The sequence below is a fragment of the Labrus bergylta genome, chromosome 14 (genome assembly GCF_963930695.1).
Source record: "Labrus bergylta chromosome 14, fLabBer1.1, whole genome shotgun sequence".
Taxonomy (NCBI): domain Eukaryota; kingdom Metazoa; phylum Chordata; class Actinopteri; order Labriformes; family Labridae; genus Labrus; species Labrus bergylta.
In genome coordinates this window covers 21,735,339-21,973,174 of record NC_089208.1, presented here as the reverse complement: position 1 = coordinate 21,973,174, position 237,836 = coordinate 21,735,339, and the positions used below count along the sequence as shown (strand labels likewise).

Below are 237,836 nucleotides of genomic sequence, written 5' to 3'. Positions count from 1 at the left end.
CTCCAACACCTCCGACCCGATGGCAGAAAAAGAAAAGAGTGGATTGAGTGAGTGAAAGGGGTCCTGGGCTTTGGTGAGTTCTCTATGAGTCAGGGCTCTGAGTTTTCATATGGCCGAAGTCAGAGCCCTGACTGTCTCACCTCACCTCCTGTTGCTGATCTTACTATATGATCAGACATTAAGGAAACATGCTATGTTGAAGTGCTGGCTTCTCTGACAACAATGCAGCAGCCAGTATGTTCTCCTTCTAACTTTAGATTCTGGTCCTGAATGCTCTGGATTTGTTTGGACCAGAGAAGGTAGGCGGTTTTAAGGCACCCCCACACAGCCGTTTTGGACGGCCCTTAGTTTGCCAGATATGAGAGCAGTTATCAGGTCAACAGGTGTTGCAGTGATGGAAGCGGGCAAGAGAAGTGGTTCAGATAGAAGTGATTGTACCCGACCTAAAAAGCCTCTGCATGTTTCTAATAAGCTCCACGAACAGAAACGTGCTCAAACTAGGATCAATATTGGAGATGATTTTGCCCCAAGTAAAGGAGTTTAAGTATCTCAGGGTCTTGGAAAACATTGCTGGGGGGAGGGAAGTCTGGGTTGACTTACTTCACTTGCTGTCACCGCGACCCAACCTCGCATTAACGGAAGAAAATAGAAGGATGGGTTGATTTTTTTTTTCCATTGTTTTGATTTCTGAATAATTCGTTTTTATTTTCCATATTCAGCAATTCATTTGTTTTCCATCCTCATGAATTCTCAGATTTTTCTGTCAATATTATATTATTTACGTCACACTGACTACGTTCATCTACGTTCACATGAAACACTCGAGCTTCATTATTGTTTGATGGTTTGTGAGAGGATTCAATCCTTCCTCATCAGCAGGGGGAGCTGTGGCTCAGTTGTTCCTCCTTCAGGTTCGATGTGTCCTTGGGCGAGACACTTACACCCAAGTTGCTCCCGCTGCTTCATCGGTGGTGTGTAAATGGATGAGTTACTTCTGATGGTCTCTTTACCCAGCAGCCTCTACCATCAGTGTGTGAATGTGAAAGCCCTTTGAGTCGTCAGAAATAAAGAACTCTGTAACAGACAGACGTGGAGGCCAACACGAGGTGGTGTAACGTTTATTATAGGCTGACACACACAGAATAACATGAACACACGCTTGAACCGCCATGCTGGATCAGGCCCGTGTCACATGACAAGATTTATCCACAATATACCTTTAAATGGCGGTTACAGATCATGACAGACGAGATGACGAATGAAGACGAGAAGAGTTAAGGCGTAGGTCGTTAGTGTTTGGTCTTTAACCACATCCTCCTAAAATATCACTTCAACGGTCGATGCAAATCAAAAAGGATTGTATCTGTTGGCACTACGGCTGTCAGCGATAACGAGTTAATCATGATTAATCTGGTGTTATTTTGTCCCTTCAGGCTCTCCGTAGATAGTCGTCCTCAGTGTCTCCCTGTAGTCTCAGTGATGTAAAAGAAGGACACTGCTGCTTCTTTGAATGTCTCATTTCACTTTCACAAACTCTCAGACAGCTCAGCTGACGAGTCCAAAGTAATATCCACCTTATGACATCACACATTGACCTTTGTTACCGTTCATTTGAGCTGTTTGACCTCAGTTTGGGATCCCTAACCACTTCCTGTCCTAACCTTCCATCTACCAGAAGGGCCTTACTTTATTTCAAATTAAAGCTCAGCTTAAGAAAGTTCTAACTTTCAAAATAAAAGCAGAGAGCAAGTAAAGTACTCTCAGGCTAAGACAGTACAAACTTTCAAAATATAAGCTTAACAACTGTTATTTTTTAAATGCGAAATATGGAATTTCATAAAAGCAGTTAAAAATGTGATGAATCGCAATTAAAAGGATCTCAGAAAATTTCATATCACCACAAAATATTACGATCTTTTAATTCATCCTTTATAGATTTTCGGACATGTATTTGACACCGAGAACGTGCATCTTTTAATATCTTTCAGGACTTTCAGCAACCTGCTTCCATTCTGCGATTAATCGCAATTTAAAAATGTTTTTACAGTTTCCCAGCCGAGATAGAAACATCTCTAAAAATCTCTGATCACGATGAAATATCTTCTCATTGATCCGTTTTTGCCCTTTGACTCTGACATCTTTCATCCTTTCATTTCTCTCTCCGGACTTTCAGTGGCCTGCTAACATTAAGCGATTAGTCATGATTAACTGATTAATCGTTTGACAGCCCTAGTGGACACACATTAGGACAGTGAGGTCTGGATTTTAAAGTAAAAGCAGTTCAAGTCTACATTAATAACTCTAATGTAAGAATCTATATATTTATCTGTTCCCTTGAATATGTGAAGTGCAGAATGTCATGAACAGACGGGAGGAGGGAAACTTAACGAGGTTCAACGTTTAACATTCAACATGTTAGTCTGAAGTCATGACTGATGACATCACCACAGTCAACAAAGAACTAACGACCTGATCTCTATTAAAGGCACTGAGTACACAAAGCTACTTCACTGATCGCCAAGCGGAACATTCTGGAGACGAGCATGAGTCGATTCATCGAGAGAGGGGACGTCTGCAGAGCGTCTCGTCTTCAGGGGATCTTTGTCAGGTCGGAATCATCGATGTGAACCGCTTCGCTAAAATACTGGCCTTAAAACGACGACAAAGATATTTAATTATGATAGTTGGATTTGTAGAAAGTAGTGTTGTAGTCAAGACCTCACCAACAGAGACCACGACGAACCCAAGACCAGAGCACTCCGAGACCGAGACAAGACCAAGACCATAAATATCACAGAAAAATCATCATCTTGTATTTAGGGGGCGTGTCCCTCACCGTAACACCGGGAAGGTTTTCGATCGTAACCGAGGGATAAAGATAAAACTACAAATTAATTAAAGTTATTTCTTCTTTTAGAAAGAGGTGTTTTCCTTCTCATCACAGTAATGACGTGGAAAAATAGCCAATCAGTGGTGGTCTTGATTTAAAATACTTTCGATTCCGTGACGAGGCGAGACCTTCAGAAAGTGGTCTCCAGCCCGGTCTTGTTCGGGTACTCTTAAGTCTAGTAGGAAGCCGGCTGTGCTCAGAATTCGTGACGCCGGTGGAAAAGCTGCAGAAACAAAAACAACGTGGATTAGTCTGAAGGTTCACTTAAAGGAAACCAGAAGCTGTTTATTCACAGAAAGAAAAGAGTGGTCGATTTGAACTTCCTTTGTCAGCAGTAAAAAAAATATATATATATATATATATATATATATATTTCAGGTGAAGAAAGTGGTCTATAAAAGGTCCACTTGGGACCACAAGGATCCAGGTGGAGGTGAAATCTTCACCAGGCAGCAACATAAAGACTCATCTGAAGACACAAACCGTGAACCCTGCCGCTGCCCTCTGGAGGCGGAAACTAGTTGCACACTGTGTGCAACAAGGACAAGAAAACTAAACCAGATCCTGTCAGGTAACTGTGATCATGATCCCAGCAAAGGGACAGAGTCGGTCTGGAATACAGAGACAAGTCACAAACTTTAAATGAGCCAAAAAAAACAAAATACTTCTTTTTTGAAACAATCAACATAATTAGAGTAGAAATATTTTCTTTGCTTTAGTGACAGGAGATGATTAAAAAGATTTTAGGATTTGATTTTTCCCCATAAAATATCCCCCCCCCCCAAAGCTTTTGCTATGAAACAAAGTATTTCTCTAAAAGCAGCTGTGAGGATTTGGCGCCCCCTCTGGACGAAATATGTAGTCCCATTGAGAGCAAAGCTGATTGTGATCCAGAGTTGATTTAAGGACTGAAATAAAAAGGATTCTGGACTGGCTTCAAACGTTTACTGATTGGCCTCTAAGTAAATAAACTGACCGAATGTGAAGCGAAGAGATCATCACGTGTTGCGTCAGCAGGTTATTCAAACGGCTCCACACTACATGAAGCAAACGAAACACAAACACGATGTGACGGCAGCGTCTATAACACAATCACGTGTTCACGTATCAACGGGTCGCAAACATTTAAAGTCCCGGCTCTGACGTCACACATCGGGGTCAACAAGTGGCTTCTTTCATCCTGCAGGGCTGCAGGGTTACTCAGGTTCAAATACGAAGAGTGTGAAGAGAACAGCTTGAACAACATAACGGGAGGAAAAAGTGGTGAATGAGTTAAAGCTCTGACGCGGCGCTACATGAACAATACAGAATCAGGCGTCCAGAGAGTCTTTAAGGCTAATCATGTCTAATTATGGCTTCTTTATAACGAGCTAGCATTCTGCACGATTGTTAGTAAAAGCAGATGTTAGAGTTCAGGGCTGATATCTACACATCGAGATATAGTCGGACAAGAATCCATCTGAAGCCAAACCCCTGTCCTGAGGGATTGGGCACTTGAGTGTTGAACAGGCACTGCACACCAGACGACGAGACGGGCGACAAGACGACAAACGGTGAGGTAACAGCTAGCGTGCACCTGCTCCTGGAACATGCTAAGGATCACAGTGAGTGGCGCTCTGCTGAGCAGTAAGTGAGACAGTTTTGGTAACAAGTTCTCCGAGTTATTTTCAACTAACCTAAAAAAAAGAAAAAAGAGTTTTAAAAGCAAAGAGGAAATAAAAGCTGCCACACCGTGCTCAGACTGCTGCACGCTACTTCACTGACGGCACTCTGAGTGATGGACGATAGACTGGATTATAAGGAGGAGGCGGGGCACTTCAGTCTGCTCTCATTGGGAACATATGCGACACCTGAGGAGGAAGAGGTGACCTGCAAACTTTAAGCTTGATTTATACTTCCGCAGCGAACCTGCACCGTTGGCATTTCTCTTAACCTGGCGTGCACCTCCTCAAACATGTGACCACGTGTCGACACAACGCCAGAGTAGAGCTCACGGCAGCGTGGATTGGATGCAGAAGTATAAAGCCGGCTTTAGTCTGACGCTGAAGCAGGTCAAAGGTCAATCATTCCTTGATTCCCCCACAACTGAAATGATAAATGATCTTAAACAGGATCAGGTTAAAAGTGGGCGGAGCCCCAACTGTAGTCCCTGAACTCAAATACTCTGTTTTGGGTTATGTGTACAACTAAAAGGATTGCAGCATAAAACTCTGGTGAACTAGTGAAGTGACACAAACTCAAAACGTCTACAAACTAAAGAACTAAAGAGAGCGTCTGGTCCTTCAGGGTTAAGGTCAGAAATTTCAGAAAAACGATTCAGAAAAACTCTTAAAAACATCTAAAAAATAAGTTGGCATCAAGTGTTTGTGGTCAAAGGCAGTTTGCATAAGGGGTCAGAGGCTGAAAATCATCATGCTTGAGGCAGATAAATATCGGTGGGTTCAGAGTCACGAGTCTGTGGAGCGTGTCCTCCACATGGCGGTTTAGCACTGAGGGCTGATCATCTTCTGCAGCAGAGGCATCTGTGGGACCAGAGGAGAGCAGGATCAGAGACCTGAGGGACCACAGTCCTTTTCACACATGTAGGAGTGTCTGACCCGGACTTTTTTAAAATCCCACTCGCCCCTCACAGCAGGAAGTTCTCCTGGGGACGCTTCAAGTCTCAATTGGTTCAATCAATCACAAAGCCCCCCCCAAAAAAACATGCAGCTAAAGGTAAAAACCTGATTTAACATTCTCTTAGAGATGTGAAGAAATAAATTAACACATGTCGAGAGCAGTGCTGTCTCACCTTCGTCAGATCCATCCCGGTGAGGGCGTTGACGGACACGGGGAGCTCGGCTAACAGACGGTTCACCTCTCCAGTCACACGGCTGCCTTCTCCGCTCAGGATGACGATCTCATTGACCTTTGCCAGCGGAGCAGCGATCTTACCGGCAATCTGTTACAACACAGAGACACACCTGATTGTAGTTATCTGACCCTTGGTTTGATTTCCCCAAGTTGCATTTATAAGACCTGAACCACAGACCTTGGGGAGAGCCTCCAGGACCAGAGCCGTCTTGGCAGCGTCTCCGTACTGCTGGTAAGCTTCGGCCTTCAGCCTCATCTTCTCAGCCTCCGCCTTTCCCACCGCTTCGATGGCGGAGGCCTCGGCCTCACCGATAAAACGGATCTTCTCCGCCTCTGCCTGAGCCGTCAGCACCGTCTTTGTCCTGGTGATGAGTTCAAGTGTTTTTAGTTCAGTCATGTTCTGTTACATTAGTAAGTATTCAACGTTCACACATATCATATAATAATAATAATAATAATAATAATAATAATAATAATAAATGCTGTGGGGTTTGTTAGGCCTCTCTTTCTCTCCTGAGAGACACTCAAACCTTAACTAAATGACCTTGTGGTCAAAAGTATCTGTTTATATTTATCTAAATTAGCACATTTCACTTCAAAAAACCCAACAGGAACATTTGCTGCTCTGACAGGGTGTGTTGGGACATCAATATGTAACTCTGACACCTTGTGTTTAAAATGGGTACTGCAGTTTAAATTCTAAACATTGTAGAGAGCTGTCTCCCCTCCCCCCCTTCTCTAGAGTCAATGCTCACACTGGTTGCCATGTGGTGGACACTGAAGCTTCAGTGTTTATCCAGCTCTGCATCAGTCTGTAAACCTTTCTGTGTTCTAACCTCTCTCCATTTTTCAAAATCATCTCCAATATTGATCCTAGTTTGAGCACGTTTCTGCTCGTGGAGCTTATTAGAAACATGCAGAGGCTTTTTAGGTCGGGTACAATCACTTCTATCTGAACCACTTCTCTTGCCTGCTACCATCACTGCAACACCTGTTGACCTGATAACTGCTCTCATATCTGGCAAACCGAGGGGCGTCCAAAACGGCCGTGTGGGGGTTCCTTAAAACCGCCTACCTTCTCTGGTCCAAACAAATCCAGAGCATTCAGGACCAGACTCTAAAGTTAGAAGGAGGACATACTGGCTGCTGCATTGTTGTCAGAGAAGCCAGCACTTCAACATAGCATGTTTCCTTAATGTCTGATCATATAGTAAGGTCACTTTATCATTTCACTCACTACACATCTTACTGATTGGTCCTTTAAGGATCTATATTAATTTTGCATGCTTTGTTTTATTGTAGATTTTATGGATTTGCTGTGTGTTGAGAACTTTGTTTTATGAAGTTCCTGATTTATTTACTTTTTAGAAACGTTGTTTTTAATTGTGTGCATGTTGCATGAATGAATGAATGAACTGTGGTGAGCCGGAGAGTCACACCTCCAACTTCATTGCGGATGTGAAACAGGTGACAGACATTTAGCGAGCCGAGATCTACAGGAGGCAGCGTGCAGGTAAGGATGCAAAGAGAGATGGAGAAGGACAGCGTGTGGACCGCAACAGATAAACGGGAGACAGCGTGCAGCCACAGCACGATGACTGCAGAAGATACGTCGGCTCCCTGATTATTACCCTGATTGATCGGCGCCGGCTATAACATAAAGAGGCACAGAACACACTACTGGCCAACCTCCTCACATCTCTCTGGACTGGAAGTCATCAACTCAACATGAACTGGTTTTCGTCCTCGTGGAGCAAAAATAAAAAAACTAATAATTTATCAAAATGGATGCATATAAAAGGAGCTAACATTAAATCCAAGGTTGGGTGTTTGTTCCTGCAGAGTGTCTCCTGTTTCACTACCTGACTGAAACGATCATATTTACCCGTCATAAGGAGCCCTGAACAGAACGGAGACCTAAAAAGAGAAGAAGCCTTCCGTGTAAGGAACACTCACTTCTGTCCCTCTGCCAGCTGCTGCATCTTGTAGGCTTCAGCCTCGGCGGGTCTCTTCACAGTGGCGATGAGCTCCTTGTCAGTACGATTGATCTCCTTCTCTTCGATTGAGATCTGCTTCTTCCTCTGCACCACCTCGATCTCGATCTCCTCCAGACGGATCTTCTGCTGCTCTTTGGCCGCCTGCAGCTCGTACGCCAGCTGAGCCTCTGCTTTCTGAAGAGGCAGCGGGTTGTGTTTTTATTTTGCTTTAATGTTTGATTCTAAAAAAGATAAACTCAATCCAAGATATCTAACTCTACCTTTGTGTTCACTTCCTGATTGAAGGAAGCCTTCTGCATCTCCAGCTCTCGCTTGGAGTCGGCCATTTTTGTGTCGGCTAAGAACTTCACGTCCATCATTTCTCTCTTGCACTCAGCTTCCTGTAGAACGTGTGCAAAGAGAAAACAACAGGGAGATGTAGAAGGAGCAGTTAGTTGGTTTGCTAATGTGAAAGCAATTAGAGAACACGTTTGTAAGTGCTCGTCTCACCCTGATGCCAGCGTCTCTCTCTGCCTCTGCCACTCCGATGTCTGCATCCCTCTGCACGGCAGCCGTCTGAGTTTTTCCCAGAGAGCTCAGGTACTCCACTTTATCGTACACATCCTGTCAGCGTTACAAAGACACAGCATGGTACCTATTAGATCACTCTGAATCAAGGGAGGTCAGGCGATACATGCAAAATGAGGGGAACCTAATGTGTCACCTTGATGGTGAAGCTGAGGATCTCGATGCCCATGCGGCCGACATCGGGAGAGGCCACCTCTCGCACCAGAGCAGCAAATCTGTCTCTGTCCTGGTAGATCTGTTCAACGGTCAGGGTGCCTGAGAGGAGGGAAACACTGGTTAGTGCCATACTTGTACTTCTAAACTCAGAAAATATAAACGTCATTAGCTTAGTCGCAAACCACACCCATCATATCAGGGTGCAGAAATGCAGTTATAAATCATTCAAGCCGTGAAGATGCTGCACCCACCAAGGATGGCACGCAGGTGACCCTCCAGGGTCTGCAGGATCACACTCTTGATCTCGACCACAGACTTCCCCAGGAACTGTTCACAGGCGTATCCCAGCAGCTCGTTTTCTGTCATCACCTTCACCTGGTGCCAACGAGGACAAAGATCGTCAGCTGAGCAAATAAACACAGGCAGGAACACAAACACAGGCACATGGGGGTGTGGCACACGTGACAACATGACATCCACTCGCCTCTGTGTCATCATTCAACAACCGTTAGCACGTATTCTTTTCTTTACTGTTAAACTGTCAGTCATGTATTTAAACAACAGAGTTACACTTCAGACATCCTGAGACTGTAGACACACTTCAGGTGTGAAATCGTTTTAACTCTCAGACTTTATTGGAGATTTATAATTAAGTGTAAATGTTTCAGTGCGTCGGCGAGTTATCTGACCTGACTTGTAGCTGAAGTAATAACTCATAATAAAGTAGAAAGCTGCTTTTAATCCATTTCTCTTTGGCTCATAACGACCAGTATATAACGCGCTGATTTTAAGAGGTCTCACAAAGAGAAAAAGTGCTCACATGGCATTTTTTTTGAGCGCCAGCTTCTTTTTTTAATTGTTCTAATGAATGGAGAGCGTTTGGAGAAGCAGGCAGCCGCCCGGATTGAGAACTTTTTTTTAGCGTCTCTCTTTTCCAAATGAATGATATTCCTCGCAGTTCTTTTCTGCTAAGGATCATGTCTTGTACCCTCATCCTCCTCGCTCCGTGTGTGATCGGGAAATAAACAATCTAAAATATAAAACATGCAGTAGAAAGTAACGGAGCAGTGTCGGTCATACAGCGGCCGTTGTCAACAGACTGTTGTCATAGAAACGGACGGACGTGCTGCGCTTTAATTCTCAGCACACAAACGATTCATGCAAAATGTCCCGAGCGCACAGCCAGTTCTTTTCAGCCCGGAAAAAAGCCAGGTGGCTCTTAAATAGTCGCCCTGCGTGATGATTTCTATCATGTTCAGCGAAGACTACAACGGTCAGTTTCTGTGCAGCTGTGTCGCTCTTTTGTTACATCTGTTTTCACTTGGTGGAGTTTGCTCTTCTACCAGCTACAGTACGGTAGTCGAGCTCGCAGCCTACGGGGAAATTTTGAGGTACCAACAGTCACATTGTCCGCCGCCGGTCACTTGTTAAGTTTAATTTAGGACTCTTCAAATCAAAAAGCACTCCAAGAGCTTTAATTACTGAACAATAAACCACTGTTGGTGTCAGCATGTTATTCTGGTATATTGGTGGTGTTGGTGTTTAAGATGCAGCGCAATGTTTAGATGATAAAAAAGTTACTAAAAGTGCGTTTTATACACCACATTATACGGTACTAGAAGAAGGTAGAAGGTAAACTAGAAGATTATATTCCCTCCATTAGAAAACGAAACTGAAGGACTTCTAACAGATTCTTGTTGATCCATCATCTACAACAACTCAGCGATGTATCGTATGCTCTCCTTACGAGGTCATAAACAATGAACGGGGACATAGTACATCTGAGGGAGGTCAATCAGGGGAAAATCATTAACGGGATCATTTACATCTAAAGAAAAGAGACATCAATGAGAATGACCTGAGGTTCACACAACAAGACAGAAACAAACACAAGAGCAGTCAGGCACACAAACAGAGGTCACTCTGCAGTCCAGAGAGTCAAAGAAAAGAACAAGACATATAGTTTTGGTTGAACTCCACTAGAGCTGTAAGAAAAGAGAAAGTGAGCTGGGTCCTTAGGCGAGAGGTCTGCACATGGTTTGGTTTGCAACATGCACTCATACCACGAACGAGGGCAACACAAAGTAAGGAAGAAAAAATAAATAAAAATTGTCGTCATTTCAGGGAAACATGTGTGAAAACAGAGGAGGCTGCAAGCCAGCCACACAACCACACACAGGCCAGTTCAGATGGACAGCAGGGGGTGCTGTGCTGCAGCCCACGCTGGGATTAAGACTTACATGCAACTGCAATCTCTACTCCCGACATTAAACCCCCCCCCCCCCCCCCCCCCCCCACACCCCCCTCTAGCCACCACCCTTCCTCCTGCAAACCCAGAGCTCCTCCAAAGGAACATAATGTACAGGACATTTAAAAAGGAACGGAATCCAAACTTTGCCTGACAACTATTTCCTCCTTTTAATTTCCTCCTTAAGGGCCAAAACATCCTTTGAGGGTCAAAGATCTGAGATCTGTCCTTCAGTCTGATATGTTTATGTCCTTCAGTCGATGTATTTCTTTAAAAAGTTAGAGAAACTCTTAGACTTTTAAAGTGTAAAAATTAGAAAGAGTTTAACATTTGACTGGGTGCCTCCCTCTCCGTCTAAATGTATGTGTCTCTTTACGCTAAGCAGAACACATAACTCCCATCGCTCCACACTGGCTTGGGCTTAGGTTAGATCAATCAAAGAGCGGCATGACGAGCCTCTCTGTGAAGTGAACTGTGTGAGAGTGAGGGGCTGCTAAGCTCCAAACAGAGGGCTCATTGTCAGCATGCATGTAGGACAACACAGAGGAGAGCAACATCGGCGTGACTGCGGCTGAGACACAGACAAAACGAAATATGCATGCGGACGAAAACGAGGGAAATGGTTTGCTGAAAGAATGATGTTACAAGTTCTTACAGAGGAAATCCACCTTTAAAAACATGTTCACTTTACCACATTATTTTACACGTCTGTCTATTTACAAGTCGTACATTACTGAAAGATATTCAGGATGATGCTCAAAGGCACTCGTGCTGGATTTACAGTAGGAGGGAGGGGTTTACGGCCGTCGTTACTCACAGTCCCCGTGTTAATGATAGCGTCCTGATCAGGCTGTGATTACAGGTACGCTTTAATAACAGAGCGTTTCATCTTTCATTGTTTGCTGAATCAGGAGACTGTTCACAACACGCAATCACTGTGTTTACCGTCTTTCCACTGGTAGAGCAAACACAACATGTCAGTGTCAGTGAGCGCCCCAAAAAGATGCTTTTTCTGTTCAGTTTTTTTTCTGTTTCGACGATTCATTTGGTAGAGCCTCAGTCGACTGCCAATCTCATAGCATCACTCAAGGATCATACCAATCCAGCTCCATGGGGGTGCTTAATATCTAATTTGACATCCATTAGTCTGTTCTGGGGGGGGGGGCATTTCCAGAGACAGCATTTCCAGCATGGAGACCGCCATCGATGGGACTCCAGCACCCCCTGCAGGAACAGATGGGGGACATCCACTAATCGTCCATTAATATTTACAGTCTATGATCAGAACAGGGGGTACCTCCTTTCAACTCTGGCTCTCATTGACTATTATAGGCCGAGAACAGTGAAGGTCGTATTGGCCACATGAGGAATCAATCAAAAGGTCAGAGTGCGGCCTCACTTTTCATGTATCGCAGTCGCATTCCTTTTTTGCGATGAGCGCAAAAACAAAAGATTTTCAGCGATAAGTTGATGATCAGGTCCGACATTTTTAATCCTTCTTCAGGGACAACTCTTGCTGTTTTAGATTCTTTTTTTTAAATATCCTCCAGCATTTTGAGCCTCCTGTTGTATCTCTGTTATATTATAGGTCAAAGTTTATTTGACTTGTTGTAAATTTAAAGTAAGAATTATTTGAAGGTGGATTTTCTCCTTAAACCCAAAATAAGTTAATTTGGCACCGAGCAGGATCGATCAACCAAACAGAAGACAAAATAAAGAAACAGGTAAATGCAGACCAGGGTGGACCGGTACCCTCCTCTCGTTAAACTGGGACCAAGTTCAGACTGAAAGTAACACTGTGTCAAGAGACCACATGGGGGCTTCAGTGGTGTTTGTTTACATTACTTTTTAAAATGTGGCCTGTATCAGACTCCAGTAAGAACCAGGTCGCTGTCCTGAAGTGACCCACATGTGTAAAAGAACAACAACAAAGACGCAGTACACCGTAAAGAGACATAACTTCATAACAGGCAGAACAGATGATCTACGACCTCCTGCAGGAGAACAACGTGCATGCTTTACACTTATCGCGGTCCGCCCTCAACAAAGGCTCTCATTGGCTGTTATGAGTTGTAATCAAAAGGTCAGCGAACAGTCTCGCTCGACTTTAGGAGAAATCTGACCGATCAGGTTGGACTATGTAAATCCTTAGTCGGGGACAGGCCTGATCACCATGGTAACTGATGCTGAACATTTAACCTACCAAGCATGTTATGCTCAAGATAAGAAATCGACCTGGATGAAACTCCGCCTACTGACCAATCAGATCTCTGGATCACAGATCTTTGTGAGTTAGCACTGATCATGAGAGGAAACGACACAGCGTTTACTGTTATTAAGTTTTATTTAAAAGGATTGTGACATATTAAAGCTTTACAGTTATCACAACCGCTGCAATCTCGTGCACGTAATAAATTAATTCATGAATTTGTCTCGTTTCGCTTTTCTTTGTCGCTATTTCGTTGGTATTGGGAATATATTGAACTACATGTAACAAACATTTTCACGATTGCTCTGTCTGCCATTTCCACATCGTTCTTTTGACATCATGTGCTGCCTCCCCAGACCTGGTTTACATGGAAATCTCCCGCTGTGAGATGTGTGAACAACCATCTCAGGAAGCTCTGAGGGGGCAGCCTGTCTGACATTCTCTGGACATTTTCAGGAGTGCAAGTGTGAAAACAACTTTTTACATGCGGACCAGGAGGACAGGTTTGAAGGAGTAACAGATAGAAAAGGGACTGTGTGCTACTGTCAGTCTGAATGCAGGATCGGTCAGGGTGGTGCTCAGATATGAGGGTTCTTCATGCAAACATCATGAACATCTGTCTCAGTGTAGTACAGGTGTGCTTCTTCACTCCAGTCCTCTGTATGAAACCACACCTGTGCTGTGATCATGGGGGGGATGCCAGAGAAAAGGAGGGTGGGCAAGAAAAGGGTGGGTGTGTGAGGGTGTTAGTGGAGTCTGATCTGGCATTCCCAGGAAAGTGTGGTGATTTACCTGAGCCACCCCAGTGACAGTAATAGCTACACCCTCCGCTGTCTCTACATCCTCACACTTGGGCTGCAGGGTCATAATCTCAAGCGTTATCCTGTGAAGAATGTGGAAAAAAAAATAAAAATAAAAAAATAGACAAAGCAAATGAAGGGAAGGGCCAAGAACACAAGGAAAAGAAGAGGACAAAGTGAAACCATTCACCCAAGGACTCCAGATCACTAACAACAAGGCTAAATAAGACGCTGTCTGTTTAGAACTCAAAGATGCATTGTTTAGATTTCTGTCGGAATTTGTTTGCATCCAAAACTTGCATTTTGCATCATGTTAGCCTTTGTTTCAGCCATTCTTAAAGCCTTCATTTAGTGACCCTGTTGCCAATGGTGACTCAGAGTACAGCTGTATGGCGATCCCGAGCGAGGGACAGCAGAGTCCCCCTTTAACCCAAGATAAAAATCCGTGAAGGGGAGAAAAACAAACACACACAGACGTTAGATTGTTAGTTGAACCACTTTCTTGGGGCCTCCTTTGGTCTCGGGCACCAGCGACTGCTTGCTTTTTTTGAGGGGGAGGGAGGTCTTTCGAGATGCATTACCTGAGCCACCCCTGTCACATCCAGGGGAACACCCTCCGAGGTTTCGATATTCTCACAGCGACAGAGGATGGTCATAACCTCCAGAGACATTCTATGCAGGCAGGCAGGCGGGCGGGCAGGCGGGCGGGAGTAGCAGAGGCAAAACAGTAAGTTGGACAACAGCTGTTAGGAATGTCAGTAACCAAGGTGAAGAAGAAGAGAGGAGGGGGAGGGGGCAAAAGACACAAGCTGACCTCCTGTTTTTGCTGCTTTTGGCCCTGAATGATGTTTCATGTATAACGTGACACCTCAGAAACACAGAAAGGCTGCAGCTAGGCCTGCACGCTGTGAGATAAAGACCTGATGTGCATGTTATCTGTCGCTCCATTTCTATTTAGATCCGCTGTTCTTCATGTAAGCAACACGCTTCTCCTGAATCCAAAATAAATCTTTTTTTTTTCATCACCATTGTGTTTGTACAAATTCATTCATGCCCGCTGATATTTAGTTTGGGTTCATCTGACGGCATTAATGAGAACTGAAGCATGAGCATTATTCTCAGGTCGGCAGTGTTTTCTCTACTCTGACAAAATAAGAAACTTTTGGACGCATGATACGATCTCTGTTAATGATCGTTGGTATAACGATGTCTGAAGGTGTTTTTTTTAAATAATGTGTGCACACACTGAAATACTCCTTCATTACTAGGGAAGGGCATTAACAGTCATCTAAACCGTCACATACTCACATTACTATATGAACGAGCACTGTGCACGACGGACACAGACCTCCCGGTGGTACGCTATGTTTCTTGTTGTGTGTCGCTCATCAGTGCTGTGTGTCTGTAGGGCAGCCATCTTTCAATCTCAGTTCTGAATGAATGACGTGATGAGTGACTCTGTGGTGAGACGTGTTCAGGAGTCTGGAGTATCAGACACTTTACTGTTCTGCTCTTTCCTCAAACATCTCATGGTTTATAATCCGACTTCATAAACGCCATCAACTGTCTAAAGCCGTCTCCTCTCACAAAAATTAATGGAAGAGCATCTCCAGTCATCATTTTGGTTGTTAGCAGGTTAATCTTCTTCGCTCTGGTAGCATCACAGCAACGTGTGCTAAGAGGGTTAGCTCATGATGTGACGCATACTTCCAGTTATCTGTCTCTTGTTGGTTTCTATTCATGCTTTTAAGCTCATGTGGTTGAACATCAAACTAATGGTTCTATAATATGAAATATAAACGCCACGTATCTTGCACGACCGCCAATAAGGGGGACAAGGGAAACGCTTTCTTGGGCCCATTTGCACAGGAAGGGCCCATGTAGGTTAACAAAAACAAAGAAGAATACTTCTTCACATTACTACATTGAGCTCATTACGTGATAACTTTCACAGCCCTAGCTTTCTTCTCTTCTCTTTGTGAGTGTTTAAATAAAGTAGGACAAAGAGCAAGATCCACAGAAGACGGATCATGTGAGTGCAGACAGGATTCTTGATCCATGATGACATTAGTTTGAGATTGCACAGGAATGTTTCTACAAACAATCCCTGTCCTCCTCTTCGATCGCAGCTGCTGACGTGAGATCACATTTCAGAGCAGATCGGCTTATTCTCACTTAAAACCAGACTTGGATCCATTGTTTATCAGAGTCATGGGATACTAGAGGCTGATTGCAGCAAGAGACTCTCTGGCTAACAGCTCCGCCTCCAGGAGAATTAGATCAATGAGTCACAGGCCTGGGCATTAACATGATTACTGCATCACAAGCGGGAAGCCACACGGCTCCATCTGCCTCTCTTATGCGCCTGCACAGAGGGCTTTTTAGCTGAAGAGGCCGATACTCCGCAGTGAAGTCACATCATCCCTCCTTTTTTTATCGTCAGATGTTCAAACTGCACATGAGCAAAATGCAGAGCAAATATATAAAGCTTGTGTCTCCCATCAGGGATTTAGAAGTCCAGTCATGCATTAACTTTATTTGACTGTCCAGGACTACCATCAGGTCTCCTAGCAACTGAACACAAAGAGCAGCACTTAATGGGAAATGGGATAACCTGAAGGAGACACAGTGGGGCTGAGACGGGGGGGGGAGCAGGTTAGCAAAGAAGAAGCAAAGAGGCAAGAAGAAAACAAACCAATGAAAACCAAGAGCTCAGCAGATAAGGAATATCATCACAGCTTAGAAAAGGTTCATAGGATTACTACACATCATCTGTTACAGCTTGTCTTTAAAACAGTCTGCAAACACAGCTCATGACAAAGAGGAGTTGAAAAACATACATGCACAGACAAACAGGAAGTTGTGATCAACGAGATATGAACTGTCACTGAGAGCTGATCACATGACGGCTCAGGCTGCATCATTCAACACAAGCAGCTCCACTGATGTTAAATCAGGTCACGAGCTTTGTTTACATGAGCGACATGAACGATCCGATTACGACGTGTGGGTGCATGCACCAAACATGAAAGCACTGTAACGTGCAGAGACGTCCTGTCGGTCTAATCTGACAGAAACAGCAGAAGAAGAAGAAGAAGAAGAAGCTGCTCGTTCCTGTTGGCATCTTGTGTACGTCAGGTAGCTAACGGGTGTGAGTCAATAAAGTTTTTCTCAGGAGTGAGATCCGTTTCACACAGAACTCAAACAGACCCGCTGTGAATTTATTAACATTAAAGTCTGTTTTTTTCTTCTTCTTCTCTTCCTGATTAATCTGCGAGTTTAGCAGTACATAATCGCCCTGTGACTGATAAACGAGAGAGAGTTCAGGTCTGCCGGAGGACTTTCAGACAAACTCCGTAAGAAGAGTTTCACCTCGACCAGGAAAACACGAGCCAAACAAGCGTTATCGTGGATAATGATCAGAACAACAATCGGCAGAATCCAGCCCTCTCGTTCAGAATAAAATGTCTTTCCGAAAGAGGCGGGTTGGATCAGTGAAGCGCTTTGATTCTGGAAGGGGTTTTATTCCGATTATTTGTGTCCATGTAAACATAGCTTGTGTGCAAGTCTGCAGAATCCGTCTCAGTTTTTCAGCTGCAGGTTTGATGACTTCTCTAGACCTCGATCAGGATCAGAGGTTTTAAACTCAGCCAGAGGAACAAAAAACAGAAAGCGCTTTTCAGTATCATGTGATCTCTCCTGATATGTTTATTGTATTGTTTAGTTTGATGTTTGTCACATCGTCAGACCTCCCGTTTATATTTCATTCGTTTATACTTCCTGTAACCTCTCAGCTTTGGAACACAGAGTTACAGCAGAGAGGAGTTGTGTTTACACATCTGCTAAACATCACTTCTTCTTCTTCAGACTCATTTTCTATTTATAATCTGTTTTTCATTTTTCACTCATATGTGGAAGGGTTAAACATGTCTTGTGATCATGATTATTCCCATTTCTCTCTCTCTCTCTCTCTCTCTCTCTCTCTCTCAGTGATTTTATTGATAAACCAAAAAAGGGCGGGGAATATTCCTGGGCGGCCATGAATCCTTGGAGAATCTGCAGTTTTACAAAGTTAAAACGTCAATGATTGTAAAACCTAATCCTGAAAACGAGTTTTCAATTAATTGAAGGTCTTCTTTCAGCGCCTTTTGAGCGCTTATGCGGGTGTGTTCTGTAACCCTAACAACGGGATCTAGCCTACTGTGCAACCATGCCGGAGCCGGCCAGAGCACGATGCATCAGTTTAGCACAGAAAAGAACAAACGGGACAGGAAGTCAGACACTGATACAACATTAAAACATCCGGGTTATTTTCAGAATAAAACTCTCCGTTTTGACGGTTCAGAAAAACGACCGTTTGTGTGTTTGTTTACGTGTTTATAAGGTTTGTATTGAGTTTTATACCACAAACATCGTATTATCTCGTGCTGTCGCGAGTGAATCTGTAACATCACCGTGGTAATTGTTATTGTCTAATAATCATTGTTTCCGTACTCCAGCTGTCCGGCTGTGCTCTCCGTGCTGCAGACTGAGAACGCAGCCGGTGGGTGTTGACGGATGAGGATGCACACATATCTGGAGGAAGTTCTCCGTTTTTGGGTGCATGACATCTTTTTGGGCACTGGTAACTAGGGACGTAGGTTACTACTCGTCCTGATTGGTCAGCTGTTAGAAAGGCGCTTGACGTCACCCAGCGCTTTTCTGAAAAGTTGAAATAATTCAACTGAAAAAGGCGTCCGCTTTTTAAAAAGGCTTCATACTTTTTCCTTTTTCCATAGGCTTGTAGGTAAAAAAGGCGCTGGCAGTTGAAAAAAGAAGTCAAGTGTGAACATGGTCTTATATAACTTATTGTTTTAGCTTCATGTTACTGTTCACTTATCCCCTGCTAATAACTCAACAGTGCATTCCTTGGGAACTACTTTCAGACAGATTCATACACACATGATGTCCGAGGGCGTATTTACACACCGGGACAATGTATATGTGACTGAGTGTAGTTTCACATTGAAGACCAGGCCCGGATCCGAGTACGCTTCAGCCCAAAGTCCAGTTCATTTGAAAAGAGTGATTACAAACATGCTTTACTTGTACCGTACAGTCCGCAGGAGATGTGAACGCAACCGTGCTCAAAAAACTAAGTGGATCGCTATATGACGTCATTCTAAACATCTTCTGTCGCTTCAAAAACTGTCGTATCCGCACAGCACGGGCGGTTTCATCCTCTGAGCTGCACGGTAGATGTGGACGCACGAAGAGGGTCGGGGTTTGGCATCTCAATAATAACAAAAACATCCACAGTTAGCAGGATGGACTGTGGAAGGTGTTTGCCATGGTGACTTCTCCTTATTTCTGCTTTTTAACGGATTTGCAAACCAACTATGTGCATACTGTCACCTGCTGTATCCGACTGTGTACATTTGTGTACTCGGGTACAGAGCGATGTTACTAATGTGAACGCAGAGCAGCGGAGGAGAGAGAGCAATTGTGCTTGGACCCGGTACGAAACAATCGCGTCTGGTGTGAAAACTGAACAGCTGTGAAGGACTGTTAGATAGTCTCATCTGTGTTTACGGGCGGACAGCTCTTACCTCTGGATGTCAGAAATGAGCCACCAGGCCCAGGACCAGCCTCCCACCACATATGTTTTCTCATCTGAGCCACAGCAGCCACCTGTGGAGCAAAGCAGAAGAAACAGGTCCCATTAGTGTCATCAAGAATAACAGAGTATCATCAGAAAAACACACACAACACGACTGTCCCACTACAGCAGCAGGTTTGAGCAACATCTGTGATTGAAATGCTGACCTATGTCATAACTGTGTTGAGATTTGAGTCAACAACTTTGTCAAGACAAAGCACCACACTTCAGCTTGTCCACCTTCAAAATAAAAGCACCACATGTAATAATGTTTACAAAGGAAACTGAAATCCACAAAGCAGAGAAGTAAATATTTAACTGATACAGTGTGGACAGTGAGCGTCCGATCGTGTGCGATATGATGCGATATCTAATGCTCGTGTGCTGTTAGGACACGGTGTGACTTAAATGCTTTTATATCACAGAAACATTTAAACACCAAAAGCTTTCAGTGAAAGACCAGAAAAAATGTTACTGAATATTGTAACTTACAAGGTTACAACTCGCATAAAGATTCAGATCATGAGGTGAATGTATGGTGAATGACTCTGCAGAGGGCGCTAAACGCTTGTCCTGCAAATCCCCGACATGAAACCAAGAGTTTTACCAGACGGCTTCAAGCCTCCACGTGAGCCGCTGAAACCTCTTACATAGACTCTCTTCTCCCAGCCCTGAAGCGGCTGAAATTAGGGTTTTTACCGAGTAACATGAGCACATCCACAAGATGAGTGCACAAAGCTCTTAGATTCAATCGAATGTATATATTATTTTTTTTAAAGTCCTATATTCAATAACAGAAGAATGTTTTTAAGGTGAAGACAAAGATCCAACACCAGATAGTGACTCAGTTATCACATCCTGCTTGTGGTTTCAGATGATCATGTACTCTTGAGAAAGTCAGAGAAACAAGCAGCACTACATTTATTCTTCCAACCACAGCGCCACAATGTTTACTCCTCTGGTGAAACACGGAGCAGCACTTCAGGCATCGGAAAGCACTCTGCTTTCCGATGCCTCTCTTCATCTCTTGGTTTGGCACTCTTCCTCTCACACACTCACAGTTATCATGATCTACTGTGTCACAACAAGGCGGGATTCGCCAGCAAGATGTGTAACACCTGTTTAATCTGCTTCCTCATTACTCACCAATTTTTAATCGTCTTCATGTAGAACATCAAGTCAGCCTTTCTAAACACCATGTGCTCATGTCAGTGCAGAATGTGGTTTGTTGTAATTCTGACAGTTATTGTGATTTAATGTGAAGTAACTCTAGTCGTAGGTCATGAACTGATGAGTCTCATGATGAAGCAAACTGACAAACACACATTTCTTTCACACAGTATGCTTCTAATGTTTTTCATTCCCTGGAAGGACAATAAAGGGAGTTTATGTATTTTACATATTTTTAGTCCTAATGACTAACGTATACAACATGTTTGGATTTTTCCCTGGTAATCTTTTCATGGTTGTGCCATTATCTTCCATGGCATACACACCTGATAAAGTCAGTTCATTAAAAGTGCCTTTTATGCCACTGACAGGATCACCTTTTTACTCAAAGTGTTAGACAACAGATAGACCATTAAATGGTGCTTCAGCACAGTATGGGTCACTGTGTGAGTGCGCCCTTAGTCATCCTTTCTCTAATGTTGGTTTGTGGACCCCACTTTAATGACACACAGAAACACACTAACAGAGATATCTGATTTGAACCTCATGTGCTTTCACCCTGCAAACACAGCAATGTGGACGTAATAATAGTGAAAGAGACGGTAAGCTCTTTCCACACCAGAGTACACCAGAGTCCCCCTCCCTGGCCCCCAGTCTGATGTTTTAATCTGCTGTGTTTAGTGTGACATTCCCAGCTGTCATGCGTTAACTGACGGCCAGAGGAGGGGGAGGAGCGGGCACTAGCTTTACTGACACATTCTCACACCCACCACGACCCAAAACTACAGCGAGCGTCATCGACCCACAACTCGCACACGCTGTTGATGTTAAACATTCCTGTCATCAGGGTAACGGTTGCAGAAAGACTCTTTTAGGGTCATTCTGGGGCATTTTAACTTACTCTACAAGACACCGCCTTCTTCCTGGTCTTCACACAAATCATACCCTCTCCTGGTGTGACTGAACACAACCCCTCAGGAAATAGAAGCATAACAATGTGCAGAGCAGGAAAAATGCACAAAGTAAGAATTAGAAAGACTGAACCACACTCTCAGTATGACAATGGCTGCGGTCCAACAGGCTAATTTGGATCTATACACCGTTTTAGCCCTGCAGGTTCCAGCACATACCTCTGGCATAATTGGGATTCCTGACCACGCTCACTACACAGAGGCCTGAGGAGGGGCTCAGTGTGGATGAATGGAAGTTTACACAGGCTACAAAAAAATCCTGTCGTCAACTTTTGTGGAGGCAAGACTTTCCCCACAACACACGGAGAAGGTGGCGATATTGCACGTGATGCCTTTTTTCACAGCAGGAAATTGCAGCAACCAACCTCCCTAAACATTTCTCATTAGTGGAATCACACTTTCTTGAAATCAGGATGTGCAGCTCACACACAGACATACACTTCTACTCCCAACCCTCTTTGTGTTGACTGACACCATCTTAAATGTTTGTTTACAATGGAAAATCCCACCGCTCTGTTCTCTGACTGGACAGACCAACTCCACTGAAAGATTCAGTTACAAAACACCCTTTGTGCTTTAATACTTATTAACTAGGACAAGATTTCTCAACAGAGTTAAAGGTCAGTATCTCACGAAGAGAGGCCTGAGGATGCATACCAGTTCAATGATGAATATGTGACAATTTGTTTCCTGACGTCTTAGTCTGTCACAAGAATTAGTGACAGACTAAGATCTGACAGTAGCGGTTTCAGCAGCCAAGTGGCATGTCACTGTCATGCCAGTGTTCGCAGCATGCCAGTTTTACAGTGACATGTGTGCTCTGTTTTGCGGTGTGCTAACATAAGTTGAATGATATCTGCAATGGCAGATGTATGTAAATTATTATCAGTGGTCTTGTCTACGGCATTTACTGCCATTAATGGGACATGTTTTATGTATTATCGATAACGTGAGTGCAACATAGTGATGTAATTCAATTCATGTTATTTCTTCACATCTCCTTCATGACATTTGAATAGTCTAATAAAAAAATCTTTGCCAATGATACGAGTAAGCTCGTAGCAAAGCTAATCCCAGCTAACAAGGCTAGCCTAGCCACCGTAGCCAGACAGAATAATCGATAGCAGAAAGGGTTAAATCCCACTGGTACGCAACCTCTGCACTGAAATACTTTTAAAGGCTATTCTGTTGAAACACGGCATTAACCGTTTCCTTCCGGCATATTTGTGATTGCTATAGATGTTGGGCTGCATATTGATTGCACTTTATATAGTTTCACTCTAAGATCTTTTGTATCACACATGGACTGTATATCACGTGGTCAATAAGGACATAAAAAGTACACATTCATGGCAGTAAATGCCGTAGCACAAGACCACTGATAATATAAAACATGGAGGTGAAGGGTGGGCGGTACTGGTCTGAGAGAGGAGTGGTACATGGCGCTGGCCCCCTGCCGGCATGACATCCTCTACGGCAGATACCACAGGACTTAAAGCCCCGTTTCCACCAAGTGGTCCGTTTGGTTCAGTGCAGTTTGGTTCAGTGCAGTTTGGTTCAGTCCGGTATGGTAAACCCTGGTCTTACTTGCGTTTCCACAGCCAACCACACCATTATTTGGTCAGAGGAGTGTAAGCCAGATGGAGATAGCTGCATCAGCTATGCAATAGTGTGACATCATAGCAGCCCAACACAGTTTAGCCCACTATTAATCAAGTTCAACGAAGAAGAGGAGCAGGGACACCGTTAAAAAAAAAGGACCCTTTACGGTCGGATCGGTACCTCTGGCACCCTAACAGAAGGGTACCAGGAAAGTAGAACGGTACGGATCACTTATTTTGGTACGATTCCCAACTTCTGACATGGTGGAAACGCCAATAAATGTGTACCATACAGAACCAAACTGAACAGGACCAGCATTACAGTGCCATGCCATGCAAAACTGAGCACACATGTTGCTGTAAATCTGGCATGCCACGAATAACACTGTCATGCAGGTGCTCCGGAGTGGCATGCAGCATGGCAGGCTTCCAGCTGTTTGTTTCCTTAAACATTACAGAAAAAACACTTCCATGCTTTAAGTACCAAAGCATTTGATCAGAAAGCCTCTGTTTGGCTTCTTTTATTTTGTATTTATTTCATAGGGGTCTGTCCGGGATTTAAACACGTCGTGTGTTTCCTGTGTCAATGGGACATCAGCAGACGAGTTTGTCATGGCTTCCCCCTGTAATCTAATTACATTTGCTGTAGTCATTTTGCAGCACTGAACCACCATAGCTAACCACCACCCCTTCAAGAAGCAAAAACACGAGTATAAACTCGATAACCATCCTTTCCCATATCTCTGTTCCTAAAGACAGCCCTACAATGACTACTTAAAAAAAAAAAAAAAAAAAAGAACAAGTGGAAGAGATTTGATGAGGAAACATTTCCTTTTAAATAAACCAAAATGAAAACAGATGAGGAACCAAAACTCATCCAACCCCAGCCACAAACATTTCCAGACAAGACCTAAACATTTAAGTGCAAATCTCCAGGACGGAGAGGGGGGTGGAGTTGAGAGTGAAGGCCGAAGACGGGAGCTAAGAGCCGGACATGGGGCCGGAGGTCTCCCGCTCTCTTCCTATAGCATCTTTACACAGACTACTAGTATTTAACATGGAAAACAGGTGGCTTTATAAGGACGTAATGACAGACATAATAGCAGGAAATACGCAGAAATGGTGGTTCTTAACGGGATCGTTCGTCGGTGGACATTTCTTAAAATCTATTTCTTATTTTTATTTTATTTTAACGGTAATCACGACTTTTTAAAAAACCTTCGATTTTTGTTTGTTTTAAAACTAGCGTAGAGTAGGAACAAAGCGCTACGTTACATTTGAATTAAATATCGATTGAAAGGTGAGGAAAGTGATTTTTAAAACCTCCATCGAGCAGGACAAACACATCGTAACGTTACCTGAAACCACAAGGGCCTCGTTCGGTCCCACGGTGTGGCAGTTTCCCATTTTACCGACAGAAACGATTCTTCTCCGAACTCACTAGACGCATAAAAGGGGAATTCAGATTCCAAACACTATTTTCTCCTGATGTTTATTTCAAGTAAGACTCAGAACTCGATGTTTGTTTTTTTGTTTTTTTTACAACCCAACAGTCGAGCAATGGCTGCGTCGAGTCAGGCGTTCTACGACGACGCACTTCCTCTTTCAACTTTCAAAATAAAAGTATTTGTTGTAAACAGGTTGTGTATGAAATCACACACTCGTACAGTAAGGAAAAGTTGTGAATACTCCTCCGGTCGTTGACAGGGACACAACAACAATAATAATAACAATAATAATAATAATAACAACAACAACAACAACAACAACAATAATAATAATAATAATAATAGGAAGAAGAAGAACAGTAACTATTCATTTTGAACTTTTTAAAACGTATGGTTACAATGTTTAACCGTGGTTCTCTGAGTGAAGAGACTGTAACCTAAGTAGCTGGAGAGATAGGGGAGGGTAGGTCTCCAACCAGAGGCGCTGCTTGTGAACAGGTAGGGCAGGCAACTGCTTGGTGCCTAAGACTAGTAAGGGGGCTCCTTGAGGTCTGACAAAATTAAACCAAAGCACCTGCCCTAAATGAGAACATTTTGCAACGACAGTAGGAAACCTCCCTAAGGGGGCACCATCTGACAGCACTCACTCTCGTTGTCCTACTAAGCGTTACATGCATGATTGCTGTGAAAACCAAAGTTTGCCAATGTAAGTCAATAAAGAAAAATGAAGAGGAAGTTTCCATCTATAGAACGCATAAGAACCCAAACAACACCAAAAAGACAAAGACAACACAACCGTAAAGTTAACCAAACAACAAAGTACCATTATTGCTGATACACAACTCAAACGTGGAGCTTATAGTCCCCATAAAAGGGAAAAAATTATAATTTCCTGGCTTTAATCAAATATATTTCAATAAAACATCATCTAAGTATTTTTTTTTTTTAACATCTATGTAACTGTATTTTCTTTTCCTGTAAAATGTTCCAAATGTCTGATGACTCATCCTGCACTGTCTAACGCCACTTACTGCTCATAAAAATCTTTGAACTGCAATGCATGATGGTATATATTGCTTGGATTGTGACCATCGGTTGTACACTATGTTTCACAATGCATTGTGGGATACATTGAGTGCACTAGGGTATGATAATGCTCACTCCACCACTACAAAACGTCTTATTCACTTCACAGATCGCAGGATTTCAGACACAGCCCTGGTTTGAAGCGCTCGTTTAGGTTTTATTTTGAAGGCCACTTCCATCTACTTCCGCTTTTCTTTGACTACAAATTGACCGAGATGATCAGGTACCCCTCCCCTCTATTCTGCCCCTCCTCCTCCGCAATTTCATAAAAAAGGGTGTGGGTGTTTAAATTTCCTCTCACGCATGTAACCTAAACCAGAATCATATCAAACCATACTCTGCCTTTTGTGTGAGGCCTGTTCACGTGCTTATTCGCGGGCTTTGAAATCATTGTCTTGCCTGCAGATTGCTGTGATAGCAACAGTTTTTAAAAAGCAGCAGCCTATGTGAGGACTATAACAGGGTGGTGACCGAGGAGTGTTATGTGCAACACCGTGGGTGCATTGATCTCTTTTTCTACAACATGAAAGTGAACGAAGTCGTTGGGTATTTCACTGAACAGAAACGTGATTTAATTAATGATAGAAAAAACAGATAGTTTAGGCTACATGTAGAAGCCCTGCATTCAAAACTTTGAAACATAAGTATACAATAGGGGCTGCAGCAGCTCAGTCTGTGGGATTCAGGAACTCGGGCTGGGAACTGGAGGGTCCAGGAGCGTACCAAGCCTGGGTCTAGTAGCTGCAGAGGTGCCAGTTCACTTCCTGAGCACTGCCGAGGTGCCCTTGAGTAAGGCACTGAACTCTCAGTGTGCAGCCCCCTCACTCTGACATCTCTCCATCAGTGCACGTCCACAGGATCCTGTTTGTGTGTGTTTCAGCCTGTGTGGTATAAAGCTCAGATAACTTCATGTTAGTGTTATTGTTGATAATAAAAATCTGACATGGTAAACATCCTCCTACATGATGTAGGAGGATGTTTCTTGTTCTTGAAGTGAGAGGTTAATCAGGAGGATTGAATGGGAACTCTACATGTCACAGTTTCTTAAAGAGCTGAGCACCTCTAAACTAAAATTCTAAAATCTCTCCTGCCTTCGACTCTGTGCTCAGTGACGTCAGAGCACTGGATTCTTGTGTGCACGCAGAACTGATTTAGTCATCGTTCACGATTATTGAGAGACCCAAATCACATTTCTCCATGACAGCCAAGCCACAACCTCCGGTGTTGAAAAATAAAGCAGATCCTGAAGTGTAAAATCCTGCAGTTCCTGAGTGTCCACTGGAGGCTGGCTGCAGAAGCACAGGAAGTCACATACACACCCATTCTAAACAGCCTGTTTTTACAGCAGAGATTAACATGTTTACAGCCTGGTTCGAAAAAACAAATAGGTCTGATTAGCTCATGTCTCGATCGACACACACTGTACGGGGGGGTGAATGTTTTGATGACTCATCAGTTTTGATTTGATGAAGGATAAGAGTTTTTCACAATAAGGCGTGTAGCTGACCTGATTGACAGGTGGGCACGGTGTAACAGTTTGTCAGGAGGCTTAAAACCCGCCTCAGCTCCAGCTCTCAGCCTGTCGTTAGGTTGACTGAAAGTTAGACTGAGACAGCATTTCCAGCATGGAGTCTGCCCTTGATGGGACTCCAGCGCCTCCTGCAGGAACAGACGGGTGACGTCGCTCAGGCCTCTTCCTTGTTTATTTACAGTCTATGGTATACAGCAGATGGTGCTGTTTGTGTCATGACATCCATACATGTCTGGTCACGCCCGTCTGATGTCCTGCCCCACCAATATCTAACCACGCCCCCATCCCGCATGCTGCCTCACGAGGTTATTGATCTAAACAGTATGCCACACACAGGATTTCACTTTTTCTCTGTTACAGTGGTCCTCTTTGCACTTCCACAACCAGAAGAGGAGACCTTGAGGCTTCAACAGAGGAAAGATTTATACGTTTATTGATTTTCTTGGGCTTTTCTTGAGCAGTTTGTACCAGTTGTCTACTTATTTAAGGTGTCCATTCAAAGGAACACACCTGCAGTATTACAACCTTTGACCTCCAGAGTTTAGATTCAAGGAGTAATGCTGAAGAGGCGTGGCACATCCTGTACTCAGCCTGTCATCAACACTGTACTTAGACTAGAGACCAAATGTAGGACTCTAATAACACCTTACCAGTAGCCTCTGTACACTCAGTGAATCAGCTGATTATGGGTGTTGGGGGGGGGGGGGGGGGGGGCAGAACCTGGCTCACTCAGCAGACACAGAGTACAGGATCAGATGGGATCTCCTAATTTACTGTATTGACTGACAATGTTTGGTTACAGGTCTCTGTGCCCTCAAAATATATTTAAAAAATATATATTTCCCATGAGGTCTGCAGATGGACATGTGGGAGCTGCGGTACCAGAGGACAAGACATGCTCCAGGGCAGGAAGTGAATGGGACTCGGCCGGTTCCTCTACAGCCAGCATGTGAACATGTGACACATCTCAAAACTGCTTACACAAACACTGATGTGACATAGCATGAAATCCTGCTGTACTGTGTGTGCCCTGATCTGCTGTGAGGGCAGCAACTGCTAGCTAACTAACAGAAGATCATCAAGATTCAAGATCCAAGATGTTTATCGTCACTCTGGTTATAAAAGTACCATCGTAGGAGATTCTTGTGCTAGGAGGCTCCTTTGACAAAGGGTAGGTATTACATATAAACACAAAGGCTGTCAGCTTTTAGTTAATCATGATTAATTAAGGTCTGATGTTAATGCATTCATTTTTTAACCACGTAATCTTGTGCTATTTTGCCTCTCAGGCTCACCGTAGATAGTCGTCCTCAGTGTCTGTAAAAGAATGTAAAAGAAGAACACTGCTGCATCTTTGAATGTCTCATTTCACTTTAACAAACTCTCAGACAGCTCAGCTGATGAGTCCAAAGTAATATCCACCTCATGACATCTCATATTGACCTTTGTTTCCGTTCCTCTGATCAGTTTGGGATCCCTAACCACTTCCTGTTTCTGTGCTTAACTTTATGTCCTAACCTTCAGTCTACATGAAGGGCCTTACTTTAATTCAAAATAAAAAAAAACAAGTCAAGTACTCCGAGATAAAGACAGGACAAGTTGTTGTTGTTTTAAAATTATTTAAAAGTCTTACAGCCTGGTGGAAGAAGCTGCTCCTCGGCCTGCTGCTGTGAGCTTTTGGAGTCGTGTACCTCCGACATGAGGGCAGCGGTGAAACGTTAAGTTTTGTGGGTGTGATGAAGTCGCCTGTTAGGAGAACAAAGACTCAAAAGGTCATTGGTGGTTTGCACAATAAAACATTTAACAGACTCCCTTTAAAATGTTTCCCTCTGCCCTGGACTAAAGCTGTATTACAGTCACTCACGCTGTGCACTGATTCACATTCAAACCTCACTCTGCTATTCCAACAAGCTGAAGTGCCCGCTCTATCCAGCAGGGGGTGCAAACACACAAAACATCATGGTGACAGACTGACCAGCATGTAACATGACCTCACATATATGGTGTGGATGTCTTTGACCTGATCCTGAGATATTAGATGATGTAAACTGTACCTTATGTTCTCTTTTATTCACAATGTGATCGATAGAGTCACTCTGTCAGACACCCCGAGCTCCTTTTAACCACCTTAAGTGATAAAGTAAGGTCTGAAAGTTTGTCTAATTAACATGAAGAATCCTAGCAACGGTTGCTATGAGGAGGGTGCTCTCTGATTAGTGGGTCAGCAGACCAAAAAATCAAAAATCAAACTCATTGAAATTTGAATTCACTTCCACATAAATAGAGAAAAAACACACTGGCTGAGTCTGAAACCACAAATTACAAACTCAACATAAACATACTGCATACTAACCCAAACTTAAATGGAGTTAGCGTCACATTAAAACAACTAAAAGGCTACAAACTCCTCAACAGAAACTTTGTTTGAAACAAAGATATTCTTAGACACCTTTGATTTAACATGAGTTACATATATGAGCTTTCCAAGGTTATTAATCATCCATGATCCGAGCTTTAAACATGACCCTCTTTCAATCTGAAGACAGGGAAACTTTCCATCCTTTTTTTGATGAGCAAACATCATGAAGGAATCACAGAACAGAGTTTTATAACTGAGACAAACTTGCTCTCAGGAGCCTTGCACAGCAAAAATGAAAGAGTTGAAATTTCAGGGTTAAACATTTCAGAGTTGATTTCAACTCCCAATGTGTGTTTTTAACTCATTCTGATTGAAATGGTGTTTAGTTAGGGGTTGTTTTAAAGTGTTGATCCATTAGTATTGGTCAACTGTCGTCCAACTCTGCAGAGAGTTAATTAATCCAACCTCCGTCCAGGTTTCCCGCTCAGTTCACTTTGTCGGTTGGAGACACAGAGAAGAGTTATGAAAATGTTCCTCCTCTGCAGTTCTACACAGTAAGTAAAATACATGCTATAATGTAAAAAAGTAATGTGATTCTCTGAACAACTGTAATATACTATATCTGTGGAGATTATCTACTTTAAAAGGACTTGTGTGTTGCCATGAACTAAATGGCAAACACAGTGATAAGCTAATGTTAGCAAGCTGCCTCATGCAGTAAGCTAACCCTTAAAATCATTTCAACGTTATAAATGAAAATAAATAAGGCAGTTTTAAAGCTGGTAGCAATTACAATATGCTTTTTTATGTTTACATTTTGAGATTGAAGCTAATGTTTCTCTGTTTTTTTTGGGTTTTTTTAACCCCACTGTCCCAGCATGAAGGGCACATGTTTCTCATGTATATAGTTGCCCTGTGAGCATCACCAGCATTACCCTTTTTATTTCCTCCTTTTGTGTTAATTAACTTGGTCAAACTTTTATTTCAGAAAATATGCTGGTTCCAGTAAAATACAAACAACTACAGAAGTATGTGAAGTTGGAGGAGGTTGACTACATGCAATTTCATGAAAAAGGTGAGTAAATTAATGCATTTTTTCATTCATTATTTTAACTTTGATTTTACCTGAGATGGAATTGTTTTTTTGAGGGAACTTTATTAACATTATCCTTGTGTATAATTTATATTTCCCCAGTCATGCTGCAGTCTGGAGGAGCATCTCCGCAGCCAGCAGAGTCTGTATCCATACCTCCTCCCTGTTGGACTTCAGAAGAGCAAGATTGACAGCTTCTACATCACCATGGATAATCATCTCATCCCATGTTGGGCAAACTGCTTCCTCTGGGCATTTGATGAACTTTTTTAAAGCACATTTTGTGTTTAACATGTCTTATGATGCAGCATTGGTGAATTTTTACACATTCTTGAAAAAAATGTGGTAGTTGTATATTGTACCTTCATTTACAATGTATTGATTTACAGAGAAAATAAAATGTCACTGTTTGAAAATTACTTTTTTTTTTCTTTTTTTTTAAAATCATTCTTTAAATAATTTTAACACTTTGTAGTGTAAATACCTGACACTTAATGGAGTGAAACTAACACTAGCCAGGTAGTAAAAAAAAAGTGTCATAGCAGAGTTACTTGTCTAATCCCTAAGTGTTATTTATTTACATTCTGTTTAGCGAGTTGAAAAGGGAACTCTCTCTCAGTGTTAAATGTTTAACTATTTCAAAAGTGTTAATTTGACTCTAGAAAGTGTGGAGCTATATAAACCCTGAAAAAGGGTTGAAATCCACCCTGTCGGACAGGTCTTGGAGTTGCCGCATGCTGAGGTAATCATTAAAGATAATAAAAAGAAAGGTTATAACACCCAGTGTCGCTTCAATCCCAGTCAACCTTTCCATGAAGTCGGGGCCCAGAGGAGTGACAGAGGTGACACAGCAGGGAGCCGACATGGAGCCGCAGCAGTTCAGCAGACCGACATGGAGCAGGCAGATAGAGTTCACGCTGGCCGGCATCGGCTGTGCAGTGGGTCTGGGCAACGTTTGGAGGTTCCCATATCTCTGCTACAGGAGCGGAGGAGGTGAGAGAGAACAAACCTGACATTTCAGACTGTGTTGTGAAACTAGACCATCGTCTGTACATACACACTGGTCCCGCGGCGGGGGTCCAAAGGTGGACAAACAGTGCTGAGGGTGAGAACTCTGTTCTGCTGTCAGACTGATTGTGTGAAAAATGTACAAATTGTTCAGAAGAGCTCAGTGTGTGCTACAAACAAGAATGGCCTTGTACTGTTGTACTGCATGTTTACCACCATAACTTCACTATCTATTTCAAATGACACTTCCTATAAGGCCGAGAATTTAATTGCATATGACGCTAAAAGAAGGTTAAAGATGAGAGGTTATCATGACACTACCGGACCTCCTTTGACAAATGTAAGTGAAAGTTTGCCATGTCCTCCTGCCAGGTGCCTTCCTGGTGCCCTACCTGTTGATGCTGGTGGTGTTGGGGATCCCTCTGCTCTACATGGAGCTGACTGTGGGTCAGTACACCAGGAGAGGACCGGTCCATGCCCTGGCTATTGTCTGCCCCCTCTTAAAAGGTATTCTGAGGCAGGAGATGTGTCCCCCCTTTCTAAAAAGTGCCCACACTGCTTATACACTTTATTTACTTGATCTGTCCTCAGGTGTGGGTTTAGCATCAGTGGCCATCTCCTTCATAATGTGCACCTACTACAACGTCGTCATCACCTGGGCCCTCTATTACCTCTTCAGCTCCTTCCAGGTGCCGCTGCCTTGGCAGAACTGCAACAACACCTGGAACACTCCAAACTGTACCAACCACGCCACCAACAGCAGCTACTCCTCTACTGCCAGCCAGGAGTTCTTCAGGTACTTTTTGCTCTGCATAGGAGAAACAAAACAAAGTTTCTTAGACACGTAAACCAGACAAGGTAATGATTTCTCTGTAGCTGTCCTTTCACAGGCGGCTGGACTGTTTACAATTGGACATTTTTAATCAGATTGGTAATAGCCATTCATTATCGATATCGCTTTTCCTGTTCAGGGTCGCTGGGGGGCTGGAGCCGATCTTAGCTGTCAGTGGGCGAGAGGCAGGGTTACACCCTGAACTGTTCACCAGCCAATCACAGCGCTGATATAGAGACAGACAAGCAGCCACACTCACATTCACACATACGGACAAGTCACCAGTTAACCTAACGAGCATGTCTATGGACTGTGGGAGGAAGCCGGAGTACCCGGAGAGAACCCACGCATGAAATACTGAAATAATGAAATGGCCGACATTGAAATGCAAAGGAAGCTTCCAGCAGCCTGTTGTAACACAGCCAAAATAGTTGATCTGAACAAAAGTCTGAACTCTGACAAGTCAAACAGCCAATCATAGTTCAGGATTTTGGGGTGTACAATCAGATTTCTAGTGTTGCCCTGGCCTCCCCTGGCTCCGCCCCTGCAGGCGTCACTTATTATTTATTTTTATTTTTTTATCTGTAAAGGGAACCCACGCATGAATACATGCAAACTCCACACAGGGAGGCTCCTGTCAGATGGGGCCTTCTCGCTGGCAGCAGCGCTGACCAGCCCAGGGGGGTTAAACAGTAATAATCTTGATACACAACATTTACAAGTGTAATTGACAACATCTTATCAATGTCATGTCATGGGTATCAGTCAGAGAAAAGGTATTAATTCAAGCTTGGCTCCACCTCCAGGAAGTGAGGGAGGTCAAATGTTAAGTCGGTGTAAGAAGTTATCATCATTGGACAGATGAGCTTAAGATGTTCCCGCTTAAGAAATTATTTATTGATTATTAAAGTTCAGACACGTGTTGGCCCTGTTGGTTAAAAAGGAGGATCATTCTGGATCTTCTTCTGCTGAGTCAGTGGGGGGATTAATCACGTTTTCTAACTAGTTACTGTTTAACTTTTAAACTGCAGGAAGTGGTGGGAATGGAAGTTGAGGTTACGTCAGTTAAAGCCACAGTGATTCAGACTTTGGTGGTGAGCTTCAAGACAAATATTGACAAAATAATTTATTTGAAAACATATAAAAGTCATGCAAGCACTTGGCTCATAAAATAGGACGAGATGATTGTGTAAGATACCATTTTTAGGTACAAAATATATAAACATTAACATGAATATATCATCGTTCACCATTATGGATCAAAAAACATGAAGAGGCGCAGAATGGTGCCCTGTAGGACACCAGATGTTTCTGCTTTCCGGTCTATTTTAAATCCTATTGTCATGACAACGGAAACATTGTTAGAGGATCTTTTCGGTTTACAGCAAAGTTTATTATTCCCATAAATGTAGAATGTAACTGTCTTTGTGCATCACTGATCCACTCTGTCTCCTTCTGGGGGAAGATATAAGATGCTGGAGCAAACGAGTGGAGTCGAGGAAACAGGAGAGATGCGTTGGGAGCTTTTCCTCATTCTTATTCTTGCTTGGATCCTCATCTATCTTTGCATCTTTAAGGGGGTGAAATCAACAGGCAAGGTGAGTGAACAGAAAAGAAACATACGGTCACACATGTCAACGGCTCGTAAAAAGGACAAGGCCTAATGTTAGGATTTGAAGTTTTACGGTATTCAGAGGGAGAAGAGAGAGATGGACGGTCAGTGTATGATAACCTTTGTGTGTTTCTGTTTGCAGGTCGTGTACTTCACAGCTCTGTTCCCGTATCTTATCCTGGTTGCACTGCTGATCAATAATGCGCAGCTTCCTGGAGCTATAGATGGAATAATATTCTTCATCGTGCCTGAATGGGAGAAGCTGCTCTCCGTGGAGGTTAGATTATCGAACAACAATCTGTAAACTTGTATCTGCTGGGTTTTTGATGGTTGATGCTGTCTGTGTTCTATGGTTTTTGGAAGAGGGTCCCTCTGTGTTGCAGGTTTGGGTGAATGCAGCCGCTCAGATCTTTAACTCCATCGGGATTGGATTCGGCTCCCTAATGGCCATGTCCAGCTACAACTCCTTCAACAACAATGTTCTGAAGTATTCAGCATTAAATCAGCTGTGTTATTATTGATGTCTGGGTGGAAAGAGAGTGATATAAGACTTAAAAAAACATCATCTTTCTCCCCAGGGATACTCTGACCATTGCCATCATCAACTCCCTCACCAGCATCCTGGCAGGATTTGTCATTTTCTCTGCGTTCGGATACATGTCTCATCTGCAGGGCATCGCTATCAAAGATCTGGCTGTGGATGGTGAGAAAATAACACAATAAAACGTTTTAATTGGTTCAACCTCAGACTATTTTAATTGAACTACGGTCGAATCCTACAGTATCATTTATATCCAAAAAAGAGAAAAACAAGGTAAATTTTAGTTAGGGTTAAGGATCGAGGGATGAAGGGAGGGGGGGAAGGGTCAAGGATGAAGTGATAAGATTATGGGTCGAGGGATTAAGGGATTAAGGGAGGGGGGGGAAGGGTCAAGGTTGAAGTGATAAGATTATGGGTTGAGGGATGAAGGGATTTAGGGATTACAGGAAACAGGTACAGGTACAGGTACCGGTTGAGGGATGGAAGAAGGTATGTGTTGAGGAGTAAAGGGATGAAGGGATGAGGGTCAATGGTGAAGTTTTTGAAGGGATAAAGGTTAGGGTCGAGGGATGAAAGGAGGGGGGTAAGGGTCAAGGGATGGGGGATGAAGGAATAAGGGAACGGGTATCGGTTGAGGGTTGAGGAGTAAATGGATGAACGGATGAAGATTAGAGAACAAAAAATCCGGAATCGGCCCAGTCTGAGACTGAGACAAGACTGAGTAAAAATTATTTAGATTCCAAGACGAGACTGAGATCTTCAAAAAGTGGTCTCGAACAGAGCATAGGGTGTCTTTATATGCAGATGATCTCCTATTATATGTTTCAGACCCAAATACCTCTCTTCCAGCAGCTCTCTCCCTGCTTGAGCAATTTGGATCTATATCTGGATACAAGATCAATATGCACAAGAGTGAACTGTTTCAAATTAACAGAGAGGCGTTTGACTTAGACTACAGCGGCATTCCATTTCAAATTGAAGAGAGACAATTTACCTATTTGGGAGTGGTTGCTACCCGACAATTTAAGAACCTTTTGAAAGAAAATTTTATTACCCTGTTAAACCAGGTCAGAACATCACTATAAAAGTGGTCCCCTCTCGCCTTATCGCTCGCTGGGCGAATAAACTCCATAAAAATGAATATACTCCCAAAATTTAGATATTTGTTTCAGTGTGTCCCAGTACTTGTTCCAAAATCGTTTTTTGTTTCACTGGATTCCATTATCTCCTCATATATATGGCAGGGCAAGAGGCCTCAAATTAGCAAAGCCCTGCTTCAGAGACCCAAAGGGGACGGAGGTTTGGGGCTCCCTGATTTCCGTCACTACTACTGGGCTACCAATATTCGTTGTATTGCTTTTTGGACTCGCTTTTATCTCCAGCCCGACGGTCCAAACTGGACATCTCTGGAGCTAAATTCATGCTGAGACATCTCCCTCCCTGCACTCCTTGGTGCGCCGCTTGACTGCCCCTTACCAAAAATCACTGGATAATCCAGTGGTACGTCATACCCTTCGGGTGTGGACCCAATTTAGGAGATCCTTTCGATACAAACTCTTTTCCCTTTTGAGTCCGATTGCCTCCAACCACCTTTTCACCCCCTCACGCTCTGACTCAACTTTTCGGACTTGGCATGAAAGGGGCATCAGATCGTTTGCGGACTTGTTTGAAGACGGCTGTTTTGTTTCCTTTAATCAATTGACTGAGAAGTACAATCTACCCAAAACGCACTTCTTTCGGTATTTACAGCTCACACGTGCCTTGTTTCCCTTCAGTACCCATAGCTAACCCAATAGATACCTTTCTTTCCTTTGATCCACTGCCTAGAGGTGTGCTGTGTATAAGTTACACAATATCATTTCGATGCTGATATGTTCACCACTGGACAAGATTAAGGCGGCCTGGGAACAGGACTTGGGACACATCTCTGATGACCAATGGGACTCCATTCTTTTATAATACATAAATCCTCAATCTGTGCTAGACATTGTCTACTTCAATTTAAGGTGGTCCACAGGGCTCACATGTCCAAGGTAAAGCTGTCCAGCATCTACCCCGATATAACTCCCACCTGTGACAAATGCAATTACAGTGATGCTACCCTGATACATATGTATTGGCTATGTCCTAAATTTCAGAAATTCTGGCATGACATCTTCCATACTTTACCTACAATATTAAATAAAAATCTAAGCCTTTGCCCTACCCTTGCCCTGTTTGGTGTTGCTAGTGGAGATAACCCCCACCTGACTTCTACAGAACACCGCATGGTCGCTTTTGCCTTGCTCTTGGCCAGACGTGCAATCCTGCTGAAATGGAAGGGTGCTGCCCTGCCCACGCTTTACCAGTGGCATCAGGATGTAATGTCCTGTCTCAAACTCGAGATGTTATGTTTTTCTGTCAGAAGCTTGAAGAGGAAATTCTATGAGACATGGGAACCTTTCTTAACCAACACTCAAACTAAATCATCATGAGATGAACTTTGATCCGGCCCTTGGCATAAAAAGTAAGATCTGACTCTGTGTGGTGCGCTGCAAACTAACTCTTAGATATTACGCCTTAATTTTTTCAGGACAGCTGGGGATGGGAGGGTGGAATAGGCTATTGCACTTTATCAGGTATTACTGTCACTGCCACAGAGACTTGTTTGTCTTACTTGTTCTGCACATTACTATCTACCATTTGTGGCAATGTGGAATATTACTGCCCAACCCTGGTGTTTTCTATGTTTTATTCTTCTTCTTTTTTTTGTATTTTGTGTTTATATGATGAAAACTCAATAAAGATATTTGAATCTCGAGACCAAGACCGGTTTCAAGTACTACAACACCATTACTAACTAAAGAGTGCCCTCACATCTCCATTGAGTGACACAGAAACCCTCAATGACTTTTTAAATCTTGATTTGGGAGATGAAGTGGAGATTAAAACCTAAAATAGAAACCTTTGTAACAAAATCTTTCTGCTCATATCTGTAACTCTCAATATATTAACATCTCCTCGTCTCAGTTTCCCTGTTTTTTTTTTTATGTGTAACGATTTATTGAATCATCCCCATGCTGGACTGACATCCTGTTTGTGTTCAGGTCCAGGATTGGTTTTTATTGTTTACCCACAAGCCTTTGCCAACATGCCGGTGTCTCAGCTGTGGGCGGTGATGTTCTTCTTCATGCTGCTGTGCCTGGGACTGGACAGCGAGGTAGATCACGGGGAAGCACTTCAGTTCACATTGATAAATGATTGCACCAGACCAGTATGACTTCTTTGTTTCTGTGACTTCCTATCAGTTTGCGATGGTGGAAGTGATGGTGACCAGTCTCATGGACGAGTTTTATCAAAGCCTGATTCACATTTTCAAGCGTAAGGAGCTCTTTGTTTTGGCTGTTTGCAGTGCAGCTTGTCTTCTGGGAATTCCTCTCGTCATGCAGGTACACACTTTAACTTCCTGGGTTTCAACTTCACCAGGTGTTCACCAAACTGCTCCCTAACGGTGTGTCTCTGTCCAGGTGGGGATCTATGTTTTCCAGCTGATGGACCATTACACCGCCATTGTGTCCATCATGTTTCTGGCATTCTTTGAGATTCTCGCCATCTGCTGGTTTTATGGTGAGAAACATGTTGAGTATATAGCACCTTTAAAGAGGACATATTATCCCCCTTCTGGGCGGACCTGCTCAAAAGTTTTTCTCTAGACTGGGTGTGGAGTCCATGAGTGGAGATACCAGGGGAGGGGAGGGGAGGGTATTTTTTGACCAAGGTGAGCACATTTGAAACGGAGCATTTTTCTCGGTGTTGCAAGACTTATGCAGACCTAAAACAAAGGACTGGATGGGTTTATTTCACATTTTGTGGGTTGGTAGACATACCCAAATATATGTTCAAAAACACAAAGGATTCTTCATGATATGTCCCCTTTAAAGGTCACATATTCTCCTCTTCTTCTTCTCTTCACAAACACTCAGAGAATCTCCTCAGAGAGATCCTAACTTAGCTTGAAAGTGTCCTAATTACTCTGAAACACAAACTGTAAATTTGAATGTTTGAAGCCTGAGTGACTTCACCCGTCTGTTCCTGCAGGGGGCTCTGGAGGCTCATCCATGGCAGTCTCCATGCTGGAAATGCTGTCTCACCCTAACTTTCAGTCAACCTAACGACAGGCTGAATGATCCTTACTCTCTCCTGAGCTGCGACTCCTTGATTGAACATTTTGAGTTCGGAATCTCTGAGAGGATTCTCACGGTGTTTGTGAATATTTACTCTGATGTTTGACACTCGATGTTTCTCTTTCCGCTTGTGTTAACGTGCAGTGTTTGTATAGTTAGGTGCAGCTATGGATGTCACTTCTCACTGTAATCACCTTTGCTAAATGCTATTTACATGCATATGAAGAGATTTATGTCTGTTTACTGATGTTTGCACTTCTCTGTGTGCAGGAGTGAATCGACTCTCCAGTAACCTGAAAGAGATGACAGGACAAGGAGCCAACATCTTCTTCATGGGCTGCTGGCTGATCGTTGCTCCTGTGCTCATCACTGTGAGGAAACACATTTCTGTTATTATTTACACCTTTAAGACTTCTCTGAATGTAACACTTTCCTCCGTCCTGCAGGTGCTCCTCATTTTCTCAGTCATTCAGTTCAAACCGGCCCGCTATGAGGACATCGTGTTCCCTCCCTGGGCTCAGGGGGTCGGCTGGTTCATCGCCATGGCTTCCATCATTTGGATTCCTTTGGGTGCCATCCACACACTGTGGGTGCTGCCTGGATCATTAATGCAGGTGATTGTTCATCAACCATTTGCTTTTTTTCAAGGTTTATTTTGTGCTTTTTGTGACTTTATTATTGAAAGACAGGACAGTAGAGAGAGTCAGTGAAAGAGAGAGAGGGACGGTAGGGCGAGTACGAGTAGGACAGACTTAGCCAGCTAAGCTAGTGTAGCCAACTGCATGGCTAAAGTTAAAAAGCCATACAGCCGGCTGGATCATCTTCACTGGCATGGAGGTGATTCGGCTTCGAAAAGAGGGATGCTGCCTAAAAGACTTGAATCTGCAGCAGACTGACGCAGTTTTCACACATTCACTACTGAAAATATCTAGATAATTTCAGGAGGAATGCTAATGAGATTCTCCTGATCTGGTTGTTCACACATGCTCCTTACAGCAAAGACTATACAGGAGGTACACACACAGGACTATGGGGGGACGTGAATGAGAAAACAACAGAAACAACAAACGCTGTAGACAAATATGGTGCAAAGGATATGTTGCCAATTCAAGCGGCCTCGTTTGAAATGCTGTCATGATAGTTTTTAAACACAGTGGGATGCAAAATATCGTCAATCATTGTTATTGGCAAAATCGACAAAAATATAAAAAAAATGTTTTGGGCCTATGTCGAACTCCATAGAGTCGTGTTTCTGTTACTCCATCTTTTCAGAGCAGTGTGCATAGTTTAGCTTACTTTTTTGTGTTATGGGAGGAAACTCCTGTAGCGTTGACATGTTTGTGTCTCCCTGCAGAAACTGAAGCTGTCCATCACACCCTACGCGCTGAATGAAAAGCAAAAGATGCCGTACTATGAGCGGGGAGGAATCATTGCAAACCCCGGTTTATCCATCATCAGCTCCAACATCAGTGTTCCTGAGAAGCCTCCTGCTGAGACAAACTTCTGATACCTCATAACGTTCTCCGAGAGTCATCTCCAGTTGATCACTAATGATTGCTGATCATCAGCTTCAAATCTTTAACTTCTGCTTCGGACGTGAGACAGAAGAATACAACGTTAATTATTCACATGATCGTGAAAATGCACTACTGCATATCTGCCATGCAGATATTAAAATCGGCTGTTTTTGTGAGCCTGTAAATTAAACTTCTGCGTACAGAACTGATCTTCTTTTATTAAGCCATGAGATGTTTCGGGGAGCCGATGTTTCAAATCTTTTATTGTTGTGAACATGATTCGTGTCTGACTAAAACTGTGACTCACTGTGTGATCGTGGGAGGCTTTTACTTTGAAAAGTGCGCCATCTTCAGGTTATGTCTGTTAATGCATCTGTTTCAGAACTTTTAGCCCTGTGTTGAATAAACGCTGATATCTTAGAACTTCCTCCACAAACCTGATCCGGTATGTGCCGCCTCGTGGTAGCTGACTCACTCATTAGGTCAAATATCACCGCTGATAAAAAGTGATAAATGGGAGCTGATAATAAAGGGAGTACCTGCGGACTCAATGATATGTCATGTAAGGTGTAATAAAATATTCTGTCCCAAAGTCCACAGCTTGTGTCTGATTACATGAGGGCTCAGAAACGGAGAGTAGAAATATCTTGGCGTGCAGCTTCTGTGAAGGATAAAATCATGTTTTCGGTTTGATCCTGTAGAAAAATAATTGTTGAAGCTGTATTCTTGTCAGTAATAAATCACGATGACGTCATTTATCGACAAGCTGCAGCTTCAACTCTAAAGCCTCTGCAAGCCGTCGATCACTTCACCCTCAGATTCATAACTGCTGAGAGATTCAGCACTCCTCACTGTGACCTTTATGAGAAGGTTGGTTGGCCTTTCGCTTGGTGTCATGGTTTGGGAACCTCTTAAAGGCACATATTCTCCTCCTCTTCAACCAATTTAAATAAGTCTCAGAGCTCCTCAAAACATGTGTGCGAAGTGTGTTGTTCTAAATCCACTCTGATCCTGTATTTGATTACATGCCTATAAACCCCTCTATTTCAGCCCTACTCAGAACAGGCTGTTTCTGTGTCTGTACCTTTAAATGTAAATGAGATGTGTCTGACCACGCCCCCTCTCTGGAAGAGCTCGGGTGTCTTGGGCTTTCTCGCTCCATGTCCTATTGTTTATGGTGAGAAGGCAGACTCAGAGAGCAGAACAAACACCTAGCTATGGGAGTGTCACCCACCTGGGGGAGGGGTTACTGCCCTTTGTCATGTCATAAAATTTTCAGAAAAGTGGAGCAGGCAAAAGATGGAGAGGATGGACTTTTCTCATCATTGGGGGGTTTTGTAGACAAGACACTGGAAATGAAGGAAAGCCGGATGTCCTTTGGATAATATAAAATGATTCAAAGTCAATCTGGTGAACAGAAAACAAACCATTTATTATTTTCAAGCAATCTTTTTTTTATTTTTTATTTAAAGGAGACAGTTCCACATTTCTTTCGAGCATACATGTGCATGGAGTTAGTGTCTTCCCCCTACATACGTTTGTTTCCAGTGTTTGACTTCCTTGTGAATCCGAAGTGCAGAATAACTGAAGGTACACACAGAGAGGTGGACCAGAGAAAGGTGTGTGTGTGTGTTAACAGAAGGACTTCTGTCTGTGATGCTCTGTCCTGATTCCTTAAACCTGGTGACTGAACGTGTTCTGGAAAATAAGCAGAGTGTGAAGGCCTTCGCACGCTGAGTCCGATGTGTTGAGTGTTTATTGATTGCAAAAGTTTGCTGTTTGAGATTTGAAGCTGGATCCAAAGACAGCTGGACTGGGCTGAAGATGTTGAAGACATTTCACCTCTTGTCCTCGGAAAAACTTCTTCAGTTCTGAGGAGGAGCGGGGAAACCTCTTCAAGATCTTCAGACGAGTCCAGCTGTCTTTGGATCCAGCATACCACGACCCGGATGACTGAGAACCTCTTCATGCAGAGTGATCAAGCGGTGAAGATGATTTAGTGTTTCCTTCACTCCTTGAAAACAAGACAAGAGCGAGGAGAGTTTCTCCGGTCCATAAAGGAGCTGCAGACTCTGCAGGTGAGTTTCAGAAAGTCAGCGGTCCGATAACTGCTCGCTTTAGTATAACCACACGTTAGACTGATTTTCTATTTACTGGAAGCAGTTCATCCAGAACAGCGGCTGGCGGTATGTTTGAGGAAGGGGATCTAGTGGCGTGATCTGAGCACCGAGTCAACGAGACAGATCAGACTCCAGCCGCACGCACCAAGCATGCACCGAGCACGCATGCCTATAAGAGATGGAAGCGAGAAAACGCAGAAAACCGAACCATTTTCTGAGAAACATCGGCGTCAGTGTGCAGTCCTGATCGACACAACATGAGATCACATGATCACATCACTTTTTAAACGAGCGTCAATATCGGACGATAAATGGGACTCAGTGTGCAAAGGTCTTGAAGGCGGCCGGGTGGCCTAGCGGATGGTTAGTGAAAGCGAGTGCAGTAAAGATTTGTTTACGGTTAGTGAGTATGAGAACACGTCTAGCTATGATCAAAGTTAAAATACTTATAAAAAAAATTAAACCACAGAAAACGGTAATTTTTTCATAAACAGCAATTACCTTTTTTTTTCCATGTGATTTCAAAAAGATATGTCACATGACCTACAGAACAAAACACACAACATGTGCAATCAATGGCATTCTCTCCCCTCTGACATGACGGCCGTGCAGACGACCACATGGCGCAGCAGCAGCAGCTCCCTCCTCTCCTATTTGTTCCTTCTGTAGTCTGGAGATTCAGCTCAGTCCAGGACCAGGACCAATCATCATACAAATAAAAAAAACAGGTTTCTGCATTCAGTAGTATTTCTGTAGTGGTGTTACAAAGTCCACGCCCAGCCTACTTAAGGCTCCAGCCCTCTTCGACCACGTCCCTGCAGATCCAACACCAGCTGTAGTTGATTTGTTTTGTACCCCAACCCCCCACACGCCCTTCTTCCTACGCCCACCAGAGGTCGCTAAAGAGTCACCGTGGCTGCCGTCTGTCCGCTCCTCCTGCAGCTTCCCTTCTAACTGCTATGACACCTGCTCGACCGGCCTCATCTGCACATCTCCGATCTGATGAAACACAAAAAAAAAAAAAAAGAGATCAATACAGAAACGGGACAGGGCGAGCGTACCGACACGTGTGATGATTTAAGGAGGAGAAAGATACCTGGACATGAGGGGGGGCACCGAGGACAAACGTGACGGCACTGGCTATATCTTCTGCTTTCAAACACTGCGGAGAGGAGAGCAGACGTGTTAATGATACAAACCTCCTCAGGTGTGAGTTCATCGTTGGACTCTCTGTGTTACCCCCTCTCTTACTTTCATACTCTCGTACACGGCAGCCGCTTTCTCCGGGTCGCTGTTGTGGTGCCGGAAGGCGAACTCAGTCTCCACCAGTCCAGGAGAAATACACTGTAGGGGAGGAGAGTCATCAGAGCATGAAACACAAACTCTCTGAGCAGAGCCAGTCCGTTAAATACTGTTAGTACGAATTTTCATGAAATTCATTAATCTTGTAACTTCATGAAATGTATTATTCAAGTCTGCCTACCACCTGTTAACACTCCTACCTTTAGGTGTCTGAAGCTGTAAACTTATATGGGTGAACCATATGTTGTCAGCAACTGTTTGCTAGACAGAGAGTCTACAGTTGTTACGTATACAAATCAGTGTCATGTCATCTTTATTGTTTTATGGTGATGTACCCAAATGGAAAGGAATTTGTGGGTTGCACCTTTTTGACAGAATATAAGCAGCACTGTGAACACTGTTACTTTGTCAGCACTTTGTCAGTCAAGTGATTTGGAAGCATGCTTGTTTGATGAAGTTGTCTGACCTCGGCCGATTAAATAGTGTTATAATCTCCAGTCTGTTTCACGATTTCTTCATTGGATTTATACAAACAGAAACAACCCCCACCTAACAAATACAGTCAGGTCACATTTCTCGACCGGTGTAGGTAGAGAGCGAGGGCACAATGTCCACTAGCCCCGTTTCCACCAGGCGATCCAGTTTGGTTCAGTACGGTTTGGTACAGTAAACCCTGATTTTGTTAGTTTTTTCCATAGCTCACTGTTCCCCTTACTCGGTAGGCTGGGTGTAAAGCCTGATGGCTTTCAGCTACATTACAGCGTGACACAGAGTAGCCCGCCAATGAAATAAACGAAGAAGAACGCGACACACTAAACAAAGGGTAACAATGGAGGACATCCAGCAGAGGTCAGCACCTCCGAGGTCGTCCATGGGACGGAGCAACGTGCTGAAAACAAAAACAGCCTTGAATCACTCTCCCTCTCCTTTATTACCGCTGTCACACAGGAAGTGACGATTCTTCTGACCAATCAACAGACTGATGTGTGTATAACTCCGCCCTTTAGGGTCACATCGGGACGCTTGGAACCCCAACAGAAGAGACGCAACAAAAGTAGGACAGTATGGAGCGGTTATTTTGGTACCATTCCAACTATTGACGGTGGAAACGATGATATATGCGTACTGAGCTGAATGGACTGGACCACTTGGTGGAAGCGGGGCTTTAGAGGGTGAAAAAGCCAGGTGGACACGGGGCCATACTCAGATGTTTTCATTCTTGATTGCTGCCGTGGGAAGCCGTGTTCTGTTTGGGAAATTTAATTCCGTACTTAGTAAGTTAAGATCAGAAACCTGTGGGCGGATTTACGTGCCTCACTAAATGTTTCTTCATGCGAAGCTCCGCCTTCATGCAGACTTTATGTGAATAAATAAACAAAGGCTTTAGGTACAGATCAGCTGTTGCAGGTACCGACTCACTGTGGCTCTGATGTGGGTGTTGGCTTCTCGGAGCTCTTGTCGAATCCCCTCAGTCAAAGCCGTCACGGCGTATTTGGTGGCACAGTAGAAATGCTCATCAGCACTGGGTACCATCCTGTGCCCCCCCATACTGTAACAGGAGGCAGGAGAGAAGGTTAACCCCTCATATGCTGCACTGCACGTTATCATCATCTTTAATTTTTTAAATGTGCTCTTGTCTTTGGAGCAATGTGTCCCTTTGGAGTTACCGTAGCTGCCGTAAAGCGGTTGTTGTTCGTGTAATCATGATCTCTGTATACATTTGTGTGTATGTTGAATGAAGCTGAAGCTGGAGAGGTTTTACCTCTCTATGTACAGTACATTATTTTCTCACTAAGTTTATTCAGTGAGGCAAACCCAGAATCCTGTAACAACGCATGTGTGAGTACTGGAACGTTAAGACTTCTCTGATAGGCTTCGCTCGGTCCGCTAACTCACACAGCAGGGTGAGGAGATGTGCTGCCAGGGCTTTGATCACATTGTTGAAATGTCAGGATAAAAGTAACGCAGCTTCAAGTTATTGATGAGTGAAATAAAGTAACAAATAATTACTGAAATAAGAAGCTACATGTGAAGGATAGACTGTTAAAGGAGCAATATGTAACTCTGACCCCTAGTGTTTAAAATGGGTACTGCAGTCCAAATTCTAAACATTATAGAAAACTGTCTCCCCCCTCCTCTCTAGAGTCAATGCTCACACAGGTTGCCATGTGGTGGACACTGAAGATTCAGTGTTCATCCAGCTCTGCATCGGTCTGTAAACCTTTCTGTGTTCTAACCTCTCTCCATTTTTCAAAATCATCTCCAATATTGATCCTAGTTTGAGCACGTTTCTGCTCGTGGAGCTTATTAGAAACATGCAGAGGCTTTTTAAGTCGGGTACAATCACTTCTATCTGAAACACTTCTCTTGTCCGCTTCCATCACTGCAACACCTGTTGACCTGATAACTGCTCTCATATCTGGCAAACCGAGGGGCGTCCAAAACGGCCGTGTGGGGGTGCCTTGAAAAACCGCCTTGTAACATTTTAGTTCAACTGGTTTTACTAAATACCATCAAGATTAAAGTCGCCTTGAATAAACTGTCTGAGGTATTTTCAGATGGATCCATCATTTGTCTGTAGAGCTGAATGTTATCTGCACAGCTTACCTGTTAATATTGATGATGTGGCCATCGTCCACATTCCTCTCCTTCATTGATTTGTAGGCCTCGCGGGTGCAGATGGACAGAGCTAACACATTTACCTGCAGGGAAGAAGAAGACAACCTTAACCATTTATGTATCCCTCTTCTCTATCTGCTGTTTCACCATGTCACAAGAAGCTCATCAATGGTATGTAAAAGTCATCAATACAAGAATATATGCACAACGTCACTGTGATGTATCGCTGAGTCACAGGTAAGAATGGCGTGTAATAACGCTGTGTGAGTTTAGCGGACTGATGCTCACTGGGTCAGCGCGTTGGACCGTCTGAACCGGCTGCTCTGTTCCAGCTCGTGGTCTCTAAGGTTAAAAGCAAACGCTGCGGCAAGATAGGGGTAAGTGACCAAACAAGGTCAGCGTAGAGATTAAACACGGGCTAAAAATACACGGCTGCACTCATTCACATGAGCTGCCATGACAACAGATGGACGAGCGTTGTGAACGCAGGACGACGGAGACTATAGAGCAGGGGGGTCTGTGGTGGTCAAGAGCTCAATGAATCAGAATGTCCTAACAAGAGAAATAGTGCCGGCTTTCATTAGCGGGCCTCTGCTGTGCCTGCCAGAGCTTCTCCCCGGAGCCAATGAAGCGGCCTCTGTGAGGGGAGGGGATCAGTGTGTGAGTGTGTGTGTCTATCCATCCACACATTTCTGCTTTAACTCTTTTTCTCTTTGCACAACACAAGCTCTACAAACACAGGACTTCCACTCCCTCTGGGCAGAGACCGCTCCAGCTCCTCCCTCTGCTGTTCCATTTCAACTCAGCGGCCATTAAATCAATAAAGCAGAAACACTAACCCTTCCTATTCTACATAAGAGCATTCATATCGCTGTGTGTGTGATCCACCCACATCGATCATGTTCCTCCAGCCCTCCGTCTTCCCGCTGAGCAGCGGCTCATTGTGGGCGAGGCCAGCGTTGTTGATGCACACGTCCACTCCCTTGTGCAGCGTCTTGATGGCTGAAAACATGGACAGGATCTCCTCCTCGTTGGACAGGTCGCACTTATAAGGGATCAGTGTGCCGCTGTAGCCGGCGCTCTGACACTCTGCTGCCAGCTTCTGAAAAACACAAACAAGATACATGTTAAACGCCACGCTTATTCTTAAAATGATGAAGGGAAATCATCAAACAGCAAGAGGAGCTGTATAAAAGTGAGAGAGGATTATCATCAGGACTGAGACACAGCCAGGTATGAGCTGGAAATCATTAACCTGCAGCGCCGTGGTTCAGATACTGTGACATGTAAAACACGCCCTACCCACTCAGACACGGAGACAGCAAAGAGAGCGCGCAAACGTAAAACCAACAGCACATCAGTTGAGAATCAAAGAGAGAGAACCTGTCAGCACCAGTGTGACCACAACCTCACCAATCTGAGGACGTTTAAGGCAGATTCATTAAATTCAACCTTTTACAAAAATAAAAACCACCAAGAAAGCTCTGCACCGACTGACCCAGCTCGTCCCTCAGGATTCAGTGAGGCTGAGCAGGGCGCCCTCCAACCAGGTCAGCTGGCTTTCCACCACTGTGGGGTTTGATATAAACTGACACAGATCCCCCTGCCAGGCACAGCTGCAGCAGTCACCTGATGTCTCCCTCTGGGTGCCAGTCAGACAGGAGGTGGCACGAGGATGATGAGGGTGGGGCCGGTTAAAGATGCAGACGATGCACAACACAAAGTCTCTGTGAGACATAAGCTTTAGCTAGTCTGAACTATTTCCACTATCATTTACTTTAAGATAAACATTTGAACTTGATCCTTTCCTCTGACCTTCTTTAAAAGGTCCAACCAGTAAGATGTGTAGTGAGTGAAATGATAAAGTGACCTTACTGTATGATCAGACATTAAGGAAACATGCTATGTTGAAGTGCTGGCTTCTCTGACAACAATGCAGCAGCCAGTATGTCCTCCTTCTAACTTTAGATTCTGCTCCTGAATGCTCTGGATTTGTTTGGACCAGAGAAGGTAGGCGGTTTTAAGACACCCCCACACAGCCGTTTTGGACGTCCCTTAGTTTGCCAGGTATGAGAGCAGTTATCAGGTCAACAGGTGTTGCAGCGATGGAAGCGGGCAAGAGAAGTGGTTCAGATAGAAGTGATTGTACCCGACCTAAAAAGCCTCTGCATGTTTCCAATAAGCTCCACGAGCAGAAACGTGCTCAAACTAGGATCAATATTGGAGACGCTTTTGAAAAATGGGGAGAGGTTAGAACACAGAAAGGTTTACAGACTGATGCAGAGCTGGATAAAAACTGAAGCTTCAGTGTCCACCACATGGCAACCTGTATGAGCATCGACTCTAGAGAGGAGGGGGCGGAGGGAGACAGCTCTCCACAATGTTTTGAATTTGGACTGCAGTACCCATTTTAAACACTAGGGGTCAGAGTTGTAGCTTCTTATTTCAGTAATTATTCGTAACTTAAATTCCCTCATTAATAACTTGAAGCTGCGTTACTTTTAGCCTGACATTTCAACAGTGTGATCAAAGCCCTGGCAGTGCATCTCCCCAACCCTCATCCACCTTCTCTCGCTCCCGGTGCATCACCTAAAAATCTCTGCACAGCATTTCTCCCCAGTACCAGTCTGACCTCCTCCAAACCCTACACTGACTACTCACCGGGGACTAGATAAACAATAACTCACTGATACTGACTACCTGTGGTTATTTTTCTTTTGAACATTATAATAAATGTGAAAACTTTCCTGCTAAGCAGAGCAGAGTTTGTAAGTTCAAGATGTTGATCGTTTTTGTAACATATCCCACAGAAGACTTTGCAGGATCCGATCTGTCATAGGGACCTGAATCTCTCCTAACAGCCAGGTTACAACTGATGAAAGCAGCAGAGAGTTTGTAACCATCACAGGTAGATGTGGGGATTCATGTGAATATTATCCAACACATGGCTGACAGCTGGACACAAGAAGAACTACAGCACACCTGAGAGGCGGCGGCGTCCTGTAAAGCCGTTTATTGAGGAAAACAAACGTGAAGCCGGCTGTTCAGATTCATGATGAAACTGGATTGAGGGATCATTTCGGCTTTATTTCTAACAAAAGGTGTACAAGAGTGAACACATCCTATCTTACACTTGAAGTGTGCAGATTTCTCCGCTCGTCTTCTAAGCTGTTTAACGGAGATTATCCCGAGAGAAGGCATTACCCGAATAAAGCTGTCAAAATCTGAAGACAGAAAAGAAATGCATACAACCAAGTCTTTTTATTTTTTATTTTATTTTATTTTTTTAAACTTGCAGTCGACAGGTGAACTGCTCGGTTTGGTTCATTCCCTCAAGATGTGAAGCTGTGATCACTCAGCTGCAGCTGCAGTAATGTCTTTAATTTTAAGTATGTGAGCTTCATTTAAATCACTGATCTGACTTCAGGCCTGCCCGCCTGAGTCCCTGTTGGACCGGCACTCAGGAACTAAAGGAGCTGGCAGACGGACTTTATTCAGAAAGGAGGTTAATGTAAAGAGGAAGCCAGGCCGCTCTTTTGTAAGAGGGAGAGAATTAGTTATGTGACTGTTGTTTAAGAGGGAGCAGCAAACGAGCTGTGATCACGCTCCAACTACAGGAAGTCTCAGGCTGTGAATCTCTCTGCTGTGTGTGTGTGTGTGTGTGTGTGTGTGTGTGTGTGTGTGTGTGTGTGTGTGTGTGTGTGTGTGTGTGTGTGTGTGTGTGTGTGTGTGTGTGTGTGTGTGTGTGTGTGTGTGGTAAGTTCTGGCACCGGCTGTACTTCCAGAGCCAGTACCAGCCCACATACTGGCCACACCTTCAGCCCTCTGTCCCACACATAATAAATCAGGCCTGTATTTAGCTGACAGGTGCACGCGACGCATAATTCATTCATCATGATCCAAACAGAAACCGGATATCAAACCTGTCACACCCTTAGAGAGCAATGCTGTAGGGCTGGACAGAGTGGATACAGAAGTAAAAAGCTACCTGAGTGTGACAATGGTTTTATACTCCTGAAGAAGACAAGTTTGTATGGTTGGTCACAGTTTGTAAACACAACATTCAAACTGGGCCCCTCCTCCTGGGCTCATCGCCCCCCCTGCCCCCCTGCAGGACGTAGTGTGTACGTTTATTGCTTGTACCTTCATATCAAGCTAACGCACGCTAGCTCAAGCTAACCGCCAGTGTTTGTCACCTGCCTGTCCAACAGGAAGTAGACCAACTCCACGTCCACGGGTAAAAGACAACACAAGGTTCACCCTCGTTTTAGAACGAGCTTTATCCACTTGGTGTTTCTCCTCACTCTGATTATATTTTCTCTTCTTTGCTGCTACGTCCACGTCCGTCATATTCACCAGTTTGAATCTCGTCCAATCACTGAATTGTATCCACTCCTAAACTCACCTGTCATTGGCTGGAGGAAACACACCAGCTCCGCCCAGAAACGTCCCGAGTCAACCAGAACAAACCAGAACAGTAAAATCCAGTGAGAGGACAGAGTCTCTGCAGACACAGTCACCACCACACATGTATGGAGGCCCAGAAGGGACGATGGAGCAGCTTCACTTTAGGAGAAGTCTGTATTTTATTTTGATGGAGGAAGCTGCTGAATAAATAAATAAACTTTTTTTTTTAGTGATACCCCGTCTTAATAAGGAGACAGAGAGATACAAACAACGAGTTACAACAGGTCATAACAGTAATGTGTGTACTTCGACCCACGCAGCCCTTCCGGACACATGTGTTCACGCCTACATGGTTATATTCATGACCGCTGACCCCTGCAGGAGTCCGTTATATAAGGTCTACAATGTAAGGGACATGATTGTCCTACATCACGTTCATCAATCATTCACCCACTCATGTGGAAAAGCTGCAAATGGACCAACAAAACAAGCGGCTGGAGATAAAAATAAAGATGCCAGAGTGCTGAAGGCAGACCATCTTTAAGTGGAGAGGCAGATCGATAACAGCAGGCGGCGGCCGAGAGCCTAGAGAGATGGAGGAATGAGATTTCTGTTAGGTTGAGTCTCTCACCGACAAAATCAGGGATCGTTTCTTACAGACAGAACACTGGGCCTCCTCTTATTCTGTAAAAACTACAGAAGGTACCCTCCTCTATTTATTATGCCTACTGTCCAGTCTCTTACGTACCTGTGACACACACACACACACGCACACATACACACACACAAATGCCCTGTCATGAAGCATTTTCATCCTCATTACCGGGCCTGTTGTTCAGTGATCATAAAACAGTTTGCAGATGGAGGGAGGTGGAGAAGGAGAGTTGGCAGCCAGAGAGGGAGACAGCAGGAGAGCGAGAACAAAAAACTGAAAAATAAAAATCACTCGTATCAGACCGTTTGAAAGGCAGGAAGAAGAGCACAAGACGGGTCATGCATGCATGCCATCGTGGGAGAATCCGCCCAAAAGATGAATTCACAATAAACAACCCGGTTTAATCTTCACAAAAGTAACATCTGAGATGTAAGCAACAGCGCCCCCTTGAGCCATAAGTCACAGACAAAGCATGATCAGAATACAGCAGATCAAAACTTCACTGATGAACACAAACTACCGACACATCCCCAGCACTCATTATTGAGCTGAACAACTCCTAGGAGACAAAAATAGACTCTTTCAAGTTCAGCCTGAGCGCGGTTATAGCTCGTGAGGGGTCAAAGGTGGCAGCGGGCTGTATAACAGGATTGCAGCAGAGGTGTAAATGGGATGGTTGTGTGATTATCTCCTCTTCTCACTGAGACACCGCCACCCAAAAGGTCTAAAGGTCGACCAGGGAGGATTTTTTACAACACCACCTTCAGGATGGTCTCATCAGCAGAGGGAGATAAGAAAAAAATTCCACCCTTTGTTCTTGAGCACAATCATTGACAGAACCAAAAGGAGTGCCAGTCAGGGACTAAACACGCAGCCATCGATCGTTCAGATAACGTCATGAGCCTAAGTCACTCTGAATCTAAATATAAGGTTAGCTGAGGAGTCAATTAAAGAACGTTCCCTGAGAATCAAAGTGTGTTTGTGTGAGTACTAGAAAGAGCTTTCATAACCCTGAAAGAGAAAAGGCAGAGCAGGCCGCCAGGTGTTGTGTAACAGACTAGTGCAACCAGTGTTTTCAAAAACTAAGTGATAAAACCTGGGAGCATGCAGCAGCACATCTTTACTCCGAGTGAGACTGAGGACAGCGCATGGTTGGCATTTCTGACTTGATACTAGCTGCAGACAGAAGCCTGCGTTGACTCATATGATTAAAAAAGGGCCTCTCCAGCGCTCTTGTTTGTAGTGGAAACTAACCGAGGGGTGGAGCTGCTTTCTAGGAAACCAGCGTGCATCATGTGCTGACTCCATCTTAGTCACGGATCACTACAGCATCTGATGCCAACCTGAAGCCTGAGGAGCACAACCCAGGGGCGTGTTCAGACTTTTATTAACTGGGGTGGCCCACCTGGGGGGGCTCCGACAAATGTAGTATGGAGGCGGCTTAGCAAAATTATGGGGACACGCCAGACAAAAGCACCACAATTTATCCACATGCTCTTCATCGCCATAACTTTCCATTTTTGATGGAAAGCCACTTCATCAAGGTCCAAGGCGGATCCAAGATGGCCACCATGTAAAATCTTTAAGTGCCAAAATATCTTCCAAGCCACTGAGGTCAATCTTAGTGTCAAAATAGACATTTTATGCGTCAAGAAATGCATCAAAGCTAATGAGAATATCATATTGTAGCATTAGCAGGCTGTAGCGTTAGCAGGCTGTAGTGTTAGCAGGCTGTAGTGTTAGCAGGCTGTAGCGTTAGCAGGCTGTATCGTCAGCAGGCTGTAGTGTTAGCAGGCTGTAGCGTTAGCAGGCTGTAGTGTTAGCAGGCTGTATAGTCAGCAGGCTATAGTGTTAGCAGGCTGTAGCGCTAGCAGGCTGTATCGTCAGCAGGCTGTAGCGCTAGCAGGCTGTATCGTCAGCAGGCTGTAGTGTTAGCAGGCTGTATCGTCAGCAGGCTGTATCGTCAGCAGGCTGTAGTGTTAGCAGGCTGTATCGTCAGCAGGCTGTAGCGCTAGCAGGCTGTATCGTCAGCAGGCTGTAGCGCTAGCAGGCTGTACCCTCAGCAGGCTGTATCATCAGCAGGCTGTAACGCTAGCAGGCCGTATCGTCAGCAGGCCGTAACATCAGTAGGCTGTAACATCAGCAGGCTGTAACGCTAGCAGGCTGTAGTGTTAGCAGGCTGTAGCGTTAGCAGGCTGCAGCGCTAGCAGGCTGCAGCGCCAGCAGGCGTTGGGGACGAATCCAAACACTGTTGCAACCCTACTTGTTATGTAAGCTCGCTGGGATCTCATAAGTAAATGGCCTGATTGGTCTGGGCAGCTCAGTGACCCCCATGAATCCTCCCCCCCCCCCCCCCCCCCCCCCCCCCCCCCCCCCCCCGCACCTCCGCTGTGCTGTCCTCTCTCTGCTTATCATATTTGAAGGTGTAAGCTTTACTGGCACTGATGTTCCTTTTCTGGGCCTCCTGCTACGATAGGTGGGGCGCTTCCCGTCCTGTCCACTTGAAGACTTTCTGGAAAGCTTTGCCTGTATCGTCCGCTCGTCTTTGAGATTGTGTGTGTGCGTGTGTTTGATTGAGGAGGCCTGATGTGCGAACGGGGAATACCCTCATAAACGTTGAGTGCTAGCACAGAAGCAGGCCAGCATTAATTGAATGTTCATTCGAGGCAGAGCGAGCACAGTGCAGAAGAAAGCACTTTGTGATGAAGCTCAAACGGAGACTATCGGAGTTCATCAAGTTCAGTATTTCCAAAAAATCTGGGAGGGGGTTTGGAGGGGCTTGAATAGAAAACAAAGTGGATTGTTTTCGCTTCAACAGTAGCCAAATGGGATTTGTTGCTGGGTGTTTGTTTGATATTGGACACATTTTATGGCCACTCTGAAGCTTACATTGTGAATAGACCCAGCTCAGGCTGGCTCAGTTTGAAAGGTTTCCTTTTTGGACGCGTCTGATCAACACCATCTCCATGAGACTGTCTCGAGTCAGTCTGTGTTGTCATCAACCTAGCATGCATAATTTATGATGTGGTTCATAGCTGTCATCAGGGCTGTTCTCAAGTGAGCCTGACCGATGTCTTCTCTACTTCTTGGCTCATGGGTTACATTGTCTACCTTCCCAGGGACAACTGATGCAAATTAGCTATTAGCTAACTCTAGTGCAATTACCTTGAATTGTGAGCTGCCCCTGTAACAATAGAACTAAAGATGAAAAAATATCAGCATCGTATTTAGTCACGTGCTGATGGCGGTGCACCTCATCACAAATCTCACGGTTCAAAATTGGATCACGCATTTTCGCCACAGAACGAAACGTTTTACATGGTCTGCAAAAAAAACAAAAAACGTTTCTACAATACGGCCATGATGCATGTCTTCACATTTTTATAATTCTTCAATTTTAGAGTGTGTCACTTCCTCAGTTTGCACTTCATACCAGCGTCAGCGTTAACAAGTTAATCACAATTAATCTGGTGTTATTTTGTCCCTTCAGGCTCTCCGTAGATAGTGGTCCTCAGTGTCTCCCTGTAGTCTCAGTGATGTAAAAGAAGGACACTGCTGCATCTTTGAATGTCTCATTTCACTTTAACAAACTCTCAGACAGCTCAGCTGACGAGTCCAAAATAATATCCACCTTATGACATCACACACTGACCTTATGACATCACACATTGGCCTTTGTTTCCGTTTCCTCTACGTCAGTTTGGGATCCCTAACCACTTCCTGTGTCTAAGCTTAACTTCATGTCCTGACATGCGATTCATTGCAATTATCACAATTAAAATGTTATCGTTTGACAGCCTTAATGTTAATTAAATATTATACTCTGCACACGCCATGTATTGCACAACAGATGGCCACTTTTTCACACTCACGCTGTAAAGCCACAAGAGTCATATTGTTGTTTCAGGCTTCACATGTAAGACACTTCCTGACTGTTGCACACTTTGGACCATTGCACAAATAAAATAGACTGTCTTTTTATCATCTCAACCTTCTCTTATTCCATACATCTTGTCTCTTTAGGACCGCTGCTCTGGAGGGACTCGCGCTGGATGAAATGTTGTTACGAGCTGTGGTTGTGGTTGTGGGAATGCTCCGTCTCTTGGGGTCAGAATCCATGGAAACAAGATGGATTATTAGTCAGGTATAAGTCTTTGTCAGCTCGTTGTGTAAGTGGAAAACGTGCAGTCAGTGGAAAACGTTTCTGCATGGGTAAGACAAAAGCATGCGAGCTAAAGAAGCCTTGAAGTAACTTGATGAGCTCAGGAGAAAACCGACATGGGACACCGACAGCAGCGCCAGGATTTCTCTCACAGCTGATGACAAGTGACAGAGCAAAAAGGAGAATACTATAGCTTAATCATGAGACTATTCTATTTGCCCCCCCCCCCCCCCCCTAATATAATGGTAGGGGAAACACTGAAGTCTGTATTTTATTTTGAAGGAAGGAGTCTCCCTTTAAATATAGAAAAAGATTTGAAGATGAAGAATCCGGGCAGAGAATAAAAGAGTGATAGAAACAGGAAGTGAAGCTGAGAGGATAAAGCCACCTGACCTGACCCACTTCAGATCTATTCACTGTGAGACAACAGGACGGGCCGTCCAGACACAGCCTACAGGATGTGTCCGAGACGCCTTCAGATGTGCTGACAGACCGTCAACGATCGACTGTTGTTGTTTCACCTCAGCTTCTGAAGCATGACTCAGCACTTTTTTTTACCTTCTCTAGACTGGGCACCGAATCAAAGCTGGTGAGGGCTTAAATTAACCTGCTGCCTCACCTGCCAAAGAGTGAGCGGCTGAATTAGTTCCTTAAATAGAAGATGCTTAAGCTATACAGAAGTTAAAGAAAGTGAAGCAGCTAAAAGCTTTGAGCAAAGATGCATGAACAGGCAAATACTCACTAGTCTTCATTTAAATAAAAGCCAAATTAAAGACCAAAAAAAACACACAGCGTGAGCACATAACCAATGTGTTTAAAAGCCGCCAGCACTGCCTGTCCAGAAAACAGAACATCTATCCGTCCCTCATGACCCAGGTCTGAGTTATGTAACAAAAAACTGATTTTATTTATTGCTGAGCATAATCATAACACAGCTTTATCTTCTTTGGTCATATTTCATGCTGAATCACTCCCCAATCTCCGGCTAACACAGGCGCTGTGTGTGCCAACCACAAATCCATGTGGCATTATAAAAACCCACACATTTTGTTCGCTAAATTTATCTGATCTAAAACTGCAGCAGCCTGAGCTTTGAATTTTGACAGATGCCTCTTCTGTGGGTGGCCTCGCGGCACCCATGAAATGAAAAGTGTCATCATTTTTAAAATGATCTACAAATAGATTTATTTATCGTCAAACAAATGTTCCTTCTGCATTCAGACGAGGTTCAAACAGAGATGACAACCTGCAGCAAGGATAGTAATGAAGGGATGCCCTTTGCATGGCATGTTTGAGTGAAATCATTCAGACTCGAGCTTTACACAGCTCGTAGACTAGAGCTGCCATTTTTTATTTGATATCCGAACATTCATTCAAACCTGGGGGAGAAAGTTCACATTAAAGTGTGATGAGCCGTTCAAATTCCAAATCTACAGTCGATCAGCGCATCAGGCCGTCTGAAGCAGTTTGCAGCTTGATCCAGCAGATGAAGACGCTCTTGACCTCAGTAAATGAAGAGAGTAATGTTGTGGTAAGAGCAACAGGGGCGTGACTCAGGAGACTCGTCTCTCTACAGACAGCCGCCTGCTGCTTTGGTGGAGAGAAACGGGGTCGCTACAAACACTCTCCAAGCTGACTCGCAAATATTTGCGTGTGCTGCTCAGTTCAAAATCATACAATAACTGCAGTGAAATTAGAAAATTACACTTCAGCTGGACTAGTCTTCAAACACATTAGTACATATTCAGATATGACCCTAAAGGAGGATATTTTGTTTAATGGTGATCTCACCGCTGACATCACTTTCTGCAGCGTTTGGTTGTTATGAGAACGTGCACCCATATGGCTCTCAAAGGCACACTCTCGGCCTGCGCTTGAGGCCACAACTGAACTGTTAAAACCTAAAAAACGAGCACATTGTGTGCAGTGAAGAGATTTGTCTTCCAGCTGAATAAAAGCTTCACCCTCTGGATTTCACAGGTTTCACAAAAGTTAATGAGAAGCTGTGCCGCTGCTACTTGGATCGGTTCTGTTGTCTCCATTCCTGCACAGAGCCCATGGTGACCACACGTCTCTCTTCACCTCGCCGCCCCCCCTCTGCCATACTCTTTAGTGTCACACACAACACAACAGTACTGCTGCCACAACTCAACACTGAGCTCACTCCTCATTTACTTCTAGAGCACAAACACCATCATCTGAATACAAATGTCCTCATCATGGCTGATTAATATGGCTTACTGGAAATGAGATATTTGCTTTTCAAAAACACTGATCGTAAAAGCTTCTTGGATTTCTCAAAGTGAAGAAATAAACACCGAAAGGGAAGTGAAGAACAATTGCTTAGTGATGGACACTTACACCCCACCCCACCCACTCCACCCCAGCAGCAGCATGCCAGGCTTGGCAAATCTACAGCAAGAACCCAGTTTACATCAGAGAGGGAGCACAATACTGGCTTTGTCGCTCAACTCACACAGACAGCTCTCTAAGGTCTCGTACAAGTCTTCAAATGTGTCACAGAAACCTGTCGCTCTATACACACTCATTCATCTCTGGTTTGGCCAAACCTATAGGCCTACTGAAGTGGATCCAGACTCTTCTTTCATGCATCACAAATTACAACAAAGAAGAGACCAGATTTCCATGCTGGTGATGAATTCAGCTTTCTAATATTATACTGATTTGTTTGTATGCATTTGGAGATTTTAAATGTTTGGCCCTTGTTTTCATCTTGCACAACACTCAATTGAGGGCTGAGAAGCTGCTGAAGGTTAACTATTGGCAGGAGGGATCATGTGACCAGAGTATGAATTCAGGGAGAATCTCTATTGCACAATTCACTCTCGCTGTATACATGTTTGGGCAGGGCTGTACGTGTGCAGAGAGGATGGGGAGAATAACTTACATATTAAAAAATCAGTGTGCTGGGGAAGTTTCGGTTTCATCGTTGAGTATAATGACAAGGAAGAGAAAACGATAAACTAAGAAATTACTGCAAACATTGTTTTACATTATACATTATTATGTTATACATACAGCAACGCCTACTAGAATTACGGAGTTTGCCCCAAAGTTTACAGGATAAGTGTACAGCAGGCGTACAGTTAGCAAACTGTAACATTAGCAGGCTGTATAACGTTAGCAGGCCGTAAAGTAAGTAGGATGTCGCGTTTGCAGGTTCTGCCACAATCATATTTTTCATATCTTTATCAACATTACGTCAAGACAGACCGGATGAACAACAAATCATCCTCAAAAAGACAAAGCAACATGTTTGCACGTTTTTGTCTTTATTTCCCACTTCTTCACGGGTAATGATTCACAAGCCTGCTTCAGATTCATATTTTTACGACAGGGTGAGCCGAGTTCCTTTTACTGCTCTGGTCTAACTGTGATCGTGCAACTGTAAACATCACAGCGGAAGAAACGGGTGTAACTGCCACTGTACTGTATACAACATCTAAATATGTTAACAATGACAGACACAACCAATCTACAGGTCATGTTAAAGGTAGCTGAAGAAAGCTAAGGGAGATAGAGCAGGCGTCCTTCAAACGAGGACTGGAAGCTAGGACACGTGTGGGCTGAGGAGAGCGCGGCTTTATTATCGGCTGACGAGATAAGGTGTGGCAGCCTTATGGCTTATGGTGACACAAAGGCCTGCGGGGAGAGGCCGATGAATGTGTGTCACAGAAGTTCAACACAACCAGTGCTTGCTTCCAACAATCACCTTCAGGATTAATTAATGTTTTAATCACGGCTTTAAATCCCCTGGTTCAATATGCAGATGACAAACTGACATACAGTTGAAACAAAATCACTGCTGGCGCTAATTACTTCCACAGTCACGATGAGAGCAGAGCTGAAATACTGATTGGTCTCGTAAAACTTATTCAGCCCATTGACCTTAAAGAAAGCGTGTGTTCCAACAGCACATGTTTCTGAACAAGCTGGGAAAATGTTGTGATCTACCTGGCATGCGTTGCTAGAAAGATTTTAACGAATAGCATTCATTGAAAATTGGGGCCAACATTTTGGATCTTTTAAAAATAAGCCTAAGGACCTTATTTGGCCATGTTGTCGTGACAACATGTAAAACGCTTCGTTGTAGCTGTCATGAGCACGCCAAGTCAACAACGACGTCCTTTACATGCAAAATGTTCTCCTCATTCCTCAGCAACTTTTTCATTTTTTAAGTTGTCCCACCACCCAAAGTCCGCCCGGGTCTCGTCCAAAACCACCAACGTTGGCGGCGAGCTTTGTGTGTTTGGAGGGTGGTATGAAGCAGCAGTGGCCTCCGTCATCCAATCAGGCGTCTCTGCGCGTCAACACAGTGGGAGAGTAACTGTGTATGTATGTGTGAGCATGTAAAAAGTCCAGTTAACAATGTTAGCACCAGCGCTAGTTTAGTTACGTCTGCCAGGTTTTCCAAAAGGTGGGTTTTCACTGACCTGAATCAGAAAAGGCTACTTTTTCAAAAACATCTGCCAAATGTTGACTTGGCCCAAGTGGCAACCTCCAATATTGAAAAAAAGAAGCGCATTATCCTGCAGTTCCTTAAGTGTCCACTAGAGGCTGGCTGCAGAAGCACAGGAAGTCACACACACACATGCAAAAAAGCCTGTTTTTACAGCAGAGACTAACATGTTTACAGCCTGGTTCTAAAAACCAAACAGGTCTATATAATAGACATAATTATTTAAGCCTGAGGTCAAACTCACTGGATCTATTTTTGTCCTCTGAATCTGTTAATGTTGGACCACTGCTGACCCTGACCTCTGACTTAACTGTACAAGGTCAACTGATAGAGAATGACTTATCCAGCGAGGCTTAATGACAAAAAAAATTCATATCAGAGATTACAACAGATAATGGGTGTGGCTGTGTGCAGAGTGAGGGTTGGTTTAGGAGCATCACAAAGTCTCTCAGTGTAGAAAAGATGGAGCTACGGACTGAGCTGCTGCCCCAGAAGTAAACTCTTGCATTTCAGCAGCTCCTCCAACGGAGGCGGTGCTCTCAGAGAGCGACCTTAGAAGTACACAAATTATAATTCATTGGACTCCTTCTTCAAGACAGGAACCAAAGGAAATTGAATAAAGGTGCAAACGACTAATGTTTTGACTGCATCGTCCTCAGAGTCAAAAAATATATACTTTGTTTACTACTACTAGGTCAAAGTCAAAAGGAGGCATCTACACTGTACTGCAATAAAAATAATGAAATTAAATGTGCAGTATCATCACAACAAAGCTTCTTTCTTGTGTTCGTTCTTTATACTCAATCCCTATCTGGGCAGCAGTTGCTCAGTCTGAGGGACTTGATGTAGGTACCGTAGGGTCACCGGTTCAAGTCATGGTGGGGACCAAATCTAGTAATTGGTCTGTTTGCTGGAGAAGTGCTAGTTCACTTCCTGAGCACTGCCGAGGTGCCCTTGAGCAAGGCTCCAACCCCCCATCCCACTCTGACATCTCTCCATCAGTGCACGTCCACAGGATCCTGTTTGTGCATGTGTGTGTGTGTGTGTGTGTGTGTGTGTAGCATGTTTCAACAACAGAGTGTGAAACTGAATTTCCCCTCGTGGGATTCAAAAAGTATGTCAGTGTTTCCCCTACCATTATATTAGGGGGCGGCCCGCCCCCCAACGGCCCCTCCCGCCCCCCTTGAAGGTCAAGTAAAAAATAAAAATAAAAGTTGTTTTTTTTTTGGGGGGGGGGGGCTTTTTGTGCCTTTATTGTAGAGACAGGATAGTGGATAGAGATAGAAAAGGACATCTGTCATTAAAAGTAACGCATGAACACCAAGATTCCTTCAAGTGTTTGTGTCAGTGTGTCGGCTTGTCCCCCCACCCCCCCCCCCAACGCTGTAAACCTAGGGGAAACACTGTATATCCTCTTCTTCTATTTAGGTTATCAATTCCCCTTGTGTTCAATAACATATTGAAACAAATCCAACATACTGTCCACTTTCTCTTTGACGTTGGGGCTAAAGGTTTATATCGTAGAACCTGAATTAACAGCCTCGGTCTATAAAAATGACCCTGCCTTTATTTGTGACAAGCGTCAACATAAGACGCCTTAAATTGTTTTCACAAAAAGCTCATGCACGGCTGTTAGAGACTATGAAATAATATTTAAATGTGCACAAATTTAGTAAATGTATAAAGTAATTAAATCACAAAGCACTGATTAGATCTTATTTTAGAAGACCAAGGGGAGGCAGACAGCTCTGTTATTAATATATATTTATCCACAAACTGATCAACACTTAATGCATATGTGGCATTTAACTGAGAGGTGCCATTACTTGTCAAAACCAGGCAGCAGCACCAGGCTAGTGAAGGGACTGGGCCTGACATTACGGCGCGCTTATATTTTACGTTTTACGGTAACTGAAGTTGTAGAGCTAATGTTAGCTAGCAGTTAGCTAGTTTGTTGTTGCTCTGACAGTGCTAGCTTCTTCTGTAAAGACAAAATGACTCATTTAACGGAAGGAGGGGAAATAATAATGAAAGATTAAACTGCCAACCTCTATTTTGTCGACACTCCTGGCACAGCCGACGACCCGCATGCCTTGCTGGACCAGTGCCCGGGCTACAGCCGCTCCGATCCCCACAGAGGCTCCGGTCACCAGGGCCACTCTGCCTTTCCACCGCTCCATCTCCAACACACTGACTACGACAATTACACGACAAAACAGCTCCCTCTTCCTCTGCCTGCTTAGTTTAACCTGACACAAATGTAGTTATCTGTCTCTATGTTTTCAAATGTAGGGATCATGCAGCAGCCTCCTGTCTCAATCTGTGCCGCATCCAGGACAGCGGCGCGCAGTGTGCCTGAGCCCGGATCCATGCGCTCCCCTGGATGAGATATGGACAGCCCTGTTGTGTGTGTGTGTGTGTGTGTGTGTGTGTGTGTGTGTGTGTGTGTGTGTGTGTGTGTGTGTGTGTGTGTGTGTGTGTGTGTGTGTGTGTGTGTGTGTGTGTGTGTGTGTGTGAGTGAATGTTTGGTTCACGTCACCTCCCACTTTGTTTTTTGAGCCCTCGGGCCTGGAGAGCTGCGTGTGGTTATGTACCGCCACCTGCTGGTTAAACTGAACATCACAAGGCTTAAATTTGCAACTGAAATTTGCCTAAATATAGTCCTATCCAGGGGGGCCACCAGGAATTGTGGGTCTCATGAAAAGATAACACAATGAGCCCCCACCATCACAGCCCAATCCGACCCTGCACAATTCATATAACCACACCTCCATGATGAAACACACACTCAAAAGATACAGTAACGACTAATTGCTGAAATAATGAAGGATAGACTGTTGAAGGAGCAGTTTGTTACTTTGACACCTATAGTGTTATAGTGTTACCTATGGATACTGTAGTCTAAACTGTAAACATTGTAGAGAGCTGTCTCCCCTCCTCTCTAGAGTTGATGCTCACACAGGTCACCATGTGGTGAACACTGAAGCTTCAGTGTTTATCCAGCTCTGCATCAGTCTGTAAACCTTTCTGTCTTCTAACCTCTCTCCATTTTTCAAAATCATCTCCAATATTGATCCTAGTTTGAGCACGTTTCTGCTCGTGGAGCTTATTAGAAACATGCAGAGGCTTTTTAGGTCGGGTACAATCACTTCTATCTGAACCACTTCTCTTGCCCGCTTCCATCACTGCAACACCTGTTGGTTTGACCTGATAACTGCTCTCATATCTGGCAAACTGAGGGGCGTCCAAAACAGCTGTGTGGGGGTGCCTTAAAACCGCCTACCTCCTCTGGTACAAATCCAGAGCATTCAGGACCAGAATCTAAAGTTAGAAGGAGGACATACTGGCTGCTGCATTGTTGTCAGAGAAGCCAGCACTTCAACATAGCATGTTTCCTTAATGTCTGATCATATAGTAAGGTCACTTCATCATTTCACTCACTACACATCTCACTGATTGGACCTTTTAAAGAAGGTCAAAGGAAAGGATCAAGTTCAAATGTTTATCTTAAAGTAAATGAGTAAAGATCTTTAAAGTTCTCTTGCCCGCTTCCATCGCCATCGTCATTTCTAATTATTATTATTGTTATAACCGTATTATGATTATTATGTTCAGAATCAAAGTACAGCTCTGACGTTGGACAGTAGGTGGCGGTATACGTTCTTAAACGTTGGTTTGCGAGCCGCCAATAAACCAACGAAGAAGAAGAAGTGCTGTCATTGAGAAACATGGCGGCCTCCACTGGTGCTGCGGACGGTGCTTCCTCCGACATGCAGGCTTCAGCTTCAGTCGGTCCGAATATGGACGGCGCTTCGATCCAGTACAGCATGATTCTGGACCACCTCATCGGGGACAAGAGGCCAGTGAAGGACCTGAGCCCCGGCGTGATGGGGGGACTTCCGGTGCCTTTTAAAAGCGACGAGCAGAAGATGATCGAGAGGGGGATGGAGAGCTGCGCCTTCAAGACGGTGCTGGCTTGTGTTGGAGGTATAAGCAAGGACACTAGCATACAGTACATGTGTCTGGGTCTGGGTCTGGGTCTGGGTCTGGGTCTACATGAACAACATGAGCTGTTAAAGTCCAGATCACAGACACTTACACTGATCGAAATGTCATAGTGGATGATTTAACACAACTGTTAAGATTGCTGCTTCTTGGTAAGCCATTTCTAAATAGTTATAATAATTAGGGCTGTCACCATTAACTACTTAATCTCCTGCTATTTTTGTCTCCGTAGATAGTGGTCCTCAGTGTCTCCTTGTAGTCTCAGTGATGTAAAAGAAGAACACTGCTGCATCTTTGAATGTCTCATTTCACTTTAACAAACTCTCAGACAGCTCAGCTGACGAGTCCAAAGTAATATCCACCTTAGTAACCGATTATATGTCCAAACACAAGTCTGAAGGCATGAATGCTTTTTCTCCACAGGGTTTGTCCTCGGAGGTGCTTTTGGTGTTTTCACAGCTGGTATCGATACCAATGTTGGCTTCGACCCCAAAGACCCTCTAAGAACCCCGACAGCCCGAGAGGTCCTCAAAGACATGGGCCAGAGGGGGATGTCCTATGCCAAGAACTTTGCCATTGTGGGGGCCATGTTCTCCTGCACAGAGTGCGTCATAGAATCAGTAAGTCTTCTTCATCTGTCTGTGACTTACTGATGGTAGAAACCGCAGAGCCTTACAGACGTCGCTGGTTATATTAGTTCAGGTTCCATTTCAGTACAGGTTTGCACGACCTTTAGTTCTCTCATCTCCACGCGCAGAAAACACGGCGAGGCGTTTACATGTCAGTGTTTCTGAAATCATGTACCCCTCTGAGCTGTAACACGGTCCATGTTTTTCTTTTCAGCATCGAGGGAAATCTGACTGGAAGAACGCCGTGTACAGCGGCTGTGTGACGGGAGGAGCCATTGGACTGCGTGGTATGTTAACGTGGTGCTTTGATGTTTGATATTGAACGTTGAACGCGTCCCCTCCCCCCCCTCACTGTTGTTTTCACTTTCTCTGTTTGGTAGCCGGTGTGAAAGCGGGGGTGTTGGGATGTGGAGGCTTTGCGGCGTTCTCCGCTGCCATCGAATATTATCTGAGGTGAACGACGACAAAAGAGGCTCAGTGGACGAGGACTTCATCGACGCACATGAGGACGAGCCGGTTCAGGACTGTGAATGGAGGATTAATGCGAGAGTGGGAAGCTTTGCATTGGGTTGAAGAGAGAGAGAGAGAGGTTCCTTTCTGTGCACGCTGGAGATAACAACATGGGCGGAGAGACGACCCGATCGTTTTCACCAGCGTCTCGTTATTTTTGTCTCATGACATTTAAGCAAAAACGTCCTGTAAAACAAATCTCCAGACATGAAGCAGAGAGACTCTGCTTCTGAGCTGAAGGTTGAATGATGAAGCTGGCTACACACGCGGCGATTTTAGACCCAAATCAACGACTTGTTGGGGGGCGTGCTCCGCTTGTTTGTTGCAAACGATTATTAGTCCAAACAATCCTCCACGTGTCACTACGGTTATTTTACTGCCTCCCATCGAGTTGGAGCCTCTAGATCTGGAGTCATAAATACCAATCGTGTTTGATTTTTATGACTCAGGTCGGACTGCCTGCAACAGAATACCTGCCGCAGCCAATGAGAGCGAGCAGACCGAAAAGCACCACCAACCGGATGTTGCGTGCTCTGACAGCTCCCCCTCAGCTCGCGCTGCACATTAAATGAAGCCGCACATAATCCGTCTTCTCAGCCAGGATCTCGACCGTGTCTCATTTTCCTTTTTCTTGCTGCAAAACTGAACTCACAGCAGGACAGCCAGCTGATCAAGTCCATCGTCCTCCATGTTTGTTTTTCTCCTGAAGTCACGTTTGATCACGCGAGATTCTGTGAGATCTCGTGTCTGTGACATCGTTACTGCATCTCACGGCTGTATCGTCACATGTCTGCGTTCAGAGGATTATAAAGTTAAACATCGGTTGAATCTGTCCTCATGACGGTGGTCTCCTCGTTTTTAATATCTGTAAAGATTTGAAAATCGCCTCGTGTGCAGCCAGCTGAAGACAGATGTTGTAAACGAAATCTATCGTTCTGAACAACAGAAACCAATGCCGGACCGTTTTAATGCCGCTCTTGTTTCAGAACCTTTGTATCATATGTCACCAACTCATCAGGATTATTTATATTAAACTAATTTCTCTTTCTTAACTCGTGCACTCGTGTTTTTTTCCCCTGCAGGTAGCGAGTGTCCAAACAGAGTTATAAATCACATTTTGATATCAGTCCTGTGTAGATTAGGATCAATGTGTTCCCTTTATTCTATTCCTCATCAGTCATTTGGATTGATATTAATCTGTACAGAGAACAACTCTTTGGGGTTTCCTTCTATAGTGAGAGCTGAAGGTCAACACACCCGGTCAGGGTTATGTTAAAGGTCACATATTCTTCTCTTATTCAGTTTAAATAAGTCTCAGAGCTCTTCAAAACATGTGTGTGAAGTGTCTTGTTCTAAATACACTCTGATCCTGTATTTGATCATGTCTATAAACCCCTCTATTTCAGTTCTGCTCAGAACAGACTGTTTCTGTGTCTGTACCTTTAAATGTAAATGAGCTGTGTCTGACCACGCCCCTCTCTGGAAGGGCTTGGGTGTACTCTGTCTTTCTCGCTCCATGTCCTATTGTTTACGGTGAGAAGGCAGACTCAGAGGGCAGAACAAACACCTGTGGCAGTGTCACCCACCTGGGGGAGGGGTTACTGCCCTTTGTGATGTCATGAAGGGAATATCTCCAAACGGCCTGTTTGAGCACACATTTTCTGAAAAGTGGAGCAGGCAGAAGACGGAGAGGATGGACTTTTCTCATCATTGGGGGGTTTGTAGACAGACTAGAGACACTTATTAGAGTTAGAGGAACATGAGGGGTGTTTTACAGAATATATGACCTCTAAGCTGGTCAGACTTCAACTGAAGCCCCGTCTGAGAACATGGTGGTTATCAGGTGTGTCTGTGAACCTCTGACTCTTCTTCACACTGAAGAGCGATGGCCAGCTTCCCATTTTAGACCGGCTGTTACCATGAAGAGTAATGAGGGAATATAAAAAAAGGCATGGCAGTAAAAGCAAGGTGCTGATGCTGCAAAGAAGGCAAAAGAGGAAAAAGAAAATTCTTAATTTGTGAATACCATAAAACCACTACTACTAAAAAGCCTGTCCCATTGAAGGCCCAGGGTCTTGTACTCGCCTGGTGTTGCTGCAGATAAATAAAGGCAGCTCTCAGTCCAAGGCTCCTCTGTGTGTTTATTGATTAAATAGTTTGTTGATCAAACACGAGGAGAAGAAGCTGCACAACTCAAAAAACAAGAATGAACTTGTGTCCTAAACAGGCCGGGTCCTGCAAGTGGAAAGTCTCCTCCTAAAGGGACTGGGGGGTTGCTGCTGCAGGACCGGACCTAAGGAAAATAAAAGCATCACCCTCTCCCTCCCTTCTATCCTCAAAACACCAGTAGTGGACCTTCGACCCCAAAACCCCGGCAGCAGTCCGTTACCCCCCGACATAAACATTACACAAACCCCTCACCACATCAACACATTTAACACATAACATACACCTTCCTCAATCCTTATTATACATTAATTTTGTTGTTATTTGTAGTGTGCGCAACTTCCCATAGGATCCTCTTTACGCCTCTTGTCATACTCAAATTGAAGTTTTTAGTCGGCGCAGAAAATGTAAAGGTGAGATGATCCTGACGTAAACAGGAGATCCGATTCCCTCCTGTGTTTACTCTGCTGAGAGGGGGCAGCGTGTGTGTGCTGACTGACAATAAGTTAATATTTGTTTAGTCGACTTTGAAATGCATCACAATGTGTCGGAGAGAGAGAGAGAGAGAGAGAGAGTAATACGGCGGCAGACAGTGTGAGCAGCAGCAAGTGAAAAGAGTCTCACTGATACAGCTCCTCTCTGACTTTTACACTTCATCATCATCGTCTTCTTCGTAGTCGACCATGTCGGTTCTTCCTCTGCGGGTGAAAATGCTGCGGCGGGTCTGGAGGTTGAAGGGGGTCTTCATCCTGGTCTGCAGCCCGTTTATCCTGCTGCCGCTCGCCCTCAGCACCACGGTGAGACCACTGAGCAGCTTAACAAGCAATTCACTAACAAGTTTACAGAGCAGGTGATGGAGCCCTGACCACCATCACATAGAAGTTACATCATACATCTAATGGACTACTTTATTTCAATTCACTCTAACCTCAGTGATGTTTTGAATATCTGACTTCAGTGAAGTTACATTCGGGTTCAAATGTGCTCGACATGCAGAATCATGTATTTCTGTATATTTCACGTCTGATGAGTCGTTTGATTTGATTCGCAGCGACAATATTTGTTTACAGCAGAACAGTGAGCAGGTTACGTTCACAGCTTTCTGTCACTGATTGACAAACAGATTCCAAACTGTTTAAACGTTCACTGTTTCAGGTTACTGAGAAGCTTTTTGAAAAGAAGAAAACAAACTGATCTCATCAGAGCAGCTCTGATCTAGTCAGCTGGAACAACACCACTGTGTCTGATCTGTTCTCTCTGTAAAAAAAAACTCTCTGTTGAACTTAAGATCCTGCACTCAAATAGTGATTTCACACCTGCATAAAACCACAGAAATCTGATATTTTCCTGCTGAGCGTCATGTGTGAACACAAACAGCTGAATGTTTCTCTCTTCACCCGGAGTTTCTCCTCCAGCCTCCTCGTATTTATTCTGCAGAAAGTCAGAGTGAGCTGATGTGAGAACTCAGCAGGATATAATCAGGAGAATTCACCTGGAGCGAGTGGGAGGGGGTGGTGACGTTTATTCCCTGTGATCGCTGCACGACCATAGACTGTCTGCACGCCACCTCTACCATCTCTGTGCTCTAATGAACCTGCTGCATTATGTTTCCTGTTCTCCAGTATGTTCTTCTCCACTCTTTAGTTCAGATTGTGATTCTGTTCAACTACACGTAGCATTGATAGAAAGACAAATATTCTCATTATAGCGTCAGAAGACTCTGTTGCCTGAACGCTTCTTCCACATCGCTCTTTTTACATTGTGTCTTATCTCAGGAGACCCCCCCCCCCCCCTGACAGGGATAGTCTCCCGCTGTGAGATGCATGTGTGAACAACCAAACCAGGAGAATATCCGGAGCAGTCTTCCTGGTATGAAGCTAAAGATACACCACAAAGTGTTGGAGGAAAAATAAACATAAAGTACCTAAACTAAAAGTGTTTACTGTCCAAAAGAGCTTTTTTAAACTAGTACAAACATATATTTATCACTGGATAATGTTAAAAGTTTTATTTATCAAATTCAAAGTGTTTTAGAGAGTTAAAAACTAAACTTTTGACATACAGGGAGACACCAAGAGGCTCGGCAGCTAGAGTTGTTGCTATAACTTAACGTTTGTATGAACACAAACAGTGACAGGGAGCAGTGTGGGTCTCTGGGGGGGGGGGGGTCACAGGGCGAGCGCTCACATATTGTTTCCATCCACCCTGTTTGGATTTGAGAGATCGGACTCTCCATCGTCACAGCTGGATTCTGGAGTCCAGCAGGTGAAGCGCTAGGTTGTAAATCCTCCCACATCAGAAGCACATGCACAACGTGGACCGGGGCGCACGTGAGATTAAAGCTCCGCTGCAGGAGTTCATATCAACACATCTTCAGTTTCTGCAGGAACTGTTGTTGTTTTGAAACTTTTACAGGATTATATAACACGGCGGTGATTTAATAAACACAGCTCAGACTGGGCGGACTCCAGATTTTAAATCAAGACCGGTCAAAACCACTACTGATCGGCTATTTCTCCACGTCGTTACTGTGACTAGAAGGAAAATGCCTCTTTCTAAAAGAACAAATAATAACTTTACAATTCATTTGTAGTTTGATTTTTATCCCCTGGTTATGGCCACAACCTTCCCGGTGTTACGGTGAGGGACACGCCCCCTGCACACAAGATGATGATTTTTCGGTGATATTTATTGTCTTGGTCTCGTACTGCCTTGGTCTCAGTCTTGACTCGGTCTCGCCTTAAAAACTCAAATCTTAGTCTGACACTTTGTCTAGCATGAACAGGATAAAGATCTTATTTCTCTTTTGGGAGATATTTCTCACTTTCTTAATATCTAAACACACACGTTCAAATCAACACCCTCAGTTTATGTTCTTTCTTTTCATTGTTGTTCGTGCTCACAGTAAAGACTTAAACTGAGTCTTGTTTACACATGCAGGTCCTTCATGTCACTACATGATGTCCTGGAAATGTTAAGGGTTCTTGTGTGTTTTTGTGTGTAGGAGGCGGCCTGTGCTTATGTCATAGGCCTCATGGCGGTGTACTGGTGCACAGAGGTGCTGCCTCTGGCGGTGACAGCGCTCCTGCCGACCATCCTGTTCCCCGTCCTCGGCATCATGCAGTCCAAAGACGTAAGAAACACAAACTCCTCCATGCAGATCAGTCACTGATTGGATAAGAGAATCACAATCAATCAAACAGGTGTCTTTCTTTTCTGTTCCATCTGTGAATCCTGTGACAAAGGTGTGGGTGTTGTGCTCTTTCAGGTGTGCATGCAGTACCTGAAGGACACCAACATGCTGTTCGTGGGTGGGCTGATGGTGGCCGTGGCAGTGGAGCACTGGAACCTCCACAAACGCATCGCGCTCAGAGTCCTCCTGCTGGTCGGTGTTCGACCTGCCCTGTGAGTCTACATAAATGAGTTCATGATCTCAAGTCTTCTTCAACACAGCAGGATGTTCATTTAGCAAAATACGGTTCCAGAGACTAGAGAGTAGGGGAGGAGTCAGGGTGGGGCTAACTGTGATTGACAAGATGCTGCCATGGCAACCTGAAAACTGTCTTCTTCAAGTATTCCTTTTTTCCTTTCTTCTGCCTTTATTTGATAGGACAGTGGACAGAGTGAGACCGGAATGACATGCAGGAAAGGAGCCACAGATCAGACTTGAACTAGGGCCGCCCGCTTGATGGACTTTAGCTTCCTAAACCGCTTCCTAAACCTAACCGCTAGGCCATCTGTGCCCAAGGGATTCCATTTTTTTAATGTTATGAAATGTCATGTGGGTGCAAATATTTAGTATTTGGTGCTGTTGGATGTTGATTTGCAGGAGACTCGGGGGCAGATGAATCGGGGGATTACCAGAGTCAGGAATGTCCTTTACCAAATTTCATGGCAATCCAATATTGGTTGAGATATTTAACTTCAGACTGTTGGTTCCAGTTGTTGTGATAGAAAGAGATAGAAAATACTTTTTCCACCCCCAGATGGATAACTTCTCTTAATCTTCCTTCATTGACAAATTTTGGTTTTCACAGGAATCGTGCTGTGACGCTTTGCAAGACAGCACTCCCCACTGTTTGCACAATTTGAGGCAATGCTTTGGTTTCAAAGTTTGTCAGCCGATGGGGGCCCCCCTCTACTTGCCAGGGGCCCCAAGCAGTTGCCTGCCTTGCCTGTTGACAAGCAGCGCCTCTGGCCATGCTGATAGCTTGGCTAAAAACATAGATAGGGTTCCTTTGACTCAAATCTAGTGCTGATCATTGCTAAAATCTTTATATTGTTGGGGGGAAGGAGAGAATCTGCTGTACTCGCTATATGATGCATCAATCCACCCATGCATTCTTTAGATCCACTTATTTGGGTAAGTGGAAGTTTGTCAAGAAGTCTCCATTCCGGGGCGCTGGTGGCTCAGTGGTTAGGCGCGCGCCCCATGTATGGAGGCTGTATTCCTCCAAGCGGGCGGCCCAGGTTCAAATCCAACCTGTGGCTCCTTTCCCGCATGTCAGTCATTCCCCACACTCTCTCTCTCCCTGATTTCCAATTCTATCCACTGTCCTATCTCTCCAATAAAGGCACAAAAAGCAAAAAATAAATATTTTAAAATAAAGAAGCCTCCATTCCCAGCAGTATTTCCAGCTCCTTCAGGGGTAATCTCAGGCCAGATGAGAGAATAACTTTTCTAACGGGTTCAGGTCCACATTGTGTCCTATGCTTGTTGGATTTGTCCAAAGGATGGTTCAAGGAGGTGTTAACTGTTCCTACTGGTTTACTTTGTACCACAAGGGTTTTCATAATCCCATGATCCAGTCTCCGGTTCTCTGGTCTTATTTGATGTTGAAGATTGTTATAGCATCAACACCTTTTCGATGATCTTCTCTCCCTTTGTTTCCCAGTTTGATGTTGGGCTTCATGGGAGTCACAGCCTTCCTGTCCATGTGGATCAGCAATACTGCCACCACAGCAATGATGGTCCCCATCGTCCAGGCTGTTCTGGACCAGCTCAACGGCAAAGTGGAGCCCGAACCTTCCTCCACAGGACAACGAGGCATTGTTGTTCTACACCAGGAACGTCAGGAGAACACCAGCAGCATCCTGCAAAATAATGGTACGAAGTTCCTGGAGAATGGTGCAGTGTACGGCCACTTTACACTCAGGTTAGATTAACCTGTTTGGATAATATAGCCATAGAAATTAGATCTACCTAAATGGTAAATGGACTTGAGCTTGTATTGCTCTTTTCTAGTCTTCTGACTACTCAAAGCATTTTGACACCACATGTCACACCTACACATTCACACACTGATGGTAGAGGCTGCTGAGTAAAGAGTCCATCAGTATTAACTCATCCATTCATAGACATTCATATGCCGCAGACGAAGCAACGGGAGAAATTCGGGGTTAAGTGTCTTGCCCAAGGACACATCGAACATGTGGCCAGTGGCGATTCTAGAGTCAGCTGGGGCCCAAGGCAAAACCCTCCACCCTCCAACCAACTTTCAGCAGGACAATGAGAGTGAATGCGGTCAGATGGGCAAATCTTAGGGAGGTTTCCTAATGTTGTTGCGAAATTTGCACATTAAGAGTCACTGCTTTAGGTTCAATTTTGTCAGCCCTCTGGGGCCCCAGACCAGTAAGTTGCCTGCCTTGCCTGTTGACAAGCAGTGCCTCTGCATGTAGCTACAGGAGCTTGGGATCGAACCCCTAACCTTTTGGTTGAGAGACGACCAACTCTACCAACTGAGCCACAGCCTGATGACAGGTGCTAGGTGAAGGCTCAGTGGTCAAGGGCAGAGGGAGGAAGTCAGTCCAACATGGTCCAACCTTATCAACAGGAAAAACTCTCCCTTATTGACAGGAGAAACTTTCCTTGCTCTTGTCTAGTTTTCATGTGGACGGACCCCGATGTCACTTTTTTAAGGAGTGAAAGAACCAAAAAAACATCTTAACAGCTTGACCACTTTTTGTGATGAGTATGAGACATTTTGTCTCACACTGCAAATTTTCCCGATTAATAGAAAAATAAACACATCGGACTCAGTGTGCAAGGTGTCTGTACGTAACAGTAGTCCAAAAAAAGTGTGAAAGGCCTTTACTGGATCGTAGTAGGGTTGGTAGGCTCTTTTGTCTACTTTTTTTTAACTAAGTCTCAGGGATTTAGAAATACTGTTCTTAGAGCTCTGAATCCTCCCTTTCAAACATTTCCACCAGGTCTGAATGGGCGGACTCCATCACAAGGCAACTCAGAGAAAACCAGCAGCCTACAGGAAGTGACCCCTGAGCAGAAAGAGTCTTCAGAGGGTCAGACGGAAAGACAGGAGATCCTCAAACCGATTCCAGAGGACAAGCCTCCATCAGACTGCACCGACAGCGGGCCTGGTGAGTCCAAGGAGAATAGTTAATATAAGAACTAAGGAATCTATAAAAGGGACTGTAGTGACTTTGTAGTTAATGAACTGAAAGATGCTAACAGTTGTTTAAAACTCTCTTTAAACTTTGCTTGTGGTCGTTTCAGTGGAGACGGTCCGCTGTCAGATGGTGTTGGAGGAGCTGAGCGACGATGAAGATGAGAGGAAGACGATGAGTAAAGGACTCCTGCTGTGTGTGTGCTACGCTGCAAGCATCGGAGGCATCGCTACTCTGACCGGAACTGGACCAAACCTGGTTCTGATTGGACAGATGAGCCAGTAGGTGCTAAAACACAACCACTGGTGCCTTGGGGACCTTCTTGTCTGTATTCAGCAATCCAGACATTTGATGAACAGAAGATTATCCTGATCATCTTTTTCTCACTTCCTGTCTGGGTTTTTCTTGTAGACTCTTTCCTCAGAACGGTGATGTAATCAACTTTGCATCCTGGTTCGCGTTCGCCTTTCCCACCATGATACTGACCCTTACACTGGCCTGGTTCTGGCTGCAGTTCCTCTACATCGGCTGCAAGTGAGTCGCTTCACTGGAACAAACAAAAATCTTAATTTAACTTTGATCTTCCTGTTTGTCAGTTCATGATCTTGACACCATTTCTCATAAAAAATACTAAAGACTACAAACTACCAAGCGTTACTTAAACACGTCTTTTGACCCATTGCAGCCTGCGGAGGACGTGGGGATGCGGGGCGGTGAAGTCAGAGAAGGAGCTAGCAGCGTACGAGGTGATAAGAGGCGAATATCTACGCCTGGGGAAGATGAGTTATGGGGAGAAAAATGTTCTGGCTCTCTTCCTTCTTATGGTGGTGCTGTGGTTCACACGAGATCCCCGCTTCATGGACGGCTGGGCCACGCACATCTTCAACTCCAGGGCCGAGTGAGTATCAGAACGTACAGCATCTGTTGTATCATTTGACTAAAGGACTTCTCTTAAGTTGTTATTCTTAAGTTTTCCACCAGAGCTTTTATATCTTTGGGCTGTTTTTAGAAGGTTTTGATTTCATATCTACATCGGCTTGGGCTGTGTGGCTGCAGATTTAAAGGTCTCATATTCAAAATCCTCTTCACCATGTTTCTCTAACACTAATATGTGTCTCTAGTCCGTCTACAAAACCCCCTTCTTTTGCCTCCTCCACTTTTCAGAAAATGTGTGCTTAAACAGAAACTGAGTCTGTCTTCTCACCGTACGCAATAGGGCATAGAGCGAGAAAGCCCGAGACACCCAAGCCCTTCCAGAGAGGGGGCGTGGTCAGACACAGCTCATTTACATATTTAAAGGTACAGACACAGAAACAGTCTGTTCTGAGCAGGGCTGAAATAGAGGGGTTTATAGACATGATCAAATGCAGGATCAGAGTGGATTTAGAACAAGAAACTTCAAAAACATGTTTTGAGGAGCTCTGAGACTTATTTACTCTGGATGAGGAGGAGGAGAATATGTGACCTTTAATGATTGGTGCAAATCATCCCGTTAACTGCTGTCTGGAGTTCATCTTTAACAGAAACACTGCTTTGAATACATTTGGCACATTTCTCTGTGTGTGTGTGTGTGTGTGTGTGTGTGTGTGTGTGTGTGTGTGTGTGTGTGTGTGTGTGTGTGTGTGCAGTGCTGTTCCTGCATTAATGTAAAGTGGAAAAAGATCAAGTTTAGAGGAATGAATGAACTCAAACTGCAGATGAAGCCAGATGTGGCCTCAGGGCAACATCCATGAACACACAGGAATCAGAGGTGAAGAACAAACAAGAGAAAACGTCACGGGTACAAGCGGTAAACTTTGGTGTCACGTCACCAGCACAGGGTCGACCTGTGGTACTGATCTGAGATCACCTGCATCAGGCTGGCATCATCTCTGCTTTTAGTGTTTGCACAAGTTATCTGACTGAAAGAGGAAGGCACTGTGTCCAAACTGCAGGAATCAAACTGTTTTAGTTCCAGTGGCCGTCACAGTCAGAGCTGAATTTGATCTTATTATTACATTTAAATAACATTTGCTGGCTTCTGAGATTCCAAACGTGACAAAAGTGTCCCTCTAAATCGTCAGCTTACTAATGTGATAATCACTCGGCCTCCAGCTGAAAATGGAAAGTTGAACAGGAATTTAAGATGCTAAACTTCAGAAATAAGATCTCTGTTAGTTTCAGTCTGTTAAGCAGAGCCTGCAGAGTGACGTCACGTGGAAACTTGAGTATCAAGATTCAGATCATGCACCAAACATCTGAATGTAAACACTCAGTATAACCAGGGGTAAGACAAGTCCAGGGCTGTCAGTGGCTCCACACTTAAGCCAACACTTCATGAAGTGTGGAGACGCTCTGGAGCTGTTACTATGACGATGATGCAAGTGTTGTTGTTGTTTTTGAATCGTCCTTTCTCACTCAATTCAGAGAGGAAGCTTTGTTTGAAACAGTGAAACTCATCTCACATGTTTAGAGTGTGTCCTCTTCATAAAGTGTAAAAAAGTTTCTCATCATCTTTATGTGGACAGAACTGAGCTCCGTCAGTGTGAGAGTGCAGCTCCGTCAGCGTGAGAGTGCAGCTCCGTCAGCGTGAGAGTGCAGCTCCGTCAGCGTGCAGCTCCATCAGTGTGAGAGTGCAACTCCGTCAGCGTGAGGGTGCAGCTCCGTCAGCGTGAGAGTGCATCTCCGTCAGCATGAGAGTGCATCTCCGTCAGTGTGAGAGTGCAACTCCGTCAGCGTGAGAGTGCAGCTCCATCAGTGTGAGACTGCAACTCCGTCAGCGTGAGAGTGCAGCTCCGTCGGCGTGAGAGTGCAGCTCCGTCAGCGTGAGAGTGCAGCTCCGTCAGCGTGAGAGTGCAGCTCCATCAGAGTCAGCGTGAGAGTGCAGCTATGTCAGCGTGAGAGTGCAGCTATGTCAGTGTGAGAATGCAGCTCCGTCAGCGTGAGCGTGCATCTCCGTCAGCGTGAGAGTGCATCTCCGTCAGCGTGAGAGTGCAGCTCCGTCAGCGTGAGAGGGCATCTCCGTCAGTGTGAGAATGCAGCTCCGACAGGGTGAGAGTGCATCTCCGTCAGCGTGAGAGTGCAGCTCCGTCAGCGTGAGAGGGCATCTCCGTCAGTGTGAGAATGCAGCTCCGACAGGGTGAGAGTGCAGCTCCGTCAGCGTGAGAGTGCATCTCTGTCAGTGTGAGAGTGCAGCTCCGTCAGCGTGAGAGTGCATCTCTGTCAGTGTGAGAATGCAGCTCCGTCAGCGTGAGAGTGCAGCTCCGTCAGTGTGAGATTGCAACTCCCTGCAGAGTAAAGGTGCAGATAGTTTCTCTCCGCATTCAGACAAAACAAGTGTGTTTGTGTTTGTGTCTGAGATCATCAGAGCTATATGCTTTGATAATTATATCTGGAGATGGAGCAGATAGTGGGAGAACATGATGAACAATTTTTGGAGATATCTTAATCCATCATTAGAGAATCCGGACCTGACAGCTTTATCGTGTCTCACCTGGCCCCGCCCCCTTCCACCTTTTACCTAATTTCTTACCCCAAACACACTCATTCATAAACTACCTGCTGGGTCAAATGACCGGCAGATGATGTCAGAGGTGAGAGTGCAGCTCCGTCAGCGTGAGAGTGCAGCTCCATCAGTGTGAGAGTGCAACTCCGTCAGCGTGAGAGTGCAGCTCCGTCAGCGTGAGAGTGCAGCTCCGTCAGTGTGAGAGTGCAGCTCAGCTAGAGGTGCAGCTCCGCAGTGAGGGCAGCTCAGCTGAGGGTGCAGCTCAGCGTAGAGTGCATCTCCGTCAGCGTGAGGGTGCAGCGCGTCAGCGTGAGAGTGCAGCTCCGGTCAGCGTGAGAGTGCATCTCCGTCAGCGTGAGAGTGCAGATCGTCAGGGCTCCGTCAGCGTGAGAGTGCAGCTCCGTCGGTGAGAGTGCACTCGAGTCGAGTGAGAGTGCAGCTCCGTCAGCGTGAGAGTGCAGCTACATCAGAGTCAGCGTGAGAGTGCAGCTATGTCAGCGTGAGAGTGCATCTCCGTCAGTGTGAGAGTGCAGCTCCGTCAGCGTGAGAGTGCATCTCTGTCAGTGTGAGAATGCAGCTCCGTCAGCGTGAGAGTGCATCTCTGTCAGTGTGAGAATGCAGCGCCGTCAGCGTGAGCGTGCATCTCCGTCAGCGTGAGAGGGCAGCTCCGTCAGTGTGAGAATACAGCTATCTGGAGATGGAGCAGATAGTGGGAGAACATGATGAACAATTTTTGGAGATATCTTAATCCATCATTAGAGAATCCGGACCTGACAGCTTTATCTTGTCTCACCTGGCCCCGCCCCCTTCCACCTTTTACCTAATTTCTTACCCAAACACACTCATTCATAAACTACCTGCTGGGTCAAATGACCGGCAGATGATGTCATAGATTGATCTGTTTGTCCTGTCAGGTGTTTTTGTCCCGCTGGCTATCGTGTTTTCATTGAATGTGTGATGAAAACACGTGCAAGGTCAGCACCTAGAAAGTCATCTGAGAATTAAAAAACAGGACCGCAGTTCTCAGAACAGAGAAGAACAAATCAATTAGAAATTTGCTTTACTTACTGCCTTGTCGTCAACTTTGTCCTGATTTGTTATCTATGAGAAACAAGAACTAAAAATAGATTATGTTCTGGCTGTGCAGCTTTATGAGTGGTTGCTTATTATTGCGATTATCCTAATTGTAATCCTTTACACACATCGCTTGGAGAAACAATTATTATATGCACAACACATTGAATCAGTTTTATGTCAAAGTCATAAAAAAGGTGCTGGACAAGCTCTAAGATTGACTTAGAAATACAGAAGCACACAACAATTACAGGTCGTCTGTGACCTTTGACATGCAGTTTGTGTAAACCGACGATTTCAACATGTTTCCTGATTGCGCAGGTTCACAGTGAACCCGGACTCTTACAGACGTACTACTGATGATAAAAACTCAAGCTGAAAAGAACGATTCACCTGCAGTTAACCCTTCAGAGACAAGAACTGAACTCTACACAGATCTTCTGTTTAGTAATAATTTAATGTAGAGATTTTGAAATCACGCTAAAGGTTACAACGGGAACAGAAAGTTGACTTGGAAGTTTCCCAATTCTTTTTGTGGCTGGGTGCATGTTAATACAAACTGTGTGGGGAAATCTCATTCATGAACTGACGCTCTGAATCCATACAGAGAACAGGAGAGACAGAGAGAGAGAGACAGAGAGAGAGACAGAGAGACAGAGAGAGAGAGACAGAGAGACAGAGAGACAGAGAGAGAGAAGAGAGAGAGAGAGACAGAGAGAGAGAGAGATACAGAGAGAGAGAGACAGAGAGAGAGAGAGAGAGAGAGAGAGACAGAGAGAGAAAGAGACAGAGAGAGAGAGAGAGAGAGAGACAGAGAGAGAGAGAGAGAGAGAGAGAGAGAGAGACAGAGAGAGAAAGAGACAGAGGAGAGAGCGAGAGCTGATGTACAGGAAGTCAAGCTTGAGGATTCAAACAATACACAAACTTTTTTATTCAGGGGTCGAATGGCTCATGATAGCAACAACCCTACATTTCCACAGTACCCCCCACATCACTTACTACTCTCTCTCTCTCTCTCTCTGTCTCTCTCTCTCTCTCTCTCTCTCTCTCTCTGTCTCTCTCTCTCTCTCTGTCTCTCTCTCTCTCTGTCTCTCTCTCTCTCTCTCTCTCTCTCTCTCTCTCTGGCTCTCTCTCTCTCTCTCTCTCTCTGGCTCTCTCTCTCTCTCTCTGCAGGTTCGTCACTGATGCGACCGTCTCTCTGTTTGTTGCTGTTTTGTTGTTTGTTCTTCCCTCTGAGCCGCCGTCCTTCCTCTGCTGCAGGAAGAGCTCTGACACAGGTAACACAAAAACACACACACAAGTAACACACACACACACACACACACACACACACACACACACACACACACACACACACACACACACACCATTAATCAAAACCGTTATTTTTAATCTCTTATCCAATCAGAGTCTCAGGTGTCGAGAGGCCCCACCCCTTCTCTGCTGACCTGGCAGGTGACTCAGAAGAAAATGCCCTGGAACATCGTACTGCTGCTGGGAGGAGGCTTCGCCCTCGCCAAAGGCAGTGAGGTGTGTGTGTGTGTGTGTGTGTGTGTGTGTGTGTGTGTGTGTGTGTGTGTGTGTGTGTGTGTGTGTGTGTGTGTGTGTGTGTGTGTGTGTGTGTGTGTGTGTGTGTGTGTGTGTGTGTGTGTGTGTGTGAGTGTCTTTACTCTTCAGATGGAGCTCTAAGAACACCAGGATGTTTTTGTGGAGTTGAAGTGAAGGCGTTTGGATGAAGAGGTTTTAAAAGGTCTAGCTCTGAGCTAACATTACGCCTCCACTCACTGAAATATCCACTTTTTTATTTTTGTAGATGTTTCAGACTAAACTCTTATTCGGTAGCTTCAGGCAATCAAACACATTTTGGTGTTCTGAAGGACTTTTTAACCTGACTTCATGTTCTGCCGACGTATCAGAGCAAAGCATGGAGCAAAGTGTAGGACATGCCAACCCAGAAGCTCACTCAAATGTCACTGCAGCTGCAAACAGAGCTGGCCAATCAGAGGAGAGAGGGAGGCGGGACCTTAAAGAGACAGCAGCTGAAATTAAGCGTTTCTTAAATAAGGTTTTTGAGCTGAACTTCTCTCAAAGCTTCTCAGTGAGTGTCCCAGACTGACATCATTAAAGGTGACAGTGAGGAGAATAGATCAACTTTAGTATTGAACAGTCTCAAAAAATATAGAAACTTTAAAAATACGACATCTCTTTCATTAGACAGATGTTTAGGAGTAGCATGAATTCAGTAAAAATTGCAGGAAAACTCCTGCACACCGTCTAGATTGCACAAAAAACGTTGGCAACAATTTAAACAGTGTGCAGCAGTTGGCCTGCAATTGTTGCCGTGGTAACAAACAGGCATGGATATCATTACATTTTAATAGAATTGTGTCAAAGTTTAAAATTCTGGTGAAACAACTTTTTCTAAACATGCTAACAACGTGTGTGTGTGTGTGTGTGTGTGTGTGTGTGTGTGTGTGTGTGTGTGTGTGTGTGTGTGTGTGTGTGTGTGTGCCGCCAGGAGTCCGGTCTGTCCCGTTGGCTCGGCAATCAAATGACGCCGCTCCACTCGATCCCTCCCTGGGCGATAGCCGTCGTCCTCTGCCTCCTCATCGCCACCTTCACGGAGTGTGCCAGCAATGTTGCCACGGCAACCCTGTTCATGCCCATCCTGGCTTCCATGGTAACAAGACACACTGACAGTTTTCTATATACAGTCAAAAACTCCCACAAATAAATCAATGTACAACAAACAGTGAGTGAGCTAACAGTCCAGGTGTGTTTCTCACAGACTCAGATTAGCTGCTAACTGTTGCTAACATGTAAATAAAATAAAGTTGTTCTCTGGATTAAAAGTGTGTAGAGTTTAGACTTGTTGGACGGTCTGTTAGTCCAATAAAGCTCCCAGAGAGACAGATTATTAATCTGATATTTACATGAACAAATCTCCAAAAGGCTCAAACAGCAAACACAGCCCAGAGGTCAAAGGTCATGGACTGAATTAGCTTAGGGGACACCTAGCAGACAGCTAGCAGCTACCACCTGTCACTCAAAGAGGCCACGCCCCCTAATCCTACATCACTTTAAGAGCTTAATATAATGTAAACAGGTGAGTTAAAATTTTAGCCTGTGCAGTTGAAGAGAGAAATTAGCTATCGGAAGGAACAGGAGACAGACTCTAGTGGACACTGGAGGAACTGCAGCTGTAATGTTGGACATTTTAACATGGGGCTCTATGGGGACTGACTCACTGCAGGAGACAGACTCTAGTGGACACTGGAGGAACTGCGGCTGTAAAGTTGGACATTTTAACATGGGGCTCTATGGGGACTGACTCACTGCAGGAGACAGACTCTAGTGGACACTGGAGGAAATGCAGCTGCAAAGTTGGACATCACTGCAGATTTTGTGGGAGGACAATAAGTTACATTTTGCATCTGTATTTAGATATTTACTGACCTTCGCATGTTTTCTCTGTGTCCTTACTCAGTCCCAGTCCATAAGTCTGAACCCTCTGTACGTGATGATCCCGTGCACGCTCAGTGCCTCCTTCGCCTTCATGCTGCCAGTGGCCACGCCCCCAAATGCCATCGTCTTCTCCTACGGTTTACTTAAAGTGTCCGACATGGTGAGTCTTGCTTTTATCAGGACAGGTTTTAAAAAGACATCTGAATCCTGCCTTTGAATTCATGATAACCTTCTCCTCCTCCTGCAGGCTCGGGCAGGCGTGGTCATGAACATCATCGGGATCAGCTGCATCACACTCGCCATCAACAGCTGGGGTCGCGTCATGTTCAACCTGGACTCGTTCCCATCATGGGCAAACGCCACAGCGCCTGTTTGAGTGCGATAACTCCTTCTTATCTTACTCGGTAAACACCTTAAGGCGTCATCAATGAACTCCAACCAGGAAATTGTAGGCTAGTTTTCGTTCAGGAGCTTCAGACTTCAAAAACATTGTTGTCATGTTCGGATCCTCTCTCCTCGAATGCAAAGTTTGTTTGAAAACTTCGGCTTTAAGCTCCAAACAAAGACATTCAATCATGAATTCCTGTAAGCTTACCTCTCATTTATGGGTTAGGGTCCTTACTTTATTTCAAAATAAAAGCACACAGCAAGTAAAGTACTCTCAGCTTAGGACACTACAAACATTCAAAATAAAAGCCTCAACTGTTTTTATTGTGAAATGTGAAAAAATGGAATTTGATCATGTAATTAAAAATGTGTTTAAGAGGTGCAGATGGCCTAGCGGTCAGGTCGCTCCCAATGTAGGGAGGCTATGGTCCTCCCAGTAGGCGTCAGACCTGCGGCTTCTTCCCCGCATGTCATTCCCCACTCTCTCTCTCTCTCTCGCTCTCTTTCTCTCTCTCTCTCTCTCTCTCTCTCTCTCTCTCTCTCTCTGGTTCTCTACTCAGTCCTATCAAATATAAAAACTGAGAGAAGAAACTTCCAGAAGAAGATACAACAGGCTGAATCTCTGTAGATTCAAGCAGTTTGAAGTGTTTATAAAACATGTGTTTGTGTTGTTTTTCTATTTAAATGTCAGAGTTTGTATTTAGTAACATTGCAAGTGAAGAAGTGAATGTGTACTGTACAGATGTAACCTCCAGAGTTTTTTACCTACTTGTTGCTAACAGTTTTATTTGTTGTTAATAAAAGTTGATCTTAAGAGAAAACGTGTGAACAAACTTTTCAAATTATTTTTCTTTCATATTGTATTTTCAGATTTATATTATAATACAAAGTAAAATCATGGCGTAATGTTTGATTTAAACTGCGGATTGTTTGTATTTCAGGTTGTCAAATGTCTCCCTCTAGCCGTCAGAAAATTTTGAACCGTAGGGGCCGTAAACTGACGTAAATGGTCGGAAAGCGTTTTCGCTCATTTCCGTTAAATATGGCTTCCCAGTGTTTACGATGGTAATTTGAGCTTAACAAAGAAAGCGTTAAAACTTTATTTTTGTTCACGTTTTCGATCAACGATCACCTTTGTCGTCAGGACACAACCTGTGTGCTTACAGACCTGCCGTCGTCATGGAAACAGGTTCGTGCGGAGCTACGTGTTGCTAATATTAGCACTGTTAGCATCCTTGTGTAGACGGCTGAACTCCATCAATGAATGAGCGTATTTTAAGATGTTTACGTTCTTTAAACATTATCAGCGAGTTTAGAAAGAAGAAGAGATTCTTGTTCGTTTGAGATAACGCTCATTTTCAACCCGGCATCATTTCTGAAAGGTTTTTAAACAGTTGAAATGTTAATGTGAACAGCTTTGTTGTCATGACGGATCAGAAATCTCTGTTTTAAAAGCAGCTCAGAACAGTATGAACATTCACAGATGATTTTCAGTATAGTTGTCTGAATGTATAAAGTGAATATCTATAGCAGCTAGTACTGCACACTGACTTTACTAAACACACAGATGGGCCAGCGTCTGAGGAGATGGATAAACATTTGTACAAACAAAGCCTCTCAAATCCTTATATTTGTCACAGTACAGGTGGAGGTGATGACAAAGTGAACACTGGCCAGGCCACTCAGTCTGAACATCATCAACATTTTCCTTAGTATTAAGGTCCAATCAGTGAGCTGTGTAGTGAGTGAAATGATAAAGTGACCTCACTAAATGATCAGACATTAAGGAAACATGCTATGTTGAAGTGCTGGCTTCTCTGACAACAATGCAGCAGCCAGTATGTCCTCCTTCTAACTTTAGATTCTGCTCCTGAATGCTCTGGATTTGTTTGGACCAGAGAAGGTAGGCGGTTTGAAGGCACCCTCACACGGCTGTTTTGGACGCCCCTCAGTTTGCCAGATATGAGAGCAGTTATCAGGTCAACAGGTGTTGCAGTGATGGAAGCGGGCGAGAGAAGTGGTTCAGATAGAAGTGATTGTACCCGACCTAAAAAGCCTCTGCATGTTTCCAGTAAGCTCCACGAGCAGAAACGTGCTCAAACTAGGATCAATATTGGAGATGCTTTTGAAAAATGGAGAGATTAGAGTTACATATTGCTCCTTTAACACTAACAATTCTGAAACACTGTTAACGGTATTGTCACCTCTTCACAAAGCGTCACATGTTAACCGTCATGTTGTTTTTGTGTGTGTTGTGTTTCAGAGGAGCAGGCCAGGAACCGTTTCCAGTCCGAGCTGGAGTTTGTTCAGTGTTTGGCCAACCCAAACTACCTGAACTGTGAGTGACAGCGGGCAACAGTTCCAAGATTACAACATTCATATTAATATTTGTTCAATCAAATCTTCTTTGATTATTTTAAATGGGATGCGATTAAAAAGATTAACATGTTTAACTTTATAGTTTAAACTCCTGGCTGACTTCCTGTGTGTTGTGTTTGTGTCTTTAGTTCTGGCTCAGAGAGGCGTCCTGAGAGAGAGACCGTTCATCAACTACCTGAAGTACCTGCTGTACTGGAAGGAGCCCGAGTACGCCAAGTTCCTCAAGTAAGACCACCTGCTGTTCTCATCTGTCTGTTTATACAAAGCAGGGCTATTCAACTTAAAGGTCACATATCCTCCTCCTCTTCAACTAGTTTAAGTGTCAGAGCTCCTCAAAACATGTGTGTGAAGTTTCTTGTTTTAAATCCACTCTGATCCTGTATTTGATCATGCCTATAAACCCCTCTATTTCAGCCCTGCTCAGAACAGGCTGTTTCTGTGTCTTTACCTTTAAATATGTAAATGAGCTGTGTTTGACCACGCCCCCTCTCTGGAAGGGCTTAGGTGGCTCTGGCTTTCTTGCTCCATGTCCTGCTGCAGGATGTACTGCAAGAGAAAAGGAGGAATAAATCTATTGGAGCTTTTGTGTGCCTTTTATTCATTCAGATCCAAAAACATGTAAAAATAGAGCTGTGGTAAAAAATAATTATCTCCTCTCTCCTCCCCTGCATCCTCTCTCCTCCCCTGCCTCCTCTCCTCTCCTCTCCTCTCCTCTCCTGCCTCCTCTCCTCTCTCCCCTCTCCTACCTCCCCTCTCTGTTCCGTGCAGGTATCCTCACTGCCTGCACATGCTCGAGCTGCTGCAGTACGAACACTTCAGGAAGGAGCTGGTGAATGCTCAGTGCGCCAAGTTCATCGACGAGCAGCAGCTGCTGCACTGGCAGCACTACTCCAGGAAGCGTACCCGGCTGCAGCAGGCGCTCGCCGAGCAACAGCAGCCACAGCAGCAGCAGCCGCCTCACGGGAACGCCGCCACCAAGTGATGATGTCACTGGAGGTCGGCAGAGGACTGAACATTGGGACTGTATATTGGAGGTCTGAGGCTGATGTTTGAGACACTTCAGCCATGTTTGTTTGTTTTTTCTTTGAATTGATCTTTTGTACAGGAGGCTTTAATGTGGTTATTAAAGAGTTGTGATTTGAGAAAAACAGCTGACTAAAGGAGTGTTATGTCAGAGTTAAGCCCTGAGTATTATTAACTACGTAAACATGACATCAGCCTGCGTATCCTGCGGTGGTTTGGAGCGTTGGTTGTGTACGTCCTCAGAAGCCAAAACAGCTGGCTCTACTCATCATCTCTACTTCAGTGTTTTACGCCGTCTGATTTATGTGGTGCTCCCTCTAGAGGAATCCTCCAGTAACACATGTACATGTAAGTATATATGTGAACATTTGCATTCATGACACAACTGGTTGTCTCAGTTGTCACCCTACTCTGTAAAATGTACTGTAAAAAGCGAGTGTATTTGAGCCTGTCATGATACAAGAATTTTAAAAACATTGATAAGATATTAATAACAAGACAATATATTAGTAACTTCTTGTTTTTAATTTTAAAAAAAATAAGTCTAAAATGTAGAGAATACATTTCAGTACCCAAACGTTATCAGTGTATTTGTACGATTGAGACAATGTGCAGGCTGTTGCTTGCATTTTTATTTTATTTGATAAACTTTATTAATCCCTGAGGGGAAAGTTTGGCTTACACTCTGTTTTTGAGAGAAATGCTTCACACACAAAGACCTGAAATACACACACACACGTGCACAAACAGGACCTGTGGACCTGCAGAGATGTCAGAGTGAGGCTGCTACACGGGGAGCGCTCACCAGGAGGGTTCGGTGCCTTGCCCATGGGGACCTCGGCAGAACACAGGAAGTGACCTGGCACCTCTCCAGCTAACAGACCAACTTCCAGACTTGAACCGGTGACCCTCAGCTTCTCAAACCGAGTCCTCGCAGACTAAGCCACTGCTGCATCGTTGTGATGTTGGATTCATTCCTCCTCTACACAGCCATCTAATGAAATATATGAAGTTGTTTTTTTTTTACTTCAGCCCTGTGTTCTCTAATATAACGGAGTAGACATTGTTTAAAAATATGTGGTCTTGATGTATTGACAACAGGTTTATGAGTCTGCTGTTTGGCTCCCACTTGTGATTATTAATAAATTATTTTCAGAGCTGAACCTAAACCCACAAAACCCTCAGTGTCCTCGTTATAGCTGTCGACAGCTGAAAGTACGTTGAGGCACAAATATTCTACTAAGACTTCAACAGGTTGACTTTAGTGTTAATTTACTTTAGTTAATATTTAAGACTTCATCACACTACCAGGAGTCAATTCAATAGTTTACAGTTGATTTGTTGTGACTTTAGTTCAAATTATTCTGAATTTGTTCAGAAATACTCTTCTTGCTTTGCTCCATGATTATGTGATTCATATGTCACATAATAACTTTCCTTTTATTAACACTATTACTACCATCAAGATTCATTTCTATTTAAAATGCTCTTTTGGATATTTAATTACCTTATTTGTCTGTTATAACTTTTTAGTTTTAGACTTAAATTTTAACCTCTCAAATAACAAAGCAGTCTCAAATCTTTTTGAGGAATTAAAGCTAAAAAATGAATTCTACTTCGCATACAGTACATCCTCTGATAAATAAACTGAAGTACTTTGATTGTATTTCTGTGGTGTTCCTGTAGGAGACCATGAAGCAGCCAGACTGAAGCAGCACGTTGTGAAGATGGACGCCATCATCTTGTCTTTGCAGTGCTGATTCTGAAGTGTCATGTCTTCACATAGGACTCAAAGGTAAAATGATCTCTCATATGATTGGACTGTTTTATTGTAACCGCTATCAGCATCAAAGTAATTTTAGTAACAATTTATATTCTTTCTTAAAATGTAAGGAAGACTAGCAGAAGATTTTAACAGCCTCTATGGTTCTGCAAGAAGTTCATGTTTAAATTGTTCTTCTTTCTGTCTTCAAGGAAATCAGTGCTCAAAGGAAACAGCAGTCCAGACTCTGATTCCAGCTCCGGTGAGGTTCAGCACACAAATTGGCTGTCTGATTGTTTTATGGGTAATTACCACACAAAACCAAATCAATACATTAAATTGACTTTTTTTTTAGCTAAATACTGAAGCTACTTCTGCATATTTGTCATAAAGCACAAGAATCCAACTGACTGCAGTTTCTGCTCACACTGCTGAAATCATGTCTCACTGTTTAAGTTTCACAGTTGTACTGTGAGTATCTGTAACTTAAGAAATCAACAGGAGACACAAAATGCCAGACTGTTTGACAAGTCTGTGATTGAATAAATTGAAATGGAATCTCTTGCATATATTGCTATGCTTATTGGCTTTAAATGTTTAATATTAAATAAGTTTGAAGGCCATTTATCTCAGACGAGCCCGGCTGTGACAAGCTAAGCTCGTCTGTTAGCTTTGCTGTTGTCTTAGCTGTTGTTGGTGAAGAAGAAATTAATGTCAGTTCAAGGCCTTTTCAAATGTGAACTATAAACTTAACTGCTAAATTATTTTACTGTGACCAACACTTTGTCTTGCTCCAGTTAATCAGAGACAGTCATATCAGATTTTTTAAATGTTTATTTAAACATTTTATGAAAGAAATCTTCAATAAACAACCCCTGGCTTCATTAACCGTGTGGAAAATAAGTAAGGGAGACCATCAGGTCGAACTGCTGGGACATAGGAGAAAGTATAAAAAATAATTTAACAAAGAAATCCAAACAAAAATCAAATAAAGTAAAGAGATCCTGGATGATTGTTTGACTGTTAAAATATGATGGAAGAGCAAATCCAACACAACCCTCCAGCATCTGGCCTTTCAAACACAGGGCAACATCATGTTAAGAAAAATAGCACCATTGAATATTGACCAGGATCTCTGTGTTTTATCTGAGGATGACTATGGTAGCCTTCTCACTGTTCACTGTCACAGATGAAGGTTGAAATTAGTCATTTTTAGGTTCTGTTGACTGTAAAATGGAAAATAAAACATCACCTTTCTATTTAATATTTAGCTGGTGTATGACTCAGTGTGATTTTTATTTTAGAAGACTGTATTGTTAACAATATCTTGTTTTGACAATCCTCTTATGAAACTTAAAAACAATCACAGGATATAAACTTTTAACAGATGATTTTAACTTACACTTCACCTCTGTGGAAGATGTCAGACCAGCTGCTTTTATCTCTTCTTTGCCTAAATGAAAAGACAAAAAACAATTGATTTACTGTTCACTTAAATATATTAGAAAAGCAGACTTGAATCACATTGCAGACTATCAGTTTCTAACAAAATACAACATATCTTACCACCTGTAGCCTACGGTCTGTGGTGCTAACCTAGCTTAAATATAGAATGATTTCGGCAAAAACAGAGGACTGGGTCCTCCAGCCCACGTATCTATTTTTTTGTACATTCTTAATTTTTCTTTTTTATTTAAATTGTACTGTGTTCACTTTTTGTTTGCAATCTTTGCTCTTTGCTGCTGTAACAATGTAAATTTCCCCGTTGTGGGATAAATAAAGGATTATCTTATCTTATCTTGAACCTTTTGGACTTTACAACTTTAAACTACACCTTTAAAATCAACTGGATCAGAAAATTTATATGCAACCCTAATTCAATCTGGAACTTTATCCCAAACTACATTTTCTCTAAACTTGGTGGTCTATCTTTTGTGCTCAAATGTAACTATAATATTGAAAAAATACCAATTAAATTAGCCAAGCTCAACAAACAAATGCTCTTAGCTTGGTCACTCATTTATAAACACAGTTTCTCTCCACACAAATACCTCATTTGGAACAATTGTGATATCTTGTTCAAGAACAAAACTTTATTTTTTCAAAATTGGTTTGTTAATAATATTATTTTTCTAAACAGTTATTTAATTCAGAAGGGCTTTTGATGAATTATTCTGAGTTCCTGTCTACCTATCATAACCCTGTCACCCCAAGAGAATTTTCTATTGTAATGGATGCGATTCCCAAAGGTGTAATAATGTTGTTCAAAAGTTATACCGATCTTTGTGTGTCCCCTTGCTCATTCTCATTAAATGAAACCATGGAAATGTGTTTCTTATCTAGTCCTTCAACCAGGAACAACAAGGTTAGATCACTGTTCCATATGTGATCCACTACTGGAGAAGATTTGTCCCAAATATAAACCTTATCCTCCAGATACTTGATCACAAACAAACCTCGTGATGTCTGCTTTAAATTAATTCATAGGTGCTATCCCACACAACATTATTTACAAAGATTGAAAAAAGACATTGATGTTAGCTGTTCTTTTTGTGGACTTGTTAGCGAAACACCAAGACACCTGTTTTGGAGCTGTCCCTCGACTGTTGTTTTTTGGAAAAATTTGGTTGGATATATTCGAAGTACAATTCTTAAAAACTTTAATTTATTATACAAAGATGTGCTTTTCGGTTTTTATGATTTCTGCAACTCAGAACTAAAACAGTACCATATTATTAATCTTTTTTATCATTTTGGCTAAATTTCATATCCATAAAAGTAAATGTGCGAACAGAAAACCTATTTTCAAACATTATTTTAATGAGCAGTACATAAAATCCATCCAGCACTCTGAGAACCCGAAGGCCCTGAAGACTCTTGAATATTATATTCATTTTAATTGTGTAAACTGAAGACCCTTCCATTTCTACCCTTCCCTATGTTTTCTTTTGTTCTTTTGTTCGCTAATCTAACTTTGTAACATTGTCTGTGTTTACAATAAAGTTGTAAAAAGAATAATTAAAAAAAATAGTAAAGGGCATATTTTGGCTTCAACAACGTAAGTGGGCAGTGTGTTAGGGTTATTTACCGTTGTTATTGATCCTCGGCCGTTGCTAAGCTGCACGTTTCAGTTGCGCGACAACAATGACGTCACTGTCAGCGGCCGGTGAGTGAGCGAGTAGAGTCCGAAATGTTTTTTAATTTTGCTGAGTGAGTGCACTATATAGTCCAGTGCATTAAACTCACTATATAGTGAATAGGGAGTAGAGAATGAGTGAGTGATTTCGGACACAGCCACAGTGTGCGCCCTCTGAGCGGAACGAGTTCGGTACACCGCGACGGACGGAGGGACTTTACGGTAACACAATACACCCACAATGTCTGATCTGTCTAAATATTTGATTTAACGTGAAGTTTACGGCCCTGCGCAGTTCAGTCTATGATTGTAACGAGTTAATCAAAGTGTGAAGCTTGTTTACGTGTTTTTAAAAATCCTTTGAGATTCAGATTTAAAGCATACACTCTTTTCCTCTAGCGTTAGTTCAAAGCAGTACGCGTTTGTTTCTGTTTTATTTCACTCTTATAAACATGTTTGTTTAGTAGTAACTCAACTTAAACAGCGTCCAGACCCAACGGGTCAAAGTCCAGACTTCCGGTGACTTTACCTGTTCAAATGTCACCTGTTCAGAATCATGAGCTTATCTACTTTAACTAACCTAACTTTAGTTTGTTTAATCAATACTGTTTAAATTGTCATCTCCTGTTTTAACTGAACTAATCAGAGTTTTGGAGCCTTGAAAAGGGGATTTATAATTCATGTTTTTACGATAACTTTTTGTACTTTCTTTGTTTATTTCCTGTTAAATTCTGGACCTATACTCCATTATACGGAGTCCAAGAGGTGACATGTATGATCTTTTTTAAATGTTCCATTTAAATTGTAAGCATCTGTTTAAAAAAAGAAAGAAAATTGCACACATGATTTAGTCATTTGTACACGTGTTTTCTTTCGTATTTGGTGCACCTGTTTCATAAATTGCACACACATTTTAGTAACTAAAGCAAGTGTGCTTTATTCATATTTTGCTTACCTGTTTCATAAATTGCAGGTGCGTTTGAGTTTCTTTTACACACGTCTTTATTTAAAGTAATTACTCTAGAACTTGTGGTTCAAGGTTCAAGGTTGTCTTTATTATCCCTGCAAGAGGGCAATTTGTTTTGAAGTCAGCAGTAAACATGCATACATACAGCCCGCCATGAGCAAACAACATAGAAAGGACAATAAATAAATACAGTAGATAAGAAACAGAGGCAACACAGTTAGTGGTTTAAAAAGGTGATGGCAGCAGGAACAAAAGAGTTTCTCATCCTCTTTGTCCTGCATGCTGGCAGGCTGAATCTGCGGCCTGACGGCAGCAACTTAAAATCCTTAGACAAAGGATGACTTTGATCTGCCAAGATTGACTGTACTTTCTTAAGACACTTTGTTTTATATAAATAAGAATTGTCAGAAAGGGACGATCCTGAGATTCTGACACACAGTTTAACAATGCTCTGCATTTTGTTGCGGTTTTTGATGCTGAGTGATCCGTACCAGGTTACCATGCAGAATGTTAAAAACCGATTCAATGAAACAGGAATAAAACATTTTCATAAAAGTGCTGTCAACATTAAAATTCCTAAGATTCCTCAGAAAGTGCACACGCTGATGAGCTTTTTTGCAGACAGCTTCAGTTTGGAGCTTGAAGGTGAGTTTGTCATCGATGATAGTCCCCAGGTACAACAGCCTGGTTGTTTAATAAAAACAGGGGAAATGACAGAGGGATCTTTCCTGAAATCCACTGTAATTTCTTTAGTCTTTAGGACATTAATGTCTAAGAAGGATGACCTGCACCAGTCTGTGAATTCACTCACGACTGGACCGTGATCTGGGTCATCAGTGCTCAGGAGGGAAACGATCACAGAGTCATCTGCAAATTTGATGATGTGCCGGTTCTCATGTCTGCTTTGACAGTCCTTTGTGTATAATACAAATAAAAGGGGAGAAAGGACACATCCCTGGGGTGATCCAATAGAGGAATAAAGAACATCTGATACGATGCCATTTGCTCTTACACGCTGTGACCTTCTTGTTAAAAATTCCATCAGCCAGCATATAATACCACTGTCAATGTTGTGGATGGACTTGAGCCTATCTGCTAAGATGTGTGGTTGTATGCAATTAAAAACTGAGGAAAAATCAATAAAAACTAGGCATGTGAGGGTCTTAGCCCCCTTAAGGTGTGTCAGGACTGTGTTTAACAAAGTCCCCATTGCGTCCTCAACACCCCTGCCTGACCTATATGCAAATTGTAATGGATCCAAATTTGCTTCCACAGTTTTTAAAAGTGCGTTCCATTTGATCTCATAATTCAGAAATTCTGAGTCACCAGTCTGATACGTACCGCATGTCGGGGTTAACAGTCAGTCTCTCCCTCTCTCTCTCTCTCTCTCTCTCTCTCTCTCTCTCTCTCGCTCTCGCTCTCAGGGTGTGAATGATGTTGCAGAGGGTGGCGGTGATCGGTGCCGGGGCGGCGGGACTCTGTGCAGCCAGACACATCCAGTCCCGCCTGAACATCTTCGCCCCCCCAGTGGTGTTTGAACTCACTGAGAACGTCGGAGGCACCTGGTGTTATGACGAACGCGTCGGGATGTACGACAACGGACATCCAATACACAGCAGCATGTACAGAAACCTCAGGTAGGAAACAGCCATAGAAACCTCCGTACTTAACGATAACTTTGAGCTCCTTTTACTTCATGTTACTTTCACATCATTTATCTGACAGCTTTACACAGAAACAGAACAAAGAGTGAATAAAATGTGCTGTTTGTTTTTTGACCTCGCTGCAGAACCAACCTGCCCAAAGAGGTGATGATGTTCCCTGATTTCCCCTTTGAGTCTCAGCTGAGCAGCTTCCTGCCCCATCAGGAGGTCCAGAGGTACCTGGAGAGGTACTGCGAGAGCCACAACATCCGGCCTCACATCAGGGTGAGTCTAACCTGCAGTTCATTACCTGGATCAAGGTTGTTTCTGATAATTAATACTTTTTGAAACCACCCATGTTAAAATGATGCGATTCAATTAGATTCTAGTTAAAATCAAACAATATCCCCTCGTCTTTTGCCTGCTCCACTTTTCAGAAAATGTGTGCTCAAACAGGCCGTTTGGAGAGTTCTCCTTCATGACATCACAAAGGGCAGTAACCCCTCCCCCAGGTGGGTGACACTCCCACAGCTAGGTGTTTGTTCTGCCCTCTGAGTCTACCTTCTCACCGTAAACAATAGGATATCGAGAGAGAAAGCACAAGACACCCAAGCTCTTCCAGAGAGGGGGCGTGGTCAGACACAGCTCATTTACATTTAAAGGTACAGACACAGAAACAGTCTGTTCTGAGCAGGGCTGAAATAGAGAGGTTTATAGACATGATCAAATACAGGATCAGAGTGGATTTAGAACAAGAAACTTCACACACATGTTTTGGGGAGCTCTGAGACTTACTGGTAGAAGAAGAGGAGGATATGTGACTTTTAATTACGAAAAATTCCTACACACTATCTACATTGTACCAAAGCTTTAAAAACACCTAGAGGCCTTGGACTTCTGCATTTGTTGCTGTGGTTTTGAAACAGGTATCAACAAAGTTAGATTTCGATTCGAACATTTAAAAACTTTTACCTTACTCCCTGAATTTCAGTTTAACACGGTGGTGGAGACCGTGAAGCCGGTTGTCGTGACAATGGAGGACGAGGAGACAAGGACGACAAGGACAACATGGGAAGTGACATCATCTGACTCGTCAGGTTGTCAGAAAACGGAGACCTTCGACTCTGTGTTTGTCTGCTCGGGGTGAGATGTGACAGCCGGTTTATGAAGTTATTCCATCTTTCACTGATCAAACGTTTGTTTCCCTGGAAAATAAATGTCTCATTCAGTAATTTCTTCATTTTTGTTGTTTGTTTTTCAGGCACTACTCCGACCCTAACGTCCCAGACATCCCAGGCATAGAGAACTTTAAAGGTAAACTCATGGTGCATACTGAAACCTTAAACCTGCACACAACATGCACAGGCTCTCTGTCTCTCTCTCTCTCTCTCTCTCTCTCTCTCTCTCTCTCTCTCTCTGTCTCTCTCTCTCACACTCTCTCTCTCTATGCAGGAAAGGTGCTCCACAGTCACTCGTACAGGTATGCAGAGCCGTTCTCAGGTCAGTCGGTGGTGGTTCTGGGAGCCAAAGCTTCAGGACTGGACATTTCCATTGAACTGGCAAAAGTTGGAGCCCAGGTAACAAACACTGCAGGGTCCGGCTGATATATACAGCAACTTGAAATGTTTCTAAACGACGACACATTCTGTGCAGTTCTACATTAGCTTAGGTTTTTTCACGACTGTATTTCCAATACAGCACGGTTTAAGGATGCCTATTTCTCTTTTTCCAGGTGACTCTGAGTCACAGTCGTCCTCCTTTAACAGTTCCTCTTCTTCCTGGGATACGACAGTCCAGTCCAGTGGTTGCAGTCGACAAGAGCGGCTGCATTCGCTTTCAGGTTACTGAAGACTTGTACACATCTGTAGCTTAGCCTCTGTTGTTTGTTAAACTCATATGTGAGTATGACAGTATGAAGATGATGTTCTGATGTCATCTTCAAAAAATTAATCGGAAGCCGCTTGCAGGTGGAAAAAATAACAGAGAATATAAATGTATGGATCAGGGTTGTCATGATAACAGAACTTTGTCTATTTAATTGATTGTACAAACGTGAAAACAGTTCAAGTGCTACACGATACAAACCAAACAATGCAATCAAATCACAGAGTGGGAGGACAGCAAAGACAAAAACACTGCAACATACTGAGACATCGACCGGTTTAGACTTCCAACAAAGACAGAAATTACAAAACAAAATTGAATAATAAAAAGGATACAAGAAGGAAAAGGAGGGGGGGGGGGGAGGAGAGATGATACTTTTATAAGGTGGACTTGAGAGGGAGAAGAAACGATTGAGAAAGTTGTACGGTATGTGTGTGTGAGTTTTGATAATATGTTGACGTGTGTAATAATGATGTGGATTGAAAGGAGAGGGTTTGTGTAGTGTTCATTAGGGTACGACCGATATGGGATTTTGGGGACCGATATCAATACTGGGGAGAAAAAGTTATTTCTTACATCTATCTTCAAACTGTAGAGATAGATAGTTATAGATTAACACATTTACTGTGTTGATCCCTCAAATGCAGATATCTTTTTGTTTCTAGAAGAAAAGAAAATTCAGAATCTTGGAAAACCAGCAAATGTTTCCGTAAAATTTTTTGTTTGTCTTTACACTCTGGGGGGAACCTTTATTGTATGTATATAAAAAACGTTTCCAGCCTGTTAAGATGAAAGATCTCTGTTCCAGGACGGGTCAGTTAGCTCCGCTGACACCCTGATGTTCTGCACCGGCTACAACTTCAGATATCCGTTCCTGGATTCGGCTCAGCTGAGTCTGGAGATCCAGGACCATGTGGTGTCTCCCCTTTATCGCTTCCTGATGCCCCCTGCCTTCCCCTCACTCTTCTTCATTGGCATCTGCAAAATGATCTGCCCCTTCCCCTACTTCAACTGTCAGGTGAGCTCACATGTCCACAAGCCAACATATATTTTGATTCTCTTTAAGTAGCTTCATGAATCATAAAGAGAGAAGAGGATGGGGCCAAGTATTGAGTCTTGTGGGACACCACCACATTTTAGAGCGGCTTCAGACAAAGTGTGATTGGTAGTGGAAAAAGGAAAATTACACTCAAGTGTTTCCAAACATAATGGCTGCTGTGGGCGGGGCTGTTACTCCTCCCCCATGTGGTGGCAGGGCTAGGGGTGAGAGAGGGAGGGGTTCACTTGTTTGAGCCTCTCAATGAAACATAAACAAGCTGAAGGAAGAGACATCCCGTCAGTGATAACACAGAGCTGAGAACAACAAACCCAAAGGGAGTTTGACTTCACTCTCTGTTTAGAAGTGCTTGCTCAACGATATATTTACACTGGGTATTGTCATTAATATTCAGTTTATTCTTAATAAGATCACATGAAACAAGAACACTGCAGATTGATAGATCAAGTTTAATCATCCTTAATTCTGATCTCTGCAGATCCAGTTTGCTCTGGCTGTGTTGGACGGCTCCGTCACTTTACCGCCTCGGGTCCAGATGGAGGAGGAGGTCCATCGAGAGCAACAGGAAAAGATAGAGCGCGGAGTCGAGCAGCGCCACCTGATGTTAATGGAGCAGGAACAGTGGGAGTACTGCCACACGCTGGCTGGCATCGCAGGCTTCCCGCCTCTGCCTCCAACCATTCGCAGCCTGTACGAGGAGGTGTGGAGACAACGACGGATTCATCCGGAAAACTACCGAAGACTGAACTACAGGCTGGTCAGCGACACAGAGTGGGAGCTGATCAAGTGACTGATGGAGGCAGGGATTAAAGTTCTCCGTTGCTACGACGGATTTCCGTCAATTTCAGAATTGTAATAAGTTGGGGCACGCTGGTGGCGCAATGGTTTTGAGATGTATTGAGACTCTCGTCTCGAGCGGCAGGCCCGGGTTCACTTCCACCTGTGGCCCCCTTCCGCATGTCATTCCCCCGCTCTCTCTCCCTGGTTTCCGACTCTGTCCACTGTCCTCTCTCTGCACGAAAAGCCCAAAATAAATCTTAAAAAATAAATAAAATTGTAATAAGTCGAGCAGAATGTAGGTTAGTGACAATTGTGCAAACTGCTGTTTTTAATGTCAGGCATTTATCTGAACCATGTAACACAAATGTAGTTTTGCGTCTGTTTGGCATTTCAATGTAAGCTACAGTCAGAACTTTTATCTGCTACGTGAAGTCCGCTCTTAACAAGGAACGACTGAGTGGGTGAAAGTTATAAAATACAGCACTGCACAAGTTATGTCGAGAGTTTTGTACAATTCTTGTACTTAATAAAAATATACCTCTTACTCCACTGAATTTATAGAAAATCTTAAATTTGTTTGCTAGTAACTTCTCAGATTCAGATTTTATATATGCAAAGTAGGATGAATACACTATTTGTCAAAATATCTTTATTATATGCCCTGGGAATTCACAAGGTATACAGCTACAGTTATGTAAATAGGATTAGCTCCAACTGTAGCAATGACAACAAAATGAGGAACACATTAATGCAATAAAAAATATATATAAATAATATTCTGTAAAAGGTACATTTTTGTAAAGTAATTATTTTTCATTTGTTACTCCAGACTAAAGTCTGATATGTTTGTACGGTGCTTGTTTGAGGGTATTTCTGTGTTGTTACTACTTTAGGTGGCTTAAGGTCAAGAACAGAGTAGGCTTCTCATTTTTCATGATCTAATCTCAAAATGCTCCAAAAAGCCTCATTTGAATGCTAGAATAGCTAGATCTTTCTAGATTTGTTAAAAAGAAGCAAGCTCATATCTGTCAGCATAGATCTTGAGCTTAAAAAAAGTCTGTTTTATTCCTTGGATAGAAAACACCTATTCAAATTGTTTTTTTTAACTTGTTTTATAAGTTGAGAATTTTCAGTCAAAATTTGTTTTTCTGCTGGATGGAGGAACAGTGATGAAACGTTACACAGCAGGTGTGCAAAATCACAAACAAAGACACTCTATGAACAGGAGACTCCAAACTAAGAAAGAGAAATCAGTCCAACAGAAACTGCTGTCATGAAGCTCCTCGCGCTCTATCTTTCTCAAGTCTGTCACAAGTTTGAATTCACCTTGATGCTTATTTTATACATTTTAATTTTGTTAAAAATCTTCATTAAAGTCGTTCACTGCTGGTGTAAACACTCCTCAACAACACTCAGAGTCAGTCACAGTCAGAGATGGAAAAAAGGCGACTCAGAAGACGTCTGATAGTATAGAAGTCTTTGATAAAATGTTCCTTCCTGTCATTTGATTTATTCCCTCAGTAAGTAATTTCCTAATTCCCTTTTCTAACAATTTCTGTTGATAAAAAACAATAAATTACTGAATATTGGGAGTCTATAAATAATTTTTCTGTTGCCATGGTGACCAAATAGATCTCAATAAAAAATGTCATGTAAAGTTTAAGACTGGTTTAATGGCAACCTTAAGAGTGAAGACGACATGAAGCAGGTTGAACATAAACGTGGACTCCTCCAATATAAATCTTCTGCTACATCTTAATAAGTAACATTAAAGGTGGAGTCGGTAGCAATGTTCGCTCGCAGCTAAGTTTGCAGTTTCAGCGTATGAATTATAAATATATCATTAAAGTGTGTTACTATATATACAGGGAAACCAAAGGCAATGCTCCTCAGTAGAAGATGAATGAAAGAATCAGCGTGAGATAATAAAAAGGTTTAACGGTGTAATCAGCAGCATCAGAAGCTCAGCTGTGACACAAACACTTGGCTGATTAATCATTTCTGAGAGGGACGGACCCGCACGTTAACCATGAACGAGGCCGGAGAAAACACAGCAGATGTCAACATCAAACTTTTAATACAGACACTGCTCCATAAAATGTCAAAACACACGAGCTGAAAGATGAGGTGTGACATCACAGACTGACCTGAGCTCAAAAACAAAAACAACAACATCATCGTCACATGAAGCGGGAGCGTGCAGAGTGTTGATCTGTGCAGGAAGAATACATTCAGACACCAGCAGCGCAGGCGTCTTAAAGAGGGAGCGTCACAGTTTCTAATAATCACACTTTACACTTCACAGCCAGACACTCGTTTACATTTTCCAGGACTGATTAAGTGATGGTTCATTTTTAAAAACATGAGAAAAAAACACAAAGTCAGCATCCTGTGAGGCATAACGAGTCTTTAACCTGAGGCCTCTAATCCTCTGAGGGGAGAACGTTCAAGTCCTCAGATCTGTGTGAAGCAAAGCAGAGACTGTAACCTTCATCACATAGATGACACTAACAGATTACAACATTTAAAACATTAATACAGCTGATATCTGATGTAGCGTAACTAAATATATCGTTAAGTGATGACCTTTGAAGAGAGTGAAGTCAAACTCCCTCTGGGGTGGTTGTTCGCAGCTCTGTGTTCACACTGACGGGACGTCTCTTCCTTCAGTTTGTTTATGTTTCACTCAGAGGCTCAAACATGTTTATTTTCCACATGAACCCCTCCCTTTTTGTTAGGCTGATTTATACTTCTGCATCAAATCTGCACTGTCAAAGCCTACATTGTTGAGAGAACTACATATTTGTGCCTTGGTGTTTCTGCGTAGCTCTGCAATACTCCGCCCACAAAGGCTAGTTGACAGAGTGAGTTATATGTTGGTGATATCGCCTGTTTCTGGTTCTGCCCATGTTTGTATTCAGGTAAACATGGCGACTGAAACATGGCGACTGAAACATGGCGACTGAAACAGAGCGGATTATGTTGGAGTTGGAGCTGATACATTTTGAGCAGCAGCTGATTTAACTGCAATTATTGTAAAGCAGAAAAGAGAGGAGACATCGGAGGGGATGTATCAGCCGCTGAATCAGTCAAGGACGTCAGGGGAATTAGTTTTTCTTGTCCGGCCACTGAGACATAAATGAGGAAATGCACTTCTGATATTTTCGGATGGCTGCAAGTTGATTTGACGTCCTAACCCCTAACCCAAAGTATACACAATAAACCTGTAGCCAATACAATGCTACCCAGCAGTCCAATCACAGTCTGGTCGGCGTAATTTCAACACTTGGTTAGATTTTTGAGGAGGTGCACTTCAGGCTAAGGCTTCCGCGTAAAGCTACAGGGCCAACCTATGGGGTATACTACGGCATAGACTCGATGAAAAAATATAAATTAGGCTTTAGCCAACGCGGGGGGAAAGGGAGACAGCCCCGCCCACTCAGGGAAGCTGCTTGCAGCGGCACAATGGCCGAGTTTTATGGCAGAACCAACAGACTTCGTTTGGTCTAAGAAGCTAGGCCGCATATCAGAATGGTGATCAGTCCTACAAACAGCTGCACTGAGTGTAAACACTGCGGGAGAGGAGGGGGAGGAGGGGACAAATCAACGTTTAAAAACTCGAAATCGGTCTTAGTTTCAAGACCGGTTTCCAGACCACTTTTTTAAGGTCTTGTCTCTGAATCGAACGCATTTTTACTCTGCCCTCGTCTCGGTCTCGATCCCTAACAGTCTTGGTCTTGTCTCGGCCTCGGAGCACTCTTGGTCTCTGGTATTTCTTGGTCTCGGTTAGTGTGGTCTACAACACTAGGAGGGGAGGCAGTGCACTCTGTTTTGGTTTGAGAGACTGGGGCTAAAGTGTGACATCTACTGGACATCTACTCTGGAAGTTGCATTTTTACACCCTAAATATGTTTTCATCATGTTTGAGCATTAAGCGGAGCTCTTGCAATGACATAATCAAGTTGTGTCTAAATTTCATGGCACTGATCAGAGCATTAGCTCCATCTGCAGTTCATCATAACTCCCAACAAGCTCAAAACACTAGTGAAGGAAAATGTGCGTTAAAATTGGTTTTCTTGGGGCGCTGGTGGCGCACTGCTTAGTGTGTGAGACCCATGTATGGAGGCCATGGTCCTCCAAGTGGGCAGCCCAGGCTCAAATCCAGCCTGTCGCTCCTTTCCCACGTCATTCCTTACTCTCTCTCTCCCTGATTTCCAACACTACCCACTGTCCTATCTCTCCATTAAAGGCACAAAAAAGCCCAAAAATAAATCTTAAAAAAAAATTGGTTTTCTTCTTCAGTTCTTAAAAAAAAAGGTTTTTAATTTTGATTGCTGGTATCCGAACTGAGTTATTATACACAAACAGAGTTTAAAATATTTCAAACCACCTGCAACACGACCTTCAGTTAAAGTGCTGGATTTATGTTCCAACGCGTTCTGTTTGAAGTCCCTTTCAAAGTAAAGGGCGTTTAAAACTCTTAGAAGATGACCCTTGAAGACTTGGATTCATTTTCCACGTGCACCTCCCTGTTAACCTTCTCGGCCGCTTCCTGGTCCTCCTCGCCCAAACCCTCTTTTTTCATGATCTTTAGAGGCCACCAGAGGGAGCCGTTCCGCCGGCGGTCTCTGCGGACTTTCTGTTCTTTAGGCCAGCAGCAGGGGGCGCCCTTATCCCCTGTCAGGAAGTAGAGGAGGGCATTGAGCCAGGCGTTGCAGGAGGCCAGCGGCCGGGTGACCTTGTAGCAGATAGAGACAGTCTTCATGGCGTTGCACCCACCCAGCTGTCCCCGCCGCAGCAGCAGGAAGAGCGTCCGGGTCACATGAAACGGCAGGAAGCAGAGGGCAAACAGCAGCGTGATGGTTAAGATGGTTTTGATGGATTTCCGTCGTCGTCTGATGTAGTGCGAGTACTGTGATCCAGAGATGGAGACCGAGGTTCTTTCTCGGTCTCTGACTCCCTCTGTGGCCCAATCCCCCACTGGACCGTCCTCCCCACCCTCTATGGAACTGGGAGGGGAACGCAGCGTCTGAAATATCGTCCTGACCACCTGAGAGTAGCACCAAGCGATGATCACAAAGGGCACAAAGAAGCCCAGCAGGTGGAGGACGATGCCGTATGGGACGTAGTCGGCAAACTCCTTATCAATGGCGTCGTCCCAGCAGTTCATGTATCCCTCCTGATCCTCAAACTGAGGTCCACTACCGTTACTGCCTCCACTCACACCTTCAGGGCCAACAGCCCCACCTCCTCGATGGACGTAGCCTGTCTGAGCGAACCTGAAGATGGGGCAAGTGAGGATGAAGACCACCACCCACACCAACGCACAGGTCCCCTTCACCACCCGCTTGCTCTCCAGAGTGATGGTCCTCATGGGATGGCAAATTCCCAGGTACCTGTGGACAGACAACCAGGGGTGAGTTAGAACAACGCTTTAATCTCGTGTTGGGTTCAGATAGAATAAGGGATAAGGGCAGTGCTGATTCTCGCTACATCCTTCTAGCAGCAAAACAAACAGATACATCAAGAGTATGGCCTGGGGAGATCTGAATTTGAAAGTTATCACTATTTTGTAAGATCAGCTTTGATTTTTGACTTGAGAACATAAGTCCAGCCTTAAGTCCAAGTGGATGTTTGTGCATTATTTAAAGACACAAACATTGGTGGAACAGACATATTTACCAATCGACTGTTTGACAGATGACCTGACAAAGTAAAGCCTCTGGCTAGGAGGACTGTAGTGTGCTCTCATTTTGTTTAATCGACTGGGAAATCAGTCATGAGGATCATGGTACAGAGTACAAGCCTACACCCACAGGTCAGTAAAGGATGCTCGTTTGAGGAAGTCGAGTGAACCTTTAAGTCTTCTTTCTTTTAACATCAGCTTTTGTCTTTTCATGAACATCATGCATCGGTCCCAAGTTTGAAATATGATTTTCATATAAACACCAAAAATCTGTTTCAAACTCGGTGTTAACTGTAGTTCCTCGAGTGTCCATTTGAGGCTGGCTGCAAAAGCCCAGGAAACCCCATTTGGGATGGGTCCCATTTAAAGTTGCCTGTTTCACAGCAGATATAAACATGTTTACAGCAACTCTGCTAACTTGTCTCCAAAGTCAAACTCATGATATGACCTTAGGTTCCAAACATTTGACCAGTTGCTGATGGTCAGGAGAATCAGCTAGGTTGTTAATGAACATGTGGTGTAGTGCTACTTTTATGTCAGGTCAAAATTCAAAGGGAGGTCAGGTAAAAAATTTACGTTTGCAGGAAAGTGCGTTTGCAGCAGTTTTTCTCAGAGAACAGGGACAATGAGGTGTGACTCCAGAAGTTTTAGTATTAATCTTCTGACGGAAGAGAATAGAGTGCTGGTGTGTTTAGTAATTCTCTATACAGCTAAATCTTCTTTTCTATTGTACCTATCATTCTGTAGACTGGCTTTGTTAAGTTCTGGAAGGTTAAGGGGATCCTCTGGTGGGAACGTGGTGCTTACTAAAAGTTTGATGCACCAAACAACGTTAGCCTTATGAAATGGACCAATAACGGCAAAAGTAAGCAACATCGTATTAGCAAAGGTCCTAAGACTGAAACCAATGTTTACTTCAGAAGAATCAGCTAAAAGTACCATTAAGGACAAAGTTTCCCAATGGGCAGCTGTGCGTCCAGACCGTCCTACCTGTGCACTGAGATGCAGGTGAGGAAGAAGATGGAGCAGTAGAGGTTGAAGTAGAACAGAAAGCGAACAAGGCGGCACATGAAGTCCCCAAACACCCAGCGGTCCCTTAGCATGTAGCTCGCCACCAGGAAGGGCAGTGACAGGCCGTACATGAGGTCAGTGGTGGCCAGATTAACCATGTAGATGAGCGAGGTGTTCCAGCGTCGCCCACCGCCACTGCTACCCATGACGCCGCAGCAGCCGCTGCCATGGTGACGGCAGGAGCGCAGCAGCACCACCGAGTTGAGGGTGAGACTGAATAGGAAGGTCAGCGAGTAGCAGACCGGCAGGAAGACGTACTTGTAGGATTCGTCAATGCTGCAGGACGAAGGAGGTTGAGAAGAGGTGGGGATGATGCCGGAGGTGTTTGGAGGGTTGCTCACCCCCGTCGCCACAGCCAGACCGATGTTTGGGGTGACACTGGAGGCTTGGCTCAATCCCATGATGGAGGTTATTCCTGGCAGGGCTGGATAGGTTCAGGTTCCTCTGGCGTCATCTCAGCTTCTCCAGCGGATTCAAGTCTTCTTACTCTTTCAATCTCTCTCTGCCACCGTCTGACCCATATCGCTGGTGTGTCGAAGGACTGCAACAAAGAGGGGAGAGGAAACACTTTGTCATTAGTTCAGAAAAGCTTGTTCACCATGTACTGCCGGTGTTTTGCTGATGAGGACTTTGTTTCGCACAATTAGCCCTTCAATCATTAACACAAGCCTTCCGGAAACACCTCTCCATTCATGCAACCTTCCTTGCTGGACGTCAGGTAGAAGGCACGTTCCAGCTGTCCTACTTTAAGGTTTAATGTAACATAGAGTACAGTCTCGACCGGCTCTCTCTGTAAAGTGTCTCGAGGTAACTTTTGAAATGAATTGCCACTTAACAAATAAAGATTTATGGTTGATTAAACCCAAGCTGCTGTTTTGGAACGACAGTGTCAAGAAATGTTGCAGCAGTTGGTGCAGGTTGTGTTGAGATGTTCTCTTGGCTTTAACAAACTGTGACACTTCATTATTCACAGTATAGACATGTTGTTGTTGTTGTTGTACTTGATGAAGCAGATTAAGGTTTCGATACATTGTTTAAAACAACGCAATCTCTATTATTTCATTGAGTGATAGAGAGAGAGCATATTTGAACATATATTTGGCTTTAAATGTAAATGAGCTGTGTCTGACCACGCCCCCTCTCTGGAAGGCCTTGGATGTCTCTGGCTTTCTCGCTCCATGCCCTATTGTTTACAGTGAGAAGGCAGACTCAGAGGGCAGAACAAACACCTAGCTGTGGGAGTGTCACCCACCTGGGGGAGGGGCTACTGCCCTTTGTGATGTCATGAAGGGAAAATCTCCAAACGGCCTGTTTGAGCACACATTTTCTGAAAAGTGGAGCAGGCAAAAGAGAGGATGGACTTTTCTCATCATAGGGGGGTTTGTATACAGACTAGAGACACAGAATAGTGTTAGAGAAACATGGTGAAGTGGATTATACAAAATATGTGACCTTTAACCTATTGTGATCAAGTTCTCTTTCATAAGGCTGACCTGGCCAAGAGGGCAGCAGCAGCACACGTCATCATAAACATTACATGATAAACTAAAGGCTGTGAATCAAAGCGTCAGTTAGTGGACGTCCCACTTTACCTCCTGAGCAACAAGCTCCCTTTAACTGAAGTATTATTTATTATAATGTTCTGGCAAGGTTTAGTCTTTGTTTTTTAAATAGGACATCCGATCTGCAGGATTCTTTTCACATTTAATATCAGTAAACTGAAACCATCAGTGTCATCTACAGATGACCTCACACGCCTTCATCTCGTTCTGTATGGACTACTGTAACGCTCTTTTCACCTCACTCAGCATGTCTGCCCTAAACCTTCTCCAGTCAATCCAGAATGCTGCTCGAGTCCTCATCAGGTCCAACAAGCGGTCTTACATCACTCCCACACTGAAATCTCTGCTCTGGGTCCCTGTGGCTTATAAGAATAAGTTTAAAATCCTCACCCTCACTTTTAGAGCTATCCACAGTCAGGCCCCAGAATATTTGTGAGAACTCGTTCACCCACCCGTTCACTAAGGTCGAACACCCGACACCTGCTGTCTGTCCCACAGAAACATTTTAAGACTCTTGTTGATCGTGCGTTTGAGGCGATAGCGTCAATCCTCTGGATCTCTCTGCCCGTCCGGTTACATCTTTCTGACTTTGTTGAGTCTTTTAAAAAGCAGCTACAAACGTTGATGTTAGGAAAGGCCTGTGAGTGATCAGGTCCACCCAGTCCACCAACTGATCTGTGTTTTACTGTGCCAATTTTCGTTCCGAGTCAGAGCAGGATTTTAAAATGCCGGTCCATGAAGTTTGTTCCTGTTTTATTACATGTATGTAGTTTTTTGTTGATGTGACCTTTGTCTGCGAGAAGTGATTCATACATAAACTCTCCTTAAAAACAGTCTAATTAAACCTGAATAAAAACGTGCTGCTTCAATCAAGAGAAACCGTTCTGACAGCCAATCAGATGGCAGAGCTTCACCTTTAGAGTCTGCTCTGAAGAGGCTGTTTGTCCAATGTTAAAGGAGTTAAAGGAGATCGGTTTTTACCTGCAGTCGTCCTCTCGCTCTCGCCTCGTCAAGTTTCTCCGTGGATCCAGAAGAGTCTGTTTCGGGGCTGAAGGGTCTCTCGGGGTTTCTCCCTTGACCTTCAGTTTGTCTGTAAATAATTGATCAGCGTTCATTCAGTCAGAACTGCAGGAATGAAACCCAATACAGGGACTGCAGAGGAGGAGGAGGAGGAGGAGGAGGTGCTCCCAGTTCAGCTCTGAACTGGTTTACATACAGCAGACTGGCTCATACTGGAACTGAGATTAAAACATTTAAAAAACACAGAAGCTTTAATGTAATATATTTAAGCATACGTTTCAATCCTGCACAAAATGTTGACTTTCTGTTTATTAAAGGACAAAGCGTTTGTTTTTCTGACTTTTATGTTTTTAAATAATTGGCAACGATGCAAATGACCTTCGAGTTAATTCTTCTGTAAGTGAGCTGACCTGTCGGGGTCACAGTCTCTCAGAACAATCACTTCACTGTTACACGTTGAAAACACAGAAGTAGTTTTTTATGGAGCTCGAATTCAAAAAGAAACTAAATAAATAATTTTTGAGTTGCTGCTGTTCTGTAAATAACATTAAATTCATGAACTGCTTCCCCAGAACTCCAAATATAAGAACATCAGAAGGCTAGATTATCAGATCTCATCACTACCAACTGCATGATGTGGATCTGTGAACAAAGCTGCTCTCTAAAGATCAAAATCACTCACCTTTCCCTCCAGAGAAGCGGCTGAAGATTTACTCATGTCGTTTCCTCCTCCTCCTCCTCACTCTGCCTCTTTTTCTGAGGAAAGCAAAGTAAATCAGCCCCTCCTCTTCCTGCTCCTCGGCTCGTCTCCTTCCATCATCATCACCATCATCTCAGACTCATACTGGGCTTTTGGTGTGTTGGTGAAGATGTGTGAAGGTGTGAGTGTTGGCAGCACATTTGGCGTTTGAGGAACAGATACGAGTAAACACAAAGAAGCGAAACATAAAATCCCTCCAACATTTATTAAAGAATTAAACACTTAAAATAAGATTTAGAAAATGTTCTCTCCATGTGTATCCTACGACGAAGCAGCAACCTCCAGTGTTGACAAATGAAGCCGATGCTGAAGTGTAAAATCCTGCAGTTCCTCCAGTGTCCACTAGAGGCTGGCTGCAGAAGCACAGGAAGTCACATACACACCCATTCAAAAAAGCCTGTTTTTACAGCAGAGATGAACATGTTTACAGCCTGATTCAAAAAACCAAATAGGTCTGATTAGCTCATGTCTCGATTCATGTCTCGGCACACACCGAGGGGGGGGGGTTAATGTTTTGATGACTCATCAGTTTTGATGACGTGTAGCTGACCTGATTGACAGGCAGGTGCGGTGTAATGGTTTGTCAGGAGGCTTAAAACCCGCCTCAGCTCCAGCTGAGGAGACCATTTCTGTGTGTGTGTTCCATTTCCAGCATGGAGACCGCCACGATGGGACTCCAGCGCCACCTGCAGGGTGACGTTGATTAAGACACGAGCTAATCAGATCTATTTGGTTTTTTGAACCAGGCTGTAAACATGTTAATCTCTGCTGTAAAAACAGGCTTTTTTGAATGGGTGTGTATGTGACTTCCTGTGCTTCTGCAGCCAGCCTCTAGTGGACATTGGAGGAACTGCAGGATTTTACACTTTTAGCATCGGCTTCACTTTTAACATCTGAGGATGCCACTTTCTTCAAACACAAACAAAGAAGTTCACAAAAAAATCTGTGTAGCTTGACATCAAAGTATATTTCAGAGTTAATGTTTACATTCACAAAATATATTTTAAATGTATTTATTTACATCTGAAAACACATCTCTAACATATGCCCACGGTCTCAATGAAATAATAAATCGTTTACATTGTTAGCTTCTTTGTTAGCTAATTTCCACGACCACATTAACGCCAAGTATAACTCTTTTAAAGTCTTCTCGTATTTATGTCCCGTTTCATACGACACAGTTTAGATGTCGTTTATAGCTTTACGTTAAAAATAAGAAACATTTTCTTTACAGTAACATCCGTACGACATTCAGTCAGTATCATTCCTGCAGCTGGCCACATTGGTAGGAGTGGTTTAAAAACGCCTCGTTATAAATCATCTGAATCCCTGATTAACACCAAAATAATTCACTGAGGTCAGAATCAGGCCGAGTCCACAAGAAGGCAGGAATTTTTTAAAAAAGGTTTCCTACCCTATTTTAAAATAACCTCGTCCACACACGCTCAGTTCTCAAAAACATCTTCGTCCACATGAAAATGCAACAACGCACGCCAAGTCAACAGACGGTGATTCCTCCGCAACGACCATTTCATCGTCAAAGTTCTCCCACCTTCCCAAAGTCCAACGGAGTCTCATCCAAAACCGCCGACTGTAGCGATGGGGTTTGTGTGGTGGGACCCCCAATGTCCTCACACAGAAACACCTTAAACGTAGTTTCTGAACATCTCCACCCTGGAAGGAGTTTTACTAAAGGAGAGTTTACAGGGACCTGAAACGCCGTTTGCGAATGAAAGATCAAAATGCACAGAAAAAGCCATATGTTCAAAAAGACCCGCCTACGTGTGGACAAGGACTAATACTTTATATATATAAAACATTTGAGAAGGATAGAAAACAGAGAATGTTGGTGGGATGTTTAAACTAAGTGCATTTATCTCTTCATTATAACGTCATCACGGACGGTACCTGACGGGTTTAGCATTGTTTGTTAAACGAGGTTTCACGCCATCATTAAAATCACTACAAACACAAATCCTGAAAATATTATATCGTTGGTAATCTTTTGAAACTTATGGACGGCCACGTTGCTGTCGCTAAAATCCAATATCAACTTCTTTTAATTTTGGCCTTTTGCGCCTTTACTGTAGAGACAGGACGGCGGAAAGAGTCAGAAATCAGATGGAGAGAGAGAGGGAGGGGAATGACATGCGGTCAGGTTTGATCCCGGGCCACCCGCTTGGAGTTCCAAAGCCTCTGTACATGGGACGCACGATCTAACCACTACGCTACCGGCACTCCTCCTTCTTTTATTTGGAGGTGCAGATGATCATCTGAGACATCCAAGACGATTTTTCTGAATAAAACATGAAATATAAAACGGCATGGGTTACGTCTCGCTACATGTGCTGCGTGAGTGTTATGTTCCCATATTAATATAATAAAAATATAAAAGTATTAAACACAATCAAACTTAAATAAGATAAGTTAACATCCCTTATTTGCATATTAAAGTAGAGTTTTCACAAACAGGAAATAAAAAATCCTTTTGTTTGAATGATTGTGGGAAACGTCATTATGTCGAAGGAAGTTTTGTTTTTAATTAAAATCTTAAAGATTTAAATGTAATACTATATCAGCCAATGAAATGAATTCAAGGATCTTTAAAGGAGCAGTATGTAACTCTGACCTCTAGTGTTTAAAATGGGTACTGCAGTCCAAATTTAATTCAGATTTTCAAGATTCTTTCTAATATTTGTACAACTGATTTTGTGCTCTCGGTTAAAGGTTACAAAACTTTAAAACAGTTCAGTTTAATTACAAACGTTCTGGGGAAACTTCCAAAAACCTTCTGACGAACGCTTCTGAAAACAAAAAAACTCACAGGGAAATATCCAGGAAATTCACCAGAGAACTCAAATGAAAATTCCAGACAAAAGCTTCTGAAAGATCTAGGAAAAGAGTTCCTAAAATTTCTGAACAAAAAGTTCCCTTAATTTCTAAGAAAATTTCCCTAAAATTCCTGAAACTTCAGCAAAAACTAAATTTCTGCAAAATTTCCTGAAAATTCTTAGGAAAATCCTTGAAAAGTTGAACGAAACGAAAGTTTCCGCACATTTGCAAGAAGATTCCTGAAAAGTAAACAACGTTCTCCTCAGATCCTGAGTGGCGTTAAAGGTCGACCAAATAACGAGAACTTAACGTTTAAAATGGCTGAAAATAAAAAGACAAAAAAGCTCAAATAGCTGAGATTTTGTCTCTTTTTGACACAGGCCTCACAGATATGGATAATTCAACACCTTTACAGAGAGAGAGGCGTGATGGGAATGTTTGAATACAGATATTACTTCCCAACAAAAACCAACATGTGATTGTTTGTTTACGACCTTTGTTGTTCCATATGAACGCGCCGTCACGTGCAGAGGCTTTTCTTTCCCTTGGATATGAGCTAACGTTTGATCTCGACGATGCTGAGCGACTTTTAAGGACTTCCTTTCATGCAGAGCTTCCATTCAGATCTCCGTTTGTTTCCCTGAACGCTGCTCACTCGCTGGTCAGTTTTCTTTAATTAGTCGTCCTGGAAACAGACTTCTGGTCGGACGTGGGCGAGCAGCTTCTCCTGGTCACAAAGCATCCAAACGTTCACATTGAAGTGGAGTCATCTCGTTCACATGGACGGGGTATTCTGTGGTCCCGGTGTTAGGTCAGGTCCTGCACGTCCAGCAGCATGGCGTCCTGCTTCGTTCTCAGCTGGTCTCGTACCAACAGGTGAGCCACCAGCTCGGAGCTCAGAGCTGCAGGAAAAACACAAAATGGAGAAAATTATTTTAACAGCGTGCAACTACATGAAGATGTTCGTATTCCTTCTTTTTTTTCAATTACGTGAAATCTCAAAACCCCTCATTGCTGGATAAACCGTTATAGCAAATTTCCACATAGTCCGTGCGCCCGCGTCTGTCAGCGCCCGGGTTTGCTCAGTCGGACGGTACGTGCCCTGCCCCACTTGGTCTGTTTCTGGAACGTGAGTGCAGCCATGAGCAGCTATACACACATACCAGGAGAACTACAAGATCTCAGGAGAACTACAAGATCACGGGAGGACTACAAGATCACGAGAGAACTTCAAGATCACGGGAGAACTACAAGATCACAGGAGAACTACAAGATCACAGGAGAACTGCAAGATCAAAGAAGAACTACAGGATCACGTGTGAATAAAGAGAAAAACGTGCAAACGTTGTTTTGTCTTTCTGAGGATGGTTTCTTATTCATTCGGTGCCTGTTTTGACGTCATGTTGTTAAAGAGATGGAATATACGATCAGAAGTCGGTATGTTGTGTTTTATTTTGAAATTGATCGGACACTCTGTGCGTTTCCTTGTCTGACTTCCTGTCCAGGTTGATATATTCTGTGCTTGCAGCGAGCTCTGTCAAAACTTTCAACCTTGCACAAAATCTTCCTTTAAAACTCCTGATATGTTCAGAGTGAGCTGATGTGAGAACGCAGCAGGATATAATCAGGAGAATTCACCTGGAGCGAGTGGGAGGGGGTGGTGACGTTTATTCCCTGTGATCGCTGCACGACCATAGACTGTCTGCACACCACCTCTACCATCTCTGTGCTCTAATGAACCTGCTGCATTATGTTTCCTGTTCTCCAGTATGTTCTTCTCCACTCTTTAGGTCGATCTGACGTTTAACTTTATGAAGACACAAGCTTCTCAGAGCCACGGTGAAGACTGTCTGTCTGTGTGTTTGTGTGTTTGTGTGTGTGTGTGTGTGTGTGTGTGTGTGTGTGTGTGTGTGTGTGTGTGTGTGTGAGTTCATACCGTGTACTTCCTGTTGAAGTGTCCCTCTCAGGCTGCGGAGCTGTTTCTCTGAACACTCCTGAAGCTCCCAACACTCCAGATGTTTCCGCTTGGCAACATTGCTGCAGCCAGCCAGATGCTGCAACACACACACACACACACACGTTATCCTCCTCTGTTGATAACACGTCTCTCTCTCTCTCGCTGTCATTCTTTCCCACATGTTTCACCTCCTTCTCCTTCTGTTCAGCCAGCAGTTTGTCTCTCAGCGTCCTCAGGGCAATGATCACTTCCTGTTTCAACCCGGCGGCGGCATGGCAACTAATTCCCCCCGGTCCCATGGAAACCTGACAGAGATGTGTAAGGTTGTCAGTGGTCAGACTTTGAGTAAATCTGTCAAATAAACAGTGTGGAAATAAGCTCTACTGAGAGTGGCAGCTTGGCTCTCAGCCCCCTAGGCCCCGCCCCCTGGACTCTAAAGTCTAGAGTCTTTGTTTTTTTGTTTTTGGATGTTGGTTTTCACAAAAGAAAAATAAATAACTTTGAGCTCTGGAAACTATGGTGTGCATTTCTGACAAAGTTTTAATATTCTATGGACCAAGCGATGGACAGTAGAAATTATTGGAATCAGGCAGAGGCCGGCAGATGTTGGTATACGAGCGTATATTTGTACAAACGGAGAACTAATGACCTTTTTCTTGGTTCCCTCCTCGTCGTCTTCACTGTCGCTGTTGTTGATGAAGCACAGCTGCAGGTTTCTGTGGTTGTGAAATCTGTAAACGGACGACAAACAGGAAAACGTCAGACTGCAGGTCTACACGTGTTCACAGCCAATGGAGTCATGTTGTTGTGTTTGTCTCCAAACATCTCTGCCAGTTTACTCTCAAGATTTTTGTAGAACTATATGACGTGTGTGTTCATTAATGCTTTTAAACTCACCGTGAGGCGACAGAAGCGACTCTGCACCTCCGGAAGTCTTCCTCCTCTTCCTCCCACACGTCCCTCCACACTCCCCCGTGGCTCTCCCCCATCCTTACCTCACCTCTCTGGGGGGAGACATGCAGACACAGTCCCCCTCACACAGGGGTCCAAACACATAAACATACTACAAATGACCACACTAGAATAAAAAACTGGAAATCAGAGGAATCCCTTCAGCAGCAGCAGATTTATCGCAGAGAGATCAGGTCTGTGGTCAGAGAACGATGTTGGGAAGTTTTTTATATAAAGCTACGTGATCATTATGCCGCCAGAGAATGTACAAACATGCAGCTGTGAGCGTCCACACAGCGTCTCTGTAATGTCAGGGTCTCATTTTAGCTCCGTCCTCAGCGTGAATCACAAAATGTGTTTACAGCCACAACCAGCATGTTCTCGTCCTCCGAGGAATATAATCAGACAGAGACGGAGATAAGAAGGAAGAAGAGGAGGAGGAGGAAGAGGAAGAGGAAGAGGAGGAGTGGAGGAGGAGGAAGAGAGGAGGAGGAGGAGGACGAGGAGGAAGAGGAGGAGGAGGCGTTACAGAGGAGTGACAAGATCAGCTGAGCCAGCAGGGGAGCGCAGCGCTGTGTGTGTGTGTGCATGTCTAACTGTGTGTATGTGGAGCTCCTGCTGTGCCGTTCTTCCACAACGCTGAAATGCAGACGGGGACACCGATATTACGCCATCAGAATCTATATGAATGTCTTAAGTTGTAATGGCGACGGGGCTTCATTACGCTGCTGTTGTAGAATTGCACAACGAAAAGGGCTTCAGGCTTCTTCAGGATCAGATAACTTTTTGAAACCAGCGGAGTCGCCCTCATTTGGACAACAGAAAGAATGCAGAATCAACCAACTTCTATAATGGCTTCAGTTTTCTGACCCCGGGCTGCGTCCAGTCTTTCGATAACACTCCAAAGGGGGGAGTAGGGCACAAAGACTTATGGGAAATGAAGTCTTAAGAAAAATATATCCACTGACAGCATCTCCAGAACCAAACAGAGACTCAACACCACAACAAAAACATATCTTCATGTCTGACCTTTGACTTTTCCCTCCTCTCCTGCTCCTGTTTCTCCAACTCCGCTATCCTCTGACTCAGGTCGTCCCAGTGCATGATGGGAAGGTAGTCCACAGAGGAGGCGGCTGCGATGTGATGATGAAGCTCGTTGTCCTCCTCCTCTTCCTCCTCCTCCTTCTCCTCTGCTGTCTCTTTCTCTCTCTCCATCTTCTGCGGGAATAAGCAAGAATGTGAGACGACAATAAAAACATAAAACATAACCTAAATCAATAAATCAAGTTTCCAAAAGTGCATCAAGAATGATAAAAGTTTGAACATCTCCCGACTCATTTGGGGGGGAAAGATCAATGATGAATTAATAGCCAATCATGAGTCAGTTACTAAAACACATCAATATTCATGAGGACTTGAATTTAAAATCAATACCAAACATAATGATTACACTGTATCCAATACAATCCTAATGTTTTTATAAATCACATTTACAAACAACAAAAGGTGACCAAAGTGCATCAAAAGATAAAACGTTTATTAGACTACTGAGAAGTGATCGAAGGAATAAAAGCCGACTCTCAAGCAGAGCCAAAAGCAGAGGCGTAAAGGTGCGTTTTAAGGTTCGAGTGTTCAATTCAACCTCTTAATAAATGCTACTTTCAAACTCCAGGATAAATATAAGGCTGCCACGATACCGGAATTTTTAACTTCTAGATACTAGTAACAAGGGCTCGACTGATACGGGATTTTTGGGGCCGATAACAATATTGGGGAGAGAAAAGATATATATATATAAACGATATACGATATATTGGCCGATGTCTTTCTTAAGCCTTTTTCACATATGCACTCCAGATAATATCTAGATATTTACAGGAGGACTTCTCCAGAGATTTTCCCGCCCTAGCCGTTCACATATGCTCCTCACAGCTGGAGACTATCCCTGTCAGAGGGGAGGGGGCTCGGGGGATTTCCCGAGGTAAGACGTGACGTAAATAAACAACGCGGAAGTAGCGGCCGATGCTATAATGAGGCTATATAAATGCGGCTGTTTGCATTCACACATAGCCTAAAGCACCTCAGGGTAGCCAGATCTCTGGAGTTTTTCAGGATATTTCTGTATGTGTGAAAAGGGTTTTAGATTTATCTTTGAAGAGATAAGAGATAAATAAACACATTTATTCCCTCAGTTATCAAATACTTGTGGAAAAGATTTATAATGAAGACAAGATGGTCACTCAGCTGGAAAGTAACTGAGCATGAACGTGCGTCACCACTCGACACTCTGGAGAGTGATGATGCTTGTTGTAATCCATATAGCGCCCTCTGCTGGTGACAGAGAACTGTTAGTGAAATACAATGAAACTCAAATGAAATACTGTTTGACTAGTGAATAAATCGAGTAACATCGGTGCATATCGGAGAAAAAATTAGTTGATACTGATGGTCACCAGATAAACTGATATCGGCCGATATTATCGGCTTGCAGATTAATCAGTCGTACTCTGGAGTAACCTCTGTTGGGCTATGTCAACAAAACTATGATGCTGCATTCATGCGCTCCCCGGACAGTCCCCATCTCGACTTCAGTGGGTTCACCTGATTTCAGTTCGGAAAGTCTGAATGTTGTAACATCAGCAACAAATATCATGGATGCTACGAAAAACACATGTTGATGTCTCTGTTACGAGTTATATTTCAGCAAAAAGTTGATGTGAATTAATGAAAAGTATCTTAACATTAACTAAACATATTTTGACCCTCATGTGATAACGATTATGATGTCAAGTCGGGCTCCTCATTTCTTTCCGAGTTGTTCCGACTTGAGCAAGCTGAAGTGTCCCCGCAGGAGTCAACCTGCTCTGTCCGCAGTTGTTTACCAGCAGCAGGGAGACCTCGGAGGGTTTTACCCGCCTCACAGTCGCATCCACTCGGCCCCGGATCCCTCCGACATGTCGCAGTCCGTCACCCCGCGGGTCCCGTCAGCCCGCCGGATCCACTTTGAGGGCTGACCGCGACGAAGAAAAGCTTCCCCCGTTTTATTCAGACATGGAAGACAAGGTAGTGAAAGTGTTGTAGAGAAGTTTGACTCCGTGTGGAGGGAGGACGGACCTTCCCTTTCCTTCTTCCTCCCCCTTTCCTCCCCCCTTCCGCTCTTCCTACTTTAACTCAAGTGTCTGCAGGGGGACGAAGACTTAACGGTACCGAGACACCGGAACCCGCTACCGGTGGTCATTTAAGTTGTGTCAGTAGCCTACTTTTAGTTTAAGTGAATTAATGAAATCTTTTGATTTAAGTAGGCTAAGTCTACTAGTTGTTTTTTTGTATAGCCTATAGAGTAATTGCGACACTGGTTTAAGTAGCCTACTCCCTATCAGTATTTAAAGCACTTGTAAGCAGGAGCGTGTCCAGAGGGGGGGGGGGGGGGGGGGCATGGGCCCCCCTGGAAATATTATCGGCCACCCCAAAATCTTTGATTATTTTTGTGTGGTCCATTTGATCTTGAAATTCAGAAATTCAGAGTCAGCGGTTAATATGTAATCAGGAACGCCCCCCCTGAAGTCAGAACTCAAACATGGAAACTTGGAGAACCTTCAGCAGCCCGAGTTAAAATCCAACATACGCTTCTACGTTCATCAACAGTAACATAGAAGTGGGTAAACTTTAAATTTGTCCCCAAATGTATTTTTTCAAGTGGTCGCGTTTTTATCCTTTATCCGGCTCTGATGAGCTGAAACGCGTCGGTCTGCCAAACATTTTTAACTTGACCTGTAGCCATGAATGAATAAAGGTGTTTTAACTTTTGTAACAGAACAGAGTGCCTTACATATCTTTTTGTGTTTTCCTACCTTACTCTTCAGACTCAGGATTTTTTTCACTAAAGTGATAAACACACAGCCATTCCTAACCTTTGATGTCTTATCATGATTTACAGTGTGTGGTTCACACATACACATTTACATAAAACCACAACGACAAGTAAAAACCAAACAACAACATAAACTGTACATGAGTTGACAGGGAAACATTTATACGAGCAGAAAAAGTGGCTGTGCGATGTTGTTCAAAACAAACCGGGAATACTTGACCCTAGAGTTAATGTGAAAACTTTAACTCTGAGCAGAGCTGAAATAGAGGGGTTTATAGGCATGATCAGATACAGGATCAGAGTGGATTTAGAACAAGACACTTCAGACACATGTTTTTAAAAGCTCTGAGACTTATTTACACTGAAGAGGAGGAGGAGATGTGACCTTTAATTCCTTTGAAGTTTGGGTACATCCCACAGAAAAGTAAGGTGTCCATTTAAAGCTTCCCTGTACTAACTATCTATTTACCTGAAAGACTTTTAAAGATCAAAACATTAAAAAAAGGCATTCCAGCCTTAAACTGTTTGTAAAGCTCATGTCTGCGTGTTTCGTCAGTCCACTGTCATGTTTGGGTAAACGTGTGTCCGGAGGCAGTGAAGGGGTTAAAGGCCGAGCCTCCCGGTGTCCGGTTTCATCATTTTTTAGAGATGACGACTCAAAGCAGATGGAGGATTTGGGGATTCTGAGAGAACAGAGGAGAATACAGAGTCACAACAACAGAGAGCATACCTCAGATACACACACACTTCATTATGCTCAGCTTGCCCAATAAAACATTCAGAATAAAAAGATTAACACAGGAGCTTTGATTTCAATATTTTTTAACTGATTTATAGTTCCAGTTCCTTGATCATGTCTTTGCACTCGAGCTGAAACAGTTTTCAGCAACACTTTGAGAGCTGTGGAAGATATTTTTCCTTCAAAATAAAACACAAATATTAATCAATCTCTCCATTAGTTTGTTTAAATATCACTGTTACTCAAATTGTTTCTGTTGTTGACTTTTGCTCGGAGCGTTCTCGTTATTTTCATTCCAACATTTTTGGAATAATAATTAATTTGACTTTAATATACAAGGGGCCTTTTTGTTCATAAACATGATTTATTTTCCTCTTTTTAAGGCTTTAGGTTTGATGAGATCACTAAGAAAGCACAAAACAAACTCTTTAATTTATGTATTTCTAACACTATATTTGCAAACTTCGGAGGGTTGGCGGTTCAAGTCCTGGTACAGACCAAATCTTGAAATTGGTCTGGTAGCTGGAGAGGAGCGAGCTCGCTTCCTGAGCACTGCTGAGGTGTCCTTGAGCAAACCTGCTCAGGAACGCCGTGTGCAGCACCCTCACTGTGACATCCCTCCATCAGTCTACAGGATCCTGTTTGTGCATGTGTTTCAGCCTCTGTGTGTGTGAAGTGTGAAAATGTAATTTCCCCTCGTGGGATCAATAAAGTATGAGTTTGTCTTTTTTTTGTGACTTGTTTTAAAAGCATTATTACAAAGTGCTCCATAGAGGAAACAAAGATTGAATGATAACAACAAATTCACGGAGCCCATAATGCCAATCTTTATTTTTTATTTTTTAAACTTTTTGGGACTTCAGGGTCCAGTCTGAAGAAAACAAGGATTAAAAATAATTTAAACAAATAGAAGTTATATAAAATATAATGAAATCACACCAGATTTGTATAAAATGACTGTTAAAATAGTTTAATTGACGTGTTCCTGCTTAAATACATATTTAAAACGTTATTAATCCTCTATAAATCTTATTATGTTGCTGTACTCTCGTCCTGTTGCGCCTCTTTGCAGCAGTTCCCTCACTGACCAGACGGCGGCGTTGTTTTCACAGTTGGTGAACTACCTCTATTTGGTCAAGGACTATGTTGTTAAAAAAATCTTTCAAACTGTTTATTTTCCGCCTTTCTTGGATTCTTCTAGGGGTCTGATCGGCGTTTAGGGGGGAACCGTGTGAGCGGCCCGTGTGAGGACTGTGTGTCCGGCCCGGGTGAGACTTCTTCGGACAGCTGCTTAGCGGTTTTGCGATCTGGAGGTTTCACTGCAAGTTAGCTCAACAGCTAATCCGAAAAGTCACGTCACCTGTGCGGACTCGAATTAAAAGTTTCCCCGCAAAGCCGGGACAGCCGGGTGAGTTTTAACCGGATGTCCTTACTAAACTTTGTCTCGAGTGTTTTTTCGCGGGGTTTGTATATAATCTCGTTTTTACGCAGACGTTAAATTTGCGTTGGAAACGGCAGCAAGTGAAGCGTATCCGCGGGGAATAAATGACGTCGCCCCCCGCAGTGAAACACGGATAAGGGTCTTTTTTGTGAGGGAAATGCGATAGAGAGAAGACAGCGTCCGTGTTCAGCGGCTCTACGGTTAGCTGCTCGAGAGGCCTGCGGGTCGGGCTTCCACCGGGCTTGAGTAGAGCCCGACGCCGCCGTCTGAAGGTCGGAGGCCGGCAGTCGGCGCTTCCACCGCCGGGCCTTCGTACCGAGGTATGGAACGGATGGAAGTCGACCAGTGCGCAGGCGCAGCTGGCGGGGCAGGAGGCGGGGCACTCCGTAGATCTAACAGCGCCCCCATGATCACCAGCGTCAGGTCAGTGGTATTACACCCAAATGTGACTCACCAAACCTCATAAAAATAAATAATGTGTTTACCAACCTTTTCGTAGTAAACCATACGCAACTTATAAAATGTTTAATAATAAATTATTACAATGTATAGCTACTAATCTTCTTTGCATATTTCTGATACATATACTCAATAAATGTAAACAATAAGTGGTTTTGAGGTCAAGAGTTGTGAATGCTTAAAATACGTATTATCTCATTGAAATGTGGTTTTTGTATTAATTAATGATTTCATTTTTGAATGTACAACAGGTGGGTACAGGCTGAGTTTAAAGGCCACAGCTTAAATGAATGTGTCATAATTAAGCTGTATTTTCAGCAGTTATTTTCTCTCTATATATTATATAAACATGTTATTAATTTCCTCATGTCTCATATTTCCTTCATGTCCTCCTGCCAGTGATGGGATGGCGGTCTTCAGTCCCGTGACGTCAGCTCGGTACAGACGCAGCAGTGTGTCCATCAACCCCAGCTGCCCCTCACAGGTCAGTGGATCACACCGACTGATTCTACGTCTACTGTCTGGTCCAGTCTCCCCACACTCACATCCATCGTTTCTATGTCTTCCTCTCCTGCAGCTCGTCCCTCTCTCTCCTTTCTCTCTGACCGGAGACAGACTGGACCAGAAGAGGCAGGTGAGGATGATGCTTTGTCAGATTGTACCAACATTAGAGTTTGTGGATGAACGTCGGAGAACAGAAGTTATTCCTGACGTTAGTCTGTTCAGAGACGATCAGACACGAGAGGTAACACTGCTCTCTGTGCCGAAATGCCGCTCTCTGATTGGTCACATCAAGTTCAAACCTAATTTCTGACACTATGTTTTGGTTAGTTTGTATGTATGCTCTGCTAGTTAAGATGAGCCTCACGTTTCTATGGTAGCCAAACAATGACACAGACGAACTAGTTAACATGTCGGGTTTAGTGAGGACAGGAAGTGAATCTTCACCAACAGCTGTTTGTGTTTGATGCAGGAGGAGAACATGGAGATGATGCTCAGAGGGAGTCTGCAGAGAATAAGGTACATTCTACAAACTCAGTGTTCAGCTGATTGAAGTTTGAATCCAGCATATCTAATTGCATCTCTCTCTCGCTCTCTCCCAGTGCTTCCAGTCTGATCCCAGTTCCTCCAGTCAGTCAGTGGCACGATCACGCATCAGTGGTGAGCATCGCCTGACCTTATTTTGAACTCACCGGCTCTCTTTATGATGCTTTTTGATGTTGTTTCTGTCATTGAGCACAATTACTCAATGGATTATGGGTAATGTAGTGTTAACAACAATCCAATCCACCACTCAGAGAGAGATTAAGGTGTTGAAAACTGAAATACTTTTACTAATAATTAGGTTTCATATCCAGATCAAAACTCATCAAACTATTCAGTATTAACCCGAATCACAACAGTTGATCCTTGTTCACACCTCCAGAAACTCCTGATATTTTCCTGCTGAGCGTCATATGTGCACACAAACAGCTGAATGTTTCTCTCTTCACCCGGAGTTTGTCCTCCAGCCTCCTCGTATTTATTCTGCAGAAAGTCAGAGTGAGCTGATGTGAGAACGCAGCAGGATATAATCAGGAGAATTCACCTGGAGCGAGTGGGAGGGGGTGGTGACGTTTATTCCCTGTGATCGCTGCACGACCATAGACTGTCTGCACGCCACCTCTACCATCTCTGTGCCCTAATGAACCTGCTGCATTATGTTTCCTGTTCTCCAGTATGTTCTTCTCCACTCTTTAGTTCAGCATTGATAGAAAGACAGATATTCTCATTATAGCGTCGTATTGAGGACTCTGATGCTTTATCTGCAACTTCCACGTCGTTCTTTTTACATCCTGTCTTACCTCAGGAGACCCCCCCCCTCCCCCCCCCCCTGCTGTGAGGATCATGTGTGAATAACCAGATCAGAAAGATTTTGGGAGCATTCCAAAAAGCTTCTAGATATTTTCAGGACTGCATGAGGGAACACGACTTTAGACTAGAGGGTTCACGCTGTTTAACCGCTTTGGAGGTTTAAGGCGAGGTTTAAGAAGATCCCATCTAATTCCAAGAAGCTTCATGTTTTCATTGCTCTCCTACCTGTCTCATGAAATAGTTTTTTCCAAAGCTTACGTACTTTTGGATACCATGGATCAGTAAAAGAACAGAGATGACAGCGTTTAAAACGTGTGGTATCACAAAGTATCAAAGAAGAGTTTTCAGAGGATCCAAACTGAGAGTTCTGTTCTGTTTTCATTGTTTTCTTCTTCAGTGGTTTCAGTCACAGGACAGCGGTGTCACCCCTAACTCCTCCCCCAGTCCCACCCGGAGGTTCAGGTACGTGCATCACGTTGTGTTAAGATGCAGCTTCTGTTTGAATCTGTGTTCTTACAAACCTGTTTACTGTCCACAGACCAGCAGTCAGCGCCACTGTGAGGTGGCCTGTATTAACTCCACTCAAGAGGAAAGGTAATTCACAGCCAGCAAATATGACACCACCTCGTGGTCAGGTTAACGGCGTTTGAACGTTGACCTGGTACATGTGGGTTTAATACTCTCCTTTGAGTCCTTCCTTCTTTAGTAATGTCAGAAATATTTATACTTTTATGAACCTCTGTTCCTCAGGAGGGGTGGAGTCAGATGGACCACCTAAGAAGCTCTTTGTTGCCGGGGTAACAGATCCGGCCAACAGGAGCAGCTACACAGTTAGGTGAGGATCACCTCGAACTGACAGCCTGTCCTAACTGCACGCAACGCGAGTCAGTGACAAAATCAGCTGGATTCTATTGACCCTGACACCATGTTTCTATTTTCCTCTCTGTCGCTCGTGTAGACAGACGAGGAATGAAATAGGAGAGGGCTCTACAAGTCGCTCACTTCCCTCACTCAGCAGAGTTCGTTAGGTCGTTAGCTTGTTGTACAAAGTGGAGATAACAGGATTAAAACGTTGACCTTTGACCTGTGTCAACACGGTGAAAAACTATTTAGCTCACTGCGAGCCGTTTATTCACAAGCTTCAACAGCTCGTCGTTACAAATGCTGCATTCATGTGCTGCTCAGATGGTCCAAGTTTCCGAGTTGGGAAGTCGTTTGTTCACATGATTTCAGCTCGGAAAGTTGGAATGTTGAAACAACAGCAAAAAAAAGCGTTTATGATACGAAGAATAAGATCAGTGAAATGTAACTGTTAAAAGTTATATTTGATAGTCGATACTTGAATTTATGAAAAGTATGTTAACATTAACAAAACTTATTTTGTCCACCATTTGATGACGATTCTGACGTCAAGTCGGGAAGTCGTGCACTCGTAAACTCGTTTTTACCAATGTGTCGGTAAATTAATGCAACAAAAGCACCACACTTCAGTCCACCTTCAAAATAAAAGCACCACACGTCAGTTTGTCCACCTTCAAAATAAAAGCACCACGCTTCAGTTTGTCCACCTTCAAAATAAAATCACTAGATGTCATACTGTTTGCATGGAGAAACTGAAATTCACAGAGCAAAGATTGTCATGTTTTATCTCTGACAAACTCCATTTGTTGTCTTCTTGCAAATGTTTGCATGGTCTGGGTGGACTCTGGAACTGAATTGCCCTTTGGGATTAATTCGGTCTAAATGAATGGGTACATCATGGACAGCGAGCATGAGACTGTGCGCGATGCAACGTGTTATCCAACACTCGCATGCTGTTAGGACACAGTGTAAGGGTGACAACTGTTTGATACCACGTGTTTAAAAATTATACAAGCGCTGTCATTTTAATGATCGATATATCAAAAAGTACCGAAGCTTTAGACAAACTACAAATCTTTAGTCATAGTTTTAACTCGAGGAGAACATTTTCTAAATTGCACACACATTTGCCCAACATGTCACTAGCGAAGCATTGCCAACATATTTGATCAGTTTAGACAATATGTAGTAGTTTGCCTGCAATTTTTGTGGATTAAAAAAGCAAGTTTATCGTATTTGGTGTCTATGACTTTTATTTTGCTACAGAAATCGAAATCTGCATGAAACTCACTTTTCCTGCCTCTCCTTCCTTCCACTCAGTGTTTCCCAGACGGCGGCAGGTTCTCCGCCAGCAGGGGGCGTCAGTCCTCAGTCCAGCCCTCTGTCTCTCTCTCCTCCCCCTGCCTTCACCCCATTTACCTCCCACCAGCACCCCGGACACTAAACCCTCCTCATCCTCCTCACCCGGAGTCCTGACCCTGTCACTGTGGGTGCAGACTGACAACCAGCATCAGCTCCAGAAAAACCACGATGAACATCGACGCCGATCGCACCTTATTTCTGCTCCTGTTAATCGCCAGGATCACTGTAAGTCCCGCCTCTTCCTGCGACCACTGAAGAATCACAGGAAATTAAGTTTTCTGCTCTCTGAGCTGGTTTACTGCCATGGGAAGTTTCTGTTTCTGTTCAGAGACGCTTCAGAAAGTAAATCCTCCTGAAGTTTCTGATTGGCTATTGGACATTTTTTGTTGGTTAGTTGGAATAACGGCGCCGTTACTTTATTTTAAACCCTCAGAGTCAGCGGTCGACTGTGATTGGGGAGAAGGACTCTTTCATCTGATTTGTCAAATGTGTGGCCTTAGAGTTGTGAGTCCATCATCTGACTGAAGTTGTGGAATAACCCTAAATCCAACGCCCAAAGGAAAGGTTTACAGAAGATTCATCATCAGCATCATCGCAAGACTCATGAATCTTGTGAAACCGAGGACACACTGGTTGTGTCGCCAGACAGAAGCCGGATTCAGACTGACAGAAGGGTGTGTTGGGGGAACTCTGGGAAGCACATGGGGAACAGCACACCTCCAAAAAAAACCAAACCTCTCTGCAGACCCAAGGATCAAACAAGCTAATTGTTATTCAATACGTACAGAAGCAGGATAAATCAAGTAAGCACAGAAACACCAAACTGCTGTACATGTTTGTGCACATGCAGCACAGAGAAAACCTGTTCTTGACGATGGATTCACATCTGGGGCTGCCTGTATGAGGCTGCAGCTGAAGTCTGACCGATCAGTCGATGCTCTGTATGAAGCGCCAGATTATCTCTGGTCGACTGTTCTGAGTTCTTATAAGGTCTTGAGTTGTAATCAAGATGTAGAAACACAGGAAATGAAGAAACATTTGAAGTGTTTAGATTAAACGTATCTACGAAGACATCGAGGTACTTCTGGAAGATCTGCTTCCAACTTCAGCGATCCAGTTGACACGTCGAGGATCTGAACGGAAATTCAGGAAATACTCCCACGTTGTCGTGGAGGTTTTGGACCACATGTAAACGTATCGATCTTTCCATCGAGTCGAATCCATCTGATGAAATTTCGGAAGTTTGGCAGTTAAAGTTGCTGGGATTAATGATTCTACTAGCACTTATTCAAAACAGTGAACCAGGGTTAAGCTCATGAATTTGCATCTTTTATCAACAATGCAAATTATGAAATATACAGAAGCCCAAATATCCAAGCAAACACGTCCAAACAGTCCCTGTCCAAACTCAGAATCCACATGAAGGGGTTGTAGCTTTCTGTCTTAGAGAACCTTTGTCCGGTACGTTTGAGCCCAAAGTAGCTCAACCGGACAAACCTGAGATTCAGCCACTGAACAAAGTTTCAGTCATTGAAGATTTTTGTGTTTTAACGAAAAAAGTCTCGTCTGTGTCGACTGAGTCCACCTGACTGAAACTTCTGGTTTTACCAGAAGGAACCCGACAGACATCAGTTATTTGTCAAACGTTTGTCGAATGTTTGTTAGCGATGGTTCCTCTGTTGGATGTTTGGTTTCCTCCCAGCTTGAGAGACTGGTTTAATAACTGGCTCCCAGTGAAGGAACTGAGGTGTAATTTGTTAATAATGTATCTATATGTGAATATTGACAGTCAGAGCAGCTTATAAGTGCTCAGTTTTCTTCAGCCTGCAGGGTTTGATTGTACATATTAAATCTGCAGGAAGTGGACGCGCTCTGCCCTTTTTAACATTTTTACTTTTTCTTTTATTTCCGTTTGTTTTCTCTTCGAGCGTCTTCAGTCTTTTTTTACTTGAAATCAGCCGCCTTGTCCTTCAGAAATCTGTTTGGATTTTTTCTGCCGAGCAGTTCACGAAAGCTCACGTGATTAGTCAGAGACACATTCGATGGATACCAAGAAAGCACGTTGGTTTAATACTTCATATTTCACAGAACAATGATAATCCGAGGGCTGGGCAATAATCCAATGTCATCAGTTATTTGATGGGACTTATGTACATTTATATTCCATATCAGGTTCCAAACAGTTATCAGAAAATATCCAGATGAGCACAATAACCGTGTTGACAACATTTCCTTGCTTTAGCTGTCCTGTTAATACGTCATCGGTTTAGTTCCCATATCTACGGAGCCTCAGAGGGGACATGACTCTAAGCACAAACTATCCCCCACTGAACGACCTAAAATCTATCAATCCTATTCTTCACCTTCAAGATACTAACGCTCGTAAATAACTTCTGCTCACTAGAAAACTATCTGACTCACAGGAGTGTATCCGTCGCTGTCCAGAAACTCACCAGAAACAATCAATGCTCAAGAGGACAACCTACACCTCTTTACAAATGTCTGGTCTGCGCTAGAACTGCCCGACACTCAGTCAAAACTATCCAGCGCTTAACAGAATGACATTGAACGCCTCAAAATGACCTGGCATCAGCAAGAAACTATTGGACTCTCACCTGAAACTGTCCAAACTATTTTAAATTCATTGACACTATCTGGAGCCAACAAAAAAAAAACTATCCAGCACTTATTATCCAGCACTCAGTAGAAAGGTATGTAGCGCCAACAATAACCTTCTCTACTAGAATCAAACTAGCTCACAATGATAAAACGTTGGCTTATGATTGGTGTCCCAGTCTGTGAAGTCACATTGCGTTTCAGCGTTGTGGGAGCACATACACACACACAGTCAGACATGCGCGCGCGCACGCACGCACGCACACAGCGCTGCGCTAGATTCTGTTTCTAGCGCAGATTCTGTTACTACCTCCAAAGACCGAACAGACCCCCATTACACCGTCGCCACATTTAGATTGAAGGTGAAACATTTCAGGGTCTGAACAGGGCTACTAAATACGATCTGACACTCACTAGAAACTTTAGTCTTGTGTCTAGAGTCGGATCGGTCGGCTTGACACCCCAACAGGAGGGTAGCAAAAAGTAGGAAGGTACAGATCGTTTATTTGGGTACCCTTCCAAACTTTGGACGGTGGAAACCGACAAATGTACCATAGTGAATCAAACTGAACCGGAACGCCCGGTATTCAGAGCTCTATAGAAACTTTCTAGCACTTACCTGAAACAATCTGACTCCCACCAAGAGTATCTGGTTCCAAACAGCTCATGTCCCCTCCGAGGCTCCTTAAAAATCAAACTCCTCCTCAGTTTGCACTGAGGAAACTGGTCTGAGTCGCAATATTTAGCACAAATCACAGAAGCTTGTAGCCATTGCTGTTCCGTCAGAGGTGATTATTATGTGTGTGTGTGTGTGTGTGTGTGTGTGTGTGGGGGGGGGGGGTCTTAAATGAGCTGCAGTTCTGCTTCCAACTTTTGCACTTTCACAGTATTGTACAGTTTTGTATGTTCACTCATCATCGTGCCTAATAATGTCGTCATATTTCAGAGGAGCGTCGGTCGGGCTGTTTATTTTTCCATCCCATCAGATTCATCGACAGGAAGTTTGACCTGTTCTTGTTTCACACCTGACACACCTGTGAGATATGTTTGTACATAGAGTTTCTAATAAGCTGTTTTTATAGAAGTGTCTCTACCGCCCCCCTCTCTTTTGAAATGTAAACATCCGAGTGAGCGTGGGTCGCTGCAAACACAAACCTGACTTCTTCAAAATGTTTCCAAATCTCGCCGTGACAGATTTGACGTCATTTCTTTCTTTTGTTTCTGTCACGACTTTGCACATTTCTATTTAGATCACTTTAATCTTTTAGGTTACATGATCATGAAAACGCATTGTCATGTAAGAAAATGCTGTTAAATATAGCTGCTTTTTCTGTGTTTCTTGCTTTATTTCTTGACTTGTTACCGTCTCTACGAGTCTATCCTGTTCTGAAGCAAGGTTCCCGCTGAGAATTTAGCTTTAAAGGTCACATATCCTCCTCCTCTTCAACTCAGTGTAAATAAGTCTCAGAGCTCCTCAAAACATGTGTGTGAAGTTTCTCGTTCTAAATCCACTCTGATCCTGTATCTGATCATGTCTATAAACCCCTCTATTTCAGCCCTGCTCAGAACAGGCTGTTTTTGTGTCTGTACCTTTAAATGTAAATGAGCTGTGTCTGGCCACGCCCCCTCTCTGGAAGGGCTCGGGTGTCTCGGTCTTTCTCGCTCCATGTCCTATTGTTTACGGTGAGAAGTCAGACTCAGATGGCAGAACAAACACCTGTGGGAGTGTCACCCACCTGGGGGAGGGGTTACTGCCCCATGTCATGAAGGGAAAATCTCCAAATGGCCTGTTTGAGCACACATTTTCTGAAAAGTGGAGCAGGCTAAAGACGGAGAGGATGGACTTTTCTCATCATTGGGGGGTTTGTAGACAGACTAGAGACATAGATTAGTGTTAGAGAAACATGGTGAAGTGTATTTTACAGAATATGTGACCTTTAAAGATTTTAAAACAGTATTTTATTCTTATTTTTGAAGAATTTCCTGACTTTAAATGGTCAGAAACAGGATAGACTTTCCTCAGAGGTAACAACGACACGCTGCCAAATCAAACATCCGTACAAACTCTAACTTTGAGACTATTTTATTTTATGTTATCGTGTTGAACTTTGCACAGTCGCATCACAAACTGTTTTAAATATGAAGAGAGAAGACTTTCTTTATATCGCTGGATTTAAACGTGATCAGTTTGCACACATTTTCTGCTTCAAAGAATGAATGTTTTTAAGCCAAAAAAATCTTCAGCAAAATGCAAATTTATTTTTTTAACACCGATGCTCCAACGGCTGCATTGACAAAACTTTTTATTCTCGTGGTTTTTTCTCATTCCCCGTTGTCAAAATGATCGATACTTTGATACCCCGAGTTTAAAAACATTGATTATTGAAAGGAACCTGAACTTTAAAATGTTTTGTTCCTTTCATAAAATGAGTGTGAAGACAAACTCCTGAACAGTCGAAGTTGCACAAATTGTTTGGCAACGTTTCAATCAACCGAAATTTAAAATGTCTAAAACATGTTTACAAAAACAAGGAACGACCCGACGGTCGGACTTCTGTTCTTGTTGCCGTGGTATCAAACTCGATATTGTTTTATATTTTACTAGATTCACAACAAAGTTTAAAATTCGGAAACATCATCTCTGATTACCACAAAATATTAAAATAAATGTTTTTGATTTATAAAATGTATTCTTTAGAAATTTTAGCTGTCTACACTTTCAGCCGCCTTTGTTTTAATCTTTTCCTCATGAACGTGTTTTCAGACGCCACCTTAAGTCACGTTTGGTAAAAATGTTTGTAATTTAACGTTATAGCGCTTTCTTTCATTCACGTCACATTTAAGCTTTCCTCACTTTGCTTTACGTTAAAGCTTTCTTCACGTTACGTTATAGCTCGCTTCACGTTACGTTATAGCTCGCTTCACGTTACGTTATAGCTTCCCTGTTCTGAACATTTTAAAGTTTTAAGTTCTGTTGTATTTTCTCCACGTGATGTCAGAGATCTTTGAACGAGTGTTCGTAAAGGTTTTAGTCGCTGTGACAGTAAAGTGGGCTTTGCTCTCGCTGTTTTTCTGTTTGTGGTCATGAGACAGAAGTTTGAAAATCTGTAAAACTGCGCATCTGTCCCCTAATAGGCGGTTTAAACATAAGTCCTGCCTCTGACAGGTCAAATAGCAAATCACAGTTTAGGATTCTTAGGGTGGCACCTGGGACGGCAAATCAGATTTCTAGGGGGGACCGTGGACACGCTCCCTGGCGTTTGTCAATTTTAAATTATTGCTTTGATTCAAGGAAGTATCACCAAGACAACAAGTCAGACTAGTGTCTCCTCCGCCATTGTTGATGACAAAGCTATATCAGAAGTCCCGCCCCTTCTTCATTCTGATTCGTCGATGAGGATGACGTGACATTGACAAGCGTGTCGTTTAAGCACTCAGGGCGATGGGGGCTGAGAACGCTGAACTACAAGGCGCCGTGGACACGTGCAGAAGCGTTTATTATCTGCTGCATTATTAAAATTTAGAAACCAGCCGACCTTTTCTCCTGGTCAGATTTTGGGTCCGACGAGTTTTAACGTTTTTCCAGAGTGACGATGGATTTAAAAATAAAGGGCTTCTAGAGTTTAAAAAAAGGGAACTAAAAGCACATGTACACAAACATTCACACAAGTATTTTCAGACTGTAAATAGTTTCTTTCTTTTTCTTTTGGACAAATTCTCGACATTAAAGAAATGAGATGATGTATTTTTATGCAAGTGTAAAATAAAAAGTCTATATTCGAGCGTTCATTCCCTCGTGGCTATAAAAAGAAAAAGACGTTTTAGTTTTTAGTCTGTTCATCTTTAAATATATCATTGTTTATGAAAACAATCAATAAAAGAAAACCTGTATCAGAAACACAAACGTCTTCCTTCTTTCACCTCTGATCACAAACTGAAGGTCAACGTCTTCGCTTTGTGGCGTCGACTTCTCATGGGTTTATTTCTTCTGTCACCTCCAACTCCAAGGCCCTCTTTCTCTTCCGGAAAATGGTGGATTGTTCCCTCCAGGTGAGGAGTGAAGGAGATCCTCCTGCCCCGCCTCCCTCAAGAGGTCTTCCTGGCAAACTGGGAGGAGACTCCGGGGTAGACCCAGAGCTCGCTCGATCCCGCCTGGGAACGCCTCAGTCCCTCAGGAGGAGCTGGAAGACGTTTCTGGGGAGAGGGCATGACTGAAAACTAAACCAACGATTTTACGTTCACAATATAAACTTTTTAAATGAGTATTTTCTGGGATTTTGACCAAAAAACAGACGGTAAAATGTAAACTTAAAAAAAAATAAAAAAATGGAAAGTTCAAAATACTCAGGAGATTAAATCAGAAGATAAAAAAATGTAAAGATTTAAACCCTTATTATTTTTCAGTGTTTAAACAGTTTTAAAAACATCTGACTAAAAATTTTAAAAAACACTTAATCAACAGAAGTCTCGGTTACTTCCCGTTTACGGTCGAAATGTTTGTTAATTTAACCTTTAAATAATTATTCATCGTTTTGTTTTTTAAACTTTAATCAGCCAGAAATTCATATTTCAGCTTCAGCTAAATTTAATCAATCAGGTGTTTGTTTTTTTATGACAGATTAAATTACATCAGAGACAAAACTGTTTCATGCAGTTTTGTCTTTCTGCCACCAGAGGGCAGCAAAGGACCGAACAGATTTCATCAACTGTACTGAGACCAGTCTTTGTCTCGAGACTAAGATTTTAAATCAAGACCTCCACTGATCGGCTATTTTTACAAGTCAGAAGGAAAACTTCTCTTTTTAAAAGAACAAATAACTTCAAGTAATTTGTAGGATTTTTATCCCCCGGTTATGGAAGCAACCTTCCTGGTGTTACGGTGAGTGACACGCCCCCTGAACACAAGACGATGATTTTTCAGTGATATTTATGATCTTGTCTCGGTCTCGAAGCACTCTGGTCGCGGGTTCGTCTGGGTCCTGGTTAGTGTGATCTTGACTACAACACTAACGACAGGTTTAAAAAACAAACACACGTTGCCGCGTGATTAGTTCACTCCCCATGTACAGAGGACTTAGTCCTCAAAGTGGGCGGCCCGGGTCCGACCTGTAGCTCCTTTCCTGCACGTCTCCTCCGTCCTGTCTCTACAATAAAAATAAACCTTTAAACAAACAAGAAAATACGACATGAAGTGTTTTCAGTTTTTTTTTTACTCTCACTGGACGATAAAATGTTCAAATCCAAACTCTGCAGCTCGATCATGATCACAAAGCATCAGAAAGACGTGACGTTACACTCGTTGGGGCTCGAACCAGCAGGCCGAGGATCCAACTACCAATCACAGAACTACAGAGCATCCGATTCAGAACATCATGACTCTTGAGTGACATGTTCAGGAGCGTCAAGCTGACATGATGTTGACATGAGTCCAAGTGGAGAAACGCTTCCTCGATAGCTCATCTGCAGCTACTCCTCTCTTCCAAACGTTTAGTTCTGGATGTTTTTGTTCATCTCTGATGAAACATGATTCTTCTTCACATAGAAAAATGAACCTGCAGCTCCTCCGTCAAAGAGTCTTTAAAATAAAAAACGTTTGAAATGTGACTCCTGACAGTTTAAAAAGGATTCAACTTAAAATAAAAATAATTTTCTGTTTGTTTCTAAATTATCGACAGGTGGGCGTCAGGTAACGGGTGAAACATAAACGTGTTTAAAATAATAAAAAACGTGTTGTTTTTGTGACGAGATGTGGAGAAGGTCAGCGGGAGAGCAGTGGGAGGTCACTAGAGTTCATGATGAGGCTGGAGTCGAGGTTCAGACTCTCTGTGGAAAAAAAACAAACATTTTACATTCAAAAGGTCAAACTGAGGCTCTGAAAGGGGTCGTCAGTCTTCAAAATGTAAACATACTTAATGATACTGCAAGATTAACACGATCTCCTGTTTCTGTGATTTGAGTAAATGTTTTCTTTTGACTGAATTTGAAATGTTTTTATGTTCCGAGTGTCAAAATAACTTCTGAGAGATTACAAAGATGTTTCACAAAGTGAGATGAATGATTCAGGACGAGCAGATGAGTGTCGGCCAATCAGATTCATGTTTGTTTGAATAGAGCTCAACAGTTTGGTTCCGGAAGTAAAAATCCTGTTTGTTTCCTCCATAGTGGATTTAATTATTAGCGATGATGTCATAACTATCAGAGGTAGACAGACCACGAGCTACCTGAGGGTGAAACGATGGTTGATGCTCCTGTAGGAGACACAAGATCGTCTGATATCAACCTCGCTTAAACAGAAACACGGTTTATTCACGGGGAAGTCGGGGAAAGAACTACACTACCCACAATCATGGAGTGTCACAGCAACGTCTCTGATTGGTGGAGCTCGCTGATACCATGGCAATGTTTCTACAAGACATTACAACACGTGTATTAAGAGTATAAACACGATAACGACTACAGTCATATTTAAGAAGAGGGATCATTTGCAATGCATTGTGGGATGGGTAGTTCCTTGACTCCAGAACAAAAACATGTACACAGTCTTGTCCCTTTGCCCTTCTTCTCTGTTTTTTAACGCTGAATCAAACATAACTATAGTCATGAGTATTGGTGAAGCTGGTTGTCATGGTTACAGGCTTCAATCTCCATGATATAAGGATTTTGTAAAATGTCAACGGAGGATCTGAATGGGGGAATTCAATTCCAGAACCAGAGCAGACGGTAAAGTGGGCGCTCAGTGTTGAGCTCTGCTGGTGCAACATTCAGTTTGATGTGTGATGTTTCTTTTTTAACCATTTCATCTCTGTCACGTTCAACGGTTTTATTTGATCTTTTTTCGATGATGTAACGATTTCTCACAGGAATGTGGACGATTCAAATCGATTTGATGATCACGATTAATCGCCACTCGTGCATCTTGTTTCAAAGCGAGGAATCTCGAGGACACACTGACCTTGGTCAAAGTTGAGCTTCTTGCTGTTTGATCCGTCTCCGAGCCCCTCGATGTCCACCAGGTCGCTATTCACGTCCGAATCGTTTAGCGCGCTCAACGTCACGTCCGCCGTCTTCTGTTTCTTTATGGGCGGGGCCATGGAGGGGCTGCTCTGCATGCCTGTTGCCACTACGACCTGCGAGGTTGGCCCAGCGATCATTGCCGGGGTAGCCGGGGGCGGAGCCGTTGTCATGGAGACGGAGGTTTTCTTGACCGTCTTCTTTGGGGACTCAGAGATGGGGACTCTGCTGTCCTCGTACAGCTTCCTCTTCACCGTGCTCTTTATCTGAGCGCTGCAGGCGGAAACACAGAGACGTTAGCTTAGCTTAGCATAATGCCTGGAAACAGAGGGAAACAGCTAGCATGGGCAAAGCTAACAAAATCCTGAGTTCATTTGAAGGCCACACAACAATTTACCGTTTGACAGTTTTTGTTCAGGACCAGTTACTGTGTGGAGTCTTTGCTTGTTGCCTAGCAACTGATCCCAGCCAATAAAAAGGTCGGAAGTGAAATCAGTGAGAACTTCTGACAACATTAAAACCTAAATGTTAAATATTCGACCGGACGTTTTGGGTTAGAAAAGATAATAAATGTTTAAGAGGACATCAGATGAAACACGGTCAGCAGACATGTTGAAGACAGCTGTGGTCTTTGTTCTTGGAGGTTTGTAGGAGTAAAAATAAAAAACATCTTAAACATGAAAACACATAGAGACATGTTTTGAAAGGAGCTGAACCCGAGGCAAGGACGTACACAGTTCTCTCTTTGATCACCGTGCTGATGTTGTTCAGGTCGTCTCCAAAGCGACGCACCGCTAAACGCAGCATCTCGATCTCCGTCTCTGTCCACTTCGCTCTGAGGACACACACACACACACACACACACACACACACACACACACACACACGATAAGACCTTCCTTAGTTTAAGATTTCATCACAATAAATTCAACAATTAAAACCGAAGTAAGGCCCCGTGTCCACCTGGCTGTGAGCTCCGGAGAGGACAAAAGCCCTGCATGTCTGTCCTTGTTGACGATGGTCGCTGTATGACCGACACTGCTCCGATGTTGTTTACTGTATGTTTACATTTTGTGGAAAAAAAATTCCCGACAAGACGCGGAGCGAAGAGGATGTGAGTACAAGAATGAGTTATGTCCAGAGAGCAGTAAAGACTCTGAAGCCCTTTAAACACCTGCACTCCTGAAAATATCCAAATAATGTCAGAGGACTGCTCCGTGTGTGTGTGTGTGTGTGTGTGTGTGTGTGTGTGTGTGTGTGTGTGTGTGTGTGTGTGTGTGTGTGTGTGTGTGTGTGTGTGTGTGTGTGTGTGTGTGTGTGTGTGTGTGTGTGTGTCTCACCCTGCAGGGCTGGAGTCGGACACCGGGTGCAGCTGCATGGTCAGCTCTCCCAGTTTAGTGAAAGCAGCTCCGGCTGCAGAGAAAATCTCGCCCACCTGCAGAGAACGGGAGAGAGAGAGTGAAGGTTAGGATTAAAAGAGCCAACAGGAACCTCACAGCTGAATGATGTTTTTAAATAACATAATCAGTGTCTGTTCGTCCAGGGGTTGGAAACAGTCTGAAACTTATTTTAAACATGAGGCCACTGATGCTTCACGAGAATGTACGATCATTACTCTTGTTGTAATATCATTATTGATTCTATTGAATTAGATTATTCTAAATTAATATAATTATTTGTCATGATATGCTTTGGCAATATTGTCACATTCAGGCCAATCAAGCTGATTGAATAGATTTTAACTACATACCGATTCTATAAATAGACTGAACTGATGCAGAATACAACAATGTAAAACAGTTTTCTGTAAAGATGAGAGTAGGACACTGGATGAGGAGTTAAATGATGTTTTCTGAATGAGGTTCTGCGTGCAGCTCTCTGCTCGCTTGTTCTCTCCTAGGTGACTCTTCTGTTTCCCAGGTGACTTACCTTTGCAGAGGCTGACGTCATCTCGGTGTAGAAGTCGAGTTTATCTTCTTTCAACTTCCTCTTCGATCAAAACAACAAAACGAAAACACACGAAGCTAGCTGCTAGCTACAGTTAGCTGCTAGCTAAAGTTAGCTCCTTGTAGCTCGGTGTCGTTAGCGGGAGATTTCAAACAAACAAAAACGAAACTTTAGGATATTAACGTCCGAATAGGCACTTTAAATCAACGCGGAATACATTTTAGTTACATATTTAATAAAATATATACAAATATTGGACAACAAAGGCAGGCGGAATAAAGGAAATGTTGCGCTACTTTGAGACTTCAACGCCATTGGTCAGTCTCACAGGAAAGGGCGGGGCGTGTCATTCTGAACGTTTGATTGGCCGCTGCTCTGCGTGGCACGACAGTTACCGAATTTTGTCGACTGAAGCCGAGTGATGAGGATCAGCTGACTGCGGGGCTCTGTCGTCCTTCGATGGAACATTTCTCGGTTTGTTGAATCCAAATAAAATAAACTCTCTGATTAATCGATCACACCGCGGACAACGACATGCCGTCGCTTCTGTTCTGCGGGCCGAAGATGGCCGCGTGCGGGATCGTGATCAGCATCTGGGGAGTCATAATGCTGGTAAGACATATGGCAGCGGGTGTGGGCTATTTCCTGGAATCATGATGTTTTAGCTGGAGAACCATTCACCTGGACTATCACGGTTTAACGATAAACCAAATATGTCTGCTCGACTTAAAGCTGATTCAATTGAATTCAGGTGTTTGCCATCACGAGCCCTCAGTATTAATCATAAAGTCTGTTTCAGTAACTAGACGGAGACCAAGCAGGCCCAGCTTAACCTACAGGCTTTATAATGTTACTGCTCTGCTAATCAACACATAGCTGAATATCTGGTGCCTGTGTTAAGATTAAGAGTATCGCGATTCTTCGATTCTAGTTCAAATCGATCAATATTGAAACCTCTTTAGAAACCATGGCAACAAAAAGTCATAGATCATTATTTGGTATTTCTTTGAATAACTTAACATTGCAGGTAAACTTGCGTACTGTCTGAATTGTGCAAACACATTTGCAACTTGTTGATCGCTAATTTAATTGAGGAACTGTGAAAAGGACTCGTGCTTTCTATTTTTATCCTTATGTGATTTTAAGGAAGTCAGATTTTCCAACGACAGCTGTGTTAGTCAGAAAAACTGAAACATCACACAAAGAATCTTTTATCTAATTTCTAAGGTTGCGTTTACACGACGACGATCTCGGATAAATCAGGGTCAATTTTATTTTTTTCTAAAAAAACACCTGCATTCTGACAACAATGTTTTAATGAGAACCGCCCTGCACATCGATCAACAAAAACAACCATTAACACTGTGGTACACATGCAAGGCCAGTAGTTGGCAGTGTGTCTTTCTAATGAAACAACACGTGAATGTAATACTCTTCCTCCTTCAGCACGGTGAGGGGTAAACACACAAACATGACTAACACACAAATGTTTGTGTGAACGGATGATGAGGTCAGGTTGTTACTCAGAGTGACCCTGAACTACAGAGTCAAATCAAGAAAACGCTGCTTTGGTGGAGACACCGCTACTGGGCCTGGGCGATAAAATGATAACGATATCGACTGATATTACATTTTCTATCGTGATTGTCATAAAAGTTTATGACATATCGCTCAGGCTTAGCCGCTACAAAAGCGCAGCGCCTAGCAGTTGATTGAAAAATGTCTTCAGCTGATATATCAATAATTAAAATCTGCTGTGTTCATCAGAGATCAGTCTGATGATTTATGTGAAACATTTTGAAAGGGTTTGTTTGAATCGCCTTCAGATGTTTCTGATGAATGTTTCTCAATGTATGTATGAGGCGGGTAACCGTCTGCTCGGATGGATTTGACCACAGTATGAATCCAGTGTTTCCCCATTGTGCATCTAGCAGCGGAGGTGCACAGCTGCTGAAATATGACCTCCGCTGCTGGGCTCCAGTTTATGTCCTTAGAAACTAACATTATTACTAATTTGTGCTTCTGACTCAAATTTTTAAATAAATTATTCATTTTCTTCGGTAAATTTCTGACTCCCGGCTCTGTTAATAACTCTTATTAAAAAAATTGCACGCAACGTTAACTTTGTTCTACTTCACCTCCGCTGCTACAACTCCAACCTAGGGGAAACACTGGAATCTAATTAATGATTTAAACTGTTAGTGACATTTCAGCTGTGTGTCCTCCGCTCTGTCCCCAAGCCTCATGATGAGCCTCTCTGTTCTTGCAGGCGATGCTGGGAATCTTCTTCAGCGCCAAGTCGGCCGTGTTGATCGAGGACGTCCCGTTCACCGAGGAGGACATTCGTGGAGAGTGAGTCGTTTAATCCGTCTGATATTCATCTTCTAAACAAATGAAACCAACAAAGAGTTTCAAGTTCAAGCTCTGTTTTAGATTGAGCTTTGTATCCTGACGGTGCTCACAGTCCAGAGGGGAACATCATGAAGCGAGTTCATCGTACTCAGTTCGTTCATAGTCTGTCTTTGGGTAAACGGGCGCCACAAAGCCTGGCGCTCCGGTTAGATATCAGGTACCACAAATAACGCAATCTTTCTGCTGCAGGCTCTGACCGCGCATCAGTTACACTTTTAATGAAGGTCACAATATTCACCATTAACTAGCTGCTTATTAGCATGCTAACTAGTAGCATACTGGCTGCTTATTAGTCCCTTCTTGTCAATGATCTCAGTCTAAAGCTAACAGCTCATTCACTCAGTTTGCTCTCCTGATTTCTGCTAAATGATGGGAAGTTAGGAAGCTGAACATGAATTATGCTGACTTCTTAATACGTGATGATGACTAAAGTCCAATCCGTTTTAATATCTGCGTCTCTGTTGTCAAACTCAACATGTGAAGCTGACTTTGAGGATATTATGAACAAACGTCCTCATTGTTCTAACTCAGCAGATTTAATTTGACTGAATTTGACCCAAAACAAATGGAGAAGAGAGCCTCCGGATGATGACGGAGCGAATAATGAATGTGTGCTGCGTACAGGATGTGTTACTGCGACCGCACCGCTTCGTCCTGGGACATCACAAACGTTAAAGTTCAGATTCCAAAAGTTTCCATAAACGTCTTCCTGCAGCCGAGGATCAGAGAACGCTCCCAGGTAACCATTCATAAAACGAGGGTACTGACTAGTTATGAGTGTAGAGTCGCTCGAGCTGTGCATCTTCACTGGTCTCACAATTAGATTTGAATCGACTACGATTATCCAGTCAACGATTCGATTCGATATCACGATTCATCCTCAATTTTCTGTATTACTGCACATGGCTACTTTTTCATAAACAGTGAAAAACAGTCTTATAAATATGAACTCCTTTTGTATAATTTATAAAGTGATTTAGACAACAATGTCATTATCAATATCTTTACATTGTGAGTTAAAATTAATACATTATAGAGGTAGCCTACAGTATAGGTAACAATAATACGTTTTTGTGTGTTTAGTTTATTAGAGCAGAGAAAGATGTTTTTAAGTCACTGTGTGTAACTGTGGGACTTAAGACAGCGAGGCATCAGTTTAAACACAACTTTAGCTGTCATGACAATGCTAACCCGTGCTGCGGTCAGCTAAAGAGACACCGAGTCAAGCCGTTTCAGCCTGCAGCGGAGCACTGTGGTCTGAGCCTGCAGGACCAGCTGACTCTGCTCATAAAGTCAGCAAGCACAGGAGCAGGACTCAATTTACGTTGTTTTCTGTCACAAATCCCTCTGTTAGCCTACGTTACTTTCATTACACACCACCGCGTGTGTTTAGGTAAAACAAACTCACTCAACGCTGCGCAAAACAACCGCATTTAGCGGTTGGCAGATGCTTTTTTCTAACCCTTGTCAGCATCGATTGCGTCCTGTCCCTGCATCGATGCATTAATCTTCTAGTCTGCATCGCGATGCATCGATTAAATGATTGATTTCAACAGCTCCTAAGAGGCGGTTACCATGGTGATAGCTAGGTTAAAAGAGAGCCAGCTTCGTGACACTCAGACTTTAGGCTCAACAGACTGGGATTACCCTCTGACCTCACTTTGTCGTACTCCACAAGAAAAAAGAGGTCACGTTTACAAAAATGTCTAATAGTTGGTAAAAAATTTAAAGTCTCAGAACTTAAAATCCGCCTGCAGGTGGCGTCGCAGGAACTCATCTCTTCTTCTTCTCCGCAGTAAAAATCCTCCTCAGAACATCTACAGTCTCTACAACCAGGTCGGCATCAACTGCTTCATCGCCGCCGCCATCTACGTGGCTGTGGGCGCCGTGTCGCTCTGCCAGGTGCGGCTGAACAAACGTCAGGAGTACATGGTCACATAAACGACCCGACGCCGCCAGCCGCTGGAGGTCACTTCCTGCCCACGTTCCATGTCACATTACTTCCTTTAAAGCGGACCAATCAGCAGCTGGAGAGTGTTTTAAATGTTGGATGTGGTCAAAGGGTCGGCCGATACCAGAATTATTTATTTTAAAGTTCAAACCCTTCAATGTCTTTGTTGTTGTTCTGATGTTTGTTGTTGTTGTTTGCTGAAATGTGACATAATTCCTTTGAGCAGGTTATCCACGAAAGCAGCCGAGCACTGAGATTTAAATTAACAAACAGAAAATAAGAAATCAATCAATCGAGCAAACGTCAGATTCTGAGTCAGGATTCACCTTGATGAAGTTTTCTGGAGACAACTCCTTCAGTCTGTTTCATCTCTGATCTTTATCTTCTGCTCAAACAAACATGCTAAGACGTCAGTTTCACATCGAAGCTCCTCCTCTGATTGATGTGAAGGTGAAATGTGTTCAGGCTGTTTGTGATACTACTGTGGATAAAAGTGCAAAACTATGACTGTGGATAACCTTTGCAATAAAGTCAAAAGTGTGTGTGAAAACATCATTGTCTTCATCTGTTTAAAATCAGGAGAATATTAAATGACAAAACACCATGCTGCACATTCAAACTATTAGTACACATTAAATAGGGTTACATTTGATTTGAAATTGGTGGCAAACCAACAGGTGTTGCAGTGATGGAAGCAGGCAAGAGAAGTGGTTCAGATAGAAGTGATTGTACCCGACCTAAAAAGCCTCTGCATGTTTCTAATAAGCTCCACGAGCAGAAACGTGCTCAAACTAGGATCAATATTGGAGATGATTTTGAAAAATGGAGAGAGGTTAGAACACAGAAAGGTTTACAGACCGATGCAGAGCTGGATAAACACTGAAGCTTCAGTGTTCACCACATGGCATTGACTCTAGAGAAGAGGGAGCGGGGGGAGACAGCTCTCTACAATGTTTAGAATTTAGACTGCAGTACCCATTTTAAACACTAGGTGTCAGAGTTACATACTGCTCCTTTAAAGATTGAAATAGGAGAAACCACTTAGGCATAGTCATCTATGTAAGTATCTCCTCTCATATTACAATTCTCCACCAGCATCGTAAAGAAGCTCCACTGTCATTACGCTTGTAAGACATTCATATTTATTCTACAACGGTGTGTTAATGGTGTCTGTGCATTCACATCGCCTTATGGCAGTGCGGAAGCAAGAGACAGTACGACACAGCAGGAGCTCTACATACACACACAGTTGGACATGTACACACACACAGCGCTGCGCTCCATGGATGGCTCGGCTGATCCCGTAACGCAGGGGTGTCCGAAGTGCGGCCCTTGAGGGGATTTTTTTTTCTTTTTCATGTTAACAAGGGCTGAACAATATTCCTGAAATAGAAAATGTTCAGTAACATGTATGTTGTTGTTTTTTTTATCTACAACTTCTACTATTTTCCACATTTTTCTGTAAACTATGAAAAAAAACTTAAGCAAGCGGACCATTGTTTAACCATTTAATGACCTGAGCTAAATGCAGAAAGCTTTTCCAAAAAGATGAACCACGTTACAGGCTTGATTCTGAGAAAAAAACAAATAAAGTAGAACGAATTATTATTATTATTAATAATTTTGATATTTATATAATAATAATATAATTATTAAAGGGTTTCTTTAGTGAGCCTTTTGATTCTGATCTACAAAGTCGTACTATTTTTTCAACTATATTTTAAAAAACAAAACCTGTGGCCCACGAGCGATTCTAAAGCGACAATTTTGGCCCGCAAGAAAGAAAGTTTGGACACCACTACCGTAATGCCTCTGTGCTTCCGAAGACAGTACAGAGACATCTACATTTATATTGAAGGTGACACGTCACAGGGATGTAAATATTGCTTCCGTAAATGGCAGCCTTAATAGGGCTTGTAATTGCTTTTACCATCATCAAAATTTATATCAGACAACTTTTTGGGATCTTCTACAATTCATTTATCAGACGCTTTTATTCAAAGCAACAAACATCAGAGAGGAAGAACAACACAAGCGAGGAGATAGAGAGGAGGAAACAACGTCAGGAAGTGCAAACAAACAGCTTCAAGTCTGAACGGACACACAGGTGCTGCCAGGAAATTACTGGAGGTAGAGCTCAGGTGCTGACAGGAAGTGACCAGAAGCAGAGCACAGCATCGACAGCTATTCCTGAGAGTTCTAATCGGCATCAAAACCATCCTAAATATCATCATCATCCTCATTAAGGTCGTAGGTGTTCATAAAGAGCTGGGTCTTTAGCTTTTTCTTAAAGGTGCAAAGGGACTCTGCAAATCGAATGGAGTTTGGAAGTTCATTCCACCACCAGGGGGCGACAGAGGAGAAGAGTCTAGTCAGAGACTTAGGACCCTGTTGTGAAGGTTGGATCAGACACCTTTCATTGGCAGAGCGTAGTGGGTGGGCGGGAGTGTAGACCTGGTTTATAGAGTTTTAACTTTGATGCAAATTTAAATTTGTCCCTTTTTTTTCTGGGAACAAATGGTTTGGAAAAACGAAAAAACAGATATTCATATTTCAATATGGCTGACGCTCAGAGAAAGATAGATTTAACTTTTTGCTTGAAAGCCTGGGAGCTAAACATGTACTCGGACACATGTACAGTTCATTTTGAAATTTCCAACGTCAAATGTGTCAGTTTAAAGAATATTAAAGTATTGTGTTGTTTTATTTATGAGCTTGGTTTATTTATTCTTTTTCACATGGTGGTGTTATAATCTCACCTGGGGGTGGACAGATGACAGCAAAAATCAAAACAAACGTACCATGATTATTTCTTTATAAGTTTTAAATGTCCTCAAAGACTTTCAGTTGTTACAGATCACAGTAACATGAGATCTGAGCCCCTCCTCCCTCTCTGACACTAAACAAGAACACACCATAAATCACACACTGGCCGTATCCGAATTGCCAAGTATCTACCTAATATTATTATTATCTATCTAATATTTACAGTCTATGGTATCTACTCAATCTGTCAGTAGTCAGTACCTACTATCCGTGCTGCATACTGTTAGTATCTACTATTCAGTATGCACACACAGTAGGCAGATATTTGTTCCTACTTCATCTGATTCATTCAGTAAGGAAGTGACGTCATTTACGTTTCCCAAACCGGCCGCATCCACCCGTTTTTTTTGTTTTTTTTGTTTACCTTTATTCAAGAAGAGTAATGCTCATATACAGTCAGGTAAACAAAACAATATCACAATGTAAATCAAGTAAAAGGCAGATTAAATAACTAAATAACATACAGTACATAAAGGAAAGTACAAATGAAAGACAGTAATATACAGAATATAAAATAAACCAATAAAGACGCATTTAAATAGTGAAATCATTATTTAAATAGAGGGGGAAAGGTTTTATAATAATGCAGATATTTGTTATATTTTCTGTTGTTAATTAAAAGTAGTGATTTCAGTCGGGACTTTAACTCTAGATTAAAAATTGATTAAATTAATCCACGCTCGTTTGTTTTGATTTGGAGAAGTGAGTGACGATGTTCGTTTAATTTCGCACAGCATTGTGGGAGTTAAAATACAATTCATTTCCTGAAAGCACGCATCCGATCCATACTACATAAAACCCGGAAGTTAGTATCCATACTGAAATGTTCAGTATACTGAGGTGGACCCAAAAAAAAGCATACTGAATGACCACAAAAGTTCAGTATACTGAAACTCCATACTGAATAGTACGTACTGCCTACTGAACTGTGACAAGTCGGAAAGGGCGAGGGATTCAGACTACTGTTTTCCCGCCTCTGGGGGAACCGGAGATCTGGACAGAAAGGTGATTAAAGAAAAGGAGAAAGAGGAAGAAAACTAAAAAAGTTTTCTATTCTCATGTTTCAGTAAACTTTATTTAATTGTATATTTTATTTAGTTTAGGTGAATGTTAAAGCATGTTCTCTTGTCTCTTTATGTGTCAGAGATGTCGGTTATTTGTCAAAAGGGCTGGAAAAAAGCCTTGACCTCCATCTTGGAGGAGCTGGACCCAACACAGTACACCAAGTTTATGGAACATTTGGACAAAATCCCCCGTAGTAAGAAAACTGACGACTTTACAGTGAAGATGCCTGGGATAATTATCGAGCACTACGGGCTGGAAGAGTCTGTTTATGTAATTGATGAAGCAATCAATGATATACCAAGAAAGGACCCTAGAGTCCAGGACCTGCTGCGCCCCTTTGTGGACAAGCTGGGGGAGCAACATGATGAAGAAAACAAAGGTGAGTTTATTTTTAAAGCTTGATAACTGCTGTCTGAGAATTCTTGGACACGTGATATACTTCTTATTGGATCAGCAGTGGAGTTATCAAATTATCAAATGTTTAAATTCAAAAAAATTTCAATGTCAGAGAAAAGCTAATGACCAAAGAAATACAAGTGTTCCCTTTGAAATCCACTTGAAATTATTGAAGGCTTGAGTGTGTGGCAGCAAAATAAATTTCACTTTGTCTAAAGCTGTTTTCACATCTGCACTCCTGAAAGTATCTGGATAATTCAGGAGGACTGCTCCTAAAACTAGAGGAGTACCGGACACATTGGTGACCAGACACCAGCAGTAGCTTACTCTTAAAAGTACAGTGTGTCTGCCTTCCGGACCCTGACTAGAAAAAGGGACCTGATAACTGAGGGCTCTACCTCCCATAGCACATTTAGAGACCGTAGGTACCACGAGCGTAATGGCCGTGTAATGTTCTCGAAGGGTAGTACGGCACTCTTTGCTCTTTAAGATAAGATGGTGCCTGACCATTTAGAGCTTTGTAAGTGAGAAGAAGGATTTTACAATCTAGAGCCAGTGCAGAGAAGCCAAAACAGGAGTAGTGTGGTCCCTTTTCCTAAGTCTAGTCAGTACACGAGCTGCAGCATTTGGACTAGTTGAAGAGTTTTAGAGACTTACTAGGTCACCCTGATAAAAGAGGAATACAATAATCAAACCTGGAGGATGCATGAGCTAGTTTTTTTTGCATCGTTTTGCGACAGGACATGCTAGATTTTTTGAGATTTTACGAAGTTGAAAATAGGCTGTCCTTGACATTTGTGTAATGCTGGAGTTGAAGGATGTATCTGGACCAAGTAGAACTCCTAGATTCCTAACGATGGTACTGGCCAGGCTGAAGCCATCTTGGATAGTTATATAATTAGAAAATGTCTCTCTAAAGTGTTTGGGGCCAAACACAATAACCTTATGTCCTTAAGGAGTGTGTTTGTTTCCTCTAGCCTTATTGATTGATAATTGAGTATTTTCTGCATAACGATGAACATTTAAGGATTGTCTCCTCGTATTACCTGTTTAAACTTGTCGTTTCAACTTTTTTTTCGTCAGGAACGAAGAGGAAACATGATGAAGTTGATGAGGAAAAAGAGCCTGCTGCGGGTCAGTTATTAAATCACTGTGGTCTACCGATGTATTTTTTTAAATCAATGAAGGTAAGCTCTTACTGTCGTAGCTGTAGGGCCCGATTGATGTGAGATATTTGGGGCCAATACCGATATTGGGGAGACTAAAAAAACTGAGACTAATATATCAGCTGCTATCTTCATTAGATCTATGTTTGATCAGTAGCGATAGATATAGATTTATTGTGTTAATCCCTCAAAGTCAGTTATCAAACACTATATAATGAAGACAAGATGGTCACTCAACTGGAAAGTAACTGAGCATTTACGTGCATCACCGCTTAACACTGGAGAGTGATGTTTGTTGTAATCCATATAGCGCCCTCTGCTGGTGACTGCTGCTGGTGAGAACTGCTAGTGTAATACATTGAAACTCAAGTGAAATTCTGTTTGACTGATGAATAAATCGAGTAATATCGGAGATAAAATTAGCAGATACCGATATTCACTGGATATGCTATTGTCGGCCGATATTATCTGCTGGCCGATAAATCGGTCAGGCTCTACATAGTTTTTTACTGGTCACAAAATTATTTTCATCAAGTTAATATCTGAGATCTTTGAGCACAGTGATGTCACAAATAAATGTCCTATAATTCAAGAAACACGAGCAAGTAGACAAAAACAAATCAATTGTTAGACTATCAAAAACATTTGTCTTCAAGAACACTGACCGATTTGTTTCTCTCCTTTCATAGATCCACTGATCAGCCGCCAACCTGAAAAGGTAAAAAGCTTTCCTTTTAATGCACACCTTCACATGTGATGGTTTCAATGATTTATATTTTAAAATACTGCGTTGATGAAACGTTTGTTTTCCAGCAGAGAAAAGCTCGTCCTTGGGTGAGTTCATTTTTAATCATCTTCAGGCTCATACGTTTCATGTTTTTTATTGATGTGACTTTGAGATTTTCTTTTCTTTTTAGGAGATAACCATCCATGATGTGAAATCCAAGGACCCACTTCTTGAGACTCAAGCCTTTAGCGGGAAAGTTGTTCAGAAATCCGGGCTGCGCACTTATCACACCGAAGACAAAAAGAGAAAGTTCTTCTCTTACCTGGCGGTGGCTGATGATACAGACTGCGTTAAAATGATGGTTTATGGAAAAGAGCACTATCGAAAAAATAAGGAAGGACGCTCCTACTTATTCAGAAGTCTGATAAAAGATCACAATTTTGTTAAGGTAATACAATCAAGCAAAGTATCATTGACGAAATCTGTTGAAGTCCCAGAAGAGTTGGAGGTGAAAGCCAGTAAGCTTATTTACCCTGAGAGTCCATTTTTCTCCATCGCTTATGTCAAAACCCTCTCTGACAAGATGTACGTGAGCGTGGAGGGAACCATCGAAGAGGTGAGTTTAAACTGGTGACTGAGATGCCTAGATTCTCTGTGATTTGTCTTTTTATTATCACAGAGTTTGGTAACACCAGATACCATGTTTTGTTTCTTTAATTATATCTGAGTTTAACTTCTATTTAAGGTGCTCGATTGATGTCATTGACATTTAGGGCGCACTCACACTAGCAAAGTTCTCCCGTAACGTGCTGAAGTCCAATTGCCATTCCCCCACTGACCTGCACTCTCACTGCTCCAGGACTAACCGGGCCTGAGCACGGATACCTCTTGTACATAACGACATAACACACAAATGGCTTTACGTAATCAAGAAGCGTGATTAGTTTAAAGATAGGTGGACTCAAAAATAAATACAGCAAAAGGGACGCGAGGTCGAGTCCGCGTTCACACATCTGAGAACAACACAGAGACCATGACAGCTACTTTACTGACTTTGTGTCTTATACTGAGTCATGTTAATCAAACCCTTTTCACACATACGGAAATCTCCTGAAAAACTCTGGAGATTTGGCTACCTGGAGGGGCTTTAAGCTATATTTGAACGCAAACAGCCGCATTTTTTGCACAGACTTTACCCAGAGTTTCTCCGGCCAGACCCCTAGTATTTTTTCAGCAGAAAGTCCGAGTGAGCTGATGTCTGAACGCGGCAGCATATACTCCAGAGCGGTCCTCCTGTAATTATCTAGATATTATTATCCGGAGTGCAATGTGAAAACGGCTTCAGATACAAACAGAACACTCCGGGGTTTCTTCTTCATGAAGACTGTCCATGTTGAGTGCCCGTGCTTGTGCTTGTGCATGAAGTGTACCATGCTAAAGCACACCTCTTCAAAGCATGCCAGGGCCGAGGAAGTGTACAGAGCTTGAGCACGGATCGAAGCATTCACACTAAACTAAACCGGACTTTAGGGGTGAAGGGTGCTTAGGAACGTTACGTCTAATGTGAGTGCACCCTTAGAGAGGATGGACGACTGACGGCAATTTTAATTCAGCCAACCACAAAGCTTCTTTGAAAACAGACTTGAAGAGTTATGAAGAAGTAATGAAATAAACAGCATCAGAATCTGCCTAATCGTTATTTGAAACATTTCTGATTTTGACAAGCGGTGCGTCTCAAATCTCTTGTTGTTATTTTGTGTAGATTGATCCAGCTGAAGACACTAAGGTGTCGTACCAGAAGCAGAAAATAAAGACTCAGCGCCTCAAGCTGACAGATGAGTCCAGTTCCATCTGGATCCAGATGTGGGGCGAAGAAACCAAGCAATGCAAAGGTTTATCAGTTGGAGACGTCGTTAAGCTAACCAACATGAAGACCAACGAGTATTACGGAGAAGTGAAGCTGAACTCTACTGCAAATACTAAAATCCAAAAGGTGTTTGCACTGTTTCTCTCTGCTGTTTGTTTTTTTTATGACGGCCATGTTTGTCCTTTAGTCTGCTTATAGAATCAGGCATGAGAGGGATGCACTACGGAGCGAGTTCAACATGATTTCTCTCTTCGACTAAGACGGCTCAAAGTCTGAATGATAGTCTCTCATAGAAGGAACATTCAGGCAACAGGTTAAGAGACGCCTGATGTTTGGCTCAACATACCGGGTTACCAGTTATTCTTGCTTCGTACTGCACCCCTCCTGGCATAATCTTGTATTACTCACTCACTGACTTTATATGCTGTTCAACACTTTGTTTCTGCACATCCTGAACCCTGACTGTTGATGTTGCTCTGTCTTTGTGCAGGTTAAGACTGCGGGCATCCAGAGCGTCAAAATCGAGATCGTGGGGATCCTAAAGGCCACAAAGAAGGAGACTCGTCTGGAGGCAGATTTCAACCAACAAGTGCACACGTTTGTTGTGGCGTCTAAACTTCTGGCGAAGGAATTGGACATCAAACTGGAGTGTGATTTTGAAGAAAGGCTCCTTGATAAAATCCCACTCATAGCCGATGTGGAAATCGAAGGAAGTCGCATAAAGAAAATTAACGCAGCTTTAAAGATGTAAACGGCTGTTTGAAGGTTTCCTGTTCACTAATTTTATTTAATTATGTGATGGCTGTTTTTTTATCTACTCTTACAAGATAAGGGGCTGCCTGTTATTTTAAAGAATAAAACATATTCTCTTGTCCTGCAAACTTTGTACTTCAATAATCACACCTGAGATTGTTGCCTTGTTTTAAACGAAGGAGTGTTAGGACCACATTAAGGGGAAAAACTAATCTGAGATTTCAATATGAAAGTCGTAGTAGTGCAACAATGTGAGCACTGTCAGATGGGGCCCTCTTAGTGAAGTTTCCTAAAGTCGTAGCAAAATCTGGGGGGCAGTGGTGTTGTCTTCAACATCTTAAACTAGGCTCTAGATGTGGCTTCCAAAAACAACAAATGAGGTTGTGGATTATAACAACTCGTCATGAAACAGAAAATATAAACCGAAATAAAAATATAATTTAAACATTGTGATAGTCCTGTACAGTTTAGGATGATTTTACTCTAAAGTTTTTGAGATGATTAAAGGAAATACACACTAATCTTTTAGTCATATTTATTTCATCTTTTATTTTGAAAAGTCTGAAAGGTGACAAGGAACTTTCAATGGATTCTTGTTCCTCATGTCCTGGGCTGTGACTGCAGATTTTAGGATGGGTGCATCCGAATTGTCCCTCCTATCTCCTTTCACTATCCACTTTACCTTAACCCCGCGAAAACGTCATGAGGTTAAGGAAAGATGTTAGGAGAATTCATAAAGGACTTAGGGAAAGGCGATCTTGTTGCTCTGACAATCCGACCACATTTTCCACTAGGCGACGTCATTAAATGCGACGGGCCGGCGGAGGTTAATGACGTGGATCTGCCGTGTTGAAACTACAATGTTCAGAAAATGGACTACAAAAAACGCATCTAAAAAACTCTTTCTGTACCTTCTTACCGGTGAAATAATCCTAATTACCACAAGGTTGGGATTGAAATAAAAGCAATATAGACTACAAGGCTACGAGTAAGAAAAGTGAAACCATCACATTCCTGTCCACTCAGAAATCAACATCAAAATAAATATGAAATTAATTGTTACATAAGATGAGATGAGATTCAACTTTATTGTCATTACACATATACAAGTATAGAGTAACGAAATGAGGTTTGGCATCTCACCAGAAGCGCAAATAAGCAGAAAGTGCAAGAATCTGTGCTATGTACAGTAATTACAAAATTTACAGATGTAGACTAAAAAAAGTGAATTATTGGGTATATATGGATGGCTGGATTAATGGGATGCTATAAATATAAATAAATGCTATAAATATAAGTGTATTCTTAGGATTATAATATACAGATTAAGGTGCAGTGAGCATGCTATACTAATGTATGCAAGACAAGAATGTACAACTGAAGAAATGCACAAAACATTCTGAATTGAATGAAATATGTTGAATAAAACATCATCTGATAAAAATGTCTCTTATCTTTTTATCTCTTTTATGATCCGTGTCACTTTACGATCATCGTTAATGTTCGTGAGCGTTCGGATGCGCGACTCGCTTTAAATGTTGCGGCTGCAAGGAATTGTGGGGCGGCATATCTCATCTCCTTTGGTAAAGGATGGTCCAGTGTATCCTATGCTAAAGGAGGTTATAAAGGAAGCATTGACCCACCTTTCCTTAACTTTTAGAGAATTCAAACGGCTTTTATCATGGCCGCCACTTAAATGCTTCCGGGGTTAAGGTAAAGTGGATCGTGAAAGGAGATAGGAGGGACAATTCGGATGCAACCTAAGTAAAATAAACGAGTGACGGCGGAGCAACACGGTAGTTTTATCGTGGACACATGGGAACATGTGTGAAGCCAACTCAACGCGTAAAACAGTGTAATGTCGTCACAGTAGTGGTTAAGAAAGAACTCAGTTTAAGAACATAAGATTTACTAAGAAGACTGAAGAAACCACTACACGCAGACTTAACGTGAGGGAATAAAACAGTGTAATGTCGTCACTATAGAGTGGTTAAGAAAGAACTCAGTTTAAGAACATAAGATTTACTAAGAAGACTGAAGAAACCACTACACGCAGACTTAACGTGAGGGAATAAAACAGTGTAATGTCGTCACTATAGAGTGGTTAAGAAAGAACTCAGTTTAAGAACATAAGATTTACTAAGAAGAACGAAGAAACCACTACACGCAGACTTAACGTGAGGGAATTACCCATGGTTCATAGCATTGGGACGTGAAACATATGATTTCCTGGGGAAGCCCACAATAATTGAGAGGTAAAGAAACGCCATAAAACTGAAAAAAAGGTAGAGACGGTAAAAAAAAAAAAACAGGACGGTGAAACCACGCTTTATTTACAGTCTACTAAAAAAGGTTATTTGGAAAATACCGCTAATTCAGAACTCATTTGCAAGTCTATAAACGTAAACAAGAGAGACAGAGAGCATATTAGTCCCGTTATATTTATATAAGATAAGAAAAACCTATATTTATATTTTTACATATTTATATATTTGTATTTTACAACTAATACATTTATATTTAGGCTTATATTGAGTAGAACTTTTTATAAGCGCCATGTCTCAGTGAGAAAAGTGAAAAACGTAAAATAAGCTTTTGCCACATGACATCATGTAGTCATGGTTACAGAGAAGTTGCAAAGTGCTGTCCTATTTGTATTTAACCATTGGAGCCCCCGCAGCCTCATGCACTCAATCACTTTCCAGGTGACGTCAATAAAGTCAGTAAGGGCTCAGGGTTTAGGGTTTAGGGAGGACATAGACGCGCATCAGGGGCCATTGGCCTGACTGCAGTTATGTACCGCCTGCAGCAGCTCCAGGTGAGCCGCGGGTGTCACCTGTGGAATGTGCTTACGCATGGCATGACGGGAGGGGATGACGTTCAACTCGTAATAACGCAGTACAATTTTAAAAACATAAACACACCACGAGTCTGAATTCTTTGAGGGGCAAGTCAGAGTCTCAAGTCATGTTTGTGTGAGACTCAAGTCCGAGTGTCATCACACTCGTTTTCATCTCTGCAACATGAGAGTGGAAGTTTGAGCTGTGTGCAGAGCGGTTCAGAGGCAGGAAGTGGACTGAACCATCTTTAGTCTGAGGGGAAACTGTGAGTTACAAACTGGATGTTAGAGGAAACGAGCAGGTAGAAAAGTTTTAAACAAGAAGGATTAAATAAAGAAACACTCTAAATAAAAATATAAGCATTTAATGAAGAGGTTAAGATGGTAAGATGAGAGTTGGATGGTGAGCAGGATGTAAAACCTGTGTTGAGATGGTATCTTCCACTCATTCATTATTTGAATCATAAACTAATAGTTTCTTTTTCAGCCACTGCTGACTGATCGACATCTCTCTGAGGAAACAGACTGTGAGCTCATCAAGAGGAAACAGTAAGTCTTCATCATAACCTGTGTTGTTTTATTTTGAATGTGAGGTGAGATTAATAACCTGATACCTGAGGGTCGAGGTTTAAACACCTGAAAGCAGGTACATCTTGTTCTGGATGTTTAAATACATACATGAACATTTAAACCAAAGGGAAAAACAGTTTACGCTTCTTTAGTCAATGTGATCCTGAAAGTGTAGCTTCAAACAGTCACCTGAAGTGTGAATGTGAGAAATTATGAAGAATGGAAGACAAAATAAAAATATGTAAACATTAGTGAAGACGTGATCGCACCTTTTCAGCACTTCATTTTCGTTTTTGTCGAAAGAGGTGTGGTTACAGTTTATAAGACAGACACGCCTGCAACTGCCTGCACACAGAGAGATAGAGAGAGAGCAAAAGAGAGAGAGATAGTTGTAGTGGTTTTACTACTTTGGCCACGTGGATTGTTGATCTGTCATGCCAATAAATCTCATTGAATTGAGGATAGAGAGAGAGACAGACAGGCTGCATGGATTTAATGACTTACGTCTTGACCTCACTGAGGAAATGCAAATCTGTGCGAAAAGTTTACATAGATAAACTTTGTCTTTCACAACGGGGACAGACATTCTCCTTTGACAAGGCTCACACAAAAACACAACTTACATTTAAAATAAAACATGAACTAATGACATTAAAAGGGGACTTTTAAAGGTCCAATCAGTAAGATGTGTAGTGATTGAAATGATAAAGTGACCTTCCTATATGATCAGACATTAAGGAAACATGCTATGTTGAAGTGCTGGCTTCTCTGACAACAATGCAGCAGCCAGTATGTCCTCCTTCTAACTTTAGATTCTGGTCCTGAATGCTCTGGATTTGTTTGGACCAGAGAAGGCCCACACGGCCGTTTTGGACGCCCCTCAGTTTGCCAGATATGAGAGCAGTTATCAGGTCAACAGGTGTTGCAGTGATGGAAGTGGGCAAGAGAAGTGTTTCAGATAGAAGTGATTGTACCCGACCTAAAAAGCCTCTGCATGTTTCTAATAAGCTCCACGAGCAGAAACGTGCTCAAACTAGGATCAATATTGGAGATGCTTTTGAAAAATGGAGAGAGGTTAGAACACAGAAAGGTTTACAGACTGATGCAGAGCTGGATAAACACTGAAGCTTCAGTGTCCACCACATGGCAACCTGCATGAGCATCAACTCTAGAGAGGAGGGGGGAGACAGCTCTCTACAATGTTTAGAATTTGGACTGCAGTACCCATTTTAAACACTGGGTGTAAGAGCTACATACTGCTCCTTTAAAAACAACAGTGTCTATTTGTTATTGTTCTGGGTGGTTGTTGCAGCCATTGTCTCAGCCAGGATCTCTTAACTGCAAAACAGAACACACAGCTCGTCCTTCATGTTTGATCACACAAGTTTCTTTGAGATCTCGTGTCTGTGAGATTGTTACTACAAACTGCAGGTGATCTCACGGTCTTGCTGAGTCGTCTAGTGGTGCTTCAGTTTCTGTTTCCTCTCTGTGTTACAGATGTCAGTGAAGAAGATGTCAGTGAAGGTTTTAGAGTCAAGCTGGAAAAAAGCCATGATCCAAATCATGGAGGAGCTGACGGAGTTAGAATACAAGAAGCTTTTGGTCAACCTGGAAAAAATCCCCCAAGGAGAAAGGGCGGACAAGCTCAGGGTGGAGATCCCTCAAATAATCATCAAGCACTACGGGGCGTTGGACTCCATTTATTTGATGGACAAAGAGCTGAAGCGGCTACCGAGGATGGACAATCCAGTCCAAAGCATACTGCGCCCCTTTGTGGAAAAACGTGAAAAACATCGACTGAAATTAAAGGGTAATTTCAAAACACAACACAGTTCTTCAAAATTGAGATTAAAACAACTATAAAACACTTACCAGCATGAAGTATCACACCAGAGGGGGCGCTTTTGTCAATCACAGGTACGACAGTACAACCTCCTGTGGGAGAAGCTTCAGAAAGCAGCTAAAATATATAATTCATTTCTGTTAATTTAATCATTTATTTCATTTGAGGAAACAAGGTTCAAGTAGTTAGAATATCTAGTAGTGTTGATCAAAGAGAGGTCTGGGCTCAGCCTTAGCGCAAGGGTCAGGAGCCCAGACATTCGGGGGGAGCTTGGAGTAGAGCCGCTACTCCTTTAGATTGAAACAAGCCAGTTAATCAAATTCAAAGGATTTTACAGAATTTTAAATTTTATTCTAGATTTTTTAGGGAGCCAGTGCAGAGAAGCCAACACAGGAGTAATGTGGTCCCTTTTCCTAGTGCTCGTTAGTACATGAGCTGCAGCGTTCTGGACTAGTTGAAGAGTCTTTAGAGACTTACCAGAGCACCCTGACAAAAGAGAATTACAATAATCCAACCTGGAGGTAACAAATGCAAGAACTAGTTTTTCTGCATCATTTTGCGACAGGATATTCCTGATCTTCTTGAAATGTGCTTGATGTGAGAGTTAAAGGACATGTCTTGATCAAATAGAACCCCTAGATTCCTAATAGTGGTGCTAGATGCCAGGCTAATGTCATTAAAGACAGTCATATCATTTGAAAAAGTCTCTCTGAGGTTTTTAGGGCCTAGCACAATAACTTTAGTCTTGTCTGAGTTAAGTAGCAAAACATTTCTGGTCATCCAGGTCCTAACGTCCTTAAGGCACGTTTCTAGTTTACATAACTGACTGGTGCCATCAGCCTTCATTGATACATAAAGCTGAGTATCATCTGCATAACAATGAAAAATTATGGAGTGTTTCCTCATAATATTTCCCAAAGGAAGCATATGTAATGTAAAGAGAATTGGTCCAAGCACTGAAGCACCTTGTGGCACTCCATGGCAAACTTTGGTGTGCATAGAGGACTTATGATTAACATGTACAAACTGAGATCGATCTGATAAACAGGATTTAAACCAACTTAAAGCAGTCCCTCTAATTCCAAGTAATTTTTCTAGTCTGTGTAATAGGATTTGATGGTCAATAGTGTCAAATTCAGCACTAAGATCTAACAAGACGAGCACAGAGAGAAGTCCCCTGTCTGAAGCTAGAAGTAGATAATTTGTAACTTTAACTAGTACAGTCTCATTGCTATGGTGGACTCTAAATCCTGACCGAAACTTCTCAAATAAACTGTTGTCATGGAGATCGGCGGCGGTGAGGACGAGGAGCCTGGGCCGGCTCGAGCTGGGGTGGACTGGTAGTGTCGCTGCTCTCACTGTTTGCCTATGGACACAGACATAGAGTCTGTTTTCTGCCAGGAATTTCCAAGATCAATTCTGGAAGAAATTTCAGAATCAGTTGAGGAAATGGCCTCATGTGTTAAATATGTCTGTAAATGTTTTTATTACTATATTTCTACTGCTATATTGTATAGTTTGGAGAAACTGTAACGATCGAATTTCCCTCTGGGATAATAAAGTATTTCTGATTCTGAACTAGAGGACCTTAGTTGGAGTGGCCTGCGGTGCTGTGCATTCTGGGATTTGGTGTCTTTCATCCACATGAGCCAAAAAGACACTTTCTGCCTTTTCTCGACCAAGAAAGCACCAACTTCAAAATGTATTTCACATTTCTACTACATATATGACTCAATGTCAATACAGATTCATGTTTCAACGGGTGAAGTATCCCTTTAAGACAAGACTAAAGAACTGTTAAAATATGAAACTTGTGATTTTATCGTAATGTGAAGACTAGAAACAGACTTAAAACAGCTCGGACCTCACACAAAACGAGCCCTGACTCTAGATAAACTCTCAGGATTTTACTACTTTAACTTTGAAGTAGCTTGAAATGTTGTTGTTTGGTGTTAGGGCCGTATAACAGAGCTACTGATGGATCCTTTGAGCACATTCTCTACACAGAAGAGGCCTTTTAGCTTTTTTCATACATTATTTATTACAAAATAATTTTCAGTTTTTAAAATGTCTTTTACAGCCTCAAAGAGCAAACCTGCGGCTGACTCAGGATCAGTGCCCAAGGAGCCAAAACCTGCAACTGAAGCTGACTCAGTATCAATGTCCAAGGAGCCAAAACCCTCAGGATCAGTGCCCAAGGAGTCGAAACCCTCAAGATCAGTGCCCAAGGAGCCAAAACCTGCAACTGAAGCTAAATCAGTATCAATGTCCAAGGAGCCGAAACCCTCAAGATCAGTGCCCAAGGAGCCAAAACCTGCAACTGAAGCTGACTCAGTATCAATGTCCAAGGAGCCAAAACCCTCAGGATCAGTGCCCAAGGAGCCAAAACCCTCAAGATCAGTGCCCAAGGAGCCAAAACCCTCAGGATCAGTGCCCAAGGAGCCAAAACCTGCAACTGAAGCTGACTCAGTATCAATGTCCAAGGAGCCAAAACCCTCAGGATCAGTGCCCAAGGAGCCAAAACCCTCAAGATCAGTGCCCAAGGAGCCAAAACCCTCAGGATCAGTGCCCAAGGAGCCAAAACCTGCAACTGAAGCTGACTCAGTATCAATGTCCAAGGAGCCAAAACCCTCAGGATCAGTGCCCAAGGAGTCGAAACCCTCAAGATCAGTGCCCAAGGAGCCAAAACCTGCAACTGAAGCTAAATCAGTATCAATGTCCAAGGAGCCGAAACCCTCAAGATCAGTGCCCAAGGAGCCAAAACCTGCAACTGAAGCTGACTCAGTATCAATGTCCAAGGAGCCAAAACCCTCAGGATCAGTGCCCAAGGAGCCAAAACCCTCAAGATCAGTGCCCAAGGAGCCAAAACCCTCAGGATCAGTGCCCAAGGAGCCAAAACCTGCAACTGAAGCTGACTCAGTATCAATGTCCAAGGAGCCAAAACCCTCAGGATCAGTGCCCAAGGAGACGAAACCCTCAAGATCAGTGCCCAAGGAGCCAAAACCTGCAACTGAAGCTAAATCAGTACCTGCAACTGAAGCTAACTCAGTATCAATGTCCAAGGAGCCAAACCCCTCAGGATCAGTACCCAAGAAGACAAAACCTAAAGCTGACTCAGGATCAGTGCCTGCCGCTGGTATGTCACCACTCAAGTGATCGTGTGGAACAGTTTGTGTTGTAGCTCATGGATCAGAGTAAGAAACTTAAATGTATAAGATGGTTTTTTTTCTTCATAAAATCTTAGCTCTGATGTTCGTTAACAGAGACGAGTCAGAGGCAAATTCAGGTGGGAAGTCAAGTTTGTAATAACCATCGACCCTTGACAATCATAAGTCCCAAAAAAAATCCAAGACTAAACAACACACACCACGAATACACTAATGGCAACGCTGAAAAACTCGGGGATAAAAAACAAATGCGTCATAATTTTAAATCAAGGAACCAAATGTTCATGAGATCCACTGATACTGAAAACATTAAAGCGACCTTTCAGTCTGACCCCTTACAGGTAACTCTGTTTCTTTGTTTCTCTGCAGATAAACAGAAGAGCAGCAAACCTGAGGTGAGAGTGAAGGACATCAAACCAGGTCCACTTTAAACACTACACCATGCTCACAACCTTTTCTGCTGTTTATATAAACACTGTTTTTGTCATTTTTTTGTCCTCTTTGTTTCCAGAAGAAAGCTGCCAGCAAACCCAAATGCACAAAAGCCTCAGCTGGGAAAGCTGTGTAGGATTCTGCTCAGAGTACAAACAAGACAAAAAAGGTGAAAAATGTTTATTTTATTTTATGTTTGCACGTGTATATGTAGTGCCATAGACAATCTACGGCTGCGTCCCAATTCAGGAGGAGCATCCTTTGAAGGACCTGGCGTTCGAAGCTTGTGTAGACTGCTCAAGCTGACGTTAAATGAGACGGTCTGGTCTACAGAAGATTCCTCGGCTGTGTCATAGACTGCATACTTTGCATTGCATACATGCATTTTATGGCCATCATACCCTCACCGTGAACAAGACTCTGAGATAGTTAAACTCTTTCAGCAACCGTCAGAACTCAGATTATTTATAGCAATAGCACACGACAATCTGTTATAAACTCTGGGTTCACTTTATAATTTTCAAAGCAATAGTTTTATACATAAACACAACGCTTATACATGCATAAAGAAACGTAAAGTCTACAGCACGTTGCATCTTCCCTGGGATGACGGATTGTCTCTAACCTTCACTTCCTTTGTACCCGTCTCTCTGCAGGCTTTGATGGAAACCTGTTCAGCTGGATGTTTGATTAAATGAACCGACACCGACCTGCAGTTCAACAACCAGGTGTTTGTGGCGACGTCAGAGAGTAATACGGTGCTAGGAGTTCATGAAATAGATGTAGTTACTTTAAATGTTTGTACCTTTCTATACAATCATTTCAAATAAAAGAGATGTTATCTTTTTTAAACACCTGCTATCAAAAAAGGATTCAAATTTACAAAAATCTACCATAGACTCTAAAAAACATGGACGTAGTCTGTGACTTCACTCATTTGTTTCTGAAAATGCGTTTTGAAGCCCAATGATGCCGGTCATCATATCTGGAATACTTTTGATTAACCTTGTAACATAGAGGTGTAGCAGAGGCAGGCCTTTAGCCTCCTGACAACTGGAGGCTCAACTCAAAATACATTTTTCACTCTTTTGTTTAATAAATCCAAAAAAATCTGGACGTTGAATTGTATTTTATATTTTTGATTCGAATGAGTCACAGTGACAAGCCAACGTGGTTTCACATTAGGGACCCGGATCTGAGAAGGCTTGACCCCGAAGTCTGGTTCGTTTGAGAAGTGTAAATACAAACGTACCATACTCTGTACCGTGCCCAAGTCGACTTGAAGAGGGGGTCTCGGGCACGATTCATGAGTTCTCGAGTACAGCCCGTAGGGCATGTGATCACAAACGTGTTTGAACAAGGAAGTTGACCGCTGTATGACGTAATTCTAAACAGCTCTTGTAGCTTCAAAAACCTCTCACAGCACGGGCCGTATCGTCCTCTGAGCTGCAACATAGATGAGGACGTAGGAAGAGGGTCGTTGTTGGCGTCTAAGAAATCACAGAAACATCCAAAGTTAGCAGGATGGACTCAGTCTGCAGTCTTATTTCTGCCTTTTGGAGGATTTGCAAATCAACTATGTGCAGTGTACTCGGGGTAGGGAACGATGTTACTAATGTGAACGCAGACCAGCAGGGGAGGGGGGGGGGGGGGAATTGTGCTCAGGCCTTTTTATATCATCTTTTTCTGTTTCCCAACACTTTCCTAAACAAAGCACATTTGACATGGTTCGGTGCTTAAGGTTGCTCCATTTCTCATTTTTTTCACCTTGTAAACATCCGACTGTGGTGCATAAAGGTCAAACTTGAGTCAAGTTTGACCTTTATGCACCACCTGAAATAAAACATCCAGAGGAAAAGGAAAAACAGAAATGTTTTTTTATTTCTACTCGACTTTATTAAAAAATATTATCAACAGAATCATCAGGAAACATGCTCTCACACACACATTTGGTTAAACAGGAGAATAAACAGACATCATAGAGCTTCCTGTTTCCTGTGAAACAACAAAACTGAGTTGAAAAACAAACGTTCTTGGCGGGCTGACGGTTAATCTACAACAAAAAGAAGACGAGCCAAACAAGCAACCAATAAGTGAAGGGCTTCATTCCAAAACGCTTTGCATCCAATTGATCAATAATTAAAGGTTGAGGATAAAAATGACCTGATGTTCCCCGTTTCCAAAAATATACAATATTTATATAATTACACGCAGCGAAATCTCTGACTTGGCGTCCGGTTTTGGAAGGAAACGCTTCACTTTAGGAAACATGACATCAAACTCAAATGAAGTTATAATATATAAAAAATACTTTTATGTTTGTAGTCATTTCTCTATGGTTTACATGCACACACACACAGACCTTAATAGAACCTCACACGCAGACGTTAACACACACGCTACACACAAAACTGACTCAAACACACGCTAACACACCTCACACAGACGTTAACACACGCACACACACCTGAATTGACTCTCATTCAAACAGAGAAAAAAAAAAGAAATCTACAAAAATAGACCATCAGGTGTTTTAACTCTTTGCCCGTCGAGCTCTCGTCCAAGTCGTCGTCTCCAGAAAAATCCACTTTGTGCACATCGAACCCCTTTGTACGACGTCGGCGCTCGTCTGTATTAATAAGATCATTTATTCACATATCGACAGATGAACAGATGCTACCGTCACACTGCGCTAAGCTAACGGCCGTTTTCTTTCACCAACAACTAACGTTGCCGAGGTGTGATTGTGTCTTCTCCCACACACACATTTTTATCAGAGCTTTGCAATAACGTGACGTTTCTTTGGAGTACGTGTCAGACGAGCTATGGAGGGTTTTAACGCTAGCGTGCACAGAGAGAAGAAACTCTGCCATGGGAGGAGTGAAGCCCGTTTCTGGGAGCAAGATTAAACAACAAGCACAGAACTTTAAAATGACTCTGTGAATATAATTTTAATCCCACAGTTTCAGGCTCCAGATCTCCAACACATCCAATGACAGACCTCCAATTCTACTTTGACCAGTCACAATTAGTTTTTATTAGTCTCAAACGAGCTTGGGTAGACCCTGAGGGCTCTGAGACCCAGATTTAAAAAAACAAATAAACTAAGAGAGTCTGCTGGAGCGCTGGATAGCCTAGCACTTATGTTGCATAGCGACCGTAGGTTCCGATTCCGACCTCTGACCTTTGCTGCATGTCATCCCATGCTCTCTCTCCTCCCAAAGTTTCCCCGTCTCTCTTCTGCTGTCAGATCTAATAAAGGCCCCCAAAATATCAACCCAAGAGAGTCTGCTAAACTTTATTCCATCAGAAAGAATAAAACGAAGAATAAACGCCTCAAATGTGTTGAGACCAAAAGCAAAGTGAACTTTTGCATTTCTCTCGGCATCTTTCATGTCTGGGTTCAAAACATCATCTATACGCGCACGCACACAAGCAGGTTGTAAGGAAGCGTCTCGTCACCTCTGTCTGGACTTATGTTTGACATTCTAGCCTTTCTTACTTCACATCAGGAATGTCAAAGTCATTTGTGTGAATTTCTACATCTTTGCAACGACTCGTTCTAGAAATAGAGTTAAATGATCTTTTGCTTTTGGTCTGAACACAAAAACATTCATTCCTAAATGTCTGCACAAACCCTCGCTATTCTGCCTCATGCTCCAAATTATTTATATTATTCCAAGTGTATTTCAAGTCGATTCATTTAGTTAATTAACCGACAAAAGTCTAGAACACAAAGATCATTTTGGTCATATAAAATTATTTTTCTTTGCTTTCCTGCATTGACCAGCAGGTGAACCTTTCGACTCGTCTTTGCCTTACTTCTTCGGGGAAAAGTGGGGAACCTTGAGCCTTTTGTTTGACCGTGAGCTGCGAGTAAATAAAACATTTAGATCGCAGTGGTGTGGTTTAGGTTGTTAAAGAGTCATTTCATGTCACCTGCTGTTGATTATCTTTCTTGACACTCTGAAAAAGTGAGACACAGATGATGAGGAATGAAGTGTCACAGGTTTACAAACTGAAAATGCTGAAGTAGAGACGGACGGCGTCCAAAATCAAACAAAAAATAAACTCTAGAGAAAAGTTCTCAAACTGTTCTGAGACTCCCAGAAACGAAATCAGACACCTTTTTTTGCTTGTTTGTCTTTTTAAAAACCTTCTGCATCTGAAGCAGCTGTGATGCTCTGTCCATCTGTCGTCATGTCTGCTCTCCTGTTCGTGTTCCTGTGCTCTCATTGGCTGACGATGAGCTGTCTCAGGTACGACTGCGTGAGGCCTCGAAGCTCCTCCAGTGTGTAGTCCTCGGGCATCGGCAGGCGGGTGATGTGTGGGGCCAGCTGTGCAAGCGGGATGCTGAGGGAGTCGGATGCTGCGTCGCCCTGCTGCAAGCTCAACACCACGCGGAGGATGTTCGCCACACGCTTCGCCATTTCTGCATGGAGGTGTGGGGGAGGCGGAGGGTTTGTTTAGTCAGAGTGAAGATCTTCAAGTTACAAGTTTTTCCCTCTCACCATAAACAACAGCCAGGTTCATCGACCTACCTGAACTCAGATTCATGAGCCTCCTCTTTCCCTGAAAACTCACGTTTTACCTACGGAGTCCTACCTACGGAGTCCTACCTGCAGAGCCCCACCTGCAGAGTCCTACCTACGAAGCCCCACCTGCGGAGCCCCACCTGCAGAATCCTACCTTTTCGAGTCCTAACTCATCTTGCAATACAGGAAGTCTTATCTTCTGTTTCCTGAATGAGTTACCCTCCGACACCTGTCTACTCTTCCTGAAACTAACATCCTCACACACCTGCAGCTTTGTGTTTCTTGTTCTTTTATTCAAAGAGGATCAAACTAAATCTTTGTAACTGAAGTATAAGATTTGTACTTTTGATCTGATAGAAGAAGCCGTTCCAGCTTGTTTGAATGTCATCATGGAGACGATCTGTGGACACTTCTTACAGTTCAGTCTGAACTTCTTCAAAGAGAGACTGATCACTTTAGACACTCTCAGCTCGCACAACTATCTTGGTTGATCTGTGCCGTGTGTTGATACTTCAGTGGGCTTTTAATACGACTTGTGGCAGGTATCAGGGTTTGTGTGTCGTGAGAAAATCCCATTGAGATTTAAGAACTCCTGACTTCAGACTCTCTTCAATCAAACTTTATTGTTTGTGTAGCCGAAGACGACGGTTTGAACGAGCCTGGTGGATAAACTGATTAAAATAATCAGACTGTTGATGTTCCCTGCGACAATAAGGTTCAATCTGACAACAGGTGTGTTCATAACTCGCCCTGCTGTTGTTATCAGCTGAGGAAAAAGCTGCAGACTCTCCTCTCCGTGTAAAACAAGATAACCATGGTAACAGCGGAGCGCTCACCTGATTGGGCGAGCCGGTCTCTGGCGGTGCTGCAGGGCAGCAGCTCGATCCTGCTGCACAGAGACGTTGTGTCCGTGTAGAGACGCTCCAGCTCGTAACCTGCATTCTCCATCTGACAGTGAGGAGAAAAACACAAATGTCAAACTCTATCAGAACTTTTATTTCAGCGCTGTGAACTCAGACGAGTTTATAAACATTTAACCGATTAACCCCTTCAGCTCCACCACATTCATCGTACAGCTTCAGTTTTTAGCTTGAGGCTTTAGTTTGATTTAGTCAAATTAAATTATTTATTTTTACATTTTCTCCTCGGGTCGTTCACACTGCAATGTTGTAAAGCGGGCAAAAGAAAAGAGCCTGCTTACCCTACTGCGAAGGTAAACAATGTAATGCGCACTAGACTGTGCCGATTGAGACATGAGCTAATCAGACCTATTTGTTTTTTTTAACCATGCTGTAAACATGTTAATCTCTGCTGTAAAAACAGGCTTTTTAGAATGGGTGTGTATATGACTTCCTGTGCTTCTGCAGCCAGCCTCCAGTGGACACTCGAGGAACTGCAGGATGTTAAATTTCAAAATTTACTTCATTTTTCAACACAAGGGTTGCCGCTTGCTTTCAACACTCTGTTGGTGTTACGCTTTAATGTGTGACCATGTTAACTGGTGACTTTGATCTGAATGCCTCTGAGGTCATTGGCAACAGCTGTTGAAAACAAAAAGGTCATCATGAACATTCCTGTGTTTAGTTTTCATTAAATTCAGATCTGATGAGTTGATTTTCATCAATAATGAAAAATGAACAAAGAGGAATTTGTGAGTACTTGCTGTTTTCATGCAGATGAATGAATCAGATTTCCTGAGTTTATTTGAATTTGAAAAGACCGGTTCAAGACTCAGAACAAAATGTCAGATTAATTAATAAATGGACGTTTCAAAGTAGAGATGGTGTCTGTACCTGCTGGATGTCATGCAGAGTCTTTATGACTCGGATGTAGTCCAGATAAACCCTCCCTGCCGTGTCCCAGTCCTGGATGGTCGCGCTGTGTTCAGGGACCGCCAGCCCCTCCAGGAACTCCAGCAGGTAGTCGTGGTTATCGTTGATGATGCAGTCTACGGCAGGACGGGAGGAACAAAAGAATACCTTAATTAACGATTCATTAAACAACTTTAAAATTCACAATTTCTGCAAAAAGTTCATCATTAATCTCCTCTTTTAGATCCGACTGACCACCTTCGGTATGCCTAACGTGCACGAGGTGGGTCCTTAACACATATTTTGTGTACAGAGCTGTGCGTGTTTAATTCGTGCTGTAGAACATTTGAAAGCTTGGCTCGTTGTGATCACGACCATGTTAACCATTTCAAGGTCCAACCAACACAGCAGCCACAATTTAGAAAAATCTCTCTGACAAACAAAAAACTATGTACTGTATTATGACACCGTTTGAAGGACATAACACTCAGACAAAATCGCTCCAATGAGACTCAGGATTCAATGACAGCCTGATTTAAAAGGTGGTTTCTGCTCCGATTCTGACGTATCTACACTGAGCCAACTGCTCGCGACTGGGCTGATGTCTGACGTGTCTTGTAAACTGTAAATCCAAACCGACCTCGGTATGTGACGAAGCCTCGTGTTATATCAGCGGCAGTTGATGATTTTTGGAAGAATTTTAACACATTTTGAAACTACGGATTGTTAGCTTTCAAAAGAGACTTTATTTGTGCTTGTAGTCCAAACGGTTGGAAAAGAGCCTGAACTTCTGTCACCCCCCCCCCCCCCCCCTCTGGATTCAGCATCTTTAAGCTGAAGGGAAATCTTTGCAGCGCCTGGAAACTAGTTTTTAACTCCAGAACTTCAGAACTCCAAAACCGACTTCAATCCAGTCCTTGAATATTTTTAGCTAAACTGCAGCATGTTTTCAAAATATTGTCAGTTCTCTCAGGGTTGTTACCTGAGGCCAGGTGTTGGATCAGCAGACGGTGACACCGGCTCCAGTATCCGGCACGGTACAGGTGCAGAGCCTCCAAGTGTCTGTTGGTGTCGCGGCATGCTCGGGTAGCCTTGGCCTCGTGGATCCACTGCTCCGGGATCAGCAGCCTCTCGGTCAGGAAGCGCTCCCTCCGCACCGACTCGTCCGTGTCATGCAGGGGGCAATGGAGGGCCAACATCTCCCGCACCGCTCGCTCCCGCTGACTGAAAACAAACAAAGAAAAACATCAGTTTATCGTCCTCAGGGCGAAGTTCAGCAGCTCAGTCCAGAATACTACGTTTTGTCAAAGATTTCCTTCAGGATAAATGAAGTTCGATGTGATCTTATAAATACTCTGAAATGTCAATTGTCTGCACAGTTTTGAAACTGGCACTTTGTTTCCTGTTGTGTATCTTAATTGGTCTGACTGACTCACCAATCAGAGAGCTCCCTCTCATAGCATGGATCTGTAGCATTTAGCTCTATGTGATGTCTCTGTGATTGTCACATTGTGCACGTAACTCTGAACTGCATATTGAAAACGAGGTGGGCAACATTTAGAGGATGTTTCAGACCCCTGGCTTCAGAAATGGTCGCTGATGGAGTCCAGAGGTCAGTAGAGGAGAGACCAGCGAGCAGTTGCGGGAGGACAGCTAACATTAGCCGCCATCACTAGCATCAGACGTCGATCATATTTTAAATTGTTTTAAAAGTTTGTAGAGATTTAGAGTTCTCCTCATACGTCTTTCCTGATTCTGTCACTGAGGACGAGTTCAGAAAATAATTTAATCAATAAAGACAAATTAAAGTCGTCAGATCTCGAGGTAGAAGAAGCCAGGTGACAGGAGATTTTTTTCAAACCTAGTAATAAAGGAGGGCGGGGCTTGACAAAGGGTCAATTTGTTTGAGTGACAATAACTATAAAGCGTTATCCATAAACTATTGTACTATAAATTATTTCAGCACACTAAGATGTGACAGCTGCTCTTCCTGTTCAGTGACCCTTAACCGTAAAAGATGTTTTATAGTCCTGGTAAAATAGAAGTTCGATCATCTGTGTCCTCATGTCAAACAGAAATATAATAAATTTATAATTCAAAATGAAGGATGAAGCATTACCATTGTCTCTGCAGCTTTCTGAACGTTTGTAATTTATCATTTAAAGTGTCTGTGACGTTTCCTAAATGAATGTCGGAAACTTTAGGTGTTCTTACGAGTGGTCGGGAATGTGCAACAGGATGAAGATTGCCATGTGCCATTGGCCCGCACTCTCCAGCTGTGCGGCGTAGCTGGCGTGGAGGAGACCCTGCCGCGAGGCGCTCAGGTGGCTGTAGTGCAGCGCTTGCAAGACTCCCCACAGGTGCCAGCTCAGACGGTAGTCCAGACGCTCCCAGGTGACGGTCAGAGGGTCCAACAGCTGCTGCAGGCTGTAGTGTCTGCATGGGAACACACAGAGGGATTAAAGGAGCGTTACACACATTTACTCAGTGTGGCTTGTTCCACTCAGACCGTGAAATATAAAGAAAATGTAAACAATAACAACATGACTGCGCAGACGTTATCACGCAACGTCTGCCCCGGACTACAAAGATGTTACTTTTATCGTTAGCTAAAATGTCCTCTTTATTCTGGGGGAGAAATAATAATATTACCCGAAATATATTATTAGAGCACTTTTCAAACATAAGAACTAAAGCTGCAACTACAGAATATTTACGTTATCAAAAGATTCTGCTGGTTTACCTGTCGCTGTAGAGTTTCAGCAGGTGAAAGCAGAGGTCATGAAGTGGACGTTTCGACTCTTCCTCCTCATCCTCCATGTTCGGCTGCTCCGCCTCAATGTACGGAGGCAGGGGGGCACAGGCGTACTTCCCCCCCTCACATAAGCCCTGCAGGACAGAAACAAGATAATGAAACTGTTTTGAATCATTCCCAGATATGAGAGCAGTTATCAGGTCAACAGGTGTTGCAGTCATGGAAGCGGGCAAGAGAAGTGGTTCAGATAGAAGTGATTGTACCCGACCTAAAAAGCCTCTGCATGTTTCTAATAAGCTCCACGAGCAGAAACGTGCTCAAACTAGGATCAATATTGGAGATGCTTTTGAAAAATGGAGAGAGGTTAGAACACAGAAAGGTTTACAGACTGATGGAGAGCTGGATAAACACTGAAGCTTCAGTGTCCACCATATGGCAACCTGTGTGAGCATCAACTCTAGAGAGGGGGGGACAGCTCTCTACAATGTTTAGAATTTGGACTGCAGTACCCATTTTAAACACTAGGTGTCAGAAAATGAAGTTCACGCGACTGCAGCTCACCTGGAAGGCAGCTTCATACTTGACGAGGGCGTCTGCCACAGAGGCCGTTGGCGGCAGCATGAACCAGAGGTGGACGGCCACGCAGCGCTTCCAGTCCAGCTCCGAGCACACGTTAACCTCAGAGTCAGACGACTGCCACACCTGAGGAGCAAAACGCACAAATAACACTATAAATCACTTTTAAACGGAAGAAATAATTTGTGATTAGGCTTCAAAGATTAAGTGTTGAACAATGGAGGTTAGACGACTGTGCAATGACGTGTTTTTTTACTTTTAAGACGCATTTTAAAATCACATTCAGGGACTCCAAAAAGTATCATGTAAGAGAATTTGACATGTTTTATTGGCCTCCAAATGAATCTCTGTGAGCCTGTTCAGGTAGAGGAAAATGAAGGAAGTCGTACAGGTTTCCCAGCGAGCAGCGTGAAGATACGCAGTCGTTCCTCAGGCAGGTAGCAGTCGGTCTGCATGCGGTTCCAGTCCGCAAGCTGCAGGGCGAGCAGTTCTCGACAGTACTGAGAGCCCACGGCCTGAGACAGCAGCAGGGACAGACGGTGGTCTCCTGAGGAAGCACAGAGAAATAAAGAGGAAATAAAGTCAGTTTGTCTTCTCTGCACATACATTGTAAATAATCGGCAGTGTTTTCACATTTCTGACTCACCTTTCTCCTGGGCGAGTCGACACGCCTCACTAATGCGGTTTCCCGTCAGGTAGCTGAAGATGGCGTCCGTGTGGCGACCGTTTCTGGCCTGCGCCACCTCCTCCTCCACCCTGGTGGAGGCTCCGTGGGCGAGCCAAGCAGAGAAGCTCCGCCTCCTCTCCAGCTGCTGCTCGTACTCGCCAAGCGTCTCCACGTCGGGATCCTGATCTGCAGGAGCCAAACGACCCCATAGAGCCTCACACAGCGTCCACACCTCTGACCAGTAACCCAACAGAGCTGCAGCGACAGACGGACATACATATATTTTAAATCAATAAATATGAATAAAATGATTTTCAGTCGATCACAACGGGGAAATTAAAACAATAAACAGTCTCCATGTTTTTACTTGAAAAGGAAAAATACATAATTAATCTTTACTATGACTTGAAGACTTTTGTTTGCTCAAAAAAGATAAGACCACGACGGGCTAATAATAGATCTTTGATGATAAAACTCAAAAACTAAACTAAAAGACGTCACGTAAGTTCCGTTTTTATTAACGGCCGACGGCAATCTGTAGCTTCTTTCTAACACATGAACTCCTAAAACTTACGGTCTGTATCTCCCTGTTGGTCGTTCAGTTCGCTGATCCACTCGGCGTATTCATGAAGCGCCGACACACCAGGCAGCGGTCGGACAAGCGGGCAGGCGGAGGCGTCCGTGGTGTCGACGGTGCTGTGCTTCAGACAGATCTCCAGGGGGCGCTGAAGCACCCCCTGGCTCTCCTCGTCTTCCTCCTCACTGCTCTTCACTGCAGGAGGCTCCAGACCCACCAGCTGCTCCAACAGAACCTTATAGGGACTTTCCACGAGTCTGAGGAGAGAAACACGCCACGGTCACGTTTCTTCAGTTTCCTTCTGCAACAGATCATCAAATCTCACAGATGGGATCATTTTCAGCTCGGCCAAAAAGAACCAGTAAGATATTACTACTGTGCCAGACTTTACTGACACTTGTTCGATAAACAATCTATGAACTGATTTTAAACGAGGAACATTGTGACAGACGTGGCCATTAGCAGAAGGAGTTCACGTGTCAGATTAGATGATAAATCATAAAACAAACAGAAGAGGTCTTCGTCTTACGGTTTGCTCCTGGCTGGTTTTGGCAGGAAGCTGAAGTCGGTTTTGGTGGTCAGTTCTTGGTCGAGCTGTCTGGCTGACAGGGAGCTCAGCTGTTGGCCGCAGTGTGCCAACGTCCAGCCGGGACCCCACCCCACCCTGAAGGAGCGACCTGCAAACAGCCCCGCGTCCATCAACAGATGGCCCTGAAAAGGATTAACCTTCATCAAGTCACATTCGGAGTTTAGAGTTTGTGTTCAGAGAAAATGAGAATAATTTAAAAAAACAACCTTCCCCTGAGTGATCGACTCTGTTAAGGGGACGGGGCCGCCCAAGCGTCGAACGCCAACTGTCCTGACTGCTGGCTCAGGAGCCCGAGGGGGCAGCAGGAAAGAAGTGGGTCCAGGCCCTGCCCACTGCATGGACCGGGAGGGTTCAACCGCCGAAGGAGACGCCCGAGACAGAGAGGGAGGAAGAAGAGGGGGGTGGGGGGAGGAGTCTGACATCTGAGAGAGGAGGCCGGAGGTGAAACGAGCCTGAAGGAGACCGCCCACTGGAGGAGAGAGAGAGAGAGAGAATACTCATCATGTTCAATAACTGCTTTTCCAAGTAATAGCAGCCAATATTCTAAAAGTTGGGGTAAAAAAAAAAATTGAAGAGGTTGGCGGAGTTTATCGTTTCCTACCTGAGGGTCGGCTCTGAGTCCCCGGCACGACCAGGCGAGGGGACGAGACGTCAGAGACCTTAGACACCTTCATGGCTGTGTGATCCGGGAACATGTCGTCGCCATCCTCGTCCTCAGCAAACAGAGACGCCTTCATAATCTGCAGACGGAACAGACATTTTAACACGGCGGCGCTCTGGCGATGTCATGAGGACAAACTGAGGACTGCGGCTCTACCTGAAGGGTGTGCGGGTTGATGCCCAGCGAGGACGCGATGTGGCCGGACGTAGAGACGCTGTCGTGCTCTGCGGAGATCAAACCTGCGAGCTTCCCGGCTGTTGTCTCCATCTCCCCCACAGGCAGCTCAATGTACCCTTCTCCTCCCAGCATGCTCTCTGTCGGGAAGCTCTGAGTTATGTCGGCCATGTCGCTGTCCAACTCTGCCATGTCGCTATGAAGATCAGCCACAACAGTGGACTGAAGACACAGAAGGACGAGGAGGTTAGAGCCACAAACACAGACTTCATCAGGGACTTAACATTTCCTATTTTCACCTACAGGAACTCTGAGCTTCATTCATACTGAAAACAGAACATACTGCAACCTTTGACCTTTTATCAGGACTCTACAGCAGTCTGTGATTTGTGGACATGTTGCCTGGTTTTGATCGTTTTTCCCAATCACGATCCATTAATCTCTTAAAATAACAGACATCTTATCCTGTTTAGACAACAATAAGAACTACACTACCAGCGCCCTGATTACTCACATTAGAAATTATATTATTTGGCATTTAAAAATATAAATTATTAGGCTTTTATTTTGAATGTTTGTACTGTCTTAAGCTGAGAGTACTTTACTTGCTGTGTGCTTTTATTTTGAGTAAGGCCCTTCCTGTAGAGTGATGGTTAGAACAGGAAGTTTAGGTGGATATGACTTTGGACTCGTCAGCTGAGCTGTCTGAGAGTTTGTTAAAGTGAAATGAGACATTCCAAGTTGCAGCAGTGTCCTTCTTTTACATCACTGAGACTACAGGGAGACACTGAGGATGACTATCTACGGTGATCCTGAAGGGACAAAATAACATGAGGTTAATCGTGATCAACTCGTTAATGCTGACCGCCCCGATTCAAACAAAACTCAATACCTGTCTCAGCCTGACAGGAGATATTAAAACTCTGATTTCATTTATCGTCATGAAGAGAAGCTAATCAGACCAAAATGTAAATATCACCTTGGTTAACTTTATTCATCTTTTATTATTCACATAATGAGAAAGTGCACTTCCTGTGTCACACCTCAGAGCAGGTTACAAACTGAAATAAGGTCGTCAAAATACGAAACCATACATGCTATTATTTCAATGAGCGATGGTATCAGACAATGCAGAAACTTAAAAATAGACTTCATATCTTAAGTCAGGTTTAACCAAAGCAGCTGTGACAGACAGAGAGAGAAACAGAGAGCGAGAGAGAGCAATGAATTTGTGTAATCAGCAGCAGCCTGATCTAAACTGTTGATCTGAAGAAGTTTAACTTGATGTTAAACACACAACAAACTCTCTATAAAATACATTCACAATAAAAGGCAGCTGAAACTCTTTATATTAAAACACCTCAAACACAATAAAGCCTGATACGTTTCCTGAACAGAGAAAATAAAAATACATTCTTCTTCTTTTATTAATGGCAGAAGTTAAAAACATCTCCTGCACTAACGTCCATCCAGAGTTCTTCTGGCTCCGACACGTCTGTCTGCACGTTTACATTTCTAATACTGAGCTCAGTGTGACAACAATCAGCTGCACAAACAGATTCTACCTCTCATCCTCACTTCTCTGAGAAAACTTAACATTTCTGGTATGTCAGGTCATGCTGCTGAATTATTGCTCCCCTTCTGGTCATCATCGAGTCGGTCACTTGTAATTGATCCTGACTATATTTACCTTCAGATGCTCTAACCCTAAACAGTAAAACATTCCTGCCTTTAAAGGCTTAAAGATTCAATGTCGAAGATATTTAATGTGGATATAAAGTGTCATGGCATTCCCGGAGAAACAAAACAAAACAACCGACTCAAAAACTGTAAATGAAAACAAGCTAATGAAATCAAAGGGTTTGCGTGAACTGCTCCTTTAATCATCTCTCTGTGTGTCAGTGAGGATGAAGATGAGTGTTGATGGGCGCAGGCTGCTCTACCTGAGCCTGCGGCGCCACCTGGTGCTGGGATGGGGGCAGTTGTTGCTGCAGATTGGAGGGAGGAAGTGACATCATCGTCTTCAGCTTTTTGGGGTCTGTCTTGAGCGGGACGTCGTCCTCCTCGTCAGAATCCTGGAGGCCGTATTTGGAGAAATGGCTCACCTGAGAGAGAGAGAAAGAAAAGATAGAAATCGTCACACAGGAGGACGACAGTTTAAAAAAAAATTCTCTGACAGAACTCCAAAAATCTGACTGCATCATATGTACCGGATTTTACTTAAAGTTAATAATTAGGTACAAGTTTCAATTCTGGTATCGTGACCACCCTGCGTTGGAGTCCGTAAAGAAGAACCAATGAAACAAGAAAAGAGTCTGAGTTATTTTCAGGTTTAAATCAGTGACAGACCTCAAAGACCCAGGATCCAGTCTCAGTTCTGTACTCAAGGAATTTGGCGCCCTGTTTGCGTGAAGCTTTCTCCAGACGGCCCTCGTAGTTCATGTCAGTCAGGCGCTCGGGGCTCCTGATCTGGATGCAGGTCGTCTTATCGTTCGGCCAAACGCCGTCCAGAGTCACCTCGGCCCGCCTGCGACACACACACAAAGAAAACGGATTAGATGAGGCAGAACTTTTCTACGAATCCTCCACCTTTAACGACTGTTCAGACATGACAGACAGTTTACAGCGCTCATGTCACTCGCCTGTTAAGCCCCTCCCCCTCAGGCGGCTTGTTTTTGTCATCTGGATACACGATGACTTCTTTGCGTCTGAAGTGGACAATCTCATCCAGGTTCAGTCCAGTCACGTTCACCTCGCCGGGGAAGAAGATGGAGCCGTAGCCTGTGAGAGCCAATCAGAGCAGAGAAATGAGACAAAACAGGTGAGTCTCACACGGGCTGAGAACCCAGCAGGTAAACAGAAGTAGACTATCGCTCTGATGAGTTTGGACTGAAAGTGTCTCAGACTTCAGAGAGCTCAAACGTCAGACCGTCTGACGTCAGGTGAGAGTGAGGTCTGGTTACCTTTCCTGCCGACAGTGAAGTTCTCCACCACACAGTCTCCGTTCTCGTCCACCATCTCCGACAGATCATCCATGGAAGGGATGGTGTAGTATCCCACACGGTTCAGAACGATGCCTGAAAAACAGGAAGCAGCAGGTGATGGTACAGTTTAAAAATAAAAATAATCTCTTTCCTCTGACCATAACGGAGAACATCGTAAAGGAAAGACTTCAAAGAGAATTTACTTTTACCTTTCTGTACATCTGCCAAGAAGACGTGAATATATCTTTATTTATCAACATCAGTGCAATATTATCTGATATATTATTTTCCTTTGGTATCAGAACATATAACTGTTTATTATTATTACATCTTTAAATTTATTCAGCTTTCAATGTTTCCCTGAGAGCTCTGACGTTAGTGTGGCCACCTTAAAAACACACGCCCTCCACCTTAACTACTGTGAAAAATAAGGTTTAAATCCTCCAGCGCCTTGACGTGAGATCCAACAACAGTGCCAGATGGCCACACGTCATCTGCAGATTATTTGTTATTGAGTTTCACATAGATGAGTTGTGTATTTATAGTGTTTGTAAAGTTGATGTTTCTGACGGAGGAGAACCAATACTGATCTTTAAATGATTCAGTCTCTTCTTAGATTTTTTAAATTGTTTTCTTTCTCTTTAATAGCTGTAGGGCGCTCTTGTTTCCCAAATTTTCTGATTCTGCCCATGCAAACGTGGTTTTCTGAGTCATCTCTTCAGTTTGTTTACATCGCCGGGACGGCGGCTGACTCCTCCCCTCACGTATAAAAGTTGTTTAATTGAGGGACTAGAGAAAAGAAGAATAACATACTGTACTCACAGCTGAACTGCGTTTCTAGATCACGCTCATTTCAGGTAAATTTACATGCAGTGTGAAGATACGAGCATAATAAAGATCGCTAGCATTAGCATGCTAACACAACAATGCACAAGTTGTTTTGGTTTAATGCTGGTGCGCAAGGACGAAATCGGCTGGATCAAAAAAAAAAAAAAAATCACATATAAAGCCTTTAAAATGATCAAAACTTTAGGGGTTATGTATCCGTATTTCTTACCTGCAGGGTGAGGAGACTGTTGGGACTCCTGTGGCTCCTCCTCTCTCTCCTCCTGCAGAGACTCCTCCCCCAGGGACGCCGACACATCCTCACTGCTCAGCTGAGGAAGAGAAAATGAGAAATCAACACCAGAACCTCTACAACGACCTCTCAATACAAACGTCTACAAAGAGTGTGCGGGTAGAAATACTGAAACATACGTTCCACATGCTTAATTCAAAAACTTCAGTTTACTCTGATCTTAGAAGGGACCAACACAAACTATTGTGTGAAAACTGAAATCAGATTCTGCAGATTATTCAAGCCGGTGATACAAGATGGTCTCTTTAATTGCATCAACAACAGATTTGAATGTCTCGACTCTAAAGAGAACAATTAAGGATGTGTAAACACTCCCTCTGTTGTCTCAGAGCTTCATGCACATTCTGCTCCCAGCTCCTCAAACACTCTACATGATTTAAACCAAACACAGCATAAAAACACAGATCGATTAGAGGAGCTCCTCTGACCTCCAGTCCGTTCCTGGCTGCTTTGTGCAAGTTGAGGTCGCTGATGGTGTCCTGCAGGCTGGTCTGGACCCTGAGGGATCCCTGAGGGATCGGTTTGGCGATGGGGTTGACGTAAAATTGTGTGACCTCTGGGTCGTCTTCAGCTCGGCTGCTGCGGCCCGGCGCCTCCCTCAGCTCCTCCTCATCCTCCATGTGACTGAGGACAGAATAACGGGGGAAAGGATGCGATTCAGCTCTGCGTCATCTATCAGCTCACTGTTAAGCTTTCTTCTTTAAAATCATTATGAATCCATTATATTTTAAAAGAATCAAGTGGACGGTGATTAAATGTTTCAAATTAGTTTGTGTGTTCATACCTGTGTCCATTCTGTGGATAATCTGAAGGTGAAGCGAGGTCATCTGTCTCTTTGCTGATTGGACTGTTGTACTGACTGCTGTTCAGGTTCTTTAGCACAAGTTTCTTGATACTCTTCCTGTCAACAAGACACACACACACAACGAAACACACAACGAAACACACAAAGTCAGCTCGATGCAACACTCGTGATGCAGCAGTAAAGTCAGATTTGTTGAATTAAAAATGTTTTCTCGTAGTTTAGCGCCGGCTACACGTGATCGTGTTGGTGGCGGATCTCACAGAACACTTTCAAACACCTGTTCAGACACTATTGCCATGGTGATCAGGTGGTTACCTGGGTATGAAGGCTCCGTTGGTGAGCGAGGGCTCGTCATCATCCAGGCCATCGAAGAGTTGCGTCTTGGAGGCTCCCGATGATGTAAGTGCTTTGGGGCGGACTCTGGTCGCAGGGCGGGGCGTCAGTTTGTAGTGAGTGGGTGTGGTCAGAGCCTTCTGAGCCGTCGGATTGGTTGGTTTCAGACGCTGCAAGAACAGGTTTGTGATTGTAATGTGGCAACACTTTCATTCTGTCACAAACTTTTCAGTTAATGAAGACAAACAACAGAAGCTTTGTCAATAAAAAAAAAAATAAAAAAAAAAAAAAAGCAGCTTCGTCTCTCTCACCTCCTCCTTCTTCTTCGGGTCTGACAGCTGGTTTCTGAACAGCGGCGAGTCTCCGTACGGTGAGTAGGCCAGGACGCTGAGCTGCTGCTGTAGCACGGCCTGCTGGGCCGCCGCTGCATTCGGATCTGTGAGAGCTGCAGGCAAGACATGAAAAAAAACAAATCAACAAATGTTCCTGAGAGGGACAAGAAATGAAATATTCACAGTTAAAAAATTGGAAAAGTGGAGCATTATGATCAATACCAGTGTGTCCCGCAGCAGTTTATAGAGAAGGCGGCTGCCGTAATGTGGAAGAAATGTTGTGTTGGTTTGCATGTGTTTTTCTATCGTTTTTATTTATTGATTATCGTGGAAGCAGCTGAATGTTCAGCAGCACTTCGTGTCAAAGACAAATTTCCCGAAGGGTAAAATTAGGTGTATCTTATCGTAACAACATGCACCCTCCGCCTTAACTACCGCTCAAGAAAAAAACATTGTTGATTAAAATCCTCCTGCGCCCCTTTGAGATCCAACAGCAGCAGGATGTTGTTTGGATCAGACCCCGACAGTTCAGGCCACATTAGATCTGCAGAAATGCAATTTTTCTCGGTGTAATCTCACAAAGAACATCTACTTTTTTTACGTGACAGTGTGACATTGAAGGTGAAGACATGTTGAGTTATAGTACGTTTTGTGCAAAGTTAAATACTTCTAAAAAAATAAGGTCAGATTCTTTTCTCTGTCTCACCGACGGGCTGCTGCGGAGCTCCAAAGCCGAGCGTGCTCGTCCCGCTGTTGAATCCTGTCGCTCCGAACGTTCCCATGGTTCCCAGCGTGGTGCCCAGTTTGTTCTGGTTACTTCCAAACAGAGATGTCTGACCAGCACCCACTGCTGAACACACACAACACTGTGTCAGAACTCTAACTCAGCTGCTCATGAAAAATCAGAACTCTAAAAAATTGTTTCCGTCAAGTGTAAACCAATTATTATAAAATAAAATCTGAGGGTGGTTTCTCATTTTAGTGTTTCACGTTGCACCACCGAGGTACGAGCATGAAAAAGGGGCTTTCAGTATTCTAAATGTTGTTTAACTTTAGTTCCTGGTTTTAGCTCGGTTTATGTTTGAATTCCTTCCTGATGTCGTGGTCTCTCTCGTACCTGCTCCAAAGCTGGTTCCCAGCCCAGTTCCCAGTCCTCCGGTGGCCGGCTTGCTCCCAAACAGACTCCCTGCAGCGGGGTTCGCACCAAATCCTGAAAAATATTTGATCAGTGACACAGGTTTGATAACGATGTGCATTGTGGGACAAATCCACACGTAAGTAGAGCAATAAATCTCTGACGGCAGACTTACCGAAGGTGGACGTGTTGGCTGCCGTGCCCAGCGTGAGCGCCGGCTTGTTTCCAAACAGCCCGGTGCCGGTGCCGAACGACGGGGCGCTGGTGGTGGTGGTGCCGAACCCAGCCGTCTTATTACCAAAGAGACTCGGCTGTAATAAACAACACATGAAGGCATATAACACATGCAGAGTTCATTTTTAGCAGAAACGGCTGATATAACCATGTGACTCAGAGTTTCTGATACTGATAAACTGACTGGAACTAAAATGTGTTCGATATCAGATAAAACCGTTTGTACCTGAGTTCCCACATTTCCAAACCCAGTGTTGGGTTGGCCGAACAGCCCCGCGGCTGTCCCAAAGCCGGTGGCCGTACTCGTCTGAGCTGCGCCAAACAACCCGCCCGACTGAGACGCTGCAGTGTTCCCAAACAAACCCTGAAACACAGGAGAGGGAAAAAATGTTGGGAGGAGAGAGAGGGGGGATACGACGCAACAAAGGGCAGAGGTCGGATTCGAACCCACAGCCGCTAAGATGAGGACTCTGTAAGTGGGGCACAACATAACCACTAGGCTGTCTGTAACATAATGGTAGGTGGATCAAAGTGTTATCTCTAAAAGGTGTTGTTTTTGTCCCTAACAGGCTTAGTTTGTTAGGTTGTTATTCTAATTGTGCAACTGGCACACGGATTGCTGTGTGTTGCTATTTATAAACCTCGGGAATCAGAAAGACTCTCACCATGCTGCTGGTGTTGGCCTGTCCCATGGTGTTGGTGTTGCCGAAGGAGAAGCCCGTGCTCTGAGTGGTGGTGGGCTGACCAAACGGCTTGAAGAGGCTGGCGGCAGGCTGCTGTGTCGGCTGGCTGAACAGACCGCCGGCTGTCGCACCGAAACCGGCGGCAGGTGCTGGAGAGATGAAAAACAAAGAGCATGTTAACGTAGAATATTAAATGAAACGATACTTGTCAAAACCAAACAACATACATACCTGGTTCTAAACCGCAGCAACAAAATAGGAGTTTAATTGTGTTCTTAATTATAATAATTATTTAGTTTTAATGACCTAAACAAATTGCATACTTAACTCGTACTTTAACTTTTCCAATAGTTTTGTGCAACTTAAGACGGATTAGACTTTGTTGTAGTTATCACTTACTCGCTCCGAAAGTGCTCTTGTTCGGTCCGAAGGAGAAGCTGGTGTTGGGGGCGGTGGCGCCAAAGAGACCAGTGGCAGCGCTGGATGTGGCCGGGGCTGCTCCGAACATGCTGCCCGTCGGTGCCGCCATTGGGGTGGTTGGACCCTTCCTGCCTGCCTGGTAGTCCTCCAGCCTCAACTCCTGCAGGGAGGCACGGGAGAGAAAATAAAAAACTTAAAGAACATAAAGAAAAGGTCAAACCCGTAAACAATATTTTTCTGCACAGTCGCTGCACGTTGTAGACTGAACACGATAGAACTCGTCACGCAGCAGTGTGTCACCCTAAAGTCTCACCTCCAGGGACTTGTTCTCGTACTCCTTCATGGCGGTGATGCACTGGTGCTTGGTGTTGATGTTTGTGGTCACGCCCGCTTTCACCATTGTGTCACTTCCTGTTGGAGGCTGAAGGTTGGAAAACAAAAGACAAGTTTAATGTGTGTTATGCTCAAACTTTTGGGTTTCCATTTGACAAATTTCAGGCTCCAAATTGTCATCCAGTTGGTTTGAAGTTTAAAAACTGGCAGTGTCATATAAAGGAAACTTTTCTGTGATTTTCTCTCGCTTTCCTCACCAACAGAGCTCGTTTTACAAAGTGGAGATAATGGTGCATTAATAATATCCACATCATGATTGAAATGTTGACAACACTGGAGAGAAACTTTATTCTGTTCAAAATAAACGCACCACGTGTCATAATGTTTACAAGGGGAAACTAAAAAAAATAAAAAAAATCAGAAAGCGAGAGATGAGTGAATACGTAGTATTTAAATGTGACACAGCTGCAGACGGCCATCCCTCTACAGACAGGTTTTTCTGTGACATGTCGTGCGTCCAGTTTTACTCACGTTGAACTTCACGGTGGTTCCTGGCTGCTGTGTAGCGGAGAAGCCCGCGCCTCCAAAGAGGGAAGCGGTTCCACCAAAAGGGTTGGCGGTGGCAGTGCTGGTGGCGCCGAACAGCCCGCCACTGCTGGTGCTCGTCCCGAAGCCTGGAGGACACGGTGGGAGGGAGACTTTGTCAGGAGGTTCTGAAAGTTTATTAGATAAATCTCAATGGTGTCTACATGAATTAGAAACTACAGTTTCATGATACCAGAATTTTAACCCTGATATGATTCTAGTTAAAGTCAAAAGCTTCTGAAACCTGTTTCAACAGGAACAAAAAGTCCTAGGTACCAAATATTTGTTCATTTCTTCTTTTCAATTAATTCTAAATTGTACACAAACAATGCCAACTTATTTGCGAGACTGAGACAGTGCTCTCTTTCGATCAGCTTTTGGTTGACTGCTATGACTGAAGATCTGAAGTTCTTTAAAAACTTCTGTACTTTTTGAAAGGATCAATCATTAGGTGTTTTCTGACCAAACAGTTCTGGGATCTTTTTGAGGAGGAATTATCTTCTATCTAGGGAGTTCCCTGAGAGCTACACATCATTGGGACTTGTTTTTCTGTCTTCATTTAAAATGACATGGTACCTACTCTGAAGCAGGAGCTAAAAAAGGTTCCTCTTAACAAAGTTCTAAAGGAGGAGGGTACCAACGGCTCCTAGAACTATGAAGAAGTTTCTGCGGTCTGAAAACACCTTTGGACTCATTTCTCTCTGCAGCAGTTTGGCTGAGACATTTTTAGAATTCATTCTTTGTATTATGTTGTATTTTTGGTTCTGCTCATGTTTTTTAATGAAACAGTTTCATGCTTCAGAAGAAGTTTGTCATTAATGATCATATCACATTCAATAAGTAAGTACAGCAGATATATATGGGGGGTTCTCACTTCCAAAAGAGGTGGGCTTGTTGGCACTGAAGGCATTGTTCTGCTGGGAGAAGAGTCCACCGGTGGTGCCCGCTGCCGTGCTGCCAAACAGGTTGGTGGTCGTTCCGCTTGCTGCACCAAAACCGAAGCCAGTGCTGGCGGAAGAAGCCGCCGGTTGGCTGAACGTACTGGACCCAAACAGACCGCCTAAAGGAAAAACACGGAGAATTTTATTATGCAAAGTTTTTCTCTGTTCATCTTTAAAAGCCACCTTCTTTACTCAATTGATAAACATGTTAGGGGATTGATTTACCGATATCTTTCACTTTATTTCTTTCTGCTGGAATACAAAAAAGAAGTTTGAACACTGGATTAAGACACTTTGCAGGAAGACAGTCTCTGGTGGAGCTCATAGCACTAAGAAACTGAACTGCCAAACACTTCATAAATTTGACTGATATTATAGATGCATTCACACATGCACCAAACTCCTGAAAATGCCTCCAAATCTTCAGGGTCTGCTGCATGTGTGAATGCAAACAGACATTTTTTTAACCCTAACTTTATCAAGAATGTTTCCTGCCAACCTCCTTATAAAATGTACACAAGAAGTCAGATGTGTGCACACAGCAGGAAATATTCAGGAAAATGTCCTGCTGTGAGGGACATGTGTGAAAGCACACCTCCGGAGGATTACAGAGGCAGGCTGTCTAGAGATTTTCTGGAGTTCATGTGTGAAAGAGGCTTAAAGATAGCAGCTGACAAACCAGGTTTATTCTGTGTAGCGCCGAACAGTCCTGGAGCGGTGGCTGTGGTCCCAAACGCAGACGTCCCAAAGCCTCCTGCTGGTGCCCCAAAACCTGCGTCTGAAGAAACCGAGTTCACATGAGGAGAGGATGACATGAGGACAGGACATGATGCTATAAACACCTGCTGCAAATTCACCAATCGAGAACAAAAAACTAAGAAAGGTTGTTTTGTCTGTACATCTTTTTTATCAACCTGTAAAGAGCAGTTAGAGTCTCTGGATATTTGGACTGAGCCGTTTGATCTCTGAAGTTTACGGAGTCTATTGTAATATTTCATCTGTGTACTTGCTGGTGCCGAACGATATGGGATTTTTTGGGCCGATACTGATGTTGAGGAGAAAAGGTGATGCATTTGTTCATCTGTGTTGCATATCTTCCCTGTTCCCCAGAGGAGAAACATTAAAATTCAACGACCAACATGCGAATTCAGTTTCAACATGGCGTCTGGTTTGTTGAACTTTAAAATTTAGAAGTCTAGAGAATCAAACCGACAATAAGGAAGTCACTTTGTTATTTCTAACATTCACCTAGGTGTTGTTAAAGGTTTGCATCACAGAATTTACATTTAAAAAAAAAAAAAAAAAAAAAAAAAAAAAACTTACTTTGCTGGCCAAAGGTTGATGAGGTACCAAACCCCCCAGTCCCTCCCCCAAAGGGAGTACCAAATGACTTGTTGAACATCTTGCCCTGCTAGCAGGACCTCATAGGTTGTCTGTATGGAGACAAACAAAAACCATAAACTTAATATACTGTTTGAAAACCTGCATTTCTACAGCAACATGTCTTAAGCTCCACATAGACAAACAGTCAGACATGCATGCACACACAGCAGTCCAAAGACAGTCCCCCCCATTACGCTGCCGCGAAATTGAGGGGCGTAAATATAACTTGAAAAAAAACAGTCTGAACAGGGATAATATTATTGTTTTCAGGCGTAATGACAGCAGAGCTACAATAATATTATATTATATTAATAATAATATATTACCCTATATCTTGTAGGTGTGTATCTCTTGAAAATACATTAATATGTCTTAAAACCCCATGATTTAGTGCCCAGCCAGCCCTACAACATCAAGATACAGATTTGTAAACTAAGAAATGTAAAGATTTGGTCATTTTCTGTTATATCGACCATTAAAGGAGCAATCTGTATCTCTGACTCCTAGTGTTTAAAATGGGTACTGCAGTCCAAATTCTAAACATTGTAGAGAGCTGTCTCCCCCCCCGCCCCCTCCTCTCTAGAGTCGATGCTCATGCAGGTTGCCATGTTGTGGACACTGAAGCTTCAGTGTTTATCCAGCTCTGCATCGGTCTGTAAACCTTTCTGTGTTCTAACCTCTCTCCATTTTTCAAAATCATCTCCAATATTGATCCTAGTTTGAGCATGTTTCTGCTCGTGGAGCTTATTAGAAATATGCAGAGGCTTTTTATCAATTCAGTCACTACAGATCTTACTGATTGCTACTTTAAAAAAGAGTGGGCATTTAGTGATTTATAGTATCAAAATCCATTGACTTAAGATATTTTAACAACCTTACGCACATGGATTTCCTAGTTTCAACATAAAATATAGTAAAACTGCACAAAATACCAACAGTACTCTAAAAAATAAATCAACTGAGAACTCAAACATTATTATTTTAAGACTTTTAGTTTCACATTTGACACTTACACACGAAGTCAGATGTGGAAAGTGAAACTTGGACGTTGTTTTAAAGTTAAGTGACGATGAGTTTAACTCTGAAGTTAAAAAATGTTTTATTTTAAGAAATCATCATAACAGACTTCCTGCTCCACGTGCAGCTCACCAGGCTCAGCCGTTCATCCAAACACCGGGAATCCTATATATTTCATAATAATTTAATATTTCAGCCCCTACTTGATGGGGGAGGTTAAACTGTAGGAAAACATAGCCGAGTATTCTCGAGATATTTCCAGATAAAACCAGTTAGAAACTAGAACACGGAGGCTAACACGGACATGTATCATCAAGACTGACGGCTAACAACACATTACGACTTTAATACAGCTGTCCACACTGTAAGTATTACCCACAATGCAAAAGCATGTTTAAAATTCAAACTCATACTTGTATTTTGACGCTACTGACAGTTTGTTAAGAGTTACGTGTGTCATGCTAACGTTAGCCAGCTAGCTCGCCTGCTAACTACGCAAACGTTAGCAAAACAAACGGCAGACAGACGAAGGAGAACCGTGAGTTTAAAACTCAGTTACCTAAACCAACGCTGCTCTGGTCGGTGGGTTTCTTTATCTTCCTTTCGTGGTGTTGTTGAAGCTATCGAGTCCAAAATGATGTTTGTTTAGACAAACATCAGCAGCGCCGGATAGCTTTGTCAACGAGGAGGGAAAATTGTCGACCAGCAATCGTCACGACGCACATTCATACGTCATGCGTAATGACGACATCACAGGTGACGAGAATTCTTCTTCTTCTGTTGAGTTTTATGGCGGTTGGATCCATACTACCGCCACCGTCTGGATTTGTTAGTTTAATCTTTGAAAATATTTCCAGTGTTGTGTCCACCCACTGTGATCCATTGTTAATACATTTTTGTTGTCAAATTAAAGAATATAGAATAGAATTACTTTATTGATCCCAAACTGGGAAATTGTGGCGTTACAGCAGCAGGTTGTTAAAACACACAATATGAGCAAAAAACACAATATAATATTAAATACAAAGTAAATAAGTACAAAAAATATCAGAACTAAGAATGTGAATATATACAACCAGGATTTAACTAAGCATTACTAGTTTTAAATAGGATGATTAAATATGAAAGATTGAATGTAAATGTGCAAAAACAGAGTTGTAAATGGATAGTATTGATATAAGTTAAAGTGCATGAGTGTAGACATATTATAAGCAGAAACTATTCAATATAACGGCGAGTAGACAGACAAATGAAGTGAACATGAGTGCAGGGATAATTTGTAAATTTAACATGTGCATGTGCATTATATGAACTAACAGAAGAAAATAGAGACGCCAACAACGACCCTCTTCCCACTCACACATCTACTGTGTAACGGCCCGTAATTCGTGGATACAGCGGTTACTGAAGCGACACGAGCTGTTAAGACTTACGTCATATAGCTGCCCACTTTGTTCACATCTCCCGCGGACCATACTTGTGTACACATGAATCGGGCGTGGTACAAAAGTACAGTACATTTGTGTTCACACTGATCAACTGAACTGGACTTTTGGGTCAAGCTTACTCAGATCCGGACCCAGGTCCCTAGCGTGAAACTACCCTAATACCTGAAAGATGATGCCCACCCTTCCCCCATGTTGTAAATTGGGAATCCCAGTCCGTCCACAGGCACAATCCCATAACTCTATGGCTGCATTCACATGAGCCAAAAGTGACCTGAATCAGATTTTTTACTCGGGGGTGGGGGGGGGGGGCTAACTGCATTTAAAGAGACACACACAGCAAAACAGAGCGTTCTGAGAGAGCTGGTTTATACAGGGTCACAAACCTCCTCTGGTGCTTGATTCATGTTATATTTTGACCAAAGCACAGCACAGATGTTTCATTTAGACCACAGGGGACTGTTTGAAAAGGGGAATAATATGCCCTCTTTAAACCAGCCTCAAAATAATAACTTAAATAACTAAAATTAATGTGTTTCTGTGAGAGGGACAAAGAGCATGTCAGAATTTCCTCTCAATATATAACCTACTACTTGAATACAATACGCCTTGATTTTAATATTATACGTCATAAGACAATGCTGTCTGTAAAATGGCTGGTAAAAAAAATAGTGACTGGTAAAAATAGATACATATCAGATGATGACCACAGAGAAAGTACAGATCCCCTGAATGTTTCACCTTATAGTAAGAATAACAAGCCGATGAGAAAAGAAAGAAAATAGAGCAACTTCTACCACATGGCTCAGGGCTGGTTACGAAAGAGGGAGGTCACACAAAGATACTCAGTCAAAATTCTCTTTATTTTACTAAAATTATCCAATGTATTAACTCACTAATGTGAAATGTGAGAATGAGGAATCAGTCATCTTTGAAATGTCTGTGTGAGTGAAAATGCTTGATGATAGTGATGAGTGCAGCAAACCAAACAAAGTAAAGGCTGAGGTGGCTACGTCATTTTAGTCGATACAGCCAGAACACTCTGAGATTTCTCCATAATAAAGGCTGTCCATGTTGTGTACCTGTGCTTGTGTATGAACTGTAACGTGTCGCATGATCACACCTCTTCCAAGCGTGCCAGAGCCAAGGAAGTGTATCGAGCTTGAGCATGGATCAGAGCACTAACTCTAGTCAAAAGAACTGGACTTTGGGGGTGAAGAGTGACAGATTACCTAGTGTGAGTGCACCCTAAGAAACAAGAAAGAATGCATATAGGCAGGCAGAGTAGGTGCAAAGAGGGAGGGGTCGTCACACCGACTGACTGACTGACTGACACATGATGTGAAATAGTTTTGGAAATATTACTGATGATACCCTATCTCTCTCCTGATGTTTGATTCAACTTGGGTTTTTGTTTAAAATAGAAAAGAAAATTGCATTATTCCATACGATCAAGTCACAATACTTCTTGAATAGCAATACTTTAAAATTGGCATTCATGAAACGTGATAAAAAGGACAAAAAGCATATAGTGCCTGCTCTATCACATTGTTTTTCAAAGCAACAAATAATCCATGTGAAAAGCAATATGCAAAGAAGATAAAAACATGTACTGATGTTCTCATGTAAACTCAAGGTGAAGGCACAGACAGTCAACCAACACTCATTTCCATATGGACTTCTTTTATATGCATTTCTGTTTTTCTCCATCTTTACTTACGCTACAGTTCTAAGACCTACCTGTGATTAGTGTTTTTTCGACAGCACAGATGGTACACAAGGAGGGGTCTGATGGTCTGGTCTCTGATGCCATAAATAAGAACGCTTAGACATCTAGGGAAGATGATGTGACTCAAACACAAAATACTGTGAATACGAACAAGAACAATCCTTGTTACTATGTCAGAAACAGCTGTGATCAGTGGGTTGTGTATAGTTGAGGAGAGAGTGAGGCCTAGCTGCATCATATGCAGCAGCAGTGTGTTACGAGTCTTATGAGTTGAAGCTTTGTCAGTGGAGGCCGACCTGGCAGCTATCATCACGCCAATATAAGAGGAAATGATTGCTAAACCAGCTGATACAAATACAAAACAAGTGTAGGCTTTGTTATAATAATCAAATTTTGTTGGAACGACAAACATGACGCGTACACTACAAAGTTTTGTCATCTGCAGGCTTTGCAGGTCTTCAAATGGAAACTGTAACAGCAAAATAACTCGAGTGAGGACATTTAGTGAACTGATAGCCCAAACCACAATGATTGCCACCACTGTGGTTCTGATGGTGATGATAGAAGCATGGCTCAGTGGGTAGCACACAGCTACATACCTCTCCAGAGACATCACCACCAGTGTGAGCGGAGAGATCTCTTCTGTGAGAGCAGCAAGCATGTTAAGAACAACACACATAGGATATGTCAGCAGTATCCTACATGCAGTGATTATGTACATTAACTGACTCAGAAGCAGCATTACAGTATCTGCAAAAAGCAGGTTATACAACAGAATGTAACGAGAGGCTTCACAAAACACAGCCTTACTCCTTAAGATGAACAACATGGTAAAATTAATGAAGAGAAACACACAGCATGGTACCGTTGTGAAAATGGAGAACAACACTCTTTCCAGTAGCCCCTGATACTGTTCAGTGGTGATGTTGCTCTGAGACAGATTTAAATGAGACATTTCAGAGAAACAATTCAGACATTTATGCAAAAATAAAAATTAATTTCCCTAAAAAAAAGATCAAAATTCATCCCAGATATCTGTGAAGTCAACATGCAAAACCTAAAATGATAGAAAATCCTTTTCATTTAAATGATATCAGCAGGTTAGCATCCATGCTCTCTATAAGAGCAGAGCTGGTCTGCAGAGTTGTCTGCTCAGTCATACTGTATTTAAGCTTCTGTCCTTGCCATGTGCATGCAACGCCTTCATGTTAACATGGTTGGCAGTTTCAAGAGAGATGATGCAATCACCTTTAGTGCCTTACCTTGAGAAACCTGTTAAATTATTTCAGCAATACACAATAACAGACAATTTGGGTATAATTGTTTACTGTGCAAGCAAATCTTGAACACTTTTTGGTTGCTCTGGTTCCCGATGTAGTGTCCTCATTCACATCCTCCATTGACATTTCAGAAAAACCTCATATCAATATTTTTAATCCTGGAACCAAATCAACCAGCTTCCTGAATACTTGGGACTTCAATATTTGAGCTGGTGCAAATTATTGGGGGGAAAACTGAGAAAATGGGAAAGGTGCAAAGCTGAGTACATCATCTCTTTTCCAGAAGTGTAGAAACTACGCATCCCACAATCCATTGTGATTCCAGCAAGACACAACGAACAATGAGGCATAATGCCCCATTCCATTTACCTCGGAACTCCGAAATGGGAACGACGTCACACCCGAGTTAACTGCGTTCCAGTTGTAAGTCGAAAAAGCAACATGGACGCTCAGGCGTACCTTTGTTTTGTTAACTAATACCAGACGATAACAACACACTACAAAGGTCAAAGGTATCGTTATTGTCCCCACAGGTAAATTTGTTTGCAGCTTGAGACATACAAATACATAAACAACACTAATAAATCATCCAAACCTCAAGTGCATAAGTACATACAACATGAAACATGAAGCCCAGCAGAGATGCTCCAGCATCACGCTAAAAATTATAAAGTGCAATGAGCAACGAATTAGAATTCAACTGCTATTCAACGGACAAATAGCAGCAGGTACAAATGAGACCCGATGCCTTTTAGTCTTCACCACAGGCAGTCTGTACCGTCTGCCTGAGGGGTGAGAGGGTGATCTGCACTCTAAGAAATTGATGTAAATTTACAAGGAAATTTCAACAGTATGATCCTGTTACGTTTAAATACAGGACATTACTGTATTATAACGGTTTATAACAATATTTTACTGTATTATTGCTTGAAGGAAACAAAACAGTAATTTACTGTAGTTTTTGCAATGCATTTTGGGAAAAAGAAGTTGAGACCACATGGTTGAAAGGACAGTGGAGTTGGCTTTGCCAGATTGTCATCCATCTCCATCCTGACAATTAAGAGGTGAGTGTCTTACTGCTTTGCTAGTTAGAATAGGCAAAAACCATCACTTACTAAATTTGAAGTCATTTGTAAGATTAAGATTAGCTAAATTTGGAAATTACACAGAAACACTGCAGGCAGACACACATGCAGTGAGTGAATTCTTTGCCAGCTAACATTAGCTTGAAATACAGATCTTAACAGTTGCTAAATGGGACAAAAAACACAACATTTTCTTGTAATGTGGTTAACTAAGTGGCTGGGCTATAATGAACTTGACTTACTTGCCTGGTGGTAATGGTAACGTTAGCTAACATCAACAGTCACTTTATATTTGTTTCAGCTTCAACTGACACTGACTATTTATTAAATATTGAATTAGAAATGATGATTAGCTGAGCCTACTAGGCAATATGGCCATAGTATAAATAGTATAATATACAGTATTTGAAAATGTATAAAAGGAAACTTTAGTGAGACTGTCAGAATGGACCTGAAGCATGTTTTTTGTTTTTTACTGTTTTAACACAGAAAGCTGCTGCCACACATCCTGAATTCATTCATTCAATTTTATTCATACTAGTTCTACTTCATACTTTTACTTTACTTCTTTGTATATGGAGAATATTCAGAAAGGATTGTCCATATGATAATGTTCACTGTTCAGCTGGAGCTGCTTTTGTTCTAATGTTGTTTTATTCTTTACAGAATCCTTGTGGCAGTTTCAGTCTGGAAGGAGAAATCAGAGGGAGGTGCAGGTCCAGGGACCCAGTTTCCCTCAGAGGACAGATTGTTTATTCAGTTTTGAAATTATAACAGAATTTTTTCTCACTTCTCTGTTTAAAATGTATCTACCAAAACTCTTTTATGCACTTTTTATACATTGGAAATGGCCTTTGCTAAATGTCTTAATATAAATATTTGTGCTAGATTTTTTTGCCTATTTAACCTTCATGTTCTCAAAGTGTATTTTCTTTGTTTTTGTTACAGTTTCAATAAAGACAGATGTGGTTTGAGAAAACAGTTTGACGTTTTATCATTTGTCTTAACATTTTAAGTTGCAATTTTAAAGGCACTGTTTATTTATTATTTTAAAACATGGTGTTTTATAACCTGACATGCAAGGAATCATTTATCAAATCACTAGGTTTAGAAAATAAATATATTGTGTCCATTTTGGTAGAAGTAAATTAATCTATAGCTAGGTGTAGTATTGACAATTCACAGTAAAAATCTGCAAATAAACAGTATTAAACAGTTAATTCTTTCAACAGTATTTTCCTGTTAAGGTTTAAAATCACAGCTTTTTGCTGTATTTACAAAAACGGTAGAAAACTGTAAATTTCAGCAACAGCAATATACCGTTAATTTTACAGTAACTTCCTGGCAACCCTACTGCCAGTTGTTTACCGTTTTTTAACAGGGGGAATTTCTAAGAGTGTGGGCTCTGCAGGAGAGAAGTCGCCTTTCTGACCACCTGTCTGCTGTAGAGGTCGCTCAGCTGGACTTGACTTCTCCCTGCAATCTTGTCGCCACTTTAACCAGGCTACCTAGTCTGTTTTTATTGGCTAGAGCCAGATTACCATACCAGGCAATAATACAAAACATTAAAACTGATTCAGTAAATCTTTTATAAAAGAGGGTCATCATCTCAGAGGATACATTAAAAGAACACATTTGTCTTAGGAAATACAACCTCTGTTGGACCTTCTTTGTGGTAACAACAGCATGTTGCTCAAAGGACAGTTTGTTGTCCAGCACAGTGGCCAGATATTGGTAGCTGTTCACTATCTCTATACCAGCACCCTTTAATATGGTTGGCACAGGACTAGATTGAGTCTTCCTAAAATCAATAATCATGTCCTTTGTTTTCAGTAGGTTTAGCTGAAGGAAAGACTCATCACACCAGACCAAAAAAGTGGTCGGTCCCTGTTGAGCTCTATAGTTAAGCGCACTTCTCTGAAAACGTACATGGACCTTCTTTCTATATTAATCTTTACTGTAGTGAAAAACATAATAATAGTTATGTTTTTATATAGTGTAGTTTGTGTGTTGAAATTCCGGTAACTTTAATGGTAGCAGCCAACAGTCGAAGATAGCGGGAGAAGTAAACATTTCCATCATGACAGCGACCTCCACCAATGAGAGACATCACTGTGACACTCCAGGATTATGGGTAGTGTAGTTCTTTTCAATGAGATTGCGCATAACCATGTTTTTATAAAAAAAAGTTGATATGACTTATTTACTCTTTTATTTAAAAATAGGGACAGTGCACATGAATGAACATAGATATGTAAATATGCAAGATTATAGGTTAATTTACATCCGTAGTCTTGTGGCAGGTTGGTGGTTCACACGTAAACAAATGTACATAACCACAATGACAAGCAAAAACCAAACAACAACATAAACTGTACATTAAAAACTTCTGTCTTCTACAGGAGCATAAACCATCGTTTCACAATCAGGTAGCTCATGATCATTCTTCCTTGGATGGTTATCACATTATCAGTAATAATCAAGGCGCCAGAAGTGTAGAGGTTAGTGCAAGTGCCCCATGTACGGAGGATGTAGTCCCTGAAGTGGGGGGCCCAGGTTCGAATCTGACCTGTGGCTCCTTTCCCACATGTCGTTCCCCACTCTCTCTTTCCCTGATTTCCAACTCTGTCCATTATCATATCTTCACAATAAAGGACCAAAAATGAAAATGTTTTAAAAAAAAGATGGCTAATAATCAAATCCATTATGGATTAAGTGAACAGAATTTTTACTTCTGGAACCACACTGTTGAGCTCTGCAAGGGGCTACATTCAAAACATTCGGGATTTAAGGCAACAACCTCCAGATCTGTGCACCCGAGGGAACCACCTACATGGCCTCAACTCAAGTCAACTCTGCCTCTCAGTTTTGTTTTTGAGGTCTGAGATCCGGTGCTCTGATATTTCAATAAATGTTTCTTTTACATAGGACACTTCCAGTCGATGAACGGCTACCCCCCCCATACCAACCCTATCATGTCTGTACCACTTAAGAACCATCAGCCAACTGAGAACTTTAGTGCCAACTACAGAACTTAAGGTTACCAACGCAAACTTGTTTCATCCCGCAGTGATTTGCTGTAAGAGCTGACAGAGCTGACATGCTGAGTGAAGTGAAAAGAGTGTTACATTGCTGCCACATTATGTCAAAATACTCAGAAAATGTGCTTTACAAATGAGGCCATTCCAATTATTTTTGTCTGGTATGAAACATATTTTCTTTCCTCCCAGCTTATTCAAACAAAAACCAAAAACTTGTGCGGAGAATTTAGTACAGTAAGAGAGATTAGAAAAATAATTGGTTGAAGTTAAGTGTATATTCTGAAAGGCTGGGCTGAGTAATGGTTCTGTCTGTCTGTCTGTCAGGCTCTTATCACTAGGCAGATGAGTGCAGCAGAGGGATAGACTGCATTTTGAGTGTCAAACCTGCAAATCATACATGTAAGAACAGTTTGTGATCTGTATTATTTTAACAGATTAGGTTTTTTATGCAGAGGCTTCTGCAATAAACAATGATACGAAATACACAGGGTATTTACACTAAACATGAACACACATCCCCAGCTTGCACCCTGTCAAATAAGCTTTGTTAAATCTCTTCCTCTTGCTCAATCACAACTAGAGATTGATGAAGGCCTTTAGAAAAGTTGACAAGATCCACTGCTCAGCCTTGGCTGACATAATTGAGTTTTAGTCGACAACATAGATAGAACATGAGGAGGGGTCTGATGTTCTGGTCTCTGATGCCATAAATAAGAGAACTCAGACATCTTGGGAAGATAAAAATAAACACATAAAAAATGATCTGTGTACGAACAAGAACAATCCTTGTTACTATGTCAGAAACAGCTGTGATCAGTGGGTTGTGTATAGTTGAGGAGAGAGTGAGGCCTAGCTGCATCATATGCAGCAGCAGTGTGTTACGAGTCTTACGAGTTGAAGCTTTGTCAGTGGAGGCCGACCTGGCAGCTATCATCACTCCAATATAAGAGGAAATGATTGCTAAACCAGCTGATACAAATACAAAACAAGTGTAGGCTTTGTCATAATAATCAGACATTGGCGAGAGCAACATGACGCGTACACTACAAAGTTTTGTCATCTGCAGGCTCTGCAGGTCTTCAAATGGAAACTGTAACAGCAAAATAACTCGAGTGAGGACATTTAGTGAACTGATAGCCCAAACCACAATGATTGCCACCACTGTGGTTCTGATGGTGATGATAGAAGCATGGCTCAGTGGGTAGCACACAGCTACATACCTCTCCAGAGACATCACCACCAGTGTGAGCGGAGAGATCTCTTCTGTGAGAGCAGCAAGCATGTTAAGAACAACACACATAGGATATGTCAGCAGTATCCTACATGCAGTGATTATGTACATTAACTGACTCAGAAGCAGCATTACAGTATCTGCAAAAAGCAGGTTATACAACAGAATGTAACGAGAGGCTTCACAAAACACAGTCTTACTCCTTAAGATGAACAACATGGTAAAATTAATGAAGAGAAACACACAGCATGGTACCGTTGTGAAAATGGAGAACAACACTCTTTCCAGTAGCCCCTGATACTGTTCAGTGGTGATGTTGCTCTGAAACAGATTTAAATTGGACATTCAGAGAAACAATTCAGACATTTATGCAAAAAAAAAATTAATTTCCCTAAAAAAAAGATCAAAATTCATCCCAGATATCTGTGAAGTCAACATGCAAAACCTAAAATGATAGAAAATCCTTTTCATTTAAATGATATCAGCAGGTTAGCATCCATGCTCTCTATAAGAGCAGAGCTGGTCTGCAGAGTTGTCTGCTCAGTCATACTGTATTTAAGCTTCTGTCCTTGCCATGTGCATGCAACGCCTTCATGTTAACATGGTTGGCAGTTTCAAGAGAGATGATGCAATCACCTTTACCTTACTTTTAGAAACTTGTTAAATAATCTCAACTCTACACAATAAGAGACAATTGGGGTTTATGTGTTTAAACATACAAGAAACATCTTGTTGTGAGGGAAGCACAACTACAATCCAACATCAAGCACACAATGTACAATATTCAATGTTAATGATTTTTTCCACACATCATGCTAGCAGTCACCAGTGTTGGGAGTTACAAAGTTACAAACCGACGGGTTACTGTTATTAGATAACAGTTGTCTGTAACGTAGTAATGTAAGACATTACCATTTCTAATTAAACAGTTTTCTTGTTACTTCAAGCTTTTCAACTATCTGCTTGGATAGAAAAACAATAAAATATCCTTTTGTCATACGCGATTACACAACAGTCGTCTACCGTTGTCTAGAGTCTATAGAGGAGGAAAACAAGAAAGGCAAAGCGGTTCAAATCAAAAAACCTTTCAATTCTTGCACACAACTTCACATTTGTTGTGGGAAAGGGCAAGAATGTGATGGAAAAGCCCAGGCCAGAAACAACTCACAACTGCTGTGAACTTGACATCAAATCGGACAGAGAGAACTTGATGCCTTGACAGGCCTTCTTCATCTGGTACCTTTAGTAGTGGAAGTAAATGAAGGCCCAAGTTTATATTAGAATTAGAATAGATTGGTTTTTTTTTAAACAACCCAGGTTTAGATTCTGAGAACACATTTTCCAGCTGTGGCTCAGTTGGTAGAGTTGGTCGTCTCTCAACCAGAAGGTTGGTGGGTTCGATCCCCAGCTCCTGCCGCCACATGTCCCACGTGTCCTTGTGCAAGACACTTAACCCAAAGTTGCTACCGCTGCTTCGTTGGCGGCGTGTGAATGTGTATGAATGGGATTCCTTATCTGATGGACTCTTTACACAGCAGCCTCTACCATCAGTGTGCGAATGTGTAGGTGTGTCCATTAACAACAAAACCTTGTAAAATGCAGACTGGAAGAAGTTCGACCTAACCATCTTAGTTCCAGGCATAGGATATAAAAAACAAACAAGTTCCTTTCAGATTTTTGTTAAACTTTCCACAAAGTTTCTAATCATACCCCAACTATTAGGTTTAATTCGAAATACCCACAGGAACCGTTAATCATGTCAATATTTTCTGACTTAATAAGGGGTTGAATATTTAATGTGACTAAATTAGTTATCAAGAGTCTAGGTCAGATGGGACAGATGTCTCTCTGAGGCACCTTCAGTGTTTTCAGCAACAGAAAAACAACTGAACAGCACTTGACAGATTTACAGAAGTGAACGTCAATTAAAAAAGTTCTAAACTTTAGAAACAATGACTCTAAACGTTTATTAGAGACATTTTTGTTGATTGGACGTATTTGCTGACACCTTTTCATGGAAAAAAAATACTGTGTTTCAAAATCTAATTCAAAGGATGTTTTCCCAGTTTAAGTGTTATACTATCTCTATTGGGTAAATTCTACTATTGGTTCCCTAAGACGAAACCACCTTCAATCTCAAAAAAAAAAAAAAATTTCATTATTATTATTGAAGCACGACAGCTTACTGGCAGTTTCTACCATGTGCGCCTTGTTCTGCGGAGCTGATTGCGCCCTCTCTGCACAGGCAAACCTTCTCTGCAATTTTATTTTCTGATTTGTTTAGGGCATTGGAATATGTTCCAGAGAAACATGAAAACTGATGTAAAAGTCTAAAGGATATCCTTCTTCTATAGTTAGTAGTGAAAGACTATAAAAGACAACATGGACATTGGCCTTAAAAAAATCATTACAAATATCTGAACATTATTTTACCTTAGGTCCAATCTGAATGATTTTAACCTATAGAAGAGTCTGATGCCTCAGTTTGACCTACAAAAGCAAACCAGAATATCACGGAGTGCAGGCCGCCACCCCAATATAATGGTAGAGGAAACATTGACATCTGTTAAGCCTTGACGTCATGTAAATATGTCAGAGGCCTAATGGTGGGGCGTACCACTGCTGATAGATAGAGATAGGTAGGTATTGTAGCCTCATAGCTTTGATATGATGATCAGTAAAGACTGATATCTATAAGATGCACTGGTTTGGGGAAATTTGGAGCAATTAAAAAAATGCATTATTATGTTTTACTTTTTTATCATTCTTATTTATGGTGATTGATAAAGTAGCAGTTTCCCTTCCCAGGTAGGTACGTAATTGATCCCAAGGGAAATTCAAAGTTACTTTATATTTGGTGTGAGGGGCTTAAAATACACTTTCCGCTGTCAAATAGCTTTATCTGAAAAATATTTTCTGTCACTATAGTTCGTTTTGAACATGCTGGAAATGTTAAAGATTGTATTTTTCCGAGTTTCCACCATAGACTGTAAATATTAATGTACAAAGCCTGAGTGACGTCACCCATCTGTTACTGCAGGGGGCTTTGGAGTCCCATCGATGGCAGTAGCGTCCACCATCGATTGGACTCCTTTATCTTATTGTAAAGGACCTTAAAGCCATCTCAAATGGATCCTGAAGGATTGACCCTACATGAACCTACAACCAAATCAAAGTCACAGAAGTGGGCAGGGCCTCCCACGGAGACACAGAAGTGGGCAGGTCCTCTCACGGAGACAGCGAAGTGGACCAACGATGAACGCACCACTCTGAAACAGGGGGCAGGAGTCTCTCCGCAGGCACAGGAGGCTGACGTAGCATAGCAGGTACAGACAGACGGCGCTCTGCTGGAACAGGGGCTGCAGGCAGACGGCACTCTGCCGGAACAGGTAGACACAGGCACAGGAGACAGACAGCACTCTGCTGGAACACAGGGAGGCTGTGGCTTGAGTTGAGTCCTGGGCTGAGGCCTGTGATGAGACCTGGGCTGAGGCCTGGGTTGAGACCTGGGTTGAGACCTGGGCTGAGGCCTGTGATGAGACCTGGGCTGAGGCCTGGGCTGAGGCCTGTGATGAGACCTGGGTTGAGACCTGGGTTGAGACCTGGGTTGAGACCTGGGCTGAGGCCTGTGATGAGACCTGGACTGAGGCCTGTGATGAGACCTGGACTGAGGCCTGTGATGAGACCTGGGCTGAGGCCTGTGATGAGACCTGGGTTGAGGCCTGTGATGAGACCTGGGCTGAGGCATCGGCTGCTTTGGCTGAGGCTGTGAAGACTCTGGGGCGCTGGACAGCGAAGGCAGAACATGGAGCCGGGAGCCATGGGGGCCACTTCTGTCTCTCTGGCCTCGGCTACCGGAAAAAATGGCCAAGCGGGTGCCAGTCCTAGGAGACTGCTCTATTATTGCAGTGCTCCTGGCCAAACGAAAAATATCTTGGAAATACCTTATCTTCCTAAAAAGGATCCATTCTATCAAAAATTTCTGCTGGGTCCATTTTTCTGGTCCGTTCATTCTGCCACGTTCAGGGAAAAAAACAAGGAACTGGACCCACGTGCAGAATTAACTAAAGATATTTAATAAACAAAAAGGCCAAAGGCAAACACAAACTTACTCTCTAAAGCAAAAAACTAGAAATCAAAATGCACAGGAAAAATACTTGAAACACTGGTAAGCAGAGGTCTGGCGTAGGACATGGGAAACAACAATGAACTGACAACTTGAGGGAAGGAACAATAGACAGGGGTAATCAAACACAGGTGAGATTAACAAGACACAGGTGAGAACAATCAGGGCAATCAAGACAGGAGGGAAACACACAGAGGCAGGAACAAATACAAACCTAGAAACACGACAAGAACTACAACATGAATCAAGGAACACAAATCACAGAGAACTAAAGAATGTAACAATAATACAGACTAGAACATAGAGGGACACCATGATACAAACTAACACAGGAAACACTAAAGCCTGTGGTTTTTTGAGACGAACAACAGCAAAATGGCGACACTGATAGTAACAGCAGAAGTGGGCCAGATAACAGGTGCACAAGACTTATCCAGCCAATCACAGAGCTCACTCGCTCTCTCCTTAATGGCTGATCAAATAAACAACCGCCAAAACCGACTGTTAGCAGTTTGGAGTTTCCAGGTTACCGTCTTTATCCCCCAATAGTAGCTGAAAATTCTCCAATGTTTCATGATTTAACCTGATCGTTCTCCCTCAAATTGATCACTTTAAGCCAATAGTAGCAGAATATTCAAAGCATGTTGTAGATTTTTTTACAGTTCAATACACTGGCTAAAAATACTACAGAAGCCCTAAGCGGACTTTTCCATACATTTTATTTTAGTTTGTTTTCCCGAGATAACAAGAAGGCCTACATTTTGGTTGTTTTCTCAAGATCTTGACTTACCTCGTTACCTCAAGATGACAGAGCTTGTTTTCTCACGATAACAAGTTATATTCAGCTGTTTTCTCAAAGTCTTGAGAAATGAAGTTGTTATAACTGGAAAACAAACGTTGAACCTAAGGTAATGAGAAAAGCTAAGTCTAGAATCTCTTACCTTGAGCCTTTTCTGTTTTTTTTGTGATTATGTTTTGATTTTTTATTCTGGGAAATGTGTTCTTAACAGTATACAGCAAAAAGTCAAATCTTAGCAAGTACATTGGTCAAATTTATCTAATTTTACGTTATTAAAAAACATTCACCTCCAGACAAACATCTTTGTTTTCAATATATATTCAATAGATTACAAGAGAAAAGTAAGGCCTGAAATGTTTTTAACTGGTAAAATGATCTCCCAGTGCAGCAAGCAAACTTTTTTTGTAATCTTTTTTTTTATTTAACCAGGTAGCCTAATTAACCCATTGAGATCAAGACCCTTTTCACAAGGGTGACCTGGCCATTTAGTAGTTTAGTTTATAATTTAGTTCCTTTAAATTATGCCGTATCTTTATCATAATTCAAGAAACAAAACTTTGTTTGCTATATTTGCAGATATTTTACTTTGTGTGATACTTTTGATTTCTTGAAATAAGATGCTTGTCTGGACATTCAGGTGAATGTGGCTCATATTAAATAATACGTGAAGCCTATTCTTTATTTTTTTATTTGGCTTCTTTTTCATTCTTTAATTCATGAATCGGCCATAGTCTTGTTAACCTTGTAATATACTGATTTGTTTCACATTTACATCTGTTATTCTGCCATTTCTCTACTGCAGTATGATGGATGGCCACTACGGGGCGTAGTAGTCGAATTTCACCCCGTCTGTGTGAGTAACTGCTTTTATTTTGAAAGTAATAACAGGAAGTGCGTGTTTTATTGTTCTCGTGCGTTTGTGTTGACTGTGGTCCTGCTCCTCCTCGCTGCAGCCTCCTCCGGTCGTCGCCATGGTGCAGATGATGGAGTCGCAGTGTGAGTATTTCATGTACTTCCCGGCGGTGCCCATCACGGATCTGTCCGACCCGGCCCGGTACCGGACCCTGCCCCGCCGGAGTCACCTCTACCTGGGGGAGACGGTCCGGTTCCTGCTTGTGCTGCGGTGCAGGGACGGAGGGGCGACGCCAACCGAGCCCGGCCCCGGTAAGGAGAAGGCTGGGGGAGAGAAAAAGGGGAAATAATCCTTTATTCTGTGTCGATGTTAGAAATGAATGTGTTTGTTTTAATCAAAGGAGACTTTAAACGCCTTTTTATACGCTTAAATGTGTCCTTTAAAACCTATTTCTAAAAGCAAACACTGCAAGAACTCAAATGTTAGTAACAGTTCTAGTCATAAATATCTTAATATGAGCCACATTCAAGATATTACGACCAAAGGAATAAGGCCTGAATTACTTTAATGTGTTAAGAAATAGCTAAAATTAAAATGTACAACTTGAATTAGGATAAAGATGTAATTTGACAAAACCTAAGATACATTTTGTTGCTCTAGTTTCAGATATTTATGACCAGAAATAAGACAAATACACTTTATAAGATGGCAGTTTTTGCAGTAAAGTGTAAGGAATTCAATGTCATTCATTATATAATTACTAACAGGCAGCAATGTAGCTACATGTGCATGCTTAATAATGTATTCACCAGATCAGAGTCTATTAACAGAATATTCCTCCTTTACATGAGAAATAAGGGGGAGGGGGGGGGGGGTTGATCCCAGCTGTCATTGGGCGAGAGGTGGGGTTACACTCTGGAGGGAAAGAACAGGGAAAGAACCCCTTTTAATGTATGACCAAACCAGTGCTAAACATTTTCTTTAACAGCTAGATGTTTCAGCACTCAACTGGACCAAACCATGGCTCAATCACTCGAGGATATTATACTGAATGAGAGCTTAAAACAGGGCGAGGCGAGATCGAGGAAAGAACCCCTCTTAAAACACAACCAAACGAGGGTTTAAATGGTTTAAAAAGTGGGCAATAACTCCATGTTTTAGCCCTCGTTTGGACTTAACCAGAGTTACATCAGAGAGCTTATTGCACCCAACAAGGGCTAAATCTTCTCCAAGCGGGTCAAAGGAAAGAAACCCTCTAAATAAAGGACCGATCCATGGCCAAGACAGCTTTTAAACTGAGCAGGTACTAGTTTGGGCCAAACCAGAGTAATGTTGCCTGGAAAAAATGGCACCAAATCAGGGCTAAAACTTCTGGGTAAGATCAACAATAAAGAACTCGGTGTTTTATCCTTCGTTTGGACATGATGCTAACACAACAATGCAGCACTAGACAAGGACACATCGCTTGCACTAGACTCCTTCATGGAAACACGAGGGGAGAGGTGTGTCTCTGGAGGAGAGCTGAGGCCTCAGTATGGAGGAGGTGTGGCCTAACATCAGTTTGTTTTGGTTTCATGCTGGAGCTCAAGGACGACATCTACTGGATCAAAAAGTCGCACATTCCTTCTTAAAAGTACAGTACCAAAGCCTAAAATCAGGGAATACTGAACTGAGTCAGGGTTAAACTCTGGTTGTTTATTGGTCCAAACCATGCCTGAAAGCAGAGAAAAAGGGTGAGAGTGGTGATTGACTGACTTTAGCCAGTGAAGATTATCTCATTTGTGTGTCCGTCATTTCCCAGCAGAGGGAGCTGCGGGCTCTGCTGCAGGTTTTGGGACTGAATCAGCCAGTAGCCGGGCTTGGAGGGAACTGGCAGGCTCTTTGTGCGCTGTGGCCAGCGTGAGTCCAGGTGAGAGCAGCCGCCATCGAAGCAACCACCACCAGCATTATCACGACTACCAAAGCAGCGGGGACGAGGCCAACGAGGACGGCGAGGAGGACTACATCGCAGCAGCAGAGGCGGCCATTGCAGCGCTCGGCAGCAGGGTGGACTCCAGGTGTCGGAGTTTCAGGGACTGCAAACCGCTGCTCATCCACAACTCATCTGGGACGGCGGCCAGGGAGTTCCGCAGGGCACCTGTTCAGGTAAGACACGGTTTACACTCACACTGATGCATTGTTGGTTAGTCAGTCCTCCTGTGTTGCACAGATGATGTTATTTTAAATATCTATAACACTCTGCCAACGCCTGATCAATGGGTTTGTGTTTCTGCATCACTCTCTCTCTCTGTGTCCGTCTCTGTCTCTCTTGCCCCGCTCTCTGTCGCTGTTATAATGTACTCGAGGGTAACCTAGGAAATAAAGGTGTCATATACACGCTGAAGTGGTTGGAATGGATATTTCATCCTGCCAGCGTCACTGATTACGACTATGTGTGAGTTTAATGGCTCCTGGTTGTTTCTCATCGATCTGTTTGTTTGCCCACGTCAGTCTCCTCTGGACGAGCCTGTGGTTTTGACAGACGAGGTGATCTTCCCGCTCACTGTTTCTCTGGACAAACTCCCCGTCAGCACCCTGAAAGTCAAGGTCTGTCTGTCTGTCTGTCTGTCTGTCTGTCTGTCTGTCTGTCTGTCTGTCTGTCTGTCTGTAGTATGCTTTGGTCGTTCTGGATATCAGCAGTGATTAAGTTCAGTTTAACATCACCTCCTCCTAATGTGATATCACTTTGATATAAACTTTAATAGTTCTGATATCGTGGTAACGCCTGACAACTGTCCTGGTTTGATTATCCCGGATGTGTGTGTTCAGGTGATGGTCACAGTGTGGAAGAAGGAGGCGGAGAAAGCCGAGGTGCAGGAACTCGGCTACCTGAGCGTCCTCCAACAACGAGAACCGACACACACCTTCAGACACGACCTGAACACCTTCAAGGCTCAGGGTACCTTGTACACACACACACACACACACACACACACACACACACACACACACACACACACACACACACACACACACACACACACTGTCGTACTTGTGAGGACCCTCATGACATCATCCATGTCATAGCTCAGGTTTTTGTCAAGTGTACATCACGTCTGTTTACATCACTTTTGAACAACCTGCTCAGGTTTAAGATATAACATTTTCACACTAATCTCTCTTTGATCTCCTGCAGAGTTTGTTCCATCCAGTGCAGCTCTGTAAGATTATTGAACAAACCTTTTGTTCCTCCCGTCACAGTGAGCACCACTCTGACCGTCCTGCCGCCTCCCACCGTCCGCTGTAAACAGATGACCGTCTCCGGGAAGCACCTCGCCGTGCTCAAAGGTGAAACATTGTTCCTGATGTAATCTTTTGCCACAGGGTGTTCACTTCAGTACTCAGATAAACCACACTGTAGTTATTTCTGTGTGATGGTTTTAATGCACAAGCTGCTTCAGACTCGTTAAAGATCTCTGAATGGAGCAGAATTTACTTTTTAAAATCTTGACTAAATGTCAACTCTTTCTTTCGCAGTCGTTTCTGAAACAGATGGATCGAAATGTGTGGGTGTTTAGGCCTTTGCACACTGAGTCAGTTCTTTCGGTTTCCTTTTTTCAGATCCGTGATCCGATAAAAATCATAACGCACAGACACCTTGCACACTAAGATCGCTGCGTTTGTTTTTTCTATTAAATGCTTTAATCAGCAGTTTGAGACAAAATGTCTCGTACTCATCAAGCAGAGTGATCAAGCAGTGAAGATGATTTAGTGGTTCTTTCTCTAAACGTAACATACGGGGTCCATCTACTCCTGAAAACAAGAGCGAGGGGAGTTTTTTCTTGTTGATAAGGAGCTGCAGAATTCTCCAGATTGCTCCCAGACGTATTTCAGGATGTCAGTGGTCCAGTTTGATACGCTGCTAGCTTTACTGGAACCACACATTAAAAAGAAAAACGCCAATTTCCTCAAATCAGCTGGTCATGAGTCCTTGAGTCCCCGTCTCATTTAGAAGATAAACCAAACATCTCTCACCTTGTTAAACATAAATCCTGTTCCTCCTCCTCTTAGTGTTGAACGAGTCGTCTCAGGAGGAGGTGAGTATCCGGGACATTCGAATTTTACCAAACCTGAACGCCTCCTACCTGCCCATGATGCCGGACGGCTCCGTGCTGTTGGTGGACAACGTGAGGTACGTTCATACCTCACGCTCTGTTTCCTTCTTTTCGAAAACACTTTGTTACTTCACGTTTTGTTTGTTTACTTTTACTGTATATCAAAATGGACGACGCATCTTCGTCTTCTTCAGCACTGCCACGGGCTGGTGGCAGCGCTGTATGGAAGCCACGCCCCTTTCTCTAACAATTACCACACATTACACTTCCTGCTAAAAGTCAACGGTCGCTCAGGTGGGTCCAGTCCACAGTAGAACAGGTTCCTGTGTCAGTTTGAAGCAGACGCTCACGGTTATGTGAAGTTCAATGAGTCTTTCCTCTCACCGTTCCTCCTTCTGCTCTCCCTCCCGCTCTGCAGCCATCAGTCCGGTGAGGTCGGCATGGCGTCTTTCTGCAGGGTGGACAGCCTGGCCTGCCGCCTTCCCAGCATGCTCAGCGCTTTGGAGGAGCACGACTTCCTGTTCCAGCTGCACCTCAACGACATGCCGCCAGACGACTCCAACGAGGTGAGGAGACGTGTTTGTGTTTGTTCTCCAAAAACGGAGCCACGAAGAAGAACGCAGCTAACGACTACAGCTGGAGTTTAATGAACGAGGCGTCATGATAATGTTCTGGTATCACGACGACCCTCCAATGTATAAACAGACATGTTTGTGTCTCTACTCGTCAGGACGCCCTGTATGTCACCGCTGTGAGCGCCCCCTTGTGGTCGTAATCGAGCTGTTACGTTTGTGTGAGTTGGTTTTTACGTTTTATTTTCAGGGGATGGAGGTTCCTCTGGTCGCTGTGCTGCAGTGGTCGACTCCCAAGATGCCTTTCACCAACTGTATCTACACCCACTACAGGTGAGATCCATGCAGGAGGGTTTTAACCTGAGGGGAAACAGGAAACCACAAAGAAGGAGGAAAAGGTTATTTTACAATGAATTTCAGAAGAGCAGTCGACTTTTAAAAAGCCGGATTTGAGTACAGTTGACCCCATAGTCCGGTTAATTTGATCAGCGTGAACACAAATGTAACGTACTTGGATACCGTACCCGAGTCCGCTTGTAGAGGTGGAGCACGATTCATGTGTACTCGAGTACGGTCCACGGGAGATCTGAACGCAACTGTGCTCAACAATCTGTGAAGCTGTATCAAATACATCAGAAACAAGACCAGGTTATGTTTCTTATGACACATCTGTCACACACATTGTTTTTTTTTCCAGGCTGCCCAGCGTCCGTCTGGACCAGCCGCGGTTCGTCATGACGGCCAGCTGTCCGAGCACGGTGCGCGTCAAGGAGCACTTCAAGGTCAAATACGTCCTGCTGAACAACCTGCAGGACTTCCTGGCTGTTCGGCTCGTCTGGACTCCAGAGGGTCAGTGTGTGTGTGTGTGTGTGTGTGTGTGTGTGTGTGTGTGTGTGTGTGTGTGTGTGTGTGTGTGTGTGTGTGTGTGTGTGTGTGTGTGTGTGTGTGTGTGTGTGTGTGTGTGTGTGTGTGTGTGTGTGTGTGTGTGTTGGTGTGTGCGGCTGTGTGTGCGTTTGTGTGTTTGAGTGTGTGTGTCTCTGTGTGTGTGTGTGTGCACGGCTGTGTGTGTGTGTATGTGTGTCTCTGCGTGTGTGTGTGTGTGTGTGTGTGTGTGTGTGTGTGTGTGTTTTTGTGTGTTTGTGTGTGTGGCTGTGTTTTACACACACTGGTTGTTCCAGTATTAAAGTAAATCTGGTAATTGTGACCTCCCTGACTAATGTCCTATTTGTTCAGGTCGCCTTCACAGCGAGGACACCACGCTGTCTGCGGTGGTCTGTCACACGCCTCTCAGTAACCTCGGCCACTGCAGGAAAGGAAGCACGCTGTCGTTCAGCGTGGCCTTCCAGATCCTCAAACCGGGACTGTACGAGGTACGAGCGCTCTGAAGAACAGACAGAAAACATCGAATGTGTTCACTACTATCTTCTCTAACGTGTTTTATTCCTCATCATCTCCTCACCGCTCAACAACCGCCTGCAGCTGAGTCAGCACATGAAGCTGAAGCTCCAGTTCACGGCCTCTGTGTCCAACCCTCCGCCTGACGCCCGGCCGCTGTCACGTAAGAACAACAGTCGCTACCACAAGGATCCAAAATCTGATCTCTTGTGGCACAAATATAAACGAGTGTCTAAAAGTCAGAATAGGGATCATCATTTATTTTCCCCGTTCAGGTAAAAACAGTCCGTCCAGCCCGGCGGTTCGAGACCTGCTGGACCGACATCAGGCCAGTCTGGGTCGATCTCAATCCTTCTCCCATCAGCAGCCGTCTCGGTCACACATCATGAGGTAACACACACACACACACACACACACACACACACACACACACACACACACACACACACACACACACACACACACACACACACACACACACACGCATCTGGTCTTTAAATGAAACTCTTTAAATGGAAGTTTGATCCAAAAGCCAGCGGGGCGTCTCCTCCTCTGTAAGGCTGCTTCAGTTCTAAACTAGCTCGTTGTCGGAGCTGGAATGAGAAGCCTCTGTGGCTCAAGCTCCGGTTCACCTTGACTTGGATGAAGGAGAACCAACATGAACTCTCTAAGTTCTTCTTGAACAGTTTTGATCCCACTTTACTGTAAACGGATCAAAGGATAATTTATAGTTTTATACATAACTGGATTTAGATTTCTGTAATAACATTTCATTTGTGTGTGTGTGTGTGTGTGTGTGTGTCAGGACGGGCAGTGCCATGGAGCGGCGGGCTATCACTCCCCCCGTCGGCTCTCCGGTGGGCCGGCCGCTCTACCTGCCGCCGCAGGACAAGTCTTTGCTGTCGTTGGACAAAATCGCCAAGAGGGAGTGTAAAGTGCTGGTGGTGGATCCTGTCAGCTAGGAGGAGAGGAAGCAAGGAGGAGAGGAAGCAAGGAGGAGAGGAAGCCAGGAGGAGAGGAACCAAGGAGGAGAGGAGGAGAGGATAGGACATTGAGCTCAACCTCGGCTTCTTTTCCCAAAAATGAGAATACAAAAATGGAAACAAAGACTCAAACTGTATTCACACAGGATCAGTATCACCCGTCTGATCATTCAGGAATTGTCCCCTGACGTCAGTGTTCGCCGCAGCGATTCAAACAGGAAGTAAACAAACTCTGTCATTAACTCAAACTCACCGACATTTCTGACTGAAAGCTACCACTGGCTGCATGAAAAAAGTTTGAAAGTACAGAGAGCCGTGTGACGTGCAGAAATAATCCCAAGAGCAGAAGAAGAAATGTTTTTATGTCAGTGTTATCGTCTACACTCAGTCAGTATCTACAGCTCTCATATTTAATGTTATATAATGTAATATAAAGTCCTAACACAGGCGATACAAGACTCTGGTTTTTCTTCTCTTCACTTCAAACATATTTTTAAACTCCTTTTATTACTGTTGATGTTCAAAGGTTAGCTTCACACTAGTGTTGAAGAGACGGCCGCAACCCTCCCGGTGTCACAGTCTCAGTGAGTCACACAAGATGATGATTCTTCAGTGATAGTTATTGTCCTGGTCTTGTCTCAGTCTCGCCCTTTCTTGGTCTTGGTCTTGTCCTGGTCCCGGAGCCCTCTGGTCTCGGGTAGTGTGGTCTTGACTTCAACATGTGTCCAAGAAACACAAAATGATGCTTGTATGTGGTCAGGCCGTGAAGCAGCTCTGCACGCTGCTAAAATCAAATCAGTGATTTATAAAAATATCCTCATTTTAAGATTTAAGCTTCTTGTTCCTTTATTGAAGAGATAGGACCGTAGAGTTTGATCTCAGTGACACAGAGAGGGGGGGGATGACATGCAGGGAAGGAGCCACAGGTCGGATTTCAACCCGGGATGCCCGGTTTGAGGACTACAGCCCCTGAACATGAGGTGTGCGCCCTAACCACTTGGCCACCAACAACCCAATATTCTTTTTGTTGTAAATGTACTATTTCATAATCTCTCCCATCTTTGCTGTGCCCAAGTTCCATTTGAAAATAATCAAAGGCCCATCTCGTGTCGACCTCTGTCCCCAAAAAAGGCGGGGTCATTTCACAGAATAAAATCCCCGGCAGTTCAAAATTTTAAAAATGTGCAGATTTTTAACATGTAACACATCTAAATTAATTAAAAGCAAAGATATATTCACATTATATTTTATATTTAAAGAAGCTTTTGTCTCCAAAACAAAGTCTCTCAGAATAACACAAATGAATATGTTGTGCACACACATTTTTTTATTTTAGGTTTTAGGGCTCCAGGGGCTCCTAAAGTGTCAAGGGAGAAATAAGAATTTAAAAAAAACAATCCGGTTTGAGTCTAGAAAACAAGTTAGAGGTTAAAAAGAAGAAACGTAAATAATTTATTCAAAACATGAATATTGAAATAAATCTCTGTCTCTCTGGACGTTCATTTCTTTCTAAACTAATCATTCAAATGGCCACGCTGTTCTCGATGTGTTCAGGATCCAGGTATGGATACGGCAGCGCCAGGTGCCGGTTACGCTCTGTAATGTCATCAGAAATGGCCTTGAGTTCAGCCTGTACCGCCTCTACCAGCCTGCAGTGGGCGTCGTCTCTAAAGATGGTGTCCTTGTAGTGACACAGAGGAACCTGCAGGAGGTCGAAAAACAGTTCAGACAAATCAGGCATGAAGTTTGACTCTACTTAAGTGTTCAGGTCAATTAAGTTCAAATTGAAATACGAGGTGTTTTTCTTTTTCATGGTCAAAAAGGGATGAGTGAAATTTTAAAAATGATTCTATTTCCATTTACTATTTCATATAATAAAAAATAAAATCACTAGAAAACAGAAATGAAAAAAAGGCCTGTTTTTTCATATTCTGAGACCGCAGCTTGTCATTTACAAGGCAATGAGGACGTTGCTGTGTAGAAGAAACAGTAGGCTAGTAGGCTATCTACCGAGACACATGGACATAGAACATTGTTTCCGAAACAATAAAAGAGTGTGTCTCACTTCAGTAAAGTTAGAAAGATATTCACAGATTCCTTCACAGTACATTGCTTTTACAAAACCGACACCTCTCTGCAATCACAGCAAGGTAGACTGCAAGCTACAACGAGATTTCACTCAAAAAAAGTCGTCCTCCCCCGCGCTGGGGAACTTGCATTGGCCTCTACGCAGAGCCAGCTGGGGCTCGGTGCAGGAACCGTCTGCAAATTACAACACCGAAAAAAGATGCTACAAAAATATATTCAATAACTTCACCCAGGAGAGGTGTAGTGTCATCAAAATAATTTTACACATATGTGATCTCACGTTGTTTATTCTACATTTCTTAGATTGGAAAATAATACTTTTAGCCTACATCATTTTGAGGATTTTTTAATAGCCTATAAATAGCCTCATTTTCAATAAAATCCCCTTTGTAAGGTGTACGGTAAAAAAAAAATCTCATCATGAATAAATGTCCTTTAAATTTCATTTTTTTTGCATAAATCATCTCCTCATGATGCTTGCCACCTCTGGTAAAGTCGCCTACATCCTCAGTTAAACAGATCATGCGATTCTCCCCCGTAGTATAATGGCCTATATCAAGAGTGTGACTTAATTTTACAAGCTTTTCAAGAAGCTGCTTCAAGAAGAACGACAACATACAACTCTTTCACTGAATTTATTTCGTTGATTCAGGGCTCATCCCCCCTCCTCAGCATTAGAGTATGTTTTGTTAGTTATGTTAGCTTGTTAGCTATGCTTTTTTGTTGACAGAGTTGAATGTTTAAAATTGCCTAAGTCACAAAAGTCATTTATCACTCTTATGTTACATAATTGACAGAAATTGTTATAAGTATGTCAATAGCCATCTATTGTAATAACCTTTTGAGTGAAATACTTAATTAATATCATATATTCAATATTTGGATCAGTTTTTTGTGTTTTCTGAAAAACTTGAAAAAATGACATAGGCCATTATTTTTAGGAAGGCGACGATATATAAGGCTAAATAAAGGTCAAAGTTATATAAAAGCATTAACCATGATTTACTGTACGTGTGATGAGATTTTTTTGGTTACCCTAGAGCCTATAATAGTGACTTTATTTAATAATATCCATATTAAAACTTCCCTTAAATTATGCAAAAAAAATAATAATAATCCAAACTAAGTGTCAAAGTATTGCCTAATATAGACCCCTACTGTTCAAACAGAAAACTGCTACTGAACAATTTATAAGACTGATATTATGTTGATTTTTGGTAAGAATCATCAAAATTGAATAAAGGCAAAAATTTCCAAGCCAAGTGCTGTAGTGTAAACAACATGATATGAAGTATATGTGATGATTCTTTTGTGACCCTACAGCCTATAATAGGGACTTTATTGATCATTATATGAAGAAAACCTTGACATTATATAGAAGCAAATTGTAATACCTAAAGCACTTTTTATCAAACTAAGAGTTGTAGTGTAATCAAGAGGAGATGGTTTATGTGTGTTATGAGTGTGATGATACTACAACATGTTGTAAAGTTATTTACTTATTTTAATGATACAAAATCACTAAAAGCAATGCACTGTAGTTTAAACAGCAGCAATTCATGATGGGAAATTGAATAAAATTGGAAATTCATGAAAATTAGGGTATCGGCTGTCCAAAAAATATTTTCCAATCTAAGAAATGTTGTATGAAAAACGTGAGCTCACATACGTGTAAAATGATTTTGATGACACTACACCTCTCCTGGTTGAAGTTATTGAATATATTTTTGTAGCATTTTTTTTTCGGTGTTGTAATTTGCAGACGGTTCCTGCACCGAGCCACAGCTGGCTCCGCATAGAGGCCAGTGCAAGTTCCCCAGCGCGGGGGAGGACGACTCGTTTTGAGTGAAATCCGGTTGTAGCTTGCAGATTACCTTGCTGTGATTGCAGAGAGTTATTGATCCGGGAAAGCCGAATCTGTGAATATCTTTCTAACTTTACTGAAATGAGACATGGCAACCTGTGTGAGCATCGACTCTAGAGAGGAGGGGGCGGGAAGAGACAGCTCTCTATGAAGTTTAGAATTTAGACTGCAGTACCCATTTTAAACACTAGGTGTGATAGTTGTTCACAGAAACGACTTGGAGACTTACAAAGTTCACGGCAGGTTGGGAAAGCAACATCAGCGCCGTCAGGACTCGACAGGTCAAGTTCACATGGGGCAGGAAAGACATGATGTCATCCTCCATCACCTCACCTTTCACCTGTGGAGGAGGACGCAGCATGTAGGCTGGACAGTTCGGCATCCAGAGAGCGAAATCCAACTGTAACAGAGAGAGTTTTACGGATGGTAAGATAAAAAATGTCCATAAATACAAATATGATTTGGGCTCGCTCCAGTATGTCCCCTCTAGCTATTAAAAAAACAAAATAGTCCGCCTTAAGTGTCTTGTCAAAGAGCTCTGTCGTTAGCTTTCTCATTCAGATTAGCTGTAAAGTTGGACATTTTAACGTGGGGCTCTGAATCACTGCAAGAGACAGACTCTAGTGGACACTGGAGGAACTGCAGTGTTTGGTACTTTGTAGGTTAATTTGTCAAACACTGGAAGTCTGTCAAAATAAGTATGACACAATTTAAAAGCTACAACAATGTTAATCCTTTTTTTTAAATGCCCTTTGTCATTCCAGTGGAATGAGAAGAAACCAGGGGCACTGGTGGCGCAGTGCGCGCCCCATGAATGGAGGTTATAATCCTCCAAGCAGGCGGCTCAGGTTCGAATCCAACATGTGGCTCCTTTACTGCATGTCATTCCCCTCTCTCTCCCTCATTTCCAACTCTACCCACCTATCCCTCCAATAAAAAAAGCCCAAGAATAAAATTTAAAAAACCTCTTTCAACATGAAATGTTACTACTTACCTCCATTTTTCAGACCTTCTCAAGTTTTTGTTTTATTTAAAGACGGAGTTCACAGTAATGTGTTCTGTAGTCGACTCACCTGAGAGAAGTTCACAGCAGCATGAAGAGCCGAACACGAGAACATGATCATCGTGACGAATTTAGAAACTTCAGCTTTAGTCCTGAAGCACTGAGGGAAACCTGGAGGACGAGAGGACACAGACTGCATGAACTAAAACAGTAAATAAGGATAAACAACCATATCAACAAACAAACAAACGAACAAACAGAAAGACCTGAGTGATTGTTGAAACCGTGTGCATTGAGGTCAGAGATCCAGTGTTGGAGCTCAGAGTCCTGCTGCACCTCATCGTCTCCACTGTAATACACACTGACCCAGCTGAACACAAACCTGATACACACACACACACACACACACACACACACACACACACACACACACACACACACAGTTAATCCCCTGAATATGACATTTCAGCATCCAAATCGAGGATGAAAAGAGAGAGAGAGACTCATGTGGTGGAGGTGAGTTTGTTTACCTGTGCAGTGCGTCCCAAACTCTCAGGGCATCCTGGGCGTAGAAGCTCTGCGGCAGTTTGTCCACGCCACGCTCCGTCAGGTCATCAGGGACGCACAGAGATTGATAGGAAATCCTGTCTGAGGCCCGGGACAGGAGGACTGGTAACCCCTCCAGACCACAACCCATCGCCTGCAGGGACCAAAACATCGCAACAATGTCAGAAAGCTGCTCTTCTCTCTTTTTGTATTCCAGTTCCAACTGATGGTTCACCTTATCAAACACGCCGTCTGCAGCCAGCAGAGACGCTCTCGCCTGGAAGTTGATCTGAAGTGACGTCCTGATGTGTGGCATCAGCAACTGTCAACACAAGCAGCCAATCAGAGAGGAGGAGAGAAAGCTGACAACGCTGCACCAACAACATTTTATCAACAGGGAAAAACAAATGATCACTTATATGTAAAATACACTAACACGTAAAGGAGCAATATGTAACTTTCAAGTTATAATGGAATAAGTGTATGTAGACGACCAGAATATGTATTGTAAATGAACGATTCGGATAAACCCGGTTGAGTGACAGCACGGAGTTGATTGAATTATTGCCACGAACACGGAAACAACGCGTCAATTAAGTACGGTAGGCTATCAGCCCCTCAGTGGCTGAAACTTTTGATAGGCAAGATCAAGCCACTACGTCCAATACTGATCCTAGTTTGAGCACGTTTCTGCTCGTGGAGCTTATTAGAAACATGCAGAGGCTTTTTAGGTCGGGTACAATCACTTCTATCTGAACCACTTCTCTTACCCGCTTCCATCACTGCAACACCTGTTGACCTGATAACTGCTCTCATATCTAGCAAACTGAGGGGCATCCAAAACGGCTGTGTGGGGGTGAAACCACCTACCTTCTCTGGTCCAAACAAATCCAGAGCATTCAGGACCAGAATCTAAAGTTAGAAGGAGGACATACTGGCTGCTGCATTGTTGTCAGAGAAGCCAGCACTTCAACATAGCATGTTTCCTTAATGTCTGATCATATAGTAAGGTCACTTTATCATTTCACTCACTACACATCTCACTGATTGGATCTTTAAAGAGCTCATATTCTGCCCTTTTTGGGGTTCGTATATTTAATTTATGTACCTACCTTTGTACGTTCACAATAGCTAAAGTTTGAAAAAAGTGTCTGTTTTCATGTACTGCTCCTCCTTGCTCCCTCTCTGCTCTGAGTCCGTCAGCTACGCTCTGTTGAGCCCACACTGTTAGACCCCACGTGGGCCAAGTCTGCTCTGATTGGTCTTCCGATCCACTCTGTCGTCATTGGTCAGTTGCTCAGCACGCTTCTCAGAAATTTCAACATGAGCTGCAGGGCTTGCCACAACGAGCCAATGGGCTTAGATCAGTGATCTCACACTGACAATGACGTCGGACTGACAAATTTTTATCGAGGGGAGCTAGAACCGAGTGTTACATGTGGCTAATGTTACAGCTAACAGGAGGACGTAGGAGAAGCCGCGTTTCCACAGACTTTGAATTTTTGCACATAGATGTGCCTAAACATGCACAGGACACTTGGAAAACACACTAAAGGGCACACTAAACCAGAAAAAGCATAATATGGGACCTTTAAGGTTTAACATTTGAGTGTGTTTGCATACCTGGTGCAGTGGGTGTGTCTCGGGGAGCTGCCTCAGCGTGGACACACAGCACAGCTCTCCCAGCATGTGAGTCCTCAGGTAGTGGGAGGCTATCTGGTGACACTGGAAGTCTGCGCTGCGGACAAAGATCTTAGCCAGCAGCCAATCACAGCCAGGGTCAGAGGGCAGGAAGAGCGGGTTGTGAGGGCCGGGCGTCTGTTGCAACTGAAGGAGGAGGTTAGTAAGACATTGATTAAATATATTATAATTTTAAAATTGAACAAAAATCTTTCAAAGATGTTGATGTTGATGAATGAGACCCCTGGAGCTCACCTGGATGGCGATGGGGACCAGCTGTCCCCGCTGGTTCAGGTGGAGGAGGCACAGTGGAGCCGACAGGTACGTCTGCTTCCCGTTGATCACGTTGGCCGGGACGTTGTCTAAAACCTCATAGTCCAGCAGGTAAATGTTACCTGTCTGTCACACCAGAGGACGCAGTTAAAACAGCTGTGTAAGAGTCAGCACCAAACAACAGGTAGGAGTCAGAGAAGAGAACACACACCTGGAGCTCCTGCTCGAGGGAGGAGCAATCAGGCAGGAAGGGGCGGAGCATGTCTGGGGTGACTGACAGGTTTGGAGGAAGGATGCTGGTCTGACGCAGCAGCAGAGGGTTACAGCCATTAAGACACTGATAACCAAAATACCAATCCTCCTCCCAGTGAGCCTGAACGAACTCTGACAGAGACCAAAGGACGGTTACTTTTTATACCACAGGGTTTAAAGTGATATAATCATTTTAATGATTAAAAAGTAACCAGAACTTTTAAAAACTTCTTCAGGGATGATAGTTAGTTCTTATTCTGATTTATGTCAACCTATTAATTTCTGATCAGCTTTTTCTAAATTCATTATTTGACGTAAACAAGAGCACATGTAACATCATGAGTGACAGCTGTTTTGACCAATGAGGTTCCTGCGTTGCTGTGAGCTCTGGATTATCAGAGTAGAGGAGGAACGACGAGAGGAAACGTAAAGAACACAAACACAAGAGTCGCTTAACTTTCCATCACTGTGAGTTTCTGCTTCAAACAGACACAAGAATCTTTTCTGCTGTGGACTGAACCCAAGTGAGCGACCTTTGACCTTTTATTCGTAACTTTAATGTTTGATTTGGTTAGAGAAAGGGGCGTGGCTTCAAGTCTCTGGTTTTACTAGCCAGTTCCCCTCTGCCAATGTCTGAGCTCCAAATCACGTCAACAGCGCGACATGTCAGTGCGTATTTTGGCTTCATTTTATACAATGGTAGGAGGTGGAGACACACGTCGTCCATAATAATATACAGTCGATGGTTGAACAGGTTTCCTACTATGAGAATATTCTCCAGTCACTGATTATAAAAAATAATCCATTTGAACAAGTGTTGTCGGTTTCTTACTGGCCGTGTTGTTCTGGTGTCCAATGAAGGAGAAAACCGTCTCCAGCTCGCTGAAACTGGTCCAGGACTCGGCCTGGCCAGCGAAGCCTCTCAGATAGTACAGGTTAGCAGCTGGACTGAGGACAACGACACAAACAAAGACTGAATGTTTACCTCTCGATGTGACCAGACGTCTGACAGTTTGTGCGTTTAGATCTGACTTCACCTCTTGAAAGTGTAGCGGAGGTTCGGTCCGAGTTCAGACAGACTGTTCAGATCCACACAATGTGGAGCGCCTTCGACAAACTCACGCCATCTGCAGTAAACAACACAAGAAGAGACCAGGTATCTCAGCAGTGTAAAGACGATTCAATCCAATATAATCGCTGACAACTAGAGGTGAAAGGCAGGTACTGCGGCCTAGCGTTGTCATAAAGACTGAATTTAAGGGAATCGTGTGTAAATGTGTGTTTGTTGTTTTACCGGATGAGCTTCTGGTGATGTTCCAGCTGTCTGATTCGCTGCTGCTTCACTTTCTCCTCCGTCTCGTCCATCAGCAGACACACTGCGGAGGAGTAACAGCAACGATAACTAGAATAACTTCTCCATGCACGGTGGATAGTACAGTGGCTGACAAAGGAAAACACTCAGCAAACACAAAACAGCTGGCTTCAGGAAAAAATGTGCAGCAAATCGAGAAATGATGCAATCTAATCATCGAAAACACACCCCCTAACATAAGGGAACTCAGTTAGCTCTGCAGCTAGCGTTAGCACCAGGCTAACAGAGGCTACCTCGACAGAACCCCCATTGTCTCACCCCTGGGCGAACTGAAGGAAGGAGAGAACCATATTATCTCCTTTGTTTGTCTCTGTTCTGTCTTCTGAGAGAAGGAGTGGGTATAACAAAAGCCCAATTTGGCTGGGGTAAGTGCTAGCAGCAGGAATAGTTGTGTTTTGTTTGTGGGGGCCATTAGCGGCCATATGGTAGGGTTGGTGGTATCAGCGTTGACACTACCTGGAGCTTTCTTGAACAGAGACTAGATCTGTTGAGATGGTGACGCTGTTCAGGCTGTGATGGCCATGTGGTTAAGTAGGTAAGATATGGAAGTTCTGAATGAGGGTTTGGTGGGCGGCCAGAGCTAGCATGGAGGAAGTGGACTCTGGGACGCAAGAGCTGGGAGGTTCCCACTTGACAACCCCGGTGATGTCCCGGCTCTTGCTGCCTATCAGTTTTATGCAGACTATGACAGGAACACATAAGATCTTTAAACTTTGAATTTACACTTTCCGCTCCGCAGCTCTATGTCGCCATCTGCTGTTCGAAGCCATCGGTCACACAGGAACACCTGTATGTTTGGATCCCCAGGACACGCCCCTCTCCCGCCTCGCTGGTCCTCCACAGCCAGGCTGCGGACCTCCACCCGGCTGCAGTGCCAGTCTAGGTCGGGGAATCCAGTCCGAGCCTCCAGTCGAAGCCGAACCAGAAGCAGGCAACCCAGAGGAGCGCTGACTCGGACCTGAACCGGACACACCTGTAAGGACAGGATGAGGAGAAGTTTCAGTCAGGATTTAGAGTCCACCATAGCACTGAGACTGCACTAGTTAAAGTTACAAACGATCTACTTCTAGCTTCAGACAGGGGACTTCTTTCTGTGCTCGTCTTGTTAGATCTTAGTGCTGCTTTTGACAATATTGACCATCAAATCCTATTACACAGACTAGAACATTTACTTGAAATTACAGGGACTGCTTTAAGTTGGTTTGAATCCTACTTATCAGACCGATCTCAGTTTGTACATTTTAATGATAAGTACTCTATGCACACCAAAGTTAGCCATGGAGTGCCACAAGGTTCAGTGCTTGGACCAATTCTCTTTACATTATATATGCTTCCTCTGGGAAATATTATGAGGAAACACTCCATACAGTTTCATTGTTATGCAGATGATACTCAGCTTTATGTATCAATGAAGCCCGATGGCACTAATCAGTTATGTAAGCTAGAAACCTGCCTTAAGGATGTTAGGACCTGGATGACCAGGTCCTACTTAACTCAGACAAGACTGAAGTTATTGTGCTAGGCCCTAAAAACCTCAGAGAGACTTTTTCTAGTGATTTGACTGTCCTTAATGACATCAGCCTGGCATCTAGCACCACTGTTAGGAATCTAGGAGTTCTATTTGACCAAGACATGTCCTTTAACTCTCACATCAAGCACATTTCAAGAAGATCAGGAATATCCTGTTGCAAAATGATGCAGAAAAACTAGTTCATGCATTTGTTACCTCCAGGTTGGATTATTGTAATTCTCTTTTGTCAGGGTGCTCTGGTAAGTCTCTAAAGACTCTTCAACTAGTCCAGAACGCTGCACCTCGTGTACTGACTAGAACTAGGAAAAGGGACCACTTTACTCTTGTGTTGGCTTCTCTGCACTGGCTCCCTATACAATCTAGAATAGAATTCAAGATCCTTATTCTCACTTACAAAGCTCTAAATGGACAGGCACCATCTTATCTTTAGAAGCTACTAGTGCTGTACAACCCTTCGAGAACATTACGGTCCCAGAATGCAGGCCTGCTTGTGGTACCTACAGTCTCTAAATGTACTAGGGGAGGTAAAGCCTTCAGTTATTGATTGATTGATTGATTGAATTGATGAAGAGAGTAAGGATTAAGAATTATTTTAGTTGTAAGGTCTTAAAAAAATCATTGTTATTTTGACTGATTGCAAAGGACAGTGGATAGAGTCAGAAATCAGGGAGAGAGAGAGAGAAAGAGAGAGAGAGAGAGAGAAAGAGAGAGAGAGCGAGAGAAGCCCTCCAGAGAGCTGAACAATCAGAAGAAAGTGGGCACATGGGGTTGGGTTTGTTTGAGCGTCTGACATGTTTAATTCTGAAGACCTGGAGGGAGTGGCACACTGCTGCTTTTTTTTAAAGAGTGATAAAACTTACTGATCCCGGCAGGAGAAGGCAGCCGCCCTCGCTCACACTGAGGGGCGGAGTCTCTCCGTGTGAGCCAATCAGGTTTAGCCACAGGCGGCTGAAGGTTCCAGAGGTAGGACCTGGCGAGGTGTGGACCGTCACCTCAAACTCGTGACAGGAAGTCGACATGATGGTGACCCAGCTGGTGAGCAAAAAAGATCCTTTATCATTAATAAAAATAAAAATATGAATTATTTTATTTATTTTAACAGGAAAATGTTTTCTTCATGAGGAGAGTCCTGGCTGAGAAGGCAGCATCAAATGTTCACACAGAGAACAAAAGAGAGACTATAAACAGATATGACATCAATCAACCAATCAGAAGCGTTCAGCAGAGAGACACGCGCACACAGTCATCTAATGATCCTGATTTTAAAAATCTTCACAGCCAACTAGATACTTGTGTTTAAGGAGACCCTGCAGCCTGTTTGAGCACACATTTTCTGAAAAGTGGAGCAGGAAAAAGATGCAGAGAATGGACTTTTCTCATCATTGGGGTGTTTGCAGACAGACGAGGGACACATATTAGTGTTAACGATACATGATGAAGTGGATTTTACAGAATATGTGACCTTTAAGTGTGCTTATGAATGAAATATGAGTCTAGATGTATGTGCATGAATTTAAATATTTAAATAAATATTTAAATACCTGGTTGCCATTTATACACTAATAATATTCCTCTTCCTCTTCCAGGAATGTGTCAAAGATTTATGTCATCAGCTGTTATGTTTGTGTTTGTCTGTTTGTTAGTTTCCATCTGTGCTTGAATTTTCACTGTTTGCTCTTTAGATGTCGTATAATGTCTTGAAAATGTCTTTTTTTAAAGAATATGGTTGCATTGCTGACTTCTTCTGTGATGTAAAACTTTCTCCCCCATTAATTTTTCCGAGGTTCAACTGAACATTGATCATTTATTTTTTGTTCTTCCTCCTCTGTGGAATCTGATGAGAGCTTGTTTGTTTATCTCCCTGATATTTGACTGGGAAATGAGCAGCTGTTAGCCTTGGTTAGCGTGGGTGTCGGTTCACATGATGCTTTGTCACCCTGCAGTAATCAGAATAAACAACACTGTAGCCAGGTATCATATTAAAGGTCATGTTTCATCCCCGCCTCCTGATCTGTGATAAACAGACTGCAGAGAAAACGGTTTATTCAAACATCGAATAGCCTTAAAGACGCAGCTTTTGGTCAAATTTTGAGATAAAAAATTGTAAAACAAGGCGACACCTCAAGATGAAATAAAACGTGTATTGCCCTTTAGAGCATAAAAACACAATACAAGTGAGAGTGCCGAGTTCCTCCTTGCATTTTTTTGTTATTAAGAAACTAGAAACGACCCAAAAGTGGGGTTCTACGATGTCTATTGTTGCTGCCATGGTAACAGAACATCATCAAAATTTGTGATGTTGTTTAACTGGAATCAAATCAAACTTTGAAAATCTGGTTTGGTTATTTGTGACATTTATGAGTTTGAAGTATGAGTTTCTTTCATTGGACTGTTTTCAGGCCATGAAGTTTGTTAAAATACAAACTATAAATAATCTCCCGGCATTGAGTCGAGCATTTATCGTGTCTGACTGAAACTTTAGTATAACTCTAAAATCACTCAAAGTGTGAAGTAAACAGCGTTAATAAAGTTAAACATCTGTAACGTTTTCTGTGAATTTGAGGCTCTGAAATGTGAAATGATGATATGAAGAATGTTTTACAGGTAAGCATCTTTCTACAGTCCTGAAAATACAACACAGGAGAGAGTAAAAGCAGACAGGTGAGCTTACCTGCAGACTGACTCCTCCTCGTCTCCTCTCTGGGATGGTGGTGTGCTGAATGACAGCTGCAGGTACAGTGCACCTCTGCTTCTTTGTAAGCCACGCCCACAATAACACCTCTAGCTCTTATTGGCTCAACCTGAACAGGTATCAAGACCGGACGACAGACTGTTAATATGAATGTTTGAAGCCTGAGTGACGGCACTCATCTTTTACTACAGGGGGCGCTGGAGTCCCATCGATGGCGGTCTCCATGCTGGAAATGCTGTCTCAGTCTAACTTTCAGTCAACCTAACGACAGGCTGAGAGCTGGAGCTGAGGCAGGTTTTAAACCTCCTGACAAACCGTTACACCGTGCCCGCCTGTCAATCAGGTCACGCCTTATTGTGAATAACTCTTATCCTTCATCAAATCAAAACTGATGAGTCATCAAAACATTCACCCCCTGTACAGTGTGTGCCGATCGAGACATGAGCTAATCAGACCTATTTGGTTTTTTGAACCAGGCTGTAAACATGTTCATCTCTGCTGTTAAAACAGGCTTTTTTGAATGGGTGTGTATGTGACTTCCTGTGCTTCTGCAGCCAGCCTCTAGTGGACACTTGAGGAACTGCAGGATTTTACACTTCATCATCGTCTTCATATTTCAACATCGGAGGTAGCTGATTGGACACTATTACAGCTAATCTTTTGCATCTTACATTTGAAACAAAAGTATCATACTAAGCTAAGCTACCGTAAACGCTACTAGCCAAGCAAATAAACATGTTAGAGAGGAGCACCCAGCTAGCTCCGTGCAGGAAAGCAACAGTGCTGATGAAAACTTAATTGGTAAGTTGTTTCATCATTATTTGTGATTACGCTTAGATGCTGGTCTTTAGTTTGTGGGTGCATGTGTTGTAGACCGCCGTGAATGCTTGGTTATCGTACTGTATGAACGGCAGGCCATTGCTGTCACACTGTTTACAAAGTTTGTTGTGGTGTGTGGGTTGATAATGTGTGGTTTTATTGTATTGTCTGTTTGGCTGTGTGGCTGGATGAGCGTCCAACTTCACTGAATGTCAAACTGTAGTTGCCTTCTATCTTTGGTTTCCTGTCCGGCTAATTAAGTCTGCTTTACTTGTTTAATCGGTGGAATATGTGCACAGACATATCAGCACTTGTTCTGCTTAAACATCAGCAGGTCACTCACTGATAAGTCCCTGTCACTGTAATAGCACCCTTTGTAATCTGCAGCGGCATTTCTCTTCGTCCCGCCCCGTCTTGTATCTCCATACAGCCGATACTATTCCATAAATGCAATACTATATTACTATATAGGCTACAGCATATGCTATATAGCCTATAGACAGTTTAAGGGCCCACTATTGGTCCCCGCCCCCTCTGCAATGACCCATAGGCTCCGCGCCTGGGTACGGATCAGAACCATTCCCGACTTCTGACAGTGGAAATGCCAATAAATGTGTAATGTACCGACCAAACTGAACCGGTCTACCTGGTGTGCCCCGTTTTCCACCATACAGACCTACCGGGACATCGGAGAGAAATATCTAGTTTAAAAAGAAATGTCCGAGAGTTTGGGCCTACCAGGTGTGTTTGAAGTTTGAAACAGCAGCATAAATGTGTTTCGTGTTCGTGAAGCGCTCGTTATAGAGCTGCAGCTCCTGGACGAGCCTAAACTCTCCCGCATCCTGACGTGCCCTGAAGATCTCATAAACACACAATGGGGCCCTTTCCAAATTGTCACAGTTCAGTAGGCATAAAAGTAACGATTTCAGTCGGGACTTTAAATTAAGATTAAATTAATGCTGACCCAAAAAATGCATACTGAATGACCACGAAAGTTCAGTACACTGAAACTCCCTACTGAATAGTACGTACTGTCTACTGAACTGTGGCTATTCGGAAACGGCCCCTGGATGCATCCGATCCATACTGCATAAAACCCGGAAGTTAGTATCCATGCCGAAATGTTAAGTATACTGAGGAGGACCCAAAAAATGCAGAAAAAAGTAGAAACAGCTCCGTCCTATCTGAAAGGCTTTAGAGAAAACAATATTTGCATGACGCTCAATCATTTGTGCCACTTGGTTCCATAGTGTAGCGGTTATCACGTCTGCTTTACACGCAGAAGGTCCTGGGTTCGAGCCCCAGTGGAACCATTACTTTTTATATATCCATTAACCATTTGAAACTATTCCCTCCCCACACTAAAAACATCTCCGCGTTACGGCTTTACAACGAGACAAAATTAGACATTTACAGGTATGTTTCTTATATGGCCTTACTGTCTCTGCTTTTATTTATTTTGACTGTTTTTTTTGTAATTTACTGTCCTGTGTCTTTGTCCAGCTGTACTGTTTACCTCTTACACATGTTTTCCAATGTGGTTTTATACTGCAAATGGCAATACACTGAAGTAATCCGGTGATACATGTCCGGTTTACATGTCTAACTTTCAAATTAAAAGCTTCAAGAGAACACAATGCTACCAACACGTTTATCAAACACATTTTTTACTCTTTAAAAAAAATATATATATATATATATCCATATTTTTGGCTGCTATCTGGACGCTAAGCTCAGCTGTTTGAAATAATAACATTGAGAGGTTTTTACCATTTTTATATCATAACAACGTAATCAAAACTAAAAAAGAATCAAGAACTAATGTTTTCATTGACAGTAAAATACATTAATTGGATCGCAGTTCAGAAAGTGAAGATGGATATCATTGAGCTAAAAAGTGGAGATGCCGGGGATTGAACCCGGGGCCTCATACATGCGAAGCATGCGCTCTACCACTGAGCTACATCCCCACACAGTGCCACGACTTTGCGCTACATCACTATTTATATGTTCCACTAATCATGTTGTAGTAAATATAAACGTTTTAAACACGTTGATTTATCGTTTTTACTTACAAAACTTAATACAAAGAGGGCCATTAAACAGGGGTCTGAATGCTTCATTCTACATTACACAAACATATTTAACGCCTTACTTTACTTTACTTTACACGCCTTTACTCATTAAAACTGTTCACTCTTGATATTTAAGGGGAAAAAATAAAGTGGGGTTTTTATCATCAAATATGCGGATGAAGAATTTATCTTTATAGAATTAATAAATATATTATAAAGAAATGTTTGTCTTCTTTTTTTGGTGTCTTTAGAAACAAAAGACAACATGACTAGGCAAAGTCTCTGAAAACAGTTTATGGTATATCTACGGGACAAATTTGCTAGTGTAAGTGTGCCCTTAGTGTGAACAGCCCTACAGCTACTGATTGCACAAGAAAAAACTTAGTGCCTCTTTCTCCTGTGTGTCCCTGGTGTGAGCGTTTGTCTGTGATTAATTTTCCTCCAACTGCATCAGAGAGACGGAGGAACCAAAGTACCCGAACACAAATCTAAAGCCTGGGTAGAGAGGCTCAGTGATTACGCAGGAGAAGGTGTGCAGGTGGAAGAGTGTGTCTGAGGAGACGCTGTAGAAGGACAGAGTGCCTGCAGGACCGTCCACATACACTGCCACTCTATTCGAGGAGGAGGAAGGGACGGAGCTTACTGCTGTTCTCTGGTCGTTGTGCCAGGCAAAGAAGTTTTCATCCGAGCAGTAAAGACTCCACGACTGATCGGTCCCTCCCAGTTTGCAGTCGACTCCTTGCCCTCTCCTTCTTATTCCTTTGTACGTCAAACCAACATACACAGCTCCTTTCCTCTCCACCTCCCAGTAACAACGACCAGTCAGAGCGTTTTTACACAGCAGCTGAATCCAGCAATCAAATCTCTCTGGACGCTCTGCACACCCGTGCTTGTTGGACACAATGGTCACTTCTCTGTGGTCTTTGGACAGCTGGAGCTTTGTGTGTGCTGTGTTCGGGTCCAGCAACAAATCACATGCATCTAAAGAGGAGATGCAAAAGAGGAATTGCCTCATTATTTGCAAGAAGTTTGTAGGAGAGACTTTTTAAAGCTCTAATTAATTCTACTGAACAGCTTGCATAACCTGAAGAACCTTTAAGTCAACAGCTCACTTGGCATTAAAGTTAGAGGGTGTTTACATTCAAGAATAAATTTGAATGAAGTTTAGGATGATAAGTGGGTTATGGAAAAATCTTTGTCTTGGGTTTAAAGGAAGAATTTACGACATGTAACACATATATATATCAGAAATCAAGTCTATCCTGTGTAAATATCTGAGTCATGACTGTCTACAAAAAAGTAAGCCTTTTTAGATAACAGTCATTCTGTGTCCGTTTACATGCAATGTGAAGCTACGAGCTAACTAAAGAGCGCTAACATTAGCCTGCTAACACAATAATGCAGGACACTGGTGATTGCAGCTCGAGCGAAGGGAAATTTTGTCTGTCACTTGCGCTTGGTAGAGGCAAAAAAAAAGATGGAAAATATGGTTAAATTTCGAAAAGTATTTTTTTAATACCAGCGGTCTGCATTCTTAAATTAGTGATTTGGAAATACATGAGATGGACGTCTTTAATTCTGAGCATGTTTGTGTAAATGCATCAAACAAAAATCAAGCTTACACTTCTTTAGACCTGGCATTAATCTCTGGATTCCATCATGGTCCACCCTGCAGGGGAATGAAAGAGAGTCAGTACGGTTACATGCACAGTTATGTTTAGCTATGATTACAGCTCCATTAGTCCATTTATTTGTGGCCTTGTTCCCCTATACAAGCATCAGAAGAGAATCTATTTTATTATGGACTCAAAGTCCAGTTTGGGTCTGATACATGGCAGAGACCAGCAAATTGATCCTCAACCACAGGAGTGTTAGTCCCACTTTGACAAATTCGACTTGTTATGATTTCAGTACAATTCGTCACTGATCAATTAAACACTGCCTCCGTCTTGCAGCAGGTCAGACCGACCTGAGTGTGTCCAGTCTCCAGAGTGGACCCTCTAGTCCAGCGGAAAGCCGCTTCACTCCTGACTCTCCTGGATGATTGTAGGTCAGATCCAGCTCTCTCAGATGGGAGGGGTTGGAGCTAAGAGCTGAGGCCAGAGAAGCACAGCCTTTTTCTGTGATCAGACAACCTGACATCCTGTGAAGAAACACAGATTATAGAGCATAAAGTCAGTTCATCTGTGTGGTTATATGAAAAATGTTTGATGAGTCCTGACCTGAGAACTTCCAGCCTACAGTTCGCGCTCCCCAGTCCAGTGGACAGCAGCATCACTCCTGAGTCCTGCAGGTCGTTATTACTCAGGTCGAGTTCTCTCAAAGAAGAGAAGTGGGAGCAGAGAATGGATGAAAGCTTCTGACAGCTTTTCTCAGTAAGGCTGGTTTGACTCAACCTAATAGAAAAAAGAATTGAACGGTTTTGGTGTTGAGCTATAAACTTGAAGAAACCACCCCACCACTTATCCCCAACAAACACTGTTGTTATGAATTCCCTTCCCTAACAGTGAGAACCCCAGTCTCACACTGGACGATGTCAACAGCTCAGTTAACAACTCCCATTGGACCACTATGATCCACAAATTTGAAATCCACAGAAGATACTTGTGCCCTAATGAGGGAGTAAGCGCTCTGTGAAGACCCTTCTCATCCCAACTATGCCCTTATGCTCTATGGATAAGTTACATAACCTACCTTAAGGCCCTTAGTTGCCACCACAACCAAGACAGCATTCCAACCTTTAACAGACCTTTTAGCTCCCACAACTCAACTGTGTAGACCGAAGGGCAGCCAGAGCCAGGACATCACTGGATTTGTTAAGCAGGAACCTCCCTTCACTGGCGTTTTATCCGATTAGTCCCATGACTCATCAGGAAGACTGGAGAGTAAGCTCCGGCGTCCCACAGCCATCCCCCTCAATGCTAACTCTCTCCGCCCACCATATCCATTCACAGAACTTCTATATCTTACCTCCTTAACCACATGGCCATCACAGCCTGAACAGCGTCACCACCTTCAACAGACCCAGGCTTTGTGCATTCAAGTTCCAGGTGGTGTCAACGATGATACTACCAATCCTACCACATGGCCCCTAATGGTCCCCACAAACAAAACGCAACTATTCCTATTGCCAACATTACGGAGGCTCATATTTCTAGTCCGTCCACCCGTCTATTGAGACCTGAAGAAGCTTTTCAGAGGAGAGTGGAAACATGTTCAAGGGCTTCAACCAAGTTAAGTTTCCTTTTGGATCAAGCATTGAAAGACTCAAAGTGAAGATGGAACTACTAGACCAGTGGTTCTCAAACTTTTTAGACTGCGTACCACCTCCGAAAATATTTGGCTCTCCAAGTACCACCATTATGGTAGATGTTAAAATACACTGTAGGCCTATTTCTACACACATTTTACGCAGGAGGTTATTTATTATTGACTGTTGGCAGCCACACTATAGGACTACTAAGGGCTAGCGCTAGAACTGGCACTTAAACTAACACAACTCTGACATTTGCCCAAATCAAAAAAAAAGTGCAGCACAATAAAAATGACAACTTTATACCAACAACCTGTTTGAGAATATTTAATCTCCAGTGTTTCCCACTAATAGACGATACCTGGGCCCAAGTATATTTCCGACCTGTTCTCATTTAATTTTTCATTTATTCATAAAATTGCTGCGTGCGCGCACGAGAGAAAGAGCGAGGGGGAGCTGGGGAGAGAGAGAGCACGCGAGAGAGTGCAGGCGCGCGCTCCGCAGGCTCCCTGCAACCAGAGCCGCTGTGTTATAAGTCTCTGCGTTCAACATAGCAAAACTGCCTTAGCAAATTATCCCTCTCGACTCCTGAGGAGTGTTAACACTAGAACCGCCAAGACCGTCTGACGGACGGTTTGGGTTTTTATAAAACAAATAACTCTTTATAAATAAAAACTACGAGCCTCTCATCCAATGACTTGTCTTAAATATGTGCCCTGTATGTTTTCTGAAGCCTATGTGTAACTAAAATAAAACACACAAGATTTCTGAGCATTTATACCTCTAACCGCCGCCGCCGTCTTATTGACGGCAGTTGAAAATGATACATTTCCCAGGATTGTTTTCGCGCGTCGTTTTAATTTTTATTAGTTATTGTTTCTATTTATAGACTTCATATATATGCGCAGGAATTTAACAAAGAGCGACAGATAGATAGGATATATAAATAGATAGATAGAGACCATAGACAGATAGATACATGCTCATTCTTGAGCCGGCAAAGGAACAGAGAGAGGAACACCTGCGTGTCATGGCCAGTCTGACGTCGGTGCCCACTGAGCCACAGCATCCACAAGAGGCTGAGAAGGAGTCAGTGTCAGACAAACACGCACTGCAAGAAAAATATGACCATTGTCTCCTGCAAGGGGTGCAAGCACCCTGTGTGTGGGAAGTGCACCCTGTGAGTGGGAAGTGCATCGTAAAGGTTGAGCACTTTTGCTGCAGGTATGTGCCTTACGTGCCGCGGTGCTGTCCAAGGTGCTGATCGTTCATTTGTTCATCTGTTTGTTTGTTCACCGCTGCATCTGTTATGGATTTCTGCAGTTCTTTTTGTAGGCTATATAGTTTGTGATGCCCATAGATAGCCGTGTTTTGTTGTTGATGTTGTTTTTGGCGTGCGTGTGTGTGTTGGTCAATGATTTCCTCTATGTCTGGGAAACAAACCCAGTTGCAGAGAGGAGGAGAAACATTGGTGTTTATTTATTTTTTTTGCATTGTTTTCATTAAAATGCATAGCCTAATATATCCAACAATATAATAGACTAAAAGTTATGTATGTTTCATTTTTGTAGAATGTCTTTTAGCAACGGGAGACGTGGAGCAGCAGTAAAAAACAGCGCACTAAAAAAGCTGACAAATATTGTAAATTGACATGCAACATTTAAAAGGTTACCAATCCTGCCTTATGCTGATAGCCTATCTGGTTTGTAGATCAAAAAAATTCATTATTTGTGTGCTTCTGAGCACAAACAATTTCATTTGCATATGCCGTCTGAAAGACGTCTGCGGCGCTTGGAGGGGGGTCTAGAATGTTGGTGGTCCTAGTGTTAAGACAGCAAAATAGAGCTGAATCACATCAGCTTCAGAGCAAGAGAGAGAGAAAGAGAGAGAGAGGGTGAGCGACTGTCCGTACATGCATCAAAAACTGAAGCTTCTCCTGGTTCCATTATGTACAGCTGCTTGCTGCCGATTGTGCTGAACTCCAATAAATAACACAATATCTGTTGATGTAGGCCTACAGCTGCTTGCTGTTGTTTCAGGACTGAACTATAATGGAATATCGAGTGGAACTTTTCAAAACGTGAGGTGTACTCCTGGTGTTGTTTATGTCTGTGCGCGAGCATAAATTGAGCAGATTAAAGTTGTTTGTTGCAAAAACTATATTAATTTAAAGGGGAAAACACATTTGATATAAATACAACTCAATAGATACAAGACAGATAAGATAAGAGTATGTCAAAAATAAAAAAAATCGTTTTATGCTGAACAGGTTTTTTTTTTTTATATTGTGGCGATTTCTTTGCATACCACCACAGGGAGCCTGCGTACCACCATAGTTTGAGAACCACTGTACTAGACCATTTCAAACAAAAAGTTGCAGCTTGTGATTGGACTGCCACAATCTACTTGAGATGAAGCTACCTGAGAGTCTCCAGTTGACAGTGTGGACTCTCCAGACCAGCAAAGAGTGGCTCCACTCCTGAATCCTGCAGGTTGTTGTGACTCAGGTCCAGCTCTTTCAGACTAGAGCGAAGAACTGGGGCTAGAGCCTCACAGCTTCTCCCCGACAGATCACAGATGCTGAGCCTGGATCAATAAAGAGAAAAACATTGTATATAACTACATAAGTAGTTAAATAAGATTGAAAGACAGAAGCTCAAGACGTAGGCCCACAATGTAATCCGAACAGTTAGTACAATGAAAGCATTGACTATTTTACTGAATGATAAAGTAGCTGTGACTGTGTTCACGAACTTACCGTAGATTTGCCAGTTTACAGTGAGGGGTTTGCAGTCCAGCACAGAGCAGAATGAATCCTGAATCGTGCAGGTTGTTGTTACTCAGGTCCAGCTCTCTCAGAGTAGAAAACTCCAAACTCAGAACACAAGCTAACCTCTGGCAGCAGTTCTCAGTGAGGCCGGTTTGGCATAACCTAATTACATGAGCAAAAATTATTTCTAGATCAGGCATTGAATGCTTAAAACCCAATCGAGTCCAGTTAAGGCTGCAATGTTTATTAAGCACCAGATGCACACACAGGCAGAATTAGCTAGCTACAGTTTACGTCCAAGCTGTCTATTACTCTCTCGCTCTTCATTCATCAATGCTAGAATCGACTTCCTGCATCCTACAAGTTCTTCACACTCAGGTCTGGCTCTTTCATGCAAGAGGACTGAGCCTTATGGTTTCACTTTTTCTGACAGAGAAAATCATGTCATGACTTATTCTTACCTTAGAGTCTCCAGCCTACAGTGCGGACTCTCCAGTCCAGGAGACAACATCATCAAACCTGAATCCTGTAGGTTGTTGTTACTAAGGTCCAGCTCTCGCAAACTGGTTGACTGGGCGCTAAGAACTGTGGCCAGAGCTTCCCAGCTTCTCTCAGATAGCTTACAGCCACTCAATCTAAGGAAATAAATAGAAAACAATACTTGTATCTGTATTGAATTGAAACCAATCCATCAGTCTCACTTACTGTACACCTACAGAGATATCTTGGAGGCTTTGACCACTGGCAGCATCCTCAGAAGGGCCTTCTCTGAAGCACAGAATTTATTCAGGTCGAACACGTCCAGATGTTTTTCTGATGACAGTAGAATGAAGACCAGGGCTGACCACAGAGCAGGAGACAGTTTGTCTGTGTGAAGACACCCTGAACTCAGGCACCTTTGGATTTCTTCTTCTAGAGAATGGTCGTTCAGCTCATTTAGACAGTGGAACAGATTGATGCTACTATCTTGACAGGGAATGTCTCTGATTTTGGTCTTGATGTAATGTACTGTTTGCCTATTGGTCGATGAGAAACATCCTGTCTGAAGGAGCAGGCCTCGTAGGAGATCCTGATTGGCTTGCAAGGAAAGGCCAACAAAAAAGCGAAGGAACAGGTCCAGGTGTCCATTTGGACTCTGCAAGGCCTGGTCCACAGCACTGTGATAGAAGTACTTCACTACAGAATTTGCTGTTGCTGGAGACACCTGGTAGGTTGATAGACCTTCTGCCAGGAGATTGATCCCAGAATTGAAGAACATCAGATGGACATGAAGAGCAGCCAGAAACTCCTGAACGCTCAGATGGATGAAGCAGAAGACCTTGTCCTGGTACAGTCCTCTCTCCTCTTTAAAGATCTGTGTGAACACTCCTGAGTACACTGAGGCTGCCCTGATATTGATGCCACACTCTCTCAGGTCGGATTCATAGAAGATCAGGTTTCCTTTCTGCAGCTGCTCAAATGCCAGTTTTCCCAGAGAGACTATCATCTTCCTATTATTTTTATTCCAGTGTTGATCGGTCGCAGCTCCACTATCATACTTGACATTCTTCAGTTTGGACTGAACCACCAGGAAGTGGATGTACATTTCAGTCAGGGTCTTGGGCAGCTCTCCTCCCTCTCCGGTCTTCAGCACATCCTCCAGAACTGTAGCAGTGATCCAGCAGAAGACTGGGATGTGGCACATGATGTGGAGACTTCTGGATGTCTTGATGTGGGAGATGATTGTGTTGGCCTGCTTCTCATCTCTGAATCTCTTCCTGAAGTACTCGTCCTTCTGAGGGTCAGTGAACCCTCTGACCTCTGTCACCATGTCAACACACTCAGGAGGGATCTGATTGGCTGCTGCAGGTCGTGTGGTTATCCAGAGGCAAGCAGGGGGAAGCAGTTTCCCCCTGATGAGGTTTGTCAGCAGCACATCCACTGAGGTGGACTCTGTGATATCAGCCAGGGTCTCGTTGTTTTTAAAGTCCAGAGGAAGTCGACACTCATCCAGACCATCAAAGATGAACACAACCTGGAACTCTTCGAACCTGAAGATTCCTGCTTCTTTTGTTTCAGGAAAGAAGTGATGAACAAGTTCCACTAAGCTGAACTTTTTCTCTTTCAGTACATTCAGCTCTCTGAAAGTGAATGGAAATGTGAACTGTATGTCCTGGTTGGCTTTGCCTTCAGCCCAGTCCAGAGTGAACTTCTGTGTTAAGACTGTTTTCCCGATGCCAGCCACTCCCTTTGTCATCACTGTTCTGATTGGTTCATCTCTTCCAGGTGAGGGTTTAAAGATGTCTTCTTGTCTGATGGTTGTTTCTGGTCCGCCTGGTTTCCTGGATGCTTTTTCAATCTGTCTGACCTCATGTTCATCGTTGACCTCTCCAGTCCCTCCCTCTGTGATGTAGAGCTCTGTGTAGATCTGGTTGAGAAGGGTCCGGTTTCCTGTTTTAGCAATCCCCTCAAACACATACTGGAACCTCATCTGTAGATTGGATTTGAGTTTGGCCTGACAAAATGCCAGAGTTTCTACAAAAAGAAAAAGAAAAACACCACTTAGTGGAGAGTACTGAAGGTGTAGCGCCAGGAGTCAAACACCAGTTCTTTTATTTTTACAGTTCTTTAGTTTATGGGTCATAGGTTGAGTCTTTTTGGGACCTAAGAAAAAAATAATTGGGGGCCCCTCCAACCACCAATATGTCTGCCAGTGTCCCGACACTTTTTTTTCTCACTCCCAGACTGATAATTCCTGTTAATTTTCCTTCAGTGACTTTCATTGACGAACTTTGGTTTTCACATGAATAATGCATGAGATGATAAGCAGTGCAACAAGAGTGAGTGCTGCCAGCATGGTCACTCAACTTGAGAGTAACTGAGCATGTATGTGCATCACCGCTCAACACTCTGGATAGTGATGGTGTTTGTTGTAATCCATATAGCGCTCTCTGCTGGTGACAGAGAACTGCTAGTATAATATAGTGAAACTCAGATCAAATGCTTTTTTTTGATGAATAAATCTGGAAATATTGGCCCATATCTGTGATAAAAATCAGCCGATACCGATTGTGAGAGGATATGGTAATATTAGCCGATATTATCGGCTGGCCGATTAATCGGTCGGGCTCAACATTATAATAAAACAATCTTGTTTAATGTTAGATTTTCTTTATATATAGAGGTCATTTAGCATGTCATAACCATGAGCAGATGTTAAAATCTCTTTTCCATCCAATTAAAATCCTCTTACTGCTCTGCAGACAGTCAGCCAGCTCATCCTCCTTCATCCTCTTCAGGAAGTGTTGTGTGATCTTCAGGAAAGCTTCTCTACTGATCTTCATCAGCTCTGCATCCTCACCACTCAACACCTCCTCTTCTTCGCTCCGCCTGCCCAAGCATTCTGGATAATCTGCTTTTAGGATAACCTTAAACTTCTTTAGCTCATTCTTCACAAAACTGACTATGTTCTCCTCCAGAACCTGAAAAGAAAACAGCACATAATAAATCATCATTACTAAAGTTATTAAACACAATTTGAAATCCTTACATCGGTTAGAAATAAATCTTGTCCTTAAAGTTAGTAGTCAGTAGCTTTTTTCGTTGTAAACACAACTTTCAAACTGGGCCCCTCCTATTTTCTCTTCTTTGCTGCTACGTCCACGTCCGTCATATTCACCGGTTTGAATAGTGTCCAATCTCTGAATTGTATCCACTCCTGCTCACCTGCTGCGTCACTGGCTAGAGGAAACACACCAGCTCCGCCCAGAAACGTCCCGAGTCAACCAGAACAAACCAGAACAGTAAAATCCAATCAGAGGACAGAGTCTCTGCAGACACAGTCACCACCACACATGTACGGAGGCCCAGAAGGGACGATGGAGCAGCTTCACTTTAGGAGAAGTCTGTATTTTACTTTAAGGAAGAAGCTGCTGACTCTACCTTTAACGTTATAAAATACAAACACACCGTGAATATGGAGTCCAGGTGTGTTTGATGCTGAGCAGAATGACGGGTAGGAATCTCTGTTTCCTCTTGATCCACTCTATGGAGAAAATACAAATCAGTAAATACTAGAAGAGAGAGCAGAGTGAAAAATATTCTCACACCACTAAAGGCAAAAACTGCAAGAATGTCATTTGTACTCGGTCTTGTCTCGGTCTCAGACTGGGCGGACTCCAGATTTTAAATCAAGGCCGATCAAGCCCACCACTCACTGTAACAGTCATTACTGTGATCAGAGGAAAACGCCTCTTTCTAAAAGAAAAAATAACTTCAATTCATTTGTAGTTTGATTTTTATCCCCGGTTACGGCCGCAACCTTCCCGGTGTTACGGTCAAAGTGAGTGACACGCCCCCTAAACACAAGATTTTTCAGGGATATTTATGGTCCTGGTCCTATCTCAGTCTTGATCCCTAAATGTCTTGGACTTGTCTCGGTCTCAGAGCACTCTGGTCTCGGTTAGTGTGGTCTTGACTATAGCCCTGGTGTGAGTCTGCACAAAAACAAGACCAGATCATTGAACTCTTACTTTTCTTCAGGAGAATGGCGTCCACCTTTGAAAGAGATAGGATGACCCATGGAGAAGTCACTCTTCATGGACAGACCGCTCGGACCAGGAGAGTCCGGTCTCTGTTGGTCGATCCTGATGGAACAACATGAGTAAGTATGACTTTTCATAACCTCTTCATCAGTAGGACTCTGAATTGAGCCCTGTCTGAAAACTGAAATGCCCAGACTGAATAAAGGTCAAAGTAAAATGTCTAAAAATCAGTTTGGCTTTTTTGAAATATCAAAGGATTTAATTCCTGCTTTAAAAGAAGTTCACAAAAGCTATTTTCACATCTGCACTCCTGAAAATATCGAGATCATTTCAGGAGGACTGCCCCTGAAATCCTCCTGACCTAGTTGTTCACACATGCACCTCACAGCGGGAGACTATCCCTGTCAGACAGGAAGGGGGGGCGGGGTCTCCTGAGGTAAGACGTGACGTAAAAAGAAAGACGCGGAAGTGTTGTATGAAGTAACAGTGTCCTCTATACGACACTATAATGAGAATATTTGTCTATCTATCAAGGCTACGTGTAAAAAATAAAAATACATTTAGATTTATTTTTTGGGCTTTTTGTGCATTTATTGTAGAGATGGGATAGTGGATAGAGTCGGAAGTCAGGAAAATAAGTCATTTAAGGATACGTTTCCGATAGAAAAGGACAGCTGTCATTAAAAGTAATGCATGAACACCAAGATTCCTTCAAGTGTTTGTGTCGGCATCCGTCTGCCCGCACCCCCCCCACCACCCCAAAGCTGTAAACCTAGGGAAAACACTGATGGTCGTAAAGATTCAGGAGAAATCTGTGGTCTGCATCAGACCAATCTGTTTCCCACAATGCAAAGCGCCAGGTCAGAGGTTGAAATGACAGACAGTGACGTCCAATCTTAACAGAGGAAATATTCACAATCAGACCAACTTCCTCACACCAAGACCAGAAACCAGCTCAGACTGGTCTGGTGAACTGCACAGACTGGAGGTCAGACTACAGACTATGTTGAACGCAGTATGAAGTACAAATACTGCAGACTGCGTTTGATGGCAGTCTGTAGTATATATAGGCGGTTTAGAAAACAGCGTGTTTGTCTGTTTATTTCCCTGAGGAAGAAGTTTTGGATCGACACATTGCCCTGTTTAAAGTAAATTTGAACAGTGTGAAGACCTTTCTCTTTTTTCTGCAGTATATCTTCGAGCCTCATGAAAATATCTCAGCTAACAAAAACGTAAAACTGATTTGTGTAGAAAACAGACAACCATAGAAAGCAAAGATGTTTGACCATCATTGAACTCTTACTTTTCTTCAGGAGAATGGCGTCCACCTTTGAAAGAGATAGGATGACCCATGGAGAAGTCACTCTTCATGGACAGACCGCTCGGACCAGGAGAGTCCGGTCTCTGTTGGTCGATCCTGATGGAACAACATGAATGGGAAATGGTCTTGAGATTGTATATTTTTCTTTTCTAGTTTTCTGGCCACCAGTTTGAAGAGACCATCATAATAATAATAATAATAATAATAGGGGTGTCGTGTAACCGGTTAGTAAATCATAACCGTTTAGGAAAAATCAGTAAACGAAAACCGTTTTTTAAATTTTTTATTATTTTAAAATGTTTTAGAGACACGCATTCAATCATCTCTGATCAAAAATGACACATAGGCCTACTGTTGTTTTAGAGATGAATAAAGCTACAAATGTTCCACTTTGACAATGTTACTGCGCTCACAAATGCACGTGATAACTGACCACCGGGCATTACGTCACGTAACAAGTAGCCTAAGTTTCACTTTTGACTTGCGATGGCAGCCAAGACTACTCAGCGAAGTGCGGCGTGGAGGAGCCGCACTCCTGGGGATTGACTCTGGTTCCGTTCATTGTTTGGACGTGCCTGTGCGGGTTCTGGCTTTCCATGCCGCCCTTTCGCAGCGACGGTAACCGGTCGACTACGACCTCAGATCAGCCGAGACAAGCCGCTGAATATAAGCATATTACTAAGCGGAGTGTTAACCTTCCTGCTTCGCGTTCCGACCGTGGTCAGGGCGGACAGGGGAGACTTATTTATCTGCTCCAGGGCCGAAGTTGTAGTCCTCAACTTGGGGGCTAACCCCGTCACTTCACTGGGGTGCAGCAAGGTGTAAACAGACACGGAGAGTCCGGCTTGTTATTTTGAGGTACCGGGCCGTTTATTACGCTCGCAGAGCTTGAACTGTACACTAAACATCATGACTCTGATTTCTCTCGCTTATTCTGCTCCGGTCCCCGGCATCATAACGTACCTGTCGCACACACCTGCCGAACACACACACTCGACGAGTTCTCTCGCTCTCTCTCCTCGTTCGCTCCCCCCACACACACACATGCGCACTGAGCCATTCACAGACCCTGCTCGTATAACTTCTATGGCAAGTTTTCTGTGTTACTTATATAGCCTACTTTATAAAGCACAGTTGTATCTGTCTGACAACTTTGAGTGGCTGCAGTGATGCGGATGAATCTTTTTGAAAAGCGGCCGCACCCTCCATTGGTTGTATAGCGCGATTGCGATCCACTTTTCTTTAAAAAAAAAAAAAAAAAAAAAAAAACGGTTAACTGTGTACACGAAAAAACTTATGTCGTGTAACCGTTTACAATTTTTGTAACGTTCACACCCCTAAATAATAATAAATCAATACAACATAGAAGTAGTGTCGAGGGAAGAGGATGAGAGTCAGTGGTTGTAGGCAGTGATGAAAAGGTGAGTTTTTAGGGATTTCTTGAAGGAAGTGGGTGTGGGGGAGTCTCTGATGTTTTTAGGGAGAGAGTTCCAGAATTTGGGAGCGGCAATGGAGAAGGCCCTGTCCCCCCTCTGCAGGACCGAAGGTTGGTCCTGCAGGGGGAGGACAGGAGGTTTGCACCTGCAGACCTGAGAGTGCGAGTGGGAGTGTGCTGGTGGAGGAGCTCAGACAGGTAGGGGGAGCCAGGTTGTGGAGGGCTTTGTAGGTGAGGATGAGGAGTTTGAAATGGATACGCTGGGGGATGGGGAGACAGTGGAGGCCATGAAGAACGGGGGTGATGTGATCTCGGGTGCTGGAGTGTGTGGGAAGTCGAGCAGCGGAGTTCTGAATGTATTGAAGTTTCTTGAGTGATTTGGATGGTGAACCATAGAGGAGACTGTTGCTGTAGTCTAGTCTGGAGGTGATGAATGCGTGGGTGAGGGTCTCAGCAGCTGAGAATGAGAGTGATGGGCGGAGGCGGGCAATGTTTCTGAGGTGGAAAAAGACTGTTTTGGTGATTTGTTTGATGTGTTTGTCGAATGAAAGGGTTTGGTCGAAGATGACACCAAGGTTACGGATGTGGGGGGGAAGGGAGCACTGCGGAGCCATCGAAGGTGAGGGAGAAGTTGTTGGTGGATTTGATAAAGGATTTGAGGCCGATAATGATGACTTCTGATTTGTCGCAGTTGAGTTTGAGAAAGTTGGTTTGAAGCCAGGATTTTATTTCTGTGATGCAGTCAGTGAGGATTGAGTGAGTGGCAGTAGTGATGGCTTTGGTGGCGATGTGGAGCTGGATGTCGTCGGCAAAGCAGTGAAATTGGAGTCCAAGGTGGCGGATGATGTGACCAAGGGGCAGCATGTACATGATGAAGAGGAGCATGAAGCCAAAGCAAACTGCTGTTAGGCCACACCTCCTCCATACTGAAGCCTCCGCTCTCCCCCAGAGACACACCTCCAAACCCCCTCCACACGAAGGAGTTATGAATAAGAACGCACATTAATTAGACACTAAGCGGGCTAATGACGCTACTTCTACAACCTTTACGACTTTTTGTTGCCTGCCTGTCACTGCTTCTGACGCCTGTTTTTTTTGTCTGCTGGATCTTCTTCTGCCCATTCCACCTCACTGCCAACAAGGCGAGCCCACTCCAGCCCTGATCTAAATAAAGTTTGGCTATATTTGACAAACTGAAACTGTGTCCCACATTACACCCTACCCTCCCACCCTCTACTTTCACTTTTACTTTTGAATGCAGGACTCCTTTTTGTGATGAAGCATTTTAAACCTTTGCTGTTGAAAATCTGAAAACCTCTTCCACCAATATTCAGTTACCTATTTGTCTTGAGTTTTGAATGGTGATGGTGTTCACCTTTTCTTGAGTAGCCTTCCCTGGTTTGTTGTCGTCAAGCACTTTGTTACAGTGAAAATATTCATAGAGATACATGACACTACATTATACTTATAGCATCTGGCTTCAAAGAACAGGACACACCTGTTAAGCTTTTGTTTTACGTCAGATTTTGTCAGGTAAATCTAAGCTGAAGGCCTCATTGAGTTTCAGTCTGTGATGTAATGTTTATCTCATCACATTAAGGTCAGTGTTAAACCAGCTCAGTGTTTCTCTTATTTCTATTTAAATATGAAGCGTTATCAATAAAAAAAATGGTAACATACCTGTCCATGATGCTGAGCGCCAACGTGTCAGGAGGACGAGTGGAACAAAGACAGAAGTGAAAGTATGCAGGTTTGACTGGTTTGACTACCGCACCCACTTCCTGTTTAAAGGGTTAGATAAAAATAAAACACAACTTCACACAAGTAGAACAATACATTTATACTCATTTTTATTCCTCGCAATCACACATCGGACTCATAATCTCAAGGGATTTTTGGAAAAATGTTTCAGCAAACTGACGTCACTTTTAGCTCCAAAAAACCTGAATAATACAGAGCCTTGGAAGTCCCCAAAAAATATAATATATACTATCTTGTGTGCACAATTATTATACTTTTTAGGAATTAAACATATCATCGTATCCTCGATTTAATGTTATACCCTTATACCCCCCGCCCCCCCCCCACACACACACACACAAAATCCTCTTGTATAATTTTATTTTACTTAGATCTTTTTTTTCTTACCTTTTATACGAACTGACCGTGTATTATTTAGTATTTATAATCGATTTCTGTTTGTCATTTCCTTTTTGTATTTACTCATAGTCTTCACAAAAAACACATTTTAATAAAGTTATACAGAAAAAAAAGAACGTCGACGTCATTCGGCGGGCAAGGCGGGAAAAGCAATCGGGATAACTTCCATGGGATGATTAGTGTGAGACGTTTATTATCACCCAGACCTCCTCACATTGTCAACGTTTGTACAACTATCAACTTTTTATGACGTCTTCACTATCAGGAGGAGTGTGTAAGTATTAAACAACCCTTAAGCATTGGCACGCAGCGGCAGTAGGGGGCGGTAGTGATATGGAAGTTTGAAGACGCCGTAATGGGTCTACACTGTTAACTTTGTCGTTTACAACAATATATACAGTATTAAGGGTTAGTGACGTAAGCTGCGATGGCCGAGTGGTTAAGGCGTTGGACTTGAAATCCAATGGGGTCTCCCCGCGCAGGTTCGAACCCTGCTCGCAGCGGATCGGTGATCACTTTTCGTCCCGATTGTGTTTAGTTTCGAGTAAATCTCTCAAACTAAACTCCGGAAGTGGCGACTGTAATGATTTTTTAAACTAGCTGGAGACTAGCAGAGATATTTACAGTCTGTGGTGGAGATCTGTTACATTTTACATACAAAAAGGCTCTTTCTTAGTAATTTTATTTTTTGAATCATTCAATTATGTATTTTACATGTGTTTATTTATTTCCGTATTCATACAATTCCACTTTTATTTATTTCTGTTTTCATATACAAATATACAAATGTAGAAATACTGAGAAAAGTGAATAAATAAAAATAAATATACAAAATTAGCCTTTTTCATTATCAAAATGTTTAATTTGTTTATTGATTCATATATTTATTTATTCAGTAATTTTTTGTCCCTCATACTCCCTTAATAACAAGCATCACATTGAAACTGCTGTATGTGCTGCAATGACATAGGGCTGGGCGATATGGACCAAAACTCATATCTTGATATACTCAATATGTATTTTATTAACAGTGAAAACACATAGAATAAACAATCTGTTCGTGAATTTAAATAGTAATATAATAAAATAAAAATGCTCCTTAAATACAATAAAAGAGAGAGAGGAGGAGCAGGGTTAAGAGGGACAGACAGTGAGTCATCATCAGTGAGATGAGAAAAAGGTGACCTGGCAGCTCTATAACATTATTGTAATGCAACATAAACTAGATCGATATTGTCTTACCCTGTATCTTTTTCTTTTTTTTTTAAAGATTATTTTTGGGGCTTTTTGTGCCTTTTATTTTAAAGATGGGATAGTGGATAGTGTCGGAAATCAAGGAAAGAAGTCATTTAAGGATACCTTTCCGATAGAGAAGGACAGCTGTCATAAAAAGTAACACATGAACACCAAGATTCCTTTAAGTGTTTGTGTCGGCATGTCCCCCAAGGCTGTAAACCTAGGGGAAACACTGCATGGTGTACAATAGTTGACTCATTGAAAAATGAGTTTAGACCATTAAGAATTTGGTTCAGAGAACGGGGTTTAGTGTTTAAGCAATTGTGAAAAACTGTAATCGAGAGATTTTCGATTAATCTGCCAGCCGATAATATCAGCCGATATTAGCATATCAAGTGATCAGCTAATTTATCGCAGTAAATCAGCCTCATTGTAAAAAGACTGTTACTCACCAACAGAGGGCACTAATAGCCACAGTCAGAGCGAAGAAACGAGCGTCTGTTGAGAGTTGGCGGTAACTGCGTCGCAGTATTTATTAGAGATGTGACACTCAAACTTTCCAGAGATCAGGAAAACGCTTCCACCTCTGTGTGCCTTTAAAATGAAAGCTCTGTAAATAAAGTCTGTTAATATAACTTTGATATGACTATGATTAATATAACCAGGGGTTAAATCAGTCCTGGGCTGTCAGTGGCTCCACACTTCTTCCAACATGTGTAGAGATGTTCTGGAGCCATTACTATGACGACAGTGTGACTTTTGTTGTTGTCTTTGAGTCGTCGTTTCTTGCTCCATTCAGGGAGGAAGCTTTGTACGAAACTGTGAAACTCATCTCAC

General features: G+C 43.0%; 20 protein-coding genes and 3 non-coding genes across 35 annotated transcripts; 12 read left to right on the top strand and 11 right to left on the bottom strand.

Annotated features, from left to right (window-relative positions):
- Positions 1–1,102: 1,102 nt before the first annotated feature.
- On the bottom strand, positions 1,103–24,685 carry LOC109996013 (flotillin-2a). Of its 2 annotated transcripts, none has more exons than XM_020649947.3 (11): positions 24,459–24,685; positions 19,309–19,390; positions 14,302–14,392; positions 8,715–8,838; positions 8,444–8,562; positions 8,230–8,343; positions 8,001–8,120; positions 7,700–7,914; positions 5,922–6,105; positions 5,682–5,831; positions 1,103–5,412 (listed from the first exon to the last, which is right to left on the bottom strand). In XM_020649947.3, the coding sequence occupies exons 1-11, from the start codon at positions 24,505–24,507 to the stop codon at positions 5,374–5,376; spliced, it is 1,287 nt and encodes a 428-aa protein (XP_020505603.1). In that variant the 5' UTR covers positions 24,508–24,685; the 3' UTR covers positions 1,103–5,373. The 2 variants fall into 2 exon arrangements, with proteins under 2 accessions (XP_020505603.1, XP_020505602.1); XM_020649946.3 differs by lacking the exon at positions 14,302–14,392 and adding an exon at positions 13,713–13,803.
- Positions 24,686–31,418: 6,733 nt separating this feature from the next.
- On the top strand, positions 31,419–40,887 carry si:ch211-283g2.1 (sodium- and chloride-dependent GABA transporter ine). The gene is made up of 13 exons (XM_020649979.3): positions 31,419–31,610; positions 31,998–32,132; positions 32,217–32,421; positions 33,923–34,055; positions 34,212–34,346; positions 34,453–34,556; positions 34,648–34,772; positions 37,697–37,809; positions 37,898–38,038; positions 38,117–38,216; positions 39,044–39,144; positions 39,220–39,387; positions 40,128–40,887. Exons 1-13 carry the CDS (start codon positions 31,430–31,432, stop codon positions 40,278–40,280), a joined length of 1,794 nt encoding a protein of 597 aa, XP_020505635.1. The 5' UTR covers positions 31,419–31,429; the 3' UTR covers positions 40,281–40,887.
- Positions 40,888–41,703: 816 nt separating this feature from the next.
- On the bottom strand, positions 41,704–62,445 carry dhrs11a (dehydrogenase/reductase 11a). 2 transcript variants are annotated; one of them, XR_010668657.1, is made up of 8 exons: positions 62,084–62,445; positions 47,224–47,433; positions 46,320–46,414; positions 45,132–45,261; positions 43,662–43,754; positions 43,507–43,572; positions 42,236–43,409; positions 41,704–42,082 (listed from the first exon to the last, which is right to left on the bottom strand). XR_010668657.1 is itself a non-coding variant. In XM_020649968.3 (7 exons), the coding sequence occupies exons 1-7, from the start codon at positions 62,213–62,215 to the stop codon at positions 43,368–43,370; spliced, it is 768 nt and encodes a 255-aa protein (XP_020505624.1). In that variant the 5' UTR covers positions 62,216–62,445; the 3' UTR covers positions 41,704–43,367. The 2 variants fall into 2 exon arrangements, 1 of the variants encoding a protein (XP_020505624.1); XM_020649968.3 differs by having other exon boundaries at positions 41,704–43,409.
- Positions 62,446–63,746: 1,301 nt separating this feature from the next.
- timm22 (translocase of inner mitochondrial membrane 22 homolog (yeast)) lies at positions 63,747–66,231 on the top strand. The gene is made up of 4 exons (XM_020649970.3): positions 63,747–64,022; positions 64,464–64,660; positions 64,884–64,956; positions 65,050–66,231. Exons 1-4 carry the CDS (start codon positions 63,764–63,766, stop codon positions 65,124–65,126), a joined length of 606 nt encoding a protein of 201 aa, XP_020505626.1. The 5' UTR covers positions 63,747–63,763; the 3' UTR covers positions 65,127–66,231.
- A 1,658-nt stretch (positions 66,232–67,889) lies between these two features.
- On the top strand, positions 67,890–82,979 carry LOC109996030 (Na(+)/citrate cotransporter-like). The gene is made up of 13 exons (XM_020649972.3): positions 67,890–68,142; positions 70,350–70,478; positions 70,614–70,750; positions 72,241–72,452; positions 73,556–73,723; positions 73,860–74,031; positions 74,162–74,284; positions 74,436–74,648; positions 79,482–79,585; positions 79,717–79,838; positions 80,827–80,988; positions 81,796–81,933; positions 82,021–82,979. Exons 1-13 carry the CDS (start codon positions 68,029–68,031, stop codon positions 82,147–82,149), a joined length of 1,923 nt encoding a protein of 640 aa, XP_020505628.1. The 5' UTR covers positions 67,890–68,028; the 3' UTR covers positions 82,150–82,979.
- A 202-nt stretch (positions 82,980–83,181) lies between these two features.
- Positions 83,182–86,226, top strand: med31 (mediator complex subunit 31). Its single transcript, XM_020649973.3, has 4 exons — positions 83,182–83,349; positions 84,424–84,498; positions 84,668–84,764; positions 85,308–86,226. The coding sequence occupies exons 1-4, from the start codon at positions 83,340–83,342 to the stop codon at positions 85,519–85,521; spliced, it is 396 nt and encodes a 131-aa protein (XP_020505629.2). The 5' UTR covers positions 83,182–83,339; the 3' UTR covers positions 85,522–86,226.
- A 4,218-nt stretch (positions 86,227–90,444) lies between these two features.
- Positions 90,445–97,581, top strand: LOC109996014 (uncharacterized). The gene is made up of 9 exons (XM_020649948.3): positions 90,445–90,682; positions 92,852–93,064; positions 93,217–93,355; positions 94,062–94,213; positions 94,332–94,384; positions 94,523–94,647; positions 94,803–94,910; positions 95,763–95,972; positions 96,490–97,581. The coding sequence occupies exons 2-9, from the start codon at positions 92,859–92,861 to the stop codon at positions 96,799–96,801; spliced, it is 1,305 nt and encodes a 434-aa protein (XP_020505604.2). The 5' UTR covers positions 90,445–90,682; positions 92,852–92,858; the 3' UTR covers positions 96,802–97,581.
- A 706-nt stretch (positions 97,582–98,287) lies between these two features.
- LOC109996011 (P2Y purinoceptor 3) lies at positions 98,288–106,286 on the bottom strand. The gene is made up of 3 exons (XM_020649944.3): positions 106,092–106,286; positions 103,468–104,089; positions 98,288–102,187 (listed from the first exon to the last, which is right to left on the bottom strand). The coding sequence occupies exons 2-3, from the start codon at positions 103,947–103,949 to the stop codon at positions 101,272–101,274; spliced, it is 1,398 nt and encodes a 465-aa protein (XP_020505600.1). The 5' UTR covers positions 103,950–104,089; positions 106,092–106,286; the 3' UTR covers positions 98,288–101,271.
- A 790-nt stretch (positions 106,287–107,076) lies between these two features.
- On the bottom strand, positions 107,077–115,803 carry im:7136398 (schwannomin-interacting protein 1). 2 transcript variants are annotated; one of them, XM_029280418.2, is made up of 7 exons: positions 115,547–115,803; positions 113,660–113,848; positions 112,577–112,683; positions 112,329–112,410; positions 111,868–111,984; positions 111,659–111,776; positions 107,077–110,624 (listed from the first exon to the last, which is right to left on the bottom strand). In XM_029280418.2, the coding sequence occupies exons 2-7, from the start codon at positions 113,843–113,845 to the stop codon at positions 110,530–110,532; spliced, it is 705 nt and encodes a 234-aa protein (XP_029136251.1). In that variant the 5' UTR covers positions 113,846–113,848; positions 115,547–115,803; the 3' UTR covers positions 107,077–110,529. The 2 variants fall into 2 exon arrangements, with proteins under 2 accessions (XP_029136251.1, XP_020505637.1); XM_020649981.3 differs by having other exon boundaries at positions 115,513–115,801.
- A 2,545-nt stretch (positions 115,804–118,348) lies between these two features.
- LOC109996025 (P2R1A-PPP2R2A-interacting phosphatase regulator 1) lies at positions 118,349–129,737 on the top strand. Its single transcript, XM_065962714.1, has 9 exons — positions 118,349–119,104; positions 119,540–119,624; positions 119,718–119,774; positions 120,114–120,160; positions 120,244–120,301; positions 121,392–121,456; positions 121,533–121,588; positions 121,745–121,829; positions 123,176–129,737. Exons 1-9 carry the CDS (start codon positions 119,004–119,006, stop codon positions 123,297–123,299), a joined length of 678 nt encoding a protein of 225 aa, XP_065818786.1. The 5' UTR covers positions 118,349–119,003; the 3' UTR covers positions 123,300–129,737.
- A 1,288-nt stretch (positions 129,738–131,025) lies between these two features.
- On the bottom strand, positions 131,026–135,096 carry c14h17orf49 (chromosome 14 C17orf49 homolog). Its single transcript, XM_020633377.3, has 5 exons — positions 134,774–135,096; positions 134,185–134,279; positions 133,578–133,679; positions 132,786–133,117; positions 131,026–131,656 (listed from the first exon to the last, which is right to left on the bottom strand). The coding sequence occupies exons 1-5, from the start codon at positions 134,792–134,794 to the stop codon at positions 131,592–131,594; spliced, it is 615 nt and encodes a 204-aa protein (XP_020489033.1). The 5' UTR covers positions 134,795–135,096; the 3' UTR covers positions 131,026–131,591.
- Positions 135,097–135,193: 97 nt separating this feature from the next.
- On the top strand, positions 135,194–139,706 carry rnasekb (ribonuclease, RNase K b). The gene is made up of 3 exons (XM_020633378.3): positions 135,194–135,403; positions 137,061–137,143; positions 139,000–139,706. Exons 1-3 carry the CDS (start codon positions 135,326–135,328, stop codon positions 139,142–139,144), a joined length of 306 nt encoding a protein of 101 aa, XP_020489034.1. The 5' UTR covers positions 135,194–135,325; the 3' UTR covers positions 139,145–139,706.
- A 3,058-nt stretch (positions 139,707–142,764) lies between these two features.
- On the top strand, positions 142,765–148,296 carry LOC109983596 (uncharacterized). 2 transcript variants are annotated; one of them, XM_020633379.2, is made up of 8 exons: positions 142,765–142,985; positions 143,127–143,424; positions 144,525–144,575; positions 145,297–145,325; positions 145,421–145,441; positions 145,525–145,950; positions 147,097–147,327; positions 147,692–148,296. In XM_020633379.2, the coding sequence occupies exons 2-8, from the start codon at positions 143,127–143,129 to the stop codon at positions 147,950–147,952; spliced, it is 1,317 nt and encodes a 438-aa protein (XP_020489035.2). In that variant the 5' UTR covers positions 142,765–142,985; the 3' UTR covers positions 147,953–148,296. The 2 variants fall into 2 exon arrangements, with proteins under 2 accessions (XP_020489035.2, XP_020489036.2); XM_020633380.2 differs by having other exon boundaries at positions 143,125–143,424; positions 145,424–145,441.
- A 1,782-nt stretch (positions 148,297–150,078) lies between these two features.
- LOC109983542 (proteoglycan 4) lies at positions 150,079–157,928 on the top strand. Of its 3 annotated transcripts, XM_065962696.1 has the most exons (8): positions 150,081–150,209; positions 151,281–151,342; positions 152,861–153,173; positions 155,287–155,895; positions 155,941–156,342; positions 156,743–156,768; positions 156,885–156,974; positions 157,462–157,928. In XM_065962696.1, the coding sequence occupies exons 3-7, from the start codon at positions 152,861–152,863 to the stop codon at positions 156,939–156,941; spliced, it is 1,407 nt and encodes a 468-aa protein (XP_065818768.1). In that variant the 5' UTR covers positions 150,081–150,209; positions 151,281–151,342; the 3' UTR covers positions 156,942–156,974; positions 157,462–157,928. The 3 variants fall into 3 exon arrangements, with proteins under 3 accessions (XP_020488949.2, XP_065818768.1, XP_020488948.2); XM_020633293.3 differs by having other exon boundaries at positions 150,079–150,209; positions 155,287–156,342; positions 156,888–156,974; XM_020633292.3 differs by having other exon boundaries at positions 150,083–150,209; positions 155,287–156,342.
- A 740-nt stretch (positions 157,929–158,668) lies between these two features.
- Positions 158,669–182,198, bottom strand: nup98 (nucleoporin 98 and 96 precursor). 6 transcript variants are annotated; one of them, XM_020633264.3, is made up of 36 exons: positions 182,033–182,198; positions 180,397–180,506; positions 179,753–179,851; positions 179,299–179,325; positions 179,007–179,192; positions 178,079–178,260; positions 177,528–177,635; positions 177,194–177,374; positions 176,777–176,943; positions 176,338–176,475; positions 176,053–176,188; positions 175,860–175,952; positions 175,449–175,592; positions 174,722–174,855; positions 174,393–174,580; positions 174,057–174,173; positions 173,701–173,896; positions 173,192–173,291; positions 172,114–172,227; positions 171,793–171,931; positions 171,500–171,677; positions 171,094–171,255; positions 169,133–169,372; positions 168,917–169,055; positions 168,522–168,784; positions 168,256–168,437; positions 167,724–167,983; positions 167,129–167,404; positions 166,872–167,029; positions 166,468–166,608; positions 165,895–166,040; positions 165,366–165,587; positions 164,134–164,375; positions 163,134–163,288; positions 162,177–162,288; positions 158,669–161,237 (listed from the first exon to the last, which is right to left on the bottom strand). In XM_020633264.3, the coding sequence occupies exons 2-36, from the start codon at positions 180,473–180,475 to the stop codon at positions 161,038–161,040; spliced, it is 5,604 nt and encodes a 1,867-aa protein (XP_020488920.2). In that variant the 5' UTR covers positions 180,476–180,506; positions 182,033–182,198; the 3' UTR covers positions 158,669–161,037. The 6 variants fall into 6 exon arrangements, with proteins under 6 accessions (XP_020488920.2, XP_020488921.2, XP_020488923.2 ...); XM_020633265.3 differs by having other exon boundaries at positions 175,449–175,589; XM_020633267.3 differs by having other exon boundaries at positions 178,079–178,221.
- A 2,456-nt stretch (positions 182,199–184,654) lies between these two features.
- LOC109983614 (odorant receptor 131-2-like) lies at positions 184,655–185,602 on the bottom strand. The gene has a single exon (XM_020633410.2). It carries the CDS (start codon positions 185,600–185,602, stop codon positions 184,655–184,657), a length of 948 nt encoding a protein of 315 aa, XP_020489066.2.
- Positions 185,603–190,675: 5,073 nt separating this feature from the next.
- Positions 190,676–191,629, bottom strand: LOC109983623 (odorant receptor 131-2-like). Its single transcript, XM_020633420.3, has one exon. The coding sequence runs from the start codon at positions 191,627–191,629 to the stop codon at positions 190,676–190,678; it is 954 nt and encodes a 317-aa protein (XP_020489076.2).
- A 5,487-nt stretch (positions 191,630–197,116) lies between these two features.
- On the top strand, positions 197,117–204,555 carry LOC109983574 (microtubule associated protein 11). Of its 2 annotated transcripts, none has more exons than XM_020633352.3 (13): positions 197,117–197,373; positions 198,867–199,207; positions 199,553–199,648; positions 199,871–200,000; positions 200,303–200,389; positions 201,113–201,233; positions 201,575–201,722; positions 201,979–202,061; positions 202,426–202,577; positions 202,962–203,098; positions 203,208–203,286; positions 203,399–203,513; positions 203,929–204,555. In XM_020633352.3, exons 1-13 carry the CDS (start codon positions 197,181–197,183, stop codon positions 204,083–204,085), a joined length of 1,839 nt encoding a protein of 612 aa, XP_020489008.1. In that variant the 5' UTR covers positions 197,117–197,180; the 3' UTR covers positions 204,086–204,555. The 2 variants fall into 2 exon arrangements, with proteins under 2 accessions (XP_020489008.1, XP_020489007.1); XM_020633351.3 differs by having other exon boundaries at positions 197,118–197,373; positions 198,864–199,207.
- Positions 204,556–205,413: 858 nt separating this feature from the next.
- Positions 205,414–217,667, bottom strand: zgc:152891 (uncharacterized protein LOC767741 homolog). Its single transcript, XM_020633374.3, has 15 exons — positions 217,387–217,667; positions 215,576–215,747; positions 213,908–214,157; positions 213,107–213,188; positions 212,850–212,939; positions 212,645–212,760; positions 211,772–211,944; positions 211,543–211,686; positions 211,231–211,434; positions 209,843–209,929; positions 209,592–209,761; positions 209,328–209,443; positions 209,132–209,232; positions 208,288–208,458; positions 205,414–205,808 (listed from the first exon to the last, which is right to left on the bottom strand). The coding sequence occupies exons 2-15, from the start codon at positions 215,732–215,734 to the stop codon at positions 205,629–205,631; spliced, it is 2,043 nt and encodes a 680-aa protein (XP_020489030.2). The 5' UTR covers positions 215,735–215,747; positions 217,387–217,667; the 3' UTR covers positions 205,414–205,628.
- A 1,799-nt stretch (positions 217,668–219,466) lies between these two features.
- On the top strand, positions 219,467–219,539 carry trnav-uac (transfer RNA valine (anticodon UAC)). The gene has a single exon. It is a non-coding gene; the product is annotated as a tRNA-Val (tRNA).
- A 447-nt stretch (positions 219,540–219,986) lies between these two features.
- LOC109983525 (NACHT, LRR and PYD domains-containing protein 3) lies at positions 219,987–235,354 on the bottom strand. The gene is made up of 13 exons (XM_020633258.3): positions 235,284–235,354; positions 232,151–232,264; positions 230,836–230,949; positions 230,273–230,348; positions 229,557–229,785; positions 227,041–228,838; positions 226,786–226,959; positions 226,313–226,486; positions 225,976–226,140; positions 222,524–222,697; positions 222,271–222,444; positions 221,924–221,970; positions 219,987–221,282 (listed from the first exon to the last, which is right to left on the bottom strand). Exons 1-13 carry the CDS (start codon positions 235,289–235,291, stop codon positions 220,732–220,734), a joined length of 3,798 nt encoding a protein of 1,265 aa, XP_020488914.2. The 5' UTR covers positions 235,292–235,354; the 3' UTR covers positions 219,987–220,731.
- On the bottom strand, positions 220,125–220,196 carry trnaa-cgc (transfer RNA alanine (anticodon CGC)). The gene has a single exon. It is a non-coding gene; the product is annotated as a tRNA-Ala (tRNA).
- Positions 235,355–236,184: 830 nt separating the features above from the next.
- Positions 236,185–236,266, top strand: trnas-uga (transfer RNA serine (anticodon UGA)). The gene has a single exon. It is a non-coding gene; the product is annotated as a tRNA-Ser (tRNA).
- Positions 236,267–237,836: the final 1,570 nt, after the last annotated feature.

What these genes read in the sequence shown, in the direction of transcription:
- LOC109996013 (XM_020649947.3), bottom strand. Translation starts at nt 24,507, where the DNA reads ATGGGAAACTGCCACACCGTGGGACCGAACGAGGCCCTTGTGGTTTCA. An exon ending in CGAGGCCCTTGTGGTTTCAG is followed by an intron (nt 19,391 to 24,458) that starts GTAACGTTACGA and finishes TTTGCTCCACAG; the next exon opens with GTGGCTGCTGTGGCTCAGAT. An exon ending in CTCATTTCTGACATCCAGAG is followed by an intron (nt 14,393 to 19,308) that starts GTAAGAGCTGTC and finishes CTGCCTGCATAG; the next exon opens with AATGTCTCTGGAGGTTATGA.
- si:ch211-283g2.1 (XM_020649979.3), top strand. Translation starts at nt 31,430, where the DNA reads ATGAAGTCGGGGCCCAGAGGAGTGACAGAGGTGACACAGCAGGGAGCC. An exon ending in GCCAGCCAGGAGTTCTTCAG is followed by an intron (nt 32,422 to 33,922) that starts GTACTTTTTGCT and finishes TTCTGGGGGAAG; the next exon opens with ATATAAGATGCTGGAGCAAA. An exon ending in TTCAACAACAATGTTCTGAA is followed by an intron (nt 34,557 to 34,647) that starts GTATTCAGCATT and finishes CTTTCTCCCCAG; the next exon opens with GGATACTCTGACCATTGCCA.
- dhrs11a (XM_020649968.3), bottom strand. Translation starts at nt 62,215, where the DNA reads ATGGAGCGGTGGAAAGGCAGAGTGGCCCTGGTGACCGGAGCCTCTGTG. An exon ending in CCGTGTACGAGAGTATGAAA is followed by an intron (nt 43,573 to 43,661) that starts GTAAGAGAGGGG and finishes TCCTCTCCGCAG; the next exon opens with TGTTTGAAAGCAGAAGATAT. An exon ending in GTGCCCCCCCTCATGTCCAG is followed by an intron (nt 43,410 to 43,506) that starts GTATCTTTCTCC and finishes GTGTTTCATCAG; the next exon opens with ATCGGAGATGTGCAGATGAG.
- timm22 (XM_020649970.3), top strand. Translation starts at nt 63,764, where the DNA reads ATGGCGGCCTCCACTGGTGCTGCGGACGGTGCTTCCTCCGACATGCAG. An exon ending in GGTGCTGGCTTGTGTTGGAG is followed by an intron (nt 64,023 to 64,463) that starts GTATAAGCAAGG and finishes TTTTCTCCACAG; the next exon opens with GGTTTGTCCTCGGAGGTGCT. An exon ending in CAGAGTGCGTCATAGAATCA is followed by an intron (nt 64,661 to 64,883) that starts GTAAGTCTTCTT and finishes TTTTCTTTTCAG; the next exon opens with CATCGAGGGAAATCTGACTG.
- LOC109996030 (XM_020649972.3), top strand. Translation starts at nt 68,029, where the DNA reads ATGTCGGTTCTTCCTCTGCGGGTGAAAATGCTGCGGCGGGTCTGGAGG. An exon ending in CGCTCGCCCTCAGCACCACG is followed by an intron (nt 68,143 to 70,349) that starts GTGAGACCACTG and finishes TTTTGTGTGTAG; the next exon opens with GAGGCGGCCTGTGCTTATGT. An exon ending in TGCCCATCCTGGCTTCCATG is followed by an intron (nt 80,989 to 81,795) that starts GTAACAAGACAC and finishes GTCCTTACTCAG; the next exon opens with TCCCAGTCCATAAGTCTGAA.
- med31 (XM_020649973.3), top strand. An exon ending in CAACCCAAACTACCTGAACT is followed by an intron (nt 84,499 to 84,667) that starts GTGAGTGACAGC and finishes TTGTGTCTTTAG; the next exon opens with TTCTGGCTCAGAGAGGCGTC. An exon ending in GAGTACGCCAAGTTCCTCAA is followed by an intron (nt 84,765 to 85,307) that starts GTAAGACCACCT and finishes TGTTCCGTGCAG; the next exon opens with GTATCCTCACTGCCTGCACA.
- LOC109996014 (XM_020649948.3), top strand. Translation starts at nt 92,859, where the DNA reads ATGATGTTGCAGAGGGTGGCGGTGATCGGTGCCGGGGCGGCGGGACTC. An exon ending in AGGCATAGAGAACTTTAAAG is followed by an intron (nt 94,385 to 94,522) that starts GTAAACTCATGG and finishes CTCTCTATGCAG; the next exon opens with GAAAGGTGCTCCACAGTCAC. An exon ending in TGGCAAAAGTTGGAGCCCAG is followed by an intron (nt 94,648 to 94,802) that starts GTAACAAACACT and finishes CTCTTTTTCCAG; the next exon opens with GTGACTCTGAGTCACAGTCG.
- LOC109996011 (XM_020649944.3), bottom strand. Translation starts at nt 103,949, where the DNA reads ATGGGATTGAGCCAAGCCTCCAGTGTCACCCCAAACATCGGTCTGGCT. An exon ending in ACCTGCATCTCAGTGCACAG is followed by an intron (nt 102,188 to 103,467) that starts GTAGGACGGTCT and finishes GTCTGTCCACAG; the next exon opens with GTACCTGGGAATTTGCCATC.
- im:7136398 (XM_029280418.2), bottom strand. Translation starts at nt 113,845, where the DNA reads ATGGAGAGAGAGAAAGAGACAGCAGAGGAGAAGGAGGAGGAGGAAGAG. An exon ending in AGGAGGGAACCAAGAAAAAG is followed by an intron (nt 111,985 to 112,328) that starts GTCATTAGTTCT and finishes CATCTCTGTCAG; the next exon opens with GTTTCCATGGGACCGGGGGG. An exon ending in ACTTCAACAGGAAGTACACG is followed by an intron (nt 110,625 to 111,658) that starts GTATGAACTCAC and finishes TTTTTCCTGCAG; the next exon opens with CTCTGAGCTCCGAGCTGGTG.
- LOC109996025 (XM_065962714.1), top strand. Translation starts at nt 119,004, where the DNA reads ATGGAACGGATGGAAGTCGACCAGTGCGCAGGCGCAGCTGGCGGGGCA. An exon ending in GGGAGTCTGCAGAGAATAAG is followed by an intron (nt 120,161 to 120,243) that starts GTACATTCTACA and finishes GCTCTCTCCCAG; the next exon opens with TGCTTCCAGTCTGATCCCAG. An exon ending in GGCACGATCACGCATCAGTG is followed by an intron (nt 120,302 to 121,391) that starts GTGAGCATCGCC and finishes TTTCTTCTTCAG; the next exon opens with TGGTTTCAGTCACAGGACAG.
- c14h17orf49 (XM_020633377.3), bottom strand. Translation starts at nt 134,794, where the DNA reads ATGACGTCAGCCTCTGCAAAG. An exon ending in TGACGTCAGCCTCTGCAAAG is followed by an intron (nt 134,280 to 134,773) that starts GTAAGTCACCTG and finishes CGTTCTCTGCAG; the next exon opens with GTGGGCGAGATTTTCTCTGC. An exon ending in GTGATCAAAGAGAGAACTGT is followed by an intron (nt 133,118 to 133,577) that starts GTACGTCCTTGC and finishes TTCCGCCTGCAG; the next exon opens with CGCTCAGATAAAGAGCACGG.
- rnasekb (XM_020633378.3), top strand. Translation starts at nt 135,326, where the DNA reads ATGCCGTCGCTTCTGTTCTGCGGGCCGAAGATGGCCGCGTGCGGGATC. An exon ending in TCTGGGGAGTCATAATGCTG is followed by an intron (nt 135,404 to 137,060) that starts GTAAGACATATG and finishes CTGTTCTTGCAG; the next exon opens with GCGATGCTGGGAATCTTCTT. An exon ending in GAGGAGGACATTCGTGGAGA is followed by an intron (nt 137,144 to 138,999) that starts GTGAGTCGTTTA and finishes TCTTCTCCGCAG; the next exon opens with TAAAAATCCTCCTCAGAACA.
- LOC109983596 (XM_020633379.2), top strand. Translation starts at nt 143,127, where the DNA reads ATGTCGGTTATTTGTCAAAAGGGCTGGAAAAAAGCCTTGACCTCCATC. An exon ending in AGAGAAAAGCTCGTCCTTGG is followed by an intron (nt 145,442 to 145,524) that starts GTGAGTTCATTT and finishes TTTTCTTTTTAG; the next exon opens with GAGATAACCATCCATGATGT. An exon ending in TGGAGGGAACCATCGAAGAG is followed by an intron (nt 145,951 to 147,096) that starts GTGAGTTTAAAC and finishes TATTTTGTGTAG; the next exon opens with ATTGATCCAGCTGAAGACAC.
- LOC109983542 (XM_020633292.3), top strand. Translation starts at nt 152,861, where the DNA reads ATGTCAGTGAAGAAGATGTCAGTGAAGGTTTTAGAGTCAAGCTGGAAA. An exon ending in ACATCGACTGAAATTAAAGG is followed by an intron (nt 153,174 to 155,286) that starts GTAATTTCAAAA and finishes TGTCTTTTACAG; the next exon opens with CCTCAAAGAGCAAACCTGCG. An exon ending in AGGATCAGTGCCTGCCGCTG is followed by an intron (nt 156,343 to 156,742) that starts GTATGTCACCAC and finishes GTTTCTCTGCAG; the next exon opens with ATAAACAGAAGAGCAGCAAA.
- nup98 (XM_020633264.3), bottom strand. Translation starts at nt 180,475, where the DNA reads ATGTTCAACAAGTCATTTGGTACTCCCTTTGGGGGAGGGACTGGGGGG. An exon ending in CGCTACACAGAATAAACCTG is followed by an intron (nt 179,326 to 179,752) that starts GTTTGTCAGCTG and finishes TTTGTATTCCAG; the next exon opens with CAGAAAGAAATAAAGTGAAA. An exon ending in TCGACTCGCCCAGGAGAAAG is followed by an intron (nt 167,030 to 167,128) that starts GTGAGTCAGAAA and finishes GTGCTTCCTCAG; the next exon opens with GAGACCACCGTCTGTCCCTG.
- LOC109983614 (XM_020633410.2), bottom strand. Translation starts at nt 185,602, where the DNA reads ATGTCTCATTTAAATCTGTCTCAGAGCAACATCACCACTGAACAGTAT.
- LOC109983623 (XM_020633420.3), bottom strand. Translation starts at nt 191,629, where the DNA reads ATGTCCAATTTAAATCTGTTTCAGAGCAACATCACCACTGAACAGTAT.
- LOC109983574 (XM_020633351.3), top strand. Translation starts at nt 197,181, where the DNA reads ATGGTGCAGATGATGGAGTCGCAGTGTGAGTATTTCATGTACTTCCCG. An exon ending in TCCGCAGGGCACCTGTTCAG is followed by an intron (nt 199,208 to 199,552) that starts GTAAGACACGGT and finishes TGCCCACGTCAG; the next exon opens with TCTCCTCTGGACGAGCCTGT. An exon ending in TGTATCTACACCCACTACAG is followed by an intron (nt 202,062 to 202,425) that starts GTGAGATCCATG and finishes TTTTTTTTCCAG; the next exon opens with GCTGCCCAGCGTCCGTCTGG.
- zgc:152891 (XM_020633374.3), bottom strand. Translation starts at nt 215,734, where the DNA reads ATGTCGACTTCCTGTCACGAGTTTGAGGTGACGGTCCACACCTCGCCA. An exon ending in CATCACCAGAAGCTCATCCG is followed by an intron (nt 212,940 to 213,106) that starts GTAAAACAACAA and finishes TGTTTACTGCAG; the next exon opens with ATGGCGTGAGTTTGTCGAAG. An exon ending in ACACCAGAACAACACGGCCA is followed by an intron (nt 211,945 to 212,644) that starts GTAAGAAACCGA and finishes GGTCTCTGTCAG; the next exon opens with AGTTCGTTCAGGCTCACTGG.
- LOC109983525 (XM_020633258.3), bottom strand. An exon ending in TGGAGACTGGACACACTCAG is followed by an intron (nt 221,971 to 222,270) that starts GTCGGTCTGACC and finishes ATTCCCCTGCAG; the next exon opens with GGTGGACCATGATGGAATCC. An exon ending in AATGCCAGGTCTAAAGAAGT is followed by an intron (nt 221,283 to 221,923) that starts GTAAGCTTGATT and finishes TCTCCTCTTTAG; the next exon opens with ATGCATGTGATTTGTTGCTG.